Source organism: Nelumbo nucifera, chromosome 3 (genome assembly GCF_055504915.1).
Source record: "Nelumbo nucifera cultivar China Antique chromosome 3, China Antique-T2T, whole genome shotgun sequence".
Lineage (NCBI taxonomy): Eukaryota > Viridiplantae > Streptophyta > Magnoliopsida > Proteales > Nelumbonaceae > Nelumbo > Nelumbo nucifera.
In genome coordinates, this window is record NC_142651.1 from 11,207,080 (window position 1) to 11,495,437 (window position 288,358).

Here is a 288,358-nt window from a genome sequence, read left to right on the forward strand (position 1 = left end):
TTATATTTGTGTTACCGGTCATTTTATTGATGAAAAATGGCTTTTAAATAAAAGAATTTTAAGTTTTACTAGGTTTGAATGGCCACATACTGGCCCAGCTATGGCTGCAAGCATTTTAAATACTTTACATGCTTATGGAATTGAGAATAAATTATTTTCTATTAGTTTTGATAATGCTAGTAATAATGCTTCAGCAATAGATATTTTAAAATCTCAATTAAAACCATGTTTAAATGGTAAGTTATTTCATATCAGATGTGCATGTCACATCTTAAATTTATGTATTCAGGATGCTTTAAATATTATTTGTACTCGTATTTCTAAAATTAGAAATTGTATTATATATATTAAAAGTTTTGGAGCAAGAAAACAATAACTTAAATATTTATGTCAAAATTATGGTTTAAAATATAAACATTTTATATTAGATGTTTAACATAGATGAAATTCTACCTATTCTATGTTAGAAAGTTGTATTTCTCACAAATAAATTCTTAGTGATTTTTATAATGCAAAAATGACTAATGATATTATATTTGAGGAAGACTGGGAAATGGCAATTTGTATAAGAGATTTTTTAAAACATTTTTATGATGCAACTAATGAACTACTAGGTATTATCCAACTAGTTGTAATTTATATCAATTAATGGTGATTAGTTATTGTTTTGCAAAATATAGAAACAATCCACAATTTAAAAGTATTGTTGAGATAATGGAAAATAAATTTAAAAAATATTGAGAGAACATTTTCCTATTTATTGCTTAGCTACAATATTAGATCCTAGGATTAGGAAAGATGGTTTAGATATTTTACTTAAAACATGTTGTGAAAATATGAATATTGAGATTGGAAATAAAAAAGAAGAAATTAATAGGTTGGACTTGAATCCTGTGATTTCTTTCAAAGCTTGGACTTGAATCCTCCATACCTCTCCTATTACCAGCACTATTAACAAATTTAAATTCTTTAGTATCCCCAAAAGCTCTCAGCCACTGCCCATAGGTTGGTTCTGCATTGGATTTTGAACCATTTGGATTGCTAACCATTCTGTTAGATAGTCCATATTTGTTTCCTCCAAGACTCTGTTACAAAACCTTTCATCATGCCATAGAAGGTCACACTAACAAAACAGTGGAAACTTTTCATATTGATAAGGGAGACACTGCTTAATCTCATTTCTCATCGTTGCTGTCTTCTCGAGTCCCAAGTGCCAGTGGTCTGGACACATCAACTCGGACTCTCAGAAATCTTCCCCAACAGGGACTATCTTCATCGTCATCAAGGTCTGCTTCAATTTCTATCAACACTTCAGTAACCTTCTTGCCAATCTTTTTGTCACCATCTCCACTGGAACGTCAAGAATGAGGACCCAGATGTTCAGAAAGTGGAAGGCCAGGTTTCTGGGGATGATGTTGGGTTCCATCAAAGTAGAGGGAATCTCACAATCCAAGGTCCACACTCTAGCACCCACTCCAAATCCACTTCTCTGCGGAAAACAATGCACAGAACTTCCCCATGTAGCCATTCCACATCATACCCGATATTCCTACCCCACATATTCCGAACCAATTCCAAGACACCTTGAGCATTCAGTAGCATGTCCGCGACAAATCGCCCATACAGACTCCTGCAACATCTTTCATTCATCCTTGATCTATTTGGTTGATTCTCGTCATTACCTTCCATTGGTAGCAACAGGAGAAAGCTGGTGTGGTGAGTAGAAGCCCTTCAGAGAGCACCTTCTGTGAAGGAGATCAAAATTAGGTTCTAACTTGTCCTTGCAGTATCTGGGTAATATAGTTCTCCCATGATCTACTCCAACCTTTTTGCAACAAGAATGGGAATTATGAAAATAGATGGATAATAGATAGGTTCACCAATGTTAAGTTTATTAGTGTGGTTGTACTTCTAGCCTCCAAGAAAATAATAGTTTTTGTTTCAAGTGTTCAGCATTTTAAAGAATCTATCAAGGACAAGGTTCAACAATTGATATAACTTATAAGCGTATCAATATTGAGTCTATTAGTTAAGCCTCGCTTCCTAAATTCAATTAGACTAGGTAAGTTGTCAATGTGTAGAAAGCCCAAAATGCAAGATCCTGGCTGGCTGGATCAGGGGAAAGACAAGTTCTAATGTAGTTCCTTCCAGGGTTTCTCTATTTGGCAAGTTTGAGAACCAAGGTTTTCCATCAAATATCAAAACAGAACCCCTCCTCTAGACCCCCTTTGTCCTGCCATTGATCCACCTGAAAAAGAATCTATCTATAGCACTGCCTCATTGCCAAGATCCCCCATGTGTCATAATGGTCTAAAAAGAAGATATGGCTTGGTCCAAAACATGAGGTCTAGTAGTCCAGAGTAGGGTAAGCAGGTTTCAGAATTTGCAAGTGTTCTAATGATGGGTGAGAATTAGCAAATTAATTTTCACAGGAGTAATGTTTGTAAAGAAAGCTGAACTAAAAGTCGAGATGTCATAGTTCAAATTTGAACCTAGAAAGGGATTTGATCCCTATCCAGTTAGTCATGAATCATTATGCCATCAGATAAATTCATGGAGAACAACATCAAGATAGAAGAAACAAGATTATAAGATTCAAAATTGAAATAATGTATATCACTTCCATTCATCCAAAATTGTAATATTGTATTCAGATTACACTAAAACTAAAAGGTTGGCGTCAATGTTACAAAAACCATAAAGAGAATGATACAAGTATCAAAGCAACATTAAACCAGTTCAGACTTTTCACCTTCACAAAGCCCAACATCTTTTATCAAATTCTGAAGTACATTTTCTATTGAGCAACATAACCTAGCTTCAGAGGCTAAAGACTTTACAACATCTTCTATCAACTTCAGCTCTTCATGAAACTCAGAGTACAGCACCAAGGAAGAGAAATAATCATCCAGCACCAATCCAAGACTCTTCACAACTGTTTCAAGGGAAGGTACCCATTGACAGGCTTTCAGTCCCAGCTTGGATGCTGCTTTTGGACATGGACCAGATTGTGGAAACTTCTCATACTTCCTCAACCATTTCCCTAAATACCTAATTAAGCTCAACATTTCAGAACCATTGAGCCTCCTAACAGAAGATGACAATGTCAGCTCATCAAGGTTTGGGGATGCAAACACATAATGCAAACAGAGTTCAAAGGTAGAAAAGCCATCATAGGCTTTCATGAGCAAGACTGAAGCTTGCTTTGCCAAGTCAGATCTCTTTTTAGAAAGGTTTTGGCCGGTTGCCTTCTCAATAGCTAAAAGAGCTTGGCTCTCCCATTCTTTTCTCACACTGATCACACTATTGTAAGCATGTTTGGGAAGAGACAAGAAGTATTTCAATATGCTAAGAAGATCTGGTAACTGAAGATCCGATATATGCATGATACATAGACAAAGCAAGTCTGACCGGTTCTTCTCAATCAGAGACTGCACCAAATTACTAGAAGAAGAATGAATAACAAGCCCTTGAACAATTATTGTCTCCAACAGTTCCCAAAGCTCCAGAACTAAAGAAGCCTCCAAAATTAAAACAATAGCATCCCGACTGATCAAAAATCCCAACTTTTCAATCATTAGGCAGGTGTAACTGGAGTCAGACGAATCAACATGACATGCTAAACTAACCTTTTCCCCATTTTTCTCAAGAAACAAATTTAGAATCTCTAGAAATTCACCCTGGTTCAAAGATTTAGGGTTCTTGAGCTTCCGTTTCAATTTATTGACGAAATGATTCCCTAGTTCAATGATATCGGAATCCGTATCAGATATCCTCCATCCTCCCATGTGTTTGATTGGATAAATCTCGTTGGAACCCCCACTTTCAGGCTTCAAATTAGGTAAAATCACATCAGCATTCAGAATAATCGGATACTTGAACTGAGTCATAAAAGTCCCAGAATCAACTATAGCTTTCTTGATGACCTCAAGCAACGACATTGAGAAACCAACTCCCAATCAAACAAACCTCCAAAATCAATTCAATTGTTGCACAAAAATGGAGCAAAAGATATTTGCTACTGCCACGGATAAGTTTTTAAGCAGATGTTTTTGCAGCTTCCCTCATCTTTCCTGAGTCGTCACCAAATTTACAAGTGGCATGATGTACTCCACAAAACCTTGTGATGTCTTTAAGAGTTCTCTAGCTCCAACTTCTGACTACAACAAAACAAAAACAAAAGTGGATTAATGTTACCAAAAACTATAAATCTAAGATATTAATGGCATTATGTAAAAGCTACTATCCAGATAAACTCAACAGTTCATTCCTACAAGTAACAAATTCTAACTATTTATCTCCTAATACTTGCAGAAAGATCAGACTAAGGGGCTGCTTAATAATGGCTGAATATTGATTTGGCCTTCAGTAAATAAAAAAAATTAATTAATAAAATATTCAAGGGCATAGTAATATACCCAACTTCAGCTTAAGCCATTAAGGAGCCCACAACCTCCATAAAAACTTATTCACCAAAAGTCAAAGCAATAATCTTTTCAGTTCAGCCATATCAGCTGTTATCAAACAACCTCTAAGGTTAAAGATGAATCCTGAACACAAAATTTTCTTATGATATTGTTCACATGGATGATTATTCACATATACAAGTTCTTAAGATTCTATACTTGATGATGACTTGGTAATGCTCTGCGCATAATGGTAAACTTTGAAAATTGATACAGAGACAAGTAGAAGGTGAGTGCAACCTATTGTGGACAGGACTTTGGATACAAAAAGTCTTTTCCACATCTCAAGCCCATCTTGTTGAAAAAACCAAGCCATTAAACTTTAATTTCAACATGAATTGGTCCCTATGGAAGTAAAATTAAATTGTAGAAAGTTTCAAGGGAGTTCCTTGAAATGTTGTAAAATTACAGAAGGGAAACATTTGAAATTGAGAATGAAACTTTACAAAATTATAGCATAAGCATACACATACAACTCTTAATGTAACCAAAATAATTATTTAAAATAAAAATATAATCAATAATATATGCTGCTATGCATGCTTGGTTGTAATAAGATCCAATTTACACATATAAATAGTCAGTACCCATAATTATAAAGCATTACAAGCCCTTAAAGAAATAAAGGCATATTACATACTGGTCATGAAAATGTGGTACATGTTTTTCTTTTATTTTTTCATTTTTTTGATATCTTTGAAGGGCTACACAACGGGGGTAGCCCATCCCCAACCAGGTGCAGGAGAGATTCAATCCCAAGTCTCTGCTACGACCAGCAGGAGACCTTACCAACCCGCTGATTGGCACCATGCGAAAATGTGGTACATGTTAATCATAGAAGCAAAATAAATTCATGTAGCAACACATTTTTTAGAAAGAAAGGTATACATAATAATTTAATAAACATTTAAACAAATAAGAGAAATGCATTGTTCTAATAGTTGCCACATATCATATACGGGTAGGGTCAACCTGTATACCCGAATATCAATTTTAAGATAAATGCATTGTTCTCATAACTGCCACGTGGCAGATACAGATTAGGTCAACCTGCATACCTGAAAAACAAATTTAAGGGAAATGTGTTGTTCTCATGACTACCACATGACATGTATGGGTCGGGTCAACCCATATACCCAAAAAATCAATTTTAAGATCAAGAGAAATGCTTTGTTCTCATAACTATGACGTGGAAGATACAGGTTGGGTCAACCCATATGCCCAAAAATTGTAGAAAATTGCAGAAAATTACAAAGAAAAAAAAAACAATAATTTTGCACAAATGCAGAAAAATTGCAAAAAACCGCAGAGATTTTGCAAAAAAAAATCAGAAAATGCAGAGAATGCAGAAAAAATAAAGAAAAATTGGAGCAAAATTACAGAAATGCAGCAGCAAATTACAAAAAAAAAAACAGAAATTTTGCAGAAATGCAAAATTTTGCAGAAAGTTACAGAAAAATGTAGAAAATGCAGAAAAAATCCAGAAATTTGCAAAACAATGGAGATAAAATCCATAAAGTCTGCAGAAAATGCAAAAAAGGAATCCTATACTGTTATTTCTACCTGTAGAAGACACATTACTAGCTTTACAAACTTTATTATCCTACATTCGATCTTCTTTTTGAATTTGTTTTTATACGGATGCCTTCTAAATTTCTAATTGACCTTTTTATGCTGGTAGAGGAGAAGATCTAGGGTTTCATTCTTGCTAAACTCACATCCATCAGACGCTTTTGTGCATTACAAATTTACAATGTTGAATAGTCATTTGACTACATTTTTTTGATAAATAATCATTTGACTACAATTGTTGCTTTTCTTTGTCTAATTCTATAAACAGAAACGCTTGCTTAATGATAGGGTGATAAATCATTCACCTATGCAAGACCAGAGGTGGGAAACTATTCCTTGAAAGAAGCGTCAAGTTGGGGATATTGTCAGGGTATGCTTTTCTTTTTCTTTTATGAACCTTTTTCTTTTTCTTTTTCTTTTTCTTTTTTTGGAATAATAATGGAAATTATTCATTAAAGAACAAGACTATGAATAATATAGACACATCTAAGATTAAACAACTACAAGAGAATCAAAGTACAATACTAAAGTAAGACAGAAACAATATGTTCAACCTACCTTAAATTCAAGAGGAGCCCTCTCAGTTCTTTGTATTAGCTGAAGGACCTGCTAGAGTGTTAGCCAATCTAGGGTACCACCTGAAAATTATGTTCACTCTAGAACCAAAAGATCTGGATTTTCTATGAATGGCAAAGAGTCAAGCATCCAGCCAATGATGGTCTAGGAATAATCTTAACATGATGGTAACCCAAAGCGCCCATCAACTTCAAACCATGAACAAGCTAGTATATACAGCATAAACCATGTTTCTATAACATATTAGATTCGAATACAAAGGAGAGCATTGTCACTGGTTTCTGAAGTCCCCCTCCCTCCCTCTTAACAAACTAATAAACTACTCCCACTGTTACCCACATAGTCATCTGCCACAGGTGAACTACTCCCAGGAGAACCAATTGGAGAACCCAGATCAGATTTTGGCATTTCTCCAGATGTCAAACTGGCAAGCAAATTCATTCCAACATCATCACCTGCTGACATGGTTGCTTAACCCCTCTGTTCAGCAGAACATGTATTAGGCCACCAAACCTGCAACACTGCATTATCCTTTTTCACAATTCCTGGCATAGATTGCCACAGAACTAGCTTTTTGGGTGATTTCCTAACAGCATTTGTTTTTCTTCCCTGCATGCACTTAACATGTACACTATGAATTGCCTTGATGAACTTACATACTGATTTGTTTTCCTTATCTTATATGTACTCTTACTCCAGGATCCTAAAAACAAAAAGATTATAGTGTGTAATGAGAAGCTGAAGACCTTATTTGGAGGGAGAGAGCGTGTGGGGCTTCTTGAGATCTCAGGGATGATTATTCCTCATTTCCTCAAGTGAAGGTCAACTTTGCAGGGAGAGCAAATTCAGAAGCTGAAAAATCATCTTTCTTTTTTTGTGTGTCTGTATTTGTCTACACGGGCACTTTGGGTTCATCTTATTACCAAAAACAAGTGCTTCCTCATTTAATTATTAAGGTAGTTCTCTAGGATGCAGACGTCAATCCAGGTATACTGTGAACATCAAGAGCCATAGTTGCATTCTTAGCAAAGCTTTTTCTCTTGCATCCTTAGAGAGTAAGCATATGAAAGCAAACTTTGTTTTAATAAACTACAGAGGTTTAAAATGGCAATGTTTTAAACATTGTCCTCTTGCTTCCTTAACGAGTAGGCATATGAATGCAAACTCTGTTTCAATAAACTACTGAAGTTCAAAATGACAATGTTTTAAACATTGTCAATCTACATAAGCTCGTACAAATTAACCATTAAATGCTTGTTGCTTGCAAATGATAACGTTTTAATAAACTACTGAGGTTGAAAAAGAAAAGCCAGAGGTCATAGAGGAGTGATTTAGAATCTGCAAATTTCAAAATAAGTTTAACTAAGAAAGAGCATTTAAGTATCAGCAAGCCATACGATGGCATCAACAAGGATACATCGAAGAAACACGGGAAGAAGAAGAAAGAAAATTTGTTCCTAACCTTTATTCCTGTGACGTTGCAGAATGGATGCAGATGGACAGGAAATAATATTCAGCCTTGACAAGTGGAAGGGGAAGAAACACCGGCGACGTTGGAGAAACCACAAACGTTGAAGCTTGTTTTGGCGATTTGAACAAACCCTAAACAGAGAGGAGAAGAAGAGATATTTGAACAGACACCGGCGACGTTCACACTGGTGCAGGTGACAAGCTTGTTTTGGCGACGTTGAAGCTGGTCGCCGGCGATATTGCAGCGAATGAACCTTGGGAGAGTGAGGATGAGTGTTCGGACGTCAGAGAGTGTGAGAAGTAACATTGCCTTATTGGTTACTTTCGAATCCTAAAACTGACCCTCAATGACTCCAATAGCTCAGCTCAGTTGATGCAACCTCAACCCAACCCACCCTGACATGGTTACCCTCGACCCAACCGCTCTTTTCCGCTGACGCTAAAGCCTATTTAGGTCATTCAACCCAATATTGACCCGCCACTAGCATGAGTGTTGAGTTGGTATGGCCTCTAAGGCGGTACGGGATCTGCTCCTTGGGTAAAGTAAAAGCCTTTCCAGTTGCCGCGCACTTTCGGAAGCTGCTGCCGCGTTTTTTCGTTTCCGCTGCATTTGGATTTTGATTTTTCATAGGCGAAGGTTGTGTAACGGTGTTGCCACTCTGTTCTATCCACGCTCTTTGGCTTCAGAGTTCAGATACAGTATGCACGTTCGGCGGTTCGGGTCCACTAATTTGAAAGTTTACCCCTCGGGCCAACCACCTTCAATAGATGGGTCCATTTACCTGGGAGATAGAACTAGTCGGCGCGTTCTATGCACCGGTGGGTTCACTTGACGCTTGAACCCATCAATCACAATCGACCAGGGCCAAGATTACAACCGTTAACATGGGATAGCCGGTCACAAAAAGACAAAAAACAAATGAAAAACACTCGGTTCACGTTCCTCCCTTATTCTCCCTCCCATACCACAGCGGACGGTGACCCGAACTAGCGGGCATCGCCGGCCTTCTTCTTCTTCTTCTTCTTACAAAGGGTTTTTGTTTTCTCTTTTCAACAGATCAAAGCCCGTTGGTATTGGCCCACATTCGTTCACCTGAAGAATCCCGCCGGTATCGCCACCAATTTGTTCAAAACAGAAAACAAGGAACATCATTGTAAGAAGAAGCAGAAAAGGAGGAGGAGGATGCCAAACAACGTACTAGCATCGGAGTTTCGCCGACAATGGACGATGGCCGGCGTGGTGTGTTCGCCGATGTGTGGGGTAAGAGGATTTGGTAGAGGAGAAAAGAGAAAATGAGAGGAATGGTTTAAACTGATAGGGGTTTCAATTTAGTTTTTGTCATTTTGTGCCCGATTCAACTGCACACTCCAATTAACATCCGCCTGTTTGTTAATGTTAGCCCGGCCAACTCCATTGCTACTAACGAGCATATCTATTATAATTCCACTACGTACTATTACAACCCACTTATATTGGCAATGGATTTATTGGTAATTTTCTCATAAAAAACAATGGATTTATAAGTATTTATAAGTATCACAATCCAGTTTTATCTCGTGACTCTTTTATCCTTCATTTTATTTCAGATTTTGAATTTTGAGAGAGGGGTAGCCCAATATACCATTACCTGTATGACTTCGAAAAACACAAGGTATATTTTGAAAGTTTGAAAGAAAATGAAGGGTAAAAGATTCATGATGTGTCTTTAAGTCTATGTAAAAAGCATTTGCTTAGGCTCGGTTTGAAAGGAGTACAAATGCAAATATGTAAAGTGCAAAACTTCATATTTATACTATTTTGTACATATTTGCATTTATACTCCTTTCAAACTGAGCCTTAATGTGCATTTAAGTCGATTTTTAATTATTTAGGGTATGTTTAAGTCTTTTACCCTAAACATATTTTCGGCTAAGATGGTTTTTTTTTTTAATAAACTTTGGTTGCTCACATTCCACAACCTTCGTTGTCCACAAGACTTCCTATATGACAAATAAGTAGGAGTGATCATTTTCAGCCCAGTTTAGACCTGGCCCACGTTTTCTGACTGAGGTATAAGCCTAATACTTTAGGTGGCACACACAATTCATATTATATATAATATTTTATATTATACAATGTATAAAATAAATTTTGCATATATAATATATGACATATATATAATATTTTACACATAAACGATAAAGGTCCAAAATCAGGCATGGCCCCTCCTAGCCACTTAGCCGGAGCCATGATCACCCTTACACATAAGCCCATATGAACTATTTTTTTTTTAAAGAAATACTAATGTTGTTGAAAAATGTCATGTCAAATGCAAGGTGCCAACTAGCTAGTAAGGTAATTGGCTGGTTATAAAGGACATTTGGAAATTGAATCCCGCCTTCTCAAAGTTGGGGGTATGGAGTGTGGGCTACTCTCCATTGTGTAGTCCCATTGAGCGAAAAAAAAAAAAAAAAAAAGATATGACATATCATCCAGGGATAACCCTAATTGCTGTGGAGTGTGGATAACTTTGCAACTTGTCATAAGGCTTTTAGAATTCCTTTGATGCAAAAACAAATAGAAGATTTAGAAACTTCATATACAAGGTTTTGCACCAAACATATTTGTATTTGCACTATTCCCAATTTGAACTTAGTGTAGAAAGATCATAAATACAAATATGAAATAATATATACAAAGGTTTGCACTATATATATTTGTATTTATACCCTTTCCAAACTGAGCATAAGGCTGCGTTTGGAATCAGTGTAAAACATCAAGTACACTGATGACGTTTTGCACTAAATCAGAAAGTGGCCATTGCTTTTTTGAATATAGTGATGGGTGGAAGAGTGTAAAGTTTTACATCGATAAAAATGATGCAGTTTTCACATCGATTATCGATGTAAACCTTTAGAGCTGATGAGGTTTTACATTGATTATTGACGTAAAACTACACTCTAACCAAATGCACGCAAAACTGAACCAAAGTATAGTTTTACGTCAATAATAATTACACCCTCTTTCCAAACGCATACAAAACCAAGCCGATGTAAAATTTGCATCAATTATTGATTTACATCATATCCAAATGCATCCTAAGGCGCAAGATTGTGACCACACCACACAACCCCTTTTATCGGCATCATGGCATGTGTGCCACTTTTTTACCTCAGTACAGGTATAAATCCTTATTTTCTTAAATGACCCTTTCTAACTCTCTTAATAAAGTAGGGGTATAAATTAGATGCATTTAACTTAGGTTAGAAACCGAACCATCCCTAATTATATAACTTATATTGAATTCAACCTTAAGGGTCCTCTTTTTTTTTTTTTGAGGCAAAAAATTTATTTCAAAACAACAGGTTACATCTCATCCAAAAATGTAGACCTGATGAAATCTGGAGGAGTCAACTAGGTCATAGCATGATTATATCTAACAACATGATTTGCTAGCCCGTGGGCTAAGCGATTACAAGATCGAGATGCATGAATAAAACCGGTTGACATAAAGCCAGAAGCAAGATGCCTACATTCTATAATAGTAGACTGTAATCTCCAGGGAGGGTCTGCACCCGAAGAGAGAATGTTGATGATGTGTTTTGCATCACTTTCAATGATGAGAGCCACAAGGTCCATTGCAATGGCACACCTCATACCTTCCAAAATTGCTAAGGCTTCAGCTTCTGCTAGGGAAGAACAATGGAGGGGAGCACATCTACCAGTATGAAATAGCCATTGTGATCTTTGATAACAATTCCAAAAGCCGAGCGATAAACACTCCACACCCCATCTGTATTAATTTTAATGACTCCAATAAGAAGCTTGATCCACCTCTGAACCAGCTGAGGACCCGTGCTGGTTTGAGAGTGAACACTATTAGTGTTTGAATTTGAAATAGTAGATCTGGAAAGTAAGGCACAATGAGCTTCAATGGCTACAAGCGTCTGTAATGGATTAAAAAGGTGTTGCTCAAATATCACTTTATTTCTATGCTTCCAAATGAACCACATTACAATGACCCCTCGAGCAAACATTGGAAAACAAGAATTTTGATTCCTTATCTTGTCCATATGTCTCCAATGTTGTAACCAATAACGTAAATTATTGTTTTGAGTATTCTCAATCCGGATATCCAAGGAGGCAAACCATATGGGCTGAACAGTTGGACTTTGAAATAAGAGGTACACAAGTAGCAAGTTGCTTCAATCTTAGTTGATCTTTTAGCCAGCTCTACATTAACTGAAATATCTCCCTTACAACATCTCCATAAGAACATCTTGACACGGGGAATTAAAGTTTTCATTTTCCACAATTCTTTCCAACTAAGATTTTCGCAAACCCAGGAAGCATGAGAATATTCTAAAACATCTTGACACGACAATTTATATCCAGAGTTGCAAGAGAACCTTCCATGAGGAGTAAATGACCAAATCAGCTTGTCATTAGTTAAAGGATTCACCTAAGGGATAACAATCTTTGTAATCTAGCTAATAATGTCCTCATCAAAGAGCATATGTAAGAGTTGGGTGTTCCATGTCCATGAGTTCCGATTCATGAGCATGGCCACCTTGCTACAAGCAAGATTCCAGTTATTTGACTTTTCAATTAGTCAATTAGGAATCCACGGATCTTTGAAAATATCTACATCCCAACCGTTTGAGATTAACCATCTACAACCCTTAATGAGATCTTCCTGGCAAGCTAATAGACTGGACCACAGCAATGAGTGTGAACTTTTATGATTTTGTTTATAGAAATTTGATTGAGGTAAGATACTTTTCTTTAAGTATTTTAACCCATAAAGAATCGGTTTTTGTGAGAAAATGCCAAGCCAGCTTAAGTAAGAGAGCTATGTTCATCAAACTTGGGTCTCTGAAACCAATACCCCCTTTCTCAAAAGGGAGTAAAAATGACTTCCATGCTTTTAGGTAGATGGGTCTTTATTTTGATGCCTCCCCCCACCAAAAATTGTGGCAAATTGATCTTAGCTCCTTGTAGATGGTGGATAGAAGAGCATAGGTTGCCATATGGTAAAGGGGGAGGAAAGCTAAAGTATATTTAATGAGAGCAGATATACCTGCATGAGAGAGGATTCCTGATTTCCATTTCTTAAGTTTTGACCTTGCTTTATTTACAATAAATCTCCAGTTTGAGTGCTTCTTTGAGGTATTGAGAAGTGGCCCACCCAAGTACATATCCTCCAACTTCATATATTTTATTCCCAACATATCCATGATTTCATATCTTGATGAAAGAGGTGTGCATTTACTAAAGGGGATTGAAGACTTATCATAGTTCACCGCTTGGCCATAACAAGTACAGAACAGATCCAGTAACAGTTTCAGCTTTTGAGTCTCTGAATGTTGCTTCCCCGAAAATCAGTAAATTGTCATAAAAAAGAAGATGATTTAGCTTTAAATTTGATCTTCTAAATTTAAAACCTTTGAGTTCACCAGCATTAAGAGCATCAGAAAACATTATGGATAGCAATTCCAAATAAATAATAAATAAGTACGGGGAGATAGGACACCCCTGTTTGAGCCCTCTAGTTGGCTAGAAAGGTTTACTGGGAGTACCATTAACAATTATGCGCATAGATGAAGAAGCTAAACAGTTACTTACAAGACTGATGAAAACCTCAGAGAAACCCAGGAGCTCCATATAGTGAAAAAGAAAATGCCATTCAACATGGTCGTAAGCTTTAGAAATATCGATTTTGAGAATAAAATGACCTGGGGTAGAAGATCTTTTGTTCATTGAATGCATTATTTCTCTAGCCATAATGATATTATCAACAATTTGTCTACCTAGCATTAAAGCATTTTGAAAAGGAGATACCAGTTTCCCAATAAGAGGTTTCAATCTTTTTGATAAAATTTTAGCAACAATTTTATAAGTAATGTTTGCTAGGCCTATTGGTCTGAAGTCGTTAGGCAAAGAAACATCATCATTTTTTGGGATTAGGACAATAGTTGTGTCGTTAATTGTAGGATCAATGAAGCAGGATTGGATAAACTGATAGAGGTATTCACCAACTGTATTCCAACCATTTTGAAATAACAAGGCATGAAGTCCGTCTAGGCCTGAAGCTTTGAGGGGTGCCATACTAAAGAGAGTAGTTTTGATTTCATCACTAGAAGGAGTTTCACAAAGAAACCGGTTATCATCAGTTGAGACAACTACTGAAGAAATTTGCAGCCACTGAATTTAGGTTCGTATGGGAAGAGGTAAACAAAGATCTAAAATAGCAACAAATAGTATATTTGATTAATTTGGGGTCAAAAATCCAATCCCCATTGTTGTCCTTCATCTAGTAGATACTATTCTTTCTCTTCCTCTTCGAAGCAACAATATGAAAATATCTAGAGTTCTTGTCCCCGTGATTTAACCAATTACATATTGATCTTTGCTTCCAGTACATTTCTTCAATATCATACCACTTTTCTAAGTTGGCTCTCAAAGAAAGTTCTTCTGCTGATGAAATGTTTACCACGTCTCCCATTTGGATATGCTCAATGCGCTTTTTGATTTCTTTAATTTTTAAGGGAAATTCTAAGTAGGAATGAAACCAATTCCATAAAATAGACTTACAATTCAAGCACTTTTGTGGAAAAGGAGACAGATTGAGTGGTCCAAATTGATGAGAAAATATCAGCATATCCATCACAAGAAGTCCAAAGAGCTTCAAATCTCTTTACAGGTTTCACTCGTCTCTTGAAGCCAACTAAGTTACAAAGAATGTGATTGTGGTCACTCCCAATTGCTGGAAAATGTTTTACCATGACCTTCGGATACAACTGCAGCCAAGACGGGTGGGCTAAGAGTCTGTCCAAATGCTCCTTCATGAGCAGATGCACTAATCTTCTATTTGTCTCTCTGTCACTAACAGCCCGACCACCTGATTTTTCTTTGTTGTTTGTTATAGTGTTTAGATCTCCAATAATTGCCCATGGACTGTTAGACTGAGCATGGAAATCTCTTATTGATTGCCATAGTTTTGGTCGGTCTTCTCTTTGGGGAAAGCCATAGACGCAAAGTAAGTTCCAACTACCTCTCTCAACCTGATCCCCTATACTTGCAATAATAAGGTTTTTATCTAAACTAACAATTTTAACATTAATATGATCTGCCCAGAATAGGCACAAGCCATCGGAGAGACCAACAACATCAACGCAGTGAAGATAGTTATAGTTTAACTGATGCTGAATTTTTCTCATTCTAGAACTTGAAGCTTTAATTTATGACAAAAATATGATTTCTGGTACAGTACTAGTTAAGAGCTTTGACAGGTGACGAACTGCTCGAGTGTCACGGTCAGACACAGGCTTAGCCTTGCCTACGCTTGGCGGGCTTACGTTAAGGGACACCATCATCACTTTCGCCTATAATATTTTTGGGAGAATTGATGTCATTTTCAGACAGACCTCTAAAAGCTTAACGTACTCTTTGAGGAGGGGTGGTCGACCTCCTTGGGTGCCTGACCTTGGCACTCCTAGACCAACATCCCTTGCAGGGTGGCCATAGTTAATGGCTAGCATGGCTACCAGGGTTCCTCATGAGCGCACACATGCTCATGGGGACAGTGCATGGACCCGCATTGCTCCATCGACACTCAAGGGAGGCTTGGCATGCGGGCCTGGCCTAAGCATGACCCTTCACCATGCCAGCCCCTTGCCTAAGCTGAATGAGCTATCCCGTTGCCCATAGTGCATGGGTGTGTTCCAGCCTAGCAGTTGCCTATCATCATTGGCACATAGGTGCCTACATCATCGGCATATAGGAAACCCTTAACATCGGCACCAAGTCGCCTCACATCATGGCCTTCCCCCTTTACCACGTAAGCGGCACCTCCCATGGACCGGCCAGAGCCAACAAAGAGCCCCGACCATGCAACTTGAGGTCATGGTCTAGTGCTACTGACTTTGGTGGAGCCATCTCATCGGGCAACTCCTAGCCCTAAACATACAAAAGGCTTATCCTGGCCTGCCTTGGCCTGGACGCCGCACGGATTCCTTCCGCTGCAAAACTATCCCCATGATAGTTGGTATCAGAGCAGATCAGCACAGAGCCAGTTGAAGCGTTCATCACGACAAGCAGCACATCGTGCGGTGTGGTCCCTAGGCACCTCCTCTCGGGTACAAGCAAGCAAGCATACACATCAGGCCTGGAAAGAGGCCATTCGTCATGTCCCCATTCCAATGACCCCAAAACAGTGCCCTTGCGGGGGCAAATGCATTGGTCTTTGGGCTCATGCGGGGGTAGACGCATGGGCTTTTTCATGGAAGGCATATTGTGGTGGTTTGAGTGGGGGAGTGCCATGCTTCCTCACGGACATCAGTTGCTGTTCATTTTAGTGAGTTGAGGGTGGTGCGCCTACATCTTGGTTTCATGATGGATGAGCCATTGTTCTGTAGCTTGTTAGAGGCACTACTGAGGCAGGGACAGCAGTCCGAATTGGTTGGTGTCGACGGTCGGTCAAGGAATATCTATGAAGTGGCAGTTTAGCATAAATGGGTCATCGGTTGAAGCTACAATATTGGAATGTTAGGAATGTGGGTACACTGGCCGTTGGAGCATGGTGGCCTAGCACTAGCATTGAACTGGAGGACATGCTCAGCTCAACATAGGTGGAACATTTGCGGCAACAACAACACATCACAAGGCGAGTGCATGTTCGAAAACATCATGGGTAAAAGTTGCCACACTCGTGCACATTACGATCAGATCTCCTCGAGGCAGCAACACATTGGGGCCCCCTCGGAGCGAAGAGGTAGCCCAAGTCGGCGTGGTGAAGTGTAGTTTCGAGGGCCAAGAGAGCATAAGCCATGACTAGGTTTGAATAACCCGCACACGATGGGGTGAAGTCTACAGGCCAGCATGGTGAAAGGGTACCTAGGACACATCGCCAACAGCAGGAGTAGACCTATCATGTGTTCGGTAGTACCACCGAAAAGCTACCAAGAAGACGTCGAGCCTTGAGTTAAAGAGATACATGGGGCGGACCTCCGCGAAGCATCACACAATTTCTTCGAGGGCCATTTTTCCACATAGTTCAATGGCATAGCCATTGCGCGGTTTGAATAACCTCAACACAGGGGGTGAAGTCCAGGCAAACTGGCATGGTGAAATGGTTCCATCCCCATTAATGGACACCAACATAGGTGAGACCTAGGTTGGCCAGGTGAGCCCAGGAACTGTCACACAAGTGGATGGCGCGGGACACTGACGCCCATTCACAAAAGGAGCCATTTTCGATGACGACAATGGATTGAGTGGGGGAGCCTGTCACGGTCTGACACAGGCTTAGCCTTGCCTATGCTTGGCGGGCTTATGTTAAGGGACACCATCATCACTTTCGCCTATAATATTTTTGGGAGAATTGATGTCATCTTCAGACAGACTTCTAAAAGCTTAACGTACTCTTTGAGGAGGGGTAGTCGACCTCCTTGGGTGCCTAACTTTGGCACTCCTAGACCAACATCCCTTGCGGGGTGGCCCTAGTTAATGGCTAGCATGGCTACCAGGGTTCCTCATGGGCGCACACATGCTCATGGGGACAGTGCATGGACCCGCATTGCTCCACCGACACTCAAGGGAGGCTTGGCATGCGAGCCTGGCCTAAGCATGACCCTTCACCACGCTAGCCCCTTGCCCAAGCTGAATGAGCTATCCCGTTGCCCATAGCACATGGGTGTGTTCCGGCCCAGCAGTTGCCTATCATCATTGGCACACAGGTGCCTACACCATCGGCATACAGGAGACCCTTTACATCGGCGCCAAGTTGCCTCACATCATGACCTTCCCTCTTTAGCATGTAAGCGATGCTTCCCATGGACCGGCTAGAGCCAGTAGAGAGCCCCGACCATACGACTTGAGATTATAATACAGTGCTACCGAACTTGATGGAATCATCTTATCGAGCAACTCCTAACTCTAAATATACAAAAGACTTGTCCTGACCTGCTTTGACTTGAACGCCACACAAGTTCCTTTGAGTGCAGAACTACCCCAGTGACACGAGGGCTCCCAATCCCTTGGCAGTCCTCTTACCATAGAAATCGAACTCACGTAGACATCGTTCTCCCATTTCCTCACACATACGATTATTTACATAAGAATCTACAATAAAACCCTTTCATTTCATAACTTTCTTAACAAAACCCATCACTTACTCTCTAATAAGATAATTATGTTTTTCACAAAAAATAAAAGATTAAAACTCTCTCTCCTCGATCCCCAATACTTAAATGTTTTTCCTTACCCCATTTTAAACGTCTTATTTCCTCTTAAAGTATTAGTTAATTAAGAGCCAACCCAAGACTAGCCTAAAAATTACCCTGGACCCAACATATGTCAAAGTCCCAAGTTGCCAGCTCAAACCTAACCATTTTTTTTTTGGTTTTATTTGATTGATCACTTTCTTTGTCAGAACCTTCCACATGCATAGCCATTAGTCTTGGCTTTGCGCAGAGGACCATATCACATCAGTTGTCTATCAGTCGTGTCGTCACTAATTGATGGGAGTGCGATTGGGTTAGGTGAGGCAACCTTAACCAATCTGATTATCGGGTTGGGCTTTGGTTGGATGAAATACTTGGAAATTTTCATATTTTTGTTTTTGAAGCTAGCCCACTCACGATTAAGTAATTAATTTTGACAGTAAAAGCTTAACAAATATACATACACATAGGCCAGAATATCTGAGCACTTAATCCTGACCTGACTTTCAACCCAATCGTATTTATAAAGTTGAATTGTTTTTATTTATCTTTTTCAGATCAGAAATAAAAAATAGTTATCATTTATTATAGCCTGTCTGACCATATATTTTTTATGAAACAAAAAGCATTCACTCCCACCCATCTCTTCTAAGCTAAAAAACAAGACTCTCATTGTCTAGTCTGTTGCTGTTAGCATTTCTTGTCCAATAAATGGAAATTTCGACAGCAGTCCTCTTGCCATGCAAATTGACGAAGTCGGGGAAAATAAAACGAAAAGAAAAGTTTGTCCTTTAATACAAGTAAGTGCCTTGCACATGCAAGACCGGCGCGTCTAGTATATACAAAAGCAACCGCAGACTTGCTGTATTGGCACTGCACATATGACGTGAGTACGAATTAATGAAGCAATTTTACAATTGAATCATGGGTTGGAACTTGGAATGGAAGAATCCACTCAACTCATTAGGTTCAATCTAGATAGTCTGTTGGGGTGTACCAAATAGGATGTACCTCCAATGCTACACTCCACATTAGCTCAATATCCAATCTTAAATTGAAATCAGATTTGCTCACTCACAGATCATGGAGCGTGACTGGGAGCATCTTTTCATAAAAACCCCTAAAATTCAATTATGGGATATAATTTCGATGCATGGCTTAAATCACTGTCAGGTTGGTGTCACATTTTGATAGAAAAATAAAATAAGAACAACAACAAAAAATCCAAGGGAAAGTTAAAAACAAAACAAAAAAAAAAATTGCAAGTTTCTTTAGAACTTTGCGTCAACTTTCTTTCTATTTAAAAATTGGGTAAATTACAATAATTTTGAAGACCCTGGGGTCAATGACAAATACCCTCTTAGCTTTCATTTGCAACAAACACCCTTTGAACTTTTACTTTCTAACAATTACCTTGATGGTTAAATCAAATGATAGAATGCGTTAAATTACCAAAATGCCTACATAAACTTTTCTTATTTTATTTTTATCGCCCTTTTCTCTTGAATCCTATTTGACAAAAAAACCCCTCCATTTTTCCAAACAAAACCAATTAAAATAACAAGAATCATTTCACTGGCATAAAAAAAACAAATGTTTTAAAATTTTGATTCATTTCACTCACATGAATGTTTCCCATCATTTTAAAATATAAGAATTATCCTTTCCTTTCTCGAATAAACCAAATAAAACCTTAAATTTATACCATTTAGTCATAAATCTGTAAGGATCTATTGGAGTAACTGAGAGGACTCCAATGTTGTATTTAGACAAGTAATCAAATCATAAATCATTTAAACAAACAAGAAAATGGTACTTTAGAGATTTAAAAATTTGATTGCCCGACTCTCACAGGCTCGCTACGTTTACTGTTACTCTTAGTTTGTGATGGCCACCAACCGAGGGCTGGTTTGTTGGTGTGTTAGCTGGTTTGTTTTGTATTGTTGCAGAATCAAATCCCACAACCAGCACTATGGGAAAAAAAGGGTCAAGAGGAAGTTATTAATGGAAAATAGTATGTGATGGCTTAAAAAAAATATTGTATCTCAGATCTTTCAATCAATTATCCACCATCTTTGAAGTTGGGAGTAAGGCTGTCAATAGATCAGGTGGGCCTGAAGAACCAAGCCGAACCAATCCTATTATACAAGGTTTAGGGCTGCCATCTACGTTATGTTATGCTCCGATTATAATTCAGTTGAACCAATTAAGACCCAAATGTTTAGCATATTGAAAAAGAAACACTCCTTGTCTCAATTTAACAAGTGAACCAAATTTTGGCAATAGCGAATAGAGCTCAAAATTTGTTGTCAAATTCCAAAGGTTACATGAAGAAAAGCGTAGAATGAATAATAATCAGAAAAGTATACTACACCACACCGCAAAATTATGAATTCCACTACAATTTTATACAACTCAAAATAACAAATACCAATATCGTTCTTATATTGCCATCAATTCCAAATTGATACTTACCCCAAATGTACGATGAGACTATGAATTCTTAGGGTGAACTGAACAGCCATTCTTCCAATAATTATTGGGTATAATCGAGTAAAAACATGAGAAATCTTAGGGATGATGATGGCTCATGGCCCGGATTTTTGCAGGGCAATAATGGCCTTTAGGGCTGCTCGGTCTTAAAATAATTAGTTCGATAATGGGACCCTCTACGCTTTGGTTTGGGTGAATGCACAGGCCTAAATCAGATGATTGAGTCAATCAACCGCTAGGCTTTAGGGCTGCAAGTAAATCGGATTTGAATCTGAATTCAGAATTCAATTCGTAAGAGCCGGATATGGATACCTCCCCTGATCCTAATAAATCGGATCGGTTGGGAAAGTCAACCCGCTTAATTAATGGATCAAATTAGAGTATATCTCATGAAATATTATATATTATGTCACCAAATTTTTTTTATCAAAATTCAAGTTAAAACGGATACCTTACAAAATATTTTTCACTGGCGAAAATTCAATGAATTGTTGTTTGATTCAGGTCGGTTAGATATTTTGTCAGATTTGATCATATATCCATTTACAACCTTATTAGGCTTTTCGGGAGGTCCCCATTATTTGATATTTTTTATAGGTTGAACATTTTATACAGTGTTTGGTATTTTGGCCATTTTCCACTTTGTTTGATCTCGAAATGCTACATCAGTATTTTGAAACCGGCTGAATTTGGTTCTGGAATGCTAAAATTCATAGATTTTTGAAACACATCAAAATCTCATGTTCCAAAGCGCATCACCCTTAGGTCGTGTTTGATTGCAATGCAAATAAATTTGCACTGATACAAAATCATGGCAGTGCAAATAATTTAAGTGTAAGTTTTGATTTATTTTTATTTTAAAATTTAACTTATTTTGTTTGATTACAGTAAATTAAGACATGAAGTAGAACAAAGTAAAATCCAAAACAAAATTAAACAAGAATTTACATTTGCACTCCCATGCATTTGTGCTAGTATAAATAAGTTTGCACTGGAAACAAACACAGCCTTAAGGACATTTGATAAACATGATTTGGTAAATACACCACAATATGTATCAGCCCATATAAATATAAGTATCAATACTTTTTTTGGGTAGAAGTATATCATAAATAATTAAAAACTTAACTAAATATAAACATGTATTTTTTTTAATAGCAGTCCTTACTTCTCGTGATCCTTTCTAGGAAAGATTAAAGTTGTGTTTGATTTGATGAAAATTTAGAAAGCAACAGTTATAAAAAATCACAAAATTCCTTAAATCTTTCTTTGCTTGACTAGTTTCCTTTTCACTTTGAAGGAATGGTTTGAGGAATCTGATACTTCCAACTTTCATAAAGAAAAGGCAAGGCATAAATCATAATGCCGAGCAAATTTGAATCCAGATCCTTTCTTAACAAAAAGGCCGCACAGCTTCCATACAACTTTCTATAAGATGCTTTCTTTTTCAAACCAAAGAAACGATACTGAAATTCGATGCCATATCACCCAAATTCAAATTTAGATTCCACACCTCCTCTAATATCTATCATTATTCATTTACCAACCTCAAAATCCCATCCCCTTCCCCCAATTTTAAAGAAAATAAATAAATAAATAAAAATCCAAAAACCTACTACCCTATTTACAACTTATACCATTCCAATTTCCAAATTTCAAACCGAGGCAGAAATGAGAAAACCCCTAAAAAAAAAGGTCACAGTAATAATCAGTTAATTACAAAGTTGTGACGTGACGACAAATCCAATCAAAACGTTGTGGAAATGGAACCCGACTCGTTGTTTGCGTAACCACCGAATCGGTGACGCGCTCGACTCGTCACCCCCAACTCCAGCACGTCCTCCCAGTCCACCTCCTCATCCTCTTCTTCATCTCTCCCTCTCATCATCTGCAACATCCTCTTTGCCTTCTCCCTTGCTCTCTCACTCCCTCTGTCTTCCACCTCCCTCAGTACCTCCATAGCTCCGGCTTCCTTCGCCAATCCCTTAAACCTCAGACTCCCTTGGCTCAGCGCGTACAACGCCGCCACACAGTTCTCCCGAGTCGCTTCCGATTCCAACTCATGCCTCCTCAACATCCCCACGAAGCACTCTACCGCATTGGCGTCGAGCATCGCCGTGCGTCCCTCCATACACACCGCTAAATTGCACAATATGAGCAATGCACGGCTTGCCAAATCCCCCGTGCTTGCCAAGGCTAACAGCGTCGGGATGGAACCCATTTTCACAAGTTTTGTACGATTGCTCTGAACGAGTGAGAGGTGATACAACGCCAGCGCCGAGTCGTGCCGAGCCCGCTGGCTCTCGGATCGGAGCATGTGAAGAAGCGGCTGCAACGCCCCTAACACCCCTATCGCCATTTTGTTGTCGTCTTCGAGAGCCAAGCTGAAAAGGGCACCCGCCGCGTGCTCCTGTGCTTCTGCGAATCCACCTTTCAGCACGTCGATCAACGGCGGGACAATTCCCGACCGTACGATCTTTACCTTGTTCATCTTCTCCAAAGACAGATTCACCAACGCTGCGACCGCGTTTATCTGAATGGCAGAGTATCGCGAGACCAGTAGAGGTCGCAGGGCTGACAGTAATCGAGGCGTACAGAGGGTATTCCTAATTTCTTCTTGGGTTCTAGTTACCTTTCTCAGCGAAATCACGGCTTCTTCCTGCTCGAATACCTGGCAACTCCTGAGCTTAAAGATAAACTCGTCCTCCTCGGATGAATTGGTGTTCGGGGTTTCGTCATCTGCGATAATCTCAGACGACGACGAAGAAGAGTAACAAGAGGGCCTAGTGGCAAGGGGTAGAGGTGTGCTGGGATTGGTCGTCGTCACCGATTCCTCCGACTCCGAGCTCGTGTAGAAGTGAGTCCGTCGACGATTTACCTCAGTCTCCGCGTGAGTAAATTTGACCGGAGGATTCTCTGCAATCCCTTTAAGCAGCTCTTTCTCAGAAGCCCCTAGCTTGGCATCCTCTTCTTTTTCTTCGTCTTCTTTGTTGTTTTTGCTCCGTGATTTTTCGTCTTGAGACGCTATTAATGCACGAACAAACTTCTCTGCCGACCCATGCTCCATGGGCTTAGGGCATTCGACGCCAGAAGTATCACACCATTTGAGAATAGTCGATTTCAATGCGATGTTGGGAATTACCGTAGAGAAATCAGGTTTTGAGCCGTCGGAGAGGATCGGTGTAAAACCCAAGTTTTTACAAGCTTGAACGCAGTTCCGCTCGAATGTCTGACCGGAAGCAACAATTACCGGATCCGCCATTAACGACTCAGAAATAGGACACACGAATTCCTTGGGAAATTGCTTCATTTCGGCTTTCGAGATGCCAGACGAAGACCGGAAGGAGAACCACTTGTGCCTCCCACTCCCCATTTTTGCAACTAATCTTCAAACCTATTCTCTCTCTCCTTCCAGATTATTTGATCAAATCTTGAGCAACTCATCTCGAAATTCTTCTGAGAGAGAGAGAAAAAGTTTCGATCATGGACCAAACAAACAAAATCGACGAGATTCAATGAAGTCAAAGCAGTTGCATTTCTGAAGATATAAAGGATGTGCGTGTACCAAATACAGAAGGGAGTCTATGTTACCTTACATCTCTGACTGAGAGGGAAAGAGTTGGTGGTGCGCTGCTGCACACATCGGGCTGACGTAACCGTAGACAGACCAGGTCCCCGCCTTTTCTGCGTCTGCGAGTTTTGAAGAATAGAGCGGCGATACCTCTCTCAATAAGAATGAAACCACAGATTAGAATTCATTCCAATTTCCAACTTCGGAAGCCAACAATTTGATGACTTTTTTTTGAGTTTTGACTGAGCTACATCAACCTCAACCTCAAGTATTACTATTTACAGAAGGGGAAGAACGGCCACTGACCAGGTTTCGTTACTTATCCAAGTTCCAAATTTGCCCTGGTACCAGACTAAAATATAACGAAGCGTGACATTGATAAATGATAGTTGACCACACAATCACAGGGTCTCTCTTCTCCGGAGTCTGAGCCTCACAATTAGATCAAATAATTAATGTATGTCGTAGAAGTTAATCAGACTCAGAAATTGTTTATTAACTTAAAATAAAAAGGTATTTATGTGTATTGGCAATTTTATCCTTTATTTCACATATGCTGTTTTTCACCTTTTTTTTTTTTTATTATTGTATTGTATCGTACTTATGATTCACATCTTGTAAGTTTATAAACCCCGATGTGATGATATATATAGTAAGTTCTTAAAAGAAAGGTTGGATTCTGTTTTATTCATCGATTCTCTTTTTAATAAATTGACTTGGATTCCTATTTTCGTTCTGCATTTCATGAGTTAAGTTTGCTTCAATAAATTCCTTTAGGCTGTGTTTAATTGAGAAGAAAAGAGAGGAAAAAGGAAGGGAAAAGGTATATTTGTATTTGCACTCAATCATTTATATTTGAACCTGTGCAAATACAAACAAAGCCTTGGGAACAAAGGAAGAGTCCTGCCTTTCCTATAAAATAAACCTATCATTTTGCCAAATTGCCAAACTTAATATGAAAAAAAGTACAAATACAAATATATATAATTTAAAAATATTATATACAAAATTTTATATTATATATATTTGCATTTACACTCTCTCTGAACCGAATCATGCCAAACGATGGAATGAATAAAGTGGAGTAATGGGCACATGTATTTTTCACAAATTGGTGTGGCTTTAGAAAGAAACGGATAATATTTGAAGTAGGAAATATCATATGCGGTGTATCATGTATGGGCTTTTTTTTTATTATTTTTGTAGGGTAAAGCCAAGATTCCATTTGCCTTCCACCACATTCTCAATTATTTGACCACTAAAAAGCAACAACGCATTTCTTATTCTTTCTCCCCTCTGCAATAATGTATTTCAATAGGTAATACCCAAAAAAAACAACAATATATTTTAGTATATATAAATATAAATATATATTTTTTATTTTACTTACTGCTATTATCAAATGCAAAACCTGCATCTTTTTCGCCTTTCATTACCTTATTTTAGAGGCGAAACCGCAAAAGTAATACACTTTAAATAGTGCTTTACACTTGATCCTTGCTGGTTGGTGATTAACGATGAAGCATCAGTTCTGGTCCTTCTGGGTAGAGAGAGATTAAGGTTTCATATATAAAGAAAAATCATATGGGACACAGGGGCACCATGGTTCATATGCTAGTGGTCCCAGTGGATCAATTACTCCATGGCCATTGGTTGCTTACTCATTAAAGGTTTGTTTGGTTTGTAGTTGAAATTAGAATTAGAATGGTTTATTCCCATAGCCTGTTTCATTTCTAAGGGAGGGGCAGCGAATGGTATTCCCTCAAATGGGAGAATGTCATTCCTACAGGAATAGGAATTGGGATCTGATTTCGTCCAATCAAACCGTTGGAATTGGAATAACCCATTCGATTCCATCAATGCATTTACCCAAATAAATACATTTACTCAGATAAAGTAATTCCCAAAAAAACCAGGATTTACCGATTTAGTCTATCGGTTCGACCATGGTTTTCAAATTGCTTTTGACCCAAACAGCCAGACCATTAGACCCAAAAACCATTCAGGCAATCAGTTCCATTTTACTCCAAACCCGGTCCTTGGCCCAAAACCATTTGACCATTTTTATTTTAATTATTTTTAATTTTTGTTAGAACGGGCCATCTAACGGTCAAACCGTCACCCAAAAAAAAAGTGGCCATAATGGTTTCGATTCCAGGTCTTCAACACTGATGCTACCGGTGTTGATAGCGAGACATTCTTTTTTCCTTTTCCTTTTTTTTTTTCATTTTATACATGGCAATGGCAACCAAGTTTGGGCATCAAAGTATGACTTATTCCCTTTTATCTTCCTCTTTACCTATCAAATTTCAGCTCAAGGATATATGCCACGTGGCAATTTTATAAAGAAAAAATAAAATAAAATAAAATAATCCCACCAGAGCATATTCTGGAATTGCATGCCTAAGGCCCTCGAATCGAACTGCTTTATTAATGATTGATTAATTGTTACCCATTATATGGTTTTGGCTCCATTCCATAATCCATAGCATTGGTTTGAAAATCTTACACCCAAATATAATGCTTTTACACTAGGAAACGAGAATGCCACTTTCGTGATATCAAATCAGTGTTGATACCAAATGTCTTTATTTTGTTTGTGTTATGGTCAAATTGACAACCTGTGATGCACTGGTTCATATAACCTTTAAGTTGCAATTCATAGGATATGTTTTCTTATTCTGGTATCATGTGATATGTTTTCTTATTTCTTTGCTGGCATTTTCGTTCATAAAATTTAAAATGCTGGTCTCAATTAGGGTGTTCATGGTTTGATTAATCGAATTGTGAGTCTAATTTTCAAACCAAAACTGTTAATACTGGTTTTTGAAAAATTGATAATCAAAATTAAATCAAAGCTGATTGGTTAACTGATTGACCGGTTCAATTAATCTTTGGTTCAGTTTGTCATTTTTTTTGGTTTTTTTTATTAAATGTATCATAAATAAATATATAATTATATAATAAAACTTGATCACCCCTAGTCTCAAATTACGAGCTTATTTAGAGTCTGTTTGGTTAAATTCAGCTTTCCGGGGTTTTCATCAAACATGGTTTCCTGACTTTCCTGGTGGGTCTACCTTGCAAACATACTGGTTCAGCATTTTCTACAAGTACTTTAAATACTATACATACTTTTGATATTAAAAAATAATATTTTTCTATTGTCTTTGATAATGCTAACACTATTGATGTTACTATAAATATTTAAAAAATCAATTAAAACTTATTATTATGAAAAAATATTTTACAATAAATGCACATATCATATTTTAAATTTATGTGTCTAAGATGGTTTCAATATTGTTTCACACTATATTTCAAAAATTAGAAATTGCATTTTGTATATAAGATATTTCACATAAGTGGAATTCCATATATTCTATCTTAGTAACTTGCATCTCATATAAGGCAGTCCTTGTAATGATAGAATGCCTATTCGCAATGAAGGCTCAGTTTGGAAGGAGTACAAATACGAATTTGTAGAGTACAAAACCTTGTATTTTATATTATTTTCTATGTATTTGCATTGTACATATTTGTATTTATACTCTTTCCTAACTAAACCTAAATGAAAATTGATGATGATGGGAATATTGTGTAAAAGGATTTATAGATTTATGACCCAATTTTTTGTATATTACTTCGTCAAATATATGTAATTAGCTATTTTTTCACAACTAGAAATGAAGAATATTGGCATCAAATTATTGAAGTAATGAAGAATAAATTTAAAAATATTGGAAGCATTTCTCCTATATATTGTTTATATGCAATATTAGACCCTATGATTAAATAGGAAGGCATAAATACTTTAAATAATTGTTACTATGAGAACATGCAAATTGATGTTATAACAAAAACAAATCTTTATTATTTAAAATGTGTAATTTATATGAATTACAACGTAGAAAAAAGAAACCTTCACTACCACTATCTAGGGGCGCTAGTAATAGTAGTACATCTTTTGTTTCAGATAAATCATGGTCATAAATAAATAAAAACAAGCAACGATCAATTGCTATCTCCTTTTTCTCAAGTTAATTAAACGAACATTATTTTATTTGCAAAATGATTTCACGAGCTTTATGACAAGTGAAGAATTACAAAATTTTAATCTTTTTGGCTTACTAAAAAACATATGAACACAACTATTCTATGCTTGCCACCATGGCAAGGTTCAAAGTATTGACACGTATCAGCCTGTATTGGTCGATACGCCCCTATAGTGGGTGTATCGGGGTCTGATCGGTTCAGGGGGTGGAGGAGCCCTAAACCGGTATAAAAAAAAAGAATAAAAAAATAATATCGATTTGCCCGATACGCCCCTACCGGCATATTGGGCGTATCGATATTTTGAACCTTGTACCATGATACATGATTTATTAACCCCTTTGCATCTAATATTCATAGTTTGCATCGAGGTCTTGTTTTATTGCTAATAACAATGTTTTAGATGATAAAAGGGCCCATAATGAATGGGATTCTAAAAATGTTTGTTTCAAGGATTAACTAGATGCAAATGATAGATTACAAGACCAAGGAGGACATAACACTTCATCTATTGAATCACCGAAAGATCCAAATGATGCTCAAGGAGGAAATGGAACTTGAAGACCTAATAATTGTACAAGATTTTTAATACTTGTAAATTTTGATTTTCAATTTTATTTGTAATCCAAGTCACTTTTGATTTTTTTTCCAATCCCATTGTAAACTTTTATTTTCAATTTTATTATATCTCTTTTAGTATTTCATTCCCAATTTCCTATTCCATTATAATTGTTTTCAATTTAATTTTATTATTTCGTATATGAACAATTATATATTAAAACTCATATGAAATAGAATTTTATGGTTTTTTTTCATTTAGTTCTCTACTTATCTTAAAATAACTATTATTATTATTATTATTCAATATTTTTACCTTAAAAAAGTTAAATGGACTGACCCAATAGCTCACCATATTGGACCACCCTTTTAACTGTTGTGTCATGCCAACACAGACAACCTTGGTGATCGGCTTCGGTCAGGGCAAGCCCGTGCTCACACCGTCCCAACGGCCTCCCGCAGCCTTGCCGAACTCACTGTGGTGCAGGTGACACAACAAACCCGTGCACCTATAAAAAAAATCGAATCATTAAGTAGATTAGCGACAAAATCAATCTCTAAAGCAGGGCTGGTCTTGGTTGCTGAACCTTAAGGCAGGTTTTTTGCTCAAATAGCAAAGGACTGTCAGTGTCTGAAAAACAACCAATTTCCTTTTTAAGTTTCTTGCATGTTTTTCTGCACCGATTAAAGTGAAACTTTGAATATCTCTCTCTCTCTCCTGGTAAAATCACCATTTGTGATTATTGACAGACTTCTACGATTTGCCCGCCAATTTGTGATTATTGACAAAATTTCTCCACATAAGCACTTTTATTAATGATCACTGAATGGCCAAACTACCCTTCAATGGCCATGTTAGAAAAGTTTGGTCATGTAAAATAATTCAATTTTCACCTGAGCAACTTTTATTAATGATCACCGACTGTGATGCATGGAAAAATATAAAAACCTCCCCTAAAATTTCTGACAATCATAATAACTATCTATAAGATTTTACTTTAACATAAAAACCTTCCCTATAATTTCACAAGGACCTGCAGTTGACCCCTTTCCTCTTTGTCCCTGTAATTATTAGGGCATCTTTCAATATAATTCAAAATGTCAAATTTGTCCTATATTTTAAAAGACCTAACATTTTCTTAAGAGTAAAATAAGTTTATTCTTCACTCTTGACGAATTTTTTAGTTAAAAGTGAAAAACTTCTTTGGAGGGTATTTTAATAAATCTTCATATGAATTGATACATATACGGGTAAAATGGATCCTTCTGAAAAAATAATGCACTTGGTAAACATTTTCGTCCAAGACAATAAAATTGCAAAATTTTCAATACTATAGGAGAGACTTGTGTGAAAATGAAACGGGAAGGTTTTTATGATTGTCAGAAACCTTGGGAGGTTTTTAAATATCACATCATTACCCTAGATAAATAGGGTCACTGAACCGCTAAATAATGTACATTAGGCAATTTCCTTTGGTTTAAACTTCAAAAATTATATGGCTTATGCTCTGCCAAATTATCAAGGAACTCACGTCCTCTGAATCTGTGCAGAATTTTCTGCACCAAACCAATATCAATCTGTCACGCCAGCCTATCCTTCCATTAAAATCATTTTTTCCAGATGATGTGGCAGATTACTATTGGTTGGTGCAGAAAGATGTGAAAAGCAAAAGATTGTTTCGACAAAAAAAAAAACACTGGTGACAACTGACAAGTATCCATGCATATCAAGAATGCTATTATGGTCAAAACCCTGATACACCCTCTGTAAGAGTGTATCGGGAAGCTCCAGATAGGATACGTGTTGACTGATACGTGTCAGATACTTGAACCTTGATCATGGCATATATCCATTTCCAACCTGATGCACTTTACGGTACTTTGATCCTAGACATGGACTGGCATGGCAGAATTCAACAGAGAACACAATTCAGTAATGGTTGTAAACTTGATTATGCGAAGCTGATAGTCTGTACAACCTGAAAACTTTACAATTTTCTTTATCAAATGCATTTCATATGAATTAGATTGGACGAACGGGCTGAACATCAACCCGTCTTCCTCTCTAGCCAGATTCCTACAAATATAATGGCCATGTACACCGAGAGAGAGAGAGAGAGAGACCAAAAAAAAAAAAAAGAATTAAGGTGACGGCATCAAAATCGCGAGCCCATGGACTCTTTTAACAATATACACTCTGTACACTGACTGCAGCTTGCTTCAGCCATTAAGCTTTGCTAGGAATTGGTTGAGATTGTATTCCTCTGCATACTGTGACTGGTCCCAAAGCTCCTCTAGTCCACCAAGGATGGCTTTCAACCCTTTCCCCCCACCTATTGGTTTTGAGTCTCCGTCAAAGTTGCCATCTGAACTCTTTGAAACAGCAGAACCCTGGTTCATCCAATGGAAATGGATTAGTTATGTCCAGAAAAACATGGCAGTTTATACTTTCTATGAGAAAGTCTGAACTGCATTAATTTAGATTTTGTCAGAGCTGCATTTAGTAATTGTGGACCAAAATCACCTTTCTGCTGGCCTGTGCGGGTGTGAATAGATCAAGTAACTGGTCCGTATTCATTGTTTTTAGACTAGTGTTCTCAGCATTTATGACAGCATTGGCAACTGACAGTTTAAACTTTTGGAGGCTCATAACTTTCTCCTCAAGGGTTCCACGCATGATCAGCCGATGGACATTCACAACTTTGCGCTGACCCAACCTGTGTGCTCTGTCCATTGCCTGCATAAACATTACAAACAAATGAAACTAGTTAATTATAAAACAGGTTATAGGCTTTCCCGCCCTCCAAATTTAGTCATAACCAGCCATTGCTCAGACGATTTATGGGATGTCTGAAAATGAGCAAAAAGGAGCAGTTTTGTGAAAGTCTTGTAAATGACATCATATACCACAACATATATTCCATTTTTATAGACTAGCCCCACTTGTCACATTACATAATGAAAATGAATTCCTTAAATTTTCGATACATAAAGGGTGTAATATGATTTCCTAATCACAAAGGATAGGGGGTTTTAGGCTTAACAATGTTGGACAGTTTATGCCCTCGAAATCCACTAATTGCTGTAAACATATTTTATTATGAATAAAATTTATTTGTACAATCAGTGTCATGGGTACTGGTTTCTGTAAATGCACTTGATCTGCATTTTAGGATTGTGATCATTTACTGGTTTGAACCACTGACTTGGAAATATGACGATCAGTATACGGCTAAAATGTTTTAAACTAGTGGCTAGACCTAGGAACGCTTTGCCGAACAAGGTTGACATGCAAATACTACCTTGTGAGAAGGGGCAATATGTCTATTGTCGGAGTTGACTCTAGGTATGAGCATAGATGTTTGTGAATCATTGAACTGTACCCATTTCAGATGACTCCTACACTATGATTGGTAAAGTATCTGGTCGTTGTTTTAGATTTTATTGCATTTGACATAGCTAGCCAGTGATGTTTAATTGAGAGATATACATGGATGTCTTGGTACATTCATGAAAAAAATAAACAAGTGTTCATTGTGACAGGGCCTGCTATTTCATCATGTCTTCTATGATGGATTCCCCATAAATCCTTTCAACGGGTGATTTCGAAATGTTTTTTCACTTGGTTTGCAAATTATAAAAACTTATATATATATATATATATATATTAGTTAACAACTTGTTTGCAAAATGTTTTCCAAGGGACATCATGAAAAGGATAGGCACTAGATGTCTATAAGGAAATAAGTCCTTCCCTATCATTCCAAGTGTCAAAAATTGTGAGAAAAAGGACTATATTGATTGCTCGTAATACCTATTGGATACCATCTAGGTCAAACTAATGTTGTTAGGCCTGTGGGTGGCTAGGCCTGGCAAAACCTACCTCCAGATTAGGCTTGGGCCAAGTTGGACTCAATCCAATACTACGCAGCATGCTACACAGCATTGCATAATCACCTACTGCGAATAGCATTCTACTTGAACCTGATTACCACATTGGATGCTATCTTTAACTTGGATTATTTCCAAATTAGTTTGGATTTGTTCCTATTTGGCATTAAGCTGAGATTTGGGGGAAATCCCAATCCAAACCAATCACCACCCAGCATTGGATGCTATGTTATACAACCCGAAGTCACCGCGACAGAAGTAGGAGTGCAAATGGACCGGATTATGATCCAATCCGCATTCAAATCCAAAATCCAAATCCAAACCAATCACCACCCGGCATTGGATGCTATGTTATAAAACCCGAAGTCACCCCGACAGAAGTAGGAGTGCAAATGGACCAGATTATGATCCAATCCGAATTCAAATCCGTTCCAAATTTATTGGATTTGGATATCCCCTTGTCGGATTTTTGGATTCAATAATAGGAGCTGATAAAAAATTATGATCCAACTGTTCTTTCAACAAAATGAGTCACATCCATCCTAATTTCATTTTTCTCATTTTTCTTGAAGTAAATCTCTTCCAGTTCTTTAAAAGTTTTTCTCGCAAATTTTTTCTTCTCCTATGAATTGAAGCCCAAACACTTTGCTCACTTACACTTCAATATTCACAATCTTTTCCAGGTCAACTGTTCTTTCAACAAAATGAGTCACATCCATCCTAATTTCATTTTTCTCATTTTTCTTGAAGTAGCTTTTCCTTCCACAATTTCGCAGTCTGAACCTGCCTGGTTTGTCATTCAATGGCTTTGTCCCGTAGTTCCTTTTCCTTGTACACCCTAGGACCTGCCACACCCTACAACTGAACCGAACCTAGTTTATTGGAGATTAAACTACAGCACAAAGCCCTTGGCTGGCCAAGCAACCTACAACTGAACCGAACCAACCCGTGATCAATAGTTTAATCTCCAATAATTATTAAAAAATTAAATTTTTATAGCAAAAATACACAATAATTTAAATTTAAAAAGCTAAATAACAGTAGTTTAAACTCCAATAATTATTGAAAATTTTCTATTAGATAAAAAATAGATTTATACATAATTATTTAAAATATATTTATCACAAAAAACAATTAAAAATTACTGAAATTCAATAAATATTAATTTTAGTACAGATAAATATATAATAAATAAAGATTAAGTTTTTAAAATTATTATTAGTAAACAATAATTTTTTTGAAAGTTATTTTCTAGAATTATTAAGTGGTATAAATGATATTAGTTATTTACAATATTATTTATTTATTTAAATAATACCATTATTTAAATTTTAAAATATTAATTACTTGTTGAATTTAATAATCCATAAAATTATAGTACTATTAATACATAATTTTGTTATTTTAACTATTTAAAATCTAGTTATGCTAAATATTTCGTTATTTAAAAATATTTAGTTATTTAACTAAATATTTAAAATCTTAATCTATTTATTATAATTGAAAGTTATTCAGTAACTTTTTAAAATATATTATTAATTGATTTAAAACATTAATTTTAATATCTTGTTCTTTAAGATATTTAGTTATTGAAATATTTAAATAATATTTCATTTTTAATGTTAGATTTTTATTATTTGAATAACATTTAGATTGAATAATCCAGAAAATCATAATTTATATTGTTTGTACATAATTTCGTGATGAATCTTGTAAAAACATATAATTACTAATAATACGAATATTATTAAATCAATTATAATTATTTTTTCTTTTTAATAAATATTTTAAAGTTATTATATAATTTTGTTAGAATATTTAAATAATTCTTAACTTTTTTAATTTAAACTTTCTTTACTAGATGTAGATAAAAAGTGGGGGAGAAGATAAATAAGAATTAGAGATAAGTAAGGAGAGAAACTCTCTACTAAATTAGAGATAACTTAGGAGAAAGTTGAGGATAGTAGGGGAGGTTGTTTAGGAGAAATTTTAGGATATTGGAACATGGTGGAGAGTAGAATTTCTTAGTTTCGAAAATGACATGGATTAAAAAAATTAATAAATTCAAGAAAAGGAGAAAACCTGCCTATAAATCCAAGGCACATGGTGTCTAGTAATAGTCCAGGATACAACAAGTTTTCAGTCACCTTCAACTTCCAAATTCTTGAAGTTAGACTGCTTAGAAAAACCTAGACCTTTCAATAAAGCCATCAGCTTAGCCTTTAGTGAATCTCAACCACTATAGGTTCCAAAGATATAACCATCACCTTGCCTGAAGAGTCTCCGAAAAGGCAAAAATATCTCCCGTACCTTCCCTTCCTGGGTTTGCATGGAGAGCTCCCATCAAAATTTAGTTTTATTTTGTTACATGCTGAACATCTAAGGTTTTCATCACGTTGCCCTTAAGGACCTAAAGACCGTAATAACATAAGTCCTCACATACACACAAGTACTGCATAACAAACCTAAAAAGGAACTTTCCAAAAAGAAAAACCAACTTAGGAACCTATAAATGGAGGTCTCCCAAAGGAGGCCGGGTATGTAGGCAGCCCCTCCAAGGGCTGGCCAACTCTTTTCCCCTTTGCCCTCCTCCCTATGATCCAGACTGCCGTTCTCCTTAGACCTTCAGGGCTAGACCACCTCAGTGCTGAATTCCATAGACCCACACCTGGAGTTAGTGAGAAGATGATCTCTTTTATATCTACTCCTATGCTTAACAAGTTATTATTCATATGTATACCTCAATAGATGGTAGCGCAGTATTTGCACATTTCATATTGGTAGAACTTGTTAATCCAGAGGTAATACAATTTTAAGTGAAAAGGATAGGGAGAAAAAAGGAATATATGATTTGCAACCACATGTTACAGGACAAGCAGCATTTAGAAATTGCAAACTGACCCAAGGCAAAGAATAATACCTGGTGATCTCTCATTGGATTCCAATCATGTTCCATGAAAATAAGTGTATCAGCTGATGTCAAGTTCAAACCAAGCCCTCCAACTGCCAAAAGTAACATGTGAGCAATTGTTCTGAGTTGAATCAACTATTAAACAGTCAATATCTTACCATGTGTTGTCAGTAGGAGTACATCAATGGTGGGGTCTGAATTGAAGGCTTTCACAATTTCAAAACGCTTTTCTGGTTCAATAGAACCATCCAACCGCAAGTATGTGACACTGCTTCAATGGAAACCATTATTAGACACAGCAAGTGTTAGACATTAGAGATCTGTTTTACATTGCAAAATCAAGGATAAACATCATCCCATTATCAGTGACAATAATTTTAATGCTTAGGAAAACGGAGAATAGTTTTCTACAATGTTCAGAGAACCAGACCAGGCATAGAACCGGAGAAGGGAGAGGTTCACAGGTCAGAGGTTCGACCGGGGTCGAACCATGATGATGTGACATATACATATATATACTATGGGTCATATAAGTACTGTATGTAATATATTTTACAACTTTTAATGTACTTAAATATGGTGGATGGATGGTAAGCTTCTTAATTTTTAAAACAAATGACTAGGGTTCAAGCTTTTTAACTTGCATTTTTTTAAATACATGCATAATAATGTAATATGTATAATAAATAGTCATTAATTAGCACAAGTAAAGAGGTGGATTAGCGGTAATTAAGTAATCTGTGAAAATAAGAGGTCTTTGGTTCAAATCTTGTTAACAACATTTTAAAATTTCACTTATGTATGGACCTTGGCAGTTTCATAAAACTGGGACTGGTTCACCAGTTTTCCGGTTCAACTGGCCGGTCAGCCGGTTTTGAGCAAGTCCGGTTATTGGGGTATGACCAAACCGGTCAGGGTCCCAGGTCACAGTTCAACCGGTTCAACTGGCCGTCTGGTTTTCTAAACACTGGTTTTCTAGCCTATTATCATCAATGTTTACAAATAGTTTTTTTGAGCCACAAGCAATCAAATGGTTGATATATGATGCCATACAACCATGAGCCACATAATCAAGCGTGTGGCATTTCCACCCCACCCAATCTAAATGGAAATTGAGAATATCTCAGGGATATTCCACAAATCATGCAAAGTAGGAAAACAAGTAGAGGAGGTTTAGGTTAAGAATGGGAAATTAATGAAAAATTTTAACAGAAATTTAGAGAATGTGACCAATCAGGAATTGAAAACATTAAACACAAATAAGAAAATGCATATACCAATTAATTTAAAGAATGCGAACAACCAGGACCTGAAAAAAATCATGATTAAATAACGTCTGTTTTCTTTATAATGCTTGAGGTCCAACAGGTATACATACATGCAAACCAAATACTTGTATCCAGGTTCCTTCCCTCAACATAACAATAAATTTTTCCAATGGATGATGTAGTACAGGAAGGGGAGAGAAATAAGAAATGTAACCCCTCGCTAGTAGAGACAAGAGAGACAAGAAATGATAGAGAAACTGGAGCAAGCTCCGACAACCACAATTCCTTGAATCTTAAGACTGTTTGGTAAGAATGCAAAAAGCATATGCATCAATGTAAATGCAAATTCATCAAAAAGTAAGAATTGCAAACTTGGATTGGTTTTGCATTGATAAATTCTGTATTATGTTTGGTTGTGATACAAGTACAAATTTCAAGACCAGAAGCTTTTTACTTTAAGAGTAAAGAAATATTCATTAAAAGGCAAAAAAGATAGTACATAAGGAAAGTGATAAGGCATCATTCGAGAGAAGAAATAAAACCCCCAAAACAACCTCAGTACTATACCCTTACTTGGGCAATCACAACTTACAATCTCCTATACCCCCTAACACAAGAAACCCAGAAATCCTGCCCTCCTCTCAAGACCAGAATCTACCATTTAGATGGACCAACTTTGAGGGACAAAGTTGGCTTCTTTTTCTGGAAGCACATTTTTGCTCCCATTTTGAATGCAAAACGTCAAAAAATTACATTCATTTTCAGTACAAAGTCGTATTTGTACCAAATAAGTATAAAACCGAACTAGAGTACAAATTTGCTTCAGAACACAGCCAAACTTTCATTTATGAAATCAAGCCTATCACTTCAATTGCACTGGCTCTATTTATCAAATCAAGCCTATCATTTATCAAACTGGCTAACTTTAATAGAACCCTGTTTCAACTAGGAAACTGACCAAAAACAACTTCTGACTGCTTGAGAACAAAGGCAAACCCTTGGGTAATTCATAAACACCTAAATAAATACTTAAACTTTTAAAATAACTTTAAATACCCACTACATATTCTAATTAAACTAAACAAACCAAAAGCAACTCCAACATAAATCAAGAAAATGGGAAGATACAAATTCCATTATTGACTAGCACCTTATCACTACAATCGCCTAAATACTATCAAGACATGTTGAATTTATAAGATCTTGGTCACTATGCACAGATAACAACCTACCTAACAATACCAACCAAAACTGGAAATAGGCTGACAGAAAGGCGACCTGATTGCATCTTTACCTTTTCTAAATTCTGAAACCACTCCAATAAGACTACTTAAACTAATTTGATACTCCAAGATAATAAATATGGAGTCTCTTTACTTGCTTCAACTTATGAATCACCAACTTATCAGATTATAAGTCATCACTGTGGATATGCTATATCAATAAATCCAATTGCACTCTCATATAATTTAAAAGTTATTATACAATTTAATTTATAAATTATACAGATCAATATTATACATGTTGTATATGTAAAGGCATGCAACCAAATTCTCAAATAGAATAAATCCACTACCGTACAATTTATCCTAAATTACTCCCACCTCAACCCAAATCAATATTCCAACTATATGGGGTCAGCTAGATGAATCATGCATTGACAATATTCTAGGTAACAGTAGCACCCAGTTACCAAGCCAACACTAATGCCTTTCACTTGCACATACCAAATTGAGATATTTGCTAATATATCAAAACTTTCTAGCATTGGGGAAATATCAAGAGATATTTTAGAATTTTCAATTCCAGCCTTTTCCAGAGATTTGTGTTTTGATGATTGAAAAAAGGAAAAATGCATGCAGAAATTCCACTATGATTTGGTGAAATTGCAAATTTCCCAAAAAGCAGAAAAGACAAAGCCTGCTTGCATAACACCAAGAATCCTCCCAAAACCTCACTTTTTCTCAATTGCACACTTGGAATTTGTAACTTGTGGCCATAGTGTCCTATAAAATAATTCCTCTGGCTTGACTAGATGATTTCACATTTTGCATTGCTGCATGCACGATCTTGTCTACATGTTTTGGCTCAACCAGACAATTGCACTGTATTCAATTTCTCCAAATCTCAATCAAAGGTAAAAAAAAAAAAGGAATTACAGGACAAGTGCCAAATATATACAAACAGCACGCAATTCCTACAAGCCTCAAGAACAAGAGAAGCATTGATCCAGTAGCTACTTTTCTTCAATAACCAAATAGTATGAACATTAAAGAATTTATTGCAAGGCAAATACAGAGGATATAAAGTTATACACCTTAGTTAAAGCCATTCTCAATTTGGAGGGGGAGGAAGAGGGAAGAGGAAGTGGAAGAGAGTAAATACAGAATAATAATATGTTCAATATAAGAAAACAATGGACTGAAACCGTGGAATATAAAGTATTGACAGAGAAGATTATTTCTAACAGGATTAGTCACCAAGAGAAGAGAATTAGAAAATATATGCATGTTTACATGCAATTACCGAATGCACAAAGTTAAGCAATAAAAAATATACCTTTTCATATGAGTTTGAAATAAGTCCCTTTCAATTATGTCCAACAAACCCTGCATGCAGTGATCATTTAAGAAGGGGATGATAGAATGACCACAACATAAAACAGCATAAAAATCTAAACCAAACATCAAAGAGAAATGATACTTTGTGCTGAGCAAATATCAAAACTCTGTGCTGTCCAACACCAACGGCACCTTCAGAATTGGAAGCATCAATACCTATACCACATTCTTCCAGTATTTCTTGAAGAGCAACTAACTTAGGAGAGTGGTGCAATTCACGAAGGGCTGAGATAAAGTCAGAACTCTCAGGCATGAGTTCAGACAGAAAACTTGTCAGGGAATCTGGAAGCCTTTCACCAATGACAAGCAACGGGTGACTACATAGCTTTAGAAGGTATTGAAGTGCCTGTAATGTAAAATTAGGAGTGAGTACAGTTAGTTATAAAGTGATAAAATAAAATGCACTGGTAATAATTGAATTGCCACTAAACCTGGAAGACATGTGATGATGCTCCCCGTGAAAGGCTATTTCCTTCTGTATCGTGTGAGCTGTTTAGTTTTACAATAGATGACATTTCCTTTTTCACATCTGAACCAGAGAACTGTTCATATAGTTTTATCTGGATAGGGCTCAGGTCACAGTACCGATCCTGGATAATTTTCTCTGGTAGATCAGACAAAACCTCATCTTTTGTTCGACGGAGCAGGAATGGCATGACCTATCATGTAAAGGAAACCATGAGTTGACAATTGGACAAAATTGCAAAATCTCTTCTTGACTATCAAATGCTCATACGACAAGGAAAAAACCTGCTTATGTAATGCTTCCATAGCAAGGGCACCTGCTTCAGCATCCTTAGCAGAACATTTAGAATCTCTAGCTGCTAGCAATGGTTTCCCGTAAGTTGCTTGGAACTGAAGAAATAACACCAAGTTAGATGATTTTTATCGACAAACATTCAATACATTATAAAAACAGTCAGAACATCCACCAGCCATGATGGAAGAGAATATGTCAAAATCATCTAAACTGATTTTCTTACTTAGCAACCTTATCTGCTGCTCTATTCCCATGGCGAATATAGATCACACACAGATTAAAAAGAACATCCACCAATGTTTGACACTTCAAGGGCATAGAAAAGAAAATCTAAAGGAAAGAAAGATCCAAAGACTCACAACCTATGTTCATTGTAGTAAGCCCAAACAGCTATCCATTCATATAACAAACAGAAAAGGCAATAAAGTAGTTAACTGGTCACATAAGGCTTTCATCAATCCTTGACAAGACCAGAATGCTAAGACAAAGATGAAGGTGAAGACATTTCATAATTCATATAAACAATGTAACTTCTGGCTAGTAGATGCAGACAATTTTTTTTTTTGATAGGAAACGGTAACTTTCATTAGATAAAACCATAAGAAACAACTGTCACCTTCCAAAGTAAAAGGTGACCCCTGAATAACAAAAATCTTACAACACTGCACAAAACAAAAACTCCCCATTCACCCCCTGTTTTGCAAGGTAGTCAGCTAAAGCATTTGCTGACCTCCTAGACCAATACACTTTTGCATCCAGCTCCCTTGTGAGGCTCAATAATTCCCTTACCTGTTGTCCAAGGGACCACATTCCCAAACTGTTTGATTGCAGCCATCCTACTACTAATTTTGAATCCTCCACTTCCAATTGTTGGAAACCCAATTGCTTGGCCCATCTGAGCCCCTGGAGGAGCGCCAAAACTTCAGCTCTAAGCGAGTCCCCCACACCTATTGGGCCAGAATACAGAGCTAGGATTTTTCCTTCCGCATCTCTAAACACACCCCCTATTCCAGAAGGTCCGGGGTTCCAAATAGAGCTGCCATCAAAGTCCAGTTTGACATGACACTGCAAAGGAGGGGACCAAACTTCTTTTATGGTAGGTGATGAAGTAGAAGATCTTGCTAAAATATTCCAGCTTCTAATCAAATCATCTGTAGAGACATCCTTGAACAATTCAAGAGTTTTCAGCCAATGTACTGCCTTGATGGTGATCCCTTCAATAACTTCAGGAGCTGATTTTTCTTTCCCTTGGAAAATCCTATTGTTTATCTCTTCCCATACTGCCCACAAGATAGCTGCCCTCGTGGTTCTCCACATCACCCTTCCTTTCTTCTTTGGTTGTCGGAAAAAGCTAGGGTCAAATAAATCCGCTACACTTGTGTGAGGATTCCACCTACAATCAAAGAGAGAGGAGAACCAATCCCAAATTAGAGCACTAAAAAGACAAGAAATTAATAGGTGATTCACCGTCTCACCATTCCTCAAACAAAGGCTACAGACATGAGGTGACAAGCACCGATTTGGTCTCTTTCTTTGAAGCACCTCCAAGGTATTTATTTTTTGGAGAAACACTTCCCAACAAAAAAGCCCTTGCTTTTGGGGGGACAGGAGCGCTCCAAACTTCTTTAACAGGAAAAGAGGAAACCGGGCTAAGTCGGACCAAAGCATTGAAAAACGAAGAACAAGAAAAACTACCTGTAGAAGTTTCTGCCCAAACTCTACTGTCCGGAGAGTAGTGGTCTAGAAAAACTAAACTTAGAAGAGAAAAAATATCAATTGTTGACTCCACTTATGAGTCCCTCAAACCTCTCCTTAGTCCCAAATCCCAAGAATCCCCTGGAATACGAAAAGAAGAAATAAATTGAGATTTTTTCAAAGAAAGGAAATAAAGGTTCGGAAATCTATCCTTAAGAGAAGGTTCCCCAATCCACAAGTCCTCCCAAAAAAGAATTTTATTACCCACACAAGCATCATACTTGATGAAAGGATAGAAGAAAGGCAAGATACCAACAATATCTTTCCATGGGGGAAAACGCGAAGCCCTTGGGTCGAGTCCAGCGTCCCATCCATTTGCTGCCATTCCATGAATACTTCTTATCACCTTATGCCATAGACTCTCTTGTTCCTTAGGAAACCTCCATAACCATTTGCCTAACAAAGCTGCATTTCTTATTCTAATATTTCCAATCCCTAAACCCCCTTTGTCTTTCTTTCTAGACACCACTTCCCTTTTTACCCTATGATCCTTTTTGGTATCTCCAGGCTCCCATAGGAACTCTCTCATTTTTTTTTTCAATCTGATTTGCAATCTTAACAGGCAATTTGAAGGTAGACAAAAAGTACACTAGCAAATTTGCTAGTGATGACTTAATTAGAGTGATTCTACCCCCCAAAGAAATGTAGTTCCTTTTCCAACCCGCTAGTCTTTTTGAGAATCTTTCCAAGACTGGGTACCAAAAGCTAACAGACCTCGGATTTCCTCCCAAAGGTAAGCCTAAATACTTAAGGGGCCATTCACTTACCTCACAACCTAGAGATCTAGCCAACAATGCCACCTGACCTTCTTGCTAATTAATTCCAGCTACACAACTTTTATTCAAATTTACTCTTAAGTTGGAGACCTTTTCAAAATTTTCTACCAAGACCTTTAAATTTTCCAACTCCTCTGGATCTCCTTCACAAAAGAGGATCAAGTCATCAGCAAATTGAAGGTGGGTTACGACTATTTCATCCCTCCTTACTCTCCACCCTTTAATCAAATTTCTAGCATTGGCTCTAGTAATCTGGACACTCAACACATCAACTATCAGGGTGAAAAGGAAAGGAGAAAGAGGGTCCTCTTGTCTTAATCCTCTCTTTGCCGGGAAGAAATCCTTGGCCACCCCATTTACTAGAATGGAGTAGTGACATGAAGAGATATAGCCCTTAACCCACATGCACCACCGTTCTCCAAATCCTCTGATTCTCAATACTTCCAGTAAAAAGTCCCAGTCTACCAAATCATAGGCCTTCTCCAAATCTAGTTTGCAAATTAGACTCTTTTCTCCTTGTCTTTTTCTGTAATCCACACATTCATTGGCAATAAGAATCTGATCAATAATTTGTCTTCCTGACACAAATGCCCCTTGGTTCAGAGAAATCAAAGAAGGTAGTACCTTTTTGATTCTTTCTACCAAGACCTTTGATATAACCTTATACATACTCCCAATTAGGCTTATGGGCCTAAAATCCTTTGGGTGGTTTGCATTTATCTTTTTAGGAATCAAAGCTATGAAAGTAGCATTGGCACCCGAATTTATCTTACCTCTCTCAAAGAATTCCAAGAAGACCTCCATTAAATCACCACCTATAATATCCCAACAATCTTGGTAAAGGGCCATTGTGAAACCATATGGGCCTGGGGCTTTAGATCTTTCCATTGAAAAAATAGCATCTCTTACTTCTTGGACTTCAAAATTCTTTTCTAGTTGATCCATCGAAACTCTATTCCCAGGTAGCCAATCAAGGTCAGGGATTTCATCTCTCTCTCTCTTCTTGGGCTGTCATAAATGGATTTGAAATGCTCCACAAAGGCTCTTGATATCTCCTCCTCACTTGTAATCACTTCCCCATTCCATTCCAGCCTCCCCACAAAATTCTTCCTCTTCCTTCCATTTACTAAGGTGTCAAAAAATTTGGTATTCCCGTCTCCCTCCTTCAGCCACTTACACCTAGATTTTTGTCTCCAACTTATCTCCTCTTTCCTTATGATTTCCTGCAATTCCTGTTTCAGCTTCCAATGCTCTTCCCTCTCTCGTACTGTCATTCTCCTCTCTGCCTCACCTCCATAAATTTCTTGAATCCTATTGGCAATCCACTCTTTTCTTTCTTCCACTCTTCAAATTCTTCCTTGTTCCAAGCTTTGATTCTAGCTTTTAGGGCCTGCAACTTTTTATATAACTTGTACTCTTTCCATCTGAGTTCCATTTGGTCTTCTTCCCACCACAGTTGAACCTTTTTTATAAAATCAAGATGTAGCAACCACATGTTCTCAAACCAGAAGGGACATGGCCCCCCTCCTATGTTTTCTTGGGATAACCTAACTGGACAATGGTCTGAGGTAGGTCTAGGAAGAGCCCTCATTGCTAGTCCCCTCCAAGCAGATTCAAATTCTGAAGAGAATAAGAATCTATTTAATTTACAACACAGGGGTTCTTCTTGGAAGTTGGACCAAGTGAAGTTTGCTTGCAACATAGGTAGCTCTCTCAATTCATATGAGTCCACAAAAAGGTTGAACTTTCTCATGCTAGAGGTCACCCTATGATTTGAATTGGTAGTTTCATTTAGGAATCTTATGACATTAAAGGTTGAACTTTCATTTTGGTAGTCTCTCAATTCCTTCCTTCCTGTACCTCCTCTTTCATAATCCACACCACACCTAAGTCTTTCGACTCCACTCATCTTTTTTCTTCTTGTTCTAGAATTCTCTCCCTCCCCCTTGTTTAAAGCTTTTAACCGAGTTACTTCTTGTCCTTTTTTCTTATTCTTGCTAAGTTTTTTAATTGCCTTTTTAGTTCCAGCACCACTCTTATTAATCTCCCTCTCCTTTTCCATAGAAGTAGTCTCAATCAGTTCCGTCCCCTCTTCTGATCCCAACCTGGAGTAAATTTCCACCTCTATCAACTGCTTGAAAAGGATCACTATTAATTCTCAAATTCTCTCCCCTTCCTCCTTAGACCCTTCTACATCCTCACCGACCCCTATCTCATCTGTTACTCCCACCGAGTCACTAGGAACGACAGCTGTTGGGCAGGACTTGGAGACACCTGTAGGCTGAACAGGCAAGACAACCGGAGAGAATAGGATTAGTTGAAACACAAAAAGGAACTAAAGAGGATTGGCACAGCATACCGGGCTTCAAAGGGTCTGCACTAATCTCCACAAAAGACTGGACTAAAGGGATTTTAAGTCGGGGATTCTCCTCCAAACCAACCTTTGAAGGGAAAGCCGGGGATGAGGATAATCCAGTAGCTTTGCTTGCTGAATGCTGAGAAGGAGGCACTCTACTAACACTTGGCTATATCTCTGGACAGGGATAGGAACTGCTCCATCTTTGACCAAGGTATTATCCTTGCCCAGGTGAGGAACTACTGCACCGTAGCTCTTCTGAGTTCCCAAAAGAAGTCCAGAGGGTGCTGGTGAAGAAGGTTCGAATAGAAGTCTTGTTCCCATCTCCGTTTCCTCCAAGAAACTTATGCCACACCTACTTTTGACGCTGCCTATACTGGAACCTCCAGAAATTTCCACATCAGTCTTTTCCCCTTCAAAGTTTACCCAATCTGAATCAAACTCATCCTCTTCCTCTTTGCTTCTGCTATACCTCGGACTTGGTCGTTCAGGGCTGGTGGAGTAGGAGACCAGCCTCGGCCTCCAAAACAGTTTTTCCGCAGCCTTAACAGATTGAACCTTCGAACAGGGCTAAGACTGGGACGATGATAGACATCTTTTATCATCTCCTGTTTTCTTTGCCTCTCTCATCACGTGGTCACTTAAAGTGGCATGTGACCTTAGCTCTAAGTTGGGTCCTGGTCCACTTTGAGTTCCATGTTAAGAGGTGTAGAAGCAATCGAGTGGAAGATCTCCCTCTTCCACAAGTGGAAAGGGAGACCAACAATCTGAATGGAATGGTTATACCATCCTCCACTGAGAAGTCTTTTGAGTTTGAGCTAGGGGACCATCTCATCACTGTAGCCGCCCCTGTCTTCAATATTAGACTCAATGTACTGATATCTAGCTCGTCTCCCATCAAATCTAAAAGAGCTTTATGATCTTCAAAAGGGGTAAACTTGGTCCTTTTACCTTCAAATTTCTAACTAGTCTTCTGCGATAAGCCTCCAGTTTTCTGGTTTTTTTTTCAACTTCAACCACCAATTTCTTTTCCCAAACTACCTTTTCTGTATTGTAAGCCATTTTATCAATACCCAGACCATTCACCAAGAAATGACTTTCAGTTTCTTTTTCCTTTTCAGGGTAAGGTTCACTCTACCCCTGCTTCAACCCCATCAATACCCAGAAATGACCACTCACTCCAACTTGATCTATTTTTCCCTTCAGGGATACAAACTAGCTGCTTCTTCCCTCTTCCGAAGTATTCAACCAACACAAGGAACCTTCCCTTTTTGTTCCATCTTCTTTCAGCAAAGTATCTTCAGTCACCTCCTTCTTTGGAACTTTTCCATTCTGCTTCTGTGTCTGTTTGAATTGCCTTTTCCACAAAGTTTCTGAACCATTCAATCACAGCAGTCCCAACCAGCATAACCATGGCTTTCCGCAACTCCCTGATCTTCAGTGTGATCTTCCCCTTTACTTTTCATCTCTCAAAAAGGAATGCTTTTGCCTCAGCTCTTTGAAATTTTCTCCAGGTTGTTATCTCATCGAACTCCATTCTATCAGGCCTGGTCTCTTAGATCCAAGTTTCTTCCACTTTGGATATATTGAAGCTTAAGAGGTGTAGAAGTGATCCTCTAACTAATCAGACTGCATAAAGGCTTTCATCAAGGGAGGTAAACATTTATGGATTTTTGGGACCGTCAACAGTTTGTCAAAGTCAAAGTGAAGCATTTGACCAACTGGTCCCCACATCTAAGTTTGCTCCAGCAACGAGTGTTTTTGGTTCTCTCAGGGAAAGTTAAGGTAAGTTCTTTCTTTTTTTTCCCTATTTCTTCAATACAACAGTATTTTGCTCACTTGATGTCCCTCCAAATGAGGTAATAGGGTTCAACAGTGCTCTCCCAAGATTGCAGTCATTGGATGAAAAGGCTCCTTGGATGAATGCCATATGAAAGAATATTTCTCTAGAAAGTAAAATAACTAGACCAATGTCAAATGCATATTTTTCTAGAAAGAAATGGAGAATCATTTATTTCACTTAGATTTTAGCCACACAAATCCTGCCCCACAATTGATCTCAATCATAATCCATGTTTTGCTTTCAAATGTAAGCTTTACAATTTACATGATTTCTTACCGTCACTTATGTTTCCTTGGTCTTACCCTAGCTCTTCTAGAGATTTCTACTTGAACCAAGTCACTCACTAGTTGTAGAATCAAACCATCTCAATTAATTGTCGCTCATTTTGTCACCAACTGGCGGCACTCCTTAGTCTTCTCTAGACTCTAATAACAATACTTATAATCTTTGTCATTATCATCATCACCATCTAAGTCCGATCACATGGGTCAACTATCATTTATAATACTGTCCTTTCTAATTTTACCATGCATCCATTTCAGCTACACTCATTTTTTTAAACATGTTGCTTCTTGATTGTCCGTCACTCTATTCCAGTAAAACAATTCTAGTATTCAAGTTGTTCGTAATGTAGCAGAAAATAAACAAACTTCCCTCCTGTAACACCTCCAGTCATCAGAATTGGACCAAAATAATTTCTAAAGCAGCAAGGTCATTGCCCAAAAAACGTGTTAATAATATATAAAAATTCATTATGGAATTGAAACTTTAATGTCATGCTCACTGTTGCTCAATGCACTACTTGTATGTCTCACTTGATCTCTAATTTGTTGTTACAGGCCATTCTCTCATATTATTTGTTAAAGAACATTTGTTAACAAACAAGAAATATAATCAATGCAACAAATATTTAGATGATAACTGACAAAAAAAGCAAGTTATATATTAAAGGTAAAGATCAATACGTACTTGCCGCTCAGTTCCAAGAAACCCTGGCATTAAGAAGTCAAAGAGGGACCATAACTCCAATATGTTGTTCTGAAAAACAAATTAAATATTTGTCAAAAAGAACCTAGAATTTCAAGATTGCATTTTATTTTCTACCCAACCATTTTAACCATCAATGCCAAGAATAAAACAAACCTGTATGGGTGTTCCACTCAATATAAGACGGTGTTCAGCTTTCAACTGTTTCACTGCACCAGTAACCTTAGACTTCGAGTTCTTAATTATATGTCCCTCATCTAATATGCAGTAATTCCAGGGAATCTGTCCAAGATAATCAATATCTTTACGGACCACATCATAAGAAGTTATGATAACATTATGCTTATCAAAATGACTGCGGAGAGAGATCCGTTCTTGGGCAGAACCAACATACTGGAGAGGAATCACCACAGATGAATCTATGTACTTGTCTATTTCATATACCCAGTGTCCAACTAGTGTAGTTGGACAAACAATTAGGGACCAAAGATCCTTGCCATCAATTGAAGAACGACGGTCTACAATGTCAGATGCCACAATAGCCGATGCCTGTAGTGTTTTACCAAGTCCCATATCATCACATAAGATTCCATGAAGCTTGAAACGCTTCAAGAAAGCTAACCAGTTTATACCCTCTTGTTGATACCTGGAAGCAACAAAAATTATAAACCTCAAAGACCAAACTACCGATCCATTCAATAACACTTCACGTTCTAAATAATGAACAGGAGATATGCATCACCAGGTTCAATGCAAGAATAAACACAAGATTGGATAAAGATATTTAGGAACCTCAAATTGCATATAAAAATAACACTATTTTCATAATGATCATAATATAATAGGTAAAGTGGGCACCACCACTTAACCAAGACAGATTCTTTTTCAAATCTCTTACATTCTATGATTCTTTCTTCTTCTCTTTTTTTCCCTAGATATTCTCTGACAGATTACATGGTATCAGAGCATAATCTGTCAGAAAAGAATGTAGCTTTCTTTCTGACTCTCTTCTATATTTCATGCCTGATCACTTCAACAACTTGAAGGACTAGAGATCTGATTGATCGTCTCTTTTCTCTCTCCCATTTTGCCTCCTTGTTTGTAAGAGAAAGGTTTATTACTGGGTTGCTTCTGAAGAGATTGAAGCATGTAGAAGGCTCTGTTGGACTGCAAGGAAAATTTCTTGCTGAGTTCAATCTGGACAGTGTTTGTGGAAGCCTGTTATAGTTCAAGAAGGTGCTGAAAGGTGACCAGACCTCGCTTTTAATGTGGGGTTGGTATTTTCTATTTGCTGAAATAAAAACCAGAGTTCTAGCAAGTTTGCTCAGACTGTACTTAATGAGTTACAGTGGCAGTGGTTGCATGGTGCAAGTATTAGCATGTCGTGAGTAAGTATTTTTTAGATCAGTTTTGACCCTCCCAGAAAGCAGTGGTGCTGTTTTCTTCAATTGTTACAGTCATGTGCCTGTTTGACCTGAAAAGGAGTGTGTTTGTTATTTAGTGTTGCTGTTTTCCTTTTGGAAGAACAAAGGAGGTTGGAAGTAGTGTTACAGAAGTATCTTCAGAGGGTTCTGTTAATTCAAACTCTTCTGGAGGGTAAGTTGCTTCTGGTGGTGGAATGGGCAGCATGGGTTTACTTGTGTCCATTGTTCTTCTTGATGGACTAAACTACTAGGAAAGGTCCAAGAGTGTGAAGATGATTGATGGACCCAAGGGAAAGTTGGGGCATCTCATTGGGAACACTAATAAACTTGCTAGTGAAGGGGCTGATTATGAGAAGTGGGAGCAAAAAAGTTATATGATTATGTCATGACTTACATCTTCAATTCAGCTTACTCTTAGAATTTTATGTGGGCCGAAATAGCCAAGGAGATTTGGGACCAAGCAAAATAAATATATTCAGAACAAAGACATTTTGTTTGGATCTACCACCTCCAAATTGAGTCACGGCACGGTTTGCATGTGGAAGGAGTTGGACACTTGGACTATTACAAGACTATTAACTGGTAGGGTGAGGAAGATGCTCCAGCCTATAGAGAGTTGATTTCCTAAGAAAGAAATTTTTTTGGCTTCTAGCAGGTCTGAATTCTATTTATTATGAACCTATCTGTGTTCAGATTTTGGATGGTCAAGTGCTTCCAGGTCTTGAAGAGGTTTTTGCATTGATTCAGTCTGAGGAAAGTAGGAAGACTGCAAAAGAAGGGTGAAAATGATAGGGATTAGCTTTGGTGGCGCCATTGTAAGATGTCTAGCCACACAAAAGAATTTTGTTTGGACTTGACTGGTAAGCCTAAGAAGTTCCAACGGAAGCATAAGTACAAGGCCTAATGCAGCTATTATTGCCTCCTTTGCAACTAAGAAAGTCAGCAACAACCAAATCAAAGTATCTCCTCTCTAGTTCAACCTATGGGCTCTATATCTAAAGGTCTTCTAAGTACCATGCATGATCAATTTAACCAGTTTGGGCATGTTGTCAAACAGTTTGAGCATGGTCTTCTAAGTACCATACTCTTTATGTCTCAACTTCACTTCTCAATCACATTGGATCATTGAAGCAGGGTCCACAAACCACATGACTGGTAAAGTTAAACTTGTTGATGAATTCTCTCCTACTATTACGAGGTAGGAAGTTATCTCCCTACCTATGGGCCTTTACTTATTTGATGTTTACCATGTTCTCAAGATGTCCATCAGTCTTCTCTATATTAGTTTCATTACAAAGTCCTTGAATTGTTTAATAACCTTTTTCCCCAAAACTTGTGTGTTTCAGGATTTGGCTTTGGGGAGAAAGATTGGTAGAGGACACATGAATGATGGTCTCTATATTATGGATTCAATGGCTTCTGAACTCTAAAGTTTCCAAAGGCACAAGTTTATTGAATCAGTCAAGTTAGCATAAGAGTCATTGTAATAAAAACCAGAGTCATTTATCTTTTGCTTCCTTGAATATCTTCTTCCCAGATTTTTGCCAATGTCTTTATCCATGTTAGAGTGCCCTACTTCTCAATCGAGTAAACCTTTTAGAAATTCACACCTCACTATTTAAAGAAGATTTGATTTTCCCTTCCATGTTGTGCATACTGAGGGGTAGAGCTCCTTGGAGTCCTTTATAGTTGAACCTCGTGTTGAATCTTCTATAGTTTCTTCTGTTCCCTTGGTTAAGTCTTCTTCTCCTCCTAACTCTCATATTCCTGTTTCTCCACCTCCTCCTGCAAACCCTCCTATTTTCATAACACATCCTATTGTTTAGAGGAGGCACCAACGGCTAAGGCACAAGCATACACATGTTCCCCCATCTCTAGTTGAAGAGAGGACAAGTCCTACATTGCTATCTCTAATACCTACCTTCCCAAACCTTGACCTACCCACTGCTTATTCTTAAAGCCTTTTGCCCCCTTCCCACTTTTCCTTCCTAGCCTCTATTTCCTCCCAACCCATTTCCAAAACTGTAGCCAAAGCCTTATCTAAACTAGAATGGAGAGGTGCCATAAGAACTGCAATAGAATCACTTCATAAGAACAATTCTGGGACATTGTAGACTTGCTTTCTAGGAAGGAGCTAGTTGGATGTAAGTGGGTTTATACCAAGTATATGTTGGTGGTACGATTGAGAGATATAAAGCCCACCTTGTTGCCAAGGATTATACTCAAGTGTATGGGATTAAATTATATGGATATCTTCTCTCCAGTAGCTAAAATGACTTCCATTAGGGTCCTATGTCTTTGGCAATGAGTTGTGTTTGCCTAACAAACTTAAAATTATGATACAATGTAAGAAAACAAAGGGAATTGACTAACAGATATAGTTAAAAATGGGTAGCAGAAAAGACAAACAGGTTAACAAGTACCTCCTTAATGTTACTTTTAGTTCAGTGGAAAGCTTATAATCATCAATATGGGAATTATCCAACAGTTGTTCAAGAAACTGTGCATCTTCTGTACTTCTAGATAAATCATCACTCAGACCAGCTGGTGGCGGAAGGCCCCTAGCTAATGGAAGTAGTGGTACAAGAGCAGCAAAACTATGTGTCACGCTCTGTCTGACAGCATGATCACAATCACTCATACACCTTAGCAGAGGGACAACTAACAAAGGAGCATAAGGGACAAGATCCACCCCTAAACCCTGAACAAGCAAAGTTACAAGCATCCCAGCTCCTTGTCTTGCATGAACAGAAGTTGAATCGCCCAACATAGGAATAACTTTCGCAATGACAACTCCCATGACGTGTATAGTCATTGACTTAGCCATTGAGGTGATACACCTTGAAGCAGCTAATCTAACAGCAACATGGTAATGCCGCACACATTCGAAGATGCAAGGTAAAAGTGTGAGCAATTTTAGTCTTAGCGTATCATCCAGCATAGACACAATGGAGCGAACCACCTGGAAAGCATCACATATATAAGATAGAGAACATTAAACTCCACGAGAACAAAGGTAATTGCAAGGATGGATATAGAATAATCAACAAAGAACAAAATGTCATTCAAAATAAAGGTGATGGACATGGAAATCAGAAACAATAATAACCTGGATATTGTTTATTAATATCTGTGGATCCTTAACAGAGGCAATTGCAAGCTTCAATCGATGATCATCCGTAGAAGTAGGCCCTTCCACACTTCCAGGCTTGAGAACTTCAGTTAGGCAATCCCACAACTTTGGAAGTTTATCAAATAGTGAACTTCCAAACTTTCCACATAAATGTTTAAGTGCAAGCTCTGATCCACGTCTACTTATAAAGCCCTCAATCCTTGACCTGTCTTCCACTCCAGCTAGCAAATGAACTCTTGTCTTCTGATTACTGATATTTCTCCCAAAAGACAGCAGATCTTGATCCTCGATAATCTCCATGGAATTTATTATGGCAGCTTGAGGTGTCTCACAAGGATCCACACATGTCAAACTACAAAGGTTCTTAATTAATTTATCATTTGGACCAGGTTTACGTGTGATACAGTGATAAATAAGCTCAGCAAGCGCCTCAGCTGCCTTCTCTTGAAGAATTTCCTCCTAGCATTATTTGGTCAAAAGCAATATTAAAAAAACAAAGCACACATTCCTATACAATTTGAAACAAGAGAGAGAGAACTTGTGGAGTTGTTACCTGCTCTCTTTTTATAGAAGCCATTAGAGGTAGTATAATTGGATTGAGTTTAGCAGGCAGCTCAGACATCCATACAACTGCTGCTGCAACCAATGCAGAGACAGTAACATGCAAATTGCTCTGTGTACAGTTCCAAGCAAGGAGAGCATATAAGGAAGGTGAAACATATTAGTACTAGTTTCATGTAAGCATCAAAATACCAGCACAAGAAACTGCTGACCATTACTAGACAAAAAATATGAGAAATTTCAAATCTCACAACAGAGGCATACCTGAACACATTTTAAATAGCCAGATGTTGTCAGAAGTCTTTGCTTAGAAGATTCTATATCATCAAGAATATGTCTTTCAGTAGTATCCACCTCAGTGGGCAGCACAGTTTTTGAGGCGAAACTTATCGCATCATCAACACTTAGGGTATCCAAGTCAAACTTAGTAGCTGCCAACATGCTCTTGAACAAACCAGATGAATTGACCTTATGAAACAATAGATTGGCCTCATTACGCATCTTGGAATAAGTTCTTGAAAGCTCAGAATATGGAAGAAGTGAGTCTTTTGTAGGAAAAGCTGGATCGGAACACACCAACAAATCCAACAGCCGTTCTCTAATACGACCAACAAAACTAGACATAACTCCGTAACTTACAGAAACATGCCTACTCTTGATCTCCTTGAACCAAGAAACAAGAACCATGGAAGCAACCTGTAGAAAATCAATATCTTAGTGTAAAACCAGTAAAGGATAAATTATAACAAACATGTGGACCTACCTGTCTTTGGACCCCTGATAAAGAGGCTAGATCCTTCCACAGTGGATCAAAAACATACTGCAAAGACCGCTCCGGCAGTTTAGAAGCAAAAATGCCTAATGCTGCAGCAGTTACTGCCCGTGTGCGAGTCACAGACTTGTCACCATCTGTGCCAACTATTATTTTAACAAAATTTGCAGAAGCATCACCCTTTCTTTCTTGCAAAATAGCTCCTTTGGCAGAATCATAACTAAATTGTCCACTGCATTCATTCTCAAGTTTTACGGCCCTCATCTTAGCGGCAGCTCTAAAATGACTTTTCCGAGGAAGGGCAACTGGCCAAAACATTTTTGAAGAATCCAAGGGCGAACCATACGGAGTAGTTGCAAGCTCTACCCAAAATGAAAAATATGATTTTGCTGCAGCTTCCAGATCCTGCTCCGGACACTGGTAAAAATGATATAATGATGATAAGAGAAAAAAATTGCAACTTCTACTAAAATGCATAAATGGGTAACAATCAAAAACCTGAAGCAGGAGCCTCCAAACCCTCTCTGAACATTGAAGGATCTCCTCGTTTGATTCCAAGAGCAAGTTCTGGAAAACAATCCTAAGGGTATCACCCAGAATAAAAGAAGGCCAAATAGAATTAACTACAGGCTCAGTTGAGTTCCTTCTGCATCCAACTTCAAGCAATCGCTCCTGGAACAAAATCCTCAGGCAATATCAGAACTTATCATATCATAATACAGCAATATTTTATAAGCAAAAGGCAAGACACACATTTTTCAAAGAAACGTGCAAAAATGAAAAAAAGCCAAAGTTTGATAAATGCAGAAAGAAAAATAAAAAATTGAAACTATTAAACAATATTAGTTAAGATGTAAATTAAAATTTTAAATAAATGTTTAAAAAACAAATTATCTCAAATTAAAATATATAAATATAACATGTAAAACATATTCAAAATGAAAATTTGAAAATAAAATGATTTTATAGTTTTATTTTGTCTTTTAAAAAGATATTTATTAGGATGAAGGAATGAAACATTGAAGGTGTCTTCATGTCTTGTAACATCTTGAATCTCAGTTCCACAATGGTAGAAATTGCCAAAGTGAAGCTGGAGGAGATTCCACAATGGTAGAAATCTCAAATAGTGTTTGGACGAAGGTCTGGGACGTGACAGAACATGAAGCGTCACTTTGGGTAGAAGGTTGAGAGCATAGTTTTCAAGGTGTCTAGGAGATTCTGGGCGACATTGGGGTGCCTAGTCCCCTAGGCGGGCGCCTAGGTGATAAAAGTTTTATAATATAAAAAACTGACTTTTGGCTAGTTTCCTAGTTTTATATACCATTCAACATTTTTGTTAATTGAAAAAATAGCAATTATCTTTATTAAGAACATTAAATTTCCTCTAAAAATGTGGCAAATCATTACATCTAAAAGATAAAAAATCTTTTACATGTATTAATTTCATTATTTTCAAAAATAATACTACTATAATAAGTATTTAATAGAGCAAATTCATATTAATTAGCAGCTAAAGAAGGTTATTAACTTTATATGATAAATATTCAAGATAGAAAGTAAAATAGAAAAAAAACAAGGATGGAGTTTCTGTTTAATTTAATTAGAGAGAGAGATAATAGAAAAAAAAAGAACTTTATTATTCTATTCTTTCTTTCCTCTCTTTCCTTTTCTTTTTCTCTCCTCAAAACCCTTTGATCTTTTAAATTTCAATAGTAAAACATTAAAACAAAGTATAATTGATATATATAGCATATAATAAAATGTAGTAACACATACATTAATAAGACACATCAATATAAATGTCATTATAAAAGGCGCCTGCCTTGTCATTTTTGTCGCCTAGGCGGGCGCTTAGTCGCCCAGGCGGGCGCCTAGTTGCCTAGAAGGGTACCTAGTTGCTAAAAGTCAAGGCGTTTGGGTGAGGCACCCAGCCAAGGGCGCCTAGTCGCCTAGGTGATGCCTTGACAACTATGGTTGAGAGGTTGGAGATGAAGCTGATGCAACAGGGTGGAGGCCCCATGGCAACAAAGGAATGGAAGGGAGACTATTGACAAATGCACCTGGTATGGAAGAACGGATGGAAGGAAAGAGGAAATATTTATTCCTTGGATAGGTTAGAAATTTTAAATGGTCTTGAAAAGGAGGAGAATAATCTCGAGAAACAAAAGAACAATGAAGTATTAAAATCGGGTACCATGTTAGACCTGATTAGGTTATGCAATAAAACATGTAAAACGAGCGGGACAGGTAACAAGGACAATTGCTTTGAACTAGGTGGAATTCAGAGGGCCTTTAGCAACTCGCCAGATAATCCCATGAGTCTGATGGCCCCCAACGTCACGACTTGAGCTATTGGGCCTTATCCAATACATTATCCATTTCATCTACGTCTTCCTCAAAAGAAGAAGATAGGGTAAGAGAAGTTGATATTAAAAAGTTGGAAATGTCGAAGGAAGAAAAAGAAGGGAAAGGAAGGGAGAACAGCCTAGGGAAGAAGATAATATGGAGGGGAAGGAGAGGGGGACAACATTCAAATAGGGCCTAAGTTGGAAGATATGATCCCAAGATTGTTAGTGAAACAGTAGAGAAGAATGTTAAGAAGGGTGAAAAGGGAGGATTTAGGCGATGAGGGTGGAGCAGCTCCGGCTACAGAGGAGGAAGTAATTATAGATAGGAGACTCACAAAATTGAGAGAGTAGTGGATATGGAAATGGTGCTCAACAAAGAGGTGGAGATTAGTAAAATCTTGGGTGAAGTTTATTTTGTTGGGTGATTGCTTATCACCCTGATGTAGCCTCTTTAATCAGTTTCCATAATAAAGTTTATTTTTTTTATTTATCTTTAAAAAGACAAAAGTCAATATGACAAGAACATATATAATGAAGAGAAGAAGGCTAAAAGCTTAAAAGGAGATAATTACAGATTCCTATTTAAGATACTTAATCTTCTCGATCATCATTGTCCAGGAATTGTCACACTATACGGGGCCAAAAACGTGAATCCTGTTTCACTATTCCATTCTGTTTAATGTCATATCCTTTGCTAAATTATGGACACTTAATTATTTCTAATGACTTCGATACATGCCCTTCAACATGCAACAGATCAATCCTTGTTACAGGTGCTGTTGTTGTTCTTCTATGAACATGACCCAACCATCCGTGTTACAGGTGGTAATCCTAGGTTCTTTTGAATGACTTCATTTCTGACCCTATCATTTATAATTTTTCCACACATCCATCTCAGCATATTCCATTAATTCAAAGATTGGTTACATGAAAATCCCCTTAGAGAGGCACCAGGTGCAGCCTCTCCATACAGAAAACACAAAAACTACATAAAAAAGTGCATGACTGTTAAAAAGCGCAAATTACAGTTCAACCCAGAACAATGTTTCCCTGCTTGTCCCTTGTTTTGCCAAGACATCAACAAATACATTAGCTGATCTCCCAACCCACTGTACTGTTACAGACATATTCCTTGTCAGCCATTTGAATTTCTTTATCTCATTCTTGTAGTCCCACGTGACATCCTCCGGACTATTTAACCAGTTCACCACTGTCTTAGAGTCCCCTTCAACCAGAAGCTGCTCCACACCCATTTCTTTTGCAAGAATAATTCCTTGTATTGCAGATAACAGCTCTGCCCGAATAGAGTTCCCAACACCTAAAGGGCCAATGTATAGTAAGACAGCCTCTCCAGCCTCATTCCTCAGTACACCTCCCAATCTAGAGGGACCCAGGTTGCCCTGCCTACTTCCATCAAAATTCAGCTTCAAAGAACTGTGAGGAGGGGGGGGACCCAGCTTGTCATTACCTTTACCTTGGAGGAGGAATAGCTTGCTACTGATAACCAATCCCTCCGAGGCCTGACTGCTCCTCTCCTTTTCCTGGAAGGTCCTGGCATTCCTTTCTTCCCAAACTGTCCATAACAAGGCTGCTCGTGCACACCTCCACATTTTCCTTCCTCTTTTATGGGGCCAGTAGAACATAGAAGGGTTAAAGATGTACTTACTTCTGTTGGCATATCCTATCTACACCCAAACAATGATAGAAGCCAAACCCAGAGCTCTGCAGTGACACTACAAGATAACAATAAGTGATAACAGTCATCACCATGAGATCTACAAAGAGTGCACCGGTTTGGAGAAATACATAGGAAGGGTCTTCTCTTTTGTAGGTTATCCATCGTGCTTACTTTACCATGCCACACTTCCCAACACAAAGCTATGACCTTGGAGGGAACCGGCCTACATCAGACTTCTTTGGAAGGGGAACTTTGTTGAGAGGAGGTTTGGCAAAGGAAATTAAAAAAGGAACCACGAGAAACCAAAATCCTCTTATCAGGTTTCAAAGGACCCAACCAAACCTTATTGAGGAGACCAAGAAGAGAAGACAAACAATCAACTTCATCCTCCCTTAACCCTCTACAAAAACCAAAATCCCAAGACAAAGACAAATTTAAAATTGAAGGAAAGAATTTTTAAATCATCTCTTTTTTATACAAAGAAACGGAGTACAAGGTGGAAAAAGGTCTTTTAGGGGAAGATCTCCAACCCAAATGTCCTCCCAAAACCGAATAGAAATACCGGAACAAGCACCATACCTAGCACAACTAAGGAACTACAGAAGAATTTTGTGAATTGCTTTCCATGGTGTTGCTAGGTTAGCCCTCCTTGAAGCACCAGCATCCCATCCACTCTCTGAGCATCCATGAATACTCTTCACCACTTCATGCCACAACCTATCTCGCTCCATAGGCCACCTCCACAACCACTTCCCTAACAAAGCTGATTTCTTTTTCAGCACATTTCCAAGCCCTAATCCTCCTTCCTCTTTGTAGCTTCTACCCACAACCTCCCAACTGATTAAGTGGCCTTTTTTACCTTCTCCCGGTTCCCAAAGAAAATCTCTCATCAAGGTGATCCTCCCACCCAAAGAGATGTAATTTTTCTTCAGACATCTAATCTCTTTTCAAACTTCTCTATGACTGGGGTCCAGAACCTACTCTCGCTAGGGTTTGCCCCTAATGGCAACCCTAAATAGGACAAAGGCCAGGTAGAAATTGAGCACTGAAGACAATTTACAATAGCCTCAACCTTCTCAAAGTCCAGATTGACTCCAGCTAAGCAACTCTTTTCTAAATTGATTTTCAAATTGGACACTACTTCAAAGGCTTTAATCATTTCTTTCAAGTTTCCAACCTTCTCACTAAAACCACCACCACAGAAGAGCATCAAGTCATCTGCAAACTACAAATGAGTTACTGGAATTTGGTTTGTGCCTTTCTCCATCCCCCTATCACATCTTCCCTAACAGCCCTGGTGATAATTTGACTGAACACATCAGCTACCAAGGTAAAGAGAAAAGGTGAAAGTGGATCCCCTTGTCTAATACCCCTATTAGTTGGAAAAAAATTCCTTACCACCCCATTTACTAGGATGGAGTAGTGACAAGAGCTGACACAACCAAACATCCAACCACACCATCTTCTTCCTCAAAGATTTTTTCTAGCCACCTAACTTGATCTTCATCCAGATTTGGCCAATCTATCCATTCCAATTCCAACATCTCATCCAAGGGTCTTTTCTAAATCGATTTAAAGTGATCCACAAACTTCTTAGTAATATCATACTGATTAGTGAAAACCTCCCCCCTACCTCTAGCTTAGACACAAAGTTCTTTCTCCTCCCATTTACCACATCATAAAAAAAAAAACTTTGTATTTCCATCACCTTCCTTGATCCACCTATGCCTCGATTTCTGCCTCCAACTTATTTCTTCTCTCAATAAGACCTCTTCTAAATCCTTCAATTGTCTCCTCATGTTTCTCTCACCCTCCATTCTAGCTTGAGCTTCTCTTTCGTCCAGCTCTTCTATCCTAGAGATCACTTTTTGCTCCTCAATTCTTCCAAAGTGATCCCTATTCCATTATTTTATTTTGGATCTCAGCCTTTGCAGTTCTTGTGAAATCTTACCCCTTTCTACTTTATCCTCAATTCCTTATTCCACCATAATTTAACTTTATTCACAATGTCTGGGTGGGTTAGCTACATGTTCTCAAACCTAAAAGGCCTAGGTTACCCTAGGCAAAGCTCTAGACACCAAGTTTCCCCAATAGTTCTCCTAATCAACATTAAAAATAGACCTGTCAAACTTTGACCGCAAGGGAGTTTCCTATAGGTTAGACCAAGTAAATTTAGCTTGTAGCAGCAGGATCTCATTTAACTCACAATCAGCAATAAAGCTATTATACTTTCTCATGCTAGTTGTGATGGTTTGTTGGGAATTATTAGTTTCTTCGAAAAAATGTATTACATTGAAGTCCCCCCCTAAACACCACAGACCTTTCCATAGACCCTGAATTGCATACAACTCCTCCCACATGCCTTTCCTTTCTCTATAGATATTGCTTAACACCCAAGTGAAGTCATCCTCTACAATCTTGAATTTGATGGAAACCGAGAACCTCCCTATTAACATCTCCAATGCTTCTACTACATCATCCTTCCATAATGTGACAATCCCTCCCGAGGCTCCCCAAGAAGGGGCTGAGGTCCACCTTACTCCTCTAGACCTCCACACACTCCTCGCCCATCTTCTGTTCAACTCCAACAACTTTGTTTCTTGTAACATAACAATGTTAAGGCCTTTTTCTTCTAAGTAAATCCTTTATCACCCTCCTCATCCTTGCACTCCCTAATCCCCTAATATCCCAGCTAACTATTCTAGATTCCCTTAGTTCATCCCCTTTCTCCTATAACCTCTACCACTAAACTCTAGATTCCTTTCGATGTTACCAATTAATCTTTCCACTTCAGATTGTTTCTTCTTTTCCTTATTCTTTTCCGCCTCACTCTTTTTATTATAAGACTTCACATGTCCTTTCCTTTCGGCCCTCTCTTCAACCTGACCTCCCTCAGCAATAGCTTCCAAAACTGAAGTCTGAAATCCTCCTTTATCATAGTCAGCCCCTTCCTTTCCCCTAACCATCACCATTTCACTGAACCTGTCCACATATCCTTCCTTTTGTTTGAGATTCTCAAACTCTGTACAAATCAGTCTCCAAATTTTATCTACTTCCCCACTCTTCCCTTCAATGCACCCTTCCCCAACTCTTCCACGTTCTTCCACCTCCAATCGTACCCTTTTTGTACCTTCTGGGTGGGATATGCTGGTACCTCTGTTTCAGGCATAATACACTGGTTAGTAACCAAAAACAGATTTGACATCCGTATCTGGTTGGATAGGGATAGCACAAGGAACGCTAGGACTAGATTGTTTGCCAAATACGATTGAAATTGGTGCCATTTCCTTACAGTGGACTAGACTTCTTATCCATGCTCACAAGAGAGGGTTGTTCTCTTACATTTAAGTCCTGTACGTCCTGATACTTTTCGTTGGCTCCCTCATTATGGGATAGTGGGATCTGTCCAGCAAACGCAGCACCTCCTACCCTTTGTTCTTCCTTGGGAAATCTACAGTAGCCCCTTCTTCTGCTAAGTACAACACCTCTGTATTCAAGCTCCCTGTTTCAATCAGATTTTGTTTAGCTTGCAAATCGAGACTACCCAGAATTTGGGCTCCATCTGACTCATAGTCATCGTCACTGCTGCTTTCATCTCCAGACCAAACTACAGATTCTAGATTTTCTAAATCAATGCGCTTAACGCATCTAGGATTCCACCTCTCAGGCGACAACCGATTCAAGCTCTTAGTTGGGATCCACCGAAAAGATCTACTAGAATGTGCACTCCAGTCATGTGAAGATTTAGAAGATAGACGATTAGAAATGTCTATCAACTGACCCCCCCAACTTCAGTCATGTGAAGATTTAAGTGAGAATGTGACTGAGCCCCCTACCCCCCAACTCCAGTCATGTGTTGTTTTAAGTGAGCATGTGACTGGACCCCCCCCCCCCCCCAACTCTAGTCACATGCTGCTTTTAGTGAGCATGTGACTTAACCTTGTCCTTATTAGTTATGGCCTTAAAACTGGGCCCAACAGAATTAAGATTTCCTCTCACCCTAGGCCTGGGAGAAATAACAGGGTCCATGGGTTCAGTGCTCTTAGCCGACCCCACAAGACTACTTGGCCCACCAAGTTGACCCACCTCAACTCCCGGTTCAACCACCTTATTTCTTACTTCAACTTGCTTTTTAAGTGGAATGTTTGTGTTTTTACCCAAAAACTGGACACTTATGAGACTCGTGTTAGTTTAGAATCTTCACAGCCGTTGAATAGATCTTGGGAGGTCTATCTTGCCAAGGCTGACACTGATGTCCCACCAAGTTGGTTGGGGTGGCTTGTCTTAGCTACCCTGGTGAGACCTAAAGTACATGCAGTGTGGGTTTTTTTGAAACCCTGAACTGGACCAATTTCCAGTATTGCCTTGGACCTTGGAGACAGATGGGCAAAACTGAAAAATTACACCTAACCCCTAGACTCGATTATGGTACTGCACTAGGTGTTGGATTGGGCTGTCTTTGATATGCCAATCAGTGAGATCCTTAGAGGAGGTCAAAACTTGGGTATGTTGGAGCAGTCTGAGAATTCACTTGAGTGGGTGATCATAGTGACATAATCATCCCCTTTGTCGGACAAAGTGAATGACCAGGTAATGGACTCTCTCTGATGGAAAACTAAACTGCCGACAGTTGAATTCCAACGTTGAGATTTGTTTTTGCAAAATATATATTTATACATATATATATTATGGTTTCAAAATGTTTGCAAAAGGTTTTAATTCCCGGGGTCCATGTGAGTAGAGAGTGCAGCATTGCACCTTGTAGCCGAGGGAGAGGTCCTCTCTTGTTGGGCAGTGTTTGATCATTAAGGGATGAGAGGTTAAGTGTAAAACCATTGAGGGTAATGCCTGATGGGCTAATCTTGCATCTGCCCACAGTTCTTGGGTTTTCATAAGGTGGCTGGATCCAAGAACCATTGTGTAAATGTTGGGCCCATTGAGAGCCCATGGTGATGGACTCAGGGGTTCACTGTAGATCAGAGTTAGGGTCCCGCGCCATACAATGAGAGCCAACTAGGCCAGCAGATTAAAGAGTAAGTGAGCACATAAGCTTAATGGGCTTAAGGCCCAATTCAAACTGGGCTTAAGTTAGTTAAATTAAAAGGGGGCGAATTCAGCTTTTGCGCTGATTAGGATTAGCTGAAGGATAAGATAAGTCTTATCCATTTAAGAGTCCAGATCCAAATATCAGATTTGGATTAGGAAACTCTCTCCTAATTAGATTAGGAGGCTGATCCAGAGAAGGCTATAAATAAGGGGGCGAATTCCTCAGATTTACACAAAAGCAAACTGCAGAATTCTTCCCCGGTTATTGCCACCCCTACCCAGTTCTTGATATTGCTCACCAACCCTTACTCGATTCTTGCTGAAGAACCATCCTACTGATCCTGCTTCACTACACATTGTGTCATCTTCAGTGGAAGTGGGCTTTGGTCTTTTCATTGGGCGTGAACACCTGCGTTGGGAGTTCATGCTACTTCGTATCAGGTACATCTCTCACTTCCTAATGGTTTCAGACCTGGTCCGGTTTTGGATTCAAGAACAGACCTTGAAAATGCAAATTTCTAAATTGGGGAATACAAATCCCGGATGGGAGTGAAAGAATTTTTTTGAAATTTCGCCGAACCTTCCTGCAGGGTTCGACCATCCATATGATGGATCTCCCATCCCTTCATTAAGCCTCTGACTTTCCATATGCCCCAAGTCTTTTTGGCTCTCCAAAAGTTGTTGGTCCATTTTAGTATAACTTCCAGTCTTTTTGGCTCTCCCATCCCTTCATTAAGCCTCCATTCTAGCTTCCTTCCACAAGCCTACTTCAATGGAGGAAGCCAACCAGATTGAAACGAAAACACCCTCCACTCTTATTTCCACCTTCCTTGGTATATCTTCAGGCCTCACTCCGCTCAGGAGAATAACTACAGAATGGAGGTCTCCCTCCACACATCAGTGCAATGGCATCTGCTACTTCTTGCCTCCAAAGATGGAAAGGCAATCCGATTATCCGTACCAGAACTCCATCTTCAATAGAAAAGTTTTTGGCATTAGAGAGAGGATTCCATCTAAAGATTGTAATAGTTCCCAGATCAGTCTGAAAATTAACTGTTGAGAAGTCTACTCTGTTCTCCCCAAAATCAACTAGAGCTTTACATTTATCAAAGGGAGTTACAAGAAACTCACTCTCCAGCTTTAGATTCAAGATCAAGTAATCTACAACTCTCTTCCAGTCAACAGATTGCAACCCTACCTCTATTATGAACTTACTAATCCATTTTTCCTTCTTCGAATGTTCCATCACCTTGAACTGTCCATTGGCTTTTGCTACAATCACTGGCTCTTGCTCCATGTTTCCAAACATACTGGACCTCCATGGAGAAAAAATTCCTCAAGCACACTACACATTCCCCTCCAACCTTGACGTAGTCTTCCTGCTGGGAAACAAACCAGCTTTGCATGTGCATTCTCACTTGCACTACTATTATCATTAAAATTACATATCATATATATATTCTATCTCCGTCCTAATTATTTTAAAACCAAATGGTTCTAGGGTGTTTGTCCATAATCTTAATTTTGCATTTAATCCTTCATTAGTTTCATCAATTACAACAATGTCATTAGCAAACAACAAGCACCATGAGAACTCTTTTTTGAATATGTTTAGCCGATTCAGTTGTGACTAATGCATATATATAAGAGTTGAGTGCTGAACCTTGGTAAAGACCCACAACTGCAAAATCTAATGTCCCTCCAACAAGTATTCTAACATTTCTTATTGCACTTTCGTAATATCCTTAATTAGATCTATATGGCTATTGGTGATTCCCTTCTTTTCCAACATTTGGAGATCTCTCCTTTTTTTTAATCTTTTGAAGGGCTACACAATAGGGGGTAGCCCATCCCCCAACCCAGGTGCAGGCGTGATTCGATCCCAAGTCTCCGCTACGACCAACAGGAGAGACCTTACCAACCAGCTGGTTGGCACATTGCGATCTCTCTTCTCTCTAAACTTTTCTATCAATCAGCTAAAAGGAAAGATAGCTTCCGTGGCTGCTCCCTAGTATAAACCGAAATTGCTTTTCCGATATACTAGGGTCATGACGTAATCCTCAATTATTCTCTCCCAAAGTTTAAAAGTGCGGGTCATGAGCTTAATCTCCTAATAGTTATCACAATTTGTATATCACCTTTGTTCTTAAATATAAGCACTATACTACTTTTTCTCCATTCATTATGTATCTTATTTTCTCCAGTTATCTAATTAAATAGCTTAGTTACCCATAATAAGCGTACCTTTTTTATAACTTTCCTACCTCTATCGGAATACCATCTGGACTTAACACCTTTTCCTTCTTCATCATATTTATCACTTCTTTCATTTCAGGAATTCTAATTTTACGAGGTACATGCCATTTCCAACACTATTTGTATTACTAATCTCTCTTCTAGTGCCCTTTGTATGCTGTTCATTAAATAATTTTTCAAAGCGTTTGACTAAGATACCGGATAAACCAGAATCATAAAAGATGTGACTAATTAGGTCGTATTCATCAACATTCACAGGGGTGCTACTAGTCAAAAAAACATTCACAGGGGTGCTTTGATTGGTCAAAGGTCTTCTTGTACCATGTCTCTCCAGTACGATAGATTTTCCCTTTTCTAGTTTATAAATTCATTTTTCTCCCTCTTTGCTACCTTGTTTATGATAGCTCTCATCATATGGTTTTATATTTTTTTAAGAATATCATATGGTTTTATATTTTTGCAAGTTTTCTTTATTTTTAGATTTTTACCAGTCTTTATAACATGCTCAATTTAACCTGATTATGTTATGAACCCCTCTTCATTCCCCCACAAAGTTTCATTAACACTTTTCCAATTCCCTTTAGATTCTCCTAAAACATCATTTGCTACTTTCTTGATGCAGTTTGCAATTTCAAGCTACATCTCATTAGTGTTTCCATCTACATCCCATTTTCCTTCTACTATGAGCCAACCTATAAATTGTGCTAATTTTTCTCCCTTTAGATCTCCCACCTAATTATTGAACACCTATTTTCTATCCTATTTCTCTTCCATTTCCTTATGTGCACTTTTACCACCACTATCTATGTCGTGGTTAAACATTCCCGGTGATAACTTCTTCATTCATAATCCTTCACACAAAATTTGTACTATTGTCCTAGTAAGGAGAATACATAATTCATGTTTGAAATATTTTAAATGTTATTTGTATCTCTTGGTCCATCCCCTCAAACTGTTGTTAAATATGCACCACACAATATCTTACACTTCTTTTTCCAACATGGCCACGTAAATGTCCGCCTATAAAATTGTTGTCATCATATAATGTGCAAAAACTATTGAGCATTATTGCAGTTTTCACTTTCAAAGAATGACCTAGCTTCTTTACCCACCCTCGTCCCAACCCTTGCCAAATTCTGGCCTCAACCAAGCATTATTGCAGTGTTCACTTTCAAATAATGATTACGAACAAAAAACTCAGGATCCAAAGTAGAGCTCCCCTTAAAAGGAAGTAAATGGAGAAGAACAAGAAAAACAAAAGAGGTGAATCCCAAACTTCTATACAAAAGGAGCAAAGACCGATCTTCCAAGAAGAAAACAAGGGAGAAAATAATAATAACAAGAAGAAGAAGAAGAAGAAAAGGGCAGAAAATCATGTTTTTCATTGAAAAAATAATAATAACAATAAGCAACCCCTAAAGATTAGAGGAAAAGGAACACTAACAAATAACAGTCCTGCTTATTTGGGCCATAGGAGGGTAGAATGGATAGAGACAAACACATATGCAAGGAAATGGCCCCTTAAATTAAAAGACAAGGAAACTCACAAACACATATACAAGGACATGAACAAGAACAATAAAAGATGTTTGCAAAACAATGAACATGTGGAGGTGGGAAAAGTTTACCAATGTACGTATAGCTGAATGTCGAACAGATGTAATACTATGTCTCATAAATGGCCATAGACGTGGAGCCAATGTTGATAACATGTAAGGATTTTCTTCAGACTTAATTCCACCACCGTGCTGATCAACCTGAACCAATTCATTCAGATCAAAGTCTTGTTTCTCTTTCAAGGTCAATGCTCCATACATCTTTGGAATCATCTCTTCCTCAGAATAGACTTCTGCCAGTAAATTCATGACACTGGAAACCAAACCACAAATATTTAAGTGTTTCATTCATAACATAAACATCAATGTCAGGCAACAAATGATAACCTGCCAACCAAGCACCATCATGACACTGTCATGCAGATAACTGGATCCAGTCTCTATGTACACCTCAACTTGAAGAATGAACTAAGAAAATACAAATGTGTACAAAAACCCCACTATGATGCAAAATACAAGCTAATCAAATCAAAGTGAAATGGTGGAAAATAACATGCATTTAGAACCAACACAGCAATTAGCCTGCCCAAGGGAACCAACAGTCACCACACAGGCGAGGCACATGCCTGGTGCACCTGGTTTTAAAATTATAAAACCATTTTTATAGGGATTAAGAATTTAGGACCCTAGTACAGACTTGTTTGGGCTTGCCTCGAGGGGCTTGGTACAAAAGCAGCACATAAAATCAAGAACGCGTAATGTTTAACATCACATTAGCTATTTGAAGTAAAGCAATTCGGTGAAAATAAAGAAATTGAGAGTTTACACTTGAACATGTTTAATATGTTATGATTGATTTTATTTTTGAATTTTCATTATAAATATGTTTTACATGTTACATTTATGCATTTTAATTTGAGATAATAAGTTTTTTAACACATTTATTTTAAATTTTAAGTTTATATTTTTAATTACAGCTTGGGGACAAAATGCCCCTTGCGTTTTTTTGCGCCTTGCTCTTTTAAAACATTGCCTCTAGTAGTACATATTATAAAACTCACCCTCAAGTTGGGTAAAAAATTCCTATCATTCCCAACATGAGGGCGAGCGAACATTTACATCCTCCATAAATACATCTAGTTGCTCCTTGCATTTACATTTCATTTCTTTCTAATGAAATGCTTATGAGCTTCAATATGCTTCATTCATTCATGTAAAGGGGCATGGAGCTGTCAACTGGGAATCCCAACTCTCCAAGAAGGTGCTTAATCCAGAACGCTTCAGCCACTCCATGAGCCATAGTGTGGTAGTCAGCTTCTGCACTATAACCCACCAACCACCACCTGCATTTTGCTCTTCAAGGTAGATCTCCTGTCATATGCTGATCCGGCCCAATCAGCACCAATGTATATTTCTACCTTCATATGGTCATGTTTAGCAAAAAAAAAATGCCAGGCCAGGGTGCTTCTTCAAGTTTCTATGCACGCTTTATGCAGCCATAAGATGAGACTTCTACGATGAGTGCGTATATTATGAAAACCCACAACATAGGCAATTTCTGGAAGAAATCAACCTTCACTTTTCACCATCCTGTGCTTAAGCTCAATAGGTGTGTCAACTAGTTTGACCCTCAGCTTTCCAGAATCCAGAAGAAAAGTCCTACATCCTTTCCTTCAAACTGAAATATCAAGTATTGTCTCAACATCTTTGTTTCTGATTCCTAGTTACTAGTCATGACAAAGTCATCCAAAGAAACAATCAAAGCCGCAATATTAACACACTCCCTCTTCACAAATAATGTGTGATCAGCCTAACACTACCAACAACTGCAAGGGGTCTACCACCCAATATCCACTACCTTTTAACTTGGAATCTAAGGGGTTTTACCATATACACCTCCTCCCCAATGTCCAAATTAAGAAAAGCAATATTAATGTTCAACGGATGAAGATCCCAATCATATGTTGCTGCCAATTAGTAAAACTTGTATAGAGTTCATTTTAGCAATAAGGGGGAAGGTTTCAACATAATCCACACCATACGCCTAGGAGAAACCCTTTGCAACTAATCTTGCTTTGTATCTCTTCACTGAGCCATCCGCCCAATGTTAACAACCACTGACCCACAACAGGTTCTTGTTTTTCAGAAACTAATTCACATGTGTTATTCTTATGTAGGGACAAATTTCTCCCTTCATAGCATTAGTCCACTCAAGTAGAGCAAGGACATCTATAACATTCTTAGGAAGAGAAACATCAGCCACATCAAACAAGAAATCCTAAAAGAAATGAAAGAAGGTTAAAAGAAGTAAAATGAGAAAAAGGAAGTTTAGTGATACATGAATGAACACCTTTATAAATAGCATTTGTCCACTCACCCATTCATCCACAACAGGTTCTTGTTTCTCAGAAACTAATTCCCATGTATTATTCTTATGTAGGGACAAATTTCTCCCTTCATAGCATTTGTCCACTCAAGTAGAGCAAGGGTTTCTATAACATTCTTAGGAAGAGAAACATCAGACAAGAAAACCTAAAAGAAATGAAAGAAGGTTACAAGTAAAATGAGAAAAAGGAAGTTTATTGATACATGAATGAACATCTTTTAAATCACCCTTCAATTAAATTAACCAATAGAATTTTTTTCTGAAATTGGGTGAAAACCATCAAATGAAAATCTTGAATGACTTTGGGAACCTTCATCAAATTCAAAGGATTCCTCGATTCTGGACAGGGTGATAGTGCATGGTTGGTTTACAATTCCATCTTCGGAATGATGAAGTAGCAGAAGCCATTGCAGTATTGTGTGGAGTAAGACTGCCTGGTGCTTTCTGGGGAGATCTCAGGTCTATAGCAATCCTATTAAATGGAGTCAAGCCTGAGGAGGTCCCCAGGAAAGTGAACTTGTGAGTTGAAGGAGCTTTCTTGGCAGTCTGGTTGGCTTCCTCCATAGAAGCTGAACTGTGGAGGGAAGCTCGAAGGGAGGAAGACGGCAAGATTGAAAAAGAAACCTTACGTGGCAGCAAGGGGTTGGTAGACCTGCAAGAAAGAGACAATAACACAGAAAAAAAGGGCGAGCAAGCTTTTATCTGTAACAAATGGCATTAAAGCTCCTTCTTCAAACACCTGTTTGAATGAGAGAACAAGGAAGCTGATTCACAAACAGTTGAGGATCATGTTGTGAGATTAATGGATCAGCTGGCGAAGACCACGGCTGTGGCTCAGGTGTTGCCTGCACTCGCAAGGGAAGTCAGTCCAGTAGCTCAGGAAAAACAGGATATGGTTTTGGAAGGGAAAGAACCTAACACTTGATCTATAATGTAACACCAGAAAATGGACAGCACCAGAAGACGAGCTCGGCTGTTAAAGTTAACAAGGTATTGAATCCTACTGTAAACTCTCCAATGCAAAGCCAATCACAGGGACCAGGTTTAGGCCTGCCTCCTTATGCTGGTTCCCTTCCCTCGGAAGATGTCCCCTTGGTCCCCAACAACACAGGTATTGTTGCCCATTCGTTTTTGGTTACTAATGTGCCTCCTGTACTTGAAACAGATACTCCAGCATCCCAAGTGGAAGTTCCAGATGAGGCGAAGAGTAGAGAAAATGGCAATTTTGAAAGTGCGCTGATAGAGGGAGAAGTGGCACCTAAAGAGAGACAGGAGGAGGAACTAGAGAAGATATGGGAGCAGATCTGTACATTGCTGGAGGAGTATAAAGAGAAGGAGGGATTAGATCACAGGGAGTGAGCGGTAACTCCTCAGATGGGCTGTGACAAAAGCTCTAATTTGGGAGGGGGGGAGAGGGGTTGCCGAAGCCAGTGCATCAACCAGTAAGACCGAGGGAAATATGAAAAGAAAAAAAAAAACAAAAAGAAGAAAAGGTCAGAAGTGGAGAGATTAATCTCAGATATTGAGGGTGACACTGAATTCAGTGGTAGAGGGGAAAGAAGAAAGGTTCTTCTATAAGGTGGAGCTTGTTGGGAAGCGTTTTCTGAAACATGATTTTCAATGAAAATCATCAGCTGGAACATGAGAGGTCTAGCGCGTGAAAGAAAGAGAAGGGCAATTAAAAACTTACTAAGAAGAGAGAAACCAGAAATAGTGTTGTTACAGGAATCCAAGCTGGCAGAATTGGACGGAAGATGGGTCAGAAGTGTGTGGAGATCAAGAAGAGTTTGTTGGACTTCGTCTCTTTCTTGGGGAGCCTCTGGAGGTCTAGTTACTTTATGGAGGGAGGATGCTATAGAATTAGTAGAGGAGCTCATAGGGAGATTTTCTGTGCCTTTAAAGTTCAGGAATGTGTGCGATGGTTTCACCTGGGTTCTAACCAATGTCTATGAGCCAAAAACTTATGGAGAAAGGAATGAGATGTGGGAAGAGTTGTATGGTATAAGATGTCTATGGGATGGTCCTTGGTGTCTTGGGGTGGTGGGGGGGTGTCAATGTAATTAAGTTTTGTAATGAATCTAACAACCCCCAAAGATCAGTTACAACCAGCATGAGAAAGTCACTGATTAATACTTGTGGCCTTAAGGATTTACCGCTCTTAACAACCGATTTAAAATTGTCTAATTTCCATGGAAATCCCCTTTGCTTGAAACTAGATAGATTCCTCGTTAATGAAGAGTGGGAGAATCATTGGAGGAATTTGGTGGCTAAAGCTTTACCCAGAGTCACTTCTGATCACTGCCCTATTGAATTAAGTCTTGAAAATCTAGGCTCCAGTCCACGACCATTTAGATTTGAGAATATGTGGTTAACTCACCCAGACTTGTGCACTTGGTTGGGAAATGGTAGAGATTTGAAAGGGGTGAAGTGGAAGGGAGTGAGATTCCACAAAAAGCTGAAAAGACTGAGATCCAATATCAAGGGGTGGAACAGGGAGCACTTTGGAAGGATAGAGGAGCAAAAAACTAACTTGGTGTCCCGGATTTGAGGAACTAGATTCCAAAGAAGCTCAAAGAATTATGAGGAGAAAGAAAGGGTGTTGAGAAGAAATCTAAAGAAGGAATTGGAAGAAAAAAATTTTGTGGCTAAGGAAGAAGTGAATGGAGAGGAAGACATAAATCAAGATGAGATAGCCAAATTGTTTGTGGATCATTTCAAATTAATCTATAGGAAACCGTTGAATAATAGGCCAAGATTGGAAGGAATGGATTGGACTAGGCTGTCTAAAGAACAAGTAAACTGGATAAAAAGGGATTTTAGTGAAGAGGAGATCAGGCAGGTGGTGTTTTCAATTGATAGATCCAAAGCACCTGGTCCAGATGGCTTCACCATGGCTTTCTATCAATACTATTGAAGTTAATGCTACCTTCTTAGCCCTAATCCCAAAGAAGATAGATGCAAAGGACCCAAAGGATTTTAGACTGATTAGCCTACTGACAAGCATCTACAATCTTCTGTGATGGGGGTGATAGGCGAGAAGTGAGGAATCCTAGGTCCCTGGTACAACACTTTGAGAATGTCTCCAATTTGAAGAAAAACCTAGACAAGAGTTGGGTGGTAGGTGTTAATGTGAATGAGAGGGTTCTTGAATCTGTGGCGGATTGTTTAGGTTGTCCCATTTCTTCTTGGCCCTTGCAATACCTAGGTCTCCCTCTAGGTGCTAACCCAAAGGAGAGTAGTTTTTGGACCCAATTTTGGAAATGTTTGAGAAAAGATTAGCCTTTTGGAAAAAGAACTACATCTCTCTAGAAGGTTGACTGACTTTATTGAGAGCCACCCTAGCAAACCTACCAGCCTATTTTTTCTCTGTCTTTAGGATTCCTATTAGGGAAGCTAAGAAGTTGGAGAGATTAATGAGAAATTTTCTTTGGAAGCCAAGGGAGGAAAAGAAAGATTACTTAATTAACTGGGAAATAGTTTGTAGGAGTAAAGAGGAGGGTGGACTAGGATTAGGAAGGCTAGTTCTCAAGAATCAAGCTCTCTTAGGAAAATTGTCGCGGAGGTGGCCCTTAGAAAGGGAGAGGTTGTGGCATGAATTGATAGCTAGCATATATGGTAGATTGGAATATGTATGGGATGTTGGTGTATCGCGTCGAGCTACATTGGAAACTCTGTGAAAAGCAATCCAGTGTATCCTCCCACAATTTCTCAATTATGTCAGGTATGATGTCAACTCTGGTAACTCTGTTTTCTTTTGGGAAGACATTTGGGTGGGTACCTCTGCCCTTAAGGACCGGTTCCCGTCCCTCTATTCCCTTTCCCTCTACATGGAAAAAGATATCTCTCACTTTCTCCCAACACCTGCCTCACCCTCCTCCTTAAGTTGGGACTTTGGTTTTAGTAGAGGCTTGAGGGATGATGAATTTATTAGTGTTTCAGACATGTTGTCTCTTCTTGGTAGTGCTTTTTTGAACCCTCTTAGATTGGATGTGAGATTATGGTCCCCTCATCCTAAAGGTTACTTCACTTATGCTTCCTTTTTTAAGGCCCTTTGTTCTTCCCCAGACCAAGGAGAAATAGTTGGGTTTTCCGACCAAGGAAATATGGACTAGACCTGTTCCACCTAAAATTATTATTTTCTACTAGGAGGTGTTTTATAGAAAGTTCAATACCTTGGATTGCTTGTAGAAGAAACGGCCTTTCATGTGCTTGTCCCCTAACTGGTGTGTATTTTGCAGGGCTAGTGGTGAGGATTGCTCCACTAACTTCTATCTTGTTCCTTTTCTGTTGCTAATTGGAGTTCGATTTTTGCTTTGTTTGGGTGCAGTTATTTGATCCTTCCTTCTTTGTGTGGCCTGCAAAAAAAGGAAGAACTGTGTGGAGATGTATTAGAGCAGCTGCCTTGTGGACAATCTGGGAAGAAAGAAATGCAAGGTTATTCAAAGAAGAGGAAAGAAGCATTCAGGCTGTGAAGGATTGTATCATGACTAGGGCCATTCATTGGTTGAGAACTGTGAACTCCTTTCATATTTTTTCCTTTGATGATATTTGGAGAAACTGGATAGCGGTGGCTAATAGTGTCATACGAGGAAGGAGAGGAAATCTGTAGTGTGGATGCCTCCATCTGAAGGTTGGGTAAAGCTGAATTTTGATGGTAGCAGCCTAGGAAATCCAGGCCCATCGGGGATAGAAGGGGTGCTGAGAGATCAGGATAGCAGCATCTTAGCCTTGTTTCCAGGCCCCGTGAGAATAGGAGACTCTAATAGAGCTGAGATTTTAGTGACTGTACAAGGTATTCAGATTGCAGAACAATTAGGAGTTCAGAATTTGGTAATTGAAGGAGACTCCAAAATTGTTGTGGGATGGCTGACACTTGACAGATCCAAGCTCAGCTATATGGCGATACAACAACTTATTAAGGAAAGTTAATTGGCTCACAAATACCTTAGTGGATGCTTAACCCTCCCTGACAAAACAGAAAAAACAGATTACAACAGAGCCCAAAAGAAATTTGCTCTTCCGACCCCCTGTTTAGCCAAAGTGTCTGCCATAGAGTTAGCACTCCTCTTGGCCATTGAACCCTAATTTGCATATTTTGAGTTAGCTGTGTAATTTTCTTTTTTCATTTGAAAACTTCCACAGATTGGACTCTTCCTTCTGCAGCCATCTAACAGTCAGCCGAGAGTCACCTTCCACCAACAGATTACTGATATTCAGCTGCTTAGCTCTTTTGATCCCTTCCAGAGCTGCCAAAATTACAACTCTCAATGAATCCCCAACCTATAGATAATTCGACCTTCTTCATCCCTGAAAACACCACCTATACCTGATAGGCCTGGATTTCCTTCACTGCTGCCATCAAAATTCAATTTAATGAATCCCAAGGCTGGCGGAGTCCAAGTTGGACTAAGGGAAGTAGACATGGGAGCAGACCAAGCCACTTCTTTCCAATTTCTAATGATGTCTCCTGCTGAATAGCCTTCAAAGAGCTTCATAGACTTGACCCAGTGAACCACCCTAAAAAATATATTAATTCAATGATGGCTTCCTTACTTTTTTCTTTTTCATGAAAAACTCTTTGATTTCTTTCCTGACACACCGTCCAACAAACAGCTGCTCTAACACATCTCTACAAGATTTTACCTCTCTTTTTTAAACCCCTCACTGATGTAGAACTAAACAAGCTCTGCACACTTGAAGGGGAGGGCCACTTGCAACCAAATAAGGAGAAAAACCAACACCAGATATCTAAAACAAAGGGACAAGAAACTAACAAGTGATAGCAGCTTTCACCATTCTTCTTACATAAAATGCACCAGTGCGGGGATAAACACCAATTAGGCCTTTTCTTTTGAAGTAGGTCATGTTACACTTTTCTAGGATAGTTTCCCAGCAAAAAGCACCTATGCGGGATGCACTTCAATTTTATTTCTATTTTACTCCTATCTTAACTTGATGCAATACTATGGTATAAGAGGTAACAGCTAGTGCCTCTCCATGCGTTTCTTGTAAAGCCTTAGATCTCTGGTTTAATAAAGTTATCTTCATTCATCAAAAAAAAAGAAAATGACTTTGGGAACCTCCTCTATGGATCAAAGACGATAGAGTGGTCAAAAATGAAACTAATAAAATGATGACAACCCCCTCAACACAAAAAGAGGCTGGGCCCTATACCACAAAGTAAGCAATATGCAATGAAAAACATATTCTTCTAATTATTGTGAGCGAGATTGGTTTTACGATGTTTATTAAATTAGCACTTACACAACACGAGTATGACACGTGGACAGACTTGAACAAGATCAGTTAACTATCAGTTCGGTTCGTCGGTTTTCCAGTTTTTTTATTTTTATACTATATTAAAAATAAATATATAATAAAAAACTAGAAATACAAATAAAATATTATATCACAAATAATAAATAATATATTATATATTATAAATATATATATTTATTTATATATATAATGCATATATGTTCATTCATAATATATAGATAATATAAAATATATATGAAAGATATATAATATATATGTATACCGTTTGGTTCGGTTAACCATGGTTATTTTATTTTGATTAACCAAACCCGAATAGTACCTTCGGTTTTTCAAAAATACCAAACCAAAACTGAACTGTTTGGTTTGGTCCCATTGGTTTGGTTTTTTTATTTTTCATGATCACCCTAACCTGCAATGAGGTAAGAAAGGAAAACATAGAAGAAAACAGATAGAAGAGAAGAGACAAAGGGAAAAATAAAGACATTAATACCCCTGCACCTTTAGTTGTACATACAACTGGAAGAAATAATCATATCTTAAAAATGTGCTAGAGGACACATGGTGGATTCTTACCATTGTGCATCGTAAACAATATATGGTGCAGATCTAGAAGCAAGAAAAGAATTCATTGGGTAATAAGATATCGGCATTGTTTAAACTTTTTAAATTTATTTTATATTTGTCGGTCTCTTAGGAAAATGATTTAAATTTCCCAGAATGTTACTGTTGTTTCAAAAATTACTAAATTCAAGATTTCTTATTTTTAGTAATTTCTGGAGTCTTAAAATTAAATTAGTTTTTGTAGGAAGGAAAATGATGTTTAGATGTTAAGAGCACATATTCGAGTGCTCCAATTGGTTACCTAAGGATTTGACATAGTTCTAAAGCTATTAGAAGTTTATTTGGGTCAGTTTCAAGTCCAAACTGGAGTCTGTAAAGGGACACCCCAGTTCATAAGTTGTCTATAAATAGAGTCTTTTTTCTCTATTCCTGATTTCTTACTCATTCTTTGGTGGGCAGAAAGTTGACTACATGCTTTTCCTCTTTCACACTACCAAGAAAAGCACTAGATCTGAAACTTGTAGGACCCCAATCCCATACAAAATCAGATTGGTAAAACTTGTAAAACATGAGAAACACCATAGTGAAGGAAGCTAATACCAAGCTCAATGATTTGAAGCATATCTATGAAGTAAAAGATCAACTACATGATCAAACCAACTACATGGCATCTAAAGTCACTTCTTTGGAGTTTGGAGCATAAATATATAGTAGTGGATCACAAAATTGAGCAGAAATTTGCTGCAATAGATCACAATGTTGAACCGAAATTTGCTGCAATGGATCATTCTAACAAACAAAGAACAGTAAAAAAGTGTTGACCATACCTACTGGTAGATGGACTTAGGTCATCCAGGTCAAGCAAGATATCCCAAAGTAGCATAACTATGGAATGCAAGGTGTGACCATTAAGAGAAACTATTGCAGCAGCAGTAGGTATCAAAGCCTCAGCAGCCACTGCTCTGACATCATCATCTGGATCCTCCAGCCCTGCCTTACATGCAGGAAGAACAGAGCCAAGCAGATCATGAAGCATTTCCTGAACAGAAATAAAAGAACAATAGTCTCAAAAAACATAGAACATGAAATAATATCATAGAGGATGCTTAAAATGAAAAATATCAACCGAATACAGTCCCTGAAGGAGGTAAATGTACAACTAAGGCCCAAATATACACCATGAATCATTCCATGAATTAGAACATAGACTTCTTAAAACATCAACTATCAAGAGATTATCATTCACAAATCGAAGATTTGAATACTAATAGAAGTTCAAAAAACCAAGCCATTAACACAATCAACAAAAACCAAGGTTTCTAAGATATAGAAGCATGTCTATCCCAATCTAATAAATCATCATTTCCTGTTAGATCAGTGAGATGAACTTTACTTACTTATCCATTAAATTGGTATGCCTATCCATCACAAATCAAAGAATTGGCAAGCCTATCCATCCATGAAAAGTGCAAGATGAATGCATAAGTGCATATCTAGCATGCATGCATGCATACATTCAAACATATATACATAATGGTGGTTCTACATGCGCAAAAACACAAGTTCCTTCGGATAAGAGGCTTTGTGACATGTCCAAAAGGCAACCCAATAATACATAATCACCCAATGCATACATTAGAGATACATCAATATAAAGAATCCTACCCTTCTGACAGCAACCAAATACTTGATACCCAACAGGCTTCCATGACGAATTTCCCATTCTGGTCTACACTGAAAAAATATAAAGATATGTTAAAGCAGATGCATCAAAAAAAAAACTTGAGACTTCTAGAACACATGAAGGAATAAATATATTCATGTAATAGTACCTGCATTTGCAGCAGAATGTTTAGTGTCTCATGAACCAAGGAAGGATGCACGTACTTAAGAACAGCACCTAGTGCTTGTGCACAAGTTTCCCGCACAGGAGCAACAACCTGGTCAGAAACATAATCGCCAAAACTGCAAGAGGAAAGAAAGAGCAGGATTAACTGAATGTAAGATCAAATCATGGGGAAAATATATAAAAGATGAACAAAAGAAAACATTCAAAAGAAACATTATGGAATGAACAAAAACAATAGAAGAAAATCAAATAAAAAATCAAAAGCATACCGATCTAATGACAAAACACAAAGAAAACGAAGGGCACAATCCTGAAGAAATTCCCAATTTTTAATCCATGAGTGTCTTGTTTGTTTCACCAACTTCATTAATTTGCTGCTACTGGGTAGACCTTTCAATATCTCCAACCATTGGATGGAATTTTCATCAGCAAAAGATCTGTTATGCTTTGCCATATCATCAAATCCTTTAAACTGCAAATCAGATCCATCAGGATAACAATCAGGTTTTATCTTAATAAGATCACTTCTAGGTACACCATTGACCTGGACAGTGGTGGAACTCTGTTCACCATCTTCAAAATTTAAGCAGACATCAATCTTTATGTCCTTGTCCACCATTGCTACTGGATTAACAAGTGAACATGACATGTCTTCAGGTTTTTGTCTTTTAAGATCTGGCTCAGACTCCTCCCCTGCAACTTGGACATTCAGATCAATTTCCCTTTCTCTCTTTGTTTTAACCAAATTAACTCTATCTTCAGATTCAACTGACCACATGCTTTCTGAGCAAGAATCAGACATAAACACACCAGCTGAAGCACCTTGATGTGATAAAATTTCTCTTAGAGCCATAATACTGCCATGGCGCACCTCCCAAGCTGACATAACCACCATCAAAAATACATTGTTAAAGAAATTAAAAAACCCGAAGAAAACTATTGAAAGAACTTGCTGGATTAAAACATACAAGGTGCTTACTGGGATCAAACATATCAACGATGAGCTGTTCAACAAAACTCTGGAAAGGCCACCGCCCATCACCTTCACTCTCAAATCCATCCTCTTCCATAACAGCATCCACAAAAATCTGTAGAGTATGACATCTTAGAAAAATTACAAGCAGAACCACCAAATGCCTCTAAGTTGGCATTAAACAAGAGAAGAAAAAGCCATGAAAATAGATGCAATGTCATTGGCAGTTTTTAAAAGCGCAAAGCGCAAAAAAGGCGCAAGGCGAGGCGCGCACCTTTTTGAAGCAAGGTACAAAAATACAAAAATACAAAACAAAAAAAAAAGCTAAAAGATCAAAAAAAATGTCAGAATTTTCAAAAAAAATGCCAAAATTTTCAAAAAAAAATCAAAAAATATTAAACATAATATTACTAAAAATATAAAGTTAGATTTTAAAATAATGTTTTAAAAAACCTATTATCTAAAATTAAATACATAAACATAAGATGCAAAGCATATTCAAATGAGAATTTAAAAATAAAATCAAACAAAAACCATTTTCAAGCATGTAAAACCACTAATCTCTTTTTTCACTCAATTGCAGTACTTCACATAGCTAATGTAATGTAAAACATATTACATTCCTGATTCTACGAACCGCCTTTGTGCCACGCCCCTCGAGGACCGAGGCGAGAAGCATACCCTAAAATGTGCCTCTCGCTTGTGCGCCTGAGGCGTGCCTTTTAAATCACTAGTCATTGGCATAGAAAACAAAAAAAATAGTGGATGTATCCGAAATACCATCATCATCATCATTAGTGATGCAAGTTGGGCAGGATGGGTTGGATTTATGGTCAATTCACACCCAACCCTAAGACTGCACTGTACCTAGGGTAACAGAATGCTAACTGGTAACAGAAAAATTGCAACATGATTTAACTTACCTTCTCACCCGATGGTCCCAGATGGATTAGTTAACAGCAATCAAAGTTAAGAATTTCAGACCCTAACATAGACTTGTTCGGGCTTGCCTCGATGGGCATAGTACAAAAGTGACTCATAGAATCAAGAATGCAATATGTTTTACATCACATTAGCAACTTGAAGCAATGCAATTAAGGAAAAAAGAGATTGTGGGTTTTACATACTTGATTTATTTTTAAATTTTCATTTGAATATGCCTTACATGTTATGTTTATGTATTTTAACTTTAGGTAATAGGTTTTTTAAAACATTTATTTTAAAATTTAAGTTTATATTTTTATATGTTTAATATTTTTTGCATTTATTTATTTTTGGCTTTTTTTTATTTTCTGACTTTTTTTTATCTTTTAGCTTTTTTTGGTAATTTTGTGCCTTGCTTAAAAAGGTGCGCACCTCAGGAGCAAATTGGCACTTGCGCCTCATGGGTTCAAGTCTTGTCACATTCACTTTAGAATTTCAATTACTTAGTGACCTGGGTGGTTTCATGAAACTAGGACCTGTTTTCCGGTTAAACCGGATGGTCAGCCAGTTTTCACTGGGTTTTTTGACATTACGGTTCTTGGGGTGTGACTGAACCAACTAGGGCCCCGGATCACAGTTCAGCTGGTCTGACCAGCCGGTCCGGTCTGGTTTTCTACACTGCCAAATTGCAAGCTGAAATGATGAAACAAATGCACAAGCAAAGTAGCTGCTTATTTTAACTCTGGAAACACAAACCAGAATTCTAGTCAAGCATAGCAGGTATTGAGATAGGCCCCACACAAGAAGAATTCAGCTTGTGTCTATACTTTTTTTTATCAATAACAGAAACTTTATTAAGATTTATGAAGCTTTAGGTACAATAAAGGGGAGATAAAAAGTCTTAGCTCCCCATCAGCAAATTACAATGAAAGAAAATTAAATATTAGCCCAAAAAAAAGCCCCCCTTGCTTGGCCAACCCATCTGCAAAAGAATTAGCAGTCCTTTTCACCCAGCTGTATTGTATCTCAATGCCCCTACATAGCCATAAAATTTTTTTCTTTTCATTATTGTAACTCCACAAGCCACTGTCCTCTTTCTTCAACCAACTAATCCCCACCTTTGAATCACCTTCCAAAATCAGCCAACTGATATTTAGTTCCCTTGCTCTTTGAACCCCTTCCATTGCTGCAAGGATCTCAGCCCTATGAGAGTCTCCTTCTCCAATAGGGCCTGAGAACAGAGCAATAACAATCCCTTCCCCATTCCTGAAAACTCCCCCAATCCCAGAGGGCCCTGGATTCCTTATGCTACTGCCATCAAAATTCACTTTTATAAATCCGGAGAGAGGAGGGGACCAAAAGGGACTAAATATGGCTTTCAGCTTATTCTATTTATAGTTTTACACAAATAAATCAGTTATGGAAATGCATGTCAACTAACAAATTTAAGTCCAACATGAATAGCATTGTACCGTACAAAGCTAAGCTCAGACCCAATGTCAGGAAAAGATGGGACGGAAGTGGGAGTACAATATCAGGCTGCCTCGTAAGACTCCGATCCTAGTATGGACCCCATTGCATTCAAATAGCAGCACAGTTTTTTTTCTATTGATAAGGGCACAAACAGAACCAATACCAATTATAATTTTCTTTTTTCCCTTCTGAGACAAAAATCTCTACCAATGGGAGAAAAAGAGGGGAGAACCCTGGAAAATTGGCAAAAAAAAAACATACAAAGCTAAGAGAAAAGACAAACATTCTTAATTTCTTCCACCAAAACTAAGAGGGCTCAAGTAAACAAATGTGCAGAGAAAGGATGAAACATAATAATAATAATAATACCTTATTTGAATTTAATGGATCTGAACATGACCCCCTTGGTGTCCCCGAGTTTTGAGAACATGAAACTTCAAGATCCCCCTCATCTGTCCACCCTTTCATTTGGTCTTTTGCATTTATTTTTGCTTTCCGTTTCAAGAGATTCAATTCCCTCGCACTTGGTCTTTTAGAAATTAAACTAGGAACCATATTTGCAACTAAGTTTTGGATATTGTGTCCAGATTGTGCAGTATAGAATCTATAGTTCATCTCATCTCCATGGGAATTAAATTTGTGGACAAGAAGATCCTCATCTCTGATCATTTCATTGACATCCATAAACTGCTCACATACATCCAAACCTGTAAATGGAAGTACTCATGCATTTAACAACTGTGAGAGCAAAGAATGTAAAAACAATCTCACTGTAAATAAGGCAGATAGACATGCAAAATTCTTAACAGTCCGTTCGCAGAACATTCTATTAGATAACAACGTATTGCCCCGACCGCTTGAACCAAATGGCATAGGAATTGTGCAACCAACATCATCCAATTCCAGACACTTATACAAGTTAAATACAAAGTTAACCAGAGAAACACTACCACAGTTCCTATGCATCTAACAAAAAATCTATTTTGTTTAGATGCAAATTCCCTAGTAGGGCCATGTAGGGAAGCCTGCTTGCTACCAACCCTACAGGGTTTCTGTAAGTAACAATCAGGAATTTTATAGATATATTTATAGGAATAAAAAGATTTTATGTGCCAAGCACCAAATTGAAAGGATAACCATTCTAAAACAGATCTATACTACATATATTTCATTTAATACTTTAAAAACAATTGGCCAAAACCCTATCCATTCTTGCCAAAGGACCAGCCATGCCATTTGATCAATGGATGACTATTTCTGTACGTAGAAGAATTATGTCACTAATGTGATCCATCTATTTGGGCAGGGGACCCTCTGAATTTGCCACATCACTCCCATATTTTGGACCAGCAGGAGAAAAAAGTAAAGAAGAGACTAGAGAGATGACTTCTAGAAGGTGAGAATAGACATAAAACAAAGAAAAACAGGAGGATGTGATAAACGGAGAGAGAGAGAGAGAGGAAGGAGAATTGCAAGAAAAGAAAACGGAAGAAAGAAAATTGAGAGAAATAGAATTTTGCATTGATAAAAAAGCACAAGAAAAACACTATTCAATAAATCACTGATGTAGAACTATAAGGACAAAAATTCAACTACTGTGGACTGGATGGATGGGATAGAGCGATACAATAGAAGAAGACAATACAGAAGAGAAAGAAAGGAGAAGATGACAATAAAGTCCTTTTTTATCAGCAAGATGACAATAAAGACTTTAGGCATGTAACCAACAGGGTTTCACAGGCTCCATCAAACCAGACACCCCCTATGGGTAGGAACAATATATCTTGGCATCCAATGTGGCACCTGCTCATCCATGAGTGAGACATCTGAAATCTCCAGTTTCCCAAGTTATAGGAGCAGTTTTCTTTAATGCTACTAGCACATATCAATCCCCTTAATCCTTATTAAGAGATTTTTAAGTTATATAAAAGCTTTAGTGCCCACCAATATGTATGTAGAATTTAGAAAGTTATCCTGGACCTTGATTTGGAATCATATCACTTTTCTTTAAGGCTGTTTGTTTACACTTCACACAAAAAAGAAAAAAAAAAAAAAAAACTTGTCCACTATGTTTGGCTTTGCTTTCTTTGTTATTCATATTGCATGAGAACAAGCACCAAAACATTGGACGTGTCCTCACCACAACTACCTTGAGGGCACTCCTTAGAACTCGAAAAGACTTCACAACTAATAAAGCAAGGCCCAAGTGATCAAACATCAAAAGCGTCAACCACCAACAGACCAATACTCGAGACATTCTGAGGAGGCTTGTATGCTGCCCCTTTCTTGTTAGCTCGTTTCTCAACTTTCCCCCTCCAAATTCCAATAATACCTTCACCTAAGTTGTGGGCCCCGCACCTCTTAAAAGCAAACAACTTTATCCTTATTTCATGGGACCCACTGTTAGTCTTCTCAAAATCCTTTCTCGAGGAGTTAATGATTTTATCAGAATCGACCCCTATTTAAAGACTCTCATATGTGTCCCTTTTCAAATAAAGGCTTGTCAGTTCCCATCTGCATGATTACATTTACCCCCCCCCCCACTTTTCGAACGTCTCCCCTCTCTCTCTTCCACTTGCCCTTCCAATTCCAACACCCCCCAACCTTTTGTTTTCCATCGTCTTCCTTCTCCCAGCCTACGTTCTTTTGCTCAAGCAGCTTCCCATTTTCCTCTGCGAAGCAATCTAACTCTTGAATTCGATCAGGCCGGACCACTGAGTCCTCCTGAATCTAACAAAGTCGGATGCAACCTTCAACCACCAACCTCAAGTCGCACCACTCTCTAGCAAAGTTTAATGCCAAGCTTATGGGGGATCAGATGTATGTTCTCTACTTTGACGAGTATTCTTTCTGCTACCGAACCCATTAACTTATACGTGCGGGCATCGACTCTTCTAAAGCAACCACATGCATTTACGATCACAGGAACGTATTTAGATTCCAAGCATGGAGCAGAATCCCGAATGCACAATCTAACTCTTTAATTGTCCCCACTAGCGGATTCCATCTACCCAACCTGAGATCTGGTATCCTGATCCAAGCTATTTCTCAATCCAGGATTTCATCAGCCTCTCCTCCTTGCTGTGAAAAATAAAGAGAAAGAAACCTCCATTTAACTTTCTCACCTGAACGTTTTCTTTGAAGCTCCATTCAGTGGTCTTGTTAATTGTGATTTTATAAATTATGGAGAATGGGTCCCATACAAAAAGTTTTCTTAGGCTGATAATACACCACCTAACCCCTTTTTACTTTGATATCCAGATTCACTAATAACTCTTATCTACTGTCTCCCATAACAACTGTTCCTTGTAACCCCCTGTTTGGCCAGTGTATCAGCCATATGATGTGCTGATTTGTATGAAAACTCAAGATACATTCACCTTTTGCCTAATGGCAGGAGAAAGAACTTCATGACAAAGTTGGTCGTAGAGAGAGAGAAATAGCCCAACATGAAGAAATAATAAAGATTTTTTGTGGATCATTTCAAGGACTTTAAGGAACACCCTTGGCAATAGAGATCAATGGTAGAAGTTGGATTGGCCTACCTTGAGAAGTGAATTGGCAGAGATAATAGAAAAGTATAAATTTCATATTAAAGTATAGAAAATCAACATATTCATGAGAAGAAAAGGAAGAAGCAAAATAAAATTCAAAAAACATAGGGGCTGAACCCTTATTTTTGTTATAGGAAAAGAAGAGAATAAAAGTATTGATAGTAGTAGTAGTAGAAGTAGTAGAGGAAGAATGTATGGAAGAGGAAAATGTGCTGATTAGATAAAATTTTAAGTTCTTCCTTACTTATTGGTTCAGGTTTTTAAGTCTCTGAGGGTCCAATACAGCATTTAGCAATGTTTGTGTTGATTAAACCCTAATAAATAAGAAAATAATAAAAAAAATTAGTATATAAGCACACAAAATGATTATTTTAGTTTAATAATGTCTATTTTATAATTATAATCTCAAAAAAGAATGAATAAAAAAGTATTTTATAGTAGGAAGTAGAAAACTGCTTGGCGATTAGGCGAGGCGAGCCTCAAAGGGCACCTTATCGCCTAGGCATTGCCTTGACAACTATGTTCCATATATCATCTCTCAAGAACAAGGAGTCGTAGTTATGGAAAGGTTAATAGTAAACCAAATTTGGTGGCCAATAAGTGTATACTGTATACAAGATATTAAAAGGGGAGGGAACAGGGAAGAGAGGCTTGATGTGTGTGTCTTATCTAGAATAAGGTTATAAATTAGTTTATTGGTCTTTCCTGGATATGGATTTAAGGCAATGAGGGTTTGGAGACAAATTGAAAGGGATGCTTGAGTGCATGCCACCATTTAATATATGTCTATGGCACTGTTAAAAAATTTTCCCCACTAAGAGAGGGCATAGGCAAGGAGACCCTCTATCCCTTTCTCTTTACTATTGTTGTCAATGTCCTCAGTCAACTTATTGCAAGAAAAGATAGGCTAAACTTGTTGAAAGGTTGGAGGATAGGCAGAGAGACTGTGAAATGGCACACAGTTGCAATTTGCTGACAACATTATCATTTTCAATGAAGAATCTGGACTGGGAGGAGCTAGGAACCTACAATCATAAATCAAGTGTTTTAAAAGATTAAAAAAAAACCTTAGAGTCAGTTTCCGAGAAAATGGCTTCGCTGATGATTTAGCAAGCAAGGAGTTAATAGGGAGAATATATTTTGGGCATGCTTGTAATTTGCAATTTGATTATGTTATAAGGGGTCACCTTATTTAGGAAGGTGACAGTTGTAATTCTATAATTCCCAAGCTTAATGAAAGATAATTTTCCTATCAAAAAAAAATCTTAAGAGTCAATTGGGCAACGAGTTGTACTCTGAGAGTCAATCTGGAGGACGAGGTGGTGGAGTCACCTTAATAAACTCCAACCCAACAATGAAAGCTGCATTAATTGCGAAAAGGCTACAGAAATTAATGAAAGATTTCAAATGTTTTGGGCTCAATTGTAAACAAAGAAAGAGAGGATGGATGGAACTTTTATCTCCCAAGAGGTTCATTGTAAATCTGTTACATTTTCTCGATAAAAAGGGTCATCACCCAATATACAGTCCTAACCTTTGTCATTGTTTTGCACAAAGTGGCAGCTCCAAAGCTCAAGCCCATGTTTCCACACTTGCTATCCCAAGATTTTATCATTACACCAAATAATGGAACCCTCATTGTTTATCTAATTTCATAAAATCTATAGTTGTTGATCAAAAATATTAATGATATTTCTAATTATCAAAAAATATAAAGACAAATTTCTTGTGGCATCCAAGAACGACTAAAAGGAATTTCTTCAAAAATTAGGGTACAAACAGAAGAAATAAAGAGGAGGTTGGGGTAATACGAACATTGGATTAAAAAACGAAGACCTGCCAGATGGTTGTGGAGGTTTTCGACCAAGGCTCATACATTGTGGAACAAGGTGATCAAGAGCATATATGGCTTGTCCGCTGATGGATGGGAAGTTGGTTTGGCTGCTAAAACCACTTTTACAGCTCCTTGGAAAGCAATCCCCTCTTTATATCCAGAGATCATCAAGCTCATGAGGCTGGAGGTAAAGAACTAAATTTTTGCACAACATTTGGTGGGAGGACCTTTGTAATGATAAATTTCCATCTCTCCTTTCTATTTCTCATTATAAGGTTGCCTTGGTATCTGAGTGTCTTTCTTTATTTGATCTTGGCATGTCTTGGAACATGGGTTTTAGAAAAAGGTCTTAGTAATGAGGAGGTATGTTACATTTCCACCCTCATTGAGTCTTCCAATGCTTTTTTTGGACGGGACTAAAACAGATAAAAGAGTACGCATTACTGGTGCTTTTGGGGTTTTCTCATGTGTCTCTTTATTCAGTGACCTGTCATCTAATCTGGCTTCACGTCAAGCTTTTCTCCAATATGCATTTCTTTGTAGAGCAAGCTGTGAGACTGGTTCATACTTCCTAACCTCCTGTCCATAGATGTCAAGGTGATGCCTAGACGACTAGGCAGTTTTCAAATCTCATGTTGCCCAAATGCCATTATAATTTGTATAAGGCTCACGACCAAAGAATCAGGACACCTAGGTGACTAGGCGGGCACTTAAATCCAATGTGGGCACATATATACAATGCACATTACTACACTTAATTATTTAATATTTTTATAATGGATTTTTACAGCAAATAATTTGTATTGATTAGTTTTATTTGCTACAATAGAACCTATTACATACTATCACCTTTTTCATTAGAAGAATACTAGCAAAGCTTTTGCCTTCTAGGGTTTTGTTTTCATAGTAGGATCAAATAGAAGAGCAAGAACTCTCCACTGCCAGGTTAGTTTCACACACAGTCCAACTCCAGCCTGTAGGTAAGGGTGCCAATGAACCGGTTTAGGATTGGACTCCAACCAATCCAAAATCAATTTGGATGGATTGGACAGACCAACAAGACATATTGGATTGGACCAATCTGGTCCAAAATATTTATTAGATTGGATTGGACTTGGTCTGTCCGTAACAAATTTATAATGGATTGGGTTGGATTAAGTCAGTATCTGGTCCATTGATATAAGATAAGAATATATGTGTCAATGGACCAGGTTTGGGTTGAAACCAATCTAAATCAAAATGAATTTGAACAGATCGGACAGTCCAGACATTGAATTGGACCTGTCAAAATTGGTCCAAAACATTCATTGGATTGGAATGGACCAGGTCCATTTATAATGGACTCACATTGGACTGAACCAAATTGGGCCAAATCCAGTCCAATTGACACCCCTACCTGTAGGTACATAACCAAAAGGGAAATCTAAACAACATTGAACAAGGACTTCTTCTTCTCAGCTTCAGTCTGGCCAACACCACTTATTCTTCTTCTTACCCTCTTTGTTTTCAGCTTTTTTCCTTCCAAAATAAGGGCTTCTTTATTTGTCTTTTCCCTACATTTTTTGAGTGATTCTTTTAGAATGAAACAGGGGCTCCGCCCCCTTCTTTTTCAAGGGCTCTGCCCCCCTGTTTTCTTCTTCTTGGACCAAAACAAGGGTAACGCCCCCAATTTTCTTCTACTTTTTTTCTTTTTTCTAACTTTTCTATTGTACAAGTTCTAACAAGAGAGGGAAGAGAGAACAGAGACTCCTAGAGAAGAAACAAGAGAGGGAAGAGAGAACAGAGAGATTTTTGGGTTGAATCTAGCTTCGCTTTCTTATTGCTTTGCCTTTTATTTATAGATGTACAAGTTGGAAGTTGTAACAACTCAAGAATTCAAGAATCAAGATTACCACTTGCCTCTTGCATATAGCTGATTTTAATCCATGTGCTCTTTTCCTTGGGTATACTTGTTTGATAACTAGTATACTGACTTGTTCTTGGTTTCTAACAGTTCCTCCCCCCCTCTGAAGCAGCCTCATCCTCAAGGATGAGGTGAGAAAACAGTTGCCTTAGTATTGAGCAAGCCTCCCATGTTGCATCCTCTGGAGGCAGTCCTTGCCATTCGACTAAAGCTTCACGTACCAGTTATTGATGTTGTTTGATCCAACGATAACCTGGGATATGCTTTCGTTGCCAAACAGTGTGTCCCTCCTCATCAAATTCTGGTAGAGGTGGGGCAAGGAGCTGAAGTATCCACAGGTTTTTTCGATTTAGATATATGAAAAACAGGGTGGAGATGGCAGGATTGGGATATAGATAATCTGTATGCAACTACTCCAACATGTTAAGTGATGAGAAATGGTCCATAGTACCTTGGAGATAACTTGTGCCAGCTTTTTCACCCCAGTGATGCTTGTCGATAAGGAAGAAGCTTCAGATAAACCAAATCACCTATGTTATATTCAACCTGATGATGATGTTTATCATATTGAGCCTTCATTTGTTGGTGAGCCTGTGTTAAATTTATTTTGAGCTCCTTGAGAATGTTAACTATATCTGATAGGTGATTGTCAACCACCGCCACTGAGGTGGATCCTTTTTCATAAGGAAAAATGGGGGGTGGTTAACACCCATAAAGTACGTTAAATGGCACCATACCCATTGAGACGTGGAATGTGGAGTTGTACCAGAATTCTGCCCAGGGTAGCCACTAGACCCATTGTCATGGGCAGTGATTTAAACGGTGTGCCTAGGCGCACAGGCGAGGCGCATTTCAGGGTATGCGCCTCGCTTCTAGGAGCAGTCCTTTCAAAAGGCGCATGCCTGGTGCGCCTTTTGAAAAGCAAGTAAAACTATAAAATGTCTTCTTAAAAAGCAAGTAAAACTATAAAATCATTATTTTTTGTGTGAAAACTAAGAATTTAAGACCTAACGTGGACTTGTTTAGGCTTGCCTCAAGGGGCGTGGCACAAAGGCGGCTCGTAGAATCAGGAATGTAATATGTTTTACATTACATTAGCTATGTGAAGTAATGCAATTGAGTGAAAAAAGAGATTAGAGGTTTTAAATGCTTGAAAATGTTTTATATGTTTGATTTTATTTTTAAATTCTCATTTGAATATGCTTTACATAATTACATCTTATGTTTATGTATTTTAATTTTAGATAATAGGTTTTTTAAAACAATATTTTAAAATTTAGGTTTATATTTTTTATTAATATTATGTTTAGAAACTTTTTTATTTTTTTGGCTTTTTTTTAATTTTCTGACTTTTTTTTATTTTTTAGCATTTTTTTATAATTTTGCGCCTTGCTTCAAAAAGGCATGCGCCTTGCGCCTCAAGCGCAAATTTACCCTTGCGCTTTTAATTTTTAAAACACTGGTCATGGTTTATCACTAACAAAACACCTCAAATATGTTTCTAAATATTTGTTAATATCCTCTGTTTGCCCATCTGTCTATGGGTGGTAACTTGTAGACCTGTTGAGGGCGGAGCCTTGGAGCTTGAAATACTCACGCCAGAAATTGCTTAGGAATGTTGGATCACAACCCAACAAGATGGCTTTAGGTGTGCCATGTAAGCGTGTGATTTCCTTTATGAACACAGTTGCTACCATTGCAGAACTATATGGGTGTGACAATGGTATAAAATGGGCATATTTTGATAACTGGTCAACCACCACCAATTTGACAGAGTATCCCTTAGACTTGGGCAGACCCACAATCAAGTCAATATGGATTTCTTCCCATACTAAATCTGGTATTTTCAGTGGTTGGAGAATGGTGTAGTACGGAAACAAGACACGTTGAGAAAAGCTTCAAAGAAAAGAGCACAAGTCGAACTACCAAGAAGAAGAATTCTTCACTAAATAATTAATAGAAAATTCAATATCAAAAAACTGTCTTAGCCTTCCCCTAGCTACTCTTTATATAGGCATACACCCTTATGGCTCTCCTACAAGAAAGCTTCCTAATCTATGAAAACACTCCATAATAGAATCCTACTAAAACTCCTCAAAAAGAAAGTCTTAATTGAGCAATCCTAATCTAAGAAAACACTCCATAATAGAACCCTACTAAAACTCTTCAAAAAGAAAGTCCTAATTGAATACAAATTCGAAATCTCGCTATAACGCTAACTTGGTTTTTTTTATCGATAGCAAAAATCTTTATTAATGAATAATACTTGTGAAAATTAATTACAGAAAATGGGGAGGTAAACTATCTTAACTCCCCAACATCAAAATGGCAACAAAATACTAAAAATGTGCCCAAAACAAATAATCCTTAGCTCCACAAGCCACTGATATCTCCTTTCAGCCACCTAATCACCACCTTCGAGTCCCCCTCAATCACTAAGTATCTAATGCTTAATTCTCTTGCTCTTTGGATTCCTTCAAGAACTGCTAGAATTTCAGCCCTAAGAGACTCACCCTCACCAATTGGCCCAGAGAACATGGCAGTAATATACCCCTCCTCATTCCTGAAAACACCCCCTATCCTAGAAGGCCCTGGATTCCTTAAGTTGCATCCATCAAAATTCAGATTTATGAATCCGGCGGGAGGGGGGTCCAAGTGGGACTACAGTTCCTTTTATACATAGCAGCAGTAGCAACCTCTTTCCACTTTCTCAGCATGTCTGCCATAGAGAATTCAGAGAATATCTCCATTGATTTCAGCCAATGAGCAACCCTTGAAAGTATCAAATCTGTTAGGTTTTCTGTGGTTATTTCCTTATCTGAAAAAATTCGTGAATTTCTTTCTTCCTTTATTGACCAGCACACTGCAGCCCTAATGCTTCTCCACATAATCTTCCCCCTTCTCTTAGGCCAACTAAAGAAAGAAGGAGAGAACAAGCATTTCACACTCACGAGGGGATTCCAAGTATACCCAAAAAGGGAAAACACCCACTCCCAAACAGTCTTAGTAACTGTACAAGTAACCATAATATGATAACCCGTTTCCCCATCATCTTTGCAAAGAATACACCTATTAGGAAGTAAACAACGATTGGGCCTCTTTCTTTGAAGCAAGTCATTTGTGTTAACTCTTTCTAGGAAAATTTCCCAACAAAAACTACCAACCCGAGGAGGAATGGGTTTGCTCCAAATCTCTTTAACCGGGAATGACAGCCCAAGCAGAGTAGTAGGTTGGACTAATGTCTCGAAAAACAAAGCACAAGAGAAAGAGCCAGTTGAAGAAGGGGTCCAGATTCTGGTGTCTCCCTTACTAGGGTTCAAGAAAACATTTTCAATGATGGTTAGCAAAGATGGCATACACCCCAAATCTGTATCCCTTATTGCCCTTCTCAACCCCAGATTCCACCCAAACCTAGAAGAAGAATCAGAAGGAACCAAGAAGGAGGAAATGGGTTCATTTTTCAAATCTGACAAAGCAAACAATGATGGAAATTGGTCTTTCAGGGTAGGTCCCCAACCCAAATTTGCTCCCAGAATTTTATTCGATTACCGGAGTTCAAATCGTACCTGATCCAAGGGGAGAAAACTGGAAGCAGATCATGAATGGCTTTCCACGAGGATGCGGCAGTAGTCCTTCCCAGAATTCTAGGATCCCAGTCATTCTCATCCAGCCCATGTATGCTAGCCACAATCTTCGTCCACAATTTGTCCCTTTCCAACGGGAATCTCCACAACCATTTCCCTAATAATGCCATGCTCCTTTTCCTGATATTCCCAATCCCAAGCCCCCCTAGCTTCTTGCTCCTATTTACCACTTCCCACCTCACCCTATGGTCTTTCTTCTCCACTCCTGGTTCCCATAAAAAATCCCTCATTAATTTTTCTATCCTGTTGGGAACCTCTGTAGAAATCTTGAACACTGACATGAAGTAAATATGAAGGTTGGAAAGGGTAGACCTAATCAAGGTGATTCTCCCCCCAAGAGAAAGATAATTTTTCCTCCAAGAAGCAAGCCTTTTCTCAAATCTCTCTACTACCGGGTTCCAAAAGCTTTCATTCTTGAGGTTATCTCCTAAGGGGAGGCCCAAATAAGTGATAGGCCACTCCGAGATAACACTAACTTGGTAATGACGAACTATGATAGAAACTCTGCGGTGGCGCCAACTTGGTAAAAACAAACTAAGATAGAAATTATGTGGTGATGCTATATCGGTAAATATTTACTAAGTTGGGTCGTTGGCGTCACCTCTGCTTCTTATGTGTCTTGGAATGGTCCCAACTTGCATAGAACTTATTAGCTTCCTTCTGTGATGCATCATCCTCTCCCTATATGTACTAAGATGGGTCTTCGAAAACCAACTTTGTAAATGTTTACTCAATTGGTCTGAATTCCGTACTACATCAGAGAAGACTAGCAGGCGATTGCGCCTTGTATTTTTGGAGTTGACAAGTTGGGCACACGACTACAAATTCCTTAATGATGCGGTTCATGCCTACCCAAAAATAGTGTGATGCAATGTGGCAGTATGTTCTTAAAATATTGAGTGCCCTCCCTCTAGTGAATTGTGGTACAATTACAATAACTGAGGCAAGTGTGCTGAAGTGGATGAGAGAACCATGCGGCCCTTGTAAAAATAGAATTGGGCCTTGCATTGAGTAACCTGGTACCATTGCTGGGTTTTGGAACCATTTAGATTGAATTGCTTGCAGTTTGGGGTCTTCTTGGGTTTCTTGTTTGAGAATGTCTGGTAGTGGGTACTGCGGTTTTGAGACTAATAGAATGGAGAGCTCTTGTTTGCGATATAAGGCATCTGCTACTCTATTGGATGTGCATGCCTTATACTCGATCACGTAATCGAATCCCATGAGTTTGTAGGTCCACTTGAGTTGAGATTCTGTATGGAGTTGTTGTTCAAGCAAGTGTTTCAAACTTTGTTGGTTTGTTCTTATGATGAACTTACAACCCATTAGGTATGCTCTCCATTTTTAGACTACAAGAACAATTGCCATCAATTCTCTTTCGTATGTGAATTTGCATAATGATTGTCCATTGAGGGCTTTTCTGAAATAGGCTATTAGCTGGCCCTCTTGCATTAGAACGGCTCCTAGGCCTCTCCCAGAAGCATCACATTCAACAATAAAGGTTTTATTGAAATCTGGTAAAGCAAGTATTGGTGGTCTGGATAGAGCTTGCTTAAGTAGATTGAATGCAACTCAGATCGTCTCATTCCACAGAGAGGCCCAGAAACCCCCTTGGGCTCTTGAGATATGTAAGTTGGGGCCATGATTTGATGGCGGCTACCTTCTCCGAGTCAGCTGAGACCATGCCTTTGCTTACCACGTGGCCCAAATAATGAATCCGGGTTTTGCCAAAATCACATTTTAGATTTTTTTTGCAAATAGTTGGTGATGATGTAATGTTACTAATGTGATTTTAAGATGGTCCAAATGAGCAGTCCAGTCTGGCTATATACAAGAATATCATCAAAAAACACAAGCATTAAATGATGAAGGTATGGACGAAATACCTCATTCATGAGTGACTGAAACGTTGGCGGCGCATTTGTGAGTCCAAATGATTGGCATGTGTTCTAAACATCGTCTTGTTGACATCATCCAGGTGGACATGTACTTGATGATAATCGGATCTTAAATCCAATTTGGAGAAGATAGTGGCTAACGTGAGCTCGTCCAAGAGTTCTTCAATCAATGGTATTGGAAACCTATTCTTCACAGCAATTTTGTTTATTGCCTGATAATCAATGCAGAATTGCCAAGTATCGTCTTTTTTCTTGACAAGTAGCATCGGTGATGAACAAGGACTTGAGTTGGGTTGTATGTGTTGCTTGGATATCAGTTCAGCTACAATCTTCTCTATTTCATTTTTTTGAGAGTTCGGATACCTGTAGGGTTTTACATTTGCTGATGGGGCACCAATGTGATTGGGATTTTGTGGTTACTTTGTCTTCTATGAATACATCCTCAAATTTGCAAGGAGTGCACTAGTGATGAACAAGGACTTGAGCTAGGTTGTATGTGTTGTGTGGATATCAATTCAGCTACAATCTTCTCTATTTCATTTTTTTGAGAGTTCGGATACTTGTAGGGTCTTACATTTGCCAATGGGGCACCTGGTGCGATTGGGATTCTGTGATCACTTTGTCGTGACTGTGGCAACCCTGGGGTTCTTTGAAGACATCCACAAAGTTTGCCAAGAATCGTTGGAGTTCCATGGATATCTCTTGTTATGCTTGTCCCGGATTCAATTCTTTTAGCTTGGGACTATCCGGGCCTAGGCCCATATTCATCAAAAGATGGTATCCTTGCTATCTACAACACTTAATCATGGATTGGAGGCTTTGAGTCTGTGTTGTTGCAGGTCTTACACCTTAGAGATGGTAGTCCACACCATCTACAGAGAAGTCCATTGTCATGCGGCCCCAATCAAATACCACAATGTCTGCTCCTGAGAACTGAAAAGGGTGCAACTCAGCCTAAAGAAGATAACCTTGTACCTTCATGATGACATTTTTGCACAGACCTGAGCATGGAAGGTTATGGCCATTGGCAACCCAAATGTTGAAGGGTTGGGTCTGATACACAAATAGGCCTAATTGCTTGGATAAAATTTCAGAAATGAAATTTAATGTGCAGTCGCTATTTATCATAACAAATACGGGTTTACCCAACACTATATCTTCGACCATAATTTTTCTTGGGGAGCAGGAACCGCTCAAGGCATGTAGAGAGATCTCCGGTGAGTCTAGTCTATTCCCCTCCATGTTGTTAGGGTATGCCAGATTCTCTAGTTCTTCAGATTCATCAATTTGGATTAGATAGGCCCTCTGGATCTTGCATTTGTGTCCTGGGCCGAACTTTTGTTCGCAATTTTAGCAGAGGCCGCACTCTCGGCGTTTATACACCTCAGTCCAATAGAGCTTTTTGTAGGGGAATAATGCTTGTGAGTTATGTTCTGGAGCTGGGGATATTATGGGCTTGGACCGAATTGGTTCAATTCTGAGTGGGTTCTTGATGAGAGGAGCAAACTATGGTGGTCGTCCTATCTTTTTCCATTGGTTTAATTTTCCTTCTTGTGGTCTTGTGAGTCCCACAGCGGCCATAACAAAGGAGGGCTGCATGCACTTCACTTCGACTCTAATGTCGTCGCGCAGGCCGATGAAGCTCCCAAGCAGTGCAGTTTCCAGCCACCCCTGTACACGATTTGTAAGTTTCAAAAACTCTTGCTGGTATTCCCAAACAGTTCCCTTTTGGTGTATTTTGGGCAGGGCTTCATCATGATTTTCGAACCCTATTGGTCCAAATCTTACGCACAGAGCCTCAATGAAGTCTACCCAGGAAACTTGAGGGTGAGAACATCAAAACCATTGGAACCATACAACGGCTTCACCTTCTAAATGGAACAAAGAAACCAGAATGCGTTGGTTGTTGGGGTCGAGTGCTGGTCTGTTTGTGTTCTCGACCGGTAACTTCCTGATTGCCTTCCAGATTGTTGTCAATGGCGCCCCTCACGATCTGAACCAGTATGGCATTCAATGACTTGTTGATGTTTTGAAGGTCGGCGGTGACCTTGTACAGGTCGATCTCCATTTGATCGACCCAATCTTCCATGGAGTTGGATCATGTGCTTAGCATTGGCTCTGATACCAGCTATTGGGTTTCTGCCCAACACAAACACTGATTCGAAATAGTATAGCCTCCTAGAGAAGAAACGAGAGAAGGAAGACAGAACTGAGAGATTTCTGGGTTGAATCTAGCTTCGCTTTCTTATTGCTTTGCCAATTATTTATAGATGTACAAGTTGGTAGTTGTAACAACTTAAGAATTCAAGAATCAAGATTACCACTTGTTTCTTGCATAGCTGGTTTTAATCCATGTGCTATTTTCCTTGAGTATACTTGTTTGATAACTGGTTTACTGACTTGTTCTTCATTTCTAACACCGACTCTATGCATTTTCTTTTCTTCCTACTTGAAGCAAGAACCACATGCACAAATTGGCATGTGACTTGAGGTAAGCTACATACCTACATACAATTAAAACTTCAAATTGAACTAGTGACACGCTGATGGGACTGTAGTGGCTCTATATTAGGTGCCAATTGGACTTAGGGACTCAACCAGGGCAAAACTGATAGCAGTCTTAAATGGGCTAAGATTGGGCAAGACCCACAAACACAGGCTAATATATACGAATTTTTCTCACTTTGTACATTGTACATATTGTTTATAATATTTCACAAATTTTTTTATTACTGATCAAATATATATATACAAAAGCAAATAAATAATACATACCAAAATTCAATTAAATGCAACGAAAAAAGAAACAAGATTTTTCATAGTGGAAAGCAGTTGAACTCACCCAGACGTCGACGAAGATTCTGTTTCTGACGAGCTAACCGCTCTCCAGAGTTCTTGTTACCATCATTTGTAATATCATATTCCTGTACCATAACAGCCATTAACATATAAAAAGCAACTTGCTCATGGCAAGGTACAAGAAAGAACAAAGATATATACAGAATAAAACTTATCTTTTTAAAGAATGTAAAAACATAGCATATAGAATATCTTGGGAAACCATAACAAGTCAAAACATAAAATAATGAAATAAAGAAAAGGCATCATTAAGGTTGAAGCAGAAGAACAGTTCAAAAGTTTCCAACAAAACCTGGTTAAGAGGCACATCATATTTTTTTGGTGAGCAGAGGCATTCATTAAAACAAAGAAAACAGAGCAACATCATCCAGAACAAATTACAGGACAGAAAATAACACAAACTACACTACTCGACTAAAAGGAAACTAACAACTAAGAAAAGTCTGACGCTAGGGAGTTAGAAAGCCAAGCCAGGAAGTCTTCTCTAGGGAGCTAGAGGCACATCATATAAGCAATCAAAATGTTTGTTAACATTTTATGAAGATACAAAAGAAACTATAATTTTACAGTGTAATACACCACAAATAAGATTCCAGCAAAAGTTTCCATATTTTTTTAGAGCTAACAATCACATTATTAGGGGAAGACTTCTCCAACCTGTCAAAAACTCTGGTTTCTTTCCCTCCAAAAGCTCCAACAATTTTTACAGAGCCATTACCCATACCAGAATGCTACTAAAGCCAAGGGCAGCAAAGGTCAAAAGGTGATAATATCTTCAATGGAATGGACAGCTACCCCGAAATCAGAGAAAACAGAAGGAACCTAACAAACAAATGGTACAAGCATTCTTCCTCACTCTTGCACATGTTACATCTATCCACATCAGGAGGCCTTCAAAGTTCAAGCAAGAACAACTATTTTATGATGGAAAACTATTAAAATAAAAGCCTCTAATACTTGGAGGCTTATTTTTCCCCATGTCCAATCCAGCTTCAGTTGAATTCATTAAAACACCTAGCAAGAGCCACATAAAGTAACTTCTACTTCTTTTTCAACCACCTATTACAAATTAACCCTTCCCAACTGATCGTTCCACAATTCCAACCAAAGTAAAACCATGAATCTCTTTATTCTTGTACAATACATCCCTCTACCTTCTGCTCACCTCACTTCTTCCAGAAACTTAACTTCCTTGGTCCTCAGCTAACAGTCAAGTCAGTAACTTGCTTGAAAATTGCCTCTAACATTTTTTTTCACTGCTTGCAAATATATCTTTCCATTGAGTCTGCCACCATGTTTGCTTATCTATTTGACCAAGATGGTTTACTCCCATCTCTCTAGGAAATTCTTTTCTTTGTCATAAAGCACGTCAGTCCTGAAGGAATCATTTCCTAACCAACCTACCACAGTTTTGGTGTCTCCTTCAATCTCATTATTTTGCAAGTTAAACCTCCTAAATAACTTTAATCCTTTGTGTAAGAGTATGGTCTTATAAAAGACCATAGTAATTCAAACCTACGGCCACATGGAGAGAGTGAATTCGCAGAACGATGAAACAGTTATGCGAATTCAGAAGTGAAAGCCATGTGAATTCACTCAGTAGAACTTAGGTGATTTTAGAAGTAAATGAGACAGGACAACCGATAACAACAGGAGTTACAGCCATGTGTGGCAATAGGAAAGGGAAACCAAGTACAGTGAAAAGCACGTGACTTGGATCCTAAAGAAAGATGCCGAGAGTGTTATCGGCACACAATCCCATAAATGTGACTAACAAAAATACAAAATTGGCAACTAACTGGCGAATGTCCAGAAAGTTCCCCAAGATTCTATAAAAGACCCTGAAAAAAGGGAAGACAATCATCAGACCCTTTTTAGTTTAGCCTCAGAAAGAGGTAAATAACTTCCTTTTTCACCTTTTTCCCTGTTCTCTTTCTGTGGACATGGATTAACGTCCATCTTCTTTCAGAGATCAAGACATCTCAGATCCCGAAGAACGCTTTGCCATTCGAACCTTCAAACTCAACTCAACCAATCTCAGGCTACACGCACCTGGAGTAGAGAAAATAATTCTGCTCCTATGGAGTCTCCTTCCTCTATTGGTACCAAGTAAAAAACAAGGAAGTGCAATGAATTGTTTCTCAAGACTCCTCCTATATGAGCTTATTCTGGAGACTTCAATCATTAACAAGAAGTGCAATGAGTTGTTTCTCAAGACTCCTCCTATATGAGCTTATTCTGGAGACTTCAATCATTAACAAGGAAGTGCAATGAGTTGTTTCTCAAGACTCCTCCTATATGAGCTTATTCTGAAGACTTGAATCATTAACTTCAATATATAAAAATTGAAATTTGTCTTCCAACTTGAATCATTAAATGACAAAGTATTCTCCCAAGTGATTCAGGTCCAAAACAGTGAGAAAATAACCTCAGAGCTTAAATATTATCTCTCCTACAAGGAATAATGTTTACCTTTTTTCAATGAAGATTAAACTTACAGGTGGAAGTTGAGGGTCCAGTTGCCATAACATGGCTCACTGGCACAGCTGCAGATCCATGGTTTTTTACAATATGAGAATCATCTACTAAAAACAGAAAGAGAATACAAGGATTGGTGATAAACAATCACCAAAAAAAGAGAAAAACTCTCAATCGCTTGTCACTCCACCATACAAAACCAAAAAATCATAAAAAGAAGCTTATATAACCATCAATACAATGAAATCCCAGTTTCCAAATACAAAATAGATGTCTCCCATTCTTGCATATAAGCAAACAACCCAATTTATATTATATATAGAATAGGACTGGGTCCGCATCAGCAGTTTCTCTCCCCTTAGCATTGTGCCTCAAGACCCTCAGGAAATTTTCAGATTAAAAGTTATCTGAAAAAAAATCATGAAATATATGTAATAGAATTAGCATTTTGTGTCACATTTTTCCTTGTAAAGTGAATCGTGGAATGCTCATTAAAATGTTTTCAATTTGCGAACTCCTAAGACAATGCAACAGCTAACCCATTGGCTTATCTTTGGACCAAACAAAAAGTTGAATTTTACTCCCCAACCAGACATCTCATCTCCTCATGTTGTGGCTTTACTCCCAAAGCGCTGACCATTGTCATCCAGCCAACCAACTACCACCTTTGAGTCACCTTCCACAACAATGTTTATTAGATTTAACAATTTGCCAATTCAAAATCGTTGTAGCGCTGCTAGAATTTCTTTTCCCTTTCTGGAACCAGACTGAATCTCCCAACAGATATTCAGACCACTTCCCTACCAGAAGAAAGATATTTTGGAAATATCTTACAACAAAACTGTAGTTCTATGGATAGTGTGGGGAGAAAGAAACACAATGATATTCAAAGACAACAAAGGCGGTTCATTGTGTCCAAACTAGAGAATATTTCAAAGATTCTAGTGTGGTGACATTACTACAGTAAGGCAGCTTGTGCCTTCAACAGAACAGCATAAAGTTATTTTTGTTGCAGCATCAGGAATCCAGGAAGATCAGGATAATAGGAGACATCTTCCAGAATCACAAGCTAGAAATTTTGAACATATACATGGGTCCATAGCAAAGGAAATTCTATGCAATGCTGAGTTGCAATCCCTTCTACAAAAGCTAAGGCTAGCTAAATCGCTAGAGTGCAAATGATGGTTGCAGAAGGAAACTAGTTAATTGTTATTGGATGGTTGGAAGACTGAAAGAGATCCTTTGAGTTCACTCATGCAATAAGAGAGGCCAGATCTTTAGCATTCAATATGAACACATCATTCAGATAGGTCCAAAAACAAAGATGCAGACTTGTAGACAATGAAAACAATGAAAAAGAGTAACGACGAGGGTTTGCTAAACAAGCAGGCAGTTCTAAACTACATAAATTATTATATTAAAATCCTGGGGCTCTATCGCTCTAGGTAGGCCTGTTTTCAGTTATCTAACTCTGACCTAACTCTTTGAATTTCTCTGTTTCTTCTGTCTAAATAAAGCTCTTGTTGTCCCATTATTGGTCAACAGAGAGAACAGTTATAAGTTGGGTATCAATCAAAAATATATATTAATTCCAACTATTCAGATCCAAAAAAATAACAGCACGGAGAAACTAATTCCAAGGATATCAATACAATAGGTAACACCTTGCTACCATACACCTCAACCATAAGAAAAACATGCCTTTGGATTTTCTATTATTCCAATAAACTATTTATTACTAATCACAAAATACAAAAGCAGCTCCCAAAAGTTCAAGAAAAATAGTAATATTACCTGTCCTCCAGATGCCAACAAAGCACCAAACTCTAAAATCTTGCTGAAGTCAAAGCTGCAAAATTAAAATCAATGTACAAATAAATAAACAAAGTTGCATTAAAAATAGTTTACAGAAGACTTGTAAAGGACGGATTCATGCATAAAGGCATCATAAATAGAAAACAAATATAAACAACAAATGGAAAATACAACAGTATCCAATGAGGCAAAAGTGCATTCCAAATCAAGATCCATGATAACCTTCTGAAAGAGAGCCCTGCAACAACTTTTGGATGAAACTCTGGCCAACCCATAACCACATCATCAACAGTGCCAGAAATTCCAGCCCCTTCCATCTCTGCTTCAAGACAAGCAAATACTTCTTTCAGAGATGTATGCTTAACATTCTCTGCAATAGCCCCTACAGCACGAGCAGCAGCAACCCGTGTATCCCAGTTCTTACTACGAAGATATTGAGAAACCTAGAGTCCATAAAGACAAAATGTCAAGTCTAAAATCAATCTTTAACAATGACTTAACTTTCAAAGTTATAACATATAGGCTCAGTTTGCTTGCAGTGTTGTGCCCGGGCTTGGCGTGCAGATTTCTAGGATTAATGCGGGCCTGGGCTAGGCTGAGCCTAAGCACAAAAGCCTGGGCCCGGGCTTGGGAATTTTGTGGGTTGGGCAGGCAAGGCAAAGAATGGTCACTCCTAAGAGGGATATTTCTTTTCTAGTGAGATAAGAAACAAGATGATGTGGCCACCACTTCATATGAGAGAATTGAGATGAGAGCAAGATGGAGCAAATTTTGCATCAGTTTTTGGGATACAAAATTTTCACTGCCAGTGAGTGGAAATGAGACAAAAAGTACAAATTTTATATTGGGTAGGAGTATAAATCATAGTTACAAACAAACGAATGTAAAATTGAATTGGGTGCAAAATTTGTAGCCAGATCAGATTTGCATTACGACCAAACAAAGCCATACTGACAAATATTAAATACAAAAGCTTAAAGCTATGATGATAGTTCAATAATAGGCTAAATTAGTAGAATGAAAGCAATTACTCCGCCAATTAAATTTCGTTCCACACCTCAAGGTTAAAAATGTTGGCATCAGTGAAGAATGCAGAAATAAACATTGATATTTTATGAAATGATAAAAGAAGCACACACACAACCTTTTAAATTACTATCTGGTTCCACACTATCAGATAAACCTAGAAACAAAAGGTTAACAGACAATTATATGCACCAATCAAAAAAATAATATGTTGCAATGCTGCCATGTATTAAGAGTCAGAATCACATAATAGAATAAGTTCAAGCAAAAATTTTAGCTCATAAAAAGTTCATTCTAATAGATCAACCAAATACTTCATGTGTAAAAAGACTTTTGAGTATCTCAAAGTGGTAATCATGTCCATTAGAAGCAATAAAATCCCTACTCCACATTATTACTTGCACAAGGGTTTCTTGACTATATAGCAAGAAAAGAGAAAATGGGAGTTCATGCGGTGTATTGAATACCCCAACTCCAAAGGGCATATTTTATTAGAAGGGCAGAGAATACAATTACAAAAATCACCCTATTGAGCAATATACATATATAAGATTATACATAATTGAAGAATCCTAAAACCATAGGACAACATAAAATAAAATATTGTTTAAAATTTTGATTACAATTTTATCCCACTCCCCCTTAAACTGATGTGGGGTGAACATCAATTTGTCCACACTCCCCCTCAAACTGGACTATCCTAATACCGAAGGTTGCTTCTTGCATTTCTATGAAACAATTGAATTTCTTAGATAAACCATTCAGTTGTAGAGCAACGTGTATAAAGCAACCATCCCAATCAGCATATGAATATGCACGAAAATGAAATAAGGATGAAGAGGGAAACAATAATCCCCTCTCTGAAGCAAGAGACATCCAAATTTACAGCCCCTTCCTATCACTCTTCTAGTATCTTGCTCCTATATCAAAAAAAAAAAAACTACCATGAGAAAAGTGAACATTGTAACCATCATCAACCAATTGACCAACAGATATCAGATTACTGGCTAATTTAGGACCCCTATTGTATATAGATTTTCTCAAGAGGTAAGGTATTTATGTCCCCCCTCATAGGTTTTTTCTTGAAATTTAATAAAATTTTACAGTGCCCTCCCCTCCACCGGGGGTAAAGTTTGGGGTTTAAAAAAATAGTGGCTAATTTAGGAACCAAAAATACTGGTTTAGAGATAGACAACTTGAGAGGGTAGCAGACAGGGTCAGATTATTAGGACCAATGATAATAAGTTTATCCCCATTGGCAGTGACAATTTGATTATTCCAGAGAGCCCTGAGTCAATAATTCAAAGGGAATTCATTGGAGAATATAAGCAACAATAATTGCCAAAGAGCCCAATAGCAGAGAATGCAAATGAGATAGCTAGCTAATGAAATCATGGCCTGAACATGTTGCTCTAAGAGGCAACTAGGAATATGCGAAGTATGACCTAAAGTTGAGACTTGAGAGGGTGTTCATGAGGTACCAGAAAGAGTTGAACTTGTCTCACAATTAGTCCCATCAGAAGTGACATGATAAGCTTTAAACATTTTCTTTCCTCAAAAATACTTGGTTCTGCAGTCAGCCACCACATGATTATGATGCTTGCAATATACACAAAAAACTTTTTCGCTTGCAATTAGACGCAAGATGGACAAATTTCTTACATTCATTTTTTTTGGAAAAAGGTTGAAGTAATTTTATTCAATGAGAAAGCAGATTACAGCAAGACTCAGGCCAACTAGATCCTCCTGAGCCCAAAACATATTACAAGAACATCCATGATTTAGTACAAAGAAGGAGAGAAACATTCTGACTTTTAAACTCCTCATTCACCAACACCCAGGAGCAAATCTTCCCCACCACTTTCTGCACAATCTCATCTGGACTTTTTGATTGATTACAGAAAATTCTATTGTTTCTTTCCATCCAAATGGACCAAAGGATAGCCTGTGGAATAGTATTCCAAACAAGCCTGCATTTCTTGCTAAGACCCTCCAATCTCCAACTCATAAACAGCTCCTTCACAGACTTAGGCATAGCCCAACACACCTCTAGTTTCTTGAAGAAATGTCCCCAGATTGAAGAGGAAATCAGACAGTGATGCACAAATGATCTATAGATTCAGCACCCATGCTGCATAAAACACAGGAGGGATCAAGAATCTGAGCACCCCTTCTCTTCAAGTTGACCCTAGTTAAACATTTATTCAAAACCATTGTCCAAACCAGGAAGTTAACCTTGAAGGGACAGATGGGGTTCCAAATCTGCCTATCCGGGAAGTTCTCCTGACCTGAGCTGCACATCTTAAGGAAAAGGGATTTAACTGTGAAGCTACCATCTGCATTCCATTTCCAAGTCCATTCATCTTCCATACTCATGTCAATTCTCTGATTTTGAATCTGCCTCAACAGACCTACATACTCCTCCACTTCCCAGTCTAGTAAATTCCTCCTACATAGGGGAGTCCAAGTAAAGGAGCCCCCAGAGGTACTAATGTTATCAGCAACTGAAGAATCTTGATTCACTGCAATTTGGAACAGCCGGGGAAAAGCATCAGCCAAGGGACCTTCCTCAGACCAGGAATCCTTTCAAAACTTAATTTTATCCCCTTTTCCAACTTTAAACTTGACCCGTTCATGAAAAGAGTACTGACCTTAGAAATACCAACCCAGAGAGAGCTACCCCCAAATGAAAGGGGATCAAGAGTTTTCCAATTTCCCCAATCCACACCATACTTAGCCACAATGAGGCACCTCCACCAAGCATTTCTCTCATAAGCAAACCTCCATTTCCATTTGCTAAGAAGAGCAGCATTGAAATCTTTCTCTTTCCTAATTCCCAAACCGCCCTTCTCCTTAGGCATACACACTTGCCCCCACTTAACAATGTGAATTTTCTTCTCATCCTCCTAACCCCCCCATAAGAAGTTCCTTTGAAGCTGATCAAACCTCTTTGCAATTTTATTTGGAATTGGAAAGGGAGAAAGAAAATGTGTTGGGAAGTTGGACAGGGAGCTCTTAATCAATGTAACCCTACCACCAAAAGATAAATATTTAGCCTTCCAAAGAGCCAACCTCTTCTCCATTCTCTCAATGATTGGGCACCAGATTGAAGAAGAGGAACATTTAGCCACAAGAGGCAGCCCCAAATACTTAACCAAAAGGAGCTCCATATGGCAGGCCATTATCTGTGCACAATCCTCCAAATTTAAAACTTGACCCACTGGGATGATCTTACTTTTGCTCAGATTGACTTTGAGACCTGTAACCACTTCAAACCAACTCAGAATTCCAAGAACTGTTTCCAACTGAGGCAGAGATGCATCCACAAAGCAGAGGGTATCATCAGCAAACTGAAGAATAATAACTTTCTCTTTACCTGGAGAGATAGCAAACCCATTCCATAATCCCAATTCTACAGCCTTCTTACTAAAAAGAGTGAGGATTTCCATAACACAGATGAACAGCAAGGGTGACAGAGGATCTCCCTGTCTCAGCCCCCTAGAACTACCAAGGAAACCCGTGGATTGCCCATTAATTAGGATTGAAAATTTGGAGGTCTTAGTACAAACACTAACCCAGTTTCTCCATTTCTGGCCAAAATTCATACAATCCAAACAATTCCAATTGACACATTCATAATCCTTCTCAATGTCAAGCTTACAAACAACCCCCAGAATACCCTGTCTTCTCCTTGAGTCAATTAACTCATTAGCAACTAAAATTGAGTCTACCATCTGTTTGCCTGGAATAAATGCACTCTGATTATTTGAAATAACATTACCCATCACCCTTTCATTCTTTCTGCCAAGACTTCCGCCAAAATTTTATAGAAACTGTGAAGTAAGCTAATCGGCCTAAACTCTTTAATATTCACAGCCCCCTCAATTTTTGGAATAAGGGAGATAAAAGTGGCATTTAGACTTCTTTGTAGGGATGCATTTGTATGAAACTCCTGGAACACCTTCATCACATCCTCTTTCACAAAGTCTCAGCACTTCAGATAGAAGAGATTGGTGAAACCATCCGGCCCAGGAGATATATCACCTTCAAGCTTCTTAATTGCTGCACTGACTTCCTCTTCTGTAAAAAGCCTTTCAAGCCAAATTTTCTGGGTCTCACTCAGTTGCCTAAAGGAGAGATTGAAGGGAAATGGCCTCAGCTTCCACTTTTCCTTGTAAAGGTCTTTATAGAAAGAGGTTGCAACTGCTTTAATCTCTGAATCAGATTCACCACATCTCTCATTCCATGTCAACTTCTTAACAACTGAAACTCTAGCTCTAGCATTAGCCACTTTGTGAAAGAAATGTGTATTTTTGTCACCTACCTTTAGCCAAGTAACTTTAGCCCGTTGTCTCCATTTCAATTCCTCTTTCACCACCAATTTTTCAATGCTGTTTTTTTGCTTGAAGCCTTTTCAGCCTTAACTCTTCAGAAATAGGACCCATTTCTTCTGCTTTATCAATCTCTTCAATAATACCCAATAAAGCTTTTCTTTCAGTCCCCAACTTTAACTTATTCTCCAAGTTCCAGACTTTAATTCTTTTTTTTGATAGCCGCCATTTTTTTTGCCAGAACAAAGGAACTGGATCCCTCCACCTAAAGTTCTTCCCATACTTTCTTCATCAATGGTCTGAGAGTTTCCTCCTCATACCAAGAGTTTTCAAATTTAAAGGGAGCTTTGACCTTCTCCCTCTTCCCACAAATAAGTTGAATAGGACTGTGGTCTGAGACAGGTCTGGGTAAAGATATCTGCCTAAAGTCCGGAAAGATGTCCTCCCAATTTGAAGAAACAAGAAATCTATCCAATCTGACCGGGGTAGGGGTATCCTAGTTATTTGTCCAAGTGAACCTGTTACCTTGAATGGGAATGTCCATTAGATCCATAGTATTAATGAAATCTGCAAACTGCCTCATCGACACAGTTCTGCCACTTCTTGTATTCTTCTCTTCCACCAATAAGGTGACATTAAAATCACCCCCAATAACCCAAGGATGAGTCAAAGTCCCCCTCATATCAGCCAGTTCCTCCCAAAAACTCCTCCTAAGATTAGAAACTGTTGGACCATACACATTTGTGACTTGAACGATATTACCATCCTGCACCTTCAAGACAAGAGAGATGGAGAAATTCCCACTTCTGCAAGAAATCAAACTACAAACTAGGGGGTCCCAAAGACATAACAAGCCTCCCGCACTCCCATTGGCTCCCTTTGCCCTCCATCTTACCTGACCATCTCCCCAAATACTCCAAATAATACTAGCATCAATTTTCTCTAATTTGGTTTCTTGAATCAATACAATTCCCGAATTTGAAGCCTTTAAGGAATCACAAACCACCATTCTTCTTCTCCCCGACCTCAGCCCTCGAACATTCCAAGATTTAATATTCATTGATATGACAAAAAGAAGAGCCAACACCTCCCACTCCTAGAACTCACTCCCCCCACCCTCTCAGTTTTTCCTTGACCCCCTTACCACCCCAACACTGCTCCCAGCCTTCTCATTCAAGCCCAAGAGAGACGCATCATTTCTCTGCTCCTCTTGGAGATTGTCCCCCCTCTTTTAGCCCCCATCTTACCCCTTTCCAACAGAATTCTTTTTTCTATCTCTTCCAAGAACTTCACTGTCTCCGCTTCCATTCCCTCCATCGAGACCCCCAAAAAGCTCCCCAACCCTAGAAGTTTAGAAGAAACCCAGGAAGAGGACTTAGAAGTGTTGCTACTAGACTTACTGGCTTCATCAGTCCCAAGATTTGAATTTCCCACACTCACTATCTAGCCATTTTCTTCTCTCCTATCTATTCGCAGCATGGCTTAGCTCATTTTCCTCCGCCACTCTATGTTGATTCTGAGTATCGCTCCTAATCGCAGACTGATCTTCAACTTCCACTACTGCCAGCGGCGTCACCTCCAGCAATTGCTGGTTCATAGGGACCATGGAAAGGGAAGGTTGGTTCAGTCTTCTATGATCAGCTTTCACCTTCTCCACCATTTCAGAAGGACAAGGTTGGGGGGCCGAGTGCTCCAGGCTATCACCACCGAGCTCTACTTCAGAGGAAGAAAAAGTCTAATTCTTCGAAGTGACAAGCCCAATCCACCCATCCTGTAAACAAGGCTGAGTGATCCATGTTGGTTCAAACCGGTCCAAAGAAGAAGTTGGATCCAAGCTAGCCAGGTTGAACTGTCTTGGTCTATTTTCGGCCCATCTTGGTTCACTTGCAGCTTTAAGGTTGATTTTTCTACTAGGCTTCTGATTAGGCCAGATAAATGGGTTTAGCTGACCCGGATCTGAATCCTGGATCCGCTTTGAAACTCCCACATCTACACCATCCCCAACCTCAGAGAGAAGTCTTGCCTCATTAATTGTCGTCAGAGAGCACTCTTCCATAGGCACCACTTTTAGGTCTCTTAAGCACTCTTTTATTAAATTTTTAATATTTTCAACCAACTCACCATCTCCAAGAAGACCCATTTTCGAAATAGAGGCACTTCCCTCAAGGCCCACCCTGACTTTTGAATTTTGGCCCTCCGTTAGTATTGCGATCGAACGGTTCCTATCAGAACCTCAGGTCCAATCTTCTTCTTCTTCCTTCTCCGATGATTTCACCGACACAAATCCTCCTCCCCAGAGATTAATTGAAACAGCATGCAATGGGGAGCATTCACTGACGTCCTCTAAAACTACTGTCTTCGAGACCATCGAGTCCTCCCTCACCTTTTGAGTTCCCTCTTCTGTGAGCCTCTCCGTCTTCCACCTCCGAACTGACGGAAGGACTTCTGGCCAAATGGAAACTACGAAGAGAACTTCCCCAACAACAATCTCCACCTTCTTCAGAATCGAGCCTCCCTTCTTCACCTTCATTCGAATCCATTCGCAAGTAGCCAACTCAGAGGGAGAATCATCTAGTTCGAGAAAACCACTGCACGCATCCCCGATTGCTCTGATGACACTCGGACACCATAGAAGCAGAGGCAAGTCGAATACCCTGATCCAGATATCCTCCGACCGATCAAATTCCTCTTTCGACTCCGGATAAAAACAGCATGCGCTAGCTCCCCACCAGTCAAGAAGAAGAGGGTTCCTCCCCATTGACCATGGACCTTTTTCAAGAATCCATCGTGCAACTGCTCTGGAAGGCAGGATGAACAAGAAGAGCTCGTCCGCCAACTTCTTCACCTTCACTCCCCCCGCCTCCTTCCAGATTTGATTAGCCCAGATCTCCACCTCTTGTAAACCCACCTTCCACCCAAATCTACCAACTAAACAATCCCTTAAAAACTTCCTTCTTGCCTCCACCCCGTTCATCTCCGTAAATATCATAAGCTTGCCTTCGATAGTTTTCAGATCAGAACGTCCCAAGTCCGATCAAACTCCTGCTTTCACCGCTTTTCTGTAGGAGAAATTTGGTCTTGACCATGCCACCACGCCTTCTCTCTTGTACCAGTTCTGAGCTTCCCATCTCTTTCCTCCCCTTTGGACACCCCTAGGAAACTTGTTTTCCCTGAACTCCATTAGTATCCCCTTCCTATCCGTCAAACCCTAGACCATTACAACTTCATTAGTATACTCCTCAATCTCTGAGAATGCGATGCGTTCTATAGTGACCTAATTGTGTAGCTCAAAATGGTACATTTTTTTGAGCTTTGAAAATCACAGCATCTCGAAGAAATGGTATATTTTCTTACATTCATGGCATTCGAGGTGCAAGAAATCATGAATATCAGCTAGCTTCCCATTGTTTGTATGTGCTATAAATGCTACCTAAGCCTCCTACCCTACAAGCATAGCTTGACTATAAATTCATGTCTCTTCCCACAACTTACACATAATAGAATCCATATCATCAATAGCTCCCCTAATAAGAATATTGGTTCAAATTAACTCAAATTCAAGATGCAACTTCATAAAAATTGCATAGCCTTCCATTCATTATTGATCTTTTGAAATTTCTCATTAAATGAATGGTCACTTGTAAAATAAACCATTTCAAGCTCTATCCAAAGAGAAATAAATCCAGCATACTACTCAGTGACTTTTCTTGTCACCATGGGTGTACATAAATTTGTCATGCTCCAACTGGAATTTCTAAACAACTTGTTGGTAGACCTCTAAATATTCCAAAATTGCTTTAGTTGTCGGAAATCCTTGGAGTTGGTAAGCAATAGTTGTGTCTATAGATCCCAACAACCAAGTTATGATTTGAGCATTGCCAACCTCCCACTATCATAGTTCCAAGGCCAACTTTTTATCATGTCTAATTCTTGTTCCATCAAGTAATCTCCATAGTCCTTTCCCCTTGAAATAAAAGTTAAAGTCAAATCTCCACACTGTAGCTCATCCCATCAAAATGAACAGATACCAATTCTAACTTACCTGCCACCATTAGAACTTCTCAAAACCACAGGAAAGGGTCTCATACACCACCTAACCAATGCTAAACCCAAATGTAGGAGATCAGAACTCCTAACTCCTAAGAAGAGATATTTTTGGTTCCATGAACAAAGAGGAGGAAAAATAGGTCATCCAAGTAAAGGAAACAAGCCCTAGGCTTAAATCAGAACCCAAACCCTGCCTGATCAAGGAGAAATACAGAGGAGATCAGAACTGTCCTTGTTTAATTCTAATTTCATGCTTACTTGAAACTTGATCTTTCAGTTCCCAGAAAAGAGTAAGAAAAATAAGGAATAATATCCCTCAAAATACCTCTGATTGAACCTCCATCTGAGAATTGGTTAAGCACACTGATTCAAAACTTTGACAATACCTATTTCAAGTAGCCACTAGAGACAGAACGAGTAACCAGTACAAGAGCCTTCCCCTCTTTATACACATGTGCAGGTTAGATCTCTCATGCTTCGATACCATATTACTTGCACTAGAGTTTCATGCAATAGCAAGTAGAGAGAAAACAAGAGTTTAGGATGTGCACTCAAACGAATACCCCCACCTCCAATGGGCATGTTTTGTTAGAAGGGCAAAGCATATATTCAATTACAAAAATGCCCTATATTACTTGCACTAGAGTTTAATACTTTAAGGGCAATAGCAAGTAAAGAGAAAAGACAAGATTAGGAGATGTTTTCAAATGAATACCCCCCCCCCACCTCTAGAGGGCATGTTATCTTATAATGGCAAAGCATATATCTAATGAGAGAGAGAGAGAGACGAGAACTAGGGTGTGAATAGGACTGCCAATATAATCATTTTTAAAGAAAAAGATGGCATAGCATGGGAATCTGAAATTAAATCAGAATGACCTACACTTCAGTGGGCTTCAAATTCTGCCTGAGATCTGATTTCAGTTTTTAATTGAAACATTTTAGTCAATACAACTAAATAAATGATGAGACATGTAAATATCATGTACCATTACTAGGCTAAAGATAATCAAACTGCCAAAAAAATGGATGTTAAAGAATAACTTAAAACAATACAAAATATTAAAAAAGAATTCAACTGTGAAATCAAGTAATGCACTGGACAGATGGACAAAGACAAAAGCAACAGATAGAACATCCTACCTTCCTCAAGAGAGAGTTTAAATCCTGAGGATGCAACTTCGCAATATCCCCAATTTGACGAGCAGCTGCAAATCTTGTTGCTTGGGTTGAACCAGCTTGATTGTGACCAAGAAAGTACCAAATGCAAACATCATGAGGACAAACCAATCAAAATTTATGCCAACTTGCTAAAAAGGAAGTCTACCAACAGTAAGCATGGATATCAACTTGGTCAAATTTGGGAAGTAAAAAGATACCATCCAATAAAGTGAGTAACCGATTAAAGCGAGACGACTGTTGAGCCATGACACCTGCAAATATGCAGTGTCTCTCATCCGAACATGTAGCACAGGCAAGTGATGTATTCCTTCCGGTTCCAGTAGGCCTTAAAGTACCAAATCATCAACTTGAGTATTGGTACAAGAAAATATATATCCTTCTCAAAACAATTTTGCAAATGCAACCATATAATATGAAAGACAGGTGTAGCTTCACAGCAATCTGCATTAAAACCACATATTCAAGACCTGTATGTGGTAAAGTAATCCAAAGTGCTATATCATAAATCAAAAGCATCCATAAATAAAATTTATATACAAACTGAATATCACTCTCTGAGATATAATTTACAGAAGAAAAGGTCTTAATATGAAAAACTGACAGGAAGTAAAACAGATCAATCTGATATTCTTTATACCACATGAAAAATGAATAAGAAAATAAACCAAGAAATAGGAAGAAGTAACACCTAGCAACCATGAAGACGCCAAAAAAAACACCTATTAATTTAACAAGGATAGGAGAAAGATCAAACTGACTCCAGCTAAGGGCAACCAATGTTGTGATCAAGTAACATGAAATGTTCTAATTTCATATGAGCTAAAAGATCACTCTCAAACATCCCAATGATCCCATGAAAGAGAAGCATCCAGCTTCCTAAGACAAACATAAGAAGCAACACCTCTAGCAAGTCCAGATTTCAAAGGCATAAAATCACACTATGGTGCATAAACAAGGCCCTTACCCAATGTTGGTCCCATCCGTGGTTCACAATAGCGACGATATTTGACAAAACATCACTGATACATCCCCATTTGCTAGGTAGTGATACGAAATAGTCCAGGAATCTTTTTTTCCAAATATCCCCAATATTTTGCCAATATATCAGCAATATTTCAGAATTCATTGATAGATTATATATTTAAAGTTAAAACTTTAGAATACTATTAAAATTGTTCAATGTTTCATTAAAATCATCATAATTTTGTAAAGATATTTTCCTAAAAGATCCAGCAGGAAATTAGTAATTCGATAATTGGTTTACTACTTTGATTGATTACGAGATTATCTGCAAGCAAACTTCCAGCAAGCCCTGTTTATGAAATTCCACCTATCCATTTGTTGTGTTTTTTTTTATGAATGAATATAATTTATTAAATCAGAAATATGAGGCAATACAGTAGACCCAAGAGGAGGCATGAGTTGTTACCTCTTCTAACAAATATTACATCAAACTAAAGCAGAATTGACCAGAATTAACCAGAACTGTTTATGAAATTCCACCTATCCATTTGTTGTGTTTTTTTTTATGAATGAATATAATTTATTAAATCAGAAATATGAGGCAATACAGTAGACCCAAGAGGAAGCATGAGTTGTTACCTCTTCTAACAAATATTACATCAAACTAAAGCAGAATTGACCAGAATTAACCAGAACTAAATTACAAAGCAGCCCAAAATAAACGTTCCCTTGAGGCCCCTTGCTTAGCTAACCCATCCGCTAAGGCATTTGCTGATCTTCCCACCCAATGAAAGGTAACAGCCATGTTTTTTGTGATCCAGTTGACTTTCCTTAGCATATCTCTATGTCTCCACATAGCTGAAGCTGGTTCTGTCAGTCATCCCACAACAATCTCAGAGTCCCCTTCAAGTACCAAGTGTTGGACTCCTAATTGTTCTGCAATCTGAATACCTTGTACTGCCGCTAATAACTCAGCTCTATTGGAGTCTCCTATTCCCATGGGGCCTAAAAACAATGCTAATATTTTGCTTTCATTATCTCTCAACACCCCTCCTATCCCTGAAGGGCCTGGGTTTCCTTGGCTGCTTCCATCAAAATTCAGCTTTACCCATCCTTCAAGTGGAGGCATCCACACAACAAAATTTGGATTAGTTTTAGATATATCATAGTTAAGATACAAATTGAAAATTAACAATAGTAATAACAAGATTAAAAATAAACTTAAATATTTGTTATTCAATTATGACATCATGGGTTTCTTGGAAAAAATGGATCATTCACCCACCATCTAGATAAAAAAATAGCATTGCTTTTGGATTAGTTTTAAATTAGGGAAATTATAGTCAAAGCCGGCTGCACATTTAAAATTAGGCTACAAGTTGGTCCATAAACCAACATAACTTTGACAACCAGCTCTACATTTCAAATTATAAAAAACCCTTGCCAGGTCATCGGAGGATTATGTGGTTGTTGCCAACATGGGACTCTTAATCCATGTTGAACACAACAAAAAGCTTATACTAAAATTTCCCTTTAATGTTGGGTGATTGGAAAATTAAAAAAAAAAAGGTTTTTAGTCACTCTCTCTCTCTCTCATAATCATCTTTATCTGCTCAACGACTATGTGATTTGAAAATAAATAAAAATGGTTTTTGGTTTTTGTATTTACGTTCTCTATATCAATTTCTCTCATTATCTCTCTCTACGTATCGCTCTCCCTCAATCTCTCTCATTCTCTTTCTTGGTCGATCTCTCCTTCTCCCTTAATTTCTATCATTCTCCTTCATTTTCTCTCCCACTCCCTCTCTCATTTGTTTTATTTTCTTACACATTTATATGGTATTAATCAAATCGTATAAAAGAACATGAGACCAACTTGGTATGGTTCAAAAATTATTACACCAATTTGATAAAAATTCACAGGAAACTCTTAGCTATGAAATTTACACCAACTAGAGAACGATAGAGATTGAGGGAGAAGGATATATTGACCGAGAGGGAGAGTGGGGGAGAAGAATGAGAAAGATTGAGGGAGAACAATAGAGAAAGGTTTTGATTTGGCTACAGAACGTATCTAAGAGAGTGGGAGAGATAGAGAGAGCAGGAGATCGAGAGATGACTATGAGAGTGAGAGAGAAGGGAGGAAAATCAAGAGACAAAGGGAGTGGGAGAGAAACTGAAACCCTATTTTCGGTATAGGTTTTTTGTTGTGTCCAACATGGACTAAAAGTCCCATGTTGGCAACAGCCACATAAGCCTCCGAAGACATGACGGGGGTTTTTATAATTTGAAATGTAGAGACGGTTCCCAGAGTTTTATTGGTTTCTAGACCAACCTGCAACCTAATTTTAAATGTACAACTAATTTTGACTATAATTTTCCCTTTAAATTATATATTTCATTTACATTATATAAAATATTTTTCTTTTTACACTTAATTTTTGATTTCTAGGTTGATAGTAAATTTTGCATTACATTTCCATCATTGACAAAATTATTTCTTATGTATAAAACTTATTTTTGTTTAATATAATAAATGCACAATATTAGAGATGTACCCAATATTTTATTTTTTATAAATATATAACATTAGATATGTGCCCAAAATTTTCTCTATCTTTTTTTTTTAGTTTTGTGATTCTTTGTATTTTCTATTATTAAAGATTTTATTATTTGACTATAGCATCATTTAATTTCTAGGTAGATTTTGAATTTGGAATTCCATTTTTATCATTAATAAAAATACTTGTTACATTTCATAGTTATTTATTTTAATTTTTTATTATTTAATTATGACATTATTTATTAATCCATTTGAACCCAAATTGGCGAATTTATTGCCCACCACCAAGAGGGAAGAAAATGGTTTTGTTTTCAAATTACTTTTCAAAATATTTATTTTTATACTATTTAAATTAATATTACAGATTTAATTACAAGAATTTAATGATGAGAAAAATATATCTTATATATAGGATTTAATGAGAGAGAATAGGAAAATATTTTTATTTCCAATTGGTTTTAAATTTTACATCCATTTCCATCATTAATAAAACATTTCTTATTTATCATACTTATTATTGTTTAATATGTATGTTAAAAATGTTCCCAATTTTTTAATATAATGAATGTACAATATTAGAGATGTACCCAATATTTTATTTTTTATAAATATATAACATTAGATATGTGCCCAAAATTTTCTCTATCATTTTTTTTAGTTTTGTGATTCTTTGCATTTTCTATTATTAAAGATTTTAATTTGGAATTCCATTTTTATCATTAATAAAAATACTTGTTACATTTCATAGTTATTTATTTTAATTTTTTATTATTTAATTATGACTATTTTTTAATCCATTTGACCCCAAATGGTCGAATTTATTGCCCACCACCAGGAGGGAAGAAAATGGTTTTGTTTTCAAATTACTTTTCAAAATATTTATTTTTATACTATTAAAATTAATATTACGGATTTAATTACAAGAATTTAATGATGAGAAAAATATATCTTAAATATAGGATTTATTGAGAGAGAATAGGAAAATATTTTTATTTCCAATTGGTTTTAAATTTTACATCCATTTCCATCATTAATAAAACATTTCTTATTTAACATACTTATTATTGTTTAATATGTATGTTAAAAATGTTCCCAATTTTTTAATTTCTATTTTTTTCATTTTATCTATTTTTTAATTTTATTATTTAGTCGTGGCAACATGGATTAACCCATTTGACCCAAAATGATTTAATTTCTTACCACCACCTAGATGCAAACACTAATTTTGCTAAGTAGGTTTTAAAAGTATAAGCTTTTATGTTATTGGAATTATTAATTTATTAAGTATGGATTTAATTAATAGAACTTAATGATGAGAAGAAACAAAAATGACTTAAATATATGATTCAACGAACATGAATGCAAGTTAATAACTTAAATGTTGGATTTAATAAGAGAGAATTGAATGAATTGAATATCTTTAAATTACCTCTTTTCAACTCATTTAATATCAAGAACCAACTACCCTATTTGCCCTCATTTTTTTATCAATAAATTTAAATATAGAGGGGTAAATTTTGTCCTTAGAAAATTCTAGAAATATTCTTGAGGCCATTCGTGCTTTTTAAAGTAGTATAGAATCTATAGATATGCCTCAAGGGGCATGGCACAAAGGCAGTTTGTAGAATCAGGAATGTAATATGTTTTACATCACATTAGCTACTTGAAGTAATGCAATTGAGGAAAAAAAGAGATTATGGGTTTTATATGTTTGATTTTATTTTTAAGTTCTCATTTGAATATGCTTTATGTGTTATGTTTATGTATTTTAATTTTAGATGATAGGTTATTTTATAACATTTATTTTAAAATTTAAGTTTATATTTTTTATTAATATTATGTTTAATATTTTTTGCATTTTTTTAATTTTTTGGCATTTTTTTGAATTTTCTGACTTTTTTATTTTTGCGCCTTGCTTCAAAAAGGCGCATGTCTCGCCTTGCACCTTGCCCCTCTGGCGCAAATTGACCGCTACACTTTTTTTGCACCTTGCACTTTTAAAACACTGCCTTAAAGAGGCATGAGGTTCCACCTCTCCAAACAGAAAACACATAAACTAAAGCAAATAGATTATTTTGCATTTCAGTTAACCAGTTTATTTTGCTTCTGTTCCTTTCAGCTGGGGATGAAGCGGTCAGCTCAGTACCATCCTCCTCCCTAGGACCTACAGCATTGGAATTGAACTTACCATGCTCAGAATTGAAACCCTCCTACATCATGATGCAAAATGCCTCACCTGCAGTTACCCATCAGTTCCATCTGGATGGAGAAAAACAAAAGAATCTTTCAAAACAAAGCGAAGGATGTAGACTGTCTCATCTCCTGTGCTGTGGGAAAATTAGTGTCATGAACTGCAGGTGTGAAAGGCTTCAAATCCAACCTAGGGTATTTGGAGCTCAGTTGAGATCCAGAAGTGTATTTGAATTGTAATGTAAGCTGGGAGATTGTTCTCAGTTTTTTTGCTCCTTTTATGGGGCTTATTTGTATGCTCTATTTCAGTTAATAAATTTACCTTACCTTTTTCAAAATAAAAATTAGGGCGTGGTGGTTCCTTTCCAGATCCCCCTTCCACACCCAATCATCAATTCTGCTCACAGAGCTACTGAACCAAGGTCTACCGCTAACTGATCATTCATAAAGTTTTCTACAAGATTAACTAAAAGTTCCCCTTTCCTGCCCATCTTTCGTCTACAGCTGACAATAACCTGCCACACTCTCTACCATGTTCTTCCCACCTATTATCTGATATTCAGTATTAGAAACAAAAAGTCCACCAGTGGTTTCTCACACACAATTTACAGAAAGCAATACCAGAAAAATAGAGCCTTGGAAATTGTAAATTCATATTCCAGCAGAGGATTACCTGGAAAATGAATAAGGACCTCTTTCCTAGGGTCATCTGCAATTACAGCACTTGTTGGTAATTTCCAAGCCTCCATATCTCGGACATTGTTCAGTTATTCAAGATTAGGCCGTCAGCTGGGAGGACAGTCCCATATCAGTCACCTCCCTGTAAAAGATAAAAACATAAATTTCTTTTCTAAACAACAAACAAATAGGCCAACTTCTTTAAAAGCCAAACAAGTACCACCCAACTTCTCTAGGAGCAATACAACAATTACATACCTAATAAAAACAAAAAAAAAGAGCAAAAACTATGCATCTCTTTGGCAAACAAGACATTAGTAGTAGATGATTTTCATCTTTCAATTACATAACTCCACATTACTCATCTCCACCGATAAGACAACAAAAAGTCAACCAACATGACATATGTAAACAATTAAATAAATCATTACATTCGAGCAATTATGTTGGTAAAGAATTAAAATAGAAAAGATGAGTAATACATATAGCGTATGCAGTTTCTTTAACCAAAAAAAAAAAAAAAAACAAAATGGAAACTAATTAATAGAAAAAATGGAAGTTCAAGACTCTGCATTTTTCCACCCGTCAATCACTGAAACATACATTCTACAGGAGTACAATACACACAATTAAAAACCTATGAAATCCATGGGTTATACAGAAGAAAATACAAAACACGAAAAAAGTAAAACTATGCATGCAGTTGCATTTTTTCTTTATAATAAGCAGAAATAACTTACACTGATTTGGAAGGAGAACTCGTCAATTTGGGTCAATTTGTTTTCCAATCGGACAAATTTCTAGAATTTTCCTCTTTGTCCTCAAAACCCTAGCCACCAAGTGCTTCCCCTATCCTCTCCGTCGTCCAAGCTGAAATGGCTATGCCTTTTCATCTTTTTCTCCTTCTAGATGAAATCTGAAAACGTTTTTAATTTATTCCTATAAGTTTTGCTAGCTCCACCACCACCGTAAAACTCTCTCAATACAAAGAAACATTCAACTGCAGCACAGGCTTGATTAAGTAGGCAGGAAGAGTACTTACCTAGATTAAATCTGTTTTTCTCTTGTTAATATTAGTGTGTGACAATTGTAATTCATCAGTCTAAAAATTATAAAAATCATCCTTGGAGCACTGGTATAGTAGAGGTCAGATTAACAGGCAAGTGTGAGGTTCCTAATACCTTCCCACATCATACCTTGGTCCCCAAATACAAAGAATCTCTAATCCCCATTGGGCAATGAGTCACCAAGAAAACTTGTTTTCTTGCAAAATCCTGAGCCTCCTAAGTTCCTGATTCCAAAAATTTAGGTGGTGACTCCATCATCATTAATCTATAATCGGTCCACCCCTGGGCACATTCTCACAGCACCAATTTTGACGGTTTGCTAGGGCTAGGAGTGCTTACGGTTCTGTTAACAGAATCAGTACCACCAGTTTATACATTAATCCAAACCAAAAAAAAACCGCTCTTCTGTTTTTTGATTTTTGTATATTGTAATTTTTATTCAAAAAAAAAAATCTCCCCCTTGCAAAACAGAACAAAGCCATGACTCCCCAATGCAAGACAGTGAAAACACTTCCCTCTGAGATGAATGTCTCATCTTCTCAATGGATTAACAGAAACAGAGAAAGCCACGTAACATCCCAATGATGGAAGCTAGAACCCGTTATGTTGAAAGGCTTCCAAACAGTGGCGGAGCCAGGAATTTTCTCTTGGGGGGACCAAGAGATGAGGGAGAATGAAGAACGGTGATTAGGCGAAATTTTCTACAGTGCATGGGATGTGTTCTCCATCTTATTTTTCTACAGTGCACCAAGAGATGACCGAGAAATCTACCTAATAATTGGCTTCTGTCATTCAAGCCCAACATCTTTTTCAAATGAAATTGCCGTCAAAGATCATTATCCTTATCTAATGCAACTAATATCAAGAGTCAGATAAGGATCAGAAACTCAAATGAATGTGATTTTTTTATGACAATTGGGATTCGTTAAACGAGTGATAAATTAAATATATACATAGTAGGAAAAAGCAAAATGAAGGAGATGTAAAGGATTTAAGATAAGATGGTGAAACAAAAATCAACTAATTTTCATAATCCTTGAGTTGGAACACAAAATAATAACCCCTAAATTGAGATGGAGTTGTTAGTTGTTACCTGAGAGATACACAGAGCGACGGCGGTGGTGAGGCGGCAACCAAGTCCAGAAACAGAGTGAGAGACAGAGGCAGGCGTTCCTTCTTCCTTGTGCGACCGCCGACCAGATGGAAGTACCGGAGAGAGTGAAGATGGAGATTAGAGAGAGTAAGCAACAGAGGAAGAATGGAATATGGCCCGAATCTTGGAAAGGCGGACGGTGGCAGCAGAGGCTAAGTTCGGTGTTCCTGTTCCACTTCCAGGAGGCAGACGGCGCCGGCGGAGCGTGTTCTTCTTCGCCTGTGTTCACTGTTGGCCGTTCGGTGTTCCACGACCACGAGACTGATAGAGGAATGAGAGAGATTGGGAAGAACAGCGTTTGGTATTCTACGACCACGATAGATTGAGAGAGATGGGAGAGATTGGAGAAGGAACTCGAGGCTAGGGTTTCTTTCAAAAACAAAAGGAAAAGGTAAAGGGGGAAGGGGAAATGGGAAATATCAATTTCGAGGATTTGGCCATGTGGGAATGGGATGGAAAATAAAAGGGTAAATTATAAAGGCCCCTATACCAATGGGGTCAGTGACAAATAGCCCTCTGAATTTTCATTTGCGACAAAAACTCTCCTCAATTTTTACTTTACGACAAATACCTCCCTCCATTAAAGTTTTGTCCGTTAACTTGTAAAATATTGTCATTCAACTGTTAAAATATTTAAATTCTCAAACTACCTATTTATGATTTAATTAGTTTTTTAAACATGACATTAAAGCCCTCTCAATTGTTTCAATATGTTCTTGAAGATTTCTAGTCGGATTCAATATTCGAATGAAATTGTAGAAGCTTCTTTTTATGAATATAAAGTTATGATTTGTTTGTTTTTCTTGAGAAATTAGTGGATAATTTCTATTTTTAAAACAAAAAGAGACATTCATGTGAGTGAATAAATCAATAATTAAAAATATTTTACAATGAAGAAAGGCATTCATGTAGTCAATGAATCAATAATTAAAAGTGTTAAATACTTAAAGTGCCCTATGGTTTAACAAATGGATAAAATCTTAACTCTACTATTTGAAAAAATAACTTAAAGACCCTTAAGTTTTATGATAATGAACAATAGTTAAGAACCAGTAATAGAAAAATAGAAAAGACTACTTTACCATTGATTTTTTTTCAAATTTTCAAAATGTAACATTTCTTCATAGCTTTTTCTGTCGTGATAAAATCTCCGAACTCCAGCTTCTCAGTCAAAATCCCCATCACCACTGAGAGACGCGCCTCCATTTCTTCTATATGCTACAAAGAAAAAGGTTAAATGCATTCTCATAATATACGTTTACCTAGTTTAACAAGGATGACAGACCAAAATCATTAGTGTTGGCATTGCAATGATATTGGATATATGACAATGTCATTTTCTGGACAATATCATAAGATATATTTGCGGTACTTGCCTTCGGGCCTGTTGGGTCTGAAGTAGCAACCTTCACTTTTGGCTTGAGATATCATTTTTTTTCTACTTACAAAGATTATTGTATTTCAAGCATCGCAACTCAAACACAGTACACATCCATTCTAAAAATGCCACTAACAAGGAAGTCTTTATAGGCCAATAACTTGCTCCACATGGGCGGCACAACAACAATAATGCAGTCACAAACACAATGCATAACCTAGAAAATATAAATAAAACCCAAAACTCTTATTCTCAAACTAAACAAGCCAACTCCAAAAAGTATTCCATTGTGAGTCTTGTGACAAAATGGGACTCAGATTATTTAAGTACATGGTTTCAAATGTCGCGAAATATCATCAAGTCGGGCCAAAAAAAAAGTATCTTTCCTAATGTGTTGACTAACGTACAAGAAAAAGAATACGGTTTCACATATAACAGAAAGAAAAAAAAAAAAAAAAAAAAGAGAGAGAGAGAGAAAAAAAAGGCATCTGCATGATACAAAACATAATTTTATACATAAAGAATCACATATATGCTTAAAAAAATAAAGAACAAGGGGATAACATGTTACAGACATAGAGAATCATCGTACAGATTTTAAGCTTATAAGAAAAAAAGAAATAAGGGTTTCATACTTCATAGAAGAAGGGGTTTTTTGTTCCCTTACCTGGAGGCTGGAACGAGGAGTCGAGGCTTGGTTTTGGTCTTCTGGAGGTTGCATCAGCAACCAGTTGGAGTTGGAGTCTTATAGACTTGGAGGCTGAAGTTGGAGTTTGAGTATTGAGCAACCGAGCAAGTGAGCAATACCCACTTTTCATTTCAGGTTTCTCAGCCATCCTCAAACTCAGGTAAGAGCATACCCTCTTCCAAATTTTTTAAGAGTAGAGAAAAAAAAACTAGAGGTTGAACTTCCGCTGGAACCTGAAGTTGATGTTCAAGTTATGGGTTTCGCATATGTGATTTGTGAAGGAGCGAAGGTTGAAGACTTTGAAGTTGAAGCAGAGTTCCCTGAGAACGTTCTCAGCTTTACGGTTTCCCTCTTTGGAATGAATTACATTCTAAATATTAAGAACTTAAGATACTTAGATAGTTAGATTATGTGTTGACGTGTTGTTAAATTGTTAAGTATACAAGTTTAAATATGATGTGTGATGGTCTATGAAATGTCCATAGACCATCACAACATACACATTAATCTGGGTATATGTATGCTCTACGGTAGATGAAGGTCTACCATAATATTGTAGACCTTCAACAAAATAACTACTCAATATTTTTAATATAATACAGTATATTATATAATATATTAGTATATTAGTTAGTATTGTTAATTTAATAATATAATATATTAGCATATTATATTAATATAATACAGCATATTAATATAAATTATTCCATTAATAATTTATAATAAATTAATTACTTTATAATATAAAACATAAAATATTTTTCAAGTAATAAAATATTAACTACTTTGTATTTTTTAAATATTTATTAAAAATAAGAAAATGTTTATTAAATTTTATATAAATCATAATTTATTCTAAATTTAATATAAAAAATCAGAATAAATTTATTAAATTTTACACTAAATCATAATTTATTATAAATTTTATTATTAAAAAACATAATAAATTCATTAAGTTTTATAATAAATCATAATTTAGTAGAGTCTTAATACTGAAAAAAGGAGAATCAAATTGTTAATTTCTAATAAAACATAACGTATTATAACTTTAATATTTAAAAACATCAGAATAAATGTATTTTTATTTACTAGTGTGAAATAAATATATTAATCAGAATTAACAATAGGAAAAAACCAGCTAAAATTGTAGAAACATCAAAATGCATAATAAATCAGTATATAAGTTAAAACTTATTAAAATAAAATAGTATATTATTTAAATACATAAACAATATATTATTTATATTATATAATATATATTTAAGAACATTAATACCCATAATGTTAATATAAATTACTCATATTGACACGTAGTTTCTTAGCTTTATATAATGGTTGGGAATAAGATAATAGTCTATAAATGTGTATTAATGCTTCTTTTACCATTTTACAAAATATCATTGCATATTTTCACAATGTCTCTAATTTTTACAACATTTCCGACCTATGTCCTATATTTTGGTAAGCGACATTTCCATTGACATCGACATTTAAAACCTTGCTTAAGTAGAGAGGTAATTGCTAAATCACTTCGGAGTGTGCCACTTATAGAGTGGGAATAGGCCAACCCACTATATATACAAAATGGGACCCGTATTACATATGAAGAAACTTCCTTGTACTCTTCATATCATTGGATTTTATTTTAAAAATTTAAAGAACAATGAAGGGCAAAATCAAGTCACATGACAACACATGCAAATGGATTGTAATAGTGTGCTAACGGCAGGGGAGGATTTGGTTCATTGTCAATAAATCTTAAGGGCCTTTATGTTAGTTTTCAAACATTAAAGTAAGCTTTTGTCTATTTGCTTAGTCATATGGGTACTTTAAGTATTTAGTCTTAATTAAAAAATGTATCTCTATGATAGTGAAATGATTATTGTTATTTTAGCATGTTTTGTTTGGAGAAATTCGAGGTACTTTTGGTCAATTAGGGTCTACAAAAAAAAATAATAAATAACTGAGAGAAAAATCAAATAAGACGAGTTTAGGTGGGAATTTTGGTAAATTAATGCATTATATCACATGAATTAACAGCTAGGGGGTATTGCATTTAAGATGCAAGGCTTTGGGTGATCCGAGTTTGAGTCACCATGCCTGTACTCTTTTATAGAGAAACATTGTGTATCAATGTGTATGACTCATGGGATACATTTCTATTCGTAGCATATCCCATATTGGCATAAGTCGATACTGATACGATATGTCCCGTATCGAATGTATCGTGTCGATATTTAAATCTTTGGGCTAGAGTCTGGAGGTTCTAATGTTTACCTTCATATAGAGCCCATGCATTAACAAAACGTGGATGTGATGGGCGAGATATATAGGACCTTAGTAGGGCACATCCAAGTAATCTGAGTGGCACATTCAAAATGCTTGGAAGGTGCCTGGGGCCCACTTCCTTGCAAAGTGGGGTGTTTATGCGAACAAGTGGCAGTTAGCAATAAGGTTCAAAATATCGATACGTATTTGGCCGTATTGACGATATGTATCGTATCGGGGGCTTTTCGATATGCCCCTACAAAGGGTGTTTTGGAGTCCTAATCGATTCAAAGGGTGGAAGAACCTTAAATCGGCCCCTCTGAACCATATTCAAAAATATATAAACTAAGAAAAAAAAAAAAGCTATCGATACACCACTACCGGTGTATGTCAAGTTGGATGCATGCCCCTAAGGTCATAGGTATGCTAGGTTGGAGACGTGTCTTTAGGCGTAGGCATGTAACCCAATTTGGGATTATCATGGCTCGACTACTATTGGGTTACCTTGGGTCGAGTTGTCCGAGAGCCTTTGAGGTGTTTTTAAGCATCGCTCACATTGCCACGTGTCACAATGTTATTGGATGTCAATTTGACCCTCATCAATAGCAATATATATCAAAATTACAATACAAATTAAACATTAAATAACAACAAATGACACTAATTCCACTAATAAATCCATATACAACAAATATTAATAGAATAAAATTTTATATTTTTAAAATAAACATAGAAATGAAATCATATTTTTCATTTAGGTGGTGGGTAAGTAGTTCAATCATTTTGGTAAAATGGATAAATTCATGATTGTTATAAATGAATAATACAAATTTATTAATATAAAAAATACTTTTGTTTATCATCATTAAATTCCACTAATAAATCCATACACAATAATTATTAATAGTATGAAATTTTATATTTTTAAAATAAAGCTAGAAATGAAATCATATTTTTCAGCTAGGTAGTGCGTAAATAATTCAACCATTTGGGTCAAATGGATAATTTCATGATATCATAAATAACTAATATAAATTTATAAATATAAAAATACAAAAAAAACATAAAACAAAAATAAATTTTGAAATAAAAAATGGACACATTTCTATTATTATGTATTTGTGATATTAAAAAATAAGTATGATCTTAGACTGGATGGGGTTGGTCCAAAACCGGTCTATTGACACCCTTACTATACTTTTTCACTGTGGTAACCTCTTTACTAGCCAAAAGTGCTATATGATTTGTCTCAGTGGCCAGTTACTTTGGATAATGTCGACACACGTCATCACAACCGCGTCACGAAGAGGCCTCACGAGGAATAGATCTGGGTTAAATCGATTCCTCTCCTCTCCTGTCGCAGATTCACGCTATCTCCTCCCCGTTCGGCGGCAATCATCACCGCCGGTGACAAATAATCATCACCGGTTTTTTGCATCTCTTCTTCTTACATGAAAACTAACCCTAACCCTAATGGTTTTGGATGGCAACCATTCACCCGACGACGGCGACCGCACAACCATCACCGACGACAAACAACCAAGGCCATCAAGAAATCAAATCAAAGACATTGCTTTCTCTTCCAACCCTTGCAGCAGAGACCCTTCTGTTTCAGCCGGTGGACTCTTCGTCCTCATGTTCTCCATTGCCAGTGTTCAACATCGACCCCTCACAAGTACAGTCGTTCTTGCCTCCTAAATCTTGCTTGTCTTCGCTCCTCAATGTTGTCTGTAATAACCCTTTTGAGAATGGTTTCGATTTGGGCTGCGACCCAGGCTTTCTCGCGCCGTTGCAAGGGACCCAGAGTTCGGGCTCCCCTGTTTGCCTTGTTTTGGCGAACAGGGGAACCGGTGTCTTAGACTGCTGCCTTTGGCCGAGAACGGCTGTGCTGTCGGTGGCAGTTTCAGTTCGATTGGTTTTGGAGGTTTCAAAGGTTCTGCTAATAATTTGTTTCTGAATAGGTCTAAGGTTTTGAGGCCCCTGGAAATTTTCCCGCCTGTTGGAGCACAGCCCACTCTTTTCCAGAAGAGAGCTGTTATCCGGCAGAACTCTGCTGCAGCGGCGGGCAATTCGGTTTTGATGGATTCAGAAAGTCATCGTGTTTCAGTTAGTGTTGAGGAAAACAAGGGGAAGGCTGAGTTGGAGGAAGAGCAGGAGAAGAAGCAGCCCATCAAAGAACCGGAAGCTCAAGTGCCCAGTCAAGCGATGCAAGCAGATTCTAACATTCTCTAACACCACTACTTGCAAAATCTTCAACCAAAAGGTTTGTCTGAAGCACCGATTCCCGGCCGACCACTCCTGCAGGCAGTCCGTCGCCCACAGCGGAGGATCTTCCAAGAACAAGTTTTTGGTTGCTTTAGCCGCAAGGCACGGGCAAAATTGCGCTGGGGACATCAGTAATTCTTTTTTTTTTTAAGACATCAGTAATTCATCTTCTTCCTTGAATCACACCAGTAATTCATCTTCTTTCCGAAACTGCTCTCTCACCATTTATCAAAGCCCTTTAAATATTATTATTAATTTTTGAAGGCAACTATTATATTATTATTTACTATTCATAAGTTCATACTGTGGTATATTATGTATTTTATATGGCATTTTATTCGGTATTGCTGACTGCTGAGCATCCCACATCGGCTAGAAATGAAATGTTGAGAGGATGTGACTACTTATAAAAATAATTGGAGAAGGAAGGGAAAAACCATCTTTGCGCTTGGGGCAATGACGCAGCTAGTGAGGTTATAACTGAGGCGCGTCAATTGCTGGTTGAAAACTATTTCCAAACCCCCTCTTTGGCCTGGGTTTGGCCCTGGCCATTGAGAATTTCTGGAAGGGCTCCCTTTGGGGTAAAGCCCTACAATTTTATGTTTTCAAAATTTTTATTCCAGGTACAGGCCCGTGTTGTTGATGGTCTTTAACCGAGAGAGAGAGAGAATTGATAGTTGCCAAATTCCACATAAAGCATATCTGAAAGAGTGAGATACACAAAATATAACCTTGGTTCTCACAAGAGTTCTTAATGTGTCCAGCTGGTCTTAAAACAAATTGGTTCTACAACAAAAACGTAGAAAACATCTTCTTGGTTATGGGTATTTTTTTGGTTCCTAAAAAAAACTAACTTTCTGATTTAAAGGACATGCATCTAATCTGATTATTAGATATCATATTTTATACATTATATAACTTATATTTAAAAATTATTATTTAAATTTTTTTGATAAACAGTTATTTAGATGGTTTCAAAAAGGGATAGCAATGTGCTGCCAGGAAGGAAAACCCCATCCATACACAGAACCCTTCCTCCATCGGCGGTAAAGAGAGCTCCGGCGGCGACAAGGAGAACCCCTGTTCTTCTCTTTTCCATTCTACTTCTTCGACAAATAGCTCCGGTGGTAGGGTCTTCCATTATTCTTCTTCGTCTTCTCCTTCTTCTTCTTCTTACAAATGTAGTTCCAACAATCGACAGGTATCTCCAGACCCCCTCGTCATCTGCTCCAGCGTCTACTCAAAAACATTGATTATATAAAGCGATACTACACTTTCTCCGGTTCTCCCGCTCTCTCTCTCTCTCTCTAACGTTCTTTCGAACTTTCAGAGTTCCAATTCCAAGTTTCAAGCTTTTTTAATCATCTGGCAGAGAAACAGGATTCTACACACGAAAGCAAGTCAGCCATAAGAAACCCCACACCCGGAAACTCCTCGACAGAGATGCCCCCGGCCCCGGCGAGTCTCCGTCTCTTCCCCGAGATTACTACCTGGTTCCGCCACTAACCCCTGCCACCGCCTCGGCAACGACAGCTAGAAAACCCCTGCAACCCATGTCGACCTTCGATTCCTCCATGGCTCTAACGGTGGTGGTGCTCCTGACGGCTCTGTTCTTCATGGGTTTCCGCCGCTTCGCGGAGGAGAACGCCCTGGAACTGTTACGACGCCGGCGGCAGCAACGAAGAGCAGCAGCTTCAACCTCGTCGGCGTTGTGCCTGCGTGGCGTGGACCCCACAACTGTGAAATCCCTGCCAGGCTGCCGGTGTATGCATACGATGGGGAGTCGAAGGAGCCGATGGATTGCGCGGTGTGCCTAAGCGAGTTCAAGGAGAGGGAGCGTGAAGGACCCGGATCGGGTCGGACGGCCCAAATCAGGCAAAGCAAGTAGCATCGAACCATCCCACCTGGAATCCATTTCGGATTCGGATCGACCCGAATTGACACATGCTGGATTGGGTCACCCCGCATTGAAATGGTCTGAACTTGGATCAAATTGATTTGGATTTATGTTGGGTGAAATGTGTTGATTCAAAACAAAATTAAATTTAATTAATAATTAATAAAAAATTAATACATTAATGAATGAAGAAAATTAAAAAAAAGGTTTAGGAATTAATACTTATGTGTGTAATGGTTAAACCCCATTTACAATCGATCCCAACCCAACCTATTTAAATGAACAGATTGGGTGATAGATTAATCACACAACCCGCCAAATAAATGGGCAGATTAGATAATAGGTGGATTCAGCGGATTGGGTGAAAAATTGCCACCCCTAATGTTAGTGGTACCACCATTATGACCAGTGGGGTGAGGACAAAAAGCTACCGTTGGAGGTCAGGGGAAGAAAATCGAACAAATGAGGTTAACACCCCTTATGTTGCAACCAGTTTGTGCTCGATTGAACCGATTAGACCATGTTAACGTGCATTTGACCGTTAACAGGTTCATGCGTCCAGTGCACCCATGGGTGCACAGAACGCGCACTCCATTAGTTATACTCTTTTCCGGTAGGCGGTAGCATGGTTGATCACTTCGAAAACATGTATTATTTTGGAAAACTTGCTTTTGATTTTTAGAACAAAAATAGTTAAGAGTGCTTTTATTTATAGCTTTGGGAATATCAGAAACAAATGGAAGCAAATACTTTTCATGTTTTAGAACAGCGCCTTAGAGAGAATTGAGATTTTCTGCCAACATAACATGTTCTAACCTTCTGGATCTAACATCACATATCTCATCATGAGACTGAGACCCACCATAAAAGTGGGACCTGCCATGTATGATATGTGCGGTGTACGATCACATTGGTAGAGGGGTTGGAACGTATTTTGTTGGCAGGTGAACTGGGCTCCCTTTGGAGAATGATTGATAGAGCCATAAAGGGGCGCAACCGCTGCAACAGTCCTCAATTTTGAGATTGAAATCAACCCTTGCAACACTGTTCTCACTTTTGAGCCTAAGGCTCAGTTTAGAATGAGTAAAAATACAAATAAGTAGGGTGCAAAACCTTGTATTTTGTATGTATTTGTGCTATACATATTTGTATTTGTATTCTTTCCAAGTTAAGCCTATATTTGTACTCCTTCCAAACTGAGCCTTAATTTCGTTCAAGCAATCGAGAGAGGGGGGGGGGTGTCCAATTCCGAAAATAGAAAGGAATTCTAAGATTCTATATTTCAATTTTCAAGACTCATGGGCTACCTTAAACCTAAATATCAGAAAGAGATAACAAGGGATTAATGATTAATCTGATTTACATGATTCTTAAAAATGGGGTTCCCATCATACATCCACAAGCTACAGCTTCTCTATTGCCATCCAAATTTGTTGTCAACTTTCATGGTTGTCGTTTAGTACGAGGCAATACAGAAAGGAGAATCTTCTTCCTTGGACCCTGCAACAAGTGACTATTAGAATAATTGGGTTGAACAATGAACCAATGAATTATAAATTTCATGGTAATGGCTCACGAAAGGCACTTGCAGACCTTAACTGCTGACTTTGTAAAATACAACTTTCAGGTAAATTCTACAACGACCAAACCAAAAGAAAGTAGCAACCATAAATCGTTCTTGGTAAGAATTGTCCTCTGCAAATAACAGAGTATCCATTCAAATGCTTCAAAATTCAAATTGCTCCTACAAAGCTAACCCTACATTAAGATTTTCCTGCTGAAAAACTAATCATGATTGGATGATTGCTACAACTAACAACAGGTTAATGATTTTGGGGTTTTTATTGTTCAGTCCACCTCAGAAATCCACCGTACAGGTGGGATGAATCCTGGCCGTGGATCGATGCCAAATCCATGGGCAGGATGCGGTTTATTGGGGGAGGGGGGGGAGCTACTAGGAGGGGGCTGTAATTTCAGATTTCTGAGGTGGAGTGCAGTCTACTTATCCCAAAGATTTTTCTGCTGGAAAACTAATCATGATTGGATGATTGTTACAATCAACACCGGGTTAACTTTTAACATCACACAAACGATTTCCTGCTAAAAGAAGAGCATTGTAGTTTTGCAGGTAATTCTGCTACATGACGCTTTATGCTGTCAAAGAGGCAGGTGACTGTCACATGTGGATACAAGTAAAAAGGAAAAAAGATATGCTGCATTGGGATTAGGCAAGTTTGACATCACACAAATGGTTTCCTGCTAAAAGAGGAGCAATGTAGTTTTGCAGGTGATTCTGCCACATGACGCTTTATGCTGTCAAAGAAGCAGGTGACACTGTCACATGTGGATACAATCATACAAGTAAAAAGGAAAAAAGATATGCTGCAACGGGACTAGGCAAGTTTGATACAATCCCAACAGTATGGTGGGTAGCATCAAGATATTGTTCTGCATAGAGCCATCAGATAGATGGAGTCCACCTGGCCCAATTTAAATCACCCAAATATTAAATTGATATTTGGTTTCCAATTTAAGCAAGTAAATTTAGTCTAAAACAATGGTGTGAAAACCAAATTGGACTGGCTAGTGAACTGGTTCAACCAGAGTCAAATCCCCTTTCCAGTTCAATGAAAACTTGGAATAGCCTTGAACCAGGAAAATGGGATTGATCTACATCCCTGGACCGTTTTTCAAACAATCATTTATGTACTACGAAATAAAACTCTGAGATGAACATCCGTACCATTGGTACTTATCCAAAAAAAAAAAAAAAATCCATACCATTGGTATACCCAGCTCCTTGAGGTCATTGTCTCCCATCTGCTTCAGTGCAGTCATGTCCACCTACATATTAGATAGTAGTATGACAGATGTCAGCCAGGCCCAAAATCAATCCTAAAGAATATTATCAAATGTTGCATCAACTTAAGTGTGTCAGTGTTGGAGGAAAGGATGTAGATCAACAGAGATGACAGTGTTGGGCTAATGGGTGGCCAATTGGAGAACATGATAATGTTGTTCTAACTATATGGCATTGGCTAGTTGAATCCTGTTTCACGATTCTGTTCTGTTTAGTGTCATATCCATTGTTAAATTATGAGAGTTTAAATCCATATTGTTTCTGGTCTGCTCCTAGTTCTTCTAGCCCCCTCAACTTGCAATATATGCTAAGTGAATATTTATTAAAAACATCAAAGAGATGTTGCTCCAATATGATAACCAGGGTCCTACTACTATCATTATTAGAATGCATCTTTCTTCAATGGTCTGAGTCGTCTGACCATTGTCCACGAAATAGGTCAAGCAGTCTGGTTTAACCATCCTGGTCAACAGATTTCCGACCAAACCAATAGTTTTTGTGCTCATTTAGACAGGTTTGAGGTTGGTCCAAGCTCCCCTCTTGGCTGGATGTTGAAAGTTGGATCATGTGGGTCAACAAGGGATTGATTGGTTTTAAGCACGGAATCAAGGATTCAAGGGGCAAACAAATTTAACTATCATTTCTGTTAGCATGTAAATGTATGTATGAACAACAAAAATATCCTCTAATTTGAGTACAAGGAAGATGTTCAAATTGGACTATTAACAACATGGACATTAACAATGTGACTTGTAGGTTTTGTGGGACAGGATTAAGAAAAAGAAGTCTTAAATTCTGTGCCATGCATTCACTTCATGTTGTCAGATAGGAGTGCAAGTTTAAGAACCCATTTTGACTAGACCAAGTTCCCTCATACCCATGGTATTTCTGTTGGGGAAAGGAGCAAGATAACACAAAAGTTCAAAGAATTTATCAAGTCTGGATTGATGAACATAAGAATCAACAATAACCAAATCACTTAGCTTCTAACAGCTACCAAGCTTGCAAAGGTAAAATTTAGAAACAAGATAAGGGTCCCTTGCTCTCTATAGATCATAGGATCCTTTCACCCTCTATAGCCTTTATGTTGATCCCCTATACCATAAAGGCTGCTTTGAAATGTTTCCATAACCTCTTTAAGGTTGTATCCCAAGCTAGACGCTGCACAACAATCAACTACAGTAGATTGATCTCTTCCACGCCATTCCCTATCAATAACTATTCTCTTAAAAAGCCTCTAGCAACAATGAAAATGAAAGTTTAAACATCTATTTGTCTCCATTAATCACTTGGCCTCCATAATTTTTCTTCCCAAGTATGGTGTGAACCTCAAAATATACCTTCAAAACAAAGAAGAGTTGCATTCAAGCAAGAATCCAGATCAGTTAGGTTATTGCACAGCAATTGGCTTTTCAACCCAGGATTATCTAACCACCAGAAAATTTTGAGGGTCTGGAAAAATGTTTTGGACATTATAAAGGGAACTTGCTTGTTCCATTTCAAATGAATCCCAAAGGGCATTTCATGCTACACTTAATTCTTGTTCATCTTTTTGCTTTTGCTCACATGGCCCTTTCTTGAACATCTTCTCATGCAGACCCTTCCCTTTTTTGATAATTGAATACAAGTTTAACTATTCTCCAAAAAAAGAAAGTCTCTGTACATGACAATTCCACCATGGTTCGCTGCTCGATGAACAAATAATTGAGTAAAACTAGTGAAATGGAAACTTCTTTACTTTCTAATTCATTGGGAAAACTAACTTATATTTTGAAGTTAATTGTTGGTACTGAAAGAAAGACAAACTAGAACAAAAAAGATCAAATCATATGCAAAGAATACCAAATTTCACACATTTGGGGGGGGTAAAGAACAGTTGGCTCACTTCCTCAGCTTGAAAGATAATGGCATATTTCCCTAGACCCAGGGAATGCAACAGGCTAGCAACAGTAAGTGGTTCCTCCCCCTGCATAAGAAACATCACAAACACATGAAGAGATCTAATCTTTGACAAACGAAAATATAACTATAAAACACCACAGACAACCCTTAAAGCATATTAATAGTTCTACAGGTTTGTGAACAAACTATGAAATGGGTAAGGTGATACTCTTACAGAAATACTGAGCATTAGAGCAAAACGTAAAACAATTCCATAGAATACATTGCACATTCTTAGAGAGAATTGATAAAAAAAAAATACTGAGTATTAGAGCATCCAAAAATTGACCAGCAAAGCATAATGATTAAATATCAATTCTCAAATGAATAACCACCATATAAGTAAACTCCAGTAAACTACATGTAATTATTTCCAGTATTTCACCTTATTAATACAAGTTCAAACCCATGATTGCCTCCCTTCTCTTGCAAATAGAATTCAAAATAATTCAAAGTTACACTTTTCTTCCATAACTGCTTGCTCATGTTAGTTTGGTCGATGACATTTTGCAACTTCTCTTACAAACTTCTGGCCTGTCAAACATTTGTGATTTTGTTGACACAACTCTTGTGTCAATATGTGTCAAACGGATTATTGGATGCATATAGATATACTACCATCTATTGATTAAAAAAAAAAGATATACTAGCATCATTTAATTCTTAAATAAACACAGATAAAGGTGTGGAATTCACAGTTTAATTCCAAGCTGCTACATTTAGGTCTTTTCATAAAATTGGGGAAATATAAATCACAAAATGAAATATGCATATACAATCCAACTTCCATGCATGTGCATATATGCATATGTATAGCCGTCTCCTGCTTCTGGATTTCATGAAATTTAACGTGTCCAACAGCCCTGTGTACATTGGTGACTGACCCTTGTGTCCATATCCACAGATAAGATGTATTGCTAATGATAACTAGACATTTATGCTGACACACACAGATGTGAGAAATGGGGATAAGACTCCGCTTCCTAACTTCAGACACCGCAACAGGAATGGATATTCCATATAATATCCCTATATCATGCTTATATATCTTGTTTTTGAAGCTATAACTGTCATTTATCTTTTTTGAGAGAAAGGTAAAGTATTTCATTAATAACAGAACATGTACTTAATAATTAATGATTGCCCAGTAAGGTACTGGTCAAAACAAACAGAACCTTGTACTACCCAGCCAAAAAAACCTCTATTTCATGAAATCATACAAAAAGATTACAGTGCTCAAAAAGAGAGGGTATATTCTTGAATAACTCGTGTGTCACCACCCATGAGTATATTCTGCTCCAACTGCCTTTTAAAACTAAATATTCAGAACTGATCTTGTCTTCAAAATGCCTCATGTTTCTTTCCTTCCAAATTGACCACAGCACTGCTGCTGGAATTACCCCCCAAACAATCCTTTCCTTGACAAACCACCCAAGTTCCAGCTCCTTAGTATAGCCAACAAATCCCTAGGGAAACACATCTGAACTCCAAACACCCTCAGAGATTTCATCCATGTTTCCCAAGTGAAGCTACAGTTCACAAAAAGATGCTCCACCCCCTCAGAATTGTTGCCACAGAGCAAGCATCAGACAGGTTCCACCACCATCCCTCTTTTTGATAAATTATCAGCTGTTAAGCACTTCCCCAAGGCGGTCACCCATAAAAAGAAAGAGACTTTAAGGGGAGCAACCAATCTCCAGTCCTTATCTTCAGGAAAGGAAACCTCCTCATCATTGCATGGTCTGCAATAAAAAGATTTGACCGTAAAGTTTCCTGATTCCTCCCCTAATCAAATTCTCTTATCCCTCCTTGCACCGTCCACCTAACTGTATTTAAGATTTGCATCAATTCTTCCCAGTGCTCCGTTTCCCAATCATTGACATTCCTTGTGAAAGTAGGGCATCAAACTCCCACACCCCCTTCCTGAGAACTCCTCGGATACCACACAGTCCTTATTAAGAGTGATTTCAAATAATGATGGGAATCTATCCTTGAGAGTGCTGCTTCCACACTACTTCTAACTTTATCCCTTGCTTGAAATCCCTTTCTTATTTCTGTATACCCCCCCCTCCACACTGCACATCCACAAGAAAGTTTTGATCCACCCAGTTCCCAATTTGAATTTCTAGCCCCATATATAACCCCAATTACTCTTTTCCGCTGACTAGTGTGTTGTTCATTCCATCTCCAATACCACTTCCCTAGGCAAACCACATTGAAATTTCTAATTTTTCTTATCCCACACCCTCCTGCCTTTCTTGGCCTGCAAACTTTATTCCAGTTGACTAAATGCAACTTGAACTCTTCCTTCCACTCTTGCCACAGAAAGTCCCTCAATTTCTTCTCCAAAGCCTTAGCTATACTGGCTCGAATGGGGAAGAGGGCAACAAATACGTGGGGAGTGAGGACAGAACACTTTTGGTTAGTGTTAGTTTTTCCCCCTTCGACAAATACCTTGATTTCCAGGATGCTAGTCTCCTCTCCAATTTTTTCCATTTCTGGTTCCCAAATCTTCTTGGATGTGCATTTCTCTCCAAGTGGCATTCCCAAATATATAGTCGGCAATCTCCCAATTTGCAGCCCACTATTTCCACCAAAAAGCCTATGTTATGACCATCATCCACTGCAAAAATTTTACTCTTATGATGCATGTTGACTTTAAGTCCAGATACCACTTCAAACCAGATTAGTATCAGTCTAAATATTTCCATCTGATCTTGAGAGGCATTGACAAAAATCAATGTATCATCTGCATAATACAACAAAGCTATCTCAACTTCCTCTCCCACCCTAAAACCTTCTATGAAGCCACCTTCACCGCTCTGTTCACCATTGTGCTGAGGACTTCTGTTATGCAAATAAGAAGCAGGGGCTATGAGGGATCACCTTGTCTTAAATCTTAATCCCTTGGAACTATGAAATCTTCCTGCAGGACTACCATTTACCAAAACTGAGAAAGTTGCTGTAGATACACACCTTTATCCAATACCTCCATATCCTGCCAAAGTTCAATCTCTCATGCATATACCCCCTCTTCTCCACTTCTCCTGGAATCAATCAACTCATTTACCATTAGAACCCCATCAATGATCTGCTTCCTGTCAACAAAAGCACCCTGAGACTCTAAGATCAAATCCCCCCGCCCTCCCTCCCAATCTTCTTTGATAGCACCTTCACTAGCACTTTGTACACACTGCTAACTAGGCTTATTGGCATGAAGTCTTTCAAACCTACCACCCCTTTCTTCTTGGGAATCAAAGACAAAAAAGTAGAGTTCAGACTTCTTTCCAAAGCCCCATTCTGATGAAACTCATGAAACACCTTCATTAGGTCCTCCTTGATAAAGCTCCAACATCTTTTAAAGAATTCCATTATGAACCATCCGGCTCAGGTGCTTTATCACCTTCCATTTCCTCAATTGCACTGCACACCTCCTCTTCTAAAAATTCTACTTCTAGTTGACTGGCCTCTATTTGAGATAAGCTCTTAAAACCTAAACCATCCAACTTCTGTCCCCTTCAATCACCTCCCTTCTTCCAACCTTTTGATAGTATATAGTGACTATAGTCTAAGTTTGGGAGTGCTTAAAAATAAGCGCTTATTCATATAAGCACTTATTTTGGGCTGGGACCACACCAATAAGTGCTTATTTGCTTTGGGAAATAAGCCTGAATAGGCGCTTATTCTAATTTTGGGCTTATTTTTAAGTGCTGATTTCCTTTCTGACTTACTTGGCCTGCCACATCATTTTGAAAATACCTATACTGCCCCTGTTTGAAATAAGTGCTTTTTCACAATTCACCAGATGGTCAATAAGCACTTGTTTTTCAAATAAACATTCCCAAGCTCTGCCTTAGTCTTCTTCTCCCATTAGCCATTTTATGAAAGAAGTTGTGTTTTTGTCCCCCTGTTTCAGCCACAAGCACTTAGAATGTTGCCGCCACTTAATCTCTTTTTGTAGCACACCTTGTCAACATCCAATTTCACCTTTGGCCCTTCTTTGCTTCTCTTCTTCCAAAATTGCCCTCGGTTCTTAGGCTCTATCAACCTCCAACAATTTCTTTGAGGTAATCATTCTTCTTTGCTTCTAAGCCTTTGAAATTCTGTCTACTCCATGATTTCAATTTAGACTTCACATAAATTAGCTTCTTGCTGAACACATGACTTGTTGTCCTTGTAACAAAACATTCCTCCCACCATATTTTAAAACATGCAAAATGTCCTCCTCTTCCAGCCATATATGCTTGAATCTTAAGGGTGGGTTCTTAGCAAAAGCTAATCTTTTGCAATCCAGCAAGATTGGTGAGTGATCTGACAAAGGGTAGAGCAAAGCTTCTTGAGACAGCTTGGAGAAGCTATCTTCCCAGCCAGTGGAGACCACAAACCTGTCCAATTTCTCTAGCACTGGTTCCTCCTGATTATTAGTCCATGTGAATCTATCTCCAACTAAAGGTAAACCAACCAAATCCCACCTTCTCGTGAACTGTGAAAAACCAAGTCCACCTCTGCATCTTCTGTTACCACCACTCTTCTCTGATGAGAACCTGACTGTGTTGAAATCTGCCCCAATAACCCAAGGAAACTCTCAAACCTCTCTAATCCCATCCAATTCAGATCACAATTCCCTTCTTCTATCTTCCGTTGGACAAGGTTCTCTGATGAGAACTTGATTCTCAATTGTTTGGAAGAGGATTGAAATTGAGAACAACACTTTTACCACCTCTGAACCACAAGGGTGCTTAGTCCCAGATAATGGCCATACCCTCTGTAGTGCCCTTGGCTGGAAATGCTCCCCACTCATAGTCCCCCCCCTCTGAACAAACCTTTTCACCACCTCACCAGACAATCTTCCATCTTTGTTTCCTGAATGGACAGAACAGATGGATTCCAATTCATAATCCCCTGCCACCACTCTTCTGCAACCTGAACTTGGAACCCTAATATCCCAAGAAATTATTTTTAAAATGTCCATCTTTTCTTTTCTTCTTTTTCAGTATTCCTTTTTCTTTTCTTTTTTCTAGTTCTTTCTTCTGAATAAACTCTGAAAGACTACCACCTGGATTTCTTGCTTGACTAAGCCGAACTATCAGCCTTGTCATTCAAGCCCCAGGACAACCTAAAGAGTTCTCTGTTGGTTCTTCTCCCTTTCCTCCCTCTTTCCTCTCTTATTTCCATTTCATTCAAAAGGTTAATAGTTGCCGACTCTATGCCCTTAATCAACACTCCCAGGAATTCTCCAATGGTCAGTAGCTTCAGCCTTCAAGTGAACCCAGGGGGACATACCTTCATTTCTGACCATATCTCTGGTTATGCCCAAAACAAAGATTGTTGTGTTGATCATGCTCAAAAGCACCCCCATTTTCCTGCCGGTTCCATTGCAATCGGCCATATCTCTTGTGAAGGGCCTTCTTCCGTCAACTCCCCCACTTCACACACGATCAAGACTTGTCCTTGCGATGCCAACTACTTAGCACACTCAACCGAATTGACTGAGGAAGACACACCAATTAGCGATTGTGGATTAGTTGAAAGAGTGCCCTGCATCTCCTCTCTCGATGACACAATAACATGAGCTTCCAACTCTTTCTGGTTTGTAAAACTCGCATGGCTTCCTGCATCAAAAAAGATGCCTCCTCTTTTCAAAGTCAAGGCTTGTAAGGCCTGACCTGACTCGGAGATTCCTTCTACCCAACCCAGGTTCAAAACACCTCTATATTCTAAGATCCCCCCATGCCCTTTGAGCCCTTGCTTTGTCCTCAACTTTTGAGAGACATGGCCCCCAAACGACCTCCTAAAGCCCACCCCCTACTCTAGGATCGATGATGTTGATTTCTTCTCTCCTCTCCTCTTGACCCACCACAAACCCCAACTTCTCTAAACATCTTTCCACTGCTTGCTCTAGTTTTTGTTCTTCCACCAAATTTAAAATTTGAATTCCCTTGTTATTTTTCTCTTGACTATCAATCGCCATAATGGCAATGGTAGGCCATGGACAGCCGAGATCGTTCTCCTTCCAACTGCCCTGAAACTCCCACATGCCCTATGCCTACAACTTCCACGTGTTCTTGCTGAACCTCCAAACTACTCTTCCTTTCCTTTGTCTTCCCCAGATTTGGCGAGCAGTACCAGCACCGTTTGAAAGTCCTCTCCCTGACCTCCCCTTTCCACCAAATCTTCCTTTCCTATTAATCTTCTTCGCATCTCCTCTAAAATACTCTCCCCTGCTAAAGAATTAAGAATCTATCCTATGCTACAATGGCTTCAAGGAAATCCATCATAGGTTCCCCAATCTCCGGGTGGAATTCTGGACAAATGGCCAATACATTGATCACATTCACTGCTGCCGGTGGGAAACCTCCCCACTTTGTTGTAACTCTGATCCATTCAACTGCATCTTTTACTTCAATTGTATTGTCTATCTCCATATACCCACCACTGTTCACATATCTTCTTCACCAAGCCCACACTCCATAGGTGCTATAGGAGTCCAAAAATCCAAAACAGAATTCATTAGGATCTCCTCTTCCTTCCACCAACACCCCTTAGTTTTTTCCCAAGAGTAGAGATGTTAGAGAGAACCCCCCACATTTCTTGCACTTGTCTTTAGAATTCTACCTACTTCTCCCATAGATGGGAGTATGAAGAGGAATTTCTTTCTAGCCAGCTTTCTAACTCTCACACCTAGAGTCATATTCTAGTACCTCGCCACTCACCTTTGCAACTTGCTGACTAAGAATGTGGTTTCCACCACCCACACCGAGCAAGCTTCCAAATATCTCTTTTTGCTTCACTTTGACCATCCAGTACTAAACAAAAGCATGTGGATTCAGTACCGACTTTTATGACCATTCTAATAATTTTGCCTTTTCAATGAAGGTACCTCACTATCTGCCTACTACATTTGAACCAGCTTCCCTCAGAGAAACTCTCTCTACCAGATTTTCTTCTCTCTTACCCCACCACCTACAGTTTCCAGCCTTTTCTTTCCAATTGACTAACACCTCCCTCCTCGTCCCAAACCCTCCATGGCTTGCAACATCCAAGGTTTAAAATGTCGATGTCGATGGAAATGTCGCTTACCAAAATATAGGACATATGTCGGAAATGTCGGAAATGTCGAGGGGAAATATTGTAAAAATTAGAGACATTGTGGAAATATTATGAAATGTGTGGAAATATGCAAAGATATTTTGTAAAATGATAAAAGAAGCATTAATACATATTTCTAGACTATTATCTTATTCCCAACCATTATATAAAGCTAAGAAACTAAGATCAATAACAAATTAGTAAATGACGACTTAATGATTTATTATGCATTTTTATGTTTACACAAGGTTATCTGATATTTTCTTTTCCTATTTTTAATTCTGATTTATTATAAATTCTAATATAATTATTTCACACTAGTAAATAGAAATACATTTATTCTGATTTTTTTAAATATTAAAGTTATAATACATTATGTTTTATTATAAATTTAATAAACCAATTCTCCTTTTTGTAGTACTAAGATTATGATAAATTCTGATTTCTTATAAAACTTAATGAATTTATTATGATTTTTAATACTAAATTTATAATAAATTATGATTTAGTATAAATTTTATTAAATTTATTCTGATTTTTTATATTAAATGTAGAATATGACTTATTATAAAATTTAATAAACATTTTCTGATTTTAATAAATATTTTAAAAAATACTAACTAGTTAATATTTTATTACTTGAAAAATATTTTATGTTTTATATTATAAAGTAATTAATTTATTCTTTTGTTTTTATATTTTGTTAATTCTTTTTTATAAATATTTTATTTGAAATATTAAATATAAATTATTAATGGAATAATCTTTATTAATATACTGTATTATATTAATATAATATACTAATATATTATATTTTTAATGTACATTAGTCGACATAATAGGAAAAAGTGTATTTTTTTTGGTTATTTGGACCGATTTGGTCGACATTTCCGAAATATAGGAAGTGTTGACCGACATAATGTAATTTTTATGTTACCATCCATTTCCGTGTCGGTGAGCCTCGACATCGACATATGTCGGGCAACATTAGCGACATTTGAAACCATGGCAACATCCCTTGCCCCTATCAACCATCTTGCCCAGAACCTCTGAATAGCCCTCATGGCTACTTCAGCTTTCTGTGGCCGGAGATGAACTCTTCGGGATGAGCTGCATCAGACTTCTTAGTACCAGATGAGCTGTGCATGAACCCTCCTTTTTCTCACTACAGTAAGTCCTGATTTAGTAATGGCATTTTGTGTATCTGATCCACTGTCATTTATCAAGGCTTACATCTTGCTAAATTAAATTAATCCTCTAACATAGGCAGATCATTTATAGTATAATCTGTTTGAACTTTGAACATAACATTTTACAATTACAAGACTACCAATTCTATAGAGTATATATCCAGAAGTGTCCATGTAGTTTCTGGTGTCATAACTATGTATCATCATGTCAAGCACTAGTAACCTAGGCATGTACAGGTATCCAGGCAGGTATCATAGACATATAGGATACTCATGCTCTGACTTTTGCATTAAGGCCTTGTTTGTTTAGAAAGAGGCCATTTACCTAGGTAAGTGTTTCCTAGGAAACATTTACCCACATAAGTGTATTTACCCATGTTCTTTTTCGTTAAATTTACCCGAGTAAATGAGACCTTTCAACTTCCCCATGTTCTTTTGCCTCACCCACTTTCCTAGGTAAGTGGTTAATTTTTCTATGTTTTGTCACTTTTACCCTCGGGTCCAGATCCATGCTTTTTGAATTGTACTTTTTTTAATGGGCATTTTTGACATATTATATTTTGAGCATTTACGGGGACAAGGGTAACACTTTCCCAGGTAAGTGATACCCAAGGGAAAGGCATTTACTGTGGATCCCACCTAAATCTTGAAAAAGAACATGGGAGAGTTGGTCAATGGGAATCAAAATCCCATTGACCGACTTCCCCCCTTCCAAAATCCGCGAAAGAACGAGGCTTAGATTCTACTTTTCCACATAGGACAATTTATAATGCACATTTGAGAGGCTTATTTCTTCCTTAACACATTGTACCTTCCCTAGCCTTCATGTGATGGTCCACTTCTATATACACCAAAGGTTTTCATCAATAAATTAATAAGCAAATACAAATTCAGCATATAATATTTTATACATTAGTGATGGAACTAAAACCAACTTTTCAAAATATGCAAACTTTCCATATAAGATGGCCCACCCGGTATTAAAGAAAAAGAAAAAAACAACAAAAAGGTGAGTCTGTTGGTTTAGTGGAGGTGAGTTTGTCTTACCGTGTATGAACTCTTCTGCATTATGCCATTTGGTGGAGGGAGCCGTGCAACTGGCTTTGTAGCATCAAGAGGTAAATTAGGCTTTGCCATCAAAGGTCCACGGCCCATAGACCTACTGTCAAGAATATCCTTGCTCACATAAGTGGAGGATCTTGAAGCATCAATAGGCCTAACAGATGGAACTTGCCGCAGCCCATCCATAGGAACCGGAGGAGACAGACCCCTAGAGGTGCCTAAAATCCTATCTGGGGATCTACGTCTCAATCCATCCAGTGTCCATGAAGAATAAGATTTCCTCAATGAGCCCATATGGAGCAAATCATCTGCACTCCTTGTGGGTGGAATTCGCCTCAAGGGGTTAGTAGGCTTTGGTTCTGGCATGCCATATTGAGAATCAACTGCCATTGCATATTGGGATGTTTTTGACAGCCTTTCACGGAGGTCCATGTTTCGTTCATCACTACCACTCCTAGGTCGCCTAGACATATTCTTTTGCATGAGTTTGAACCGAAGGTCATCTCTACTGACCCGGGCACCTTTAACCATCCAGGGGATCAAAAGTTAGTACAAGGAGAATAAGTTCAGAAACAATATTAAGCCATTAATGCAATAAAATTGCGATGCTCGTGAAGTGGATATTTTTGGTTGTTACCAGCCATATCATCAGTAGTTGGACTCCATTTATTATTCTCATTCCTCTGCCTGCAGAACAAAATAAATCCATCAATTTAAAAGTCAAACAAATATTTAGATTGCTGCATAAGGAAATGACGGATAAATGCCCAAATAGGCAAATATCATGCCTTGATCAGAATCATCTATACAACTAAAATAGAATGACAAATTATGAATTTTTATTTGATCCACTTCTTATGGTGGTCTCAAGTAATCTCATCCCCCACCCCACCCCCTTTTTTGCTCTATACAAAAATTTGAATGAAAAAAGGAAGTAGAAAAGCATATGTATGGAGGTCAACCACACCTTTTGTTTTTGGATTGGCTCCCATACAGCATTGGGCTGTCAACATTACTCCCTAATCTCTCTCTAATGGATCTCTTACTCCCAGACGACGGCACATAATCAGAACGAGTATTGTCTGGTACGGATCCTGGTCTCTTGACGACCTGCAAAACATACCTAAGAACTCAATTACCTCGAAAAAAAGTGGATACTTCTAATAAACCGTGTTCTAAAATACATATATATGATAAAAGAAAAAAAAAAAAGAAAGGATTTTTCCCTTCAATCAATAGCAAAGACACCAATCAACTAAACGATTCCGAACTTTCTCAATGTTAAATTTAAGCAAAATAAATTAAATGACTCAGAGACCGACAAAACGGCGAGAGAGAATGCCATATAGAAAAACAGAAGGAGCTTAGCTCGTCAAACCCTAATAAATAAAAACAAACCCTAGTTTCAGTCAGATAGATGAATAGAAAGGATACCTGACCACTACGCCCCAGGGTTATCGTCACCTGGGGCCTCGACATTTCTCTCAGCTTACAAGCGACTGAATTTCAGAAGCACCAAAACACAGATCAATCTAACAAGGCTAAAAATAATCAAATCACCCACGAAACTTCACCGCATGTGCAATCGAACAGGACTGAAACCCTAAACTAAACTGCCCAGCAAGAAGAATCAAAGAGATGAATCAGGAAAATAAGGGTTTGGGTTTCAAGGGGGAGAAGATGAGAGGAGTCTCATTTTCATATTCTTAGATATACACCTTCTTTTGTATATATCTTTAACCTTTAATTTCTCCGGCGACGCCTGTATAAAATATATACTTTAATGGAATGAAAACTGGCTGGAGACCGGGAAGGAGGGAGACGAGAAGTAACAGAAGAGGAAGCGGGAAAGAGAGTCGATAAAGCGAGGAAAGAGGGAGAGAGGGAGGGAGCGGGGTCTTTGGCACAGCTTTGAGCCTGAGGAGACAAAAGACCTTGGCCCGGCCGGCAGTAAGGCCGTGAGGGCCTACCGGCCTAGATCTGCAACTTGGGCAGAATGGGCCTGTTTCCGGGCCAATTCACCTAAGGCCAGGCTCAGATAACAAGCCCGGCCTTGCTAGTCCAAGCCCAGTTCAACCTAAATCCAAGACGTTTGGCCCGTGTTGATCCAGCTCTAGACATCTAAGATTATTCTAAGACTCTAAGCTTATCTTATGTTATTAAAAATGAAACGAATTTAGCTTGAGTGGTTGAAGGGTTATTTGGTATGTATAAGAATTTAGGGTTTAAATTTTAGAATATGAGTACTTTTCACGTTGATAGTTTCAAAAAAAGAGTATTTTTCACCTGGATAGCTCCAAAGTTGGGGATCATTAAAATTAAGGGTCCGTTTGTAGGAATAGGAGTCTGGAATCGGAATCGGAATAGGCTATTCCGATTTCAACTGTTTCGTTGAGAAGAATCGGAATCTCATTCCCATTCTTGCTATAATGGATTTCCCCATTTCAGGGAATGGCCATTCACTGCCCCTCCCTTGAGAAAAAAATTCCAGTTGTATTGATTTTAATTCCCATTTTCATTATTGTCTGAACCAAACAAATTATGGAAATGGATCATTCTAATTCCGATTACGAATCAAATGGACTCTAACTTTGATGCGTCATGTAATTCGAATGATTGGTGTTTTATTGCATGCATTAGAGATCATTGCAGCATGGTGCTTGATCTTAGTGTATTGTATTAGGTTGGCCTTATGGAGACTGAAGAACGTCATTGAGAAATGCCTTTGTGTGAGCTCACTTCCCCGTTGGTGTCTCTTTCATCTATTCGTATTGTGAAGCAAACCAAGTGGCTCACTGGCTAGCTTGTAATGCTCTTTTCTAGTGGTAGTATTGTAGCTGCTTGTCTTCTTTGGGATCATAGGTATATCTGTTTTTGTGATATGTGGGGTCATGCTACTCTCCATCTTAAAGAAATTATAGCACCTTTTGATAAATTTCTTAATATATCCTTATAGTTTAAAAAATTGACTAACTCTATTATTATTATTTAAACAGTGTCTTAAGTACCTTTAAAGTTTTATGATAATTGTCTAAAACCTCCACTTCCCTTATTTTTTCGTCACAATCCGTTGCATGTAACATCCCATAATTGATATATTTTCTAAAATTTCTTAAAATACCCAGAAAATCCCCTTGGTGCCTCGCTTTCAGCTTTCCCCTTCTTTTGCGGGATGCAGATGTAAACTCAACAGAAACAGGACCATCGTAAACTTAGGCGAGTCTGTGAAGGAGCGTCTTAATGAGAAATTTCTCCTTGCGCTAAACGAAATCTGCAATTCTTTATTGCATGGCATAACACGTATTTCTTCTCCCTCCTCTCTAAAGTAAGCCCCTCTCCTCCTTCTCCTCACTCTCTCCGTCTCTCTCTCCCATGTACATCTCCGTCTCAGTCTCTCTCTCTCTCTCTCTTCCTCCCTTATTCTTAACTCTCCCGTGAACATCTCCTCTCACTCCCCCTTTTCTCTATTTTCCTCGATTCAGTAGCAAGTGAACAAGATAATTTATTGTCTGTTTTTTTCTCTATTTCTCTATGTCTCTCTATCAAGACAACATTAGTTAGAGCTTTATGCTTCGATGAGATAAGTTTCTGTAAATCTTAACCCTAAATGCTAACATTTTTGCCTTTCTCTCTCATCTCTCTCGTCTCTCTTCCATATGCATTTGTGTCTCTCTTCCTACCTCTTGTGTCTCTTTCACTTCCTCGCTCTTTTCCCCCCTCCCTCCCTCTCTCTTGACTTCTTTCCCCCCTCATCCGTCTCTACTTCTCTGTTATTTATTTATTTATTTATTTTTGTTTATAGGTTTTCCTCTTTTCTGTTATGGTTTTGTGTGCCTTGGTCTCCGTGGTGGTGGCATTGTCTATGGGGCTTCTAAGTTTGGCCTCTTTGTATGGTCGACGAAACCGTTTACATGGGGAAATCGGATTTGCTCCTCAATACGCCTCACATTGACGGAACTGTTTACTCTGTCTCCGTCTACTGGATCGTTTAATCAAGAAAGTAAATTTGAAAGAGAGGGAAATAGACAGCGAGTTGGTGGTTCCCAAGCCGAGTGAGTTCTGCTTGCATTTTGATTTCGTCGTAGACAAAGCAGCAGCAACGGAATAAAATGGAGGCAAAGTGACTCTTTGAGTGAGTTTGGATTGCAGTTCGCAGAGAGCGGACATGCTGACTCACCAACCAACACAACCCACATTCGAAAGGCATCATTTCAGACGTGTCGTGAAGCGAATGAAGGCATGGGGTTTCTCTACATTTTCACCTGCCTCCCCTTCTCCTCCATGTTTTTTCTCAAATCAACTCCAATATCCGTCACGTCCCACCTCTGTCTCTGTCTCTCTGTTAACATACCAGACCACCTGTAAACCAACGGATTCCAATTTCATCTTCTCTCTCTGATTCTCTGTAGGCATGGGGTTTCTTTACATTGTCATCCGCATTTGCTTCTCCTTCGTGTTTTTTTCTCAAACCGACTCCATTACCTATCACGGCTTCACCACCTTTGTCTCTTTGTTACCCCTACTAGATCACCTGTTAACCAACTGATTCCAGTTCCATCTTCTCTCTGCTTCTTTGTAGTTTCGTTTCGCCTGTACTTGGTTGGGGGTTAGCATGGGAGACCAGCATGGGCTTTTTTTTCATGTCTTTCTTGTTAGTAGACTATTTTATTGTTTTTTCTAGGTGAGTTTTGGTGCAGGTGTCAAGTGCCACAACCACCTTTGCTATGACATTCTCTTCATCTATGTCTATTGTAGAATATTACCTTCTGAAGCGTTTCTCTCGATATGGTAAGTAAAACCACTATAGTCTCTATTATTATTATTGATTCTGTTCTGCCCCTTTTTGAAGGTCGAGAACAGTTCTTGACCCCAAAAATAAAGAGAGAAAAATATGTATTTGGGTGTACATATGCATTTGTGGCAGCCGTTGCTGCCTTTATAGGGCAACATGTAGTGAGGTGGCTTATCATTGTATTAGGGGGGGCATCCCTCATCATCTTCATCCTCTCCATCACAATCTTTGTCACTGCAATCTCACTAGGTGAGTATCATTTGCGAAAAAGTGGTTTTAAGTATTAACATCTTCATTTGTATGCAATAAGGTTGTCTTTGGATTGTGGGGCAGAAGTGGAAAAGCAGCTTAGATGCTGCAATTCAGTGGAAAATGAGAATTGACTACTCCCTTCCCAAGTTATTATTACCATCCATTATAATGATAGATAAAAACATGACTAATAGTAATAATCTGTTATTCTCTATGATTTAGAGCTGAGTGGTGAAGGAGATTTTTCAACTCCTTTTCAACCACATATTTCTGCTTTTGCTCTAATGCAAACAAGCTTAACTGAAAGACCAAACGAACTATTCTTCTACATTCACCCTCAAAAAATTGAGCTTCTTTAGTACTGAAGGCTCTTTATTTTATTTAACAGGTGGAGTCGGTATATCAAATATGATTTATAAGATTGAGAAGAATGAGTACATGGGTTTTGAGAACCTCTGCAAGTATGATGCTTAGTCCAATTTTTTTTCTTCACCTCTCTTTCTTGATATATATATATATATATATATATGATGATTCCATAGTTAGTATATTTAAGCTCAAATAGCTTTGTTCATTATTTAATTTAATCTTGCGTTACTAGTTGGAATTCTGGAACTCCCATATATAAACTGTTTCTGGGTTCTGAGCCTTCTGGCACATGATCATTAATAGTAAAATTTTCATTGACTCTAGACATAAGATATATAATTGGATGAAGAGATCAGCCTACATGACGGATTGATTGATCAGACTTGGGGTACCATAAGTTGTCTTCTCTTATAAAAGAAGCAACTGAATACACAATTTCAATCTCAGAGATGCACATGCACTTAAACTATACAAAATCAGCTTCTACTTGAGCACTAAATATGACCAAAGAAATGGCAACCATCCTTATATGGATTCTCAAAGTGGATCATGGCTTTCACATACCTATATGATAGTTCAAAGGGGGTGTCAATTGGACTGGATTTGGTCCAATTCAATCCGATGAATACTTTGGACATTTTGGACCAGTTCAAAAGATCAAAGGTTTACCGACCTGAGCATGAAAATCCTAGAGGCAAAGAAGGTTATGGTCTTAGCTGGTTGGACTTGAAGTGAGAATGGATGAAGCAGTTTGTGATGGGAGCGCTTTTATCTTTCCTTTTCTGAGAACTAAATAAGAACAATTTGGTTATTTTTATCATTTTACTAAGACTATTAATTTTACACAATTGTTTCTTTTTGGAATAGGTTTGATATTGCAAAAATCTTAGCAAACTTGTAATTCATATTATGGCTTTGTTTAGACCTTTAAAAATGTGGGAAAATACATGGTTGTTAATTTTAATAAATTCTTAGTTACTAAAGAACACTAATTAAAAATTTGAAACATTTGAAATTTGATATTTACATAGTTGGATCAATTATCAATCCCATTTAAAATAATCAACCACTTGTCAACTTTAACTTGTTCTTGCAGCTTTCTTCAAGTACAATTGTCATCTCCCTCGATTCCTTCAGGGGTCCATGTTGACTCTTCTATTGAATAAATTATTTTCTTTCTTTTTCCATCAGAGATATCATCTAAGAATTTTTTTATTCTTTTGCAGGTTACCATCAAACCCCAATCTCCCCGTGTCTAACCTGTGACACATGGTATCTTCTTCCTTTTATTTGATCCATTTTGTAGGAATTTTAAGATCTCAACTCTTCATTGTATTTCTTTTTTGTTTGTTATGTTTTTTTCGAACATGCATAATCTGTTTTTCAGGTATTTTATGATCTATCTTTGCCAAATGGTTTCAGTTTTCTGCTTGGGTTTCCAATCCAGCCCCTGCGAAGCAGGTGCCCCTCCGCTGGTATATACTTATTATGGAACGGGTGGTTTCTCCTTGTGCTAAATGGAATCTACTCGTGCGAGTAGATTAGCGCTCTCACGTGCAGATATTTTGTACGTGTAAAAAACATCTGTTTGTTCAACCAAGGGTTTGATTCACGAGCATACAATGCAGCTTTCTTCAAGTACAGTTGTCATCTCCCTCAATTCCTTCAAGGGTCCATGTTGACTCTTCTATTGAATAAATTATTTTCTTTCTTTTTCCATCAGAGATATCATCTAAGAATTTTTTTATTCTTTTGCAGGTTACCATCAAACCCCAATCTCCCCGTGTCTAACCTGTGACACATGGTATCTTCTTCCTTTTATTTGATCCATTTTGTAGGAATTTTAAGACCTCAACTCTTCATTGTATTTCTTTTTTGTTTGTTCTGGTTTTTTCGAACATGCATAATCTGTTTTTCAGGTATTTTATGATCTATCTTTGCCAAATGGTTTCAGTTCTCTGCTTGGGTTTCTAATCCAGCCCCTGCAAAGCAGGTGCCCCTCCGCTGGTATATACTTATTATGGAACGGGTGGTTTCTCCTTGCGCTAAATGGAATCTACTCGTGCGAGTAGATTAGCGCTCTCACGTGCAGATATTTTATATGTGTAAAAAACATCTGTTTGTTCAACCAAGGGTTTGATTCACGAGCATACAGACCTTCGAGTCAGGAGAGCTTCGAGGTAAGAATGGGAGAACAGTGAGCGTCGAGTAAGAAATCCAACGGCGAGCTTCGAGGAAGAAATTGAGGAAGACCATCTCGTTTCAGCTGTGCCTCCCGTAGAAAACCCTACTGCTCTTTGATTCGCTGTTACTGCAACCCTGTAAGGTTTCTGGAGACGGATCTGTTCCCTTCCAAGGTATGTGGGTTTAACTTTTTCTTTCATTGCATTCGTTTTGATTTTTCCCCGTTCTTCAAAATCTAGGGTTTTTCAACCTCAATGTTCTATTGTATTTGTTCTCATTGTTTTCTCTTTCTCGGTTCTCGTTGTAACTAATTTGCTCATCTTCTGTTCTCAGAAGATGATTGAGAGAAATAGGAAGTAATTGATTGAGAGAAAAATACCGGAGTACACCAAGGTCCTTCACCTCAAATTCTTGGTGAAGAAGCTGTTTAAGAGACTCAATCTCATGGCTATCATTCCCTGTGACCACAATATCATCAACATATACTGCCAACAGTGTCAAAGAGGACTCCACCCTCTTGATGAATAGGGTATGATCTGACTGGGCCTGTACATATCCAAACTTCACAAGTACTAGTCTGAATCTATCGAACCAGGCCCTAGGTGACTGTTTCAAACCATACAAAGCCTTGTTGAGCCAGCAGACCTTCTTACCTACTTCTGCATCATAGAAGCCAGGAGGCAAACGCATGTAAACTTCTTCATGCAGATCTCCATTCAGAAAGGCATTTTTCACATCCATTTGGTATAAAGGCCAAGTGTGACTTGCTGCAAGGGACAATAGAACTCGAATAGTAGTCATCTTGGCTACCGGTGCAAATGTCTCCAAGTAATCTATGCCATAAGTCTGTGTAAACCCTTTTGCAACTAACCGAGCTATATACCTCTCAATAGATCCATCTGCATTATGCTTCACCGTAAATACCCATCTGCATCCAACTGGTTTCTTTCCTTTTGGCAAATTAACTACCTCCCAGGTGTTGTTCTTCAACAGAGCATCCATCTCAACTTGCATTGCATTTTTCCATTCAGGGACGGATAGGGCTTCTTGCACTATTCTTGGAATAGGGACATTGGAAATGGAGCTAAGGTAGGACCTGTAGGTAGGAGATAGGCGATCATAGGATAAAAAATGGGAAATACAGTGGGCTGTGGATGTGGTACAATGTCGTTTCCCTTTACGGACTGCAATTGGAAGGTCAAGATCATCTGTAGGGGAAGTCTCTGTGGGCTCTGGGATTGAAGTATCTGGACCTGGAGCTGTAGATGAGATTGGAGCTGGTCTGGACTGCTGATGATCAGGATCAACCTGCCTGCATCGCCTGTGATAAACCCTCAACTCCTGATCCCTCTGACCACCCTCACCATTGCAGCTTTCCCTCAACTCCTGATCCCTCTGACCACCCTCACCATTGCAGTTCTCATCACCCAATGGAATAGGTAAAGGAACTGCCCCACTCTCACTGCTCTCTCCCTGAAGACAAGAACTCAAACCCCCACTCTCACTACTCTCCCCCTGAGGGGCAACCCGAGGATAATAGGGTGTCCCCTCAAAGAAAGTGACATCCATGGAGACAAACTTCCTCCCGGAGACAGGATCATAACAATAATAACCCTTTTGAGTTTGTGCATAACCAAGGAAGATGCATTTGGAGGCTTTGGGTTCGAATTTGGAGGGATGGGGTCCGAGAAGCTGAACAAAGCAAGTGCAACCGAATGTCTTAAGGGGAATAGAAAACAAGTCCTCACGTGGGTGTAGAAGCGAAAAAGGAGATCGCATATCAAGGACCCTGGAAGGGACCCGATTAATAAGGTATACCGCCGTGAGGATAGCGTCCCCCCAGAAGCGAATAGGGACATTGGAAGTAAACATGAGGCTTCTAGCCACTTCCAAAATGTGCCTATTCTTCCTCTCGGCAACTCCATTATGCTAAGGTGTATGAGGGCAAGAGCTCTGGTGGATAACCCCATGATGAAGAAGATAAGATGTCAATGATTTAGCAAAGTATTCCTTTGCGTTATCAGATCGGAGAACTTTGATCTTGGTATCAAACTGGGTTATGATCATTTGGTGAAAATTTTGGGTCAGGGAAGGTACCTCATCTCGTGAATGCATGAGATTAACCCAAGAAAAGCGGGTATGGTCATCAACAAATAACAAAAAATATCTGTACCCACCCATGGAAGGGATATGATAAGGCCCCCAAACGTCAGTATGCACAATATCAAAAGAATTATCACTCCTTTTATTACTCAATAAATAAGGCTTTCTACAATGCTTAGCAAACTCACAACTTTCACACTGTAGCTGAAACAAATCAATAGACTCAAATAAAGTAGGAAACAAACTCTGTAAAGATCGAAAAGACAAATGACCTAATTGGTTATGCCAAAGCATAACCGGACTCACACTCTTAGAAACAAAAGACAACTTCTCTACTGACTCTCCCTGACGGAACCGCTCCCCGAGCAGATAGATCCCATTCGTCTCACGACCAGTCCCAATTACCTTCTGCGTCTCCAAGTCCTGAAAAACACATCGGTCAGGGAAGAAGGTTACTAAGCAGTTCATATGCTTGGTAATACTACTGACTGAAAGAAGGTTAGTATCAAGCTTAGGCACATGCAAAACAGATGATAGGGAGATAGTATCTGAAAGCTTGATGTCACCCTTCCCAGAAATAGGAACCAGGGAGCCATCAGCAATAGATACCTTATCCCTACCAGAAGACAAATGGTAAGTAGTAAACAGTGAATGCAAGCTAGTCATGTGATCAGATGCACCCGAGTCTATTACCCAACAAGGTTCAGTAGTACCTGGAGCTGAGGCATGATAGGCTGAAGCTCGAGTACCTGAATGGGCAAAGGCAGATGTGACAGGGGCTGATGGAGGCTGCGGCGGCTGAGCTGAATTTCCAACCTCCTTTTCTAGCTGTATTAGGGCAGCCCGAACTGCAGCTAAGGTCTCCAAAGATGTTCCTTTTGTGCCAGATGAGGATGCTGAATCTGTGTTCATGGCTACATGAGCAGTGTCCTTCTTGTTTCTTAACTTCGTAGGAACCAAGTGGGGATGCAGTTTCCAACATGTCTCTTTTGTATGTTTGGGTTTCTTACAATGTTCACATACTACATCCTTCTTGTCTTCCTTCCTCCTGTCCTTCTCTGAATCACCCCCTGATTTGGGTGTAGCCGCTACAAAGGCTGATATGGGTTGCATCATTACCTTCCTTCTGGTTTCTTCACTATGTACAAATGAGTAAGCCTGAGAGAGAGTCACACTGTCTCTAGTCAAAATCTGCTGCCTCACAATATCATATTCTGAGTTCAGTCCCGCCAGGAACTCAAACACTCTGTTTGTCTCGATGTGCTTTCTATGGGTCTGAGCATCTTTGGGACTCTCCCACTCAAGAGTCTCTAAGTGATCAATCTCATGCCACAGGGACTTCAAGGTAGAGAAGTAAACCGATACCGGTTTCTCTCCTTGTTTAAGGGTGTTCACTTCACATTTCAATTCATATGCTCTGGCAACATTAAGGGGTTGGGAGTAAGTTTCTTTCATAACATCCCATATCTCCTTAGCTGTCTTTGTCCACAAATAATTCCGGCTAATATGAGGCTGCATAGAATTACACAGCCATGTCATAACCAAGTAGTTTTCTTGCATCCACTTGGTATATGTCGGGTCTCCCTTGGAAGGTTCTTTCATATCTCCCAGGAGGTACCCTAATTTACCTCTTCCACCAATAGCCATCATGGCTGATTGGGCCCATTCCAAATAGTTTGATCCATCAAACTTTACGGTCGTAATCTGATCACCCATCTCAGAAATACCACCATAACTGATGTTCCCAAGACTACCTTCTACCTGAATTTTAGACTCCATTTCTGTCAAGTCTCAAAACAGTACTTGAATCACCAATCACAATCAAAACAGTATAGGCCTGATCTGTATTCTCAGTGTATGTGCACAAAACCGAAGTAATTCTGATCTGAAACCAACTAGCCAACACAGCAGTAGCTGTCCGTAGATCTCTAACCCCCTTAGAACTCTGAGAACAACTTTAAAACAAAACTGATATGCTAGGGAAAGTTAGGGTTTTAATCAGTCCTGAAAGGAAGCAATTCAGTCGCACAGTCCAAACTATATAGATGAGCTTTCAGTAGGGTTTTAATCAGTCCTGAAAGGAAGCAATTTAGTCGCACAGTCCAAACTGTATAGATGAACTTGCAGTAGGGTTAATAAGAAACCCTAGAATCTGATCGGACCTACCAATCAACTTAAGAGTAGCTCTAGGTAGATCACAGAGTTCAGTCAACCACTAGGGCTTGCCGCAGATCACTTTCAAACCCTAGAGTAGAGAGAAACACAGTTCGGTCCAGGGTTTGATGTAAAACCCTAGGAAATCGAAGAGAGAAAGAGCTAGAATGGTTCGGCCTTCCCCTCCAGATAGGTCCAACCTATCTTCTCTGAAAGAACTTCTTTTAAAAAGTAACAACTTACAAGGAAAAAATAGTTCGCTGCCTTCTCTGATCCTTCCTGACCACCAACACTCTGCAACCCTAGCAAGTTTCCAACAGCTGCTAGTACCTCTGGCGATTTCCAAGAATCAGTCTGCGAACCCCTCCTTTTCAGCTTTCAGTCCTAGGAGATTCTCATGTGGTCGGCTGGTATTAGACTCGCATGAAAAACCCTAACTTGGCTCTGATACCATGTAGGTTTTCAAGACTGCTATTCAGTCTTGATCACTAAGAGATTTTAGGTTCGATGAGAAGAGAAAGTGAAGAAGATGTAGAAGAAAGAGTGATGGAAGAGCAATAGAACACAGATTTTGAGGAGAAGAACAGAATGTCAATATTCTGCCGCCGCCACTTTAAGTTAATATATATAGGTTATGCTAGTTACATGAAAGGACATATCTGCCCTTGGTGTTTACATCATAACTGCTAACAAATAACAACCAATATAAAACTGAAACTAGAAATAACAGAACAACAAAATAACCACAGCTGTGACTAGATACATTCTACTGTACGGACAGAGTGGTACCACAACTGTGGGGCCCACATCAATGTTCTCTACAGTCTGCATCCATGAATGCAAGGTTTTGGAGGTGGAAAGGTCTGTAAATACAAGAATGCAAACACTTGATTCACCAGCTCCTCATTAGACACAGAGCTTTTATCTTCTGATGCAACATTTGTATCTGTTGACAATTTAATTGTAAGAGCACTATCAGCACATTCAGATGTGAAGTTCAAAGCACCTGAAATCTTGTCATGAATCTTTCTCTCCACTACATATGTTTCACCATGTCCAACTTTATGATCTGAACTCAAATAAACAGTTTGCTTATCCAAGGATAAAGGACCCTGCCTACTTCCTGAGTCATTTTGTTCACTGGTATGCCTCCGTGTGAAGATGAGAGGAAACCATTTTGCTTCATCTCTTTCCACAATTTCAATGAGTCATTTTCCTCCAAAGGCTCAGTTGAGCTCCTACACTCCGAAACCTCTCTGGATTTAACATGACCATAAATTTCATAAGGAAAAAATGATTTTTGATCAACTGAGCTGAAGACACCTGTTGCATTGAGATCCAATCCGGTGCCTCTTGAAGCTGTAAAATTACCACCATGATCTTTCTGATGCTTTGCAAGCAAGGATGGCTTGCTAACATCATCATTCTCATTTTCATGAGAATGATTAGGTTGACTAATTCCTGAATCATGAGCATTTTTTGGGTCTTTCTTTCTATCATTTACTTCCTTTCCTCTTTTTAAATGGCTTGCTGATCTGCTTTGAATGTGACCATTTTCAAGCTTTTCACATCTGACTAGGGCCTCAATATAGAATGGACCTGTTTACTATTCCTCACATAGTTAATGATCCCAGGGTTCAATTCATTGAGTAAACCCACTAGGGGTTGCAATCTTTGTGAATCTATTGACCTGTTTACTATTCCTCACATATATATGATGTTTATATGTAAGTACTGAGCTTTAGGTTGAATCATATCTGAAGGAGTCCCACAAGATGTATGGGAAACTCCTAAAATAATAATCTTGCTTTCCTATAATAAAAAAGGTAAGAGGAAAATTAGATGTTTATTTTGCTTTTAACATAGATCCTCTTGTGGCAAAGCTCTATGTATGTTAACACAGGAATGAGTTCCCAATCCACTCACAAATATCCATCGTTTAGTAATCTAAGTTGTGAGGGCACATACTAGTATTATAAAAATAAATGCATAATCTGAGTATGCAAATACAAATAGGTTGTTTATAGTAAACTTATAGATTACATTCTTTCTACAATAATTAAGCTTTTTAGACGTGGATCCTATGAGCCACTTACAGATTATGTTACTATAGGTCTGATAGTAATTGAGTTTCAAAGTGACAAGGTTATATTTGCTTCACAATACCAATGCATGGCAAGAAGCAACATTGAAGCTGAATGGTGATTAGTTATAGGAGCCATGGACTTGTTATGAAATAGATGAACCAGCCGCAATTGGAATGCCATTGGGCTGAGAGGATACTTAAGATTGTGAAGAACATGATTTCTGTTTTATTTTTCTTGCCAAGTAAAGATGAATAACATTATTTCTGTTTTTGATGTATATAAAATCTTACTTGTCAGTAGGATAGACAATGATATAGCTCATCATATTTTTGCCTTTTTTTGCTTGTAATTATAAGATGGATCTATGTTTCGACATACCTGAGTAGGGAATTCTTGTAAATACATTGTCATCTTTACTAAAAAGGTTGATGTTTAAAAAAAAAAGATTTGTTCCTTTAGATGGTGGGACTCTATTGGCGTTGATGTAGACTGCAAAGATATTAATGAGCCTAGAATCAGCTTGTGGAACAGATGCTGATTTCGACATTTGCATTTATCGAATACCACATGATTATTCTTCTTTTTGTTTGATGGAATCCTATGCTCTTGTGTTTCAGTTTATATTTCTCTTAGGCTTTTTGTTTGTTGAGTTTCTTTTTTTTTTTCATTTAATTTAGATAGCCTATTTAAGTAAATGCTTAAAATTTGTGGAAGGTGTATTTGGTTGGATTCCAAGCGAAAGCTAAACCATTCAAATGGCTACAAATAATTAATAAAGAGCTCGGAAAAATAAAGCTACTTCTGGGCGTTTGGTATTCGGGTTAATCAAGGTGTCCAATTGTTAACTGGTTAATCCATCAATATATGCAACTTAAATTTGTGGTTAATCAAGGCTGGTTCTAAAGACAAAATTGTTCAAGTATGGTTATCAATTTTGTGAGAATGGAAGAACCTACAATGAAGAAGAAAGAGAGAATAATTTAAATCCTTTATTTTCCGTTTCCTTTTTTTTTTGGTGGTGGTGGGTTGGAGTCATGGAGGGTTGGGATAATTGTTTACTAGGGCTGCATCTATATGCAATACAACTAATTTACATTATCACTTGTTTTATTTTACTATATTTTTGCACAATTTAATTCACATTCCTTATGATCAGCCCCCGCCCTCTAAGTATTGGAGATGATTATAGTTGGAGGAGGCAAACCAATGGCAAGAGGCAGATAGGTCAAGATTTTATCATTACACCAAGTACTAACCTATCTTTGCTTGCATTGACAATGAAATAAAATAAAACCTGAAACAAAAATGAGGTAAAATGCAAACCAAAAGTAATCCAGAAATGTATTCTTTCCATTTGCACTCTCATGCATTTATATTAGTATAAATGAGATTGCACTACAAATAAACAGAGCCTTAAGGTTGAAGTCTGTATATTTCAGTTTATCGAAGGCCTTCGATGTGGTGTCTTATGGGAATCCATATCCTCTATACCCTTGGTATAGAAAAATTTCTGTACCAGACCAATAACAATCTACTACATGCTTCCCATTTTAAAACTAAAGTGTTTTTTTTTTAAATGGTGTGACAGTTTGCTATTGATCTGATAAGAAAATTGGTATTTTCACTTTGTCTACGCCATCCAACAAAAACAACTTCTCAACTTTATTGGAAGAGTTTTATGATCCCAACAGAAGAGTTGATAATGACTAATTTGGTCAAGTGTTCAAGTGTCAACAAATGTGGACAGGACAAGGCTATCAAATGCTGCTTGTGGGTCACCACTCATCAAGCTCAGTGGGCTCATATCTGATTCCTTGAAATAAAAATCTATCAGCTGGTTATTGTGGAACTAATGCAGAGCAGGTGTAAATTGAGTAAATCAATAAATTATGATGAGGAAATTCTAAGGATCTATTTAGTTCATAGTTAGAATTGGAATAGGGGGGGGGGGATGACTGTTCTCTCAATGGGACAATGCCATTCCCCCAGAAATGGAAATCGAATTTCGATTCCACTCAATCAAACAGTTGGAATCGAAACGACTATTCCATTTCTAAATCCGGACCCTTATTCCCACGATCCAAATGGACCCTAAGTATACATAGCGTGGATTTGGATTGTTGCATCTTGCAACAAATATTACAATGCATTTGAGGGGCACAACACTTAAAATGCCAACTAAGGTTATGTTTAGGGGGCGTTCTTTTTTTGGATTTTGAGAGGAGGGAAAGTTGGTCAATGGGATTTTGGTTCTTATTGACCAAGTATCCCATGTTCTTTTTTTCAGATTTATGTGGGGACCAGGGAAAGTTTATTTTCCTAGGTATCCCTTACCCGAGTAAGTGATACCCATCTCCTAGGTGGATAAATAACTTTTGCACGTAGGGGGAAAGTTGCCAATACTTGAATGGAACAAAATGCCCCTTTTAGTAATGGATTTTTTATGGTTAAAATGATCATTGCCTTATTTACATGAGAAATAAAAGAACATGGGTAAATGCACTAAACTGGGTAAGTGTTTCCTAAGAAAAACTTGATCAAGTAAATGCATTTACCTGGGTAAGTAACTTATTGAAAAGCGAACGGGGTCTTAGTGTTATCATCACTTCTACTTACAACGTTTTAGGTTGGTCAAGCCAAATATTATGAGAATACTACTTCAAATGCTATGAGTTATCAATACAACATTTGGTACATTGATTTTTTTATGAAACACCAAATATGATGTTTCTACCATAAATGCCAACATCCAATCTAATGCATATATATTTTTTGGTGGAAGAAGTTATCTGATGTAATGTAATATTACAATTTCTCAAAAATTTGTATTGATAAGCTCCAAAGTTCCTAAGAGAAACAACAATGATACCAAATACAACCTAAAGCGTTCCCCTTCATTATCTAGGCATCCAAATAATAAATTTTCACAGTCAATGAAAAGATTATTAACCTTGTGCATAAAGTTTTCCATGAATTTCCACGTATATCAAGACTCCCTTGAATCTTCTCTTGCATTTCTACTAAGATTTCTTCCGTCAACTAGGTGAGGTGAATAGGGCTTGCCTGCTTCCGCGAACAACTTTCCTCTCTTTAAACGGGTGGGTTCATTTGGCTGGTAGACTCCACTGAAAACGGTAGACACAACACATCAGAATAGCAGATAACTTTCACTTTCACTTATTCAGATGAGCGTGATGGGAAGGTCTTTGGCCTCTTGCTTATACAATCAGGATGGTATCACAATTTTCTACTTTTGGTATTTCAAAGAAATCTCAATTTAGTATGTATTTGGTTTGTGAGCGTTTATCTTGGGGTGCTTATTGCTTTAAACGTTTATTGTTTAGTTGATCATAACTTTAAACATTTCTTACTTTCTAAGTAAAAATGCAAGGATTTGACGTTTTCCTAAATGTCTCATGCACACAAGTCTAAGCATTTATGTTTTTTAGTAGTTATTTAATAAACATTAAAATTAAATAGTGGTTTCCTACACAATAAAAGCCAACACTCGTATGGCAGCATTTTTTCGATAAACACCCACAGAACCAAATATAGCTTTAATTATTTATTGGAAAATTCTTACAAATAAAATTCATCACAGAGAATTTGTATGTATTCCATTAGTGACTAGACAACCCATGAGTTTTTATTACAACTAGGGATTTAATAAACTAAACGTATACCCAAGATGGACATTCTCTCTACTTATCATTAAAAATCATACGTTCTAATAATACCTTAGAATGAAAATTATTTTGTATGAGCTACGGTTTAAAGCAACCATGACTTCGTGTTAATTAATAACTCAACCAACATCCCAACAACTATGATATTCTCTTGTGGATATTCGTTTCTTATCCTTCTTCTTTCATGCCCGAGGGCTTAAAAATCAAACTAAAGCCCCGTCACGTAAATAATAGGTCCGAAATAAAATAAGTACCTCTTTACTTTAGTCGCATCCTACCCAATCAAATTCAAAGAACATGATTACCTAACATGGAATATCTACTTAATGGTTTCCACATGGAAACAGAGGAGGTGGGTGAGGGGTGTAAGTTGGACAAGGCTGGGTTGAGCATTTGCTTTAAATTTGATGGGCTAGCCCAAGGGCGAGGAACCGAACCGATTATTAATGGGTTCCACATTGGTAGGTGATAGCCCTAGAATCGTTTCATTTATTAATCGGGTCAGACCCGATTATACGTGACCACACTTGAGAGTTGAGAGCTATAATTACCTATGTTAATAATAATTTAAAATTACAACAAAACTAAATTGCCTTTATATATTATTAATTATTTAATTGATAATCAATCCTGACCCAATTATTGATCAGAACAAAACCACAGAACCAAAACTAACCTTAATCAGTTCTGTCAGACCTGATTCATTGACAGCCCTATAAATTATTCTAAGTTCTAATCACCATCGTCTGCACTTTTCGCCATTTGTCCTTGGTCTAGGCAGAAGATAGAGATACATGCATTTTTTTTGTTTTCATTTGTTTTTGAAATCACTATATTAATAAAAAAACAAAAACAAAAACATGTATTTGAACTCTATTTTTGTTTTAAAAGAAAAAACTAAGTTGATTTTATTCGAAAAAGCAATACATGTTTTTAAAACCAATAAGATATTGTTTTTAAAAACAAACAAAATTTTTAGTATAAAAATTATAATGATCTATGGAATATGATGTTGAATAATCAAATGAAAACATGTAGAAACCGTTCAAGAGAATGTTTTTGGTTTCGGCTTAGTTGTGAGATTCCAGAAATCGTTCAGGAAGGGTGAAGGAGGACAACCTCATAATAATGATTGGGATTCACATAGGCTCTATTACGGAGGAAACACTGTTAAACAAAGTGTCCAAATGGTGATCCATTGGTGTCTTTGACTGCAAAATTTATTTAGTTCGCCAAAAAGCCTGGTGAGGGGTGAGAAGGGTCAATCTGAGCCTGAGTTAGGGCGTTTCTGTCAAACCATGAAACTGGTCCAAAGTGCACAAAACCAAATAAATCAATCTTTTTTAATTTCGACTTATCATAAAACCCTTTACTCAATTTAATTCTGATCAGGCCAGACCTGACTGTACAAAAAGCACACCCCATGAGGAAAGAAAGGGTAAGATGAAAAAAGGGGTACATGAAACTGGTTACCAATCAGGATATAAACATACATACAAGTGAGCATATGCTCAACCTCAAGCTGATCTAATAAACCAACGGTTACACATTTGCGGTTGTTTCCCTGATTTCTTCCAAGGAAATGGTCTGCAAAGCAAGAACTTTGTGCAATCAACAACTTATCAATGGTAGTTTTCTGATTTATGCACTAGTCAAAGGAAAATGAGAGATATCCAACCTTTGGCAGATACCAGGGAAAGAAAACCTTAGGCAGATATTTCAACAAGAACCTATATTTCAAACTACAGAAATAAAAAAGAACGCATAACAGTCACCGTCATTCTAGCGCATATGATGTTGGTTGGTGTAACCAAGAGGATTTGCCTGTTCTTTTCCAGCAAAGTCATTATCAGGTGTTAGGAATAGCATGCAATGACACTCCTTCCTGTCAAAAAGAAATTCAGGTGAGATATGCAGACTGGATCAAATGATTATAGTGCTACAACTGAGGCAAAAAAAAGATACATTTTCATTGAGCCAAGCAACTCAAAATTCATAGAGACAACTGTACCGACTTTTCAAATATAGATTTTGAAACCCATTACCTTTTGAAACGAATGATTCACTCAGACAAATTTCAATTATTCCATTCTACAAGGACCTCTTTTTCACCATTAATTTGACATTCAAATCTAATCCAAATATTCCTTTAGTTTAAATTGTGCTGATAACATGGAAAGACATGAAGAGTGCAAGTACGGCAAAAGAAGTGAGATATACATAACCTACGGTGCCTTGAAAGTCAAAAATTAGTAATATATCTAACAAGGCATCTTGGAAAGTTAAACTAATAATGTGGGAATGTATAGGATAACAAACTTGTAATATATATAATAATGAGATAAAATCAACCCAAGTTTTTTTTCTTCTGGTCAAAAGCTATTTCAATGTCTCCAATGCAACCAAAGAATCTTTAGGTATCCAAAAATACCCATACACAAAACATCCCCAACATCTGCCTACAACAACAGCAAGACCCACGCATAAAACAGTTATCCACAAGCTCTTGGCCTCTTGCCATGTTGAAGTGCTTAAAAGTTAAAACTCTGGAGAATACTCTCCTTTTACTTAAGTGACTCTTAGGCTACATTTGGTTTGAAAGAAAAGGTAGGGATTTTCCTACTGGCCATTATCGTTTAACAACTTTGCTGATTACCACAATGTTGTTATCCACATATACAGAGCTAAGCCATTCTCCTTATAAGCATGTTCCTTAAAGTATGCTTTTAGTGCAACAATATTATAAATTTATAAGCATGCTAGTACTTGAACCGACTGATTTCCTGCCTTTCTGGAAGAAGAAAAATGTTCACTTCACTTTTATGCTTAAGGTCAGTTATTATAGAATGATCAGAATTCCAAGACCAAGTGCTAAAAAATGCAGACACCCCTTTAGAAAATAAGCACTTGGAGCTTTCTTTGAGATGTAAATGACCTTTCCAAGTTTCATGTGGTACTTTTTTCTAATTAATTACAACAGTAGGTTTTGGCATGTAAAGTCTAATAGATTTTTTAACAGGTAACAACAAAGGGATTATGTTGTGAGAGGATATGCTGAAGCTGAACATATACATAAATGTATATGTATGTATATACACACATGAAGCATAAGCATAAATGATAAATCAAAGTTAACCATGATTAAACTAAATGCTGACCTCAAATTTATATTAAGAACACTGCTCTGCTTGTAAGTTACAATGTTACATTATGAGAAAGGCTTGCCAATTTATTTTGTCAAGAATTCAAGGTTGATAATATAGAATGACTCGTATTGGAAAACTTTCAGCAAGTCTAAAATTAATATTTAAAAACCAATTCAGAAGTCAAACCAAAAAGGAGCTGCCTGCTGACACCATACATGTGTAGTAATATATAGAAATTAGGTAAAAAGCATATGTGCATCTGCATTATCATTATTCAATAATTATATAGATGCATCTCATCTCATTCTGATTCTAACTTCTTTCCCTCTCCCACTTTGCATTCCTTCTTCCTTCCCTCAAAATGATAATGGCAAATCATCCTAGATATTTTCTTCCCTGGTCAAACAGTCCAAGCATCTTGGCTGGCCAAGGTTTTAGAATGTTCACAAAAATCTAATACTGTTTTTAGTCTTAAATGCAAATGAGTCTAAAGTAAGTTTGTATATATGTTTTTGAAAAGGCTGATTACATCAAGAAGGGTTGGATGGTAAAGAACTTTATGCTCTTCCATTATCTCATATTCTCAAGTAAGTTTATGGTCTACAAAGAAAAAATCCAGGATGTAGGAGAAGGTATATCTACCTTTCCCTCATTGGAACACATGGACAATTCCAAAACCCTTCCCTACCTCCGCAGCCTTGTCATCATAATGCCTGCAACACAAATAGTTGATTGAACATAGAAGCTATTTTCAATAGACAGGGAAAAGTTCTGCTCAAGCATGGTCAGTTAGAATGTTTACCTACAAGGGCAAAGTGGGGCACCTAGTGAATCTTTATGATCTGCCAATCCCTGTGAAAGTTCCAAAATAAATTGCTTTAATAAATAAAAGTACTCAATTAATCGGTTACACCTTTAATGAATACAGGGCAAAAAACAATACTGAATATGAATTTCCAAATACAGTTTGTGGGTTTTGAATACTACATAGAATCACTTTCAGAATGGAATCCATTTGACCTTACTCCTTGTTGAGACTGATAACAAAAATCTAACTCGTTAAATAGTAAAAGTTGCAACTAATTCCTTTTTCATTATTCAGCTGACTAGGCCGTGTATAAAATCAACTAGAACTATAACTAATCACTAATCAGATTGTTCAAGAATATCCCCAGTGGGACAGTTTTTACATATGTGCCATATGCAATACAGAAGCTAATTTTGTCAATTAGAAAGATCAAATACCTCCCAAGTACAAATTGATTAAAAAAGAATAAAAGAGCTCCCAAGTAATTAATATCATGGTCGCTAGAGAAAACTTTGAATCATCAAATGCACTTAATTTACTGAAAAAATAACAGTTCTGCACCAAAAATCAGTGCAAAGTTATCTCAAACAATGAAAAGAGTTTAGATTTAGAGAGAAGCTCACAATATCAGTAGCAAATTTCAATAATCTAAAGCCCTTTTTCCTTTTTGAATTCTTGTATTCATGACCAATCAATTCCATCCCAAAGTTCTGGAAACAACTGTGAATTATGCTCTACCTCTTTTCACACTAGTTGATAAGGCTTAACTGCTAAACTTTCTTTTGCCAGTAAACTTAGAGGGTGTTTGACAACATGGTTGGTTTTGTTTTGGAAAACAAAAACAACTGCCACATCAGCAAAATTGTATTGTTTTTGCTGATATTGCAGCTGGTTTTCTTTCAAAAACAAAAACAATCATGTTATCGAACACCCCCTTAGTTTCTAGTGATAACTGATAAGGATAACTGGAATAGAAGATCAAAAGCAATCAGAGTATAAAAATGTAGCTAATAGGGAAGGTACATCATTCTTCTAAAAATAAGCATGAACAAAGAGTTACAGAGACCTTATTCATTTGAAGCATTGCTGACATATTAAAAGAATTTGATCTCATCACTCTGAAATGTACCACTGGTAAGCACTTCCACAAACCTTGATAACAACAGAAGTGACTCCTTTATCAACACAGAAATATGTTCCTGATTTGCGAGCATACTGCTCTGAGAACTTCCTCATTATTTCTACAGATTTCTCAGAGGGCTCCACTGCAAAAATAAACAAAACATCACGTTGCAACATACATATTTACACAATAACTAAGATTTGATTTCAGATTAAAAAAAAGGAAAAGGTTGCAATGTGACAAAAAGCTTAGACAGTCTTCCATGTGTCAAAACTATATAAGATCATAACATATTGTTTGATTTACAGAAATTTTACCCACTAGGCTACTTTCACATGACCTATTCTTCCCCCTGAGCTTAAGTTGTAGAGCAAGTTTCAGAAATAAGCGACATTTCCTTTTCCAGTTTCAAGGACCATCATATATAGAAGTTTCCAAAGTTTTCTTCATTGAAGGTCCTTTCGATTAATCTTTGGGAAAGATATCAATTTCTTCTCCTTGTTTGTTTAGATAACCCAACAAGGCCATAACCTTTAGCTGAAAAGAGCCTTTGTGTTTCTTCCAAAACACCCATTGTAAATCCTATATCTTCCACCTTAATACTACACTGCGTTCAAAACAAGGAACTATTGCATTTTCTTCCAAACCCGCGTCAATTAATGTGTTTTAGAGAAAAACAGGTGAACTATTGCTTTTTTCCTCTAACAACACGTTTTCCTGCTCGATTCGATTGAGAAAAATTGGCGCGGGTGAAGCAATGAGTGGTTCGAACCAATAAAAGAAAAAAAATCAGAGTAAGATGAAAAAGATAAGTAAAGCAGAGAAATCCTCGATCGGTTCTTTACCTTTCGCTCGGATTACATGGCGGAAACGATATCTTGGTTTTGTGAAGCTCGGCGTGCCAGGGCTGTAAAGGGACGCTTGAAGATTCATGGCGACTTCAACCACAACTACCCACTCTGTCTCGTTTCTCTGTGACTCCGCTCTCCGGCTCTCCGGGCCTGAAATTAAGAGGGAAAACCAAGAAGATTATTAAGGCCAAGAGTCAGGAGTCAGGACACGCGCGCCACTCGTTTTCTGGGATAGCAACTCGCCCAACGCCCACCGACTTACCCAATGCCGAGCCGTCCGTATATGCTGCACACTGATTTTGTGTAGAGAGTGCTGTATTTTCAATCAGAACCAGACAACTGGACAACAAGTTGTGTGCAACAAATCCAAATTTATTTAGAACCTTCTCTAAATCCCTCTTAAATTCTAAAAGGTGATCTTACCTCTAAATAATTTTGCATCAAATTAAGAGTTTATTTAGGCAATATTGTCTTTCAACAATTTTGTTACCAAGTATAAAACAATTTTGTTATCAACAATTAGTAATATTCTATAACATATATTTAATAATAATATATGTATTTAATTTATAATAGATATTGTTAATATATTGATTATGTAAGTTATGCATAAAATACTATTTAGGCTGAAATTCCAATAGGAAGCACTACATGTGTTATTTGAAAAAGAAAAGTATATGATTTCCAAGAAGATCAGAATCAAGAGAGGACCAACCTTTGTTCAAAAAAATTGAAGGAATGCCATTTTCCTATAACTATTTTTCAGTTTTTTTGGATACATTTACTTGTTATAGCATTTCGCATTTAACATACAGTTTAAATGCCAAAAAATAAGGATCAGATATAAGTAGATGCAAATTTGATTTATTTGTATCAAATTCGAATTGGAGTTGGATCTTATGCAATGGATTTATGTTGAATTTGAATAAAATTTGTATATTGAATAGTATAAATAAATCAAATTAAAAATAATCAAAATATTATATATAGTATTAATACAATGAACCAAAAATGACTTCAATATTATATTTTATGAACAAAAATAACTGAAAATCACTTTGTATGAAATTTGAACTTAAGAAATTTAGCTTATTTTTTTGGTACCATTGCCATTTTTATGGGTAAGGTTTTATGTTGATCAATACAAATTTTATAAGAATATATATTTTTTTTCACCACAAATGCTTTATTTATAAGAATATATATTTTATAAGAGTTATCAATACAACATTCGCTGCTTGTTTAGGAACGTTACATTTAGCATTTCTAGTCTAAATGCCAACACTGAAGCTGATGGTGCGCAATTCGGCGGGTCCTAGCTGTCAAAGATCTTGCCTCGGGCTGGAGCAGAAGGTGCCTGAAATGAAGGGGAAAGAGAGTAATCTCCGAGGAAGAATCCGGTGAGTATGCTCCGAAGCTCAAGTTAGTATTTCCTCAAAGGCAAGATGAAACCAGATGGCGCAAAGTTCACATACCTCTCTTCTTGGGGGAAGGGGGCCTTTTATAACCACTTCGCGCACTCACTCCTAAGCTTCTGTCAGGTCGGGTATGATTACCCCTGCGCTTTTGCTAGTTCGGGTGTCATCACCTCTACTGGGACAGAACCGCCACTGCTCGGGTATGATTACCCCTGCGCTTTTGCTAGTTCGGGTGTCATCACCTCTGTTGGGACAGAACCGCCACTGCTCGGGTATGATTACCCCTGCGCTTCTGCCAGTTCGGGTGTCATCACCTCTGCTGGGGCAGAACCGCCACTGCTCTCTTTGTAACTGGAGATGGTGGTGGTAGGTGGCGGTGGCAGGTGGCCGTTGAAGTGCGGCTGTCAGACGTCGGATCCCAAGTCAGTCAGGTGCGCCGCCTCAGGATACGGACTCCTTCGGTGTCAGGTACGGTACGGTTGTTCAGTTCGGCGTCCTGGAGGCGAAGTGCTGGAGTGGTGTGCGAGGTGAAGTCTTGAGTTCGGATGGAGGTGTGGCCCAAACTACCATGGGGCGGGCCAGTTTGGGTTGTTTTGTAAGGCTCGGGGTCTAAGGGAGAGCTCGGGCTCCTTGCGGGGAGTTTGGGCTCCTTGTAGGGAGTTCGGACCGCTGGTTCCTCCCTTCGGAGCCCGCGCCTTGGGCGTGCTGTTGTGTCGAGCTGTTGCCTTTGCCACATGTTGAGTGGTTACGAGGTCGGGCCAAATCTTCCTTCATCAATTGCCCCCCACTCCTCGCGCAAAGGGACTTGCCCTGGCACGGGGAGTTCGCGAGGTGGCGGGTGGATTTGTCCCGCACTTCGAACTAGCTTTGACTGATAGCGCGAAGTGCACGTTCGTTAGGATCTTTCTGGATTTCTCGAGCGCCAAAAAGTCGAGAAACGCGCCAATCCGTCTATAAATGCTGACAGATGTGACAGCGCGCGTTTTTTCAAAATTCAAAAAAGCGCGCCGCTGGGAGTTGTGACAGCGGACGTCTTTTTAAATTTGAAAAAACGCGCCGCTGCCGCCTTTAATGCGGGGAGACGTGCGCTGGCGCTTTTTCAGTTTCAAAAGACGTGCGGCCAGTCACGTCTCGGTCTCAGGAGACGTGCAGTCAGCGCGACTGCGGGCCGTTGGATTTGCTTTGATCATGACCATTGATTTTTGGTTACTGTGGGTATAAATAGTGGGGGACCCCAGTCGCTTTGTCACTCTTGTGTTTTGCTTCTTGAGTTCGCGTCAAAGTCTTTAGCTCGCGTCCAAGTTTCCATAGTCTGTTTGCCTTCTTTCTGGGTGAGTCTACTTTCTTCCTGATCCTTCTCCTCCCGATGTCTAGCTCGGATAGCTCAGACAGTTCTTCGAGTGGGTCAGATGCAGGTTCTACGAACCGAGATGCATCCCCCGACAACCCTAGTGAACCCGAGGTAGAGCTCGAGGAAGAGTTTGAACCCATAGGCCGAATCGCCTCGGGTAGCTTAGCGTCCTCCTCCCGTCGAGGTCTGACGTTAGACAAGTTTGGGCCCTCGACCATGACGCCTGAGGGGCTTCACTCCCTTATTACCCAGTTTAACTTGCTTAGGGAGTACACCTATTTTATACCCTCGGGCAGTTTCCCTTGGGAACACGGTCCTGATGAGATCGTGATATTCCGGAAGCAGCTCGCTGCTGGGTTGCGCCTGCCTTTCCACCCCCTTATTGTCGAGGTCATGAACCACTTCGGCGTTACTGTTGGCCAGCTTCACCCGAATTCTATTCGTAACTTGGTGGGGACAATCTCCCTATTTTGCGAACAGATCTTGCCCTTAGACTTGGAGAATTTTTCTTCCATTCTGATGCTTAAGAAGCAAGCGGGTCCCCTTCCCGGGCGTAGGCAGACGTATTACCTGTCTCCTCGCCCGGGGTTTAAGCTCTTACACGATCTTCACAACAAGGTCCCGGCGTGGAAACGGGACTACTTCGGGGTGCAAAGTGCATTGGGGTGGCCGTTCCAAACCGGGTGGGGGATGGCTACCTCTGATGCCGGTGTTACGCTTGATAGGGAGACGGCGAAGGGCCTCCGGGAATGGGCACGTCTTGGGCTAAAATGCCACCATTATCTGACGGAGGCTAAGCTCGTCGAGGCCGGTCTGAGTTCGGGTAGGTTCCTTACTCAGAGGCTTGCCTTTTGTTTTGTTCTATTTTTTCATTTTCCTGATGCCGAGCTCTTTTTGCAGGTGTGATGGACTCAGAGAAGACTCGTGGTGGGAACCTGTTTCACGCCATGAAGAGGAGGAAGCGAGTCGCCAAATGAACTCGTGCCGAGCTGCCCCGAGATCCGGAGCCCGAGGCACCGGAATACCCGTCAGTGGATCCGTCCAGGGAGCCCGAGATGGCCCCTCCAGTACAGGAAGCGGCAGGGGCCCCTTATGCCGAGGCTACTTACACAGGGGCTCCTGCTTACTCCGAGTCTGCTTATACGCGAGCTGGGCCTTCAAGCTCGGGAGCCCACGGCGAGTTCAGGAGCGTGTTGTCGCCGAACCACGCTCTTCAGAAGAGTAGGGAGGCCATTTATCCTGAGGAGGTCGCGGCATGGACCGAGCTTCCTTTGAACCAGGTAGCTTGCTGTGCTGCCACTCATGCCATGGTGGTAAGTCAGCAATTTCTTGTCGGGCTCTTTGCTTTTATCTTTCTTGCTATCGTTCTTCTGATCATTTGTTATTTTTCCTTTTGGTAGGTGAATTCTTCTATCCATGCCTTGGCGGCCCAAGTGAAAAGGAGCTCGAGGCAGGCGCGAGCTGCCGAAGAGGCTTCCCGTGCTGCCGAGGCGGCTTCTCGAGCTGCCCAGGCTGGCGAGGTCTTGGAGAGATACCGAGGCCATGGGAGTTGTGGTGAAGCATATGGCGGACCTGAGGCTGGATTTGCAGCATCAGGTTGAATACCTTCAAGAGGATATTAGGGAGAGGATGCAGATCTTTTCTCAAGGCATCGAGGATGCCAAGAAGAAGGCCGTCGATGAATATATCGCCTCGTCGCGCTTTGATGACCTGATGGTAGGCTCGTATAGAAGGGGCTTTAAACTAAGCCGGTGGATGATCTAGAATACGTACCCCGAGCTTGATATTAGTGCTATAACCACTTCGTGCATTACTCAGGAGATGACCAATGCTACAGACGGTGAACCGGACTCTGAGGACGAGGCAGGTCCTTCGGGTGTTGTTGAAGTGGCTTTTGATGATGACGAAGTGCCTCCGGGCCTGTGAGCTCGATATGTATATATATATCACAGGCCCGGAGGCACTTCGTCATCATCAAAAGCCACTTCAACAACACCCGCTGTGAGCTCGATATGTATATATATATATATATTGGAAATGTACACTCCCTTATTTTGCAATGAAATGACTTTCTTTTGGTTAAGTGTTGGTTGCTCTTTCTCCTGAACTGACCGTATTTGCCGAGCTGACCATATGCCCGATCTATTTTTTGCCTGGATTACTGCACTTGCGCGGCCTGTTTTGGTGTTAATACTTACCCTCTGAGATGTCGATGCCCCTATTAGTTCGTTGTCAGCACTTTGCCTGAGCCTTTGGTTGGCACTTTTTGCCTTTGCTTGCCTATACCGAGGTTCTTTGTTAGCTCGGCATCATAGCCCTTAGGCTCTGGTAGCGACTTTGTCCACTTCGCTTGGTGGTCTATAGGTAGTATCGCCATAAGTTAACGACGTTCCACGCTCGGGGTACTTGTTTGCCCTCTAAGGTTTCGAGCTCGTATGCCCCCCCGAGCGCTCTCTTTACTCTGTAGGGCCCTTCCCAATTTGGTTCAAGTTTGCCCACGCCGGGCTCGGGTGCCATGATCTTACGGAGAACCTGGTCGCCGACGCGGAAGTTCTGCTTCTTTACTATGGCATTGTAGTACCGAGCTACTCTTTGCTGGTAAGCTGCTGTCCGGATGTACGCGAGGTCTCTTACCTCGTCTAGTAGGTTGAGGTTGGTACGTAACTCGTCTCCGTTTGTCTGATCGTCATATGCTTCTAGTTGCAGTGTAGGTACTTCGATCTTCGCCGGGATTACCGCTTTAGTGCCATAGGTGAGGTTAAAGGAGGTCTCTCCCGTGGCGGTTTTTTCCGTAGTTCGGTGATCCCATAGAACATTTGGTAGCTCGTTCGCCCACAACCCTTTAGCTCGGTCTAGTCGCGCTTTCAGTCCGTGGAGGATAGCTCTGTTCATTACTTCTGTCTGACCGTTTGCCTGCGGGTGTGCGACCGATGTGAAGTTCTGCCGAATTCCCATATCTTGGCACCATTCCTGAAACTTGATATTCTCGAACTGCTTGCCATTGTCGGAGATCAGTACCCGACACTTGTCGCATTTCCTGACGAGCTCGACGGCCTCTGCCTTCATCGTTGGCCAGTAGTACCCTTGTCGAAGTGCCTTTTGGGCGAGGGCCTTGCCCCCCAAGTGTTCGCCGGATAGACCTTCATGAGTGTCGCGGAGTACGAGCTCGACTTCGGCAGGTCGCAAGCAATGCAGGTAGGGGAGCGTGTAGGACCGTCGGTACAACCGTTCGTCTATTATGACGTATTTGGCTGCCTGGCGCTACACCCTCCTAGCTGCATTGCGGTCCACAGGGAGGGTTCCATCTAGCAAGAAGCTCGCGAGTGGGTCGATCCATCTCGGCTCTGCTTCAAGGACGGGAGCGACCTCCTCTGCCCTATCGAGAATGCTAGGCCGAGGTAAGTCCTCTATGTACACGGTTCTCATGGTGTTGTGACTCGTGCTGGCTAACCGGGACAGGGCATCGGCCTCAGTGTTCTCTGACCTCGGTATTTGCTTGATGAAGTGTGACTGGAAGTTGAGCAGAGCTTCCTTTACTTTTGCCAAGTAAGCGATCATAGTCAGCTCGCGTGCTTCGTATTCACCCGCAACCTGGTTGACCACAAGCTGGGAATCGCTGCAGATAACTATATGTTTTGCTCTTACCTTTTGTGCTAGGTTCAACCCGGCTATCAATGCCTCATACTCCGCCTCATTGTTGGATGCCGCGAACTCAAAGCGTAGTACGTATTCCAATTTCGTGCCACCCGGGCCGCGCAACACTATTCCAGCCCCACTGCCTTGCTGGTTCGAGGAGCCATCTACGTGAAGGATCCAGGGCTCCTCATCCCAGTTCGCGTTTGGCCTAACCAGGAGAGATGCCACACTGGCTGCTACTTCATGGGGTTCAGACTCTATTGGCTTGGGAGCTCCGGGCTCACCCGAACTGGGGATCTCGGGCTCAACCGGCCTAGGGACTTCGACGCTGAACGTGCACTCGGCGATAAAATCTGCTAAGGCTTGGGCCTTAATAGCAGTTCGTGGCTTATATTGGAGGTCGTATTCACTGAGCTCGATGGCCCACTTCGTCAGCCGATCGGAAACCTCGGGCTTGAGTAAGACTTGCCTCAGAGGTTTGTCAGTCAAGACGATGACAGTGTGAGCCTGGAAATATGGGCGGAGTTTCCGAGCTGCAATTGCCAGTGCGTATGCTAGCTTTTCTATCTGCGGGTATCTTGTCTCTGCTCCCTGCAAAATTTTACTAACATAATAGATGGGTCGTTGGACCCGATCTACTTCTTTTATTAGTACCGAACTGACCACCTCGTCGCTTGCCGAGAGGTACAGTTCTAAGACCTCGCCCTCCTCGGGCCTGGTTAAGATCGGCACACTAGCGAAGTAGTTTTTTAGCTCGTCAAACGCGAGCTGGTAGTCTCGGGTCCATTCGAACCCTTTGCCTTTGATTGCTTTAAAGAAAGGCAGACTGCGGTCTGCCGATTTGGACATGAAGCGGCTCAGAGCGGCTATGCGGCCGTTTAGCCTCTAAACCTCTTTTACTTTTCAGGGTGGTCTCATATCTAAGATGACCTTTATCTTGTCCGGGTTGGCCTCAATGCCGCGCCGATTGACGATGTACCCTAGGAACTTACCCGATGTGACACCGAAGACACACTTGTTTGGGTTTAGTTTCATGCTAAATTGACGCAGAATTTGGAAGACAGAATCTAAGTCTTGTATTAATTCCTGTGAAAACTGTGTTTTCGTGCCAATTAAGGGTCGAAACAACTTATTCACAAGTCTTTGGAAGGTCGCCCCAGCATTCTTCAGTCCGAAGGGCATGACCTTGTAGCAGTACAGGCCGAACTCGGTTATGAAGGTGGTTTTTTCCTCATCGGACTGGTCCATCCTGACTTGGTTGTAGCCCGAGTAGGCGTCCAAGAAGCTTAGCAACTCATGTCTCGAGGTCGCGTCCACTAGGCGATCTATTCTGGGGAGGGGAAAGCAGTCTTTCAGGCAAGCTCGGTTCAGGTCGGTGTAGTCGACGCACATGCGCTACATGTCGTTTGCCTTTTTCACCATCACTGAGTTGGCTACCCAGCTCGGGTAATGAACTTCCCTTATGAAGTCTGCTGCGAGGAGCTTTTCGACCTCCTCGTCGACCGCCCTCCAGCGTTCCGGGACTAAGTTGCGTTTCTTCTGTCTAATGGGTCTGACTACAGGGTCAGTATTAAGTTTGTAAGTTATAAGGCTGGGGTCAATACCGGGCATATCGACCGTGGACCATGCAAAAATATCTAAATTTTGAAGTAAGAAACTCACCAGTTCGGTTCGTAGAGGTTCCTAGATGGAAGCACCGATCTGTAGCGTCCGAGCTGGGTCCGCAGCCGAAGTTGGGATCGCGACCGTTTCTTTTGTGGGCACAGCTCGTTCTTCGCCTTGCTCCGTAGGCCGCTCCAGTTCGAGATCGTCGGCTACCTTGGTTTTTCCCTTCAGGGCGGCAACATAACACTTGCGGGACTCGAGCTAGTCGCCCTGCGCTACCCCCACACCGAAGTCTGTAGGGAACTTCATTGCCAAATAGTAGGTGGAGACCACTGCCCGCAGGACATGCGTGATTGGCCGCCCTATTATGGCATTGTATGGGGAGGGGGTCGCGACCACCAGGAAATCGTGGTTGAGTCTCACCGCACAAGGCCATGTGCCGACTTCTACAGGTACTGTTATTTTCCCGAGGGGCCTGACTTCCTCTCCGTTGAAGCCCACCAGAGGAGTGTTCGCGGGCTTCAACTCGCTTTTCTGCAGCTGAAGCTGGTAAAATGCTGACTTGAAGAGGATGTCCGTCGAGCTGCCTGAATCCACAAGTATGCGCCTGACTTCGAAGTCGCTGATCCTTAGTTTTATGACAAGCGCGTCATCGTGGGGGTAGTGGACCCCTCGCGCGTCGTCTTCCGTGAAGAAAATTGGTTCTTCCGTCTTCGGCCTCTTTGGAGGGTTCTGTTCTTCTTGGGCCGCTTCGCGAACTGACGTCCGGGCCGCTGCCGAAGTACAACCTACTACCATCGAGCCTCCCACTATCACATGAATGGTTCCCCGAACTGGCCTCTCTTCCAGAGGTTGTCGTTGCAACGGTTCGGCTGGCCTGCTGCTGAATTCTGGGGCATCCCTTCCGTGCTCCCCTTGTCGACCTGTCTTATTGTTATTATTATTATTATGCTGTACAAAATTTCTCAAGTATCCACGACGGATGAGTCCCTCTATCTCGTCTCGGAGATTACTACACCGTTCGGTACTGTGACCGTGATCTCTATGGAAAGTGCAGTACAAATTTTTATTTCTCTCGTTTGGGTTCCCTTTTAGGCGAGGTGGCAATTTTACGTATGGGGCGTCTTTGATCATCATCAAGATCTCGGTCCGCCTCGCGTTCAAGGGCGTGTAGTCCATCTGAGCTGCTAAGGGAGCTCGGAACACCTGGCTCGACTTCGTCTCCCGGACCGGGTTGGAGGGCTCGCCTTCCCTCTTCCTTTTCTCGATCCCGCTCTCGGCCCTTTGGTTGATCTCTTCCTCTGTTCTCATGAACTTATCCACGAGCTTGAGGAATTCGGCTACGGTTGCGGGCTGGCTAGCTTCCATGTGCCATTTGAACTCCTTGTGTGTTACTCCTCTCTTGGCCGCCGCGAGCTGCACCGCTGGGTCCAGTCACGGTATCTGTAGGCACGCATCATTGAACCGCTTGATGTAGCCCCGGATGGACTCTCCTTCCCTCTGGACTACTCCGAAGATGCTTTCCTCGGTTCTGGGGCACCGCTTGCTGGTAACGAAGTGTGCGGTGAAGACCTGCACGAACTGGGTCCAGCTTCTTATCGACCCGGGGGCCAGGTTCCTGTACCAAGTGCGAGCCACCCCCCTGAAGGTGGTGGTGAAGGCCACACACATGCACGATTCACTGGCCCTAGCTAGGTGCATTTGGGACTGGAAGGCATCGACGTGGTCGTTGGGGTCGAAGGACCCATCATACTTGTCCAAAGGGGGGAGCTTGAAGTCTTTGGGCATGGGGACTGAAAGGAGTTCTGATGAGAGGGGGGAAGGAACTGAGAGAATCGGGGCAGCTTTTACCTCGTCCGAGCTTGTCTCTTCTTTACCTCTGAGCTCGGGCAGGACACAGGTGGCAGTTCGGCAACTTTGCCGGCGTCTTCGTTGCTGAGTGAGCCTGGTACTGGCGCTGCTGGCCTCTGTGTTGCCGAGCTCGATGGGCCCGGACTGTTGGTAGTCTGCCGCTAGGACATTGAATCGATTCTTTGTCAGTGGGAGCTCAGACTTGGAGTGCCGAGATACTGACTTGGCGGGCGAGGTTCCCGACCCGCCGGCGAGCTGCAAGGCGGGGGTGATTTTTCTTTCCCCTTGGCCCGGGGATGAGGCCTGGTTCTTGGGGGGGTTCTAAAGTTGGGAGGCTTCTCCTCGGTGATGGCGTCCACCCTGAGGGGAGGGCTTAACTGGCTTTGGAGCAGGGTGCCGAGGTGGAAGCTGTGGTTGGTTCAGAGGCAGTTGGGGGAACTGCTGCTGATAGTGATACTGAGAGATGTGGTGCAGTACTTGGTGCTGCTGGAGCTGATGCTGCTGGAATTGTTGCATTTGGGCTTGCATCGCCCGCATGCATTGCATCAGGTCATCCAACTGGTGGCCAGGGGGACAGCAGTTGGTTCGGTAAAGGTTTTTTCGACAGGGAGAGGAAAGGGGACGTTCATGGCGGGAAGGTTTACGGGCACCACTATTCGTGGCGCGTTCAGACTGGGGATCCCATCCACCGGAAGGGAGATGGTGAACTGTCCAATGCACACCACAGGGACTTGAAGTTGTTCCCCGGTGGTGTTCATCTCCGTGCCACGTCTGACATTGCTAGAAGAAGCTATGAGTGTTGGGGTTTTTTTGGGAAAAAAGGGGTGATGAGAATTTTAGAGGGAGGCTTTTAGAAGCGTTTCCCATAGACGACGCCAATTGATGGTTCGCAATCCGGCGGGTCCTAGCTGTCAAAGATCTTGCCTCGGGCTGGAGCAGAAGGTGCCTGAAACGAAGGGGAAAGAGAGTAATCTCCGGGGAAGAACCCGGTGAGTATGCTCCGAAGCTCAAGTTAGTATTTCCTCAAAGGCAAGATGAAACCAGATGGCGCAAAGTTCACATACTTCTCTTCTTGGGGGAAGGGGGCCTTTTATAACCACTTCGCGCACTCACTCCTAAGATTCTGTCAGGTCGGGTATGATTACCCCTGCGCTTTTGCTAGTTCGGGTGTCATCACCTCTGCTGGGACAGAACCGCCACTGCTCGGGTATGATTACCCCTGTGCTTCTGCCAGTTTGGGTGTCATCACCTCTGCTGGGGCAGAACCGCCACTGCTCTCTTTGTCGGAGCCGTCTCTATAACTGGAGATGGCGGTGGCAGGTGGCCGTTGAAGTGCGGCTGTCAGACGTCGGATCCCAAGTCAGTCAGGTGCGCCGCCTCAGGATACGGACTCCTTCAGTGTCAGGTACAGTACGGTTGTTCAGTTCGGCGTCTTGGAGGCGAAGTGCTGGAGTGGTGTGCGAGGTGAAGTCTTGAGTTCGGATGGAGGTGTGGCCCGAACTGCCATGGGGCGAGCCAGTTCGGGTTGTTTTGTAAGGCTCGGGGTCTAAGGGAGAGCTCGGGCTCCTTGCGGGGAGTTCGGGCTCTTTGTTGGGAGTTCGGGCTCCTTGTAGGGAGTTTGGGCTCCTTGTAGGGAGTTCGGACCGCTGGTTCCTCCCTTCGGAGCCCACGCCTTGGGCGTACTATTGTACCGAGCTGTTGCCTTTGCCACGTATTGAGTGGTTATGAGATCGGGCCAAATCTTCCTTCATCAGAAGCTATTATCTGATGTGATGTGATAAGATAATTTATCAATAATCTGTATTGATTAATAGAAAACATTATAAGTAGAAGTGATAATAATATCAAACACAACCTTAATAAAAACACATCACTCAAATAGACTTTTCTAATAGATAGAATATAAAATTTAAATATATTGGATTGGATCGAATCAAATTGAATTATAATGGATTGGATCAAAGTAGATCTATATTTGATCCAGTTGTAAATGGATTGGATATCATCGTTAGTTAGATCGAATTTGAACTCCAACAATTGAATTAGCTGCAAAGCCCAGCCAATGTGGGGTCAAATGTTCTTGAGGACGGCAATCTGTGGCTATTCAATTGACTCATCTATTCATCATGACATTAGCTACTGTGAAGTGTGAAATCAACATCAGCTTCGATCAATCAAAAGGGGTAAAAGATTGGTCAAAGCTCTTCCCGTACAATGTTTTTCCAGCATCATAAATTTCTCCTTGAAAGAATTATCATTTCAGTTACTCTTTCACTCTAAGCCCATGGTAATGCATCATGCACATGAATCACCAAAACAGTACAGGCTGCTCCAATTAACATTTTTCATAAAAAAGGTGGAGAAAAACATCCGCAAGTTCTTAATAAAACCAACTTGTGGTACAAGAAGTATATTTCCCAAGCTGGTAGAGAATTCCTCATCAAATCTGCGTGTATTGAGAACATCTCCCCATACCATTAATGACATGGGAGATATTACTACAACTATAATGTTCTCCCGATAGGGATGTGGGAACAATTTATAGATAGCAGATCCGAGTCCAATTTAGATGGGGTCATTGGTATTCACTATTGAGGGACCTACATTGTTTTAATCTTGCTTTGTTGGCCAAACTTGCTTCGAGGCTGACCACTAACGAAGATGGCCTGTGGATTAGGGTTATCAAAAGTATATTAAAAACATGAATTTTCTTAGAGATCTCCCTTTGGGAGGGCCATGTGGGCCATTGAAATTATGAGTCCTATACCAGATCCCAGTCATGTCATCAGCAATTGATCAATGAGTTAATTGACCATGCATGATAGGAGGTATTGGTAAGCAAGGTAGAAGATTGAATAGTGTCTTTTTTTGAAGGGTAGTTTTGACATTTTCAATAGATAATTGACGATCAGTTAACGACAGGGACCAATTTGACACTTTTTAAAAATTTAGGTACTGTAACGACACATTTCAAAGTTTGGGTACTAGCTTGACACTACCCCCAAAGTTCAGGGTACTAAAGTGGAATTTTCCCTTTCTATTGTTTAACTTTCACTTATCACGTGCATCGCACGGGTCCCCACTAGTATATATTAAAACAAAAAAGTCTAGAAATTTTCTCATTTTTTTTGAATTTTTATATATTTTTTAATCCATGCCATTTTTGAAACTACCAATTACAAACTCTACTTTCTCCAAAAAAATCTTCCTAAAATCTCTCTTTCTCTCTCCCCACACTTTCCAATAACCTAAATAACCTAATATCATAAAATTTCCCCTAAACAACCTCCCCCACAATCCCCAACTTTCTCCTAAGTTATTTCTAATTTAGTAGAGAGTTTCTCTCCTAAATTATCTCTAATTTTTATTTATCTTCTCCCCCACTTTTATCTATATCTATCTAATTAAAGTTTGAATTAAAAAATTTAAGAATTATTTAAATATTCAAACAACATTATATAATAACTAAAATATTTATTAAAAAGACAAAAAATAATTATAATTGATTTAATAATATTCATATTAATTGTACTATAATTTTATGGATTATTAAATTCAATAAGTAATTAATATTTTAAAATTTAAATAATGATATTATTTCAATAAATAAATAATATTTTAAATAACTAATTTCATTTATAACAATTAATAATTCTAGAAAATAACTTTCAAAAAATTATTTTTTATTAATAATAATTTTAAAAACTTAATCTTTATTTATTATATATTTATCTATACTAAAATTAATATTTATTGTATTTTAGCAATTATTTATTGTTTTTTGTGTTAAATATATTTTCAATAATCTTGTATAAATCTTCTTTTTTGTTATTTAATAGAACATTTTCAATAATTATTGGAGTTTAAACTACTGCTATTTAGATTTTTAAATTTAATTTATTGTGTATTTTCACTAGAATTTTTTAATAATTATTGGAGATTAAATTATTGTTCATGGGCTGGTTCAACTCAATTGTAGATTGTTTGGCGAGTCAAATTGACTTGGTCAGGTTAGGGGGTTGGTCACTTAGGTTATATTGGTTTGGGTTAATTTTCGGTTTGGTTAGTCGGTTATAAAATTTAAACTCCAAAAAAATAATTTTGAAAATTAAGTTTAAATTAAAAAAATACGATTGCATTATTTAAAAAATAAATTGAAAATTAAATTTATGATATAAACTATTTTAGCGTAAGAAATATTGGAATTTTCCCACTTTCCCGTATTAAAAATATATTTAAAATATAAAATATTAATATATATCTATGCTCAGGTCATTCAATTTTAGTCAATTTACAAATGGTCAAAGTGAAATTGATCCAACCCAATCGGGTTGGGAAATTGTTGAACCAAAGCCGACTTGGAAATGCTAGAAATCGGGTTGGTTAGTTTCATTAGTTTGATTCAACGGGGCGGGTGGGGTCGAGGAGCCTCTCTCCATCCCTGTCCCCACGAAAATCCCCATCTACGTCCTCGTCCCCATCCCTGCTAAAGGGGACAAAGTTATCCCCATCCTTGTCTCTACGGGGATCCTCATTCCCTGTGTTTCTTTATAATGTCAACCATTATGTTTTTGTTTTTTTATTTTATTTAAAAAATAAAATAAAATATTAAAATTTACAATCCTATTAGAAAAGATTCAAGTATATTCAACCATATTTTAAAAAAATATTAACATATAGATGTATGTGTACATATATACATACATAAACGTATGTATGCATACATATATATTAGCGGGAAATCCATGGGGTGGGGATCGGGGTCCACGTAGGGCAGGGAGTGCTCTCCCTGTCCCCGCATCGTTCCTACCAACGAGGATGAAAATTTCCCCATCTCCATCTCCGCCTCATTCAGGGCAGATCCCATGAGGATTGGGGAAACAAGGAAAGTTGTCATTCCAAAGTTTGATAAACAATCCTATCTAAAATTAATTATTGTTATTTTTGTATTGTAAAAAAATTTTTAAAAGTACTATACAAAATATAGATGATTATTAATTATTATATAAAACAATTGTATAGTACTCTTACATGTTTCTATTATTTATCTTTAACTTGACAAATCCCGTGCACATGGGTCCTCGCTAGTTATAATATATACCAAGGTTTTTAAAACCAAATCGAATAGAGAACCGTTATGGGGTCTGGTTCCTGGGTCAAACGGTCTGACCGTTCGAACCAAATGGATGGCCTGTTTTAAAAAAAAAATAATAAAATAATAAAAAAGTGAAAAATGGTCAAAAACTATTATCTGGGTCGACGGTTCAACCGCCTTGGTCAGCAGTTCACTAACCAAATCAATTATTTTTGGCCAAAAAGCGGTTTTGGGTTGAAACGAAAACGGCCAGGTGACCAGTTCTTGTCTTTTTTAGAGTACAGTTTTGAAAACATTAATATGTACTATGAAATTATATCCACTTGGAATGGTACCAAGCATAGGATTGAATTAATCCTTTCTTCAAATTCAAGGCAATCAAATGAACCTCCAAGTGAACAAATATAATTACGAATACTCAATAAAAGTGGAACAAAGTGTATGTACATATAGATCAACATCATAGAGATTGCGATGAGGACCATGATCATGCAGAGGTGACCATTATAGAATATGCGATTAACATTGCATTCGCTGTTGAAGTTGCCATGAAAATTGCATTCACAACCCTTTGCAGTGACGTGAAATTGGATAAGAATGATGAGCTCACTTGCGATGTTTTCTATGCTCTCATGGCTGTGCAAACTTGACAATAGAACATGGCACATGGGCAACCATGACAGCCCTTCGCCATGTTAAGCCATGTTATCACCAAAAAAGCCTCATTCTCATCACGTGATTGCAAGCACAGAGGGGCTGCAGTAAAAATACGTGCCTATGTGAGAGTCCTAAGGGATGGGAAATCTAGATCTTAAAACATCTTCATTAGACACGTGACAAAATTCCAATAGTACTTACTGGTTAGAGATTTAGGAAATCGTGACCTCCTTTTCTAAATAAAAAAAGCTCCTTTTATACGCTTCTCGTTATAGCCTCAATCATCGCTCTATAAAAGGAAGAGACTCGAAGGCCTCCATATGAGATCTATCTTGAGAGCATTGAGAGAATCCCTATCTTCTTGCCTCCCTTACTAACGTCTCTATATCCTCCTCACTAAAGCTCATTCTCCTTATATACCCTCGGTCATCCTTTGTCTTTTACATAGACCTATTTCCTTTGCCTTACTACCCTATCTACCCAAAGTCAAACTCAGAAGCCTTTATTACATATATGCATGGAACACTTGAAAGAGCAGTAGTTCCAATCAAGGATCAAATTGTTAGATATCCATTGAAGTACCTTCACACTAAGGGTCCATTCGGTTTATAGTCAGAATCGGAAAAAGAATTGGTTGGAATGAACTTTCATTCCTCATATGAGCGCAGGGGAATGTCATTTCACTAGGAATGGAAATGGAATTCCGGTTCCATCCAACCAAGCAGTTTCCAGACCCCTATTCCCACAAACCAAATAGACCCTAATTGATTATTCTATATGTTCCATAATATGCAAGATCTGGTGGATTTTTAGATTTTTTGATCAGAGATTTAGAATAAGACGTTCATCCTTGTCCACTATTCATCAATGCTTAAGCTTTAAGTCTTCCCCAATATAATGCATTTGATAGATTACCCTTTCATGTATCAATATTCTTGTAACTAGCTACCAAACAATTTAAATATCATTTTTGTTTTCAACTTTTCATTTGCTTTTGAAATCATCATAAGCAAAATAAAATAAAAAAAGTTCTTCAATTGTGTTTTTGTTTTGAGAAGCAAAAATAAATTTGTTTGGTTTTAAGAAATAATTCATGTTTTTGAAACCATCAAAATGTTGAGCTGATTCATGAAACATGACATGAGATATATTGTGTGATTTAAAATAAAAACATGTTTTTTAAACCAATGCCTTTTTTTTTATCTCAGGTTTGGAAACCAAAAAAAGCCACATTTACAACTAACATGTTTTGAATATTTCAAAACAAACTCAAAATAAGATCGAAAATAATTCACATTGAAGAACAACCCTGAACTGACATGTTGCAGAAAATTAGCTAGAGATTTGTCCTACTTTTGTTATGATTAATGCATGCACATACACACCCAAAAAAGAAATCACAAAAACATACAAACAGAAACAACAAATAAAAAGGGTCTCCCGCCTCTCCCCTCCACCTGGATTAATAAAATTTGAGATTAAAGAATAATTATTTTTCTGATTAGCGAATGAAGATAAAATATTGTTATGGAGTAAAGTTAGGCATTGGAGAAGAAAGATATATATTATCAAAATGTAAGCATATGTTGTATATATTAAGAGGACAGGCTAAACTTTCATTTTAGTTATAGATCTCAAGGAAATAACTTATAAGACAACACGACTTCAAACCATGAAACTTGTATGAATATATGCTTTTATGTGGTTATTGTCAATCCTTGAACATGATATATAGGAATATCTGTAAATACATCCATAATATTTCTATAAGAATTAAATCTTTGTCTTTATCAAATCCCACAACCAACACTTTTAGGGAAAAAAAGGAGGGGTAAAGGGGAAAAGTTATTGCTGATTAATCAACAAAAAAAAAACTTTGCATTTATCAAGATGAATGTGACAGTCTGTTAATTGATTTAGAAACCTATCATCATCTGATAAATTACTAGCACAAAATTTGGGGCTATGGCTCAGTTTTGGAAAGAGTACAAGTACAATATGTACAGTGCAAATACATACAAGTTACAAGGTTTTGCTCTCTACATATTTGTATTTATACTCCTTTCAAACTGAGCCTATGAGAATACATTGAGGCTCAATTTGGAAGGGTACAGAAACAAATATATGCAATACAAATAAATAAAATATAATACAAAATACAAGATTTTGCACTCTGCAAATTTGTATTTATACTCCTTCCAAACTGAGCATAACTCATTTTGAGAAGAGTACAAATACAAATATAATGTCAAGGTGTCAAACCTTATATATGGTATTTCTAAAAAATTGTATTTGTATTCTTCCCAAACTGAGAATTAGGATCTATTTTGTCACCTTTTGAGCGAGTTGCATCGATAAGAATGCACCTTTGAGCATGTAAATAGACTTTTATGTGAATGCAATGCAGGGTTTGTATTCGCATGCTCAAGCATTCTTAATATTGAGAACCAGCAATGTATCCCACTAATAGGTAACTAGTAGATTTGGATGTATGAGAATAAAAAAGAAAACATCAACTTTAGCTTCCTAGTGAAGTTTAGACTTTGAATCTCTTGTCCACAAAAATTATACCCATGTTTACCCACAACACACTATCTCCGTGTATTGGGAACATCTCCCCATGCATAATACTATGTAGGAGGATGAAATATTTCTCATATGTGATTACAATATTATGTGGATAGACGTGGGCAGAATTCTTGTGGGCTGGAGATCCGGACTCTAAAATTTAATGCTATTATGTATTTATATCCTAATAGGCAAACTTATAATTGCAGGTAGGGAATGAGATGAAGGGGATTAATCCAATGCTGGGTTCATGGGAACTGCATCTATTGACTTTACCAGCTGAGCTGGCTGGACATTTGTATGTATATGGAAGCATTTTTAAAGCATTCAACTGATGAGTGATTATAAACACACATTTAGGTTGAATGTTAGCATGAGAAAGAAATTCAAGCATTTAATGCAATAGAATCCAGATTTCCTCCTCACAGAATCGTCCTCACACCCACCCACCTGACAGTACTTGCAGCTGTCCATTGTGAACATCTTTCCATGTATGAAAACATACCAGTATGGGAGATACTCCCAATATGAGCGCGGCTGTTATTTGCTGTGAGGCGGGTGTAAAGAGCATTCTGTGAGGAAGAAATTCAAACTCAATATAATACTAATTACGTGTCCATCAATAGCTTGTTTTGAAGGATGTTTGCATCTGAAATTCAGGGAGCAAATATTGGGATATGTATGTGCATCCTATTTCTACATTAGTTCGATCATCAAATTGATCTCTTCTGGTTTTAGAGAGTGTGGTGCATTGAAGAAAAAACTTTTGCAAAACCTCAATTTCACAAGTCAACTTCTGCTTGAAGGCAAAGCTGATTTTAGAAATAAGATTGTATAGATCTTTGGCAGCTGGTAGGAAGAGTCATGAAAATTAGCTTAGCATTTTTCAAATAGCTAATTTTCACACTTATAATTGAGCTAACTAAATGGCTAATTTTTCACCATGATCAGAAATCTACCTAGACAAATTCCATCATTATCAAAAACAAACAAAAGTAATAATTGTTAATATTATTATTTCAAGTAGATAGAACTCAAATGCGAAATATGTGGTGTAAGCAAAACAAATTCAAACATATGAATTCTTTTTCAATAGTTCAAATAACACATATAGATGTACATACGTATATATGTATGTATATATGTACATATGTATGTGTGTATATGTGCATGCGTATGAAATAAAACAGATGAGGGAATGAACCCCATTGATATAGTGGGCATGTAAACATGTCCCTTATAACTATTTTTAAATAAAGAACTTCCATAATTAAAAAAATGGAAGAACCAACTCCTGGTGTTACATGGTAAAGATATTTTGGGCCTATTTCATTATATATTTGAACAAGCAAAATAAATCATGGGTATTCTTTCTTCTTTTTTCTTCTTTCCCTTTTTCCTATTGCATCTTCTATTTTCAATTTGATATTATGCTTTAGAGAGTGAAAACACTTTTTTTTTTTTGGAAGGTAATTAGAGACCACCGAAAGGAATCTAATGTTACTATCATACACGTATATCTACAATGCAAATGCTATAAAACCAACAAACAAAAATCAGAATTTTAATATAACTAATAATCTCTATTCACCATGATTATTAGTTATTAGGGGGTCCACTTATATACATACATGTATGCATGCACATGAGTGAATATGCATATATACATGTATATATGCGGCTATATATGCATGTATATATGTAGACAGGTAGATAATGTATACATATTTTCCCACAGCCAAAACACACACAAAATCTTGGATTAAAAAGGGATATGTGCAAGTAGACATACGCATAAATAGATACTAATTAATACTTAATCAAATGTGCACAAACATATGAATCTGCTATACTTTCAGCTATACATGGTCATCATTTTTTTCGGTTCTCTGGAGAAATTATAACTTGTCAGCTAGGAGTATCAGGCTGGGCTGTTATATATGTCTACATGCTATGTGAATAACAGCTACAGCTTGAACAATAATCATGAGCTCAACAAACCCTAATTAATTTGAGAGAAGTACCTTGTCTGAAAGGTGATAGTTACTCAAAAGAGAATTTTCTTCGTCCAAATGATCTGATGTTCTTAAGAAGTAATGAATAATACTTGTCATCTCACGAAAACAAGAGATCTTACAGTGGATTGAGCAGATGCTTATCCCCAAAAATGATCATATATAAGACTGCACCAACAAATAGTATCCAAGCCAAGCACATGCAACGAAGAAAAAGGCACACTAACCATGTAATATTTAACACACAAGAGAGAGAGAGATTGAGAGAGCTCATGGTGTTCTCTGCAAATACACATACACACCGGATCCAGATACAACATAATCATGTCTTCTTCAAAGCAAAACCCAAATACTACGAATGGTTATGCATATAAAATCTAACAAGTCTTACATTTTTATAAGCGAAAAGACCAGACCCAATACGAAACGAAAGCTCTCAAACTTGTGCGATTTGCTTGTCTAGCAAATGATCGGACCGAGATGCTTGATTCCCCGAGAGAGAAAAGAGCAGAAGTGGTGTTTGAAACCTTGAAGAAGGATGGATAAGACCCTTCACTCAAAAGAGACAGTCACAGAGAGGTAGGGTTTTTTCTTTTTCAGTGAACCCATCTTCTCTTTCTTCTTCATCCTTCTCTTCCTCTTCTTGTGCTTGGTGTTTATGTGGTTGGTGGGTGTGATTAAAGAAGGGGCGATTGTGAGGAAGTAATGATGGTTAGGGAGGATGGTCACGGGAAGAGGTTGATGATGAGGATGGAAGGTGTGAGGGCATGATGATTGCTGTTGGGCTTTGGCGTTGAAAGGAGGGAGAAAATCCAAAGAATTTTGTGCCATCTCTCTGAGAGTCTTGATGGCTCTCTCCACATTCTCACATGGAGAGAATTATCATGAATCCCATGACGCTATCTTTTTCGTGCTCCTCCCCCCACCCCTCAAAGATAACCCCTCATCATTTTATTATTTATCATTAAAAAGGCTGTGTATGACTGTTGTGCCGTGTGGAAAGAGAAAAAGAGAGATGAAAACTAAAAAGCTTTAGTGGATTTGGACGTTTGCTTAATATAATAAACTACTTAAGCTGATGGGAGTTTGGTAACTGAAATCGATCAAGACAAACTTTTTTCCCCTCAACAAAATTCTTATTTGTTCTAGCTCGCCTTACTTCTTCTTACTTCTTCTAAGGTTCAAATATCGTCAATACATCATAAGGACGTATTGGACGTTTTGATACTTATTTTTTTATCTTTTTTTTTCAAAACTGGTTTAGGAGAGTCGGTTTAGGACCCCTCCATCTTCTGAACCAGTCAGATCTCCGATACACCCACTATAGGGCGTATTGATTCGTAGTTGGAATCGGAATGAAAATCCTCTAGAATCAGAATTGGAATTGGAATAGTCTATTCTCATAGTCTATTTTGGTTTAGAGATGAATGAGAATGGAAATTAAAATCAGCAGGAATGGGATTTCATTCTCAAGGGGAGAGGCAGGGAATGGTCATTCCCTCAAATAGGAGAATGTCATTCTAGCTCATTCCTATTCCACTCAACCAAACAGTTGGAATGGGAATAGCCCATTCCAATTCCGATTCCAGACCCCTATTCCTGCAAACCAAACAGACCCTAAGAGTTCAAAGTTACAAAGTCCAAACAATAACATTAGATGGGTAATGACTTTGTATTAATGGTCCCGGAGTGCTACTCTAAATCTAGTCTCAGTGAACTCAAATTGGTCCTGCTATTGGAAGTTTGTAACCATCCGATCTAGATCTAGACCTAAAAAGGAATGTGACTTGTGAGCACCAATTCTTGCAATTATCTGACTACATTACTGAGGCTAGCTAGGGTTTAGACTTTAAAAAGAAAAGCTAGTTAGGGTTTTGTTGTTAATAGAAAACAAAGAAATAATAGTAGTTGTCTCTCTTTTAAGCTTCGAAAATCACCAACTTTATAATATTTGACCCTCAGAAAGCAATCCATGAGTCCAGCTTTTAGTTCCACTTTCTCCCTTGGTTGAAATCAGCTGGCTGTTTTTTTTCATGGAAGCAATCAAGCATTAGCAATAGTTGGTGAGAAAATTGAGACTGTATAAAAGTAAGCTTAACAGATTTTAATCTTTTCAACCCACCATAAAAAAAGCCGTTTAACACCCTCCTGTCACTCAAGCTCTTATCAGAGACTCTGCAACTTCAAATTTCTTCTATTGTTTCTGATTCCACCTCCTCCACATAAATAAAAAGGCAGTGGTTTTCTGTGCCACAACAGCCAAAGGGGGAATTCTTTGAATTTTCTTGATATGTTAAAGGTTGCCCAATGCTCATGTTCTCTGTTCAACATCATTATGGAGGCAAGTGGTTGTCGCCTCCCCAATATGAAGAGGTCTGATAAGCTACGCCATTACCCATCCGATTATAGTGTTCTACTGGTGGATGATCCTATTTATGCTAACGTAACGTAACATGATACCAACTCTTCTAAATGGTCAGATTAAACTATGTACTCCATTTAAGAACGTAGGACCAGTTTCCTAATTTCAAGATATATCCGATTGAGCTAGAAATCAGAGGTGGGCAGATCCGAGATGGGGTATTTTCTGGCTCTGGGTTTGAGGGTGGTAGCCCTAGCCGGTGGGCCTTGTGAATTAGAATGATTATTTATCTATTTCAGACCGGTTCAGTGGACCAGGACCATCATTTTGGGTCGATCTCTAGCATCTAAAATAGCATCGGTCTTGGCTCCGTCAGATTGTAGGGAGTCTAGGGACCAACACACAACCTGCCTTTTGGGATGATTACATATAAGATACGGTGGTATACAGGTTCAAAGGCACATTCTGGGTGAATGTCATATCAGTTACAGGCCTTAAAGCCCTAAATTAATGATTCTCCCTAGGATCAGAAACTGGATCAGATGATAACCTGTGCGACTCACAAACAAAAATGTACTGGGATTTCAGTCACTTTGGTTCGGTCAACTTAGATCTGATGATTTTGGTTCAATAACTTGAAATTCAAGAAAAAAAAACAAAAAAACAGATAGAAAAATTAAAATCACACCCCCAAGAGATCTCTTAGGAATGTGGGGGCGGAGGGGGAAGATTGCTTGTTCATTACCTACCAAAGTTAGAATATCCTGGAATGTAACCAATTACAGGGTCCGTTTGGTTCACAGTTGGAATCAGAATAGGATTAGTTGTAATGGAATTTTATTTTCAAGGGAAGAGTAGATTTGAGGGAAATGACCATTCCACCAAGAATAGGAATAAGATTTTTATTTTGTCTAACCAAATAATTGGAATCAGAATGAATCATTCTGATTTAACCTGCAGCCGATTTGTGTACTTAAAATGACAAAATTAAAGCTAAAAAATAAAAAAAAATACACACACACACCGTTTTAATCAGATTAGATGGGGTTAAATCTGCACCAAACCTGATTATTGTACAAGTTCTAACATCCAAATCTGAATAAATTTAATCAATGAAAAAAATGAAAATGTCCTCCTTGCCCATGGTAAAATGCGAGCAAACTCCCTTACTACATCAATAAAAAAAATGAAGACATCACAATGAGGTCCATGCATAAACATGGATCACGTGAAGGAGAAAATCACCATGATTGGCATCTCTTCTAGAATGACATGCACTTAGGAGTGAGCAAGAAAAACCGAAAAACCAAGCAGAACCCGGCGAGACTGATCCAAAAATTCTGGTTAACTAAAATTGGTCGGTTAGGTATTTTTGAAAAATAAATCTACTGGTTCGATTTTTGTTAACCAATATAAAAAACTGACAGTTAATAGAACCGAACGATATATATATATATTACATATATTTTATATCATTTATATATATTTTATAATATATTATTTATTATTTATAATATAATATTTTATATATGTTTCTAATTTTTTATTATATATCCATATATTTATTTACAATATATTTTATAACGTACAAAATGAAAACTGATAGTTAACCAAACCGGTCAACCATTTACTGGTCAGCTTTGGTTGGGCTTCGGTTATTGGTTTTCAAAAAACCGGTACTACCAGTTTAATTCAGAACACTCAATATTTTCCATGATCAAGTTCTACCGTGGAGGGAGGGTTTTCTTTTAAAGCTTGATTTCAAGTGATAAGGGTAATTTTAGAATAAACAATCATGGGTCCATGACGTTAAATATTTTTCGATCAGTATAGGTGTGACATAGCCATTCGTATATGGCAATAAAAGTACTTCTACGTAAATAGATTGCAAATTGTAGATAGGAACCCTAGTAGCAAGGTAGGGATTTTATCCCCATCCCCATCATTGTTGGGGACAACTTATCCCCGACTTTTCCTTGTTCCAAGGGAACCACCCGAAAATACATTAAACCTAAGGGGCAGTTTAGAAATGTGATTATGTGATTGTAAAGTTTTGGGAATTTGACCCCCATTCCCATCTTTGTTAGGGACAAAGAATCGTTGATTTTTCCTTATTCCAAGGGAACCACCTAAAAATACATTAAACCTAAGGGGTATTTTAGAAATATAATTATGTAACCGTAAGGTTTTAGGAATTTAGGGAAAATGGGATCATTAGAACCCTAAATCACCTTATATAAAAGGTATTTTAAAAATCAATATCAAGTTTAGGGTATTTTAAAAATAAATATTAAGGATATTTTAGTAATTTAACACAAATTTAAGGTGGGTTTGGAGAATTATATATAGAACCCATCTCCATTTAAGATCGGGGAAACCCTGCCCCATTTGGGGTGAGGTGGATCGAAGTCCCACCGTCCCAATTTTATGGGAAAAATTGACATCCCTAACTATAGTAGGTATTTTAGTAAATGCAAACTATAGTAATGATGTTTACATTTGTGAAACCAAGGATAAAAAATTTGATACAATACGCCTTGTATCGGGCATACCATATCTTACCATTGGGGTCTCAATACACTTGTTTACAAGTGTTTCAGAACCCCTCTTTTTTAATAAAAACCTCCTGAAAACCAAATTTTGAAAAAAAAAACTAAAAAAATATAAAACCACATGCTTTTAAGTACCAATATGCCTTTGTCGATACACAAGGGTGTACCGATACTTTGAACCATGTGTGAAACAATAAGGATGTTTTAGTAAATTACCCAAAAAGTTGAGTATTAAAATTTAAAGGGTAAAATACTTAAACCTTCTATGAGATTTCTTATAAACATTAAAACCTCCCCTCTTTTTTCAAAGAGGAACGAGACCTCCCTTGGTCCGTGATGTTATGAGACAAAGACGTCCCTTATGTTAACAATCCTTCAAGGTCCATTAATACGTGACATCACATGTAAATGAAATTCTTTTAAGGGTCATTTATTAGAACACCTCCTATAATTTCACAGATGTATTTAAGCCTGCCCTATAATATGCATTTTACAAAATACCCCTTATAGTTTGCAACCTATTTACTTATTCGACCTTTCATTAAGAATTATTTGTTTTGCCGGATGAAAATAGTAACATGATCACTTAAACTAAGTGGAAAATGTTTAAGGGCATTGATGATGCGCAATCCGGCTGGTCTTAGCTGTCAACGACCTTGCCTCTGAATTGATTAACTGGGGACCTGAAACAGGGGAGATGAAGAAGCTCTGGGGAGAACCCGGTGTAGAGGCTCCGAAGCTCAAGTTAGAATCCTTCAAAGGCAAGATAAACCAGATAACGCAAAGTTTGCATACCTCGTTCTTGGGAGGTAGGGAGCCTTTTATAACCATCTCGCGCACTCACTTCCAGGCTTTTGTCACATCGGGCCTGACTATCCCTGAGCTCCTGCCAGTTTGGATGTCATCCCTTCTGGCCGGGCAGAACCGCCACTGCTCCTTTTGTCGGAACTGTTTCTGCGGCTGGTGACGGCGGTGGCAGGTGGCGGTGGCCGTTTGAAGTGCGGCTGTCAAGCGTCAGATCCCAAATCAGTCAGGTGCGCCGCCTTTGGAAACGGACATCCTTAGTGTCAGGTATGGTATGCTTGGTTAGTCTGGCGTTTCGGAGGCGAAGTGCTGGAGTAACGGGGGGGGGGGGGACAAAGTCTTGAGTTTGTTTTGGGGAGTGCTTCGAGCTTCCATGGGCCAGCTCGGGTCACGGCCTCGAGGTTTATGGCCTAGGAGAGAGCTTGGGCTCCTTGTAGGGAGCTCGGGTCCTTAGTAGCGAGCTCGAGCTCCTAGCAGGGAGCTCAGGTTCTTAGTAGGGAGCTTGGGCTCCTAGTAGGGAGCTTGGGCTCCTAGTAGGGAGCTCGTGCTCCTTTTTCTTTTGGTGTTTTGGGCGCTCTGTTGCCCTGAGCTGTTCGCTTTTGCCACGCGTCGAGTGATGGCGAGGTCGGGCCAAATTTCCCTTCATCAATTGCCCCCCACTCCCTGCGCCAAGGGTCTTGGCGCGGGGAGTTCCTAAGGCGGGAGGATTTTGGCCCGTAACTTGAATTTTATTCAACTAGTGGCGCGCACTTTGGTTTGATTTTTCAAAAAGGCACGCGTTTGGGAGACGTGATAGTAGCCGTTTTTCTCAAATTTTGGGAATTGTGCTGCAGTCGCTTTTACTGTGGGGAGACGTGCGCTGACACCCTGTCAGTTTCGAAAAGGCGTACGTTGGTCACGTCTCGGCTTCGGAGGACGTGCGGTCAGCGCGATTGTGGGCCATTGGATCGGCTTCGATCTGGATCGTCGTTTTTCGGTTGCTGTGGATATAAATAGCGGGGGGGGGGGGGGGTGGACCCCAGTCGCCGCTACTGTACCTCTTGAGCTCGCGTCAAAGTTTCAATTCGCGTCTAGGCTCTTCAGCTCGCGTCCCAGGTTCCTCTTGTTCGAGCTTTCGTGGTCTACTCCAGTCTTCTTCCCAGGTGAGTTCTTTTCCTGGAACCCGTCTTCTACCCCCTGATGTCTAGCTCAGATGGCTCAGACAGTCCAAGCGGGTCTGATGCAGGTTCTATGAATCATTTTGCATCCCCCGGTAGTTCTAGCGAGCCTGATGTAGATCTTGAGGAAGAGGTTGAACCCATAGGTCGAGGGGCCTCGTGTAGTTTTGCGTTCACTTCTCGTCGGGGTTGGGCTCCAGACCAGTTCGGACCTTCGACCATGACGCCTGAGGGACTCCAATCCCTCATAAACTACTATAACTTGCCCGGGGAGTTCGCCTACTTTATCCCTACGGGTAGCTTTCCTTGGGAACACGGTCCTGATGAGATCGTGATATTCCGGGAGCAGCTCGCTGCGGGGCTGCGGCTGCCTTTCCATCATCTTCTTGTCGAGGTCCTGAATCACTTCGGTGTGACGGTCGGCCAGCTTCACCTGAACTCCATTAGGAATTTAGTGGGGGCGATCTCCCTATTCTGCGAGGAGAACTTTTCTTTGGACTTGGAGATTTTTTCTTCTATTTTAATGCTTAAAAAGCAAGCGGGTCCCCTTCCTGGGCGTAGGCGGGCATACTACCTGTCTCCTCGCCCTGGCTTCAAGCTCTTACATGAACTCCCTAATAAGGTCCCGGCGTGGAAGCGGGACTATTTCGGGGTGCGAAGTGCGCTGGGGTGGCCGTTTCAGACTGGCTGGGGGATGGCCGCTCCCGACTCTAGCATCACACTTGACAAAGAGACGGTGAAGGGCCTCCGTCAATGGGCGCGGCTTGGGCTGAAGTGTCAACAGTATCTGACGGAGGCCAAGCTCGTAGCTGCTGGCCTGAGTTCGGGTAGGTTCTTCCCCTAGCGATCCTGTCTTGCTCTTCTCTTGCTTGTTTTACTGATGCCGAACTCCTTTTCACAGGTGCAATGGACTCTCGAGGGACCCGAGGTGGGCACTTGTTCCAGGGCATGAAGAGGAGAAAACCGGTGGCTAAGCGAACTCGCGCCGAGCTACCTAGGGTGCGGAGCCCGAGGTGCCAGACTATTCGGCGGAGGATCAGCCTATGGAACCCAAGATGGTTCCTCCTATGTAGGTGCCGTCGGGGGCTCCTTACGCCGAAACTACTCACACTGGGGCTCCCGCCTACTCCGGGTCTGCCCAAACGCGAGCTGGGCCATCAGGCTCGGGGGCCCCAGGGGACTTTAGGAGTGTGCTGTCGCCTACTCACGCTCTTCAGAGGAGCAAGGAGGCCATTTTCCCCGAGGAAGTCGCGGCGTGGACCGATCTTCCTCTGCACCAAGTGGCCTGCCGTGCCGTTACCCATGCCATGGTAGTAAGTGATCTCCCTTTTTTAGAGTTCTTCGGCTTTTATTCTTCTATTCGTTCCTCTGATCACTTGCTTCCTTTTGATAGGTGAACTCTTCTATTCACGCCTTGGCGAACCAGGTGGAGAGGAGCTCGAGGCAAGCGCGAGTTGCCGAGGAGGCTGCTCGTGCTGCTGCTGAGGCTGCTCGCCTCGCGCGGTCTAGGCAGGCGAGGTCTCAGAAAGATGCTGAGGCTATGAGAGTGGTTATGAAACATATGGCGGAATTGAAGTTGGACCTACAGCATCAGGTCGAGTATCTTCAGGAGGATATCAGGGAGAGGACTCAAATCTTCTCTCAAGGCATCGAAGATGCGAAGAAGAAAGTTGTTAGTGATTATATTGCTTCGCCGGACTTCAATGATCTGATGGTGGACTCCTACAGGAGGGGTTTCAAGCTAAGCCGGTGGATGATCCGGAATACGTACCCCGAGCTCGACATCAGCGCCATATCCACTTCACGTATTACTCAGGAGATGGCCAATGCTGCGGATGGTGAACTGGACTCCAAGGAAGAGGCAAGGCCTTCGGGTATCATCGAAGTGGCTTCTGATAACGAGGAAGTAGCCCCAGACTTGTAAAAAATGAAATGGCCTTTTTTTTGTACACCTCATTATCTGAAATGAAATGGCCTTTTTGCTCAAGTGTTGGTTGTCCTGTCTTCGAGCTGTGTTTTTTGCCGAACAGACTATTTTGGTCCTCTACTAGTTCGTTTTCTACCTCGGCTTTGGGGTACTTGTTGGTCTATAGGTAGTATCGCCTTAGGTTGACAATGTTCCATGCTCGGGGTACTCGTTTTCCTTCTAGAGTTTCAAGCTCGTATGCCCCCCCGATTGCTTTCTTTACTCTGTAGGGTCCTTCCCAATTTGGTCCAAGTTTCCCTACGCCGGGTTCGGGCACCATGACCTTACGGAGAACTAGGTCGCCGACGCGGAAGTTCCTCTTCTCTACTCTGGCGTTATAGTACCGAGCTACTTTTTGCTGGTAGGCCACAGTTCGGATGTGCGCGAGGTCTCTCACCTCGTCCAGTAGGTCGAGGTTGGTGCGTAACTCGCCTTCGTTTGTCTGCTCGTCGTATGCTTCTAGTCGCAGCGTAGGTACTTCGATTTCCGTCGGGATCACCGCCTCGGTGCCGTAGGTGAGGTTAAAGGGGGTCTCTCCTGTGGCGGTTTTTTCCATGGTTCGGTGAGCCCATAGAACACTTGGTAGTTCGTCTGCCCATAACCCTTTGGCTCGGTCTAGTCGTGCTTTCAGTCCGCGGAGGATGGCTCTATTCATTACTTCTGTTTGGCCATTTGCCTGTGGGTGTGCGACCGACGTGAAGTTCTAACTAATTCCCAAACTTTGGCACCATTCTTGGAACTTGATATCCTCGAACTGTTTGCTGTTTTAGGAGATCAGTACCCGAGGTAGCCCGAAGCGACATACTATGTTCTTCCAAAAGTTCTGTATGTTTCGTGCTGTAACTGTTGCCAGAGGTTCAGCTTCTATCCACTTTGTGAAGTAATCTTCTGCCACCACTAGGAATTTTCTCCTGCCTGTCGCTGGTGGGAATGGCCCTAGAAGGTCGATGCCCCATTGGGCGAAGGGCCATGGACTGGTGAGGTATTTGAGGTCGGCAGCGGGCTGATGGTGGATATTGGCATGCTTCTGACACTTGTTGCATTTTCTGACGAGCTCGATGGCTTCTGTCTTCATCGTTGGCTAGTAGTATCCTTGTCGTAGTGCTTTTTGGGCGAGGGCTCTGCCCCCCAGGTGTCCGCCGCACAAGCCTTCATGAGTGTCGCGGAGTGCCAGCTCGGCTTCGGCTGGGCGCAAGCACCGTAGGTAGGGGAGCGTGTAGGATCGTCAGTACAACCGTTCGTCTATCATGAGTATTTGGCTGCCTGGCGCTGCACCCTCTTAGCTGTGTTGCGATCTGCGGGGAGGGTTCCGTCTAGCAGGAAGCTCGCGAGTGGGTCGATCCAGCTCGGTTCTGCTTCAGTGATGGGAGCGACCTCTCCTGCCCCACCGAGAATGCTGGGCCGAGGTAAGTCCTGTATGTACACGGTTCTCATGGCGTTGTGACCCGTGCTGGCTAACCGGGACAAGGCGTCGGCCTTGGTGTTCTCTGACCTCGGGATTTGCCTGATGAAGTGTGACTGGAAGTTGAGCAGAGCCTCCTTTACTTTTGCCAAGTATGCAATCATAGTGAGCTCGCGTGCTTCATATTTGCCCGTAACCTGGTTGACCACAAGCTGGGAATCACTGCAGATAACTACGTGCTTTGCTCCAACCTTATGTGCTAGGTTCAACCCGACTATCAGTGCCTCGTACTCCGCCTCGTTGTTGGATGCCGCGAACTCAAAGCGTAGTGCGTATTCCAACCTTGTCCCGCTCGGGCCGCGTAACACTATTCTAGCCCCGCTGCCTTGCTGGTTTGAGGAGCCATCTACGTGAAGGATCCAGGGCTCCTCATCCCGGCTCGCGCTTGGTCTAACCAGGAGAGATGCTACGCTGGCTGCTACTCCACGGGGTTCGGACTCGATTGGCTTGGGAGGTCCGAGTTCGCCCGAACTGGGGACCTCGGTTTCGACCGGGTCAAGGGCTTCGGGGCTAAACGCGCATTCTGCGATAAAATCTGCCAAGGCTTGGGCCTTAATGGCAGTTCTCGGCTTGTACTGGAGATCGTACTCGCTGAGTTCGATGGCCCACTTCGTCAGTCGACCGGAAACCTCGGGTTTGAGTAAAACTTGTCTCAGAGGTTTGTCAGTCAGGACGATGACGGTGTGAGCCTGGAAGTACGGGCGGAGTTTCCGAGCTGCTGTTACCAGTGCATATGCTAGCTTTTTTATCTGCGGGTACCTTGTCTCTGCTCCCTGCAAAATTTTACTAACATAATATATGGGTCGCTGGACCCGGTCTATTTCCTTTATTAGTACCGAACTGACCACCTCGTCGCTTGCCGAGAGGTACAGTTCTAAGACTTCGCCCTCCTCGGGCCGGGCTAAGGTTGGCAAACTGGCGAGGTAACCTTTTAGCTCGTCAAACACGAGCTGGCAGTCTTGGGTCCACTCGAACCCTTTGCCTTTGATTGCTTTGAAAAAAGGTAGGCAGTGGTCTGCTGACTTGGATATGAAGCGGCTTAGAGCGGCTATGCGGCCGTTTAGCCTCTGAACTTCTTTTACTTTCTGAGGTGGTCTCATATCTAGGATGGCTTTTATCTTGTCCGGGTTGGCCTCAATACCGCGCTGATTGACAATGTAGCCCAGGAATTTGCCCGAGGTGACGCCAAAGACACATTTGTTGGGGTTCAATTTCATGCTAAATTGACGCAGGATTTGGAAGACAGAATCTAAGTCTTGTATTAATTCTTGTGAAAACTGTGTCTTGACGACCATGTCGTCTACATAGCACTCTATCTTGGTGCCAATCAGAGGTCGAAATAGCCTATTTACAAGTCTTTGGAAGGTCGCCCCGGCATTTTTTAATCCGAAGGGCATGACCTTGTAACAGTACTGCCCGAACTCGGTTATGAAGCTGGTTTTTTCCTCATCGGACTGGTCCATCCGGATTTGGTTGTAGCCTGAGTAGGCATCCAGGAAGCTTAGCAACTCATGTCCCGAGGTCGCGTCCACTAGGCGGTCAATTCTGGGGAGGGGGAAGCAATCTTTTGGGCAAGCTTGGTTCAGGTTGGTGTAGTCGACGCACATGCGCCACTTGCCGTTCGCCTTTTTTACTAGCACAGGGTTGGCCAACCAGCTCGGGTTATGGACCTCCCTTACGAAGTCTGCTGCGAGGAGCTTCTCGACCTCCTCGTCGACTGCCCTCCAACGCTCTGGGGCTAAGTTGCGTTTCTTCTGTCTAACGGGTCTGACTATAGGGTCAGTGTTGAGTTTGTGAGTTATAAGGCCAGTTGCTGGTGACAAAGTGTGCGGTGAAGACCTGCACGAACTGAGCCCAGCACTTTATCGACCCGGGGGCCAGGTTCTTGTACCAAGTGCGGGCTACCCCCCGGAGGGTGGTGGTGAAGGCCACGCACATTTATGATTCGCTGGCCCTGGCGAGGTGCATTTGGGACTGGAAAGCGTCAACGTGGTCATTGGGGTCGAAGGACCCGTCATACTTGTCCAGAGGCGGGAGCTTGAAATCTCTGGGCAAGGGGACCGCCAGGAGTTCTGAGGCGAGGGGGTGGGAACTGAGAGAATCAGGGTGACTTCTGCCTCGTCCAAGCTTATCTCTTTGCCTCTGAGCTCTGACAGGACACGGATAGCGATTCGGCGACTTCGACGGCGCCTTCGCTGTTGAGTGGGCCTTGTACCTGCACTGCTGGCCTCCGTGCTGCCGAGCTCGATGGGCCCGAAATGCTGGTAGTCCGCTGCTGCCAGTGCGCTGAATCGGTTTCTCGCGAGTGGGAACTCGGGCTTGGAGCGCCGAGGTGCCGATCTTGCGGGCGAGGTGCCCGACCCGCCTGCGAGCTGCGAGGCGGGGATGACTTTTTTCTCTCTTTGGCATGGGGAAGAGGCCTGGCTATTAGGGGGGTTCTGGGGCCTGGAGGCCTTGCCTTGGTGGGGGTGTCCATCCTGCGGAGAGGCCTTGGCCGGCCTCGGAGCAGGGTGGCGAGGTGGAAGTAGTGGTTGGTTCAGTGGCGATTGGGGGAACTGCTGTTGATAGTGATACTGGGAGATGTTGTGCAGCACCTGGTGCTGGTGAAGCTGGTGTTGCTGAAACTGTTGCATTTGGGTTTGCATTGCCCGCATGCACTGCATCAAGTCGTCCAACCGGTTTTGGCTGGCTGCCAGGGGGACGGCAGTCGGTTCAGTAATGATTGTCTCAATAGGGGGAGGAAAGGGGATGCTTGTGGCAGGGAGGTTTATGGGCGCCACTGCTTGTGGCGCACTTAAACTGGGGATTCCATCCACCGAAAGGGGGATGGTGAACTATCCAACGCACACCATGGGAACTTGAAGCTGTTCCCCGGTGGTGTTTGTCTCTGTGCCGCGTCCGGCGTTGCTGGAAGAGGCCATGAGCGTTGGGTTTTTTGAAGAGGAAAAAAGGGGGTATGAGAGTTTGGAGGGAGGCTTTTTGAAGCGTTTTCCCACAGACGACGCCAATTAATGATGCGCAATCCGGCCGGTCTTAGCTGTCAACGACCTTGCCTCTAAATTGATTAACTGGGGACCTGAAACGGGGGAGATGAAGAAGCTCCGGGGAGAACCCGGTGTAGAGGCTCCGAAGCTCAAGTTAGAATCCTTCAAAGGCAAGATAAACCAGATAGAGCAAAGTTTGCATACCTCGTTCTTGGGAGGTAGGGAGCCTTTTATAACCAACTCGTGCACTTACTTCCAGGCTTCTGTCAGATCGGGCCTGACTATCCCTGAGCTCCTGCCAGTTTGGATGTCATCCCTTCTGGCTGGGCAGAACCGCCATTGCTCCTTTTGTCGGAACGGTTTCTGCGGCTGGTGACGACAGTGGTAGGTGGCGGTGGCAGAAGGCCGTTTGAAGTGCGGCTGTCAAGCGTCAGATCCCAAATCAGTCAGGTGCGCCGCCCTTGGAAACGGACATCCTTGGTGTCAGGTATGGTACGCTTGGTTAGTCTGGCGTTTCGGAGGCGAAGTGCCGGAGTAACGGGGGGGGGGGACAAAGTCTTGAGTTCGGTTTGGGGAGTGCTCCGAGCTTCCATGGGCCAGCTCGGGTCACGACCTCGAGGTTTATGGCCTAGGAGAGAGCTTGGGCTCCTTGTAGGGAGCTCGGGCTCCTAGCAGGGAGCTCGGGTTCTGAGTAGGGAGGTCGGGCTCCTAGTAGGGAGCTCGTGCTCCTTTTTCTTTTGGTGTTTTGGGCGCTCTGTTGCCCCGAGCTGTTCGCTTTTGCCATGCGTCGAGTGATGGCGATGTCGGGCCAAATTTCCCTTCATCAAGCATGGTCCATGGTTGTTTATTCCAAAATTACCCTTAAATTGGGTGAAAATGTTCAAGAGTATGTATCCATAGTTGTTTATTCCAAAAGTAACCCTGACACTTTTTTTTTGTATAGAAAACAAAATTGACCAAATAGCAAAAAATAGAGTGATTGTCCACATTTTACTAGGGGCAAAAATGATATTTTTGTTTTTAGTTTCTTTTGATCAGATTTATTTGAATAGGTGTTAGTGTTAAAAGTCATTTTCCACTTTTGTGTGTAATGGACGGTAGGGGTGTAAACGGATATCTAAATTGGATCAAAGCAATATTCGAATTCAAATCTGATATCTGAATTCGATTCGATATCCACAAATACTAAAAATTAATATCCGAATTCAAATCTGATTAAATATTTGAATATTCAATTTGATTTGAATTCAATTAATTAATTATTTTAGATAATTAATATATATATATATAATAAATATTTTATTGATAAAAATATATATAAATATATAATTTATTTATATAACTTAATTCTTATATATAAATTATATGAAAATATTTTATAATATATATAAGAATTAAATGATCAATCGAATTTGGATAGTTATCGAATCGAATCAGGTTATATCTGAATTCGAATCAGATTAACTATTTGGTAAGAATAGGATATCCAAATTTGACTGATTAGATATTCGAATTATCCGAATTCAAAATCGGATTTTTGAACACCATTGACACCCCTAATGAAAGGTCCATTAGGTAAATTGATGACAAATTATAGGGTGATGTTTTATTAAAACACAAACAATAGGGTAGTTTTTAGTAAATAACCCTTCTTTTAAAAGTAAAACTTTACTAGTTTACCCCTTTTATAATCCTTGACTTGGGAAAATGACATATGAAGATAGAGAACGTACATCAACCAAAACCCCTCACCTTCACCATCGTGGTTGGTTCTTCTGCAACTCTATTCTCTCCCGTCAATACCATATAAATGATAAATTGAAAGATAAACATCGCCTCCACCCTTCTTCCTTCACTTCGTTCAAAATCTAATAACCTCTACTGAGAATAACATTGATATGAGCTGCTACGTACTAGATCTTGATCAAGTTTATAATCCTAGGTAATGGGAAGTTGAATTAGGATCTCCTCTGAGATGTTGGCTTGCCAGCAAACGGTTGCACGATGCAAGGACAATTGGGGTATCCTCGAGGCTGGAAGTGTTGGATTTTAATCTCTTATGAGATTAAATCCAATGGGTTTGATTGGTCAATTACATGAGAAATTGCACCTACACACTTGATTTAAAAATCTATTTTTCTCTTACAAAAACCCGGTTTTAAACTTGTCCCACATTGGATAATTATAAGGTTTGTTTTCAGTATTTCAATAGGAGCTGATTTACACTCCTTAGAATTAGTAGAGGAGAGTATGGGGATTCGATACCGCGCAACGCGCTCGCACGCATGTGTGTGGCGCAATGAGGCGCTTTAGCAAGGCCTATAGGCTTCTTTGAAAATAAACTGTGTTCTGAACCTACAGAAAATGAATCCATAGAAAATGATAGAGAAACTCAGATCTCAATACCTGTTGATAATAATGAGACTGAAAGAAGAAATGACACAACTGTAACACCTACAATAGGACTCAGAAGAAGTCAAAGACAAAGAACAGAGAAACACTTAGGTTCAGATTTTATCTCCACTCAGTCAATTGTATTTTTGGTTGAAGCTGATAGAGAGAAGATTTTAAATAAGATACCTATTGTCCTAAACATTGAAAATGATCCAAAAACCTATAGTGAGGCCATGACCTCTAGAGATGCTGCCTTTTGGAAGGAAGATATAAATGATGAAATGGATTCAATAATATCAAATAACACATGGGTACTAGTTGACCTGCCTCCATGATCAAAACCAATAAAATGTAAATGGGTGTTTAAAAGAAAATACAACACTGATGGAACTGTACAAACTTTTAAGGCTAGATTGGTAGCCAAAGGATTTAGTCAAAAGGAAGGGATTGATTACTTTGACACCTATGCATCAGTGGCTAGAACAACTTCTATTAGAACACTCGTAGCATTAGCATCCATTTATCACTTGTCTGTTCACCAAATGGATGTTAAAACTGCTTTCTTAAATGGTGATTTACATGAAGAGGTTTACATGGAACAACCAGAAGTATTTGTTCTTCTTGGAAACGAGAAGAAAGTCTGTAAACTGGTTAAATCACTATATGGATTAAAACAAGCACCTAAATAGTAGCATGAGAAATTTGATTCTTGCATTCTAGCTTTTGGTTTTAAACATAATAGTGCTGATAGATGCATCTACTCAAAATTTACTGAAAATTATGGAGGAATTGTACGTCTTTATGTTGATGATATGCTTATTGTGGGTACAAATATGGTTGGCATAAATGAAACTAAAAATTACTTATCCTCTGTCTTCAAGATGAACGATTTAGGAGAAGTAGATACTATCTTGGGAATAAAAATTAAAAAGCATAATATGGGCTATGCATTAAGCCAATCACATTATATTGAGAAAATACTTGAGAAATTTAAGCATTTAGGGTTTAAAGAATATAGCACACCATATGATTCTAGTATAAAGCTAGTAGAAAATACTGGTAGAGCAATTGCACAAATTGAGTATGCTAGTGCAGTAGGAAGCTTGATGTATGCTATGCTTTGTTTCAGACTTGATATTGCATTTGCAGTAAGTAAACTCAGTCGATTTACAAGTAAACCCGGAGCAGAGCACTGGAAGGCAATTGGGAGAGTTCTTGGGTATCTCAAGAGAACCTTGGAACTTGGCTTGTTTTACTGTGATATCCAACTGTACTAGAAGGGTACACTGATGCAAGTTGGATTACCGGTAATGGAGATAACAAGTCCACATCTGGATGGATTTTCGTCTTTGGTGGGGGTGCAATCTCTTGGGCATCCAAAAGACAAACTTGTATATCTCACTCGACCATGGAATCCGAATTCATAGCCTTAGCGGCTGCTGGAAAAGAGGCTGAATGGATTAGGAATTTATTATTGGATATAAAACTTTGGCCTAGTCCTATGCTTCCAATTTCCATTTATTGTGATAGTGAGGCAACTCTGTCAAGGGCCTACAGTGGTACCTACAGTGGTACCTACAATAGTAAGTCCAAACATATAAGTCTGAGACATGAATTTGTTAGGCAACTAATTCAAGATGAAGTCATCACTATAACCTATGTGAGGTCAAGTAAAAACTTGGCTGATCATCTTACCAAGGGCTTGGCCAGAGAATTGGTAAGAATGACCACCAAAGAGATGAGATTAAAACCTTTTACTTAGTCACCTGTAATGGTAACCCAACCTGAACTGAAAACCATCAGTATTGGGTTTAATGGGTAACAACAAGTTACAACAATGTGACTGTTAGCACTGACATTGAGAAATTTTCCATCACAACATAAACAGTGTTGTCCGTTATGATGAGAGGTTGAGATAAACTCTTAATGAAGTTCTGAAATGTGTCAAATAACGAAGCACATAGTGAAACTTCCCCTATGTGAACATAGAAGTGGTGCCGCTTCTCATGAGGGTTTGGGTTTGCTCTCGAGATTGTTCATGAAACCAAGCAAGAAGCACATGGTCATAACAGTGCTGAGCAAAACTTGAAACTCTTGCAGAGATTGGACATTTTTGTGTGTATAGGTGTCTCTGGTTTGTCTTGAGAGTAATTGGTTTAAGGTCTTACCACCAATAACTTTGACAAGGCTCTGAGATAACTATACTAACAAGAGGTTTAAGTTGATAAACACCTTTTGTATGCATAATTGTGTCATAATAGTTTGGATTGAGAGAGAACTATGTAATTGATCAATCAATGTGGGGGATTACTGGATTTTAATCTCATAAGAGATTAAATCCAATGGGTTTGATTGGTCAATTACATGAGAAATTGCACCTACACACTTGATTTAAAAATCTGTTTTTCTCTTACAAAAACCCGATTTTGAACTTGTCCCACATTGGATAATTATAAGGTTTGTTTTTAGTATTTCAATAGGAGCTGATTTACACTCCTTAGAATTAGTAGAGGAGAGTATGGGGATTCGATACCGTGCAACGCGCGCGCACACGTGTGCGCGCGTGTGTGTGGCGCTTTAGAGGCGCACTTTGCTCGCACACCCGCGTGGCTCACGATGGACGGCTCTGGTTTTGGTGCGTTGATGACCGTTGATCTCATCAACGGTCATGATTCGATCGGGTGTGATCAAGAGGCACACTTCAAAGTTAACAGTCACCAACTGTTAACTACTTTTTAAACAACCACAATGTTTGAAATTGTGATTGTTCAAGGTGCCTTCTCTAAACCAGCACCTACCTTTTCTTCAAACCTCTTCACAAATTATTTAAGGAGCATGAATCAGACTCCAAAACACACAATTTCGAAATTCACTCTCTCTCTCTCTCTCTCTCTCTCAGTCCGGTCTGCTACAGTCTCATAGAAGGTTTCTCTGGAGACTCTTCAACTTTACTGGTTGCAGATTCTCGCTCAAGGCTCTATTGTATCCTGGGGACGAATTTATTTGTAACCCAACAGCAAACTCAGTAAAACTGAATGGGGGCAAATAACGTTCTAAAGACAGTGTCTTCAAACGCGCCTCAGAACTTCTCCTCCAATGTTACAGTGATCCCATTCTTCTCCAACAGTAAGAACAATATCGAACCAAGCTGGACCTAAATGTTCACCTGGTTTAAGCTTTATTTGAACATATGTGAGCTTCCCTGCAGCTGGAGATGATGGTACATTGTTGGTGATGTCACTCCTCTGAACATTAGCAATAGCAGCACCCTCACCCGCTATACTCCATTGTGTCTTCAGTTTTCTTAACAAGTCATATGGTAGAAAAGCGGCCAGTTTCCAAATTTTCAAAGGCACAAGCTTGAGATTGGGAATTTGGGTTTGAGTCTCACCTTGTTCTATGACCAGAGATTCCATTAATTTGAAAATTAGAACATTAATTCCAACAGAGGAGGCCCATGTCCACTTTGAAAAGAAAGGGGAGATTTTAATATTTGGCTGTATTTGTTTTATTTGAATTACAAACGCATGCAAATACGGACCCAGTGTGAAGTTTTACATCAGTCTACATTTACGCCGAAAACAACTGCGTGCAAATGTGAACGGATAATGGAATTTTAAGTCGATTCGCATTTGCATTGAAAACAAACTTAACCGTAAGTGAAGGAAGGTTAAAGTCTTTTACCCAAATTTAAAACTTAAATAGAAAGATAAATGAAGATTCTACATCTAAAAAGATACAACTCGCTAGAAGGCCAGAAAAGAAAAAAAAAAAAAAACTGTCGTGCGGCCAAGTAAAGATTTGACAGAACAATAACAAAAAGTGCCAAACTTGAACATGGATTATGGATCTCAGTTAATTAGGAAAAGGGGTTTGGTGGTAGATTTAGGAGAAAAATCTGGACAAAACTGTATCGCCTAGTGTAGAGTTGGCTCATCAATTCATGCTGTAAGTCTGTAAGGGCTAAGAATCTAGTCTAGAGACTAGAATGGATATAACCAGCAAGAAAGAAAGAATCGGGAGAATGGTGGAATGGAAGCGCCTGACGACGAAACAACGCTCTCATCCTGTTACTGTTGCTGTTTGCCTTGAGAGTTCAGAGTTCAGAGCGATGAACGTACGCTTCTCGCACTCCCGTAGGCCGTAGGATTCACATGCCAAGAATGGCCAATGGATGCCTTTGTTTTTTCTGACCAGTACTGGACACCTAATCAAATGCTATCTTGGATGGGCCCCACCAATGGGAATGTGGACATTTCTCATCAATTGAGACGAGACGGAATGACAGATAAGATAACAACATTCATTCACTTTCGAGCGTCCATCCACTAATTCCTGTTCTCGTTCAAGAGAAGAGATCCGATTTCCAAATTCCAAAACCGTAACTCCGAGTTTTGACTAGGTCCGGCACTCCGGCTCATCTGATATTATTCCCCCAGATCTCACGAAGCTCCTCTCGCCGGCGCCTGTTTCAATCAGATTTCTCAAAAAATCTCCTCTAACCGTCGTCTTCTTGACAACTTCACTTGTATGTTCTTCTCTCGTTAAAGAAATTGTGCCGGTGCTAATTAAATCCGTTTTGCTTTTACATCATCAGACCACTGGCGAGACTCTCTGACTCTCCATCAATGCGATGATTTAACTTCTTGAAGCACATTTGCAGATTTGCAATTTCTTGAAGAAATTCTATTGTGTATGTGCTCTATGGGTTCATCCCTTGCATCATCTTGGCCCTTGTGTCTAGTAAGTATCTATATCCCCGTCGTCATTGGCACATCGTAGCATCGTATCCTCAGGTTGATCACTCGAATGTATGATTTATTCCCATGAACAGTGTGAACAGATTCTATTTATACGGAATTCCCATGAACGATACTTGCATTTGCCTTAATTCACCATAACTTTTCAAAATATCCAGGTATCCCATGTTAATGATTTTTTGTTTTCCAAAACTTACAATCCGTATCCGTCAAAGCAATCTTAGTGTTCATTGACAAAAGTTGTCCACATTTAGGGGAGTCAAGGGTATTTGAAAATTCGATTTTGAATTCGAGATTTGACATAATTGAATATAATTCATATAATTCGAACATCTAATAAGTCGAATTCAAATATCCTATTCATACCGAATAGCTAATCAGATTCAAATTTGGATATGACCATATTCGATTTGATAAATGTCCGAATTTGATCGATTATTTTATTCTTATATATAATATATAAAATATTTTAATGTTTTGTATAATATATATATATATATATAATAATTAAATTATATAAATAATTTATATATTTATATACTTTATATAAATAAAATATTTATTTTGTATATTTATTAATTACCTAAAGTAATTAATTGGTTGAATTCGAATCAAATCGAATATTTGAATATTTAATCGAATTCAAATTTGAATATTAATTTTCAATATCCATTAGATATCGAACCAAATTCAGATATTGAATTTTCTAATTGGATTCAAATTCAGATATTTCCTGATGTGATTCGAATTCAAATATTTTTATATTAGCCTAATTTTTATTTAATACACCTTTATTCTAATTGACATTCAATCAAAGTGGACGTTGGGTCCTACAGAGCCACATGTCCTCTTCTTGACCATAGATCTTTTCTTGATCTTAGTTCTTGTTGCATTTGAAATCAAAAGGGATAAAGTGTTAGTTGTGATGTGAAAGTAGACATGGAGCGATGAGTTTCATCTGAATCAAAAGCATTCTTTTTTTATTTGAATCTCCCTTTTTACTTAGGCCCATTTTAGAAAGAGTACAAATGCAAATAATGTACAGCATAAATACATACAAAATAATACAAAATATAAGGTTTTGCATTCTACATATTTGCATTATTATTCCTTCCAAACTGAGCCTTAATAAAAAAAAAATTTAGACTGAAATATTTGAAATATAATTTTGTTATTTTTTTAACAAAGTTTTGCTTTATTTTACATTTATAACAGAACAAAAGTAAAATAGTAATCTACCAACATATGGTGGTCTATTATATTTAACTCAACTTATTGACATGATTTCCATGTATGTTTTGAAAAGTTATGATATATTTAAGAGAAATGATGAAAGATAATGATAAACAATTTCTCACGGAGACCCCAACGGTTCGGGCGCAATACGCAAGGTAGGAAGCTAGAGAGTTGAGAGTAATAAATGCCAAGATAGATTACGTAGCGAGTGAAGTTAATTATAAGTGGACGGTTAGGATGCGATATATGCCGTGCATAGCCCTCTAAAGATGCCACGTGTCCGTGTATTACTGGACGTGCCATGTACGCCTACATCACTTCCCATCGGAAACACTTCGTAACTGGCCACAGATAACACCTCAGCTGCTGACCAGTGGGCGGTGGGCGACTGAGGTATGTGGACACAGCAACATCATTATTTGGTCAGAAGATCTGGTCAGCTGCACTCGTATGGCATGCATTTAAACCACGCAAAGGAAATCGGGAAGGCAAACAAACAGAGCATATAATTAGCTTTACAACTGGTGAGTTGTGAACAAAATTCTTTACCATACCAGGATTTGGAAGATGGCAAACGTTCCCCAAGTGCTCCTTAGCTCCGGATACCATGTGCCTCTGGTGGGTATGGGGACGGCTGGTTATCACTTGGATGCCTCTGAATCATCCAAGTTGCCGATACTCGGAGCAATCGAGATTGGTTACAGACACTTTGACACTGCGGCCGTTTACCAGAGCGAACAGCATCTGGGTAAAGCAATAGCCGAAGCCCTTCGCCTTGGTCTCATCAAATCTCGGGATGAACTCTTTATCACCTCCAAACTATGGTGCAGCGATGCGCATCCTCATCTTGTCCTCCCAGCTCTTCGCACAACTCTACGGTACTGCTGATCCTAATCTTCTTCTTCTTCTTCTTTTTTAATATATATATATAGAGAGAGAGAAAGGAAAGAATCTAATCTATACGCACAAGCACACGTACGTATACCCAAATGTTGAGGTCTGAGATATATGACTACTCCATAGTTCATTCTAGATGAGGGCCACTGCAAACTAAATGTACGCTACTATATACTTTGATCAGGAATCTACAGTTGGAGTATCTTGACCTCTATCTCATACACCATCCAGTAAGCTCCACACCGGGGAGATACGATTTTCCAATTAAGGAGGAGCTTCTTCCCATGGATTTCAAATCTGTCTGGGCAGCCATGGAAGAGTGCCAAAGGCTTGGCCTCACAAAGTCAATCGGAGTTAGCAACTTCTCCTGCAAGAAGCTTGAAAGTTTGCTCGCGGTAGCGAAGATCCCTCCTGCTGTCAATCAAGTGAGTCTCTCCTCTGTGTCATATTCTGTTTTCAAATCTCTCTTTCTCCCCCTTCCCTGGCAGGCAAATTAATCCATGAATGGGCAACACTGATGACTGTGAGGTGATGATTTGATCAAGGTGGAGATGAACCCACTTTGGCAACAGAAGAAGCTGAGAGATTTCTGCAAAGACAAAGGGATACTTGTGGTCGCTTTCTCTCCTCTGGGAGCCCAAGGAACCGCTTGGGGCAGTAATCGAGTAATGGACTGTGAGTTGCTCCATGAGATTGCCGAGGCAAGAGGGAAGTCTGTTGCTCAGGTTCTGCATTTACTATTATTAATTATATATTGCCCTTTCTTCTTTTGGCTTCTGTCTGAAAGTGATAACATGGTGCATGATTTACGCCATTACCTGGTATTCACTTCTGATGCCGGAAGGTTTTGAACGGATGCAGGTCTGTCTGAGATGGGTATACGAGCAAGGGGTGGGTTTGCTGGTGAAAAGCTGCAGCGAGAGGAGGCTGGAGGAGAACCTGGATATATTCAACTGGGCGTTGAGTGAGGAGGAATCTGAGAAGATCGGTCAGATCCCACAGCGTAGGGGACTCAGTGGGGAAGTCTTTGTCTCAGAGAACGGGCCCTTCAATTCCGTCGAGGACTTCTGGGATGGCGAGGTGTAAACACTAAACAGACAGAGCGTACATAGTAAATGATCATTCCACGTCACCATTAATGCAGATGCAGTTTGAATGGTCAGGCTGATCCCTACATGTGATGAACTTTATCATGATCTAATAATTATTAAGACTATTTGATAGAGTTTTGTTGTAATTTAAACTAATTTCTTACCGGGGATCCGTACATGCACGGAATTTATTAACAGAAAGTTAAATAATAGAAAGTGTCATTTACTAAAATATCTCTTATATTTTCGTCCCTCATATAATTAGCATTTTACTAAAACATCACTTATAATTTGTAATAGATTTAATCAATCTTGCATTAGATGATAGTGGAAAATGACAGTGTTGACTTTAATGTTTATTTAAATAAATTTAATCAAAAGAAAATAAAAATAAGACACCATTTTTGCCCTTAATAAGACATGGGCAACCACTTTATTGGTTATATTTGGTCAATTTTGTTTTCTATATAAAAAAGTGTCAAGGGTATTTTTAGAATAAAAAATTATGGGTCTAATGGGAAAATAAACACTCCTTAATGAAATGATGATTAGGTAAATAAGTTGTAAAATATATGGGACGTTTTAGTAAAATGAAAACTATAAGGAGTGTAGGAATGGCAACGGGGCAAGGATCATATTCCCCTTCCCCAACCCCGACTCTAAAATTAACCCCCATCCTCGATCCCCAATGGGGATGGGTTCCCTGTGGGGACCTAAATCCCCAAAATGTTTTCAAATAATAGTATTTTTTTAAACAATCCCCATCCCCGGTCCCTGGCCCCGACTGAGGATTCCTATTAATCCTCGTCCTTGCCCCCGCCCCCGCGCTGCCAAAACAATCCCTATCCTCGGCCCCGCTGATGAAACCAATCAACCCGATCAACTTGACTTGAGTTGCTTAGTTTTCTAGTATTTTAGGTTGGTTTTAATTCAAAATTTTTTCAATTCGACCAAGTTGGATCAGTTTCACTTTGGCCATTTGTAAACCGACCAAAATCGAACGGCCAAACTATGGATATATATTATTATTTTATATTTTAAATACAATTTTAATATGGAAAATGGGAAATTTCCCATATTTCTTAGTATAAAATGTTTTATATCATAAATCTAATATTTAAATTTATTTTTTAATAATCGCACTGTATTTTTTAAAATTAAATTAAATTTTTTAATTTAAATCTTTTGAACCGACTGAGCAAACCAAAAAAATCAACCCAAATTGATACACCTTGAGTGGGCCAGATTTCATAAAAGGTCAATCAGTTTTCAGCTAGGGGTGTTCACAGGTCGGGTTAGATCGGTTTGAGTCATTTTCTTCAATCGACCCGACCTAGTCGGTTTACTTATTGACTAAACCGAAACCGACCGACCTTGAAGCAAAACCAACCCAAACATGAAGGGTCGATTTATCTGTTTAGTTAGTTATATATATATATATATATATATATTAAACTAAAATATCTATTTCTAAAAATCTATTTATATTTAATTTTATTTCTTTTTAGTTTTTATGCAAAATCAAAATATATATTTAAATCGATTAGTTTTTTATGCAAAACTGATTTTTTTGTGAATATATATTTAAACTTATACAAAACTGAATTAAATATTGTACAATAGTATTGTATTTGTATTGGTTTTACTTTTTAGTTTTATCATAAATAACCAATTTTTTCAAAGTTCAAACAAAACACAAATAAAATATATCAACACTTAATTTATAGGGTAGGAACTAATTAATAATTACTTAAACATATAAGATCAGTTTGATTCGGTTTGGTTTCGGTTTTCATGTAACCGAGTTGTCAGTTTATTTTCTTATACAAACCAAAACCAACTGGTGGTTTTGAAAAACCAACCAACACGTGTTGAGTCGGGCCGATTTGGTTAGTTTGGTCGATTTGACATTTAATGTGAACACCCTAACTTTCAGCTGGCCAACTCCCCAACCTGACCAAGTCAATTTAGTAGGCCAAATAGCCTACAACCAAACCAAACCAACTCATGAACACTCATAATTTCAGCTAAATTAATAGTCTCGTCTCTGATAAATAAGAATAGTTTAATCTCCAATAATTATTGAAAATTTATAGCGAAAATACACAATTATTGAAAATATATTGATAATGAAAAAATACAACAATTACAATAATTACAAAATTACAATAAGTACTAAAAGTATATCAACTTAGTCAATAAATAGTATAATCTCAAATAATAGTTTAATATTTAATAAATATTTATCAATAAGTTATAACAAAAATACAATAAATTAAATTTAAAATTTCCAATAATAGCAGTTTAATCTCCAATAATTGTTAAAAATACATTTATGAGAAAAAATAATAAATAATTACTTAAATACAAAAAAATATTAATTTCAGTATATAAAATTATATAATAAACACAAATTAAGAGTTTAAAATTATTATTAATAAATATTAAATTTTTTGAAAGTTATTTTCTCGAATTATTACTTGACATAAGTGAAGTTAGTTATTTACAATATTATGTAAAAATATTAAATTATTATTAATTTCAATATTATGTTATAATTATTTTTCTACTGTTCTGAATTTTTTAAATTTGATACATAATTTTGTTATTTTAACCATTTAAAATATAGTTATAAATATTTAGTTATTTAAATATTTAAATAGTGTATAAAACATTAATTTTTTTGTTATTTGAATTTTATTTATTTAAAGCTATTACATATTATTAAATATTTAAAAAACATTTAAGTTGATAGTTTGGGAAAACATAATTTAAATTGTTAGTACATAATTTCGTGATATATTTTGTAAAAGTATAAGTGTTTTTTTTTTAATAAATATTTTAAAGTTATTACATAATTTTGTTAGAAATTTAAATAATTCTTATTGTTTTTTTAATCAAACTTTCTTTAGATAGATATAGATAAGAAGTAGGGGAGAGGATAAATAGGAATTAGAGATAATTTAGGAGAGAAATTCTCTACTAAATTAGAGATAATTTTTTAAGAAAGTAGGGGATAGTGGGGGAAGATAGTTTAGGAGAACTTTTAGGAGAAGAGATTATTTAGGTTACTGGGAAATTGCATCTCATTGGATGTCTTGAAAATGACAAAAATAAAAAAAAAAATAAAAAAGAGAAAATTTCTTCACCGCTTCGTTTTAATATATATATATATAGGTTCAATATAGTTATGTATAAATAGATCAAGTTTATATCAAATCACTATCGAACCACTCACCCAAACTCTCTATAATTCAGAGTTATTTATATTCACTCATATCGATCTGAGTTTTATTTGTGTTTTCACAACCCATGTGCGTATTCCTAAGAGCATGAATTTAAAATCCAATAACTTCAATAACCCAAACCATGTATAGGCAATCACATCTGATCTTCATCAGTCAACAGCCTAGTCAATGAAGTTCTTTCAAAGGTTTTTTCCTCTTCTTAAGTTAATCCATGTGTAAGATAGAATGATGAGATTGGGGGATGAGGATTTTTCATCTTGATATTGATGTAAATCTCTATTTGCATGAGATAAAACTAAGAGAATTTGGGGAACAAGGAATCTCATGTTAACGGTGAATTTAATCTGAAACGTGATTGTTTCTTTGAATTCAGTTCTCATACCGAGCTATTCACTCTCTCTTCTCTCCCTGCATAACTTTTCTTTTAGAATAGAATAAGAGTTAGGCAAATGAATAATCTTGCTTTAATGGGTAATTTGCGTCTGAAGGTTTTCATTGATGCTACCAATGCCTCTTTATTTCAATGATAGCAGACCAAAGATATTGGTTTTAGTGTTCTATTTCATCTCAGTGGCTGGCGGCAACGGCATCGTTGCTTGATTGGGTTTTCAGTTTCAGAGGTCGTCGAACCACCATATTGGCCATCTGATTTCCTCTCAGTAAAAGTTGGCAAGAATGATGCTTAAAACAGAGTTTTAATGGTCGCCACTCGCCATAGTCAAATACCGGCATCCATTTCTTTTCCGACGGTGGTTGTCTTCTTCTCTTTAGGTGCCGTTTGAAGATGCAGTGGTGGTGGCAACTGTACTGTTTTGCTTTGATAGGGTTTGAAATGAGTAGGGTTTTTGGGTCAAATATGAGGGGCGCATTTCTGAGATAGTGCAGTGCAGAGTTGTAAACATTAATAGAGGGGTAAAATAAGTACCCCACAAAAAATAGAGGGGTAAAATGGTAAAATTACTGACATGGTCTCTTTTAGATAATTTAATTTGGCGGAGCCTTCCATTATATATATGTTTGCTTTTATTTATTTACTTGTTATTTAGTTGTTAGTAGGGATTGTAGGTAGGGACAATGCAAAGCGGAAAGTAGGGGTGAGCAAATAGTTAGGTTCTATTCAGAAAATGAAAGCTATTTCAATCTGTCACCAGGTAGGGGTTGGTTTTGCATCCTTGGAATCGATTCCCCCAGGCCTGGGTTCCAAAACCTAGGGGTTTAACCTATCTAAATTGACTCAAAAAAGAGGCCTTAGTTGGCCTCAATGGAACTTGCTTTGAAATTAATACCAAAATACATTGAGGATGTAAGCATCTGAACCCAAAGTGCTATTCCTTACAAAGGCCATCATATCACTTGATCATTGAATCGTTTAAATGGTTTGATCTTTTTCTTTTTAATTTAATATTTGAATGTACATAATAAATAGTGTAAAAGATAATATTTTCAAAATTTAAATTATAATAATAAATTTTGAACTATATTATTATTATTATTATTGGAAAAGATAATGTAATTTTATTCAGCACAGAGAAATGAAAACAAACTGCAATTCATACCCAAGAAGGCTCTAAACTGCAGTCGGGATTCCAATCTCCACCAGGAGCAAGACTGAAACAAAACGGGCAAACTAAGATCTCTGATCTCCCCAGAAATGGAAATCCAAGAAATCAGCTTACCCACAGCCCTCTGGATTACATCATCAAGACCCTTAGACCTATTACAGAAGAGTCTACTATTCCTTTCAACCCAAATGGACCACAGAACATCAGTTGTGATTATCTTCCACAATAGCTTCCCTCTCTTACTTAGACCCTTCAACTTCCAGCTACAAAGGTGTTCCTTAACTGATCTCGGCATGACCCACTTAGCATCCAAAGCTTTAAGAAAACGCATCCAAATTTGAAAGGAGAACGGGCAATGAAGACATAAATGCACTGTAATTTCTACAACAGTCCCACAAAGAACACAATTTGAACCCAGAATTGGAATGCCTCTCCTCAACAGGTTAGACCTGGAAAGACATTTGTCAAGGGCCATCGTCCAAATCAGAAAATTAGATTTTGAAGGGCTCATAGGATTCCAAATCTGAATAGCTAGAAAACCAGAATGCCCCACACTATATAATTTAGCAGCCATGGACTTCACAGAAAAAACACCATTCGACTTCCATTTCCAGCACCACATATCATCCCCTAGCACATCAATCTTCTGATTATGAAGAAGAGTCATCAACTCCAAGAATTCATCTGGCTCCTAATCAAACAAATTCCTCCTTAAGAGAGGGGACCAAGACACTGAATTCTCAAGTAAAGAGAAGTAATCAGCCACAATAGCCTCTTGATTGACAGCACATCTAAAAAGGTAAGGGAAGAAACCAGCAAGGGGGCCTTCCAAACACCATTTATCCTTCCAGAATTTTGTTCTATCACATTTACCCACATTCACAGAAATCCCTTCCCAGAAAATAGGAAAGTTTCTCATAATTCCTTTCCACAAAGAATTACCCCAATTTGGAGGGGGGTCTCTAGTCTTCCAGTTTCCCCAATCAACCCCATATTTTTCAGAAATAAGAAATCTCCACCAAGCATTCCTCTCAGCCGAGAATCTCCAAATCTACTTGCACAAAAGAGCAGTATTGGAATTCTTCAATTTCCTTATTCCTAGACCACCTTCAGCTTTAGGGAGACAAACTTGATCCCAATTAACTAGGTGAACCCTGTTATCCTCCTCCCAGCCCCTCCAAAGGAAATTCCTTTGAAGCTGTTCCAGTCTTTTAGCAACTCCAACTGGGATAGGGATTAGGGATAGGAAATAAATTGGCAGATTTGAGAGCGTACTTTTGATCAAGGTTATCATTCCTCTAAAAGAGAGGTATTTAACCTTCCAAGATGAAAGTTTCCTCTCCATTCTTTCAATGAATGGATCCCAAATCGAGGAAGAGAGCCAATTAGCCCCCAAAGGGAAGCCCAAATACTTCACAGCAAGAAAATCAGTCTTACAAACCAAAACCACAACACACTCCTCTAAGTTATAAACCTGCCCCACTGGAATGATAAAGCTTTTGTTCAGATTCACCTTTAGCCCAGAAACCACCTCAAACCATATTAAAATTCCAAGAATGAGATCCAACTGAGACAGAGGTGCATCCACAAAACACAAAGTATCATCAGGAAACTAGAGAACATTAACCTTTTCTCCCTCCAGACAAATAACAAAGCCTTCCCAACTACCAGCATTAGCTGCCCTCTTACAAAACAGGGTGAGAATTTCCATCACACAGATAAAAAGCAAAGGAGACAGAGGGTCCCTCTGCCTCAGCCCCCTAGAACTTTCAAAAAAACCTGCTGACTGGCCATTAATCAAGACTGAAAACTTAGGAGAGGTTGTGTAGACTTTGATCCAATTTCTCCACTTCTTCCCAAAATTCATATGTTTAATAACTGAATCAATGCACCTCCGATTAGCATGATCATAAGCCTTCTCAATATCTAGCTTGCATATTAAACTTGGAACTCCCTCTCTTCTTCTTGAGTGAATTAATTCATTAGCAATGACGACCGAATCAAGCATTTTCCTACCGGACAAAGGCACTTTGATTATTAGAAATGACACTTCCTAACACCCCATTCATTCTCTCAACAAGGACTTTAGCCAGAATCTTATAAAAACTGTGAAGGAGACTAATTGGCCTGAATTCTTTGACATTCACAACCCCTTCAATTTTTGGGATAAGAGTAATGAAGGTAGCATTTAAACTTCTTTGGAAAGAGGCATTGGCAGAAAAGCCTGAAAGACATTCATAATGTCTTACTTTACAGTGTCCCAACATTTAATGTAGAACAAATTGGTAAGGTCATCCAGACCAGGCGACTTATCAGCCGCCATCATGGAAATAGCAGATTTGATTTCCTCCTCCGAGAAAGGCATCTCAATGTATAACTTCTGATCCCCGCTTAACTGCTTAAAATGGAGATTTTTGGAGAAAGGTCTAAGAGCCCAAGATTCTGTGTAGAGCTTTTTATAAAAATTTGTTGCCACCCCCTTTATATCAGCATCAGATTCCCTAATCTTACCTTCCCATTCCAGCTTAGAAATAGAAGAAACCCTCAATCTGGCATTTGCCATCTTATGAAAGAAATGGGTATTTTTGTCCCCCTCTTTCAGCCACCTCACTTTAGCCCTCTGCCTCCACTGCCAATTTGTCATACCTTAGCTTTGCTTGAGACCTCTTGAGCCTGCTTTCCTCGAAAATAGGGCCAACCTCTTTAGCTGAATCAACTTCCTCAATGATACTCAATAGGGCTCGCTTTTCAGTTTCTGACTTCAAGGAGATTCCCTTTTTCAAGAGTTTTAATTTCTTTTTTACTGCACCAAGTTTTCTTGCCAAGATATAAGAAGCAGTACTTTCCACCTACAACCCACTCCACACATCCCTCAAAATTTGAATAAGATTTGCTTCTTCAAACCAGGAGTTCTCCATCTTGAACGGGGCTTTGACGTTGTCTTGAAAACCACAAATCAACCGGATTGGACAGTGGTCAGAAATTGGTCTAGGGAGAGCAACCTGTCTGAAACTAGGAAGCAAATCCTCTCAACTTTGAGAGACCAAGAATCTATTTAGTCTCACTAAGGTAGGAGAACCTTGATTATTCGTCCAGGTGAACCGACTACCTTGAAGAGGAAGATCCATCAGATCAGAGTTGTTAATAAAGTCTACAAATTGGAGCATCTCTCTAGATCTCCTACATCTAGTACTCTTTTCTTCAGCAGAAAGGAAAACATTAAAATCACCTCCAATCACCCAAGGGATAGACAAATTAGCCCTCACCCATGCCAATTCCTCCCAAAACTCATTACAACGGATTCTATCCGTAGGGCCATAGACATTTGTAACCTGACAGACCTTATTATTAGTAAATTTCAGCACCAATGATACTGAGAAATTTCCAACATGAGCAGAAACAAGACTACAAATAGAAGGATCCCAAAGATTCAACAAACCCCATGCGCTACCTACAGCCATTTTTGCTTTCCACCTGACCTCACCCTCTCCCCAAATGCTTCTGACAATAGCAGCATCCATATACTCCAATTTGGTTTCTTGCAACATAATTAACTTTGAGGCCGACTTCTTCAAAGATGCACAAACCACAACTCGTCTTCTTCCCGAACACAATCCTCTGACATTCCACGATACAATTTTCAAATCCATATGAGACATGAGAAGCAAATCAGCAAAACCCCCTACCTGAACTCAAACTTTTTTCCCTCCTCTCATTGTCCCCTCACTACACCCCGCCTTGTCATTAAGCCCCCAAGTTAGCCTCATCATTTCCCTGCTCCTCTTCGAATTAGCTCCCCCTTTCTTAGCTGAAAGCTTCCCTCTCTCCAACAGGACCCTATGTTCAATCCCCTCCAAGAACTTGATTGTTTCATCCTCCAACCCCTCCATCGACACACCAAAGAATTTTCCCAAGCCCAGCAATTTAGAAGAAACCCAAGAAGAAAACGGATTATCAGGCTGCATAGCATCCTGAAGCAACAGATTGGAATTCTTACCTCTGAAGTCATTCATCTGAATAACACTTCCAGTTCTCTTTCGAGTATCACCTACTCTCTCCCTCCCTTCCTCACCGCTTCTCTAAAGGAAATCCTCTCCCCCTCTCTTCCACCGTATCAGTGGACTCCACCACAACAATAGGTTCTGCTTCCACAAAGTTATCTTCCATTCTCGCCACTATTAGGTCTTGCATTTCCAAGCTAGAATTCTCCAGCAGCTGAGGAGAACATGAGCGCAAAGAGCTGAGATGCTGCCAAGAGTCTCATGATCACTACCCCTGCCGTTTGGCTCCACCCAATGTGACAGATGCATGCACCCAAGGTTCGCCGCATTAAAGAGTTGACTGGAGCTAGTGGGCTCCCCAAGACCTGGAGTATAGACATCTTTTCTTCGGAAAAGAGACTTGGGCTCACTTAAAGATTTTGGCCTAAGCCCACTATTAAACCTTTGTGATTGGCCCTTACCCAGGTTTAAGTGATTTAACTGGGCTTTCTAACTTCCTATTAAAGCCTCCTGCCCCCCTAATAAAGTCTCCTAACCCGAGCAGGACTAGAAGACAGGGCTCTGACATTTGAATTCTTCCAAGGGAGCCACGTTCATCTCTATCAGACACTCCTTAATTAAATTTTTTAACTCCTTTAATCCCAGACCCCGCCCAAAAACCCCTTCATCTGAGATTTGAATTCTAGCATCAAGGCTTTTTCTAGAAGGCACATCCTAACCCTTCATCTCATCCGTGATCAGATGCTTCAAAATAAAGTGCGCCCTTTCTTCTTCTCCTTCTCTAGTCACCGGAAAACGTGTAAGTGAGCCAAGATTAACTTGGGTTCCCTTACAGGGATTCTGCTTCTGCGGAGACTCGTCCATGCCTTCCAACACTAGGGATTTTGAAGTATCTGAGATCACATTCGCCTGCATCTGAGGAATTTTGACCCCCCTTTCTCCCACTTTCCATCTACTAATAGTCAGCAAGAGCTCAGGCCAGATTTGAACTGATAACAGGGACTCTCCAACCGCCACCTCCGCCCTATTCGGAATAGCTTCACATGTACGGACTTTCATTCTAACCCATTCGCAAGTAGCGACTTCTGAAGGGGAGTCCCTCCTTGCTTCTACTGCTTGACCACCACCAACCTATTTTCCAACTTTCACACCTCCAAAGTGCCAAAATCCGGCCATGCACCAGCCGCCACCACCTTACTATAAGATACATTAGATCTGGTCCTCGCATCAACCCCCCCTTTTTGAGACCAATTTCTGGCTTCCCATCTCCGTTTCTCGCCCGGTGGAAACCTGGAAGAAGATCTACGGTACATCAAACTAATTCCACGCCTTTATTATTATTATTAAACAAAAACATGTTCTATAAATAGACCCTAAAACCACTAAGGCTAGAATCAGACTTTGACAGGATAGATTCCAAGTTTTATCTTGGAATCGAATCAAACAAGTCCATGCTCAAAGTGCAGGGTGAGGCCCACTGGCCAGGCCACATGGGAGTGGTGTGGAGTTACCATCTCGATCACATGTTCATTGGCCCCTCTGCCTCCCAAAAGAAACGTGAAAACAAACTCAGACACTTCTGTACATCACGAACTAGCCTAAGTTGCCATACTGATACAAATATCCGTGGGACCATAATTTCTTTTCAGTTATTGTTAGTCCCTCTTTCTATTTCAACCCCCCACCACCTTAAAGGATTTAAAATGCATTTCAAAGGCATTTATTCTCACTTTTTGAACCCTAGACTCTGTTTGGGAAGAGTTCAAATACAAAAAATTCTGTATTTGCATATAAATACAAATATATTCACTACAAAATCTTGTATACAATATTTTTAAACTTTTATGTTTGCGTCATACATATTTGTATTTGTACTCTCCGCAAAATGAGCTTTAAGAGATTTTTTTTCTTCGAACACAATCTAAAGATGGAGCATTTAAAGATTTGTGAAAATAAAACCGTTTTTCTTTTGTTCTTAAAAAATTGTGAATGACTTCACCTGGTGCCTACAAAAAGAAAAAGAGTCCATTGAAGGGATACGGATTCTCCGTGTTAGAAGTTAGTATCCATGATTGTGTTGGTTATAAAATGTCAAGTAAGGATTTCAAAACTCAGTCCTAGTCGCTTATTGCAAATTCTTGGATTATGCTAATGTTCAAGAATCTTCTTGGATTAGTTGAGTTTTAGAAAGATTTAAGTCTTAGACGAGTCTTTATTTCCTTTTTATTTAGAGTAAAATATGATGCCAAAAACTTGGATGGTTTATAACAAGGGCTTTGGTGTTGTTTGAACTGCCTTGGCTGAGCGGTTTCAAAGAAGTTACTAAAACTAGATTCACTGGTAAGTCAATTTCTCAGCCCATATAAGCCAAGGTTCAAAGTATTGACACATATTGGCTGATACGTATCGTTTTGGGACCCCTCTGATATGCCCCTATAGTGGGTGTATCGGGGGTCTGACTGGTTCAGGAGATGGAGGAGACCTAAACCGACCCCCCTGAACTGGTTTCAAAAAAAAAATAATATCAATTCGCTCGATATGCCCATATCAGCGTATCGGACATATCAATATTTTGAACCTTGATATAAGCGTCCTTGGGCTTTGATTGTTCTTCATCAAACATAGCTTCACGACTATTGAAAAGTCTATTTCTTAGCTAAAATAACAAATAGTTGAGCTTTTTGGAGTTTTTACCAATAGGTTCGCTGTGGAGCTCACCTTACAAAGCCAGAAGCCACTGCATAAAAACCCTCCAAAAGGGCACCAGCAGTCTGTTTGAAAGGGTTTATGCATTGATTGAGCTGTGTTGACTAAGCCGCTTGTGAGAAACTAACTGAGACAGCATCATCAGAAAGTTGATTCAATGATTTCGCAGCTCATGTACCTATTTTTTCTGGCCATATCTGTCATAACGAAGGGGAATATAATGCTAGTTTCAACATCATGGGTCTCCTTTGTATTTAACATATACGTACGGGTAGGTGTCAATTGGACTGGATTTGGTCCAATATGAGTCCATTATAAATGGACCAGGTCTAATTCAATCTAATGAATGTTTTGGAACAATTTGAACCGGTCTAATTCAATGTCTGAACCATCCAATCTGTTCAAATTCATTTTCATTTTGATTTGAATTGATTTCAAATCAAACCTGGTCCATTGGCACATATGTTCTTATTTTATATCAATGGACCAGATATTGGCTTAATCCAACCCAATCCAATATAAATTTATTAGACGGATCAGGTCCAATTCAATCTAATAAATATTTTGTACCGAATTGGTCCAATCCAATGTCTTTTTGGTCCATCCAGTCCATCCAAATTGATTTTGGATTGGATGGGGACACGGGGTCCAATCCAAAACCGGTCCATTGAGACCCTTTTGTACGGGAGATATTCCCAATGAGCATTCTGCCAAAGTTAGATTATCGCTTCCTCCATTGGATTTGTTGTTTTCTCTCATAATCTATGGTACGTACTTACGGCGCCAATGCTTTCTTGTTTGCGCCATTGCTCTTATAAAAGAAAAAAAAAAGAAAAAAATAATGAAATCAATGAATGTTATGTATACATATGGCCGAAAAGCTGCACATCTCGTTTCAATCTCCATTAAGAGCTTTCCTCAGGGACAAAAAACCTTTGTAGCTATGGATAAATGTGGGCACATGATTCAGGAATACTGTTAACAGTCTACAGGTTTACCTCTTCTTGGCTACTCTGAAATCCACATTCAAGTCTGATTGCTGCCATGAGCTGTGGAGGAACTGATCCTAGGGTGTTTTCCCCTTTGTCTGGCCAAGTCTTAAGCGAATTTCTAGTGTCTTTATTGGCACCACTAGGCTTGTCATCCTTTCCCCAACCTCTATAGAGAATGACCTTGCTGGGCTCCTGAGAGACTAATACAGCACCTGTTGCTTGCTGCAAAAAAGAGAAACAAGGAGTAAACCACCACAATTTCAGATATTATATTGAGATGGATTAGGAAGCCAAGCAAGAGGTTGCTCATATACACAGACCTCCAGCATGAAAACCACCTCCTGAACCGAGGTTCCCTTGGCTCTGCCTTTAATATTCACTATAGCAAGAGGGTGCTTCTGAAAGTGTATCTGGATTGCCTTTGCTACGCCGGTAATGATGTTGTTCTTCCCTGATTTTAACAGAATATATTACATTTTGTGAGGTACATAACAAATGTCTAATAACCATGCAAAAAAGAAAAAAAAAACCCTTCAATTGAGAACATAGTTATCAAGGCGACGCCTAGGCGGGTGCCTAGGCAACAAGGCGACCTTTGAGGCTCGCCTCACCTAATCGCCTAACAGTTTTCTACTTCCTACTATAAAAATTTTTTTTATTCATTCTTTCTTGATATTATAATTATAAAATAGACATTATTAAACTAAAATAATCATTTTGTGTGTTTATATACTAATTTCTTTTTATTATTTTCTTATTTATTAGGGTTTAATCAACACAAACATTGCTAAATGCTGTATTGAACCCTCAAAGACTTAAAAGCCTGAACCAATAAGGAAGAACTACAAATTTTATCTAATCAGCACATTTTCCCTTTCCATATATTCTTCTTCTTCTTCTTCTTCTTCTACTACTACTACTATTACCAATACTTGTTATTTTCTTCTTTTCTTATAACAAAAATAAGGGTTCAGCCCCTATATTTCTTGAATTTTATTTTCCTTCTTCCTTTTCTTCTCATGAATATGTTGATTTTCTATACTTTAATATGAAATTTATACTTTTCTTATGAAAATCATGAATAATTATTAAAGAAATATGGTTATGGTACCTAGGGAACTACCCTAGGATCTATGTTTTTAACATAAAAAATCCATCGCCTAGGCAACACCTAGGCACCCGCCTAGGTGACTAGGCGACTAGGTGCCCCCCAGTCGCCTAGCCTCGCCTTGGCGCCTTGAAAACTATGATTGAGAAAACAAAGTAGAAACAAGAATAAGGCTTCCATGTAATGGCACTGTCAAAGATGCACTAGTTTTAGATACTACGAGTAATGTGAAACATATGATGCAACATCCCAGAAACTAACCATATCATGTTGCATTATATATATTAAGGATAAAATACGTTGGTGTTATTAAAAACCAAGTTTTTTCCCATTTTCCTTTTATTTTTCTAATATTTTAGCTTCTTTTATGGATTAGAGAAGTTTAACAGATAACACATCACTATGAAATGACTGATATCTCTAGTGTAGATGTACCAGTTCATATGCTTTCACAAATGTGCACCATCCATGAGTAAATATTGGAATGCAGGGAGATCTGCAGCATGGTGATGCCTACATTCCCAGTCAAAGTTTAGAAGGCTCGGTTAGCCCATTCTCGACTTTAACCTGAAATTGAACATACTGTTAACTGGGCCAGATGTATGCTTTCATCATTTCATTTTCTTTTTTATTAAGCAGTTTGTTGTTTATTACATATTTCAATTTCATCTATGAGTTCTCATAATTCTCTAAATGAAGTTAGAACATGACAGTCTGAGCACAGGTTTAAAAAACCATGCATGAATCTCTGGCTCAGATTGAGGATGTGTATGAATTCTCTTCAATGGACTTGCACTCCACCTTGTCAGCTTGTCTTATGATATGATCAAGGGAGAGACAAAGGAGTGTCACCACCATAAGAAAGAAAACCGTAGTTCTCTTAGCAAGCAGAAAACAAAACAGACTTAAAAATTAAATCTTTTAGTAAGTTTGGGAATAGAGATGACACTTTTTAGAGGGTTTTAATTTTGGTCTAGATATGAGATACTTTTAAGCTTAAGTTTGGGAGCAATTCAAAACATTACAATAAGCATGCAAAAGTTTAATATTTCTTTATTAAAGCACTACTGGTTTTTTTAATGTTTAAACATAACGTTTAACTTGTATTTTTCAAAAAAAAAAAAAAAAAACAAAGGTAAACAGGAAACATTAAGGAGGACCAGTGGGAATTACCAACAGCTAGCACAGGACGCCTTTTCATCTTGAGTGCTTGCTTTCGTAAAATAAGCCTGTCCCTATTGGAGAGAGGTGAGGCTCTAAAGGAAACCTCATTATTTCCTTTCTGTACATCTTTGTGAACTGATAACTCAGGTTTTCCTCCGATTGATTCAACAGGTGATTCCCTTGTCTCATCCTCAGAAAGACCAGTGGTGCCATTATCATTGACAGAATATGTTGTCCCACCATGCCACTGTGACATCGGCAATAACTAAATTATAACAGAAAATAGCAGAAAAGCAAAATCAGCATGGATAAATGATGTTTCTAACCATTGAACTCTCAGAATGAGATATAGAAACACCAGTGCCTCTTTCTTCTACTTCATCTGAGAAATTGTTTGAATCAGTTTCTTCAAGGACTTGTTCAGATGAAGACTCCAATTCAGCTTTATCTGTTTCATCTTCATATCTGGAAATGGAATCCACAAACTTATCCTGCTCAGGGGTTTCTGCAGTGTCACTTGACATATGCATGCAAAAATTTGAGCATGTAGAAGTTGAACCAGATTCATGCCTTTCTGCAGCCTTTGCAACCATGACAGAAAGAAAACTCAGACTAAGGTGCAAAGAAACAAAAATTTGTGCAACAGATTATGGCATGATAACTATATAAAATTTTGTGCAAAAAAAAAAAAAAAAAAAACTTGGGCTGGCATGCATGAGAAAACCGGTTTGAGTCTGAGGGTGGTCACATTGTGCAAAAAGTTAAAATGAAAAAGCCCAAGGATAGGACTGTACCTAGTCTACCCCTCCCAAGATCCCAGATAGCTGGGACTAACATTTTTTGATTTCCTTTGAAGGGCTACACAACGGAGGGTAGCCCATCCCCCAACCCAGATGCAGGCAGGATTCAATCCCAAGTCTCCACTACGACCAGCAGGAGACCTTACCAACCTGCTGGTTGGCAGTTGGCACCTTGCATAGCTGGCACTAACATTGGGTAATGGTCTTTTTTTCTCAACTTCCAAGCCCTCAAGCATGTCAGATAAAAGCAAGTTCCACAGAATTTGATTTAAGAGCATCTAGATGACAATGAATTTATACTATCTAACTACTGTAATACATTCTAGAAGCATGTATAGATTGACTGCATTTTGAGGTGCAGTGTCTGTTAATTTTCAGTTTCTATATTGGTGTGCTCCTTACCTCTACACCTTCTTGGTCATGAACAGAATCTGTAGAGTCATAGATTTCACTGGTTACAGACTCAGTATCTGGTATTTTTTGAGCTGTTGACTGTAGACAATTTGTCTTCATGTTTTCATTGCCCTGGGTCAGTGTACAAGTAAACTGTATTAGTAGAAATCGAGATTTTTTTTTAACCAGTTAAAATGGCAATAATGGTTCAAGAACCCCTAAAAGAATATACTATCATAAATGAAGAGAAACTTACCAACTGCAGCTTCAATTGGTCTATGTCCCTGGTAAGCCTCAAGATGTGAAGCTTCAAAGACTACATCAATTAAACAGGGCAAGGCATGAGATGATGTTGAAAGCAACTAACATTAGATGAACAAGAAATACAAGAACAAACAACACAAGATCCCATCAGTATCTGGGTTCACTAATGGCCTTTTACATGAATTCTGTATCACAATTCCCATCAATTTGATCTTGTAGAAAGGTTTATTTATTTTTAACGTTTCATAACAATCCCCAGTGATAGAAGTCTTCTACTCCAATAATTCATCCAGGACTAGGACATGTCTAAATACCATTGAGAACCACATATGTCATATACAGGTTGCATAAAGTAGGATGATGAGGTAATGCCAGTCAATGAGACCTGCCAAGGATCTCAAAGGTGAAAACCAACCTCATTACACAATCCAACTGTCTCACTAATAGGCCTTTAGGATAACACAGTAAGGTTCTTGTTTGGTATAAGGGAATCTCTTGTAAGGATCCATTGAATAAAGGACCTTGACATCTGAATGTGCACCATCAATTACAATATGGGATGCAAAGGTTAAGGCTGAGTTCAATGATTTGAAATTTTTCACAACATTAAGCTCCTGTAGATAAAGTAAAGAAGATCATGTTCACCTTATGGCGCTGTGCCTCCAAGGAACGCTTCATTGCTGCTTTTTTGTTCAAGAGTGTCCTAGGTCTCAAATCAACAGGGCGTTGATAATTCTTTCCACGGTAAACAATGATTGCACAACCCTTGTTCACTCTCTCCACTGCCACCAGTATACCTCCACTTTCAGCCTCTAATGTTCGTGCTGTTCTTTGAACATCTTCAATTGACCTCTCACTAGAAATTACCTTTACAAGTTCCCTATATTTCCAGTGGAGGTGCATGTTCTCAACAGTTCCATCAAAGACTCCTCGTCTACCTGAATATAGACAAAGAAAGAGCCAATCAGTTATCCGGATCCCAGGTGATTGCCACAGTTGAGAGCTGTCCAAATCAGAATTAAGCCCATGAGATAAGTTGAAATGATAACTTGCAATTGTACAAACATTGCGTGTCTGACACATTGTTTCTGAGTCTAACACCAGACACGTCCATTTCCAAGTTACACAAGTCTACATGAACTGGGTGGGACCAGGTGAATTTGAATATATCAAGGTGAAATGCAAAGTCAATGGTTCAAACAATAGACAGAGATTTAACATAACCTAATGTCATGGTTCTTAAAAATGGGCCCCACCTCTAGAGAAGACTCACCCAAAAGGTTTTGATGGGTCTTCACATGCCCACCAGTATGCTCTTGAGGAGCATCATTCATAACCAGCTGCTTTGAGTTCAACAACTCTGCACAAGGATGCACAACTCACCCAATAGTAAGAAAGGCTTCATTCTCAGTCCAACCTTCCTGAGCATATATCTTTCTTCTTCAGTGATACCCTCTCTATCTGACTCTTGTTTCTGGGGCTCTACAGCTTTCTCTAGATCTGCTAGAAGCTTCTCTGCCTTTGTCTTCTTTTCTAATGCCTGTTATGACAAACATGAAATTGAAGATAGAACTGACAATTTAATACCAACAAGTAAAAGCATGGAATTAAAAATTTTAAAAGATATATACCAAAGAAAGCTTGGTGGTAATGCGGTAAATAGCTGACTTTGAGCTCTCTTTAGTTTTGTCAGATATAAGGTTTCTCTTCTGATCATATCCACCTTCAAATTTATTTGCAGATGGATGCCCTGCAGTCTTTATATCTGTTTCAGGCATATTGTCAATCAATGAACTATTCTCTACCCTCTGTTTGCTTCTGCCTGTTCCATGCTTTCTCCTCTCTTCTATTGCAGTTGAAACAGATGGAGGCAAAAAGTCCTTTCCTCTGTAAAATACAATAAATTCCACATCCCGTGAAAGAAGAATGCCTCCAGTCAGCCGCTGCAAAAGTAGATTTTAAAATCAATAGGCATCTATGAAGAAATTGTGCATAAAGAACTAAGTCCTAATATTCTCAAATGGGGTAACTTACATGTAACCACAGGAGGTGAACCTTGACATTATTTTTCTAAATGCTAAAATGATAATAAAAAATAAGTCATCACCTACTGACCTGCCACCAATTGCCTGGGGCATGGTTAAATCATGATATTTACCCTTTTTTTTCAATTTTGACAGATTTTTTATGGAAAGGATTCTTTGCTGAGGGAAACTATTGGGAAGATAAAAAGGTCTATTACACAGATGGGAAGTAGTTCAAAAGAAATTTGTTAGCATCAAGAAGGAATAGTTCAAAAGGAAGTGGGAACACAACATTTTTTTTTAATTTCACTGTACATGTATGGGAGGGGGTATATATGTTTCTTGAACTATATCTCAGCCTTGGAAAGATTTTTGTTGTTGGTCCAGCTGAAGTATTATAGGTTTGGATTTTTGGGGTGTGTTGTAAATTTCGAAATTGTTTGGAGTCAACACCCATGCTGTGAGTGGTACCTTTATATGTGTTTAACTGTTGTTATTAATGAAAGTTACTGTTTCCAATAAAAAAGTATTATAGGTGCGGATGACATATAATTCTATTTTGTCAATTATAAAATGGTTGCATTCTAGAGAAGGTCTTAACTTGTACTGTTTGTTTTCCAACTCTTTCTAAGATCTATTTAATTTGATAGCAAGTACTACCTTATCTGATTTAAACAAGTACTCATCACTCGGTAAGCCAGAGAATGAGAATTAATTGGAAAGGTATGGGGAGATTTTCAGAAACCTATGAGAGAATCACAGTGTGAAGAATTAAGCATTCTTCCACATACTCTCACAAAAGGTAGGTGAGTCAAGAAGAGGCATGAGTAATATTATCAGGCAGAACTCTCAACCCACAACTTACATATACATAATAGCAGAAACAGGCCATCCATTGAGGGAAATATTAAATTATTAACTTTTACCAAAAGAACCAGTTGACAATTTCTTCTTAAATTCTGTCTTCCTGCTGTTGATCTTGATTGTTCACAAGGAATAACTTAACAATTTCTTGTTTCAATATTCTTGAGTCTTCACAAATCACAATGGACCTAGATTAACAAGACTCTTTTCCTTTGCTTAGGAAAGCAGTATTAATAAAACCAAGCAAGCATTTATACGTAAATGGTCACTTTGTGAAATAAAATATGCTGGACATTAGGTCCATATCTACTTCACCCCTCCCGAGACCCCAACCCCAGGTAGCCAGGACCAGCATTGGTAGTGGGGCCTAAATGCTCTTATGCATTAAAACGGAAACATCTTTACAGGAAAGCTATCAGGTCAAAAGATAGCGGATTGCAAAGCAATGGATGTTTACTAACTATTGAAAAATAATGATAAATTATGAACTGTTCACTACCTTTAACTCTTCGGCCATCAATTCGCTGTTCGTGTTCTGGACACCTCTCTTAACTGCAATCTTTGCAATCTCACATTTTTCCCATAGCTTAACCATGGAAACTGCCAAACCCTGAAGTTTCCTATTTCTTCCTGAATAACAAAAGCAGCCATTATAGCATAAGAAAAACAAAGAAAAATAGTTCCACAAATGGGAGAAACAAAGTCACTCACCTAATGCAAAATGGCATGGTAAGGGACGGCTAAGTCTCCTTAAGATGGTCATTTCATCATTTGTTAACTTAGGTTGTATCCCGTATGGAAGAAGACGGAACGGTTTCCGGTACCCAGGAACAACGGCCGGTAAAAGATCAGCATCAACAGGTAGAGGATCATATCCCCACCAATCAGTAAAGCGTGGACCCAGTCCATCCAACAGACAGTCAGCTTCTTCTGCAAATTCTATCTCACCTTGTAGTTGGAATCGTACTTTATCTGGGGAACCAACACCATGTACCAATGGTGGGCAAGCAATCCCATTTGACTGACCTGTTTGAGCAGATTCTTTGTCAACCTTATGTAACGAGTTGGTGCTGCCACCATCACCACCACTATTTGTGTTTGAAGTGTCAGAGGCTGTATTTTTGTTGGCCTTGAAGTAAGGATATTCATAGTTGGCCCCTCGATATAAGATGATGGTACTTCCAGACCTCCAAACGACAAGTCCCCCAGTTTTCCTCTGAAAAATGTAAGACAAACAACTAACATAGTAAATGTTTAGTTTTTCTCTTCCAACCCCCTAAAAAAGCAAAGAAAAAAAATCCCCTTCATGACAAGTGTTTAGGACCAATGAGAAGATAAAAGCTTTTCTTTGGCAAGGAAACTGTCTGACATTTTAAATTGGCAAGTCCAAGCTAAGAAATCCTTGAAGCACCAAGAATATACATCCATCAACATCAAATTAGGAATCTGAAAAGGAGTGTTAACTTTATCTTAATGGTATGAACCAATCTCAAACAACTTTTATCAATAAAGGTCATGCATCATATGTCTGAGACATTCACCCAAAAGCAGTATAGTTGCAATTTACCAAGACCAGAGTATTTGTTATTAACTATTTAACTTGCCAGAAAAAGTAAAAGTAACAGAGGAATGTCTGGAAAATACAGTTCTGGTTTATAATTAAAAAATGGTTTCGGTGTATCACATTAATGTTTATTCCTCACAGATTGTTCAAACGAATATCATCATCCTTTCCCTTCATCTTAATATCCTTTCCCCAGTTTTCAAGCATAATCAGTTAAGAAGACAAGACCAAAAACAAAAAAGAGCCTCACCTCCAATATGTCGTGAGTCCTCTTCATGTTCATACTACAGAGGTCCTCAAACCTAATCTTAACAAGCTCCGACCGCCTCCACCGCTCATGAATTCCATTTACAATGCCCTCCGTGATTCCCGCCTTTCCAACCTTCAATTTCTTCTTCAATCCAATACCAATTGTTATGAGCCTCTTCAATTCCTGCTCCGGAATTGTCAGCTCCGCCAATGTCGGTGCCCTCTCCTCTTTCTTAGTTGACCTCTTTTGTTTCTCTACCTTCCTCTTCAACTCCTGGAATCTCGATAGAGCAGCTCCCGAACCGGGGTGCGGAACTGGATTTTCCGGGGTACTCCAGCTCGAGTCGATAGTATAACCGACTCGGTATTTCGGCAATTCGTGAGAGAAAGGTATGAAGATCTCACCGGCTGAGCCATGGTTGGTTTCTGGTTGTTGGCTTTCTCTCGAATTGTCCTCCAAATAACCGAGACTGCGGAGCTTCTCGGAAATTCTTTGAATGGCAGTTTTGCTTACAGTCCTGACATCAGCGGCATAGCTTTGCAGGAGGAACTTGGGAGGTTTAGGGTTTTGAAATATTAGAATTTTTGGAGATGGTGAAGGGAAGAACAATGGTGCTGAATCTAGGGTCTTTGTCGAAAATGAAGGAATTAGGTGATAGGGAGGAAGCAACATCTGTGCGTGTGCGAGAGAAAGAGAGAGAGAGCACTTCGTTCGGGCTTTTCACAATCACAACTGAAGAGATAAGTTTTCGTTCATGGCGGGAGCCGGGACTGCAGTGTGGTGCGGCAGTTGTCAGGTGCCTTTTCAGCCGGGCATCGAAAGTGGATATTAAATCTCAACCGTCTGGTTTGATATCTAAACCTCTATAAACAAACACGGAAGACAGTAGACCGTTGATGTGCTTAAGAGGATTGAATACCCGTGAGTGCTACAATCATACATCTGATAGATCGATCAAAAACAACCCTTAGATCACGCGTAGTTTGTTAATATAATAGTACCGTGGCCATTACATCTTTGGCAATCGAAACTCTTAAAAATGTGGTTATTTCGATCAAGCCGCTTTCATTTCATGTAGGAGCCGTGAAGTGCGAACATGTCAATCGGTTCGTGCAATAAGTTCGTTAGCTTCTCTCTTGCGCTTTCTCTTCCGACTTTCGTCAAACAGTTAGCGACATCAAAGATAACATTCTGTTATTCCTACAATATTAACCGAAAGTACCTAACCACTACCAGATGTTTCAACTATCCGCACCTTGAAACCCTAAATTCCCGCCAAAAGGAACAAATCTGCATTTACGTTGATGCGCTCCTACAATGGAACCAGGTTATTCCTCTCTCTCTCTCTCTCTCTCATACACACAAACACACTCATACTCAACTTCTGTTTTTGAATCCGCAGCGAATGAACCTCACTGCCGTTAAGGAGACGAGCGAGGTCATGGAAAGACACGTTGAAGACTCGCTTGCAATCATCCCTCCTATACAGAATTATTATCTCTCTAATTGTAGCTCTTCATGTGACAACATTAGCCTTGTTGATGTTGGCAGCGGCCCTGGCCTTCCTGGATTAATTATTGCAATTGCCTGTCCAGGTAATTTTCCAGTTGAATATCCCATAAAATCATTATATATGCTTGTTTTTGGCAAAGTATTTCTACTCTTAATTGATACGAGACCATTGGTATTTCTCAAAGGACAGATTTTCGCTTGCCTTATGCTTAATTCATTTGGTACATTTTCTTGGAGATCCATATATTGCTCATGATTTTAAAGGATTGGTATTTATCTTGGTTTTCTAATCTGGATATCCGAAATTTTGCATTTCTTTAAGGGTGGAAGGTTACTCTTTTAGAGTCGATGAATAAACGTTGCCTTTTCTTGGAGCACGCTGTTGGTCTTACCGGCTTGTCAAATGTGCAAATTCTGCGAGCAAGAGCGGAGGTATTTATGTATATTTTGATATTACCACTATTAGTACTATCACTACCATTACTAATACAACATCTGGGGGTAGTGATGACCTGCTTCTTAGGATGACATTGTGGGTTGTCCTATATTGGAACTGCTGGATCGGAACCTCAAGGTAGGGATTGAAAGGACATTAAAATTTTAGGCCTTATACCAACAGCAATGAAGAATTGTGAGCCGTGTACCTACATCTCTGTATTAGAATCTTTTATCTGCCTTTATGGCAGTGGTGCCTCACTATAATTGTACCATCCTACCCTTAAAAGTCCCACTCCATAGATTTTACTCTAAATAGGATAGTTTGTATTATCTTCCTAAGGAGAACACAATGATGGCATTTGTCCTTTTGTGTTAATTACACAACTTACTGAGAAATAGGAATGTTTGCTTATCTGCCTTTGTAAGTATAAAATATTTGCCTCATCCAAATAGCAATATTGTAAAACGCAGCTCCTTGAATTTTTATGCCAATAGAGTGATGGTTAGATGGGGATCCTCCCCACACTAGGAATTCCATGCATTGAACTCATACTCATATTGGCTGTAGAACATAAAAAATAAATAAATAACATTACGTGATATATGTCTGTGTTTATGGCTTTGTATACATGAATTGTGAATTCAAGATGTGTGGTTCCCATGGTGGGAGCATTCCCATCTGGTCATCAGTCATCACATGTTCTGATAACCATGGAACCCAACTTGAACCATTTTGGTTGAGCAATGGGTGTAACACACTGAAAACTTTTCTAAGAATAATGGTTTTACTGGTTGTCACAAACCCCACCTATGATGGTTGAAGATACAGACAAAAATGTGTTAAAGTAGTGGCTGATATATTGCATGGACTGATGAACTTTTCCAGTGAGAGGGGCCAAGATACACACTAATAGAGCAGTTTGAGAATATTTCAAGATTGTTTCAGCAAAGACTGAAGAAATTGTGAACAATGAAGTTCTCTTATCCTGCTTGTGGGGACAATCTGCATGTATAGCTGTCAGGTTGAGTGTTCATGATCACTAAAAATTTGGTATCATGTACCTCAATTAGAAGAAAGGATTTCTGAATATCCTTAATAAGAGTAAGATATGAAAATGCTCACACAACTTGTCAGTTTGATCCCCTTTGTTATCTTCCATAATTTTTTTGAAGGCTTCTTAATCTACCAACAATTTTGTCTTTGTAAAGTTGTATCTCAACTCGAAGAGTTTACCAAAATCTGTTCCCTCAAACAGAAATAGATAGTGTCTTTCACATAAATTCTGGACTATGACATTGTGGGCTTCAGAATGTCTCTCTCCAGAAAGAATATATGCACTTTGTCTGTCACAATTGCCTTATTGTTGAGTGAAGCAGGCTAAAATTTTGGTATTTATCGTTCATTTAAGTAGACTAAACAAATTGTGTCTCTGTAATTATTATTTTTGTTAATATATTAGGGTAATGTGGGTGCTGCCACTAACCCATTCAATTTTCTCCTATTACGTTCTTCTCTTGATTATTCCATGACTGATTACATGGTATCTGAGCAACAACCTGTCATAGAATAATCAAGTTTCTTTCTTCTCCGTTCATCTTCTTCACTCATCAGTTCGAATCAATCAAGAGGACATACAAACAACCCCTTTGATCTGATCAGCACACCCAAGCTTCTCCTTCTTCTTTCTTGGTTGTAGGACCAAGTCATTTCCCTATTTCTGGGTTGATCCTCATGTAGCTGAAGCATGTAAGAGGATTACAGAAGATATATAAGGAGGTTTTCTTACTTGGTTTTTGGTCTGAACTATGTTTGAAGATTGGTTGATGGCTGGTATGACCAAGAAAGGTACTGGGTGTTGACTGGAAGGCGTTTTTTGTTAGATGGAATTTTTTTTCAAGTGATCAACTTCATGTTTCTTGTTGGCCAAGTGAAAACCAGTGTTGTTTGGCTACCAACCAGGCTGAATGTGCAGTAGTGGTTCGGTGATAGTGTGTATCTACTACGAGTGTGGCAGTCTCTCAAGTAAGTGTTGTTTTTGGTTTTCATTTGTTTTTCCCTACGTTATCTTGGACTGCTGTAGTTGTGAGACTGTGTGTCTCTAGAAAACCAAAAAAAAGGGCCTTTCATTTTTTCTCTTTCGGGTTTGAACTCGCCATCTATTGTGTTTCAGCCATGTCCTCGGAGAGTTCTGTTATTTCAAACTCTTCTGGAGGACTGGTAAGTTCTGGAAGTAGGATGGATGGTGTTGGGTTTCCTGTATCTATTGTTCTTCTTGATGGTCCAATAGTGTGAAGATGTTTGTTGGAGCCAGGGGAAGTTAGGGTACCTCACTGGAAAGACTAAGAAGCCTACTAGTGAAGGGGTTGAGTATGAGAAGTGGAAGCAAGAAAATGGTCTTATTATGTCTTGGCTTACTTCTTCTATTCAGCTTGCACTTAGAAAAAAATTTATGTGGCCTGAAACAACCAAGGAAATTTGGTGACCAAGCAAAGACCACGTATTCAGAACGTCACTTTGCTCAGATCTACCAACTCCATAGTTTTCAAGGTGCCAAGGCGAGGCTAGGCAACTGGGGGGGCGCCTAGTCGCCTAGTCGCTTAGGCAATGAATTTTTTTATGTTAAAAAATAGATCCTAGGGTAGTTCCCTAGGTACCATAACCATATTTCTTTAATAATTATTCATGGTTTTCATAAGAAAAGTATAAATTTCATATTAAAGTATAAAAAATCAACATATTCATGAGAAGAAAAGGAAAAAGGAAAATAAAATTCAAAAAATATAGGGGCTGAACCCTTATTTTTGTTATAGGAAAAGAAGAAAATAAAAAGTATTGGTAGTAGTAGTAGTAGTAGAAGAAGAAGAAGTAGTAGAAGAAGAATATATGGAAGAGGAAAATGTGCTGATTAGATAAAATTTTTAGTTCTTCCTTACTTATCGGTTCAGGTTTTTAAGTCTTTGAGGGTTCAATGCAGCATTTAGCAATGTTTCTGTTGATTAAACCCTAATAAATAAGAAAATAATAAAAAGAAATTAGTATATAAACACACGAAATGATTATTTTAGTTTAATAATGTCTATTTTATAATTATAATCTCAAAAAAGAATGAATAAAGAAGTATCTTATAGTAGGAAGTAGAAAACTGTTAGGCGATTGGGCGAGGCAAGCCTCAAAGGGCGCCTTGTCGCCTTGACAACTATGACCAACTCCAAGTGGAGTCAGCTACATTGAAACAAGGAGTGAAATCCCTTGCTGCCTATTATTCTGTCCCTACTTCAATGTGGAAGGAGCTGGATCACTATAAATCTATAGATTGGAAGAGTGGTGAGGATGCTTCTGCATACAGAAAATTGCTCTCTCAAGAAAGGGTGTTTACCTTCTTTGCTGGTCTGAAACCTGTTTAAGCCTATTCAGGTTCAGGTTTTGGGTTGTAAGGAACTTCTGAGCCTTGAGGAAGTGTTTACTTTGGTGCAGCCAAAGGAAACTAGGAGGGATGTTATGATTTCTCTCAAGGGGGAGCAAGTGGCTTTACTATCTAGGAGTGACAACAAGAAAGGTGAGATTCAAGAGAAGAGAGGAAGGAAGGAGAAGAGAAGAACGTAATAGAAGAAAACCGAATGGGTTAGTGGCGTTACCCACAACACCCTAATATATTAACAAAAATCATAATTATAGAGTGGTCCCTTGAAAGAAGAAAAATTACATAAACCCCCTAGCACCAGAAACATATAAAAACCATCCCTAACAACAATCTTCATCAATTCTTGTCCTTCCATAACAAATTGATCGATTTATTTATTCTGCATTTGATATGATTTTGAAAGAAGAAACAAATAATAAAAAGAAGATAAGAGTAGGCAGGGCCATGATCTTGGAAAGCAGCCTTTAGATTTTTTTTATTGGTAAAAAAGGCATTTAGATAAAACCCTATCATGTAAGGACCAGATTTCTGATAACTTTCTACTGATCAGTACTCGGTAGCAGCTCAAAGGGGAGTGGTAGAATTTAGCTGCAATAAGAACTGGAATATAGCTTGGTGAAATACTTCAATCCATTTTTCTGATATTGAACTTCAATCCATTACAGTCAAGAGTGATCTGAACTCAAATCTGTTTATAATAGGATCAAATAGGGTTGCTATTGTATCTTTTAGTAAAGTTGGTTTGGATGTTGTATCTCAATGTCATTTTCAGATTATTTTATGCATGATAAAATAATTTGATCATTTCAAATTATGGTGGGTGACATGGATCTATATTTTCAATGGAGAAACAATAGTATGGTGTCTATATTTAAGAACAAAGGCAATATATAAAGTTGTAATAACTATTGGGGGTTAAACTTATAAACCACACTATGAAACTTTGGGAGAGTATACTTGAACAAAAATTATGACTTAAAACAAGTGTATCAGAGAACCAATTTGGCTTTATGCTAGGGAGATCAACCATGAAGCTATATTTCTTTTGAGATGATTGATAGAAAAGTTCTGAGAGTAGAAGAAAGATCTTTATATGGTGTTCATTAATCTAGAAAAGGCATATGATAGAGTTTCTAGAGAGATAATATGGTGTTCTTGGAAAAGAAAGGGGTTCAAATGGGTATATAGACCTAATTAAGGATATATATGAGGGAGCAACAACTAATGTTAGAGGACTAGTGGGAAAGACTTAAGATTTTACAGTTACTATGGGTCTTTACTAAGGTTCAGCACTTGGCCCTTCTCTATTTGCACTAGTCATAGATGAATTGACTAAACATATTGAAGAGGAAGTTCCATGGTGCATGTTGTTTGTGGATAACATTGTTTTAATTGATGAAACTAATGAAGGATTAAATGCAAAATTAAGCTTATGGACAAATGCCTTAGAAAGAAGATGTTTTAAAATAAGTAGGACTAAAACAGAGTATATGGCATGTAAATTTAGTAATAATAGGAGTGTAAACCAAGATACACCTAGGATTGGAGACCATGAGATAACTCAATGTGACAAATTCCAGTACCTTGGTTCAATAATTCATAAAAAGGGAGAGATTAAGGAGGATGTCACCCAAAGAATTAGAGCAAGGTGGGAAAAACAGAGGGGTGCATCTAGAGTTTTATGTGATAGGTGAATACCACTTGGATTCAAAATTCTATAAAACAATTGTAAGGCAGCTATGTTGTATGGAGCAAAGTGTTGGGCAGTAATTAAACAACATGTCTAGAAAATGAATGTGGGTAAAATGTGAATGCTAAGATGGATGAGTGGGAAACCTAGAAAGGATAGGATTGGGAATGAGGTTATCCATAGGAACCTAGGAGTAGCTCCAATAGGTGATAAAATGAGAGACAGTAGACTAAAGATGGTTTGGGCATGTGCATAGAAGACCACTAATTGTACCAGTTAGAAGAAGTGATTTGTTACACATTTAAGGGGCCAGAAGAGCTTCGATTAGACAAAAAAGAACATAGGTAGAAGTAGTAAGAAATGATTTAAACACTAATAAGTTAACAGTGGATATGGCATTGAGTAAAACAGATTGGTGAAACAGGATTCATGTAGCCAACCCCATGTAGTTGAGATAAGGCACGGATGATGATGATTCAATATCTGTATTCAATCCTAATTCTGTTCAGATTCAATCCAAATCTGATGGATAAAATTCAATTCAAATTTGAATATTCTTGAAACAAATTGGATTCAATCTGTTTGCAATCCTACTTCAAACCTTTTATAATACTAACAACAACAAATCAATTGCTTGTATCAAGGATTGATTTCATGTTGGTGTAAACAGTAAATTTGTTTGAAATGAACAGCTATCTACAATAAAATTGTATATCTTTTTACATTCCTATGGTGGCTTTCTCATTGTCTACTTGTAGACCTTGTAGTTTGAAATTTGCCACTAAACCAGATCTAGGAAACATATGGCATGTTGTCACATGGGAAAAAGAAAAAACTAGTGACCACGATATTGTTAAGAAATATCAGGTTTACGATTCTTACTTGTTTGTGTTGTCTTTTTTCCTTATTATTTTCTCCTTTCTATTTTTTATATGTGAATCATAATCCAAAGTTTTTTTATAGGACAGAGTGTGGGCCAAAATCTTGACTTCAGGGAAATGTATGATGTTGCAGTAGCAAGAGCTGTAGCAGAAATGAGAATTTTAGGTACCATGTAAATTGGTCATATTAGACTATTAGTGTTCCATTGATTCTTGTTTTCTTGTTGCTGAAAGTTTTTGCTACCTTCAGCTGAGTACTGTCTTCCATTGGTCCGTGTCGGTGGCTTGTTTGTAGCTGCAAAAGGTCATGAGCCTCAGGTATGATTTCATTTCTTTCTCTAGGACTTAAATCACTTGCACTTGTTTCATCCCCATTTTCTTTCAAACTATGCTCATGTACAGCATATTGTGTTGAGATTAGAAACCAAGATACTTGTTGTCCTGTCTGAAACTTACAGTTAGAAACAGTTGGAACTGCAAGTTGAGTTGCCCGATCTGAACAACTTCAACTACATCGGGCTTGGGTTAGGGTTCTGCCATTGAAAATTTAACAATTTCCCAACCCAACCTGACCCAAGTTGCACCCCTACTTATGGTTCCAATCTACCTTCCCCAGTCATTTGGTGTCTGTTTAGTGTCTTTAGACATTAATGGGAGAATATTGTAGATCCAAACCTTCGTATCATTTGTTTCTAGGAACCTAGCTTCACATAATTGAGAGTTATCTTAGTTGATGTCAAGATGGAAAATGTCTTTTGTGTCATGTTTACATGTTTTGTATTCATTTCTTGTAAATGTGAATTAATTTCATAGACAATTCTTTACTTTTTCTGGCTGTCCAATATTTTTCCCAGGATGAAATTAGAAAGGCAGAAAAAGCAATACACTTGATGGGAGCTTCAATATTACAACTTTTCTCAGGTAAGGACTTCTATTATTTCCATTTTTCACATATCATTCTTTGTTATGATGGTATAATTTCTCCCATTGAAAATGAGTTTTAATTAAAGATTACAGTTGACAAGTGTTTCTCATTTGCTATAACTGAAAAGTACTTTCTTTCATTTGCATATGACCATGATTTAGTAACTTTAGCATGGGAAACCAAGGGCTTCTTGTAGTTTTGACCCTTATTACCTGAAACCACCCATCAGATCTGCAAAAGTTCGGGGTAATTTGGATATCCATTAGTAGTTTCAGATCACAAGTTAAGTCATCGAAGTATAACTAATACCTCTTATCCGACATTCAGTGGAATCACATAGCCCACATGGACAGCGAACTGCTATTGTTTGTTTAAAAGATCGCCCCACTCCAAGGAAGTATCCTCGTGATCCTGGTACACCAACGAAGTTGCCATTGTAGATAATTTATGGTTGCCGGGCTTGCTTATTTGTTTCAAGATTCATCCGCTAATGGCATGTTTACTTGGAACCTTGGGATTGGCAAGAAGAAGAAACTTTGTGCTGCTCATGGGTAACAAATCTCTTTGGTCAAATTCTTATTTAAATGTACTTCCTCCTGTCTAATCGTGAAGGCATCAAGTGTTTACAGGTTGTGGTGCTTCTTGTTGCTTCTTATGAGTTCCAAATGAAGTTTATTGTGTCATGAGGATGCTTTTTTGTTGATTTTCCAAGGACACCAATCTTAAGGGATAATATCTACTAGGTCCTGTTGCATTATATCTACTCTCTTGTTGCCCTTCTTTGTTTCCCCTTTTCCCATCTAAGGTGGAAAAGAACACCATCAGCTGCAAAATATACGCTTCTCCCCATTGGAGAGATTCTATTTAGAGTGTATAGAGCAGAGAAAACTGGAGCTAAAGGGCAACCATAATCTTGTATAAGCTAAGCCCTAATCCCATCTTTTTTTTATTACAATTTTCCTTTTTTTTTTTTTGGTTTTTTGTTTTTTTTAGAAGGTCTCTTACTCATTTGAATCCTAAAAATATCCAACGAAACAGGACAAATGTAAAATACAAAGCAATTCTAGGTGGCATATGAGCAACAGCTTTTCTGACATAGTTGAAGGGGAAAGAGTATAGGGTTGGAGAAGAGAACATGGCAAATCATAGGTGTGGACCACTCTAACTTTGATTTAAATTGGTGGATTAAATAATATGCTTTTGCGTACTAATGTTCGGGATTATTATTCAAAAGAAATAAACAAAAACAAGTGCCACGTCAGCAAAAACAAATTGCGAGCTTGAGTTGAATACATAATGTCATTTTAATAGCAATTATGTAGTTTAAAATATTCTTTGATGGGTTAAATAATATAATTTATCTAAATTAGACAAAAAAGAATGATACCGTAAGCAGCTTTTCCTATTAGGAAATTAAAGATAATTGAGTCGTCACTAATGAAGAAGCATGTTTATCCTACTTTTATTTATTATATATAAATAAATTATTTTTTCCAGTTTTGTTTTGGAGTACAGACCCAGTGTCGTAACTCGTAACAAATAACACTATATGAGCAACTACTTGATATTTTACTTAAAAACTTGCTGGGTGTCGATAAAAATATATCCTCTACTTGCATTATTTCACTACAATTTTTGCGACATATCGACCAAGATATCTTCTAACTACGCCCTTCCTCGAAGCAGAACAACCGAACAAGTAATAACTAATAGTAGTGAGTCTTATGTCATGTTCGTATTGGCTGATATGCATCAAATTGGGGGCTTTCTGATATGTCTCTGTAGAGGGTGTATTAGGGTTTTGATCGATTCAGGGGTAGATGGATTTTAAATCGGTTCCTTTGAATCAAATTTAAAAAAAAAAAACTACCAATGTGTCTTTATTGACAAATTGGACATATCGATATTTTGACCCTTACATATAATAGCCTCATTTTGGGACTTTTCGATGTCCAATGGAGATCCAACAGTGAACCTACTGCTGAGCCAACGTGGATAAAACTCAGTTCTGAGTTTTTTGGATCCTCCGGGGGAGTCCCAACAGGAAAGGATATGGTCAACCAACAAGAATATGACTATGCATTCACGGAAGGGATAATCTGGTTACCGTGATAGAGTAATCAAGTGTTACTCGGTGGTCATCCCGAGTCCCAATTGCTTCTTCACCTTCACCAGGGCCTTGTGAAGCTCTAGTCAAGGTTCTAAATTAAACATCAATCACCGCTTATTTATGACAAGTCAATTGTCAATACACCAGTTTATTTGGTGAAATCAAGATTTTTAAAATCGAATTGGACAAGGAACCGTTTAGGGGTCTGGTTCCCAGGCTGAATGACCGTTTGGACCGAACAGACAGATCGTTCTAACAAAAAACAAAAAAAAAATGCCAAAAACCTTTGAATGGTTTGAATGATTTGATCACCTGAATCAGTGATTTATTGATCAAATCAACGATTTTTTGCCAAAATGGCAGTTCTGAGGTAAAACGGAACTGGTCAAGTGACCGGCTCCCAGTTTTTCCAATCTGACCTCCGATCCAATCCGGTTTTGAAAACCATGGGGTGAAACCCAACTCTTTACACATTGCACATTTGATAAAGGTTGGAGTAGATGCCTCATGCTATCTGGTGAGATTTACAATGTATTTCTGTGTTACCTCTCTTCTTACAAGCACTATCAAAGGTTCAAAGTATCGAAATGTACAATACACAAATTGTATTTCGCACAATTCAAATGATGACTCATAGATAGATAGATCCATTTTCAGGTTTCAAGGTTCAAAAAAGAGAGAGCTTAGAAAGGGTATTAATGACTGAAAATGGGTCTACCTATCTTTTATTATTTAATGTATTAGTGGGTTTAAAAGTTTATACGTATCATAAGATATGCAATACTTTGAACCTTGATTCTAGCTCTCATGAATGAGGTTAATAGTTTAAAAAAAAAAAAAAAAAAAAAAAAACAGAAAATATCTAAGTTGACTTGAGACTTTCATTTGGCTCATTTTTCAGAACTAAGTTAAATATTGTGTTTATCAAAAGAGGAAAGAAAATGATAAACCGAGGCTTGAGTTAAAAGGATTTATTAAGGCGGTGTTTGGCATTGGTGCCGTTTTCTGAAAAAAACGGTGTTATGTAGGTGCCACGTCAAAGAAAATGGTGCTGGAAGTAACACTCTCTTGTTTGGTATTGTTTTCTCAGAAAAACATTACTCCAGACCATGCCTTGGAAATCGGGGAAGTGTGGTTTGGAGCAACATCAAATTTGATGTTTTATGGGAAAACAGTGCATTGCTGCCAACAATACAATGACATGGCATCAATGTGGCATCATATTGGATGTTGGATAATAAGATCAATATTGAAAACGTTGCTGCCAGTACTGATACCAAACAAAAACAGTGCTGTTTTCTCAAAAAAAAAAACGCCTATGTGGCAATACTGATTCCAAACAAAAAATAAGCACCGGTTCCAAAAAATATTAAAAACGATACTTACAACTCCACATGCCCAAAACCATTTTTCTCAGAAAATGATGTGGTATTCTCAGCACCAATGCCAAACACCTAAAACATTCTTTTGACCACAATACATGTGTTGAAATGCTATAAAATAATCTAGTGTTTTCATTTTGACTCCATTTTATAAATTAAACTAAATTTAGGCTTCTATAGTTGAATTAAAGCATCTTGATAACCCTCTCACTTCACGTGGCCGAGATACATAGGAAGACAATTCAGAGATTATTAGATGAAGGTAGGTCTCTTCAGAACAGGAAAAGGGTGATAGTTCCAAGCAGTCTTGCCCAATTGAATTACTTCAGAAGGAGAGCTTTTCCCCAAGATCCCATCTCAACGATCATCACATGTGAAAATACCACTTCGACCAGGAAAGAAAGTACATAGATTAGATAAAAGACGGGCAAGGCAAAGTGGATGACTTTTACCTAACTCAACACCAATTTGTAATTAATTAAAAGGTATAATCTTTTGCCTTGAACCTCTTACTGAAATATTAAAGTTAGTTAAAGTGTTTTAGAGTATTATATGAGAAAAGACTCTATTGGTCAGGTATAAAAGGTTTGAAGTGGGATATCTGAGCCCAATCTTGATGAGACACTATAACCGTTTCATTGATATACATTATTATAGTAGTGAATACCAACTCATCAAGGGTTAGAATAGAATAGTGGTGGTACCCTAGAATTTGATTATACATTATTATACTTACAAAAAGCACCTATGTGACAGCATCATAACAGTTTTTGTCCACTTCGTTTTTTTACTTTTTTGCTTTTAGGTCTAATAAGGTGAAATTCATTCAGCAATGCTCAGATACAATCCAAGAAAACGCTCAGTCAACAAGAAAGGCCAAGTGAACAACTGGGTCCACCCAATTACATAATTGATGTAAATGATATATTCATAATAGTGGCCATAATTTTCAATTGCCCCTTTTGTCCTTCATTTTATAAATTTTGTAAGCTTGAGTACTTTCTTATGAAATAATTGTTATTATTATTATTATTAATATAAATAACAAAATGTCAAAGAAGTTGCAGAAAGAGCCGTTTTTGTACCTTGTACTCATCTATTTCATTCAAGGAGATGATGCTATATCAAGTCAATAGGATGAGAAGGTAGGAATGCACTTCTTTCTGGACTGATTAAGGAGGGAAGTAGAATGATGTTACCCGATGATTCACCAAAACAAAATTGCAATGGGAGAGATTGAACTTAGGCCCCGTTTGGTTTGTAAGAATAGGGGTATGGAATCGGAACTGGAATGGCCCATTCCAAGTTGCTTTCTTGGAGCGGGATGGTTTTCACCACCAAATGGAGAACTACATTTTGAGATTAGTTTTAAATTTGTATTATTGTTTTTATTTTGTCATGCTTATTTTTTTTTAGGTTAATTAATATAGTAATCAATGAAAGAATAAGAATTAATATCCTAAATATAAGACGATATAGAAGGGAATTGAATGAGGAGAAATGTAGTAGTTCAAATTATACATTGTGCCCTCACCATTAGAGAGAAATCAAATTCAAATAGGAATATTCTAATCAAGAATAGGATTCAATGAATGTCCATGGGAGTTAATACACCTTAAATATAAGACTTAACGAGAGGATTTAAATGAGGAGAGAAGTGATTAATCAAATTACATTTCTGTCATTACAATCAGAGAGGGGCCAAAATAAAAAATTGAAATTTTTTAGTCAAACAAAAGTTTCACAATATCATTTATACTTTTAAATTTTAACCATAATAGTAGTATGGATTTAATGCATGTAATCAATGTCTGACAATGTTAAATGTAGTATAGATATTCCAAAAGGAAATTAGTATTTTCTTATAGTAAATTAAAATTAATTAATACCAAAAAAGCCTTCCTTTCCATTTTATTAGACTGTCGGGACTTAAATTGAAATAGAAACCTTAACTGGTGTCTTATGTTATCATGATGCTTCTTTTTTTTTTCACAACCCTTTTGAGTCACTTTGAAGGTTAATTCACCTTCACCTTAAATTGCAAAAAGAAATTAAAATGTGAAGATTTATTTGAGCACATTTCTAGAATGGAATAAAGTAAGCAAGCAGCTATAAACATCAACCATCGACTTTGTTTCGTTGAAGGGATGCCACTAAGTGGGGTTTGCTTTTCTAAGAAAACCAATTGTTTCAAACGTTTTAATACATTTTTTTAATGTCTTCTTGGGAGGTTTTTTTTTTTTATGAAAGGAGCCTTCTGCAGATAGGATCAAAAACCCCTTTCTTTTGGGTTTTCAGACCTAATTGATGGAATCTAATCATGGATTCATACCCTTCTCAACTTCTCTATCAGGACTTTGGCAACTGATTTTGGCTCGAGGGAGAAAATATATAAAATATTAATTGGGTTGATTTGGGATGTTAAGTCAAAGTTAAACAATACAAGCATCCCCAAAAAAGTTCAACTGCTATTATGGATTGGAGAAATTAAACAAGGGTTAGGTTCCGTTTACCATATGTAAGACTACCATTGAATTGAATGGGTTTTATACCCTCTGCCGTCCCAGCAGTCAGCCCATCTTCTCATTTAAATAGGAAAGACCGAAAGAGGAATGCTAATCCTAATTAGTAGAACTAGAGACGTACTCACATATGATACCAGTTGAAAGGATCTCAGATAAAATTTTCAGATATTACAAAAGTAGTAAGCAAAAGTGGACTTCTTTTCCCTCAACTTCACCTGCTTTCTCCTTCTATTCATCAATCAAATAAAGCTTGGAGAGTAGAAACTTCTATTTCTCCTACAAAGTTCAAAAATCAACTTAGTGCAAATGCTTAAGGCTTGTACATAGATGAGATATCAAATTAAGAATGGCCCACATCTTGGTCTTTGAGCTATTCCCTGCCTGGTGATGAACAATTGAAATCCATGTACATGGGCATTTCTTACCTAAATAACTTTCAAATTTTGGTTACTAATCACCTTCTATGATAGTGAAAGCTCTGGTTAATTCTTAAAGCATGCATCCATTTATGCCACACATTATGAACATCGGAATTGATCTCATTTCTCAAACCCCTGAATTTGCTCCAGGGAAACTCATAAATTTAAATAGATTTATTATAGAATAGAAACCACCTCTGAACTCCTCAAACAGTCTCACCAAAAAAAAACAAAACTCCTCAAACAGTAAGCCGATAAAGTCAAGCCAAGGGGAAAAAAAGAAGGCTCAGTATACTCAAGCTTATGTACAGATAGTCCATGAGACAGAGGAGAGGACAAATCAATAATAAGATAAGAAGAGCAAAAAGGAAGAAAAAAAAATTCAAAGGGGAACCAAAAGCTGCCAGACCCTGATATCACAGTCCAAACCGCCGCTGTAAACAAGGTAAGAAGCTCCTGAAGAATTGGTGCTGTTAGAACCGTCTATGGAAGCAGTCAAGCACTTGACGGGTCCTCTGTGTCCCTCCAACACTGCCAAACAGTAGTAGCTTTTCTCAGCGCCTCTTCTCCAAATCCTAACCGTTTTATCGGCCGAACCGCTGCATACCAAATCTGACACCACGGCCAAGCACAAAATCGCCTTGGTGTGTCCCCTAAGCGCACCCGCAACCACCATATGAGCACCACCATCGCTGCCGCCTCCGGCGACAACGCCACTATCTTTCTCCCAAACTATGACTGATCTATCGCATGCACCGGAATACAACACAGACCCATCGGTACTAAGAACCAACGCATTAACGGCGGACTCATGCTTCTCCAGTGTGGCCACAAGCAAGTGCTTCTTGTCACCGGGTAACTTCCTCCAGACCTTAATTTTCTTGTCGGCCGACCCAGTGTAGACGAACCCATCACTAGACAAGGCCACTGCGTTGATCGCGTCGTCGTGTGCGTTCCCTACCGACTCCAGACACCTGAAGTCGGACGTTCGCCAGATTTTTAATGTCCGATCCCATGAAACGGAATAGAGGAGAGACCTGTCTCTAGATAAAGCGAGTGCTGATATGGTGTCGACGTGGTGAACCCAGGTGCATTTCTTGTGCCGGCGCACTTGGACATGGTTCTTGGGTGGGAGGAGTCTCATGACACGATCGCTTAGAGTGGGAAGCGTGGCCAAGCGCTTGTACATACCTTGCTGGGTCTCGTCGTTATTGATTCGCCATACGCGGATCTTGTGGTCTTGATGGGCACTGTATAATTTGTCACCGGAGACCACTAGAGACTTCACTGCACCCTTGCCGACGGCAACCACGTTGTTGGTTAAAGACTGTTGGCCATCTGGTTGAGGATCGGATGGGATCCGAGGCCAGGTTCGTATCTCCTTGTCAGAGGAACCGCTGTAGAGAAATTTGCCGGAGAGGACAAGGGAGAACACGTAAGAGGAATGGCCCTTGAGAATGGAGAGGCAGTGATAGCGGGTGGTGGAAGATTGTGGCTGCTGCTGTTGTTGTTGGCGGTGGAATTGTGAGGTGAGGGAAGGAACCGACGACAAGCTGGGTTGAGAAGAGAGAGAGGTGGAGTCCGAGTGAAGGTGGTTAGACTGAGACTGAGATTCTTTATTTGAATGGCAAGTAAAGGGACATGACACGATTCCCATATTTTCAACTTTCAAGCCACAGGATTGGGATTTGGGGTTGCAGAAGAAAGTCAGTGAGACATATATATATATATATATATATATATATATATGTATATATATATACATTTATAAAAGAAGACTGGGGAGCGGAGCTTAATTCTCCCTCAATTTGAGTTGAGAATAGGAAGGAGATAGGCGCATTTTAGCAAAGAAAGTGGAATTTACGAAGAGAGAAGACTCGACTAATTTGGTTTGATTAAAAGGAGGGAGAGAGAGAGTAGAAGATAGAAATATTCAATTTTATTTGGTGAGAATGGGAGTGAAGGGTTGGGAATTGGCTGGCGTCACCGTGTGGGGGGCTTAATCCATCCAACATTGCACCGCTCACGCGTACCATCTGGCTTCTTTCTTTGATCCAATAGGCAATAGCTGTAGCTGTCTATCTACAAGACTCTAGAGAGTTGTAACTTGTACGTAGGAGAGTGGTAATCGGAGTCGGGCCTGGGTTGGTTGACTTTAGAGAGTTCAACCCGAGTTGTTGAACTTCATTGGGTTTGGGATGGTTTGTATTTTTCTTTTTTTTTTTTTTGCTTTTTAGTAAAAAAAATGTTTCTTATTCTAAAATTTCGGCTCGCTTTTTTGCACTGCAAATTTCCAATTGCATTAATGTAAATGTTTAAGAGTGCAAATTGAATGAGTGTAATTTACTTTTGCTTCAGATTTGGTCGTGTTTTATTTGTTTGTATTTGTATTTATACTCTTTAGTAAAATGTGTGGTTCCCAATTCATAGGAAAGAAAACAGGCCAGAGGAGTCATTTATTTGGGGGATTAAGGAAGCAAATTGACATGATCCCCATTTATATAATAGAATCGGGTAGGAGGAAGTAGTGCAAATTTTGCATTAGGTAAGACCAATCACAAATAAATACATGCAAATTTGAACTGCATGTAAAATTTGTATCTGATTCAGAATTGCATTACAAATAAATATGGCTTTAGGATTTGATGAAGGGTGATTTGACCCGACCTAGCAAGGGGGGACACGTGGATACGATCCGCCAACAAAGCAACAACTCAGCAAGGAGAGATTAGTCAATTGGTTGGGAGCTCGGTGATTGGTCACCTCGGTGCAAAACTACCTCGGTATGTAGCAGGTCACCTAGTGTCCCGACCAGTTCATGACATAGGAGTCGAAGTGACGTAATCGGCTCTAGGCGACTCCGAACCTCACAGGATCACGCCGCACGACAGTAAGCCTTATCCTATCCCCGTCTGGATCGGGCGTTAACGATAAGGATCGTAAACTGGCACGATACTCCCTAGATAAAACGGGAAGAGACCTCATCCATCCAGGCTAAAGATCCTAGAATTGTTCCATGAGGTTCACGGCAGCTCTATATATAAAGGCAACAACCCCTCCAGGGCCCAGGTACGCATACATCACCTACACACTAGCACTCTAGCTCATTTCCAGCTCGCAATCTACCGCAAGAATACTAACTTAAGCATCGGAGTGACCTCGTCGGGTTAGTCACCCCTGGTTCTCTGAGCTCACTATTTTGTAGAACAACCCGCTCATCGCACAACAAAGCTCCAGGTCATCCTCTAGAAGGGAGCATCCAGTTCGTGCTCCATCAATTGGCATCATCTGTGGGAACCTGAACGAAAGGTCATCTTAATATCTCAATGGATTCCTCCAGCAACATCGGGAAAGGTATCGACATGAACATCGCCGAGGGGCAAGATCAGCCAACAACTCTCCCTCAGGGTCCCATGGTGTGTATCGGTCAGTTTACCATCTCTCTCATAGTTTCAGGGTTCCCATCACAATTTGTACCACAAACCACTTCGCAAGTGAGCACCCCGCTCCCCCAGTTGGTTACCTCTTTTTCAAAACCAACTGTGATTTCCTCTTGGGTCAGGCACTCACAATTCGACGACCTGGTGCAGTGTGTCTGAACCATCAGACGCAAATGCAACAAATCCAACAGTTCCAACAACATTTCCTTTATCAGCAGCAATTCCCTCCTCTACACCCGAGCCACCAACCGATCCTGCCTCGTTATGTAGCTCACCGTCAGAACGTTCTCTGTTCTCCCCATCAGGGTGAAGGGACATCACAGGTACCGGCATTCCCCAGAAACCAAACTCCACCACAAGGCGGGGCAGACAGACAGCTCGCTTCCCTGGTTTCTCAAAGGGGGAACCCGGGTGAGAGGCGTGAAGGCAGCCAGCTCGACAGAGATAACCAACCGCAATACTCACGACCTGAGAACGACAGATCGCAAAGAAACATCGATCTGAAGCCCACGGCGCAGACTCGAGGCAAGTCCCTTCCGCGCCACATCGTGATCAACACAACCAAGAGGAGTCAGTAAGAAGGAACCCTGACCCACCTCGCAGCAGTGTCCAGGAGAGTGAGAGAACTAGGGTTGAGGAACAGGATCGAACTGAGGTCAGTAGCACTAAAGTCGAACCAGTGAAGAAGCAACAGCAGCGGCGTCGCAAGACTCGTCGCTCTTCAGCCAGGAATGGTTTGCCAGCAAATCCCAGCTAGTAGCCAGTCAAGCGGACCAAAGAAAAGGAAGAGGTAAGCTCAGTGGCAACAAATACTACGCCTGCCCTTCTAAGTAGGCCATCTCCTATGTCACCCGAGCTCCTAGCGGCCCCGATGCCAAAGGACTTCAAGATCCCTCCTTTGGACAAGTATGATGGATCGTTCGACCCCAATGATCATGTAGACGCCTTCTAGTCTCAGATGCACCTCATCGGGGCTAACAAAGCATGCATGTGTGTGGCCTTCTCCATCGTGAGCTGGGCTCAATTCGCTAATCTGTTCACGACGCACTTTATCACTAGCAAGAAGTGCCTGAAGTCACAGGAGAGCCTTCTGAACGTAGTTCAGAGGGAGGGGGAATCTATAAGAAGCTACATCAAGCGCTTTAACGATACATGGCTGCAAAGACCAGACATCGATCTGGCGGTACGTCTCACTACGGCAAAAAAGGGGATTACCCACAGAGAGTTTAAGGGGCACGTGGTGGCGAACAAGACAAAAAATATTACTGAGTTCCTCAAACTCGTTGACCAGTTCATTAGCACCGAGGAAGAAATCAATCAGAAAGCTAACAATCCGCCAGGTGAAAAGAGGAAGAAAGAAGACGAAGGAACGACCCATGATAAGCAAAAGAGTAAGAAAAGTAAGTCCCCAAGTAGAAAGAGAAGTAAGTCCCCACGTTCAAGCAATAAGTCTCGCACGCACGGCTACAGGTCGGGTCGGCGTTATAGGACCCCTCTAGTAGAACGAACCAACTACACCCCCCTAAATACTAAGTGAGGAGAGATCCTTATGGCAATCAAAGACTCCTCCATAGTCAAATGGCCACCCAGGCTAAGGGGAGATCCAGCAACAAGGAACAGGAATGTCTACTGCCACTTCCATCGGGATCACGGTCATAGTACGGAGAACTGTAGGAATCTTCATGACGAGATTTAGGAGCTCATCTGCCGCGGGTATCTAAAGAACTATATCCTCCAAGAAGAAAGAGAATAGGAAGATCGGTAAGAGCATCGACCAAGAGATCAGAGAAGAAATGCCCCCGGGTCTAGCAAATAGAACGAGCAACCACCTCAGCAATTACCAAAAGAGAGGCCACTTTGCGGGGTGATCAATATGATCACCAGAGGGTCCATCATTGCAGGGTGCACTTCGGCAGCCGGAAGGACGCCAGTCCGCGAGTTGGAAAATGAGGGCGAAAACCCGCCAAAGCGACCTCGTCTTGAAGAGCCTATTTACTTCACTGAGGACGACGCATATGGGATTCAGTATCCACACGAAGACGCCGTAGTCATAAAACTCAAAATCAACGACTTCGAGGTAAAGCGGATTCTGGTAGATTCAAGTAGCTCGGCGGACATCCTTTTCAAGACTACCTTCGACAAGCTATAGTTACAAAAGAGCGATCTAACGCCAGCAAACACGCCATTGGTGGGGTTCAATGGAGAAGAGGTTAGACCCCTTGGCAGAGTTACCGTACCAGTGGAAGCAGGCACATGGCCAAACATCGTGCGGTTCGAGCACACCTTTTTGGTGGTTGCGACACCATCCCTCTACAACGCATTTGTAGGTCGACTTATCACACATGTCTTACGTGCAATAGTGTCTACCTATTACTTAGCAATGAAGTTTTCAACTGACTATGGTGTGGGGGTGGTGTGAGGTGACCAGCTCAAGTCATGCAAATGCTACGTGGCCACCCTTAAGGCGAAGTTGGTGGAGGACATCGAACAAGAGCAACCAGAGGAGCACGCAAAGGAACAAGCTGCCCTAATAGAAGAAACAGTTCACATATCGGTTTCAGAGACCGATCCCGCCAAAACCCTTCAAATCAATGCACTAATCAGCAAGCCGCTCCGAACTCAATTAGTAAATTTTTTACTTAAAAAGTTAGATATATTCGCTTGGTCCACGGTGGAGATGCCCGGAATTGACCCTAAAGTAATAACACACAAGCTAAATGTCGACCCTCTAGTTAGGCTAGTGAGACAAAGAAAATGCAACATCGCCCCGGAACGATGGAGGGTAGTCGATGAGGAGGTTGGGAAGCTCCTCGCGGCAGACATCATTAGGGAAGTCCATTACCCGAGCTAGGTTGCCAACCGGGTGCTGGTGAAAAAGGCCAACGGCAAGTGGCACATGTGCGTCGACTACACCGACCTGAATAGAGCCTGCCCGATAGACTGTTTCCCACTACCTAAGATTGACCATTTAGTATACGCGACCTCGAGGCACGAGTTGCTGAGTTTTCTGGACGCCTACTCCGGTTACAACCAGATTAGGATGGATCATGCTGACTAGGACAAGACCGCATTCGGAACTGAGCTCGGGCTATACTATCATAAGGTTATGCTCTTTGGATTAAAAAACGCTGGAGCAACATTCCAGCACCTTGTAAATAAAGTTTTTAAACCATTAATTGGCAATAAAATTGAGTGTTATGTTGATGACATCGTCATGAAAACCCAACTTTCGAGCTCTCTATTAAGTGATCTGAATGACATTTTTCAAATTCTAAGGAAATATAACATGAAGTTGAACTCGGGAAAATGTGTCTTCGGAGTCACGTCGGGTTAATTTCTAGGTTACATAGTGAACCGACGTGGCATCGAAGCTAACCCAGAAAAAATTAAGGCCATCTTACATATGAAACCACCTCGAAAAATAAAAGAATCCAAAGACTGACAGGCCGAGTAGTAGCCTTGAGCCGGTTCATGTCTAAGTTAGCAGGTCGATGCCTGCCCTTTTTTAAGGCAATAAAAAAGAACGAGCACTTCGAATGGACTAAGGAGTGTCGGCACGCGTTTGATGAGCTGAAAAGATATTTAAGTACCGCACCAGTTTTAACCCGGCCTAAGGAGGGTGACGAGTTAAAACTATATCTCTCCGCGAGTGATGAGGTAATTAGTTTAGTTCAAAGAAGTAGATCGGGTTCAGCGCCATGTCTACTATGTTAGTTGAGTTTTGCAGGGCGCCGAATCCAGATACCCTGAGATCGAAAAGTTGGCCTACGCACTAGTCATAGCAGCTCGAAAACTGCACCCATACTTCCAGACCCACACCATCATCGTCCTCACCAACAGACCTCTGAGGCAGATTTTGCTCAAGCCCGAGGTGTCTGGGAGACTGACGAAGTGTTCCATCGAACTAAGCGAATACGACATCCAGTTCGAGCCCCACCCAGCGGTCAAAGCCCAAGTCTTGGCGGATTTCATCGCAAAATGCACGTTCAGCGCGCTGACCATGGAACTGACTGAGCACCCTACTGCGTCGAAAGCATCATCTAGTGTGGCACCTATTTCCGTCAGGATTGGACCTATGTGGGACTAGGAGCCCTGGATTCTTCACGTAGATGGCTCATCGAATCAGTGAGTCAGCGGTGCTGGGCTGATGCTGTACGGTCCAAGCGAGGTGAAGCTGGAATATGCTATCCGGTTCAATTTTGATGCATCGAACAACAAGGCAGAGTACGAGGCACTAATTGTCGGGCTCAACTTAGCAAAGGAGATGGGTGCAAAACACCTCATCGTATGCAGTGACTCACAATTGGTGGTTAACCAGGTTAACGATGATTACGAAGCTCACGACCAAACCATGGCAACATACTAACCAAGGTCAGAGAGATTTTACCGAACTTCAACTCTTGCTTCATTAAGCAGATAATGAGGTCCGAGAACGCTGAGACCGATGCATTGTCTCGATTAGCTAGTACAAGCGAGAACGCGAAGCAGACAGTATACATCGAACACCTGCCTCACCTTAGCATTCTCGGGGGGGGCAGAAGATGTGGCTCATGTGTCTATAGCAGAGCCGAGCTGGATTGATTCACTCGTCGAATATCTGCTACACGGGACCTTGCCACCAGAACGCAACGCAGCTCCGAGGGTAGAGCGACAGTCAGCTCGGTATGTTCTGATCGATGGGCGACTATATAGAAGATCCTTCACGCTCCCCTACCTACGTTGCTTGTGACCTTCAGAGGCTGATCAAGTACTGCGCAAAATTCACGAGGGACTCTGCGGAGGACACTTGGGGGGCAAGGGCGCTTGCCGAGAAGGCATTGAGGCAAGGATATTACTGGCCTACCATGAAGGCAAATGCCCTCGAGCTAGTCAAGAAGTGTGACAATTGCCAAAGGCATGCCAACATTCTCTCCTACCTGCCGTCAACCTTAAGTACCTCACCAGCCCGTGGCCTTTTGCTCAATGAGGGATTGACATCCTCGGACCATTTCCCCCAACAAGTGGGCAGAGGAGGTTCCTAGTGGTAGCTATAGATTACTTCACAAAATGGGTGGAGGTCGAGCCTTTTGTAACCATCACAGCACAGAACATTCAGAACTTCTTTTGAAAGAACATAGTGTGTCGCTTCGGACTACGTCGGGTGCTGATATCCGACAACTGGAGCAGTTTGAAGATATCAAGTTCCAAAATTGGTGTACCGAGATGGGAATCTAGCAAAATTTTACCTTGATGGCACACCCGCAAGCGAACGAACAAGCTGAGGTGACGAACAGAGCGATTCTCCACGAACTGAAAGCTCGCCTAGCCCGAGCTAAGGGACTATGGGTAGATGAGTTGCACAGTATCCTTTGGGCCTACCGAACTACCATTAAAACCGCGATAGGTGAGACACCCTTCAACCTCACGTATGGCACAGAAGTGGTGATCCCAATAGAGATCGAAGTGCCAACATTGCAATTCAAAGTATACGACGGGGAAGCAAACAACAACGAGCTCCGTACCAACTTAGACCTGATAGAAGAGGTACAAGACTTGGCCTACATTCGGACAGCGACTTACCAACAGAGAGTATATCAGTACTATAATGCCCGGGTAAGGAAGCGGCAGTTTCGTGTTGGCGACCTGATCCTCCGGAAGGTTATGGTACCAGAGCCCGATGTGGGTAAGCTAGGAACGAATTGGGAAGGTCCTTACCATGTAAGATGGGTATTCGGGGAAGGCACGTATGAGCTCGAAACCATGGAGGGAAAGCAGGTACCTCATGCGTGGAACATCGACAACTTAAGGAGATACTACCTATGAGCTCGTCCATGGGATTACTGAGCTAGAGAAAGGACAACAAGTCACTCCCAGAAGCCTAAGGGATACGAGACCAAACCCGAGAGAGGACAACGAGTCACTCCCGGAAGCCTAATGGCTACAAGACCGAGCTGGAGAGAGGACAACAAGTCACTCCCAGAAGCCTAAGCGTTGCGAGACTGAGTTGGAGAGAGGACAATGAGTCACTCCCAATATGACCTAGTCGCTTCGACATAGGTCATATAAAAAAAATTCCAGTCAGTTGCTAACTAAAGTAAGTGCAAATAAGAGAAAAGGAGAGAAGTAATGTGTGTGTCGAGGAAGAGGTCTACTAGGAGGACTCAGCCTAGTTCACACAAGCTTCTCCTCGGCCAGGAAATCTTCCATCTCTACGCCAAGGTCCCTCCAAGAATGGATGACTACCCTGGTCTCTGCATCCAGCCTCACCTCGTAGTCTTTAATGACCACTCGCCAGTGAATCAGGAATGGCCATCCTTCAGGGTTTCGAACAAAAAAGTATCTTCTCTTCCAAGCTGATACCTTGTTCGGGTTATCGAACAAAACCTTGTACCCGGGGCGAGGTGAAATATAGTAACTTTGTCGGGTGTTGCCGAGTAGACAAGAAGAATTTTTCTTAATGGAACAAATCGAGCTAAAGGTATCTAGGGAGAGAGGTTCGTTATACTCATGGAAGAGTGAGGTCGTACCAACAATAGTACGTATGGAGTTCGGGTGAAGCTGATTGATGGTGACGTTAAAAAACTTAATAATTTCTATGATGAAGGGGTGGAGCGGGAAGCGCAGCCCGGCTATGAGCTGCTCCTCAAAGACCGCAACCTCATAATGGTCATCATCCCAAGGGTACTAACCCAAGGGATTACTGAACACAAGGGTATTAAGGAGACGGTAATGAACTATTAAGGACAACAACCTGTCTGAGGTCATCGTGGAAGGACCGAAGTTGTCCGGGTCCTGACCTTGAATAGAAGATGAAACCCCCTCTCCGGAGGTCGACCGCTCTACCTGAGGTCTGCGTTCCTCAAACCGAGCTGGCCTGACTCCGGGTAAGGGCACTTCTCCTGAAAGGTTCAAAGAGGAGCTCTCCGCCAAAGAGCTACCCTCACCAGTGGGAGTTGAGGACCGCACCTCGGCACCCCCAAGCTCACTAGAATCGCTAAGGAGCCTATCTGTGCTAAGGCTATACATATTGGACATAAAAAAGAAAAAAGAAAAGGGGACAACTAGCACAAGAAGACGAACTCACCAAAGAAAGCGGTAATGACCTTGGATACAAGGGGAGAGAATGGCGAGCTGAAGGACTTCGACGCGATCTCAAGAAAGCTCAGCCACACGATTTATGGCAAGGATAATGGGCCCTTCGGCCCCTATTTATAATTCACCGCATCCGACAATCAATGGTTGTGATCTGTACGATCTGACAGCTTCCATGGAAACCGACTGCATGCTACCCGAGGACGAAATTGGTTGAGCGCGTTCTTTGACGTCCGCGGAATTTATAAACAATGTGACGTTTGCCAAGACGCAATCTGGGTCATTTCCTAGTCGAGTCGAGTAGTCCCATTGAACCAAATAGGAGGACACCCCCCCTTGTCACTTGGTCATCGTGCCAAATCCACCTAGGCTTGTCATGAACTCTCCGCACCAGGTTGTGACCCCTAGCACGAGGAGTAGGGGGCAATTGATGAAGGATGATTTGACCCGACCTAACAAGGGGGGGACACGTGGATACGATCCGCCAGCAAAGCAACAACTCAACAAGGAGAGATTAGTCAGTAGGTCGGGAGCTCGGTAATCGGTCACCTCGGCGCAAAGCTACCTCGGTATGTAGCAGGTCACCTCGGTGTCCCGACCAATTCATGACATAGGAGCCGAAGTGACACGTAGTCGGCTCTAGGTGACTCTGAACCTCACGGGATCACACCGCACGACGATAGGCCTTATCCTATCCCTGTCCGGATTGGGCGTTAACGATAAGGATCGTAAACTAGCATGATACTCCCCAGATAAAATGGGAACAAACCTCATCCATCTAGGCCGAAGATTCCAGAACTGTTCTGTGAGGTTCACGGCAGCTCTATATATAAAGGCAGCAACTCCTCTAGGGCCCAAGTATGCATATATCACCTGCACACTAGCACTCTAGCTCATTTTTAGCTCGCAATCTACCGCAAGAATACTAACTTAAGCATCGAAGTGACCTCGCCGGGTTTTCCACCCCAGGTTCTCTAAGCTCACTGTTTTGTAGAACAACCTGCTCATCGCACAGCGAAGCTCTAGGTCATCCTCTAGAAGGGAGCATCCAGTTCGTGTTCCATCAGGATTAATTGATTAAGATCAATTTGCTTTAGTATTATATGTACACATGCATGTCACCAACTATGCCAATTAGAAGAAACAATTTGTTACACATTGGAGGGATTATAATAACTAAAAATAAACCAAAAAAGAACAAGAGTAGAAGTAGTAAGAAATGATTAAAGCACTAATAATTTTACAATTGATATGGCTTTAAATAGAACCGATTGGTAAACGTAGTCTACCATATAATTGGGATAAAGCATGGGATGATGACTTTGATGATGTGCATATGCATATAATGCCAATACTTGCCTACCTTTATCTCAAGTCGATCAAAACCATCATCCCAACTTAGTCTTTATTTTCAACTCACCTCTCTCTCTCTCTCTCTCATGTATATTTGCATGTACAAGAAATTGGATTGTTCACCAATACCTCAACCCTAACCCAAACGAAGTTAAAAAAACTCTAACCCTAATCTTAACCCAAACTTTCATATTTTGTAAATCTAAATAATTCAAATTTTCAAATAATGTGTTTATGTAATTAGATCGTAGGGGTGGATTTGAGCCACACCAAATCAAGTATCTAGTTATTCGAGTTGGGCTCACCAGTAAACTATGAGGATTGAGCTCGATTCAAGCTAGAGACTTTAGCTTGAATTTAGCTCGAGTCAAAAGCTCGTAAGTTCGATCTCGGCTTGGCTCAAGTTCAATTGTCAGCCAAATGTTTCATATATAAAAATAAAAGTTTATACATATAAAAAATTATTTTTTATTTGACATATAAAATTAAGAATTACAAAAACTAGTTATTATTATATATAAAAACATAAAAATGTTATATATATTCATATAATATTATTTTTTATATGTATAATATGTATGTATGTATGTAAAAGCTCAATTAGGCTTGCAAACCCTACGATTTGAGCTTTATTGGGCTCAAGCTCGGCTCAACTAGCAAATGAGCCTATATATTGGGCTCAAAGTTTGATTTAAATTGAACTTTTCATGAGCCGAGCTCGAATAGATCATGAAAAACTTGGCTCGTGGCCACTCCTATTATATCGGATTTGGATTTTGCAATTTGTATCTGATTAATAATCGGATCAGATTTGAATTTGACTCTATTTGATCCAGTTCAAATATGAATTCGATTATATTACAATATTTATTGATTTTAATATATAAAAATTATATAAATATATTTAAAATTATAAAAATATTTACTACATATAAATTTATATATAGTAAATTCATTCTATTATATTTATATTAATTTATTATATAAAAGTTGAAAAATAATTAATTTTTATTTTTTTGTATTTTAAAAAAATTAAAGTAGATTCAGACTAAATCCAAATTTAATCCAAGTTCACTAAGATTCGAATTCTAATCCGAGGCCTCCAAATCCGATCAGATTTCAGGCTAAATTTGAAAGCAAATGTAGAAAGGGATTCGAATTTTACTAAATCTGATCCGAAACCCATCCGTTTACAGCGATAGGTCTAACTCCAACATGACATTCACCCAACCCTGCTTTTTTGGGATTTGGCTTCTAATTGGGTTCCAGGTTGACCTGGCCCAAGTTGCACTCCACTATAGCCTACGCTTGAGAGTCAGTCAGGATTCGAAAACTTTCTGTCTCCCTTTCTTTATATATATAAAACCTAATCTTGAGACCAGTTGCAGCAGTTCAAATGCACATGATGACATGAACTGAGATGCTTCAGCATAAAGGCGGAGTTTTTATATGGATGGCTAATGGCTTTCACTGTTTGAGCCCTGTGTCCTTTGTTTCAATTTATTTATGTTTTCTCACTTTTGCAGGGTCAGAAACTTTTTGCCTCACATCCATACCCTCAAATCAATGGAAGAATATTTTACCAAAAAAAAAAAACGAAATCAATGGAAGAATGATAAAGCATCTTCAATTGTGTTCTTCCTTTTTTTTTTTTTTGATGAACAACAATTGTGTTCTACTTCTACCTTACTACACCTACCAGTACCATCTGAGGGGTCCCACCACCACAGTAAGATAAACAAATAAACATTTATTCCATTCTTCTTGGATGGTTGCAGAAGCAGAAGCACGATGAATGATCTGGATGACAAACTCCATGGTATTATATATTTATGAGTATCCAATGAAAATAGCTAGCCAGACAGTTAGACCTGAACCTATAAGATGGCGTGGTCGTGTCCGTGTGGGGGGCTCCTCATCCTCAAACCGGACACCATTCATTTTGGAAATCGGAATCTCTCAAGCGCCAGCTACGGATTTGAGCTTTATCCCTATACTTGTCTCCTTTTCACTGGTAAGTGAAAACGGCAAAAGTAGATAGAATGAAATTATCATCACCAACTTACTTGCTAGTTGATACCCGCTATCTCAAGTTTTGGGAATTTGGTCAAATAAGGGAATGATTGGATCAAAGCATTATCACCAACCTGAATTTTTAATGTAAAATGGCACCACCAATGCGGTAAACCAAGTAAACTGATGATGATCTAGGACCTATATGTGAGCCAGCCATTGATCTAGGGTCTCATGCAAGGTTCAAAGTTTTGATACAGTCTGATACGCTAAATTGGGTGTATCGGACTTTTTATCAACACTCTTTTATATTTCGTTTAAGTTTTTTTTAAATATGTTCAGGGGGTCAGTTAAAGGCCTGATTACCCCCTGAAACAGGTTATACTCCGAAATTTTTTGCATTTTGTGTATTGGTGATCCATTGATACAATACGTATCAAAATTTTAAACATTGGTCTCTTGCATTTTACATTTTCTGTCACTGAATTCAAAGAAGTAATAATTGTGCACTCAACCAAATCAACTTAGGTTGCGTTTGTTTTTTATGTAAACTTCATCGATCTAAAACTCAAATTATAGAGTTTTAGTGAATCGTTGGAATCATGCGTTTTAAAAGTGAAAGTATATCGATAAAATTGATGTATTATTTATATTGATTTTTAATGAAAAATTCAACTGATGAAAAACTTCACACTGAAAACAAATACGGAAAAATACAAACCGATGGTGAAATTTTACATCAATTCACATTTAATTTACATCAAAAACAAACGCCACCTTCACAGAAAACTTGGGCTTATCGGGAATTGGGGGCACTTAATACTATGATGTGCACCCTCTATATTGCAAATCAGACTTTGCAATATTCTCATGCATTACATTAGGGGTGGAACGAACAGAGAACCTTGTTACTGCTCAGTATATTCTGAATTATACTGAGAAGTGAGAACCTTGTTGTTGTCTTAAGGTCACCTTCAACCGTGCAACGAATTTTATTTCACCACAAAAAAGCAAATCTCTCGTCAACTAATTGACATATAGACTGGCCGATGATAATAGCTCGATCACAAAGCATTTGTGTATGTCATTTTCAGAATTCGAAGCAGCAGTTAGCCACGGACTTGGCTTTGGGATGTATAGACCGGTGACCCGTCCACTCACAGCCTGTGGTTACGCGGATGATTTTGTCCCGTGCATGGCCCCGTTCGTATTCTTTTGGAGGGATTGCCGACGGGGAGAGTTGGAAGAAGAAACTTCCATTTCATTTCTCTCTGCCTATCCAAAAACGAAACACAAGTTTTCATCTCAATGTCTCTGGATAAGACTGCTGGTACGGAGAAAAGGACCCCGGCACCTTAGAAGCAACAAGGGTCGAGGAGAGATAGAGAGGGTCTTCATCTGGATCGACAACCAGACATACATTTCGTCTCTTTGTGTCTGTGCATTCTCTTCGCCAAGATGATACGCAATCCTTGGAAGATCTCTCTGAATCTAGACAATTACGACAGCAGCCAGTCACTGATTTTTTGGCCTTATACACACACCCTTAATTATGTTTTAGGCTTTGGAAATTGGAATCATAACAACGAATAGATGGTTTGAAACTTGAATTGAAGGGACCGTGAGTGGGCAACGTTTAAGAAGATATCATCTCATGAGGAAGATTTTTTGTATTCACACTTGAATATGAATAGGATATGGGAATGAATGAAGGATGATTCGCCTTCAATTTTTCATCTTAGGCTTAGTTTGGAATGAATACAAATGCAAATATGTAAAGTGCGAAATGTTATATGTATTTGCATTGCATGTACATATTTACATTCATATTCTTTCCAAACTGAGCCTTAATTTCTATTAGAAATTTGAATACATGTCATATTGGCTGCTAGACTGTGATAGGTTTTCTCCTTATATTGGCAGGCTTAGGGTTGGGAACAGAAAAAAAAAAGTGCTGCTTGTTAGGGACCTCATTACCTCCCCTATTAGAGCTTATTTGACCGAGTGATCTCAATGTTATAAAAATCCAACTCAGAACCCGAACCACTTTGACCATCAGTTTCCAGATCCAATTCAATTATAAAGGACTGTATGTTTCAATTTAGAAAAAGAAAAAAAAATTAAAATTAAAAAAAAAAAATTGGCTAAAATCATTGTCCTAGTCAAACGGATTGATGATTTGACCACTTACATCAACAGATCATTGATCAAATCAACAGTTTTTATCAAAGAAACAGATTAAAAGTAAAATGGAGCCAATTGACTGAACGGTTAATTCTAAGCCGAACGGTCCAAATATTTGGATCAACAGGCGTTCAAAAACCATGAATAATTAATGTAGTGTTCAATACTCATTACTCTATTATAATTAATTAAATATCAAAAATATTTTTGATCCAGAGTTTGAATCTGTACCTACTACCTGCAAAGCGAGATTTTAACTATCTACGGCAAAAATGGTTGTTGCTGTTGAGACCATGCACACTCAGACTCCTCAATTACTGGATCGTAAGCTAGGACTGCAAAGCTGAAGAGCAGTAAGTTAAACTGTCGGGAGCAAATGTACTGTGGTGATCAACTGCTGCCTGCTGGTGCATTCCAATTTCCAACCAAGAATATAATTGTCGCCTTAGTGGTTGGTAACTTGGTATCAGGTATCCGTCTTTGACCATCATCCTTCCCTACCACTGGAATAGAAGGTAGGAAAAAAAAATGAAAGATACGTAGCTGGGAAAAAGACAAGGAAGAGGCTAATAAGGATGGGGAAGACTACTAGACTACCCTAAAAAGTGGTAACCAATCAGCTTATATTCATCAAAATTTAGTGTTTGTGCGGGTTCCGATTGATCAAGGTTGTTCCGGCTTCTAGAAGGTCCCAATAGGCCTAGCCCTAAAAAGTATATTCGAGGCCAGGGTCAGGTATGACTGGTGCTTCTATAAAGGGCTATTAGGCCTATTAATGGAGATCAAATCAGCCCCCCATACTTATTAGTGATGTTATCATCAGGAGATGTTTTCAATGCACGACAGGATCATGTCTTCTTCGGGATACTGTGGCACACTGCTTGCAAAAGCCATTGCAAGTCATCATGGCTCTCTTATTCCCTTTCTTAAAGGTCCAAAGTCCTAACAGTGAGCCAACAGAACTGATGAAGGGAAATTTGGCCCGACCTCGAGATCGCCCGACACGTGGCAAAGGCAAGCAGCTCGGGACAGTAGAGCATCCAAAGCGAACATCGGAAGCAAGTCCAAACTCACTACCGAGCCCGAACTCTAGACCGCTGTACTTAGTCCGAGCTCCTTGTTAAGAGCGAACTCCCTGTTAAAGGTCCGAGCTCCCTAAGTCCTAGCTCGGTACTAGGAGCCCGAGCTCCCTAAAGAACCCGAGCTCCCTAAATCCGAGCTCCCTACTAGGAGCCCGAGCTCCCTGATTAAGAGCGAGCTCCCTATCAAAGGTCCGAGCTCCCTAAAACCTGGGCTTCCTAAATCCGAGCTCCCTACTAGGAGCCCGAGCTCCCTAATAAGAGCGAGCTCCCTATCAAAGGTCCGAGCTCCCTAAAACCTGAGCTTCCTAAATCCGAGCTCCCTACTAGGGGCCCGAGCTCCCTGATAAGAGCGAGCTCCCTCCTAAGAACCCGAGCTCCCTACAAGGAGCACGAACTGTACTGGGCCCCAAGCCTCACAAAGCTGACCCGAGCTGACCCGTGGCAGCTCGGAACACTCCAAACCGAACTCAAGGCACCTCGCTCGCCACTCCAACACTTCACTTCCAAAGCACCAGGCCAGCCAGACGTACCCGATACCAAGGACGTCTTTATCCAAGGGCGGCGTACCTGACTGATTTGAGATCTGACGCCTGACAGCCGCATTTCAAACGGCTTCCTGCCACCGCCACCTGCAACCGTCGTCACTAGCCGTAGAGACGGCTCCGACAAAAGGAACAGTGGCGGTTCTGTCCGACCAGAGGAAATGACACCCGAACTGGCAGGAGTTCAGAAGTAATCATGCCTGACCTGACGGAGGCCTGGAAGTGAGTGCGCGAGGTGATTATAAAAGGCTTCTACCCCCCAGGGATGAGGTATGCTAACTTTCGCGCTATCTGGTTATTCTTGCCTTTGAAGGATTCTAACTTGAGCTTCGGAGCCCTTACGCCGGGTTCTCCCCGGAGCTTCTCTTCTCCTCCCGTTTCAGGTCCCTATTACTCATTTCAGAGACAAGATCATCAACAGCTAAGACCGACCAGATTGTGCATCATCAAGAACCATTACTATTTATTTGCTTTTGGTAGGTAGAGATTTATAAGGAGGTGTTTGGCAGTGTGTTTGTAACGTTACGTTTTTGCTTCAGTGGTAATTGGCTTTATTATCCATAATAAAACCGTACGCATTAGCAAAAGTCCCGTTTTCCATCTGACGATAAATGACCCAAACAGAGTTTAATGATCATGATCCGACTTCTGAGCATATATTTATCGGTTCTTTTTCACTACTTGAATGAACACTCCACTGATGGACATATAATCACTTGAACGTCAGCCTGACAAGAATAATTTATATTCTTAAAAGATTGTATTTTTGCAATGCAAGTCTGAAATGGATACAAAGTGAGGACCACAATATCATGCCTCTTACCTCATTCCCAGAAAATAACCCTCCTCCTACATCTATTCTCTTTCATTTAAAGTGGTTACTTCTAGAAACAAATAAGACAGAGTCAATCTGAAGCAAAGCAAGTCAGAATTTACTTTCAGCCTATTTGCACCCATGCATTTATACAAGTGTAAATGAAATTTACAATGCAAACACTTGAGTTTAATGGAAAATTTGTTTTGCTTCTTGAATTATATTGAAGATGTACGCATACTTCAGGGCACCTCAGTGATGGACTGACATAACCAGCATAGCATGAAGGTCAGAAATTTTTTTTCTAAACTGACCTTCAGTCCATTAGCGGAGTGTTTTTGAAGAATGGTTGAACCAAGGGTTCAAGGAATAAAAATAAACTCAGCCTTAATACACCTGGTTACATTATCAATCAGACGCTTAATTCAAAGAGTGAATTTTTCTGTTATCTAAGAAAATAAACTCAGCCTTAATACACCTGGTTACAGCCAATCTTTATCTTCGTGCAGGCAAATAGCTTATAACAGCTAAGAAGAATTTTCTCAACGTTTGATGTATTTTAATGCTTGTGTGGGAGAGCTTTCATACAGCAGCTTAGCTTATGATGTTACATGCATGAGTTGAAAAACTCGAAAACCTTAAAATGATATTTGATAAAAATCCAGAAAACTAAAAACTTACATGAGCCATAAAATCAACATTTTGTTGAAACTCTCGATTAATTTCTTGGAAGAAAATCAGCCAGAGCATTGAATCGATGTAGAAGCCCTTTCAAGCGGTTTTTTAGGTTCTGTTTGGCGTGTCATTTTGCATGAGCTGTCGGATTTTTAGAAATTCAGCAGTCCGCATTTTGGTCTTTTCCCATTTTGTTGGTAAAAGATCTAGTCGTCGAAATCGGCAGCCCTGAAAAAATACAGAAAATTTATTTCAGGCTATTTTCGAGAAATTCCAAATGAAGTTTTTCGTCTTTTATTCAACTCATCCTCGCACGGATAGATGCACATTAACCAAATACTCTTTAAACTGTAAAGATCTTGATGTAAAAGCTTATATCATCTTTTGACTGTCAGAGTTTTTAAAACATCTTTTAAAAAAGACTTTCCAAATAACCTTTCAACCCCTTAATATCTCAATTATCTACTAGTTACATGGATGCTTGAAACCCAGTTCGAATTCATAACCATACAAGTATGATTTTCAAAATGGAAGCAGATTGAATGGTCGGACAAAAAAAAACTAAGAACTAATCACTCGAATTTACCTTCAAACTGTTATTTCGTCAAAAACCGTTTATCAGCAACTCGCTGACCCCAATTTGATTTTAAAAACCTTGGTATTAAGTATTTGGTCCTACCCTAAGATACCCCCATACACCTATAAAAGCGGAAGACTTAGGAATCATTGACATGACAGTGACAGTGTTGGTACGAAGGTATTAATTGCTTACAGCGAGTGGGACTGATCGATGTTAACTGTTTTGCGCACCAAAACACATGACATGCTAATACGGTAGAGTATCACGGCGAGAAGAACTCTCACGGCGGCTTTTATTGAATGGAAAAGAATTTTAGTGATGTGTAGTGTAGTTTCCTTAATGAGGATTTTGTGTTATCCAAATGGGTCAATGAATAGAAAGGGATTATTGGCAGATGACCTAATTTGTCTACCCTGCTCTGCCCCACCCTTCACTCTCCTATAATCAATGATTTAAATGTTGATATGTTCAATGCCCAAAATTGGGTTTTGATGTGTATTTGATATTATTGATATTCTCATATTTGTTTTATAAGGATGAGATTCACCATCCCAAAGTTTTAAAAGATACATGTATTAGTAAGTATATCTAAGTAATGAATTCAGATGGACTCCCCCACATAATGCACCCCTACACCCCATCCTCTTCGTGCATTGGGAGCATCAACCTTCTCTATTTGTCACTCATGGGGAGATGTTCCTAATTCATAGGAGGGAAATGCTGTGGGGTCCTATGGGGCATGTTCTATAGGGAATCTATCCCACCCCGTATGTTTGAGTGCAATACACCCGATTGATTATTTTAAGAGAGAATAACAATTCAGCAGAGGGTCAGAATTTATAGGTTTAAAATACATTTGGGATAGGTGCCAATTGACAGGTGAATATGAGTGCATAAAATATGGATTTTTTACCTTTTGAATGTTTGTAGTCCTGCATTGAAAATCAGAAATTTGCATTGAGCTTATCCGTATTTTTTTATTATTTTTTAGTCATTAATTGTCTATCATGTGTGATATATATACCAGAAAAAGGGGATTAGTAAAAGATGTCATAAATGCATTTTTAATAGGAATAGTCCTATCATCAAGGCCTAAACCAATATAGGTATTCTGTGCAAATCAAACGCAAAAAGGCTCTATTCTTTTTCTTTTTTAATTAGTTTAAAGAGGGGGGTTGGGTTGGGGCAGTGAATTTCGATTATATAAAAGCAATACAATTATTCAATCCGTGATTGTGCAATTATTTAGGCAGTAGTGGGCGAAAGGTGACATTCTGTTGGATGAGTAGAATGGCATTCTGCTGAGCGAACCAAAGATTTATAGAAGCATCATTTAGATTGGGCATTGGGGGATGGATCTTCCCATTTCCCAATTAGTCATGTATTTGTGGCCAAGTCCGTTTCTTAGTGGCCCGCCCGAAGAACATATTCTTTGTGCCATGGGACCCGGGTTGTTGGATTGGAAAGAGCAATACTGTGAACATGTGGAGCCCTTTTGTTTCTCTACCAAATGTATGATTTCAATGCATTTTGGCAACAATAATAACTTGTTTTATATTTTATATTTCCGACAAATAAGAGTGGTAGGCAGTTGGCGGCATGCTAAAATTAAAGCTAACAAACATGAAAATGCAGGTTTGAATTTTTTAAAAAGAAAATAATCATTTTAGATAACAAATTAACTGTTGAAGGTTAGGTTCCATATCCATATCCAGCCCCCATCCCATCAACATTGGGTCATGAGTCACGACCTCTTAAGCTTACTACTTTTTAAAATTAAAATTTAAAATATATCTCATTATTTTGTGAGGAGACAAATATAAGCTGGAACAGGATGAGGCAAGAAAACAAAAATCATGTACAATGGGCTAAGGAACCAATCAAGAGCGAAGATATGGTAACTTATGTGTGTTGTACATGTATGAAAACAAAACCCGGTCAGCAATGGTTTTGTTTTATGAAAACAAAACAAGTGCCATGTCAGCAAAATTAATATAATTTTATCTATGTGGCCCTTTTAAAAATAAAACCAATTATGTTCTCCAACACCATCACCAGAAAATTGATTTTCGGTTCATTGTAAGCCTATTTTTGGCTTTCTGATTTTTTACTAAATATGGTTCAATGGCTTTTCAAGTTTCTCAATTCAAGGAAATGGGAGAATCCGCTGTGTGAAAGCTTGAAGATGAAAGTGATTCATCTTACTATACTTCCGGAGCCAGAGGGCTTTATTAAACAGGAATGGGAATAAAAATTGGAATCAGCAAGGATAAAATTTCATTTCTGAGGAAATGGTCATTCTCTCAAATGGGAGAATGGGATTTTGATTCCACCTAACCTATTAATCAAATGGTTGGAACCGGAATAACCCGTTTTGATTTTAATTCCCTATTCCCATGAACCAAGCAGGGCCTCAATGTTCAAGAAGAAATCCTGGACCCAATGGGGAGGGGGATGTTGGGTTTTAATATCTATTATGTGGGTTTACATATTCAATGAAACAATTGCATTGATGGGCTATTTTATAAGTGGGCTTAATTAAGTGATTCAGTTATGTAAAGCCCATAGACTTTAATAAGTAGGTATGGGATTTAATGGGTGGATACCACATTTGACCCATATAGACTTAATGGGATCCTATTAGATCAAAATATAAAGACTCTTAGGTTATGGTTCCCAATAGGTTAAATCATTCAGCCGCCCTCTATTTTTTCCCATCAGAGATAAAGAAATGAGAAAACCTCAAGCAATGAAGGATTTAACTGAGGAAAACCACACCTGTCGACACAGTCATTTGTTCATTCATTCCGCAAAAGTTCGACTACTACGATGGATACAGATATTTATATCGGAATTTCCTTGATAACTGCAGCATGATGTATCTTGGGCGCAACAAAGTCTCTTGTTTTTTGAATGTTCTTTGTATTGGTCTGTTTCTATAGGGGAATCATTAGTGACAGTGTTAACAGGTTTATAGCTACTTTTAACAGTTGGTATGGAATAATAAATAATAACCTGTTTGTAGAGGCAACAGTTTAGTTACTGTATGACATAGTGAATAGATACTGTAGAATCCCTTGGTAGCTTTAGTATTGGATGGATATCATTGAGAAGAAGCGAATCAAGTTGTTAATAGTCTTTCCAAAGTGGGAAGTGAATCACTGAATCTCCTATATAGCAACTCAATCTTTAATCCAATAGAGGATCTACCACGTGAATCATGATATACAGAGACTGCTTCGGAACAATGGACTCGGCATCCCTTTTTTGCGTTGTAGTTAGGTTTCTTTTTGTTTAATTGAAACATCATCTGATTCTACTTGTAGTTAATGTTCATAGTGTTGATGATCTCTATGTAAATAGATTTTCTCTAGGGGTAAGGCTTTTTACGTCCCCCTCCTACGTCATTATTCTGTTTTAATCGTTAATAAAAGCTTATGGTACCCCCCACCTCCCCCTCTACCCTAAGTAAAGTTTGAGGTTTAGAAAAAGCGGTCCCAAATAAGTAGTGAAATAGCTTCGTTGTCATTTAATTGCATGAGCTTAGTTTACTTTTTACGGGGTACAACAGCCTTTATAGGTATCGACAATCATAAAAACCTCCCTTAAGCTTTCTGATAAATTTTTGTATTGTTCACAACTACAAAAAGGAAGATATCTGCATCATCTTTGTTCACAACTACAGGGGAAGTTTTTTTGTTAAAGTAAAAACACAGGGGGTTGTCAGAACTCAAGGGAGGTTTTAATATTTGGGACAAATGGACTGCAATCCACCCCAGTACGTTTCTGAAATGATGTCAGCTTTAACTTATTGTCACTGAAATGATAAACTCACAATTTGCTTAAGAGATAAGTGAGAGGAGAGAGATGTTTTAAGAAGAAACTACAAGTAATGATAGTTCAGTTGCTTTGAAATGGATCATCCCCTAAGGATGCGTTTGGAAATGATACAAATGGAGTGTAAATTTCAATTCAGGGTAAATTTGTACTCTAGTTTATTTTTATCTGTGTTTAGTAATATTATATTATGCATTGATAAATGATAGATTAATGCATATTTATATTGATAATAAGATGTAAAAGTAAATCAATAAAAAAAGAAGGAAATTTGCATTCAAGTGGACTTTTGATTAAAAAAAACATATGCTTTATTGGAATTCATATTTACATCCATTATAACTAAAAGTCTGCTTGGTATGAAGGTAAATTTGTCAATATAAAACTAACCCAATTTTGTTATATGAACTGTTTTACACTATATATTTGCATTCACACTTATTTGCATCTTTTCCAAATACAGCCTAAAGATTCAAAATGGCAGAATTTGAAAGTGATTATTTCAAAAATATTGATTAATTGATTAAAAGTAAGTAATTATTCTAATAAGTGCTCATGAGCATTGGGTGAAAATGCACTTATTCCAAAATTCAAATAGGGATAGTATAGGTATTCTCAAAATGATGTGACAGTTTAAGACAAGCCAGAAAGGAAATAAGTTTATAAGCGTTTATTGAATAAATACTTAAAAATAAATTCAAAATTTGAACTTCTTGAACTAATACTTATTGATGTGGTTCTGGTCCAAAATAAGTGTTTATTCAAATAAGCAATTATTTTTAACACTCCCAAACTAAGCCTATGACTACAAAACCAGTCTGGAGACAAACTGCAAAATCTTGAAAGGAGTGGAACTGTGGGGCAAAATCCCTACCAGAACTCTGTTTCTGCCTCAAAAGAAACACAAAATAAATTTGAACTGCTGCAGCTAATGTAACAAGTAATAACATATTTGGGAGCTTTCAGCTGGTGATTTTGTTAAAAAACACGTTTGTACTATGGGCGGCCTGCAGAGTGTTGGCAAACATCAAGGGCGCCTCATATATTGAATTTTAAGCTTGCCCACCGAAAGTCTACTCTAGTCTACTCTATGACAGTGAAAACTGAAATCAGTTGTTACTTCTCTTCTTCTAGAATCAGAATTCTGCGCTCATAATTGTGTCATTACATAAGATAAATACTGTTTACCAAACAACCCCTTAACATATATTTCTTCATGATAACCACACAAATTCTTGAAACCATCTCTTGTTCTTTTCATTGTCATGTTCGCCAACATGTTTTGGTGTCGTGGGTTCCATTATTTTATTTTTTTTCGAGAGATGGAACACATCCTGTCAGCTCTAAGCCCGTCTTTCATGGAAATTTATTAAGGGAAATTTTTATTTCATTTTACTACCCTGAATTTTGGGTAGTGTCAAATTAGTATCCAAATTTTTAAACTTGTCACTCTAGTATCTAAATTTTCAAAAATATCAAACTAATCCCTACGGTTAATCAACGGTTAGTTATTTATTAAATATCAAAACTGCCCTTCGAAAGAAGACACTGTTTATTATCTTCTACCTTCCGATTCTGAATGATATAACTCATGAGATTAACCTTGAAGCACAATAGCAATACTGAAAAAAAACAAAAAAAAAAAAAACGATAACAAGCAACCCCGTTAGCTGATCGGCTCAACCTGTCGCATTTAACGGCCAACAATCAAGCGCCAATCAGCAGAGAATAAATAAAAAACAAAAAACAAGAATGAAAGATAGGAAGTTACAGGTGAGAATGGATGTTACCTGATTTTCTCTCTGTAAATATCTACTAATTAATGCACGAGTGATCATCCAGTTATTGCCTGAACCTTGGGCACTCTGCAGAGTTCAGATTTTCATTCTTAATTACTTTACTCAAGCTTCCAACTACAGAAATGTTCTTGATTCAAAGGTTGAGCATTCCGGCTAGCAATACTCGAGGGCGTTAAAGAAGAGTTTGCATACTTGAAGTCCGAGTTGAATTTTACGAATTCATAGAGAAACAATAACGAAAATACGTATGTAATTCCTTCCTCTCATCTTCCTCGTTTTTCTTGTGTTGATAATGACGGGCTTGGGATTTCCTTGATATCTTTCAGTTGCCATATATCATCGTCCCAAAGAACCTCGTTATCTGTAACATAAGACCCATCCGCCATGCACTCTGTATCCCAACTCGGAAACCAAAACCAACCCCACAACGTTTGCTCCTCCACCAGATTCGAGAACCAGGGCCATTCCTCATCCCAACCCATCACACCCTCTATCGTCGAGTTTTCCGGCACCGTAGTAAACATAGAATCTCCAACGACCCTTTTCACATCCTCCCCAACCTTAATCGCCACCACCCCTTGCATTCCTTTCTGAACCAAGTTCCCCATCGTCTTCTTTCCACTATCAACACTAAGAAGAGCTTTCACATCCCACTCGCTGTTAAATTTCTGTGATTTCGTTGCATTTCCCACCATTCTGAAGTCTTCCTCTTTGCTTCTCTTCTTCGCCGTCCTCTCCACAAAAGAACTCATCCGTTGTACCCTTTTTATTTTCTTTTGAAGTTTTCCTGGATTGGGTTATCTTTCGTGAGGACTGTGGAAGCCGATTTTTCTTTTTAAGTTGTGGGGTTGATGGTGACGGAAAAGAGGAGGAAAGTCCATGTTTACAGAGAGAAGAAGGCGAAACTCGAAAGGCTGTCAAGTGGAAATGGCGAAACGTGTTTGGGTCAAAGGTGAAATTCACTTTTTTTTATTTCAGTATTGCTATTGTACTTCAAGGTTAATCTCATTACTTGAATCTAATCCAGAATCTCGGACACCTCAGTCGTAGTTTTAAACTTTTAAATAGATAACTGATAGTTAATTAACGGCAAGAACCAACTTAATACTTTTTGAAAATTTAGATTTTACAGTAACACATTTGAAAGTTCTAGTACTAACTTGACACTACCCCAAAAATCAGAGTACTAAAGTAGAATTTACTTCCTCTTGCTTTGGATGCAGATGCACCAGCCACCATGCACGAGCGAAAGATGGGGCCTTTGAAAGCACTCGATCCATTTGCTAGCAGCAGGAACAATACTTACTGACTTTGCAACTTGAAGGGCCCTTTGTACATGTTATCTGTTTAGACTCCATGCACTGACAATGACCACAAAATTAGATGTAGATTGCATGGATGTCTATTTCTAATCTGACTTTTCATAGCCACATGAAGAAGAATGCAATCAAGATGTGATTCCACCATGAATAGCAACCAGTCGAAGTTTATCCTTAATTATGCCATCCATTCTTTTCTAGAGTTGTCGAGTTGAGTTATGCATAAAAAGAGATTGTGACTTGTGTGAGGCCTAGAGAAAAAAGTCAGTATACAATTGAATGGATAAGACAATATTGATCAGGAATCTGTCTAAGACCAAACTCTGCAATTCTGGAGTGCTGGGCGTCGAAGACATGCTGCTCCAGCTTTTATATATCTAATCTTCTCCTAGAATTTTGATCTACAAGTTCGTCATTCTCATTGTGGACCACGAAAAAGACTGGAAATCAGTAATCTCTAGTCCACAAATATCATTCTTTCCAAGCAAAAAGAAAGAAGAAGAAAAAAAAAATCCTGAATAAATATGAGCAGGGAAACAAATTGGTCCATACATCAAGTCAAAACTCAGAACATAATGGAGCCAACTAAAATAAATTGCGGGCCATTAATTAGGTGGGGCATGCCGTTTATTTGCAGTATAATTTCATTTGCACTAGTACAAATGCATGAGAATGCAAATTCTGGTTAATTTGGCTTTGTGTTCACTTTGCTCTACTTCAGGTTTTATTCTACTTACACTATACTGCAATTAAACAAAATAAGGTCAAAACTGAAACAAAATTAAGTAAAAATTTACATACAAATCATTTGCACTCCCATGCTTTTGAACTAGTGCACTGCAAACAAACCAGGCGTTAGGAACACACAGGCATCTTCATAATAAATTTAATCCTTTAGGCTGAGTTTGGAAGGAGTATAAATGCAAATATGTAGAGTGCAAAACCTTATATTTTGTATTATTTTGTATGTATTTACGCTGTACATATTTGTATTTGTACTGCTTCCAAACTGAGCCTTAGGGCTTAGGTTCGGTTTGAAAGGTGTACAAATATAAATATGTAGAGTGCAAGACCTTGAGTTTTATATTATTTTGTATGTATTTATGTTGTATATATTTGTATTATTATACCATTTGTATGTATTTATACCATATTTATATTTGACTCTTTCCAAACTAAGTCTTAATAACGAATAAGGATTAGTTGAACGCAATAGCTATTCAGTGGGCTGTGGAACCAATGATATCTTTCCATGCCAGTAATAAAATACATGAGACCTCACTATGGGCCGCATGTACTTTTTTCACTGGTAGGGGGCATTACCATTGGTTCCACCTGCTGAACAGCTATAGCATTCAACTAATCCAAATTTCTTAATAACGTGAGGCTGTGTTTGGTTTGAAGGAAAAGGAAGCAAAAGGCAGGGAAACCTAATATAAGGTTTGTAAAGGTTTCCCTACATTTCCCATTCTTTCCCTGCCTTTTCCTTCAAGCTAAACATAAGGTAAATCTCTAGATAAAAACAATTGAACATGAACTGCTTCTTTTTTATTAAAAAAAAAAAAACAAATAAACAGAGAGGATAATATTGCAGAGTCCAGGCTTCCTATAGTACAAAGTAGGAACCTTAAAATTTCTTCCAACAATCAACAGCATCGTCATTATCACATCATATATCAAGTTCTACTTAAGATTAATTATGTTTTGTCTTTTAATGATGCGCCCGTCCACCAATTTGTAAAAGAAAAAGAGGCAAAAGGGATTTACCAGCTAGCATGCCTCGTGAAATATAATTCATTAGAGGTGACTACTCAAAGGAAATAAAGTTGAAAAGAAAGAAAAAGCAAATCCCACCTTGCATATAAGTATATTACTTTCTGTTTGCAGATATGGTTTGAGTACGTCTGAAAAGATTATGTAGGAAATTATTACCTTTTAAAGAACTATTATCCTATTTTTGGCATCTAACTTTCCTTCTTGATTTCAACTAATAGAAGGTGCTCCTGTGAAATTAGAATCAGAATGGTCTATTTCCGTAGCCTGTTTGGTTCAGACAAGAATCAAAGTAAGAATTGGAATCAGATGGAATAGGATTTTATTCCCAAAAAAGAGAAAAGAAATGACCATTCGCTCAAATAGGGGAATGTCATTTCACCAGAAATGGGAATAGGATTCCGATTCTACCCAACCAAACAATTGGAATTAAAATAGCCCATTCCGTTTCCAATTCCAGACCCCTATTCCCATAAACCAAATGGGCCTTAATTACTAAAAGGACTGCCCAGCCCACTCCAGGTCTCAGAGACTTGACATACAAACTTTTTGCCTCCTAAGCCAAGATCAGATATACTGTACAGTATGCAGATGCGACCTTGTCAAAATAATTGGGGCCTCAAAAATATTAATAGCCTCATCCAAGTAAGGTATCTGTGCACAAAATCATAGAGCATTTTCTTCTTTTATTTGATTATTTCTATTCTGTTGTTACTTACTTTTATTCACTTTAGAGGCTTACACAGCCCGTTTCATTCACTTTAAAACTGATTACATGAATGGTGCCCTCAAACATTGGAATATCGGCCAAAGTCAGAAGAGTAAACAACTTGCAAACCATAGAACATAGAAAATCTTTGAAACATTCTGTACCATCAATTTATTTACACAATTCTTTTACATCTTAATGTGCATTTTCAGAAAGAAAAAAAAATACAAAAAAGGCAGAGTAAACAACTTGCAAACCATAAAACATAGAAAATCTTTGAAACATTCTGTACCATCAATTTATTTACACAATTCTTTTACATCTTAATGTGCATTTTCAGAAAGAAAAAAAATACAAAAAAGGCCCTTATAGATCAGAACTTATACTGACAGTTTCATTGTTCCCTGTGATTTTATGCTAACAATATAACGGAGGATCACAAAATATACACGATGAACATGTTTATCCCAAACACACCAGGGCGAATACTAAACATAATAACATGAATGGTATAACAGTCAGAGCCAACACGACATGGGGAATTGAGCAAAGGAGGAATATTCACAGGGCGGAAGCAAGTTGATTCCTGTAGATGGCAGAGGCCCAATTTTGGGAAAAGGAAACTCATTAATGGATAGATAAGAAGGAAACACTCGTAGAAGTAAACATCATTTTATTTTATTTCATGGAGGATCAACACATCAAAACTACATTTACTTTAAGGCATCTTACAATGCTTTTATTAATATTATAATCAACATTATAGTATTACTACTCACATTCCAGGATGCAGGTACTGATCCAAAGTGAGAGGTTTAGGACCACCAAACCAATCAATCAAAAATATATCTTCAATTTCTAATTTGAAGAATTGGAAATTGTGATCCTTGGGCCAATCTGTCATCCAGCAAAATCAAAAAGGAAGAGTCAACACTGTGAGCTAAGCAAAAAAAAGAGAGAGAGAGAGAGAGAGAGAGAGAGAGAGAGAAAGAAACAGCATGTATTAGTTATTACTAAGCCCCTTTATCACGTTTATTAGCAGAAAGACAAGCTGCTGATATATTCAGGATATGTTTTGTTACCCTTCATCTCTGCATGCTTTGAAAACAATGCCTGTTTAGCAAATTCTGCTTCTTTGGGGTTTGTGTCGACCAGTTTCAACTGCAATACCATTAGAGTTAATCTCAAAAATAAATTACCCAAAATAGAAACTTTAAGCAGATTTAAAGTTTAAATATAACCAGGAATTACTTTGTTAGCAATAAAACATGTTATTTTTGTTGGTATGAAATATGTCATTCTTAAATTTTAAGATCTATGGGCTTCCACTTAGCATAAATTCCCAAATCTACAATGGATTAGGAATGCAAGTCAGGCCAGGTTAACTCAGGTTGGGGCCAAACCTAACACAACCCAACCCTAACTTTTTCCAGTTGGGTTGGTTCAGGTTGGCCTGGCTTCTTCACTTCATTTCATTAAACTGTTATTCCATGGCTGACATATTGAGAAAGTGGAAAGAAATAGCCACCTTGGCCCAATGTAAGAAGACCTCTAAACCTTTGGTCCCCCCCCCCCCCCTTCAGGATTCATAAAACTGAATTTTGATGGTAGTAGCTTAAGGAATCCTGGGCCTTCTGGGATTGGGGGAGTTTTCAGGAATGAGGTTGGGATTATTAATGCTATTTTCTCAGGCCCAATTGGAGACGGTGACTCTCTTAGGGCTGAGATTCTAGCAGTTCTAGAAGGAATCCAAAGAGCAAGAGAATTAAACATTCGATGCTTGGTCATTGAAGGGGACTCGGAGGTGGTGATTAGGTGGCTGAAGGAAGACAGCAATGGTTTGTGGAGCTACAGAAATGAAAAGAAAAAATTTAAATGGCTGAGTAGGGATATTGAGGTGAAGTACAGTTGGGTGAAGAGAAGCGCTAACTCAATGGCTGATGGGTTAGCCAAGCAAGGGGCGCTTAAGGAATCAATGTTTTGGGCTAATTTTTAGCTTTCTTTATTGTTCCCTGTTGTGGGGGAGTTAAGATAGTTTACCTCCCCTTCTTGTACTTAAAGTTTCACAAATTTAATTATTTAATAAAGCATCTTGTTACTGATCAAAAAAAAAAAGATTAGTAGATTAAGATTTACTGATTTTAGCATTATTACATGTACAAGGACGAAGTTATGGTGCTTCAGGAGTAGTGGAGTACTATACTTATATCAGAGCAGAAAAGTCATGTTCCAGTTCAGTTGGGTTGCCCATAAGGCTGTCAATGAGTCGGTTCTACCCAACCGAACCGAACCAAACCAATTATATTGGTTCCGGTTCTGTAATTTTGTCCCGATTAGTAATTGGGTTGGTTCTGGTTCTTGTTTGTTCCAAATCGATTATTTTGTTAATAATATATAAAGGTTTCCTAGTTTTCTTGTAATTTTCATTATATTTTATGTCTAAAAGGGTAAATTTGATAGATAATATATAAGACAGTTTTGGTTAAAAACACTTGATTTATTAACATATAAATAATTTACTAATTTAAAGTCATTTTTATTAAGATTATATTATCAAAAATCAAGTTTCAAGTTGTTATTTACATAAATAATTATAGATGTCAATTTAATTGGGATGGTTGAAATGAATGGTTGGAAGCATTAAAGAAAAAACTAGACAAGCAATATATTCTTTCTGGCATTAAGAAGTAGTCATATGTAAACCCACATCACCTTTCCTGTAAGCGTAAGTTTTGCACAAGTGGGGTTCTCAGGATCTATCTTTCCACAAGATCCAATCGGGTACTCGCTGACTGTGAATGAAGACCTATCATCCTTCAATGCATTTCTGGCAGTAGGATCAAGAGTTGTCAAATAGAAATATGGAATGCCACATCCTTCATCAGGCAATCCATCACTAAATGAAACCACATTCCTGCAGGGTTTTCAGATTATTCTGTTATAGACAGCATATTTTAAAATGACTTGAGTGAATGTTGAAAATGTCTCAGGAACAGGGGAGTATTTACCCAAAGGGAGCCCCTCCCAATTCACTTGAGATGGTACTGCAAAAACAGAACAACATGCATCAAGTTCAAATTCCACCACATTCATCATTCAGTGCATTTTGGTTACAAGAATGTTTACAGGGTTGTAGTGCTTCAGAGAAAGAACAGGAGAAGAAATAGGCAGCACTACATAAGAGAACACATTTCTAAAGGCCATTATTCAATGCTTATACCAGCTATATAGGGTTTTGGGAAGGGTGGGCTAGATACAGACCTAACCTCCAGCAATTTTTGCATGAGCACTGTCGGACTCAAACCTATTTCCCATGCTTTTCAGCCTGAGATTTTCCCATTGCACAAAGCAGTGGTCCCCATAAGAGAATGTCTTCTTAATGGGCTAAATTTATTGAAGCGAGACTACATAAGCAATATATAACTAACCAATCACTACACTGCAAGATGAAGTTCAAGCATACTGTCAATTTTAACTACATAAAATAGTAGCTCTCCAATTTTTCTTCTGTTGCAAAACTAATTCCTTTTTTCTCTAAAGCAACATATTAGACTGAGGAATTGCATAAAGTTGATAAAACTCCAACTCCTAGTTAGTCATTTCATTTTTTTTTTCTTATGATATTAGTGTGTAAGCATGTTATTTATTATCAAGAATTATCTTAGCCATGCAATGTACTGATTCTAATCTGTTGAAGGAAAACAAACCAACTTCTGCCCATTTTTACGACCTGTGAATAAGCTGTTCGGTTGTGCAGCAATAGGGTCTTCAATTATCCTAGATGTGCTGGGAAAATCTACAGCTGAGTTATATAACTACAGTCCATACATCCAATTTTTTAAAAAAATAACATTATTACTAATTATTTTTTTAAGGAAAGGACCATTTATTAAAAATCCATATGAGAAATTGAGAACCATTATCAAGAATCCATATGAGAGCCTTAATCTTGTTAAATTATGGTTTTCTCCACATTAAAGCGATTGACCATTTGGTTTTGAAAAGCACAGCCTTTCTGTCAGATTTGAAGAATTTTATCATACTCACAAAGGCATTTATTCTATGTCTAAAGAAAGGGGCAAGTTGGGACATCTCTCAATTTGCTTAATCATATATCATTGTTACCCTATTCATAAGGATGAAGATGCGACACTCACCAAAGATTTTCAACAGAAATAATAAAGGTGAAAAAGTTCTCTATAAATTAGAAGGAAATTATTGAAATATAAAACCGTCCAAATTATGCTCAAAATTGATCCTAAATATTGCTGTCTTTTAGAAAATGAGTAATAGAGTTAGAAGCTAGATTGCTAAATGGCATGTTAGAAAGACCACTCTACATCTAAATATTCATCATTTTATTATTCTACCCACTAAAAGACAAAGCAATAAGTAATTCAGCAGTTCTGAATTGCCCCTAACTGTTCTTGAGGGGACTTGGTTATTGTTGGAACCTACAAACAATAATTCAAGAAATTATTAGCATGAACAGAAACAAAGCAATCAAGATCCAGATTTCACATGCTTTTTGTGAAAGGTAATCAAGCTGTTGATTGGATTGCTGCTTTTGATTGAGAGAATGAGGCAAATGAATTTGGTCATGATGTCATTCCAACGGCCCTAGCTTTCTCCTGTATAAGTATCTGTGTGTGTGTGTGTGTCCAGATAGTCTTACCAGAATTTTACTTGTGGGAGTAGTATTGGATTTTCTGTTTCATGAGTTATGGTGAAAATACCACAGAAAATCTGTCCCTGCTAGCTTCACAGTCAAGATTGATATGTTAAAATCTTTGTTATAGTTGTTTGGAGATTCCACATTGAGATTCTCCAGTGGATTGGATCATGAATTGCAGCTAGGGCTGTCAATGGGTCGGGTCATCAATGTCTTCTTGGAAGGTTAACTCCTCCAGGAACTGTTTGTTGAGATCAAGATTCTTAAGGGTAGGGAGCATTTCAGTGCAAATATTCTTCACCCAATTAACTCCCACCACCTAGGAGGTTCCCTTTTGTATGAGAAATCTGGTGCATCCAGTCAGATGTCCATATATTTCACAGGTCTCAGTGTGAAAATCATCTGGAAGCCTTTCAAGCATGCCAGAGTCTTCCCTTTCCCTTCACTATTTTTTTAACATGAAAGGAAGCCCCTGGAAGCTTAGATAAATTTTACACTCCATTGGAAAGTCAATGCGTCCTTTTGAAGCCTGTAATGTTGTACATGTATAGATAAAGACTAATAGTATTTCAGGCATTCTTGCAGGAGTTAGGATCTGCTTATCATGACACATTGCTGGCCACGCGCATCCTGCCGCACATCAAGAACATTGGTTGTACTTTAAAACACCAATATTCCCAATGTATAGCTGGATGCAGCACGTAGCCAGCAATATGCCATGCTCAGCTGATCCAGACTCTTCTTGCAGCCTTGCAGGATGCACCAGGATTTTGTTATTATTTCTCAACAGAGTTTCTTACTGGCCTAAAGGTTCTTGGTAAGGATAATGGAGATTAGACACACCATCATTTCTAAATTTATTTTTTGATTCTGGCTTAAAGATTCTAGTGAGGATACCAGATATCAGATTCATCATTTCTAAATTATTTTTCTATGTATTAATATATTCTGGCCCAGATCCACCTAACCCAACCTACCCTTCCCAAGAAACTCATTCCCAAAATCAAAGCTCAGATATCATGCTTGGCCCAAGCCTCCACTAATAACTGTGAAAGCCCTAAATCATAAATCTTGGGATATCAATAGACAAAAACTAGTCAACATGACAGTCAAACCCAATATCACATAATAATGAATCTTTCTCCTCTTCCAACCAAGCTCAGACTACTCCAGCATTAACTTGAAAAAAGGAGCCATTACCCAGTGATGGTCACAGATATCGAAGGTCGGGGAGGAGTAGCCACCCTCAGGCTTGAATCCATGTTCTCATGCTTGTCAGCCTGAGATTTTTACCATCTCACAAAATAAACCTCACCTTTTACATTGTTAGCTTCTGCTTACCTTAATTCTTGTATTTGAATTCCAAAATCTCTGAATCCTACAACTACATGACCCCTATTTGACATAGAAAAGCAACAGCATCTTTCTTTATAAACTGCAAAGATCTTCAATGCATGGTGGCTGACCACCAATACCTCCAGATGGAATTTTTTTTTTTTTGATAGTTCCTCCAGATGGAAAATTTGACACCAATATAAGAGTAACCAATCAAAACCCTCGGAACAATAAGTTCGTAACTTCTCCAAACTGCAGTAAGATAAGCATGAGCAGGTGGAAAAGAGATTTGCATGAATTATTAATAGAAACTGGACAAGTGATACATTCTTTGCAACAAGTATAACAATCTTCAGGCTCATGATAAAAAGATACTAAACTCATCTACTAGAACAGAGAAATCCTTCAAAATATAATAGAAAAACTGCAATGGTTCTTCAAGTTGATATCGAGATAAACAAATAGAACCATAGCACGAAATATTCATGTTACGAGTACTCTATTTAACTGTCTGGTATTCCCCGAGCACCCAACCAGTTGACTTATTTTGCCTTATTTCAAGTTACTGGAGAATGGGCCTATTTCCACTATCTTCTAGCTTTTCTCCAAGCCTCATATGTATGATAGGAGAGTCTTGTTGAGATTCTCTCAAAAGCTTATCCATCTTTCGTGAAAGAGAAGAAAGACGCTTTCATCTCTCTTTGAGAGGAGTAAAGAAAGAAATCAATCCATTGTTTAGTGTTTTGCAAGCCATTTCTACCGATTTATTAGCTGCAATTTTGGGTTTCTCTTTCATGACATGATTTTTAAACAAAGTAAAAGCGCAGAACTGAAATAAATAAACAAAGCCCATGTCGGAAAACAAAAAATCAGATACAAAGAAACTAAATAATTTTCCTTCACAAAATTGTGTAGAGAGAGAGAGAGAGAGAGAGAACCTTAAGATAGCCCAGGAGTTCTGGGAAACCAGCCATCGAGCGGTGGCAGCAGCATCAGCTGGATCAGGTTTCTTTTCGGGCAGCAAGCGCCCATGTACGGACATGGAAGCATCAAGAAACACGATAAGGAAGAAACAGAGAGCACCTCTCAACTCCATTACTTTTTATAGTATTCCTCGCTTATCCGTAAGTGTAGAACGCAGTTTAAACGGACATGAACATGATGAAGATGAGCTCAACAGAAGCCACTTATATATACTTTACTCACAAATCGGGTTGTGTTTGATGACCGATGATGACTTGCAAACCTACCAGCAAAGGCAGCACGGAATCGCGAAAGAGGAAAGCCCAAACCAAACGGAGCCGTTTTTCCGTAATCCGTTGTGTCATTGCAACGCTACTATCGCCATCCGATATTGGTCGGACGGACGGTGCGCAACTGTGGTGACCCACACCACGGTAACCCATCCGTACCATAGTATACCCGAAACAACCATCCCAGTACTCAACCGGATTTCCGTGGGGTAAGTAACCGTATACGTATACTGATACCAACATTTGTTTGTTTTTTCATTCTTTGCTTCATTGCTTTGTACAAGCTGTAGCCTGTAGGGGAGATTTGTTGTCTTGTTCCGTTCAAGTAGGAAAAATACAACTGACGCTAAGGTGCGGAGGCACGATCCTCGTGTTCGTGGATTCATTTGCCATTACGAAATCTAATATAGGGAAATTGCTAACGTGTTTCACAAAACCACTCAGTCAAATGGTACTTCGACGTTGATTAGATTATTTACGGTGATTAAGGCTGCCCATGACAGTTGGATCATCTGTACCGAAAACGGTAATGCCACTCCAAAGGCCAGGGCTCACTGTGGGCCCCATCTGGTGTGTTCAAGAATGACAGTTGTCTGCATTTCATCTGGATTGCTCCAAAGGGTTCTTAGTCCGAATGTCCGTATCCCAAATAAAAATATTAAAATAACTGTGTACTTACCAAAAATAAATAAAATTAATTGTGATTTTATTATTGTTAATATAGTTTTCATTAGACTATTTTATGTATAAAATGTTCATTATTGTATATAAAGTTATTATTTCTGTAATGAAGACTACGAATTCATATAACTGGCATTATCAAATAGTTTCAATAGTAAAAATATTAAAATAATTGTGTACCTACCAAATAAAACTAATTGTGTTTCACTGAAAAAATAAAATTAATTGTTGGTTGGTCTTCTAAATTACAAAATATTTATGGGTAAATTACATATAGGTATTTTGTACTTTTGGGATGGTGAAAGATTGACAGATATGTATTATCAACTTTCAATTTCAACACTTAAGTATCTTGAACTTTCAAAAATAGACACTTGGGTCCACTTTTATTAATTCACGTTATGATGTATAGTAAAATTATCAAAATGTCCATGTATATTTTAAATTATTAAAATCAAAAAATTAAAAATGACCAAAACAACTCCGATTGAAAGTTGGGTAGTTTTTTATCTGGGTATTGCTCATTCCAATCCCTACAAATAAGTAGGAGAGAGTTGAACGAAAGCACTTTGTCGATAAGGGTAAGAAATCGCCGACAAAATAAAATCATCACCAGAGAATGTCGTTGCCAGAGAAAAAAAAAAACTTGTTGAAATGCCAACATAGTCCCTTTTAAATGGTGTTGAAAATTTGAACTTGTTATTCGTTGTCCACGTGAGAACGTCATCATGGGGAGAGGTGGACTTCACCTGTGAAAGTAGAAAATCACCAACGAAGTAAAAGAATCACTAGAGAATGTCATTGTTAGAAAAAATTGTGTTGAAGCGCCAATAGTCCCTTTTAAATGTTGTCCATGTGAAAATGTCATCGTGGAGAGAAGGCATTGGTCCTTTGACTAACTTAATAACTTATATGATATTAATCGAAGTATATAAATTTAAATGACGGAATGATAGTTTTAACATTATGTAATGTTTAACTGACAGAATGCTAACAGATGGACCCCCAAGTGTCTATTTTTGAAAGTTAGGGTACTCAAGTGTTGCAATTTATTGGTATTCCTTTATTACATAGATATTTTTGTTTTAAACAAAAAGGAGGAACACTAAAAACATCAAGGATACATAATATGCCCCTTAATACACAAAGTACTAAGCTATAAAAATGTAGGTGGGGGTTTGTAAAAGAAACAAAATAATTTGTAGAGAGAACTATAGAATGGATCTATCAATAATTTATCAAACCCATTGATATAACAACAATATGATGTATTTTGTAATGAATTTTTAATAGATTGAAAGTTCAAAATTTGTTTAGTAAAGTTATTGTATGCTATCTACATTTTCCAACATTGTTGATTGCAATGCATCTCCTCGTATAAGCAATTGAAATGTGCATTTATTGTGGGTTTAGACCATATTCATAGTTATTTTAACCTTATATGAGTGTAATCAATATACTTGTAGGATTTGTAAGAGTTTTCTTAATGTATCTAATGGTGCCCATATCTTTCCATCATATCCGTGTATATCCAAAGTATATTGTTATCCATATCGAAGCTTTTCGATGTGATATACGATACCAATATTTTTAAAACTTGAACCCACCTTATATGGGACTATAGTGTTATCGCACACATTGGTGACCAGTGTTTTGTAGTTTGTACTTAGGCCCATTCACTTTTCAATAAGTTACTTATCCAGGTAAATGAACTTATCTAAGTGTTTATTGAGAAATACTTAACTAGGCAAATACACTTACACGTGCTTTTTATTTCTCAAGTAAATAAGATAATGACCATTTTAGCCATAAAACCTATTATTAGAAGAGGCAATTTTGTCCCATCCAAGAGTTGACAAATTTATCATAGGAGGGAAAGTTACTTACCCACCTAAGAGATGGGTAGCACTTACTTGACAGGTAAGTGATACCTCGGGGAACTAATTTTTTTACAAACCCTGCATAAATATGAAAAAAGACAATGGCATCTTGGCCAATAGAAACCAAAATCCCATTGACCAATTTTCCCCTCTCAAAATCCACAAAATGAACCAATTGATGCAACTACTAGACACCTCACCCTACCTAATTTAGTATTTTTGCTTGTTAGTTGAATTAAGGTTTGTTGTGAGATAACGCTCCTCACACCAACCTAATTGCACACTTCAGCCTGTATTAGAAGAGTCCATATCACCTGCCAACAAAATATGTTCCAACACCCTACCAACAATACATGACACTCCATCTCATACATGATAGGTTCTACTTTTATGGTGGGTTACGAGATCAAGTTGGTAGGGTGTTGGAACTTGTTTCGTCAGCTGGTGATCCCAACTCGTATTGAAAATATTTGCTACACCCAACAAATGAAAACATAGAAAATATTCGAGATGTGGGGCTAAAGTGCCGTGAGATTGGAGTGAGGAGCATTCCATAAGGAGCAATTCCGGGTGTTCACATATGCGCCCCACGAGGGGGCGCCCCACAATGTTCCACAGCACATCTCTGCTCTGTATTGGGAACATCTCTTAATAATGATATCATCGATTCTGGTACATCATCGGGAGATGTTCCCAATACATGGCGAGAATGTGATGTGGGATGTTATGGGGTGCCACTTGTGAGGCGCAAATGTGAACTCCAATTCCGAATTTGAAGCAACTTCGAGTTTGAAGATTAGGGTTGTTCACGGGTCGGGTTGGGTTGATTTACTAGCATTTTTCCAACCGACCCGACCTGATCGGTTTACCTAGAAATGAAACCGAAACCGACCCAGTACTAAGTAAAACCGGCTTGGTTGATTTGAATCGGGTTGGGTCGGTTTTGGAAATGATTTTCTCAGTGTGAACGGTAAAGGATTCAAGTCTAAGAAAGCAAAGGCTGGATGCCTGAGAATTAAAAATGATTTGATGGATTAAAACTGATATTTTGTATATCAGAAATTTTATATATAATATGTATATTTCTTAAATAAAGCTGAAATATATATATATATAGTAAAACTGAAATATATCAGATATATATATATATATATAAATATATTATATATAATATATATCTAAGTCGGTTCGGTTTTCACACATAAAAACCGAAACCGAATCGAACCATCGATTTATGTTTTTTTTAACCCGAAATTGATCGATGATGAAGAAAAACCGGCCAACTCGGATTGGATCGGACCGGATTGGTCGGGTTGAATGGTAGCATCCTCACGGCGAATTGGGATCTGCTCCTCACGGCAGACATAAAATTTTGAAATCGTTGCGAATCGCGATGCAGAAAAGATGATAAAAACGTGTGTGTTCTAACTTCTATGTCGTTACTCGTTAGAGCAGTGGATCCCACAATTAACGGTGATCTTCGCGTTTGTACACATTGAGTATCCCAATAAAATGACTCCATGAATGATGAATCCCTCTCAAGTCTCAACTGAAGATATCGAAAAACGTTACATATGCTTCGTTTTACACCATCAAATGACTTGGTTACTGGATCTACGGCTAAAACTTAAACAAAGAGAGAATACTACGTGTAAGCTTTCTCATTCGAAGAAACCCACCTCCCATTGAGCATGCCTCGTATTTTCTATTTTGGCGAAGTCCAACGTGAGTTCATTACACAGAAAAACGAGGAGGACTTAAAAAATTCTAACTGGTTGAACAAAGACCAGAGAAGATCGAAGAACAGCCCCTTCTCAGATGAGATCTCAGCTCCATCTCCCTTAATACAGTAGAAGCAAAGGAGATCAAATTCATCCAAAGATGGGTCTCTTCACTTACTGCTTAGCAGGAGGCGGGCTCATGCTAATCGGCGCTTGGGAGGCCCTTATCTCTTCCTACGCGCACCTAAATCCCTCCTCTCCTCTCTCCCAACCGCACACTCCATCAACAACTGCAGGAACAACAACAACAACCCGGGTTAGAAAGAATCCATCCTCCTCTTCTGTTAGTTTTATCGCTGTATCTGTTTTCTCGTTCTTCTTCATCTTCAACTCTCTAGTATCTTTAATCGATGCCCTTCACGCCAACGATGGGGTCGGCTTCGCTCTCCAATTAGAGATTATAGCACTGGTTTCTCTCTTTCTTCTCTACTCCGCCGTCGGTCTCTTGGTCGATTTTACTGGTTCCATTCCTTTACCCTCTTCAATCCTCAATTTCATTGCTCTCATCGGCTTCGGGCAAGAATTTCTCCTCTTTTACCTTCAGAGGAAAGACCCATCTGGGATTGAGAATCGTTACTTCGATCTTTTGCTTCTCCCGATAGCCATTTGTATTTTCTCCACCGTTCTTGAATTTGTTTCCTCCAAATCCAATTTCCCAAGATTGGCTCGTGGAGTTGGTTTGATTCTTCAGGGGACATGGTTTGTTCAAATGGGTTTCTCCTTCTATACCAGTTTG

General features: G+C 38.8%; 9 protein-coding genes, 3 long non-coding RNA genes, 1 other non-coding gene and 2 pseudogenes across 37 annotated transcripts in view; 6 read left to right on the forward strand and 9 right to left on the reverse strand.

Annotated features, from left to right (window-relative positions):
- The window catches only part of LOC104595782 (uncharacterized), a 17,326-nt gene extending 8,894 nt beyond the window's left edge, over positions 1–8,432 (reverse strand). The window contains exons 1-3 of one of the 3 annotated variants that reach the window (XM_088901607.1): positions 8,077–8,432; positions 5,447–5,524; positions 2,753–4,160 (exon numbers count right to left, since the gene is read on the reverse strand). In XM_088901607.1, the coding sequence (XP_088757733.1) occupies positions 2,753–3,941 (1,189 nt within the window). In that variant the 5' untranslated portion in view covers positions 3,942–4,160; positions 5,447–5,524; positions 8,077–8,432. The remainder of the gene's footprint in view (positions 1–2,752; positions 4,161–5,446; positions 5,525–8,076) is intronic. The other 2 variants (XM_019197697.2, XM_010256697.3) reach the window with 2 other exon arrangements.
- A 13,835-nt stretch (positions 8,433–22,267) lies between these two features.
- Positions 22,268–24,772, reverse strand: LOC104595814 (U-box domain-containing protein 40 pseudogene; annotated as a pseudogene). Of its 2 annotated transcripts, none has more exons than XR_016084269.1 (2): positions 24,372–24,772; positions 22,268–24,236 (listed from the first exon to the last, which is right to left on the reverse strand). The product of XR_016084269.1 is annotated as a U-box domain-containing protein 40 pseudogene, transcript variant X1 (transcript). The 2 variants fall into 2 exon arrangements; XR_016084270.1 differs by having other exon boundaries at positions 24,377–24,611.
- Positions 24,773–30,891: 6,119 nt separating this feature from the next.
- Positions 30,892–120,980, reverse strand: RGD3 (ROOT GROWTH DEFECTIVE 3). Of its 9 annotated transcripts, XM_088902291.1 has the most exons (32): positions 120,472–120,980; positions 119,052–119,227; positions 118,307–118,453; positions 112,115–112,358; positions 111,879–111,973; positions 101,554–101,774; positions 101,311–101,365; positions 97,022–97,103; positions 81,719–82,056; positions 78,959–79,067; positions 78,524–78,858; positions 78,249–78,451; positions 77,963–78,095; positions 77,796–77,864; positions 76,958–77,169; positions 66,977–67,217; positions 54,519–54,692; positions 54,012–54,437; positions 53,513–53,944; positions 53,241–53,360; positions 52,664–53,146; positions 51,978–52,516; positions 48,287–48,776; positions 48,113–48,181; positions 40,404–40,508; positions 40,085–40,312; positions 39,736–39,999; positions 39,592–39,641; positions 35,923–36,032; positions 35,774–35,856; positions 31,487–31,699; positions 30,892–31,353 (listed from the first exon to the last, which is right to left on the reverse strand). In XM_088902291.1, exons 4-32 carry the CDS (start codon positions 112,161–112,163, stop codon positions 31,183–31,185), a joined length of 6,099 nt encoding a protein of 2,032 aa, XP_088758417.1. In that variant the 5' UTR covers positions 112,164–112,358; positions 118,307–118,453; positions 119,052–119,227; positions 120,472–120,980; the 3' UTR covers positions 30,892–31,182. The 9 variants fall into 9 exon arrangements, 8 of the variants coding, with proteins under 8 accessions (XP_088758417.1, XP_010255055.1, XP_010255080.1 ...); XR_016084714.1 differs by having other exon boundaries at positions 39,810–39,999; positions 78,249–78,858; XM_010256753.3 differs by having other exon boundaries at positions 78,249–78,858.
- A 5,019-nt stretch (positions 120,981–125,999) lies between these two features.
- LOC148800953 (uncharacterized) lies at positions 126,000–130,140 on the forward strand. The gene is made up of 3 exons (XR_016083914.1): positions 126,000–128,257; positions 128,332–128,412; positions 128,503–130,140. It is a non-coding gene; the product is annotated as an uncharacterized LOC148800953 (long non-coding RNA).
- Positions 127,569–127,712, forward strand: LOC148800954 (U4 spliceosomal RNA). Its single transcript, XR_016084844.1, has one exon. It is a non-coding gene; the product is annotated as a U4 spliceosomal RNA (small nuclear RNA).
- Positions 130,141–130,282: 142 nt separating the features above from the next.
- LOC104595867 (uncharacterized) lies at positions 130,283–145,362 on the reverse strand. 4 transcript variants are annotated; one of them, XM_010256809.3, is made up of 8 exons: positions 144,604–145,362; positions 144,137–144,279; positions 143,807–143,856; positions 143,155–143,690; positions 133,773–133,853; positions 131,809–131,871; positions 130,621–130,722; positions 130,283–130,527 (listed from the first exon to the last, which is right to left on the reverse strand). In XM_010256809.3, exons 1-7 carry the CDS (start codon positions 144,646–144,648, stop codon positions 130,651–130,653), a joined length of 990 nt encoding a protein of 329 aa, XP_010255111.1. In that variant the 5' UTR covers positions 144,649–145,362; the 3' UTR covers positions 130,283–130,527; positions 130,621–130,650. The 4 variants fall into 4 exon arrangements, with proteins under 4 accessions (XP_010255111.1, XP_010255121.1, XP_010255129.1 ...); XM_010256819.3 differs by lacking the exon at positions 130,621–130,722; XM_010256827.3 differs by lacking the exons at positions 130,283–130,527; positions 130,621–130,722 and adding an exon at positions 131,100–131,340.
- An 899-nt stretch (positions 145,363–146,261) lies between these two features.
- On the forward strand, positions 146,262–157,568 carry LOC104595890 (uncharacterized). 7 transcript variants are annotated; one of them, XR_016084444.1, is made up of 6 exons: positions 146,262–146,494; positions 146,972–148,674; positions 149,809–149,854; positions 150,005–150,220; positions 150,341–150,939; positions 157,137–157,568. It is a non-coding gene; the product is annotated as an uncharacterized LOC104595890 (long non-coding RNA). The 7 variants fall into 7 exon arrangements; XR_016084441.1 differs by having other exon boundaries at positions 146,264–148,674; positions 150,341–150,386; positions 150,502–150,939; XR_016084442.1 differs by having other exon boundaries at positions 146,264–148,210; positions 148,602–148,674.
- Positions 157,569–162,111: 4,543 nt separating this feature from the next.
- On the reverse strand, positions 162,112–166,974 carry LOC104595910 (ferredoxin-thioredoxin reductase catalytic chain, chloroplastic-like; annotated as a pseudogene). The gene is made up of 6 exons (XR_016084746.1): positions 166,719–166,974; positions 165,903–166,015; positions 164,745–164,794; positions 164,585–164,655; positions 162,621–162,681; positions 162,112–162,383 (listed from the first exon to the last, which is right to left on the reverse strand). The product of XR_016084746.1 is annotated as a ferredoxin-thioredoxin reductase catalytic chain, chloroplastic-like (transcript).
- Positions 166,975–186,309: 19,335 nt separating this feature from the next.
- Positions 186,310–188,078, reverse strand: LOC148800955 (uncharacterized). Its single transcript, XR_016083625.1, has 2 exons — positions 187,312–188,078; positions 186,310–187,202 (listed from the first exon to the last, which is right to left on the reverse strand). It is a non-coding gene; the product is annotated as an uncharacterized LOC148800955 (long non-coding RNA).
- A 20,916-nt stretch (positions 188,079–208,994) lies between these two features.
- On the forward strand, positions 208,995–210,817 carry LOC104595919 (non-functional NADPH-dependent codeinone reductase 2-like). Its single transcript, XM_010256879.3, has 4 exons — positions 208,995–209,475; positions 209,679–209,919; positions 210,040–210,219; positions 210,356–210,817. Exons 1-4 carry the CDS (start codon positions 209,165–209,167, stop codon positions 210,578–210,580), a joined length of 957 nt encoding a protein of 318 aa, XP_010255181.1. The 5' UTR covers positions 208,995–209,164; the 3' UTR covers positions 210,581–210,817.
- Positions 210,818–222,914: 12,097 nt separating this feature from the next.
- Positions 222,915–232,338, reverse strand: CFM2 (CRM family member 2). Of its 2 annotated transcripts, none has more exons than XM_010256895.3 (12): positions 231,526–232,338; positions 230,423–230,927; positions 230,211–230,341; positions 228,455–228,766; positions 228,207–228,363; positions 227,469–227,761; positions 226,816–226,875; positions 226,569–226,691; positions 225,693–225,947; positions 225,376–225,613; positions 223,415–223,545; positions 222,915–223,316 (listed from the first exon to the last, which is right to left on the reverse strand). In XM_010256895.3, exons 1-12 carry the CDS (start codon positions 232,195–232,197, stop codon positions 223,089–223,091), a joined length of 3,105 nt encoding a protein of 1,034 aa, XP_010255197.1. In that variant the 5' UTR covers positions 232,198–232,338; the 3' UTR covers positions 222,915–223,088. The 2 variants fall into 2 exon arrangements, 1 of the variants encoding a protein (XP_010255197.1); XR_734969.3 differs by lacking the exon at positions 222,915–223,316 and adding an exon at positions 224,638–224,769.
- Positions 232,339–232,477: 139 nt separating this feature from the next.
- On the forward strand, positions 232,478–241,150 carry LOC104595929 (S-adenosyl-L-methionine-dependent methyltransferases superfamily protein). The gene is made up of 7 exons (XM_010256884.3): positions 232,478–232,852; positions 232,928–233,120; positions 233,360–233,469; positions 239,556–239,634; positions 239,719–239,786; positions 240,323–240,389; positions 240,721–241,150. The coding sequence occupies exons 1-7, from the start codon at positions 232,622–232,624 to the stop codon at positions 240,831–240,833; spliced, it is 861 nt and encodes a 286-aa protein (XP_010255186.1). The 5' UTR covers positions 232,478–232,621; the 3' UTR covers positions 240,834–241,150.
- Positions 241,151–246,952: 5,802 nt separating this feature from the next.
- On the reverse strand, positions 246,953–249,009 carry LOC104595954 (protein JINGUBANG). Its single transcript, XM_010256904.3, has one exon. It carries the CDS (start codon positions 248,592–248,594, stop codon positions 247,212–247,214), a length of 1,383 nt encoding a protein of 460 aa, XP_010255206.2. The 5' UTR covers positions 248,595–249,009; the 3' UTR covers positions 246,953–247,211.
- Positions 249,010–276,165: 27,156 nt separating this feature from the next.
- On the reverse strand, positions 276,166–283,310 carry LOC104595964 (Pyridoxamine 5'-phosphate oxidase family protein). 2 transcript variants are annotated; one of them, XM_010256918.3, is made up of 6 exons: positions 282,966–283,310; positions 279,029–279,064; positions 278,733–278,934; positions 277,103–277,181; positions 276,800–276,917; positions 276,166–276,606 (listed from the first exon to the last, which is right to left on the reverse strand). In XM_010256918.3, the coding sequence occupies exons 1-6, from the start codon at positions 283,121–283,123 to the stop codon at positions 276,582–276,584; spliced, it is 618 nt and encodes a 205-aa protein (XP_010255220.1). In that variant the 5' UTR covers positions 283,124–283,310; the 3' UTR covers positions 276,166–276,581. The 2 variants fall into 2 exon arrangements, with proteins under 2 accessions (XP_010255220.1, XP_088758292.1); XM_088902166.1 differs by lacking the exon at positions 276,166–276,606 and having other exon boundaries at positions 276,796–276,917; positions 282,966–283,299.
- Positions 283,311–287,722: 4,412 nt separating this feature from the next.
- LOC104602755 (uncharacterized) overlaps positions 287,723–288,358 on the forward strand; it is a 1,002-nt gene continuing 366 nt past the window's right edge. Inside the window, exon 1 of the mRNA XM_010266556.1 lies at positions 287,723–288,358. This exon is cut by the window's right edge and continues 366 nt beyond it. Coding sequence (XP_010264858.1) covers positions 287,723–288,358 — 636 coding nt within the window.

What these genes read in the sequence shown, in the direction of transcription:
- RGD3 (XM_010256753.3), bottom strand. Translation starts at nt 112,163, where the DNA reads ATGGCTCAACAGTCGTCTCGCTTTAATCGGTTACTCACTTTATTGGAT. An exon ending in GCTATTTAAAATGTGTTCAG is followed by an intron (nt 53,361 to 53,512) that starts GTATGCCTCTGT and finishes AACTGTACACAG; the next exon opens with AGCAATTTGCATGTTACTGT. An exon ending in TGGAAGCATTACATAAGCAG is followed by an intron (nt 40,313 to 40,403) that starts GTTTTTTCCTTG and finishes TTTACATGATAG; the next exon opens with GTCATGCCATTCCTGCTCCG.
- LOC104595867 (XM_010256809.3), bottom strand. Translation starts at nt 144,648, where the DNA reads ATGTCGAGGCCCCAGGTGACGATAACCCTGGGGCGTAGTGGTCAG. An exon ending in AACTACTGATGATATGGCTG is followed by an intron (nt 143,691 to 143,806) that starts GTAACAACCAAA and finishes GGATGGTTAAAG; the next exon opens with GTGCCCGGGTCAGTAGAGAT. An exon ending in TTATCTTTCAAGCTGAGGAA is followed by an intron (nt 131,872 to 133,772) that starts GTGAGCCAACTG and finishes TCTAATATGTAG; the next exon opens with GTGGACATGACTGCACTGAA.
- LOC104595919 (XM_010256879.3), top strand. Translation starts at nt 209,165, where the DNA reads ATGGCAAACGTTCCCCAAGTGCTCCTTAGCTCCGGATACCATGTGCCT. An exon ending in GCTCTTCGCACAACTCTACG is followed by an intron (nt 209,476 to 209,678) that starts GTACTGCTGATC and finishes TACTTTGATCAG; the next exon opens with GAATCTACAGTTGGAGTATC. An exon ending in TCCCTCCTGCTGTCAATCAA is followed by an intron (nt 209,920 to 210,039) that starts GTGAGTCTCTCC and finishes GATTTGATCAAG; the next exon opens with GTGGAGATGAACCCACTTTG.
- CFM2 (XM_010256895.3), bottom strand. Translation starts at nt 232,197, where the DNA reads ATGTTGCTTCCTCCCTATCACCTAATTCCTTCATTTTCGACAAAGACC. An exon ending in TGATGGCCGAAGAGTTAAAG is followed by an intron (nt 228,767 to 230,210) that starts GTAGTGAACAGT and finishes CTACTTTTGCAG; the next exon opens with CGGCTGACTGGAGGCATTCT. An exon ending in CTCATTCTGAGAGTTCAATG is followed by an intron (nt 225,614 to 225,692) that starts GTTAGAAACATC and finishes CCGATGTCACAG; the next exon opens with TGGCATGGTGGGACAACATA.
- LOC104595929 (XM_010256884.3), top strand. Translation starts at nt 232,622, where the DNA reads ATGTCAATCGGTTCGTGCAATAAGTTCGTTAGCTTCTCTCTTGCGCTT. An exon ending in CGCTCCTACAATGGAACCAG is followed by an intron (nt 232,853 to 232,927) that starts GTTATTCCTCTC and finishes TTGAATCCGCAG; the next exon opens with CGAATGAACCTCACTGCCGT. An exon ending in TTCTGCGAGCAAGAGCGGAG is followed by an intron (nt 233,470 to 239,555) that starts GTATTTATGTAT and finishes TTTATAGGACAG; the next exon opens with AGTGTGGGCCAAAATCTTGA.
- LOC104595954 (XM_010256904.3), bottom strand. Translation starts at nt 248,594, where the DNA reads ATGTATATATATATACATATATATATATATATATATATATATATATAT.
- LOC104595964 (XM_010256918.3), bottom strand. Translation starts at nt 283,123, where the DNA reads ATGGAGTTGAGAGGTGCTCTCTGTTTCTTCCTTATCGTGTTTCTTGAT. An exon ending in AACTTACGCTTACAGGAAAG is followed by an intron (nt 277,182 to 278,732) that starts GTGATGTGGGTT and finishes ATGGTATTGCAG; the next exon opens with TTGAAACTGGTCGACACAAA. An exon ending in AAAGCATGCAGAGATGAAGG is followed by an intron (nt 276,918 to 277,102) that starts GTAACAAAACAT and finishes GCTGGATGACAG; the next exon opens with ATTGGCCCAAGGATCACAAT.